The 259,902-nt window shown below is 43.4% G+C and overlaps 3 protein-coding genes across 4 annotated transcripts; 2 read left to right on the top strand and 1 right to left on the bottom strand.

The window, feature by feature from the left end:
• The first annotated feature begins 32,028 nt into the window (after window positions 1–32,028).
• On the top strand, window positions 32,029–112,367 carry ARHGAP29 (Rho GTPase activating protein 29). 2 transcript variants are annotated; one of them, XM_075286537.1, is made up of 24 exons: window positions 32,029–32,197; window positions 44,221–44,551; window positions 78,698–78,841; window positions 90,987–91,083; window positions 91,941–92,013; window positions 94,437–94,500; window positions 95,483–95,620; window positions 95,787–95,851; window positions 97,090–97,200; window positions 98,399–98,479; window positions 100,448–100,636; window positions 100,859–100,996; window positions 104,502–104,674; window positions 104,794–104,960; window positions 105,049–105,174; window positions 105,258–105,356; window positions 105,558–105,721; window positions 105,956–106,144; window positions 107,327–107,464; window positions 107,585–107,814; window positions 107,921–108,194; window positions 108,279–108,390; window positions 109,815–109,901; window positions 110,997–112,367. In XM_075286537.1, the coding sequence occupies exons 2-24, from the start codon at window positions 44,293–44,295 to the stop codon at window positions 111,869–111,871; spliced, it is 3,993 nt and encodes a 1,330-aa protein (XP_075142638.1). In that variant the 5' UTR covers window positions 32,029–32,197; window positions 44,221–44,292; the 3' UTR covers window positions 111,872–112,367. The 2 variants fall into 2 exon arrangements, with proteins under 2 accessions (XP_075142638.1, XP_075142639.1); XM_075286538.1 differs by lacking the exons at window positions 32,029–32,197; window positions 44,221–44,551; window positions 78,698–78,841 and adding an exon at window positions 81,919–81,953.
• A 19,993-nt stretch (window positions 112,368–132,360) lies between these two features.
• ABCA4 (ATP binding cassette subfamily A member 4) lies at window positions 132,361–222,927 on the top strand. The gene is made up of 51 exons (XM_075286587.1): window positions 132,361–132,444; window positions 134,105–134,198; window positions 136,417–136,558; window positions 140,759–140,898; window positions 145,509–145,636; window positions 153,059–153,256; window positions 160,315–160,404; window positions 160,629–160,869; window positions 160,982–161,121; window positions 161,746–161,862; window positions 162,707–162,904; window positions 165,679–165,884; window positions 167,497–167,673; window positions 171,320–171,542; window positions 177,412–177,633; window positions 177,815–178,019; window positions 180,634–180,717; window positions 182,796–182,855; window positions 183,995–184,189; window positions 184,477–184,654; window positions 185,364–185,495; window positions 188,169–188,308; window positions 189,457–189,594; window positions 189,779–189,972; window positions 190,092–190,176; window positions 192,104–192,309; window positions 193,076–193,124; window positions 195,653–195,736; window positions 197,961–198,178; window positions 199,719–199,843; window positions 200,758–200,856; window positions 201,940–202,132; window positions 202,272–202,366; window positions 203,572–203,604; window positions 204,438–204,543; window positions 204,632–204,706; window positions 205,766–205,935; window positions 206,141–206,318; window positions 206,807–206,922; window positions 207,759–207,906; window positions 210,310–210,433; window positions 210,881–211,010; window positions 212,048–212,168; window positions 212,603–212,665; window positions 214,127–214,233; window positions 217,952–218,093; window positions 219,277–219,411; window positions 219,735–219,838; window positions 219,919–220,011; window positions 220,956–221,205; window positions 222,582–222,927. Exons 1-51 carry the CDS (start codon window positions 132,379–132,381, stop codon window positions 222,699–222,701), a joined length of 7,077 nt encoding a protein of 2,358 aa, XP_075142688.1. The 5' UTR covers window positions 132,361–132,378; the 3' UTR covers window positions 222,702–222,927.
• A 5,199-nt stretch (window positions 222,928–228,126) lies between these two features.
• LOC142218108 (very-long-chain enoyl-CoA reductase-like) lies at window positions 228,127–256,446 on the bottom strand. Its single transcript, XM_075286580.1, has 13 exons — window positions 256,369–256,446; window positions 241,435–241,485; window positions 239,730–239,781; window positions 237,081–237,125; window positions 236,569–236,672; window positions 234,920–235,035; window positions 234,730–234,835; window positions 232,210–232,282; window positions 232,081–232,124; window positions 231,788–231,845; window positions 229,460–229,548; window positions 228,463–228,508; window positions 228,127–228,370 (listed from the first exon to the last, which is right to left on the bottom strand). The coding sequence occupies exons 1-13, from the start codon at window positions 256,432–256,434 to the stop codon at window positions 228,243–228,245; spliced, it is 978 nt and encodes a 325-aa protein (XP_075142681.1). The 5' UTR covers window positions 256,435–256,446; the 3' UTR covers window positions 228,127–228,242.
• Between the last annotated feature and the right edge of the window lie 3,456 nt (window positions 256,447–259,902).

Raw genomic sequence — 259,902 nt, 5'->3', positions numbered from 1 at the left:
ACAACACGTTTCGGCGAGTTTAAGTTTAATGCCCCCTCTATTAGCCCCCAGTAAAGGTCCTTCTTCATCTGTCCTACACAGTTTAATGCCCCTTTTATCTGCCCTCAAAGTTTATTGTTCCTCTTCATATGCCCCCCAGTTTAAAGTCCCCCTCATATGCCCCCCAGTTTAATGTCCCCCCTCATATGCCCCCCAGTGTAATGTCCTCCTCATATGCCTCCCCAGTTTGTCTCCCCTCCATCTGTCCCCACAGCTTAGTGTCCCTCTTCTTTTGCCAAAGATTAAAGGGATCCTATCATTAAAACTACATTTTTTCTGCCTACCACGTAGGAATAGCCTTAAGAAAGGATATTCTTCTCCTACCTTTAGATGTCTTCTCCGCACCGCCATTCAGTATATAATCCGTTTTTTTATCGGTATGCAAATGAGTTCTCTCGCAGCACTGGGGGCGGTCCCCAGCGCTCAAACAGCACTGGGAGTGTCCCCAATGCTGTGAGAGAACTCTCCAGCGACACCTCCATCTTCTTCAGGAACAGGTCTTATTCATGTCTTCTTCTGGCGGTGGCTTCAAACTTCTAGGACTCGGGCCTAGGACAAAGCCAACTACACATGCCCGTCAGCCACAAGAAAATGGATGCTTACGCAGTATTGTAAGCAGCCATTTTCTTTTTTTTTAAATGTAGATTGTGAGCCCCACATGGAGCTCACAATGTACATTTTTCCCTATCAGTATGTCTTTTATTGGAATATGGGATGGAAATCCATGCAAACACGGGGAGAACATACAAACTCCTTGCAGATGGTTTTATGCCCTTGGTGGGATTTGAACACCAGGACTCCAGCGCTGCAAGGCTGCAGTGCTAACCACTGAGCCACCGTGTGGCCCCCAGTAGCCATTTTCTTGTGGCCGGCAGGCATGTGCAGTCGGCTGCCCGAGGCCTAGAAGTTTGAAGCCACCGCTGGAAGAAGACGTGAAGAAGACCTGTTCCTGAAGAAGATGGAGGCAGCGCTGGAGAGTTCTCTCGCAGCATTGGGGACGCCACCAGTGCTGTTTGAGCACTGGGGCCCAACCGCAGTGCTGCGAGAGAACTCATTTGGATACTGACAAAAACTGGGATTTCTACTGAATGGCGGCGCAGAGAAGACATCTAAGGGTAGGAGAAGAATAACCTGCAAAGCCCTGCAAGGTTAATATGCTATTTTGTGCTGACGGGTGAAAATTTATTGAACTGCCAGAGAAAACCAAGCATAATACTCATCTATGTCCATCTGGTGATTCCATGAATAGGGAATAAGTATCTTTCATGGAAAAATAGCTTGAGGCTAAGGCCCCATGGGTTCTTCCCGCAGCGCTTTAGACAGAAAGTTTGCAGAGTTTTCCTCCACAAACTTTGTGTTACAATTATATCTATGGGGAAACCGCTGCCGTTTCAGTAGATAGAATTGAAATGCTGCAATTTCCAAAACCGCGCCAGTTTTTACTGCAAAGTGGGCATGAGATTCGCTAGAATCCCATCCATTTTGCACTTACTGTAAAACATCGCGATTTTTCCCACAGCATTTCCACCACAGGCAAGTCACAGCGTTTCTGACCCGTGAGACCCCGTCCTTAGACGGAGGCGTAATGTTATGGAAACGCAGCATTTTTTGTTGCAGATTTTGCTCCATTTTTTGAGCCAAAGTCAGGACTGGCAAGCAGCGATTTTCACTCCAAATTTTTTGCCCTTTTCGTGTGGAAACCAGGCGGACCCCATTATAGCCTATGGTTTGTGCAGGTTTCTGAAGGTAACCGTTTTTGTAAGTGGATTAGGTTTCCGTTCGAGGGGTACCCAAGAGGATCCCTGAACACAGATGTGAACCTAGTCTAAGGCCTTTGGATTAAAAACAGTTTGATTCCTGTTAAAAAAACTCAAATTTGGGATTTATTTTTTTTTGCAGCTTTCCAGAAAACACACTGTTGGATTTCAGTGACAGAAATTCATCAGTGTGTCCACCCCATGCGACCCCAGCATTTATAGCTTTATTTGTGTGTAAGTGATCTGTTAAGACTCTTTTTTCCGCTAAAATGAATGTGTATCTACAATATAACTAGCATATTAATAATACATGTTATTAAGCAAATATTAGCTTTATTACACATAATATTTAGACATATCATTATGAAGATTTTATATTTGGCTGATACGCTGAACAAATATTATTTATACTTGTAACATGTAGCATTTACTATCTCATGATACAATTAGAATAGGATGTTTCCAAGGAGCCACAGGCAGGATTATTTACTCTAGACTTAGGTCGGTAGCACACAAACATTTGCTAGCCGCCGGCCGTGATAATAATTGTACATGGGTGGTCCACAATGGGATATAATACTGTGTGCAAGGGCCACTATTGGGCATAATACTGTGTGCAGGGGCCACTATGCAGCATAATACTGTGTACAGGGGCCACAATGGGGCATAATAGTGTGTGCAGGGGCCGCTATGGGCATAATACTGTGTGCAGGGGCCACTATGCAGCATAATTCTGTGTACAGGGGCCACAATGGGGCATAATACTGTGTGCAGGGGCCACTATGCAGCATAATACTGTGTACAGGGGCCACTATGGGGGATAATACTGTGTGCAGGGGCCACTATGGGGGATAATACTGTGTACAGGGGCCACAATGGGGCATAATACTGTGTGCAGGGGCTACTATTGGGCATAATACTGTGTGCAGGGGCCACTATGGGACATAATACTGTGTGCAGGGGCCACTATGGGGGATAATAGTGTGTGCAAGGGCCACTATGGGGAATAATAGTGTGTGCAGGGGGGGTTAATTATTCTAGAGTTCCCTCTATTTTTTCCCCAAATTAAGCACTGGGCACAAGCGATTCAAAGATGGCATTTTCAAGCCCCCTTGGGGGGCTAAAGAGATGTGAAAGAAAACTAAAATGGCGGTGCTGCATTTTTGTTTCAGTGCTGCCTCATGCTGATATATATATATATATATATATATATATATATATATATATATATATATATATATATATATATATATTGCTTCCCAGAACATGGTACAGAATAATAAATGGTACCATCCTGAAGTACAACTTGTCACGTAAAAATCAAACCCTTATTTGACCACATAAATGGAAAAATTAGGAAGTTATGATCTTTGTAAAGAAGGGAGAAAAAAATGAAAACAGAAAAATAAAAAAACGTCTGCATCACGTAAGGGTTAAATCCCTTACCAACATCGTTGCTCTTTTGGTTCCCATCTGTCTTTATTTATCAGAGAAGCTGGCCATAAAGCAGGATACTTGTAGTGCTCTGTACAAGCCGCTGATAAGTGGTACAGGCAGCCTGGGTGGGGTTAGATCTGGGTTTTATAACTCAAGAAGACCAGGACTGGAACATACTGTACTCAGGTAGTACAAGGGACTGCACTTGTTTTCACCTGTCTATTAGGTAGAAAGGGCATAGTCCTTTTATTACTTGGCTACACCACTATGCCATCTAGTGGCCAAAAAGGCAAAATAGCCATTATTATAAACCAAAGCAGCTTATCCGTATGTCTTCTCTTAAACAGTAATAACTGAGATAGGAATATGGGGCTCTAAATTGCGTCCAATGGGCGGGAAAGTTTTGGAAACAAATGAATACACCTGTGCTACACTGTTTCTGTAACTACCTTAGAAGTAATAGGAGTAATAGAAACAGTGTAGTACAGAAATTTGATTTGATAAAGTATCACATAACCTTCTTATTGAAAAAATGATTAAGTATGGCTTTGACAAAAAATCAGTTAGGTGGATTCACAACTAGCTTAATGATCGGGCACAACGAGTAATACTAAATGGCTACACATCGAACTGGAAGAAAGTCAAAAGCGGGGTGCCGCAGGGCTCCGTTCTGGGCCCAGTACTTTTTAATATCTTTATAAATGATCTGGACGATGGAATTATTGGGGAACTCATAAAATTTGCAGATGATACGAAGATAGGAGGAATAGCCAACACTAGAGAGGAGAGAGAGTGTATTCAAAAGGACTTAGACACACTGGAACAATGGGCTGAGGCCAACAAAATGGTATTTAACAGGGACAAATGCAAAGTTCTACATCTGGGTAACAGAAATGTAAAAAAACATATATAGTATGGGAGGAATAGAACTAAGTGATAGCATAGGGGAAAAGGACTTGGGCATAATAGTAGATCAAAAATTCAACATGAGCCAACAGTGCGGTGCTGCTGCAAAAAAGGCTAATAAAATTCTGGGATGTATTAAGACAAGCATTGAATCTAGATCAAGAGAGGTCATTATTCCGCTGTACTCTTCCCTGGTCAGACCACACCTGGAATACTGTGTACAGTTCTGGGCGCCTCAATTCAAAAAAGACATCGATATATTGGAGCAAGTCCAGAGAAGAGCAACCAAAATGGTGGAAGGTCTGCAAACCATGTCCTATGAGGAGCGGCTAAAAGAACTGGGATTGTTTAGTTTGCAGACGAGAAGGCTGAGGGGAGATTTAATAGCAGTCTACAAATATCTGAAAGGTAGCCACAGTGCAGAGGGATCTACCCTATTCTCATTAGCACAAGGAAGTACAAGAAGCAATGGGATGAAACTAAAGGGAAAGAGATACAGATTAGACATTAGGTAAAACTTTCTGACAGTGAGGGTAGTGAGAGAGTGGAATAGGCTGCCACGGGAGGTGGTGGGCGCTCCATCAATGGAAATCTTCAAGCGGAATCTGGATAAACATATAGCTGGGATGATTTAGGAAAACCTGCACTCGCAGGGGGTTGGACCCGATGGCCCTTGAGGTCCCTTCCAACTCTACCATAAGATAAGATAAGAAAACTTTCCATACTTCAGCGTAAGTGCTATTGTTTACCTCTATGGGACTTATGGAAACAGCACAGAACATCCACCTTCAGCTGTTTCTTTAACTTCCGACCACCTCAGGTAACTGGAGACTCCGGTATTCTCATCTCAGGTATGAAAAACTAAGCTAAGAATAGCCCTTTAATATGTACAATTACTAGATTTGCTTAAAGGGATTCTATCATTGGGAAACCCATTTCTCACTAACACCTCTTTGGAATATCCTTTAGCAAGGCTATTCTTCTCCTACCTTTATATTCTTGATCTGCGCCACCATTTTGGAGAATTTTCATTTTTCTTCTTTATTCAAATGAGTCTTTAGAAAGCACAGGGGGGCGTCCCCTGTGCTTAAAGAAGATGCTCTTCCAAAAATTCAGCGCCGCCTCTCTCTCCTTGTGCCGACGCCTCTCCTCAGCGTCAGCACACGTCTCTGTTCAGGATTCAAATCCCACGCATGCTCACTCGGCTCTGCCTGCACTGTTGGCATGTCAGGAATGCCCTTCTGACAGTGGGTAGACATTGGTGCCGTTATAACTGTAAGGATATCTCTAGTCCCAGGGCACATAACGGGAAAGTGGACAGTGCGCTGAATTCAGTGCATTGTCAGCTGTCTAGCGGTATATAAAACCCGCATTTGCCTGAGGACATGAAAGGTTATATAGATATAGTATCTGATGTTCTAGTCCTTAGGAACATCTCCATACATACATTTGTAATGATGGATGGTGCACAGTATATGCCATGATAATTTCATGGTGCCACACCTGTTGTTTGCTTGCCCTTCCCCTTCTCTCTTTGAGCAGGTGACACAGGCCAGCATGTCGTCACTCATCACTTCCCTGCATAGTCACGTGTTAGTCATGTTGACACTTGTCACAAGGAGGTGTCACTTTACTACTGTGGCAGTGCCTTCCGAAGGGAGCCAGGCTTCTCCCCTCTTCAATTCCTAAGGGGGTAGCAATCACAGAACGGGGAGGGATTCTTCCAGTATTACAGAGAGAATTACCATCTCTGCACACACTATTACTATATCTTTCTTCCATAAGGGTGCATTCACACGGAGGAAAATGGCGCAGAATTTGGTGTGGAATCCACGTCAGATTCAGTGCTGAAAAAAAGCCTCCCTTTGACTTCAATGAGTTCCTTAGTAGAAAAAGGAACGTCACTTGCGGACGTCTCGGTTCCTTTCCTTAGGCCGCTGAGGCTGCTGATTGGCTTCAGCGGTCATGTGCGGCGGGGACTTTCACCAGAAAAACCACAGGGACTGGACAGCGGCCTGGGACACCAGAGACAGGTGAGTATGGTTTTTTTTGTTATTCTTCACCTTGACCGGCCTCCTGCCCCAATACTAAAATATAGGTAGATAACCCCTTTAAAGGGTGCTGCTCCACTGGAATTTCCTTTCACAATATAGACTTTGCTTTTGCCATGAGAGATTATTTATTATGATTACTAAAAATCTAATATAGATGCAGATCAAATAATATGCAGAGTGAATGTATATTACATTACACAGGTTTGTATAGAACACTTACCATACTTCTAGAGAATACAGTGTTATGTTTGTGTTTACATAGCGAGATAAAACACACTGTCCAAGCCTTTATCAGCAAACTGCAATTAGTTGACCCGATTGTCCTCACGCAGAGCTGTACATACCAGTGAGAGCACTCAGCCCCCCAGAGAGCAGTGACTCACGTTATCCATCCTGCTTATCACATAGGCCATGCTCCATGAAAACAATGTGTGAACAATGGGAGGAATAATTTCACATAGCAGGCAAACAAAGCAATGTATTTAGAAACACTCTAGAATTTACACAAGCTAGTAGTATAGATAGGATCCTTGGGATGGGAATACCCCTTTATGCTCTGTAATGTCAGAAGGGGGGTGTCAGGCAGGGGGTGTGATTCAGAGCTCCAATTACAGGCAGCCAGTGTCAGAGTTCAGAATCACACCACTTGTCCGCTCCTGCCTAACACCGCCTTCCTGACAATACAGAGCCTAAATAACATGTGAAGCACCAAAAGTAACAGCATTGACTGCTCGGGAATGGTAATACTAATTGTACCAGAATCAGTGGACAGGTCCCTGGTCGTATAAGCTAAGAGGGTCTACCATAGCCCTAAGGAAATAAGTATATCCGGTCTGAAAATAGGTTTTAAAATATAACATCATAGCTAAAGCAACTTGTCTGGCATAATTTCTAAATGTTAGTTATTCACATGTGTGTTGGAGGCTAAATGTATAAAATGACATACCGATTATCAACATCAGAGGGCGATGTTGTTCTGTAAGATAAATGCCAGCACTATAATGTGTTTTACTGTCTACAGTACACTAAGCAGCTTTTAACGATTATTACTTTTATAATTATCTTCATCTATCTAGTACAATAAAAACACATAATAATATGTTTCAGGTCACGATAAACAGGTATTCTGATGACAGACTTTTCTAAAATTAGCTGGCAGCCTATGGTGAGAAGGACTGGGTGCTTGTTTTTGAGGCTCTAGGTCTGCAATGGAATTTGGTCAACTGTATGTTGCAGTAGTATCGGAGGAATACTGCAAAACTTAAAGGGGCATTGTGCTTATAACAAATTATCACTGGGGTCCAACCACTGGGACCACTCTAATAATCTAATTGGGGATCCAGCGTCCCATCATCTGCAAGATCTGCCAAGAGGAGTTAAATGGAATGGAAGTTGAGCTTATGCATGTAAAAGACCACCGCAAAATGGCACAGTCGGCTGTTCTGTCGGCCATTTTGCACTGGTCTTGTGTAAGAAGAGGAGTGAAAAGAGAGCAGAAGACAAAGGCGTGAGGCAACACAGTGTCTCAGTGGTTAGTACTGCAGCCTTGCAGTGCTGGAGTCCTGGGTTCAAATCCCACCAGGAACAACATCTGCAACGAGTTTGTATGTTCTTTCCGAGTTTGCGTGGATTTCCGCCAATTCTAGAAAGACATACTGATAGGAAAAAAAAAAAAAGAGGTGGCGCTGGATTGAATGTTCCCCCTGTGTTCCAAGCACCCACGCATCATAACTTCTTGCTGCCCCATAGGCATCCGACGTTGTGCTATATGCCAACTGCGCATGTTCTGCTGCCATTCTACTGTGATCTGTCACATGAGCGTGTAACAGACCAGCGGAGTATGTGCAGTTGGCTTATAGCGCAGCATCAGATGCCTATGTTATACGCTGACTGTGCATGCTCCGCCGCCAATTTTGCGATGGTCTGTTACATGATCATGTAACAGACCATCGCAAAATGGCAGCATAGCATGCGCAGTCGGCGTATAGCGCAGCGTTAGATGCCTACGCAAGGCAGAACATCAGGAGAACATGAAGAGGGGCATGAACAGAATTAACTAAGGGGTGGCAAGAGGTTATGACACGGGGGTGCTTAGAGCACAGAGAGAACACCCCCTGTGCTCTATGAGCGTAATTTAGTTATTGCAATAAACAGATTGTTTACAGGGAGAAGAAGAGAATGGAAGGTAGGAGTAGAATGGCCTTTTTAATGTGTGCCATTAATTCAAAAGGTGATTTTTCTAATGACAGACTCCCTTTAACATGTGAACTTCATTTCTCCATGTTATATAATCTATGCTATATCGCTTTCTTCTAACTCAAGTGTGCTTATGATTCGAGGACAACTGATGCCCAGTGCATTGAGTTTGCCCTTTGGCATTACACCACAAGCTCATTTCTATGTAGATAGATCCCCAATCTACTGTTCGCTCCATTCCACAAGGCTAAAAGTTGACAACACCGGCTACTGTATATCCCACAGAGCAGGGAAAGTTGCTGACAAGCCACTGGCCACAGTATCCCTTTCATATATTAGCCCAAACAGTTAAAACACAATCCAGCTTATTGCATTTCAAACGCCAGCTCCATTTTGTATGGCGGCAGCATTGAAACTAATTCTTCCTTTTCTAAGGGGTTTATAGCACAGCTGAAACTCAATGCCATACAGAAGGCATGAGGCTAGTCCTGAATCTGTAGCTGCTGAATTGTACAAAAATAAGGGCCTGGGTGTATTTGTTTCGTTGAATCTGCTGATGCATCACACGGCAGCCTACAACAGGGGCTTTGCAGCACGGACAATGCTATAATCCCTTTCTAATATTAATCAAAGTGATGGAGTGTTTATGTATGTGCCAGAGGGGCCGGCGATCACTGTTTACAGGCTTATCGGGCAAGTTAGAGTTAAATGGCCAAGGGAAGAAAGTGTGAAAGCAGAAACCATGGAGCAGAAATCTACTGTATGTGTCATTTCTCTGGAGTATAATTAACGCTAGGTTACACCGGGTAATGACAAATACACAGGGATATTGTCTCCAAACAAGTAAATATTTCATGCACATTGAGCTCCTACCCATAAAATACACTGTAGAATAAAGCCTATACAGCGGAGGATTCCCTGACACTATTAGAATAGGTTCACATCATGTTTTTACTATACTGCTCATGCATCCAATAAAAAAAATGGTAAAAAATTATTGCAAGTGGACACCATGGAAAGGGCATCCGTTTACAATAGACTTCATGGTTTAAAAAAACATACCCGTCTTTGCCTGTTTTTTTGCAGGACAGAACATTTTCTCGTCCTATAAAAAAAAAAAAAAAAAAAAAACTCAGACATACTTTTTTTAATTGAAGTCCATATAAAACCGATATGATCCCAGCCTAAAGTCTATGGAGCAGTCAGAAAGGTTTGTACAAGAAGAGTGGGGTACGGCTACATGAAGCGCCGTTAGAAGGATCCTTGGGGTCTGAATGTAGCATGGTGCAGCAAAAACACTGCTGGGGTGTAATAAAGGGGAGATCTGAACTGGAAAATAGGGGGCAAGACTGATATACTAAATGATATGATAAGTCTGAACTAGCAGCAGAATACATTAGACATGGGGATGTTATAGACCCATGATGGTACTGAGGAGTAACTATAAATAGAACAGAGTGTACTGGCCCTGGACCTTGACTGGGCTAAAAGGTCCCTCCGCCACATAAAATATGCAATTATTCTGAATGGCACATGGTATATAGGGGCCCCATAGCAGATTTTGCACTGGGACCCAGGAGCATGCGTGACATGGCTTCTGTTAATAAGCACTAGTTCCTTTCAGTTCTCTAACAATTGACTAGTATATAGTGTACCCTGATTGTAATATCTTATATACAGCAGAAATGTGCCAGTGCTCGTCTTTAGGATTGCGGATTCTTCCATTGTTGGTGATGAGTAAACTGGAAACCATGTGTAAGGAGGCCATGATATCCTGTAAGCATACATGGCCATTCCATAGCGGTCTATATATACTGGATGTGTAATGGCTGAAACCCACTGACCATCTAATGTGTATGGGCGCTTCCCAGTGTCACCTGCCCCATCCTTTTGTTGTCACAGATATAAGCTGTTGCCAGAGAGGTGTCTCCTTGTCTGAGCCAAGCATTCATGGGTATAGGAAAGTCACCTGGGATAGCCGTTGGCCAAATGAGTAGCAAGGTGCGGTGAGATAGCCATGGGCAGAACACTGGTTTGACCGATAGCTATCTCCCCCGACATACTCATACACATGCAAGTTTGCTTCGGCTGAACCGTGTACATGTCTTGTACAAGGAGATGGAAGAAAGTCACTGGTAGATACCACTGGCAATGTCTTATCTCTAGAGTTGAGCCGATCTTGACTTTTCAGGATCAATTTTGAAATCCGATTTCCGATCATTTTTCATTCAACCCGATCTCGATCCCAATTCTGATCCCAATGCAAGTCAATGGGATTTTTTACTAATCGGAGATCGGATCTTAAAAACAATCCTATTCACTATTCCAGCATGGAATCTAACAATTGAATGCTTTATTTGTTAGAATCCACGCTGTGTAGTGATTTTTTTAAATCACTAAGCAGCCAGAGGATTTTTTTTTATCCTCTGGCTACTTAGTCCCCCCTGGTGTCCACTTACCTGCAGAGATGGCTGGTCCGGTGCCCGGTGTTCTCGTTCTTCTTCGCCTCGCTGCCCCCGCCTCCCAGGTTAGGAGAGTATGGGCGGGTACTGGGAGGGGAGACGTCACGTCTCCCCGCCCTGTACCCGCCCACACTCTCCTAAGCCACAAGCCCCGCCTTCTTCCTAGCTCTTTAACACTAACCTGGGAGGCAGGGGGCAGCGAGGCGAAGAAGAACGAGAACACCGGGCACCAGACCAGCCATCTCTGCAAGTAAGTAGCTACTAGAGATGTTAGATAGTCTCCCATTAGAATGAATGGATGCAGCCGGGGCGCAGGGGGTTAAGGCTGTGTGCCAGCTGCTTCCATTCATTCCTATGGAACCGCAGCGGAGCCTTCACACTGAGTATACACTCCGCTCAGAATAAGCGGAGCGTATACTCAGTGTGAAGGCTAATATTGTTAGCTTTTCCCACAATGCTTGGTCAGTAGCAAAGCATTATGGGATGGGATATAAACACCGATCTCGATCCCACCTAAAAAGATCGTGTTCGGAATTCCGATCGCGATCATGAAATTTTCTCGATCACCGATCGGAATCTGATCTTTTCCAAACACGATCACTCATGCCTACTTATCTCCCAAAGGACAAAAGGATCAATTGATATCCAATCGCCTGATCATAATTTCCCCAACATCTGCTCTCCAGTTATAAGTAGGTAATTGAAATTGGTGACTTAAGTTGATCGACATCTAAAGTGTATGGGTATGTCATAGATTGCAGCCAATCTATCAATAATAATAATAATCCAGCAGTACAAATACCTATTAAAGTACCTGCCATATTATTCCCTGATCTTTTACTACACTGAAACATGTCTCTCACCACCATCCGCCTGATCCTAAATTATCCCGTGTTACATAATTACAGTATATAGTAATTAATAGGTGAAGAGTAATTCTATAAAATTATGTCACACAAGGCTTTAATCTCCCCATGAGTCACATTAGCAGCATTTTTATACTGTCTAGAGCTATATTACATACATCGCCTGGCAGTGTTAGAGTTAAAGAGATGGATATTTACTCATTAGCAAGAGATAATGGGATTTATTTTATTAGGTCGTAACAACAAACCTAATGATTTATTATCTTATAGTAGTCACAAATGAAGCCTTCACCTGTCAGCGCACCACACATTATAATTATTACTTTTGTCATCTGCCTAGTCATTGTTAATACCATATACTGCCCAATAATTAAAGGGTTATAGAATATAATATTTGGCCTCTATCCATTGGTCTGACCACTGAAACCCTATCAGCAGGGGCGTAACTTGAGGGGGTGCAAAGGGTCACATCAGGGCCCAGGAGCCTTAGGGGGCCCATAAGCACTGACATTAAACATCTTAGCACCCGAGAACACGATCCTGCGATGCCTCTATCTTTGGCTGGATCCTCCCCTTCTCTGTTATCTTCCTTCTGCGTCACCTCCGACGCCTGCGCAGTTGAGACCCAGCAGAGCCGAGTGCGAATGCCGGCTGGCGGACATTTTTGGGAGGCCGCTCCTGCATTGAACTACAAGAGCTAGAGCGGCCTCCCAAAAATGGCCGCCGGCCAGCACGCACAGTCTACTAGTGTCTCACTGGCAGAGCGAACTGCGCAGGCGTCGGAGGTGACGCAAGAGGAAGACGACAGAGAAGAGGATGATCCAGCCGAAGATAGAGGCGTCACAGGATCGTGTTCTTGAGCAGCAGTGGGGACGCCCCCCATCGCATTTTCAGCGCTGGGGCCCGCCCCCATCGCTGTCAGAGAACTAATTTGCATACCGGTAAAAATCGGTATTTCTAAGGAACGGCGCGGCGGATATCACATCTAAAGGTAAGAGACGAATAGCCTTTCTAAAGGCTATTCCGACGTCTTATCCACAAAAAAAAGAGGTTTTAATGGTAGAATCCCTTTAAGCTATCTCTGATGTTCCCATTGAAGTGAACGGGAGATTGTATTCATCCCATCCACCAGGTGACAAACCAATATTCAGCCTGACTGATCCACGAATAGGTAGGGGTCTTAGTGATCAGACCCCCAATCAGATATTTTTCTTCTTTCTTAAGGGGTTGGATATTTTTTGTGGCATTTAAAGGGACACTAAAGTTAAAATATAACTTGGAGCTGACATTTTACAAAAAATATCTTATTAAAGAGATTTTCCCATCTCAGCAGTTTATCACTTATTGACAGGGTCAAGGAATGGGGGGAAAGGTGTTCTCTCCCCAGTCTGTCCAAATTGGTGGTCACAAAGATATGCACCTGATCCACATCATTTTAATTATATGGGCCAGGGGTAATCTCTGGTGGTCCCATTGGAATGAAAAAAAATTGGGGTGTGGTTGTCTAACCAACACTTCATTCAGACTGGGGAGAAAAACGCCCCATTGTTGTTATGAGTGGGAGTCCCAGCAGTTGGAGCCCCGACAATCCTTTGGCTATGGGATACATTGCTATGGTGGAAAAAAAAAAACCCTTACATTAGGGTAAGATGACATACTCTGCTGTTTTTGTGTCATTGAAGTTAACTTGGCAATGTTTTTAGTTCTTCTGTTTTTCAGTTCTGTCTGTAATGTTAGAAATGTTCTGCAGTGTTATGCCCTGATGTACCGATGTGTGTGTATTCAGGGCAGATCTGGTATATCAGAGATTTTGTAATCTGACAAGGCAAAAAGAGAGCAAAGGTGACCTCCTATAATGGTGCAAGGTTTAAAGCGTACTTGCTAACATTCTCAGGCAACCGTCAGGTAGAATAGTGCACAAAGTGTGTAGCAAAATGGGGATGGAGGAATGACCATAACCCCCACGTAGTGTTGGACTACCCCACCAGAGTACCAAGGGGTCCTCCGATAGGGCCAGGCTATAACAAAATAATAGTCCAGAAGAAGACACAATTTGAAGGGTACTATGGTCTTTTCCTAGGGGTTCTTGGAGGATGGGCTGTAGACAGTGGCATAACTAAGGTTTTGTGGGCCCTGGTGCAAACTTTTTTCCAGGGCCCCCTAACAAGAGTGAATTCTTGATAGTGATGATTATGGGTGCTACAGTGATATCTCAGATACTTGAAAGGGGTACAGCTTTAGTACACACAACTGCAGTTATCGAGAATATGGTGAGTGAGCAGCATCCGGCATGTAAACAGTAATGGGACAGTATAATATCTACTCTACAGTGGCCTCCACACAGTATTATATACTCCACAGTGGCCCCCACACAGTATTATATACTCCACAGTGGCCCCCACACAGTATTATATACTCCACAGTGGCCTCCACACAGTATTATTTACTCCGCAATGGAACCTACACAGTATTATGTTCTCCATAGTGGCCCCCACACAGTATTATATGATACACAGTGGCCCCCACACAGTATTATATGCACCACAGTGGCCCACATACAGTATTATATGCTCCATAGTGGCCCCCACACAGTGTTATATGATCCATAGTAGCCCCAAACAGTATTACAGTGGCTCATAGTGGACGCCATTATACCAGCGTCCATTATACCATGTGACCGCTAGGGCCCAATCACAGGCCCCAGCAGTGAGGCCTGGTACATGTCACAACCGTCACTGGCCAGAAGAGCCCTGGAGAGGATGCTGAGCCCAGGAGAGGTGAGTATAACTATTATTTTTTATTTTGTGTCCCCTCCCCTGGGCTGGCATGTATAGTCTTTCCATAAGCAATAGGTATAGCGGTCAGGGAGCTAGGCTTTCTCCGACCACTATCATGATGGTCCAGGGTCCCCAGGCATTTACAGCTAGCCACGGGCCCCGTATCTCTCTGGTTGCACCTCCTGCGACTGTGATCGTTACACCTCTGGCTGTAGAATCATTTTATCTGGTGGGCCCAAAGAACCTCAGCCTGACACTGATGCCATGCCCTGTTTCGTTGGCACAGAAATATTAACATGCCAACCAACCGCTTTTATTTCATACGATAAACACATAATCATGCAATTGTTATGTATAGACTGACAGCCTAGCGGAGGCAGGTGTATTACGCCAGTTTCAGGAGCGTTGTCAGCTCTTTCTGGACTGTGGGAGTTCTGGCAAGTATTCTTTTCAGTATGACCCATATGGTTGTGTTCTTAAAGGGGCTCTATCAGCAAAATGATGCTGTATGAGCCCCACATATGTGTGAATAGCCTGTAAAAAGGCTTTAAAAAGACTATTCAGGCACCGCAAATGTTATTTTAAACCTCCCCCCGTTTTAAAATAAAACCATAAAAACATATTTGTAAATCATACCTTATCGTGCACGGTGGGCGGTCCTCCGCGGTCTGACGTCATCTTGCTGTCATGCCTTCCTCTTCTTTCTTCTTCCAGCGACGCCATCCTGTCCTCGCTCTTCCCCGCCTTCATCTTCTTTTCTTCCGGAATGAAGAAGTTCACGAGTGTACTGCGCATTCGCAGTACACTCGCATAGTTCTAAGGGGTACTTAGAACTACAACAAAAATGGTGCCGGCGCATGCGCAGTAGCTCTCCGGAGGGAGCGATACTTTGAACGCGCAGGATTTGAACACAACCCGCCAGAAGAACAGAAGATGAAGGCGGAGAAGAGCCAGGACAGGAGGACGTCGCTGGAAGAAGAAAGAAGAGGAAGGCGTGGCAGCAAGATGACGTCAGACCTTGGAGGACCGCCCACCGTGCACAATAAGGTATGATTTACAAATATGTTTTTATGGTTTCATTTTAAAATGGGGGGGGGGGGGTTAATATAACATTAGCTGTGCCTGAATAGCCTTTTTAAAGGTTATTCATGCATATGTGGGGCTCATACAGCATAATTTTGCTGATAGAGCCCCTTTAATTTTACATTACATAGCAGAGTGATGTATTCACGCCTGAATGATGGATTAGCACCGTAATAAAATATTGACTAGTGACCTCCGCTGACCTCCACCCCACAGTCCGGACCTATTATCCCGCTTCTTCCCACACTAGACCCTATGGCAATAAATTCACTTGCTTGCCTGTTACTTCCATTCTTACCCAGGTTTTCTCACATTTACACGCCTGCTCTAGGTGATTCTCACCTTACTCATCTGTTTGTTCTGTGCTGTCCGCACCGATGACAATGACTAGCTGGAACTCTATATCTACGTACTTTACGTCATCGCAACCATAAAGGAAGTGAATAGGAAGAGTACAATAATGACAACTCAAGTGATTTTTTTTTTTCCCACAATTGTACTGTGTTGAATACATCCACATAAAAGTGAGAGTTTATTCTATACCAGGGAATAGTTGAATGTTTTGTGAAATATCATAAACAGTGCCACTCTTGTCTATGGGTGGTGTCTGGTACTGCAGCTCAGCCTCATTCAATTTGAAATTGCAGTCTGAAGGACGCTTCTCCTAATACCCTGCCTGCACCTCATTTTCAGAAAACCTGGTTTGCTTTGTGGCTTCTATTTATTGACTTCTTATGGAGTCCGTCATGGTTTCATAGTTTTGATGGTGAGAATGGTGCTACATGGCAAGAATATATACTATTCTCAAAAAGAGGTGCAAATAACAGCTACAACTTGTCCCCCGCCCCCCTTAGACAAGCCCTCATAAAGCTACACCAATGGGAACATATAAAAAAGTATAGTCACAGAATGTGATGACACAAAAAATTATTTTGAATAAAAAAGTTTTTTTTTATTATAGAAAAGTAGTACATTGGGGGAAAAGTAAAGATACTTGGTAGTGTTGTAATCATAACAACTTATATAATAAAGGTAATAATAAGTCATCACTAATGCAATGGGGCAGATTTACTACTGGCTGCATGCCAAAAGTGGTGTAACAATTGGTATACAGTGATGTCATAGTCAAGGTATTACGAACGATCACAGTGATGTCACAGTAGAGGGATAATGCACACAGTGATGTCACAGTACAGGGATAATACACACAGTGATGTCACAGTACAGGGATAATACACACAGTGATGTCACAGTACAGGGGTAATACACACAGTGATGTCACAGTACAGGATAATACACACAGTGATGTCACAGTACAGGATAATACACACAGTGATGTCACAGTACAGGGATAATACACACAGTGATGTCACAGTACAGAGATAATACACACAGTGATGTCACAGTACAGGATAATACACACAGTGATGTCACAGTACAGGATAATACACACAGTGATGTCACAGTACAGGGATAATACACACAGTGATGTCACAGTACAGGGATAATACACACAGTGATGTCACAGTACAGGGATAATACACACAGTGATGTCACAGTACAGGATAATACACACAGTGATGTCACAGTACAGGATAATACACACAGTGATGTCACAGTACAGGATAATACACACAGTGATGTCACAGTACAGGGATAATACACACAGTGATGTCACAGTACAGGGATAATACACACAGTGATGTCACAGTACAGGGATAATACACACAGTGATGTCACAGTACAGGGATAATACACACAGTGATGTCAAAGTACAGGGATAATACACACAGTGATGTCACAGTACAGGATAATACACACAGTGATGTCACAGTACAGGATAATACACACAGTGATGTCACAGTACAGGGATAATACAGACAGTGATGTCACAGTACAGGATAATACACACAGTGATGTCACAGTACAGGATAATACACACAGTGATGTCACAGTACAGGGATAATACACACAGTGATGTCACAGTACAGGGATAATACACACAGTGATGTCACAGTACATAGATAATACACACAGTGATGTCACAGTACAGGGATAATACACACAGTGATGTCACAGTACAGGGATAATACACACAGTGATGTCACAGTACAGGGATAATACACACAGTGAAGTCACAGTAGAGGGATAATACACACAGTGATGTCACATGACAGGGATAATACACACAGTGATGTCATAGTACAGGGATAATACACACAGTGATGTCACAGTACAGAGATAATACACACAGTGATGTCACAGTACAGGGATAACACACACAGTGATGTCACAGTACAGAGATAATACACACAGTCATGTCACAGTACAGGGATAATACACACAGTGATGTCACAGTACAGGGATAATACACACAGTGATGTCACAGTACAGGGATAATACACACAGTGATGTCACAGTACAGGGGTAATACACACAGTGATGTCACAGTACAGGATAATACACACAGTGATGTCACAGTACAGGATAATACACACAGTGATGTCACAGTACAGAGATAATACACACAGTGATGTCACAGTACAGGGATAATACACACAGTGATGTCACAGTACAGGATAATACACACAGTGATGTCACAGTACAGGATAATACACACAGTGATGTCACAGTACAGGATAATACACACAGTGATGTCACAGTACAGGGATAATACACACAGTGATGTCACAGTACAGGGATAATACACACAGTGATGTCACAGTACAGGGATAATACACACAGTGATGTCACAGTACAGGGATAATACACACAGTGATGTCACAGTACAGGATAATACACACAGTGATGTCACAGTACAGGGATAATACAGACAGTGATGTCATAGTACAGGGATAATACACACAGTGATGTCACAGTACAGAGATAATACACACAGTGATGTCACAGTACAGGGATAATACACACAGTGATGTCACAGTACAGGATAATACACACAGTGATGTCACAGTACATAGATAATACACACAGTGATGTCACAGTACAGGGATAATACACACAGTGATGTCACAGTACAGGGATAATACACACAGTGATGTCACAGTAGAGGGATAATACACACAATGATGTCACATGACAGGGATAATACACACAGTGATGTCACAGTACAGAGATAATACACACAGTGATGTCACAGTACAGGGATAATACACACAGTGATGTCACAGTACAGGGATAATACACACAGTGATGTCACAGTACAGGATAATACACACAGTGATGTCACAGTACAGGGATAATACACACAGTGATGTCACAGTACAGGGATAATACACACAGTGATGTCACAGTACAGAGATAATACACACAGTGATGTCACAGTAGAGGGATAATACACACAGTGATGTCACAGTACAGGATAATACACACAGTGATGTCACAGTACAGAGATAATACACACAGTGATGTCACAGTACAGGGATAATACACACAGTGATGTCACAGTACAGGGATAATACACACAGTGATGTCACAGTACAGGATAATACACACAGTGATGTCACAGTACAGGGATAATACACACAGTGATGTCAGAGTACAAGAATAACGCACACAGTGAAGTCACAGTGATATTGCAGTATACAGATAATATATACAGTGACATTACAGTACAGAGATAATGCCCACTATGACAAAATAGCACAGGGAAAATGACCACAGAAAATGATCACTGTGCACATTGTGCCATCACCACATATGAAGCTGCTATGTCTGCTACTGTGGTAGTTACGCCCATGGCTGTGTGACGTGTGAACCTACATATAGAACACAGGATATGCATAAATGTCCAGCAGATGTGGGCCCCGTACTTATTGGGCTATAGTTGGAATTCTAACACAACTGATAAGATGGAGTCTAGTAACCATGAGATTGGGATCGCTCCTGAGAGAAGTGGGATGCACTTATTGTGTATTCTCTGTATATACTAAAATGCCTGAGATGGGTATACCCCTTTATGGTGGCCATACATCTTAGCTTTTGTCTGACAACTATTCCTTTGAACCTTTCATGGACATGTCTACTTGCAGGTAGAGAGATATAAGCCACTGCCAGGTGGGATCTCAAGGATGAGATATTTTGCAAATCAACATGCCCATCTACTATTCAGGGAGGGGGGTCCATATATCTCCATACACCCTATATGGACAGATGCTCCTGCTATAATCATCTAGCGTGTATCTGACCACCTTCACCGATACCACAAATATACCAGGAATATGGGGTGAATGATGGTGGTTGCCATCTGTAAAGGTTGGGTTTTTGCAACTTTTGAACTTGTTAATCAAAGTTAGAGATACAATTGTTCCCGCTTCAATAAGACGGAGTGTGAGAATGTTTTATTACATATTGTTCTGTGGAACTCCATTTAGGAGCTAAGCAGCAGCATAAGATGGTGATAAGCGGCCTCTCTGGATCAGAGATTTGTCAGCTCTGTACACAGTATTATTTACCTCCATTGATGCCCTTGAAAGCTCTAAATATAATAAGTGAGTTCCACCATGTCAGCCCTCTTAATGCAATGGCTAGTTGTGTATGAACAGAATAGAAACGATCTTGTGTTTTACAAGTCTGACAAAAAAAAGTTTAATTCTAGGTGGTTCAAATATAGTACTGTATATACTGTATACAGAGCCAAGCGGAGGCGATACAATAAGTATATGTAATAGAAGCACAGTATACACTGGGGTACTCCAGTATGTCTTTAAAAGTCTGAACTCATTTGATGATTCTTTTGCCGGTCCGACAGGCACAAGACGTGCCAGAATTTTAAGTGTCCTTTTAGTAATTCTTGTGCACGTACCATCTATTCTCTGTGTGAACAGACCAGCTCCTCCACCTTCCAGTCACTGTGAATCCATCTTGATTTTTGAAGGTAGCTAAGGACACAACTTCTCTAGTAACAAGGAGTGAACAGCAAATTTGCTAGAAGGGAGACATCTAGTGTCAGCAATTTTAGAGAGGATCTCCAGGCAGAAAGTATACACATTTTTACACAGTGGTTGTAACGTCTCTGACTGTTTGGGTCACTGCGCCACCCTCTGCTCACATGTTGTGGTGCAGGAGGCGTGCGCAGTTTGATTCCTTGCTTAGAGTTTTTGGTTCCACTGTGTGAACACAGCTCTAATTCTGTAATTGAATTTCCAGCACACCCGTCTGCTGCACCTTGTTTGCCCCGGTTCATGAACTGGTTAATTCTAGTCTTGCCGTGTGACTGACAGCCTGTCCTCCAATCAAGCCTAGGGCTGGTTTTTGGTTTCCTATATACAGGCCATCAGCCCACATAGACGTGCTGGCTATTGACTTTGTCTCTGCTAAGCTTCTCTTCTTCCACTATTATAGTACTGACTTCCAACCTCTGGCTTTCCCTATTGACTATTCTTTGGATTTTGATTTGGCGTTGCATTGCTCGACTGTTACCGAACCCTGACTAGCTGACCTCCCTTTTGTTTTGTTTGTCTTGTCTGCGTTTTGTGTTTCACGTATATAGGTAGGGCCCGTCATCCAGTTGCCGCTTATTACATAGGATAGGACCAGGCAAGCAGGAAGAGACAGTGGTGGGTTTCAGACCAGGGCTCACTGTCTCTTGTGCCCCTTCCCAGGGTTTCCAGCAGCTACTGAGGAATTGCTGTCCTAGCAATTCCATAACAATGGTCCAGAATCACATGCTCTACTAAATGAGACTAAGTTGTTTGAAAAGTTTAATATATATGTTAAAATAAAATATACTCTTATGCTAAGTTCACACAGCAGAATTTAGATCTGACTTTGTAGCAGATTCCACCAAAATCAGCTCCAGATTCTGCAATCTGTTTCCCATTGTTTTCAGTGGGGGGGCATGATGGACGTGCCCTGTTTGATCTAGTCGGAAATTCTAAGGCCGATTCAACCACAGAACCTGCAGTGCTTGGCTCAATCTTATAAGCCCCATTGTTTCTGGGGTTAGTCAGCAAGCAAATCCATGGTGGAAAGTCAACTCTCTGCACAGACGGAATTTGTAGAGGAATCTGAGACGGAAGACAGCCTTAAGTTTCTCTTCAAATGCCTCCATGTGAGCTTAGCCTTAAAGTGTACTGATAATAAAGCTCTTTAGTTGTATAAACTTCACTAGAAGCTTAACTACTTGGAAAAACATAATTAGAGCAAGATCCTGTTGACAACAAAACTTCACCCAAACAGGTCCCACCAGTACGCAAATGAAAGAGAACGAAGATTTAATAGATAAAGTTTATTGGGGCTAGTCCCTCCACCTGTCTGCATGAATACAAGATTGCTGTAGGGTTCATCAATTATATCAAAATGTATGTGAACCCCCAAGGCAGAGGTGTCAACCAGTTTTAACTTGTGAGCTACATAGTAATACGACAAGTACTGATCAGATCAAAAAGCTTTCATTAGATGAACAAATCCAATACCTTTAGAAGTTCACAATGTTGCTTGCCCTTATTTGTCAAACATTGACTCCAGTGCTTGTATACCTCTACTGTTTAGGTTTCACGTCATTGTAAGTCTTAAAATTGCCCATATACTGTAGTTTACTCTGTACAAAGTCTCTGGTGCAGGATCTGTCAGAAATTGCTGGACCTGCAAGTCCTGCAAACCCGGCGATTTCAGTTAAAAAGGACGGACATCCGATGGATTTATCTATCCGATGTGTTGTCTAATGTATATGGGTATCTTTAAGGTGTAGGTATGTTTCTATTTAAATTTTCATACATTAATAGTGCAGATAAGATAAGATTTACAATGTAGTCTATGGAGAGGGGAGATAGAAATCATTTCTGCCAGGAGATGCATAGATAGTAATTCCTGACAACCCAGCTGTGTTGTGAACAAAAACAGTCTCTCTATAGTGCAGAGGTCTCTTTTCCTCGTCTCCCTGTCCATAGACTTCTATTGTGATGATTTAACCAATGGCAGAAAGATGCAAGTAAGTAAAGAATCTGGCACTTTTCTTTAATAAAGTAGGTTGTCTTCACCGGCATTTTGGATTTAGAAAAATAAATAAAATTATACTTAAAATGTATAAGTTATAAATAACTTTTAATCACGGAATCATACAAGCGAATATAAGAAACTTTGTAATATATATTATTAAGGAGATCTGTTTCCTTCTTTCACTTGTTAAGTTGTTCACCTGCTTCTTATCTTCAGTCTCACTGCCTGTTTTCATTATATCCATCTGCGTATTGAGCCTCATACATACACATCTATGCAGTGGCGTAACTAGGAATGGTGGGGTCCTGTAGCAAACTTCTGTAATGGGCCCCCCAAGACTCTGACTGACCCCCCGCATTCCTGCACTCACTATTATGCTCCATAGTGGCCCCTGCACACAGTATTATGACAGGATGCGCGCTGCTGAAGCCTTACCCTGCCCAGAACCCGAGACCTTAGGGGGCCTCAAAAAGTAAAGTTTATCTTTTATTTCTGGCATATTAGTGAGGGGGCCCGGGCCCCCTCTGGTGTTGGGCCCTGTGGCAGCTGCTACCACTGCTACTGTGGTAGTTACACCACTGCCACTATGGAGTAGAGAGGGGCTGAGAAGAATTCTCCTAAGCAGGTTAATTGATTTATTGCCTCATTTGGTGTCTTATCAGCATCTTATCCACACTGTATTAAAAAAACAAGTACCTGCAGAATGTAACAGCAGCAATTATTTGAGTGTCTTTTCTATCCCCCTCTTCTTTTCATAGACTAATATGGAGAAAGTAACTGCCTGAAAACGTCAAGAAGAAAACATATTTCTTTAATAAGATGTATTACAAAGTTTCTTATTTTCATCTGTACTATTAATTTCTGAAAAGTTATTTATAACTGGAGGTACGCTTTAAAGTTGTACCCTTATATGCTATTCACATATGTTATATCACTGGAGGAATGTTCATCTGACTGATCTTATTTTCTACAGCTGGTACCAGTTATATCATGACATTTTTTTTTTATATCTGAGCCAGCACCACTGATACAGTAGGTTATCATTCCCATACTTGTAGCCAATTATATCATACCCTTCGGCGAAAGCGCTAAGACTAGTAGCAAATGTTGTAATGACTACTTGATAATAAGTCAGCGATCAAGTATCCTTACACACTTTGTTGTTTCCTACATTACAAAGTAAGCTGGTGTAAGCGGCCATTTTCTTGTAGCCCGGGCATGCGCAGTCGGCTCTGTCCAAGGCCTAGAAGTTTGAAAGCCAGGATGGAAGAAGACGCAGAAGAAGATGGAGGCGGCGCTGGAGAGTTCTCTCGCAGCATTGGGGATGTCCCTAGTGCTGTTTGAGCACTGAGGACCGCCCCCAGTGCTGCGAGAGAACTCATTTGCATAGAGAAGAAAACCAGGATTTCTACCAAATGGCGACGCAGAGAAGACATCTAAAGGTAGGAGAAGAATAGCCCTTCTTAAGGCTATTCCTACGTGTTAGTCAGAAAAAAAGGGGTATCCAATGATAGGATCCCTTTAACGCTTGTGGTGTTTGACCAATAAAGTATGTTACAAATGGAGTCCAGCCTCTTTTTTCTACATATTGCAGTTCTTATGTCTTGTTTAGTCGATAGTTTGCTGTGGTTCGGATGCTTTATACATTTAACTAAAGAGTGTGCGTGTAAAGAGACAAAGCGGTGACTATTTGGTTTGTAGGAAAGGTCGGGCTTCTTGGAATGGTTCTTCCTCTACATTCATCAACTTTCTTGTGGCTTTTTGTTACTTGAAAAACTACTCTAGTAAAAACACAAGAATAACCTGGCTCAAGGCTTTGTTCTTAGGTGTTTGTTTAACTATCTGAAAAAGTAATATTCATCTATATTAATCACAGGCAACGGAAAGGAGATTGTTGTTAGAGAGTCTTCCATTAGATTACGTAATATGATGTATGACAACAGAAAGATAGCAATCCGATACCTGGGGCTACAAAGCTATTACATAGGTAATGTATCTATAGACTTCAAAAGTAACTAAGAATGACATACCACAAGGTGATACAAATTATCTCGCCACAAGTAAAAAAACATGGAGAAAGACATCCTGGGTATATTACTAAAATGGGATAGTTACTATCAGTGGCGTAACTAGGAATGGCGGGGCCCCGCGGCAAACTTTTGACATGCCCCCCCATGACCGACGCCAAAGACTCTATTATGCCCCATAGTGGCCCCTGCACACAGTATTATGCCCCATAGTGGTCCCTGCACATACTATTATTCCCAATGTGGCCCCTGTAAATACCATTATGCCCCATAGTGGACCCTGCACAAAGTATTATGCCCCATTGTGGCCCCTACATACAGTACTATACCCCACTGTGAACACCCATGTACAATTAATATACTCTGAGGTCTTTTAAGACCCCAGAGTATAATAATCGGAGACCCGGGCGGATACAAACATAAAAAACAATGTTGCTTACCTATCCCTGGCTCCGCTGTAGTCCTCAGTGGTGTCGGCCATCTTCAATGATGTCTGGGATGTCACATGACCCGGGACGCAGGCCCAGGTCATATGACATCAGGGACGTCACACAACTAGGCCCGAAGCCTGTCTGGAGCCCAGAAAGGTAAGTAACACGTTTATTATGTTCCTTTACCTTTCCGGGGCCTCCGATCATTATACTCGGGGGTCTGAAAAGACCCCCGTGTATAATAATAATAGTGTTTGTGGGGCCTGCAGCGTCACTTACCGATCCCGGCCCCTGCCAGGATCGGTAAATAAATAGGGCACGTTACTTTCTGGAGTGACTTCAGCCGGTAATGGCCTATTAAGAAAAAAAAAAAAAACACAGCGGTAGTGGCTGTCGCCGGGCCCCTAATGTTCCGGGCCCTGTGGCAGCTGCTACCCCGGTAGTTACAACACTGATGGGTATCAATAATTATATGGGACTTCCAAAATTATAACATACTACCCCTATTACATGAATAGGAGAGGCTACAGGAGCTCCCCATATATAGCTATAGCTGCTGATGCCCAGGCACTACTGGATCAGCTGATCTGTGCAGGGCCTGGTTGATAGACCCCAACAGATTACATATTGATGACCTACCATGTAGATAGGGCATCAGTATATAAAAATCCTTCTGCAACCAGAAAACCCCTTAATAAATATACCCTTAGGACAGGAGCAACGTCTAATTCTTTATGACGTTGTTCAGCCCTGTTATGCCATATGTGAACCCTTTTATAACAAATAGTTCTTAGACTCACGCGTCTCGATATTACAAATTCAAGCACTCTTACGGAAGGATGTATATGGAAAATGGGCAATAAGCCCAGTCTCTGAAGTGATCCTCACAGGTGTACACAATATGGCAAAAGTCACGATAAAAGCCAGCATACTTCTTCCTGGAATTCCATGTAGTGAATCAGAAGGAAAGATTGTTCTATGTATCTAATTGTCTATGACTGCGAAAACCTTTCCTTGTGGAAAATCTAGATAGTGCCCTGCAGAAGAGAAGCAAACAGACTCTCCTATATATGTTCAGGATACGTTTTCCCATGTCTTGGGCTTCAGTGAATAATTTATACCCATGGCCCTTACCTACAGTATTACCTTTGTCTAGCCATGACACTAAATGATTATATATAGCATCTATAAAAGCTTATGTAAAAGTTTAGGACCACGTTGTTAAATTGCATCTTGTGTTGAACCTCTCTCCAATACGGCGCTACACGATAGTCCAAGATACCTAAACGCCTTTGTCAACACCAGCTCCGAGGCCAGATGGACTTTGCAGAATTTGAGGGTCTAAGTTATCAGCACAAAATACAGTACGGGAAATAAACGCTCCATTAAGTGAAACCAGAACCCACTATTAACTTACAGGGCAGGTCTGAAGTAGGAGAATAAATGTCCAGGCAAATGGTCAGCACCAGGGGACGTTGTCAGAGGCAAAATCAGGAGACAAATCAATACAAAGCCAAGGTTCAATTCTGAACAGGTATGTCAAAAGCAGACAAACAAATAAGAAGATACAAGTTGAGGGTCAGCAAAGCAATGCAACACACACAATCCATCTTCAGAGCCAAACTAGAGTACTAAATTAGCAGGCAAACTGGTTCAGGAGGGAGGAGTCTTATATATGCCTCCTCAGCTGTTATTTGGACAAGTCCAGGGAACTGAGGAAGCTTCTCAGGATGACACAGTAACCGTAAAGGAGTAGCAGCTGAATTGAGAATAATGACAGTAACTCCTTGTCATGCTCCTTGTTCCTGTACATTTGAATTACTATTGTTCTTGACCTGAGCCTTGTTTCTGGACTGCACTCCTGTCTTGACCCTTGGATACCTCATCAAGTACTTATAGCACTATTCCTGATCCTGACTCCGAGCTCTTCCTACTGTTCATGCCTTGTCTGTTGGTTATTATATCTGACAGTGCTACTCCTGATCCTGACTTGCCTATCGGATGCTACATCTAGTGCTTTTAGTACTACTACCGACCTTCCTTCAGATTTTGCCCTTTTTTAATCTGAGAGGTAGCAACCTCGTAATCCTCCTGCAGCGTATGGGAGTTAAAGTGTGAACATCAGGGGTGTTGATCAGAGAATGCCTTTGGCACAAAATCAAGCATCATGGCATTTCATTATACAGTTTTGCCATGTGCATCAGGTCCAAGTCGGAGTAAATTAGCAATTCAGTACAAGGTGTGGGGAATCGCTCAGGTAGATGCTTGTCCAGGGACACAGACACTGGATTGCACACAAGTTCAGGCTTTATTCACTTGTAGCGCATACACTGCTTTTGCAAGGCCACAGGATAAACAAAACAAAACCCTTCTTGGCTGAGAAACTAACTTAAACGTAAGGAAACTTTTCCCTAACTATACAGGAGACTGGCTACCAGTCTCTAATTTGGAGGTCCGGTCTGGACAAATCAGCTCTGTCAGTGTGGTGCCACATTGCTAGTCTTCACACTCAGACTGTTATTAGGGCCTGATTAGTCAGCTTACCTCCCTGGTGTGAATCTTTACCATACACCCTTTAGCTGCCTGGCTGGAATGTACCTGTCTTCCCAGACTACACCCTTCACTCTCTCACAAAGGATAACAACAGTCTGCTGTTTTTTTGGTTTTTTTTTTATAAAACATATTGCACACAAAAAGAAAAGCAAATCCCCCCAACACTAAATCAAACTACAGCTCTCATTTTGTAATGCACGGTGGGAAATTATAGAAGTAAATGGAAGTGATTGTTTGCTGTGGACAAACAACTCTTTTGCCTGGCCTGATGAAGTCCAGCATGTTTCAGTATATATATATCCACAGATGCCTCTAGGTGGCAATGTGTTTCCCTCTAATATCAATTCCAATGGCACCTTAGCCATTCACTATGACTCATCAACAAGCAGTGTCACTTTCCTTTCACATATTTGGATTCTACTATATACAAAATATTTCCTATTACGCCCACTGGAGTCTACTGCTGGTCCCATCTTTTTTCATGTCAAGTATAATGGTACTGTCTTTCCAGTCACTGCTTTTTATTGGACCTAATAAATTTTTATGTTCCGGATCACTATTTTGTTGAGATACAAAGTAAGTGATTTCTGCGGACTCAGTTGTCCTGGAGTTGAGTGGTAATGATATAGTCAGGACCTATAAGTATCTGGGTGTGCTCCTCAGTAATAAACTAGACTGGGCTGACCACCTGGAGGCGCTGCACAGAAAGGGCCACAGCAGACCCTACCTGCTCAGGAGGCTGAGGGACTTCGGAGTCCAGGGGACACTTCTTAGGGTGAATTCACACTGAGTAAACGCTAGCTTATTCTGAACGTAAAACACGTTCAGAATAAGCGGCGTCTAAAGCAGCTCCATTCATTTCTATGGGAGCGGGGATACGAGCGCTCCCCATAGAAATGAATGGGCTGCTTCTTTCACTCCGTGCAGTCCCATTGAAGTGAATGGGGAGTGCCGGCGTATACGGCAAGCTCTGCTCATGCCGGAGCGTACACGCCGGCACTCCCCATTCACTTCAATGGGACTGCACGGAGTGAAAGAAGCAGCCCATTCATTTCTATGGGGAGCGCTCGTATCCCCGCTCCCATAGAAATGAATGGAGCTGCTTTAGACGCCGCTTATTCTGAACGTGTTTTACGTTCAGAATAAGCTAGCGTTTACTCAGTGTGAATGCACCCTTAGGGCCTTTTTAAACTCTATGGTTGCTTCAGCCATCTTTTTCAGTGTGGCCTGCTGGGGGAGCAGTATATCAACCAGGGACAGAAATAGACTTGACCGACTGATCAGGAGGGCCAGCTCTGTCCTGGGGAGCCCCCTGGACCCAGTACAGGTGGTGGGTGACAGAAGGATACTGTCCGTGGTGACCTCCATGCGGGAGAATAAATCCCACCCCATGTATGGGACCTTGATGGCACTTGGCAGCACTGTAAGTGACCGTCTGCTTCACCCCAAGTGTGAGAAGGAGCTATCGCAAGTCCTTCCTTCCAACCGCGACCAGGCTGTATAATCTACATCAGACCAAGCGAAGACACTCCGTACAGAGAACTAATAATTATGAAGTCTTCCTTCTTTCTTCTTCTGTTCCTTAGCTGCTATGGACTCCTAGTATATCTTCTCTTCTCAGCATATGTGTGTCTACGTCTGTAATATATTACTGTGTATTATCCTGTATCTGTATTACTATGCTGCTGTAATATACTGAAATTTCCCCACTATGGGACAATAAAGGATTATCTTATTTTATACAAAGTAACCAAATAATCTTATTATTTCATTCATCATCCTTGCTCCAAAGCAATTCTGGCTTGTAAATCTGCAATTTGATGAAACCTGTTTGGAAAGTTATTCTTTATAGTTTATTGTTATATGTTAGTTATAGTATATTATGTATGGCCACATCTGTCTCAGAGTCTCCATTCTGAGCTTCTGGGCATATTTGGGACTTTTTGGTTCGGGGAGGTCTGTAATAAATTAATGGACACTCAATGGACACCATTGTAGTCAATGGGACCTATGAGGATCTTTTGCTGTCTATCATTAAATGAACCGTGAATGAATGGCTCTGTTATCTGGTCACCAAAGTCTAGGGCACTTATATTAATGCACTTTTAGGAATGGTTATCTTTACATTGTATAACACTATACAATGTGGAGGGATGGCAATAGTCAATAACGCATAAGGCGCCATCCGCCGCCATTGCTTTTAAATACAGTGATCTGTATATTGAGCAATCACATCCTCATATAAATAATATTATGCACCATTGTGCTACTTAAACTACTTGCATATAGATTTTTTTTCCCTTCACATGATCCATATACCCCCCAGGGGTAGGGGTGCAGTTGTAATAGCACCCTCTTCAGCCCCCATAGCTATGCTATGGGAACACATAAGGTCATGCTCCAAAATGATGTAATCGGTCTAATATTATCCTGCTGTAAATCACTTACCAACATCAATGGAGGGTCATCTTGATTTCTTTAGCCCCCAAGGCCCTCCAGTACATTTAATACATGGGATTAAACCACTGTGTATTACAAAGGCCGCCTAAAGATCACTTATAGCTGTAGGCTTTCATCTGAAATTGCTTGTCTGTCTCATACACATATCTTCTGTAGTGGTACAGGATAGTCACACTGTTGCCCGCACCCAATCCCTTGTTTACACCCTGGCACGGGAATGGGTGAGGTGTGTACATTACTTCACAAGTAGGAAGAAACTACAATTCCCAGGAGGCATTGCACTGTTCAGACATCCATGCACTTCTCACTATAGAGTGCTGGGTCTATACGTGGATCTCCATACAGAGCAATATAGTCTTCTATCCGTGGCGTATCATTGATGGTCTGCTGACAGGCCAAGGCCGAGTAACATAAAGCAAGCCTGTCAATGCTCCAAAATTTCTGGGAGGCTCCAACAGAACAGATGGCGAATCTCCCAGGCCGGTGGGTTCTGTTATATTATTTGCGACATGGTCACTTAATGTGCTGATCACGTCACTATAAAGGGGTATGGAAGCCCCCAAATGGGATGACATTTTACCGGGAGGGCATGTGGTTGTGAAAGCATGTCAGGTCTCCCAGAGTCCAACCATGAAAAGCTAGTACGAATATGCTAAAGACAATGCGACATGTAGATGTGACAGTGACATCATGAGACCCCCCAGACAACCCCAGAGTGACAGTAAGGCGATGGGGTCCAGGATGGAGGAGAGTGACGGCCTGCCGCCGTTCATGCAGGACTTTTCTATCCGCCGATTTCTGTGGCGGAGTTGACTCCGGTGCAGAAGTGAATTGAGGCACAGATCACATCTGCGTTTGGGTTTCCGTTTGGGGACCCTCCCCCCTGAACGGAAACCAATACGCATTAAAAAGCGGTTACCTTCAGGAAACCCGCGGACCCATAGACTATAATGGGGTCCATGTGGTTTCCGCACAAAAGACGCGGAAAGGTGCAGCTTGTTGGAATTTTCTCTTTGCATGTTTTGTGCAGAAACCACACGGACCCCGTTAACGTTTGCAGGGTACCGCTTTTTAATGCGTATAGGTTTTCGTTTGGGAAGATGATCCTCAAGCGGACACCCCGAACATAGATGTGAATAGGGCCTTAGCCTTGTCCGACATTCATATCTGCAGTTGACAATGGATCCCAACAAAGACAAACCCCAATGAAGCCACTGACTTTAATGGGGTCCACTGGGTTCCCAATTTTTGTAACTAAAATCGTCAGATGAAAAAACTGGGCTTACAACACTGACTAATCTGCGCCAGACCGACACCCCATGCAGATGTGAACATGGCCATAGTCTATGTTGGCTGGATATTTGGCGATTTTTGTGACCATCATTGTATAAATATACACTTATTACACGTCAGGTCGCTGTAACCTAAATGACTAATCTCAGCCTAGACATGGCAGTGCGACCCCAATATCACAGACATCTTCTATATGCAATAACAATCACTGTGTAAAAGGGGTATACAGCAGGATATAGCCTCTAACCAGGTTGCATTCTGCTCATTTCCATTTTCCAAAAAAAACCCCGACCTTTCAACCGGATGCACAAACGCGTTAAAGCTGAATGTGAACTGAGCCCAGCACAAGTTCTCCCCTTGCAGGAAGAGACCATTCTGAGTGCGGCACTTCTGTCTGAAGGAATGTGCTCTCCTCTTGACCTCAATAACATTTCTGTAAGCCACAATGCAGACATGATGAGAAGAGGCCACCTGTTTCTTAGCTCAGCCGCTAGCTCTTACTCGGCGGAGTGGGCGTGGCTCCACAGGGAGTGGGCGGTGGCTCTCTGGTTAAGAAGGCACTTGTGGAATGAGGGCGTGGCTGCGGACGTCGAGGGGCGGTGATTGACATCACATGGGCGTAGCTATTGGAGGTTCTGCCGCACGGAGATCGGCGTAGACTCAGAGTGTGGAGAGGGGGCGTGGCCGTAGTGGAGTGTGGGCGTGTTTCGGCTCGCTGTGTGGAGTGGAGAGAGGTGGCGGCGCCAGTCGGTCAGAGGAGGCGCTGCGCGGCGGGTCGCTGGTTTCTACTGCGTGATCAGTTCTGTTTTGTATCGGGACCGTTACCGGAGCTCGGTGTGCCCGTGAGTGAGGCGGAGTTATTGGGGCCCCCGGAGGGATGCGGCAGTGCTGCTGTCCAGGTAACGCCGGCACCGCAGAGCTGCTGACTGAGATTCCGGCACTTGGTTGGACTTGTTTTGCCGCTTTGTGAGGGTCTGGAGCAGAGATCTGCCACCTGTGGCTCTCCAGCTGTTGGGAAACTACAGATCCCAGCATGCTGCTGTCAGGGCTGAATGGGAGTGCTAGTTATCAGGGGCCACAGCATACACATCACTGAGCTATAGGGGCCACAGCATACACATCACTGAGCTATAGGGGCCACAGCTTACAGATCACTGAGCTATAGGGGCCACAGCATACACATCACTGAGGTATAGGGGCCACAGCATACACATCACTGAGCTATAGGGGCCACAGCATACACATCACTGAGCTATAGGGGCCACAGCTTACAGATCACTGAGCTATAGGGGCCACAGCTTACAGATCACTGAGGTATAGGGGCCACAGCATACACATCACTGAGCTATAGGGGCCACAGCTTACAGATCACTGAGGTATAGGGGCCACAGCTTACAGATCACTGAGCTATAGGGGCCACAGCATACACATCACTGAGCTATAGGGGCCACAGCATACACATCACTGAGCTATAGGGGCCACAGCTTACACATCACTGAGCTATAGGGGCCACAGCTTACAGATCACTGAGGTATAGGGGCCACAGCATACACATCACTGAGGTATAGGGGCCACAGCTTACAGATCACTGAGCTATAGGGGCCACAGCTTACAGATCACTGAGCTATAGGGGCCACAGCTTACAGATCACTGAGCTATAGGGGCCACAGCATACACATCACTGAGGTATAGGGGCCACAGCATACACATCACTGAGCTATAGGGGCCACAGCATACACATCACTGAGCTATAGGGGCCACAGCTTACAGATCACTGAGCTATAGGGGCCACAGCTTACAGATCACTGAGGTATAGGGGCCACAGCATACACATCACTGAGCTATAGGGGCCACAGCTTACAGATCACTGAGGTATAGGGGCCACAGCATACACATCACTGAGCTATAGGGGCCACAGCTTACAGATCACTGAGGTATAGGGGCCACAGCTTACAGATCACTGAGCTATAGGGGCCACAGCATACACATCACTGAGCTATAGGGGCCACAGCATACACATCACTGAGCTATAGGGGCCACAGCTTACACATCACTGAGCTATAGGGGCCACAGCTTACAGATCACTGAGGTATAGGGGCCACAGCATACACATCACTGAGGTATAGGGGCCACAGCTTACAGATCACTGAGCTATAGGGGCCACAGCTTACAGATCACTGAGCTATAGGGGCCACAGCTTACAGATCACTGAGCTATAGGGGCCACAGCTTACAGATCACTGAGCTATAGGGGCCACAGCTTACAGATCACTGAGCTATAGGGGCCACAGCTTACAGATCACTGAGGTATAGGGGCCACAGCATACACATCACTGAGGTATAGGGGCCACAGCTTACAGATCACTGAGGTATAGGGGCCACAGCATACACATCACTGAGCTATAGGGGCCACAGCTTACAGATCACTGAGGTATAGGGGCCACAGCTTACAGATCACTGAGCTATAGGGGCCACAGCTTACAGATCACTGAGCTATAGGGGCCACAGCTTACAGATCACTGAGGTATAGGGGCCACAGCATACACATCACTGAGGTATAGGGGCCACAGCTTACAGATCACTGAGGTATAGGGGCCACAGCTTACAGATCACTGAGGTATAGGGGCCACAGCTTACAGATCACTGAGCTATAGGGGCCACAGCTTACAGATCACTGAGGTATAGGGGCCACAGCTTACAGATCACTGAGCTATAGGGGCCACAGCATACACATCACTGAGCTATAGGAGCCACAGCTTACAGATCACTGAGGTATAGGGGCCACAGCATACACATCACTGAGGTATAGGGGCCACAGCATACACATCACTGAGCTATAGGGGCCACAGCATACACATCACTGAGCTATAGGGGCCACAGCATACACATCACTGAGCTATAGGGGCCACAGCTTACAGATCACTGAGCTATAGGGGCCACAGCTTACAGATCACTGAGATATAGGGGCCACAGCTTACAGATCACTGAGATATAGGGGCCACAGCTTACAGATCACTGAGCTATAGGGGCCACAGCTTACAGATCACTGAGGTATAGGGGCCACAGCTTACAGATCACTGAGCTATAGGGGCCACAGCTTACAGATCACTGAGCTATAGGGGCCACAGCTTACAGATCACTGAGGTATAGGGGCCACAGCATACACATCACTGAGCTATAGGGGCCACAGCATGCACATCACTGAGGTATAGGGGCCACAGCTTACAGATCACTGAGGTATAGGGGCCACAGCTTACAGATCACTGAGCTATAGGGGCCACAGCTTACAGATCACTGAGCTATAGGGGCCACAGCTTACAGATCACTGAGCTATAGGGGCCACAGCTTACAGATCACTGAGGTATAGGGGCCACAGCTTACAGATCACTGAGCTATAGGGGCCACAGCATACACATCACTGAGCTATAGGGCCTGCATCTGATCCCAGTGATTGGACTGTGGCCCCTGAGAGTCCCTACACCTGGTCACAGTTGTGACTTTATATATTTATAATGAATGTTGATCACTTGATCGCACCCTAATCGATCACAATCGGCTCCGATCTGATCGGTGATTGATCTTTCCTGATGTTGCAGACTCTTTGACATCTATGACCCCATAGAACGAGGGCGATCATTACCAGGGCACTTTATAGGGTCACGTATGTTGTGCACAGCAGTGCGCCATGATCTGAAGTTTGTTTTGCTTTATGACAGTGGACGTCAGTGGTGATCTTGTATTTCGGTGTTTTGGTTTTTTCCAGCTGTTGTGTCACCGGCGAGTTGCTATTTATATGGTAAATTATAGTGATTGTCAGAGGTCGCCATCTTGCCTTGGTCTCCCCATCACATATACAGAAGCATTTGACTTATTGGGCTGATGTGGTCAATTTGGAAAGTTGGTTTTTGTTCTGTAATGATATTGATAATATGTGATGGATGAGCGGGGGAGATAAGCAGCGGCTAGATATAGTTTGGCACCGCTTATCTATAAGAAGCAAAAGATGGAAGGAAAAAGAGAATGCATTATGTCTGTAAGGACGGTCTATAAACATGGATGCCCAGACGGGAATCTTCATATACGTGAGCAGCTTCAGGGCCCTACAAACATTTAACCCTTCGTTGTGTCTACAGACTGCGCTCCCCTGTTTGTTTACATCCCCCCCATCTCTGCCATGTAGCGGTGCACGTTCTTGTCCCCACCACCAAAGATCTGCTCTCGGCTCTCAATGGGCAAGTTACTGTTTGTAGAAAATCAGTGGTTACCTATAGACACCCCCATTGTACCGCTATATTGTGTGCAGTGAGTGACGTGTTAGTCTTTATGGCATGAGTTTATATGGACTGATGGATGACGCTATTTAGGTTTCTATTATGTATGGAGCAATGCGACGTGTATAAGGACCTGGTATACACATGGCGGCCAGACTGCGATAGACTTCTGTATAAAATTCCTTGGGTAGTTGAGATTTTCTTACACCGTCCGCACTAGATCATACACTAGTACTTCTATTCTATTACACTTGTATATAGGGTAATTTTATTGTATGTGTTGCGCATATATATACAGTATATACTTGTATATCTCCCAGGTCTCCCAGGTTTAGCAGTATTTCTTAAAGCGATACGCCCCGTAACATCCCAAAGAGGTTTTCCAATAATATGAATTAACAACATGACTGCGACCCCTTCTATTCTCTAGTATTAATGGAGTCTGACACTGATTTTAATGAGAGATGACCACCCATGTGCTGAAGTCGGTGGGAGTTACGTAAGCCTGTCCCTTTTATTGCCTGATGTTGTGATAATAAGATTGTGCGCACATGGCAAAGTCTTGTGTATGTGTTCGGTGTCGCTGTGCACGGGATCTTCATATGGGAGCCTTGTTGTACAGAACCGTAGGCTGCGTCATGAGACGCCATATTCTGTAGGGGTAATGCTTTTAGGCTACATGTTTACTTTGGCTGCGACTCTCCCTGTATGGCTAGAGTGCCCGGTCGCCCTGCAATGTCCTCATTTATATTGTTGCATTGTGTCCACGACTTCTAGTCACTAAAAAATCTAATTGTTTTTGTTCCTATAAGTGGCAGAAACGGAGGCGCAAATTTTCAGAGTCAAAGGCGTTACGTTCAAGTGTGCCAGTCCTATCTAAGGTTGGCGTCACTTCTGCGCCAGTTTCTCCATCGTTTGGGTCCACCAGAGGACCCTGAGCGACAAAGGGCTTGGCCGCTTAGGGCTCATTCACACGGGGCAAGAGGGGGTGGATTTTGGCGCTGAATCCACCTCAGAATCCGCCCCCTCGCAATAGAGGTCTATGGAGACCGCCAGCTTCCTTTTTTCCGTGAGCAGTATATTCCGGCTCACGGAAAAAAGAAATGAGTTGTCCTTTCTTCAGGCGGATTCTGCAGCTGAGTCAGCCCCGGCATCCACCTCGCAGCAGCACAGACCTACTCCGGAGCAGGAAGCCGTGGCAGGCGCATTTTGGTCCTATACTGACGCAGCTTCCTGCATCAGAATCAGGACCAAAATACGCGGCCCCGTGCCCCGTGTGAACGAGGCCTAAAACATAGGTTGCCCACGGACAAAGGTAGACCCCATTGACTATAATGGGATCTGCTACGTGTCCGCCATATTCATACTGAAAGGGTTGGAGAGGACAGTCCTCCTTGGCGGTTTCTGCGGCGGAGACTCGGCACGGATATAAACTTCAGCTAAGGCCCGGTTCACATCTACGCTTGGGTTTCTGTTCGGGGAGTCCTAATCCGCATAAAACCTAATCTGCATAAAAAAGCGATTACCTATGGAAACCCGCGGACCCCATAGATTATAATGGTGCTGCGGAGAGAAGCGTGCAACTTGCAGGACTTTTCTTTCCATATTTTTCATGCGAAAAGGGGAACGGAAAGGCCCAAATGCAGACGTGAACCGGGCAGGAATAATATACTTCACCCTAGTGACAGACTCCCTTATAAAGGTACTGCCTGTGTTTTCACACTGAATACAGCTCTGAAGTCGGTTAATGGAGCCGCTTCTCTTTGTGCCGGTCTTCATTTCCATGACTGAACTCACTTTGGGGCTCTGCTTGTGAATACCAGTTCTTCAGCATTCAGTGCTGATCGTCCTCTGGTAGATTCTGGGTTTCGCTCTTGGGATTACTCCTCTCTTTTAGTTGCTAATGACTCGTCAATATTTACTAATTAACCCTCTGAAGACCATTGTTACTTGTAAACTTAAAAGCGACAACCTGGGGAAACGATACACTCATTTGTGTTTTGCTATCATGTATCTTCTCAGTCTTGGTCATGATATTATTTCCAACCCTTCGGGGAATGTTCCCACCCTCGCTCTCTATTTAGTTTTTTGTCAAATGGAAACCCCAGAGGTAGAGGGTTGTGCGCTGTGGACTCCGGTCACCTCCTAATCCTCTCCGGCTAAAGAATGGGTATTGGTCTAATGTACTGTATGGAGTGAATGGGAATTTACATGGTAAGAGAGTGATTGTATGGACTCTGAATCTATCATGCAGATCGGGATTAATGATCATTTAGGGGGAGATGTTTGTTTCTTTGGGCTTTTATGTTATCTCATAATCCTTTTATAGGTTGCTGATCACACATGTAAAAGAGTACGCCATGGATTAGAGGAGCCCTATTGATTGGGAACCTGTCAGGTTGATTTGGGACATGATACCGTCCACAGATCCTTCTAGACCGGGAGTTTCGTGTCCTCAATAACCCTGTTGTAAAGCTGTGCAAGACCGCATTAAAACGTCAGACTCTTCTCTGGTGCCCATGCAGATGTTTAGGGAGTATCCCAAATTCACTGCGTATGTGCTCCAGATCCGGGGCTTGAATACTGAAGCTGTGGTGTCCGCCATTCATAGGCCTCAGCAGTCAAGTGGCGTTGTCACATCGTTGCAAGCGTCACGACACCAAGTCCCCCACGTGATTGCTGAGTCCTAATGTTGCACATATTAGCAGTTTTGGTTCAGACAGGAATGGTCCAAACGAAACTGCAGCTGGAACCTTCCGAATGTTGCGTTACCGAACTGAAATAAACAACATGAACAAAATCGCGTCTGATCTCCTAGTTGATGTTCAGTTTTGGTTATTTTATAGATATATCTTTATGGGGTCCTCCCCACTCTCCCCGACTTTTATCTGCCCCATCCTTGGGTAATCCGCCGTCAGAGGTGTCTGGTAGCAAAACTCTCCCGTCTCTGTTCAGGGCATATGCACCCCGGCATGCATGGGTATGGAGGTTTTGGGCAAGATATCTGCTGTCAATGGTCAATACACTACTGACTGGTATATGGCTGCCTTAAGGTGGTTGTGATAGGATTCTGGTGTGTAAGAGCAACTTCAGGTTATGTCGGCTGTAACTATAGACTTTACCACCAATGCTTCTAGAGGAGACTATCTCCATCATACATGAAATCTGACATGTCCTATATGGGTGACTTTACTACAACTCTGCATAGAATGGCTCCATAATGCGACCTCGTTCCATAGGTTTGTGATAGACTAATGCATTGGCCCCGTATCTTGGTGTCCATATTATGGCTCTAGATCACGGCCTGGTGACAGATCTACTTTCCCAAACTTGAAGCACCATAGATCAGTTGGGCACGGAGTCCTGTTGTCTGGTTGGGCTAGGTGTGTGTAGATACGACTTGGCCAAAGTCAACAATTTTGGCCACAGTGGCTGTCCTGTTGTGGTTGGGGGTGTACCCACTCTCACCTCAAAACTAGGTCCTTTTGTTCTCAAGTGAGATGAGCTCGTAACAAGATCGGATCCCAATCGGCGATCGAGCAAATTTCACAATCGGGATCAGCTGGAAAATTATCAAAAATTGGATTTTGAAATTTCAAGATTGGCTCAACCCTACCATATATATATAATATACAATTAGGGTCGAAGGATCGGGAAAGATCAGATCCCGATCGGTGATCGAGCAAATTTCATGATCGGGATTGGCTGGAAAATGATCAGAAATCGGATTTTAAAATAGATCCTGAAATCTCAAGATTGGTTCAACCCTAGTAACAAGGTAGAGGCCAGAGGTGTCATTCCCCTCTCCATACTTGGGAACACATGCATGCTCAGCCGAGTGTGCCTAAGTATGGGGTTTGGGAGGATAGCTGTCTGCCAAATGGGAGCATTTTTTTTGTTTGCCTTATGATTGTTATACAGAAGCAGCCCGGTTATTTTTATACATAGCAAAAAGACAAGATAATTGAGATCCGGTGACAAATGTCTTAACTGGAGGGCCCAGACAGTGTGAGACTTCTCTGCGGTTTCACGTACCTGTCCCCTCTGGCCATTTGAAGCAAGGATCTAATCTCGCCTGGATCTGCTACCGACACATCTGCTTTTTAGCAGGTTTATGTGGAATTCTTAGGAGTATTATTTCCATCTTGGACATACCGAGAACCAGAAATTTCTAAGAACAAGGGAAAGAAGAAAAAATTGAAACGATTCTGATTATTGCAAGACCTTTATGTTCACATATGTGTTATGGATGTTTATAGGACAGTTCGCTTTGTACTGCACGGTAGAAATTTACGGTAGAATTTTATTTTGATATGACTGTTATATGATTTATTTTATTTTTTTTCTGCATGCATTTCAGGGCTCCGTGGAGGGATTCATAAAGACCAACATATTGTATGCTAGTCTTTATGTTCCCCGTGCCAGTGGAGGATATGCTTAATTCATGATAAGGCTTGGTACCTTGCTACCAGTTTGGGCGTGGATAGTTTTGCTATTCTTGGCAGCAGTCATTATGAACGTGGTGTGGTTGATGGACTGCAAGGCGGGTGCAAACAGAGGACCTTTTACCACCTCCACAATCTCTAGTTCTTAGCATCTGTTAATAGGTGGCACTCTACTGGTTACAGCGCTGTTGATATTTTATAGCCCATACCATTCCTGAGCAACAAGTGCAGTCAGTTTTGCTGCCTGTTGTGCTATTTAAGCTCTGTGATGCCAGAAGGGGGTGTCAGGCAATTCAGATCTCCAATCAGAGGCAGCCAGTGTCAGAGTCCAGAGTCACACTCCTTGTCTGCTCCTGCCTGACACCGCCCACCTGACAGTACAGAGTCTAAATACCATATCAGGGACCAAAACAATTGATTGCTCAGGAACGGTGGGGGCTAGAGAAAAAATTCCAACTGTGCCAGAATCGGTGGAGTGGCAGCTATTAATTGATGTAAAGAGCCGGACTAGATGGAGGTGGTGAATGTTTCTCTTCTCAAGTCATAAATTTGCAACTATTTTACATAAAACACTGTTGTCAAAGATTAATGTAGCAATATTTTGTATATTAATGTAGCAATGTATTTTATGCAAAAAGCTTCCATTGCATGTTGATCTAATATCAATTTTCAATTCGATAGTACAAGAGAAGCCTAAATCGTCAGTGTTTGGTATAGGGAGTAGTGTATATATAGCGTATAACATCCCATACTATACGTCAGTGTATGTCTCCTGTGAGTCATTGATCACACATGTCAGTTTTATGGCTTCTCAGTATTTCCCACACTGGTATGACATTATTGTGATACTAAGTATGTGTTGTCCCCAATGTCATGCTTTGTACAGATAATGACTTGAGGTGTTCCTGCTGGGGGCATTCTAGGCCTTGCAGAACAGGTGTTACACAAGACAACATGAGCTCACACTTGCTTCATTTCCTCTTGTCAGGTTTCAGTCTTTTAGTTTGTTTTATTGCTTTGATGCAGGAAGGAGATGGTTAATGGTGACCCGGGCCTATCTGCTAAACCAGAGCATCCGACTACTGTGGTGTTTCGCAGCAAGGTTGCAATTTGCAATGTCACTGTATCTGCACATCTTGATCTCAAAGGGGTTATCCAGTTACTAAAATTGATGGCGTATCCTCAAGTCAGGTCAGCAATGTTAGATCTGTGAGAGTCGACAGCTGGGACCCCCACAGATCAGCTGTTCAGGAATTCGCCATACAATTTGTAGTGTTGGGTTTTGGTACTGCTCCATAGACTTTTTTTTTTTTAAATAGGACTCTCAATCTACATTTTTTCTTATCAGTATGGGAGGAAATTCATGCAAGCACATGGAGAACATACAAATTCCTTGCAGATGTTGTTCCTGGTGGGATTCGAACCCAGGACTCAAGGAATGCAAGCCTGCAGTGCTAACCACTGAGCCACCATGTTGCCCCCTGCTCCATAGACTTCTGTAGGATACCTAAAGTCACCGCTACAGCGAGTGTGGAGCGCGGCTCATGGCTTATAACTGATGGACAGGGGTCCCGGCTGCCTGTCCTCTGCAGATTGCCTGCCCTAGTGGATAATCCCTTTTAGCAATTATCATTATGTCTATTGACAGTGCCCGTTTTGATGGGAGCTAAAGTAAAATGCAAGACTCCTTTTTTTGTCCGTTCCTCTGTTATTCCTCCTGGAAATTTAGGAATAAACTGACTACTGGTTATTACCGTTTCCTTTGCCAGTAGGATGTGACCCTGCCCAGTCTAATACTCAGTAAGGGTTGGAATCCCCCTATACTATTTCTTCCAGTCGTTGTAGGCTTTTTGTGTGGTTTTTTTCCTGCCCTTTTACTAATGCAATAGTAACACCTCCATCATTTTATTTTTCTTTCCTATCGACGTTTGCGCACAATAGAAGCGGAATCTATCCTCGCTGTAATAATCTTTTCACTTTCCCCCGGCCCTGCCAGGGCTCCTTGTGCTGAATGCCGGATGGTTATCAGCCCCGGCTCTCACCCGTCTGTGTTTTTCCTGTTGGTGTGTGCTATGGATTGTATTATATACCCCAGGGATTGTGGGATTTGGCAGCTGATCACATTCAGGCATTTGACTTTCGTCTTCCCCTAACAGCGAAGTCTGAGGAAACCAAAATCTTAAGTGTCTGAATGGAGTTTCTAGACTTCTCTGGTGGCACGTGTGAAAACTTTAGTTTCCTCAACCATTGAGGTCTTCTCACCTGTGTATGTAGGAAAATACAAAGGTTAGTGTAACTTATACTTGGTGCACACTAGTGCTGGTCAGTCCGTTGTTCTGGTCTGACGGTGGACCTGAGCAAGGGATAGAAAGCGGTTACTCATAGAGTGCAAGCAGGAAATTTCAGGCGGAGGCCCATTGAATGAAAGGGGCCATGGAAGCATGGGTGGGGGGCGGCACATGGATGACCTCTGTTTCCCCCCCCCGTGCCGTTCATTCACGGCCGCCGCTTAGCACATGGTTGTATACAACTGGCTTAAATGTACAGGGTTTCCACCTTTCAGATCCCCGAAAAACGGAAACCCGAATGCTAGTGTGAATTTAGCATCCCACCAAAAAAAAATTCTGGAGAAAATGCAGCAGATGTTGTTTTTGGTTGGCCTCAAACCTAACCACTGAGCCATCTTTTTGCCCATTGAGCCACGTACAGGGGGTGGAATCACATTTAGTGGCATCTTGTCTTTCGTATGTGAGTCATTGAAACAACTGATCTAGAAAACCATTACCAAACATTATCATCCTCAGTGGTCAGATAGTCGCAGCACTTTGTGTTACACTCCATAAGTTCGGAGGCCCTTGTAATGATTTACTATGTGAGTGGGCACAATGGTCAAAACAACATGAAACAAGCAAAATGCTGAAATGTATCTTCCGGTTCTGTCCCAACGTACATGACTCTGCCCCTGCTCACGTGTCTAGGGATATACTTTGTGTATGGTAAGTCTAGGCGGTGGGGCTCACAGCTTAAAGGGGTTGTCCAGGATTTAGGGCAAATCCCAAGACTGCTGGGGTATAAAACAAAATAAGACTTGTCTATCCCCAGTGCTCATTCCCATTCTCCTTTCCGTCCTGTGTCCAAAGTCGTTCCGTACAAGCGACTTCTAAGGCTACTGAAACGTGAGCCTCTCCGCTTCTGGCGTGGCAAGACCTGACGTAGGAGGGAAAGGGGGACAGGATTGGGAATTTTCTTTCCCCAATTTTGGCTTCTCTGTCCTCCACTATTACTCGGAGAAGTTTGCTTCTGACCAGACATTTTCTCTGTAGTGGACGCAACCAGGAATTTAATATTACACCATGGCCGTTCCAAGAAATACAAGGACATCCCAGGTCTACGACTTCATAGAAAGTGGTGCACTGGAATAGTGAATGGGGGGAACCTGGGAGTAGGAATGGGTTAAACCATTGACCTCTCCATGTTGGAGTGATACAGTTACATCTTCTTCCTTAGTTGTTTCAGGCGGTTTAGATGGTGGTTGAGGGTCATTTCCTTCAGACTGACTTCCTCTTCTTAAGAATACTCTCTGGCTGAGCCTTTAATGGCTTCTTTTTATAAATTGGAGGAGTCTATTTCACCAAATGACAGAGTTTCTAAACCTTCTGATTCTACCTTATTACAGTAATGTCTATAATTTGTCTCGGGACGTTATGAAACGTTTTGATTTTTGGGTTAGGAGATGTTCACATTGGGAGGGGGATCTACTAATCCATCCAGGCCCATTATTTTTCTAGGAAGGGTCAGTTTTTAGGGGCAATCTATGCCAATTTTCTGGCATAGATGGATATAAATGTTGGGCATCTTTGGGGCACAGCCCATTCTTGCACCAAAGATGTGCCACATCCATGGTTTTGCGCCCTTCACTGGTGTGAAGAACATCTTGTAAACGTCTTAAAAAATTTGTCCCGTTGTGTTTTGATCAATGGTTTAAGGGAATCTTTTACATCTCTGTATGGATTCATTATATCTGGAGCCCCGGTGTTTCAGAACCAAAGTGGAACCCATCTTGGACCCTTGTTGGCTAGTTTCCATTCTTGAGGAGACCGTAGGAGACACGAGACGTCTCGGTTACATATAACCATATTGTATATGTAAAACTATTATAACTTCCTTTGTAAATCTAACTATGTTCCACTTTGTCTTTTTTCGATAGGTTTGGATTTGTGGCCTATGGGCAAAGAGTGGCACTGAATGCTTGCTGAGGACCTCTCAGAGGCACGCTGGGATGTTGCGTCAGAACGGAGGAGGTAACAGGCGTGGTTTGGGATTTGCGCGGTTTTCTACCTCAAACTTCTTCATCTCAAATTCTGCCACCTGGGGAATGGGGAGAAGCACCAAAAGTAATTCTCTGAGCAGTATCAGCACTAACTCCGACTGCTATGACAGCTCCGTGGTGGATCCGGAGTACATCATGCAACTGGTGAATGACGTCCGGAGGTTCGCCGATGTCCTGCTCTATCTGAAGGAAGCCTTTTTGTCTACAGGTAAGGTTTGAGCTTCACCCAACTTCCTTCTGGGCAGTGTTGTTTGTTCTGGTCAAAGATTGCTTGTTGCTCGTGAACAGGGTTTACTCTACATTGATGTGTCACTGTGTTGGCTTCTTCAAATGTCATCTGTTTAAAAATCGTTTAAAGGGGTTTTTACGTGAAAAGTTTTTAACCTCTATCCATAGGAGAGAGGATAAATACCTGATTGGTGGGGGTCTGTCCACTGAGACCCCCACCAATCCCAAGAACAAGGAGTTCTTTCCCCCACTCTGTGCAACCAGGCCGAATTTGGACATAACTGGTGGTGGCCGTTGCTCCCATTCAATGGGAGTTCCAAAGACAACCAAAGTAAAGCCCTCGGCTATCACAAGCACACCCACTGAAGTGAATGGGAGCAACACCCACCACCAGTCATACCCAAATTCAGCCTGGTTGCAGGCTTCCTGGGGGGAGACGTCCTGTTGTCAACCAATGACATAACCCCTTTTGTGGATATTTTGTTGTTGTTGTGTTGTAAAAGGAGTTTTCCAGGCTTTAGCAATTGATGACGCCCCACAGATCAGCGGTTTGAAGCTGTAGTTGGCTATCTGACGTGACATTGATTGGTCACGTGGCCTGTTCTAACCTCAGTCCCATTAACGTGAATGAAGCTGAGCCGCAGGTACAACTACTATCCAAAATCAAGGACTGCGCCTTGTTTTTTTGCCCTGTGAAGAGGCCACCGCACCTTGCCTGAATGCTACATGCTTTTCAAACAGCTGATCCTAGGTGTGAAACCTATGACCATCTTCAATTGGTGACCCATCTTAAGGATCTATATTGATCATTTACTGTCTATTGTTTCTCATGCTCATTGGCTTATATAGGAGTGTGTTGTGAGCATGCTCTGTAATCTGTGCAATGAGTTGTGTCCATCACTCATTGTGGATGGTGTGGACGTGTATCTGAAAAGTAATCTCTAAAGAACAGGAAGTGTTGACTTATGATGAGACTCGGTGACCAAACTGAAAACTGTAAGATTTGTGTAGATCATAATGTTGGATTAAAAAAAAACAAAAAAAACTTCAAACACTTGGTCGTTTTCTGATGAGCCGTTCCCTTAAAGTAGGGATCTCCTTGAGTAAAATGCAGGGATACATGGTAGTCATTGAACAATTAGTCAGGTATTATGAAGCTACATCAAATAAATTCAGGGTTAATTACTTAAAGAACCGGTTGTGTGCATTCTGGCAATATTCATGAGCACACAACCTGTTCATGTAGTATGGTGATATTTTAAAGGGGGTTGGGCACTTTCAATGACCTTTGCACTATATGAGTAGCACATGCCACTTACGGTACTATGTGGTGCTCCTAAACCCTCTGCCTTGTTTTCCTTATGTTTGACGTCACCCTGTCCTTGGTTGCGTGGATGGTGGTGCCGTCCATCACATGGCAGCCGTCGACCACCATATGAACATTGTGGCAAGCTGAGTGATCACATGGGCCTCAATACGACCCAGGGGACAAGGACGAAGGTGCAGGGTGACATCATATATAGGTGACAGGTCCTGTTCATAGACCTCCATCAATGTAAAGTTATTTTCTAGCGGCCAACCCCAGTCCCTAGCTAAAGCTTCCCACCGCAGTGCTCGGGACACGGCCATGGTGAAATTCCCCGACTCTGTATGAACTGCTGTTATGGGTATTCATGTTCAAGTGTTGCCCATTGGATTCCTAAGAGACTCTTTAGCAAACACAACACTTCTCGGCTATTGACAGAGACTTGGTTGGTTTCCAAGTCTTGTTTGTGAAGCAGAACATTAAGGTAGCAGTGAGCTTCCTAATAGTGGTTAACAAAGTGCTCCAGACGGGACTGGCACTGGAGGACTCGCGTTATCTTTGATGTCGCTGTAAAAAGTGTCTTGGTGTGAAACGATTAGTGCCTCAGACCCATGCACCGTCCCATCGCTCTTTGTAATGAAAATGGCTAGAGGACTACATAATGCCTCCCTCGTTGGGCTTGGACATGGTAAATGAGGGCCCTTTGTGCTCCCGGCTGGTTTTGTAGGACTTTTTCTTTCCCTTCATGTTTTATATTGGCTTGTTTATATACGTGGCAGCTTAACGTCCGTACACCAGGAAGCGCATATTTCTGTATATTTAATGACATGTAATATCCTAAAGCATGCTGCCTTGTTTGCCTGCCTCGTGACGGAGACAGGTACTTGGCAGGCCTGGCATACAGATACACTATATTAAACTATGCAGATTACTGGTAATTTATCACGTTAGCCGTGACGCATACTTAATACTACGTCCATATCATGCGTGCAGGTCGGGCTTAAAGGGAACCTGTCATCACTAACATTCCCTCCTGTCTACAGGCAGCATGATATAGAGCAGGAGAGCGCAGCATTGACATAGTTATGGGATGTATAGTTTCCCCGTACATTGTGAGACAGTGTTACTCAGTATTGGAAACCTTCCCTTGTACCCTGACTTTACTGTCAGTCACTGACTCGGACCGCCCACTGGACTCCTAACAAGTTGGAACATGACCTTGTTTAAAATTGGAGACAAAAGTTAGATTTTTGCAAATATAAATAGTTAAAAATTTTGCCGGGTTTTAAAGATTTTCTCTAACCATCTTAGTGGTGACTTTTTTTTGTATGAACCATATTTCCATGCTTCGGGATGAACCAAAAGAACAGACAAACCGATGGAGATGTAAATGTAGCATAATGTATACAGCCAACTCAAGAGATGTCTTTCGCCCTTTTAGCCTTTTTGACCAGTCAGTAGGAATCAATGAGGAGTGGGATTCTGCCAGGTACATATAGGACAGTGATGGTGAACACTCAGAGCCCTCTCTATGGGCGCCCACCTGTGGAACAGATTATACTATGTGGGGGACACTGTGGAGCAGATTGTACTGTGTGGGGGCCACTGTGGAGCAGATTGCACTGTGTGGGGGCCACTGTGGAGCAGATTGCACTGTGTGGGGGCCACTGTGGAGCAAATTGTACTGTGTGGGGACACTGTGGAGCAAATTGTACTGTGTGGTGACCACTGTGGAACAGATTGTACTGTGTGGGGGCCACTGTGGAGCAAATTGTACTGTGTGGGGGCCACTGTGGAGCAAATTGTACTGTGTGGGGGCCACTGTGGAACAGATTGTTCTGTGTGAGGCCACTATGGAGCAAATTGTACTGTGTCAGGGCCACTGTAGAGCAAATCTTACTGTGTGGGGGTCACTGTGGAGCAAATTCTACTGTGTGGGGGCCACTGTGGAGCAAATCTTACTGTGTGGGGGTCACTGTGGAGCAAATTGTACTGTGTGGTGGCCACTGTGGAACAGATTATACTGTGTGGTGGCCACTGTGGAGCAGGTTCTACTGTGTGAGGCCACTGTGGAGCAAATTGTACTGAGTCAGGGCCACTGTAGAGCAAATCTTACTGTGTGGGGGTCACTGTGGAGCAAATTCTACTGTGTGGGGGCCACTGTGGAGCAGATTATACTGTGTGGGGGCCACTGTGGAGCAGATTATACTGTGTGGGGGCCACTGTGGAGCAGATTATACTGTGTGGGGGCCACTGTGGAGCAGATTATACTGTGTGGGGGCCACTGTGGAGCAGATTATACTGTGTGGGGGCCACTGTGGAGCAGATTATACTGTGTGGGGGCCACTGTGGAGCAGATTATACTGTGTGGGGCCACTGTGGAGCAGATTATACTGTGTGGGGGCCACTGTGGAGCAGATTATACTGTGTGGGGGCCACTGTGGAGCAGGTTCTACTGTGTGGGGGCCACTGTGGAGCAGATTCTACTGTGTGGGGGCAGATTGGACTAGGTGGAGGTCACTGTGGAGCAGATTGGATTGTGTGGGGGCCCTTCACTATTTATATCACACAGTATCTGTTTTATAGCAGACATGTGTTGGCACTTTGTGCTAAATTAGTGAGTTTTGGGTTGCAATTTGGGCACTCAGTCTCCAAAAGGTTCACCATCATTGTTATAGGAAGACGGGCAATGTGTTAGGTACATTTGGATGATTTGCTTTGTATTGGCCGTAGATCCAAGAAGAAATGTGCCCAGACCGTGTTATCGTTCCATATTGACAACTTTTATTAATAATTTTCCGTTATAGTTTGATGACTTGTTTGTAGGGTTTTGTAGGGCTGTTAGGCTAAAACGGGACTAGTTAAATACGTTGAGGGAACAGTAGATCTGAGATATTACATGGGTTTTATATGTCTGATCACCGGTTGACCCTTCTCAAAGGTTATCTCCATACCTATTCTGTGTGTATATTTTATCAAGGTGCACGTAACCGGAGGATAGGACTCGTCCAACCTGTTCCTATACCCTTGAACTGCCCAGTAACCTAGAAACCTATTAAGAGCTCAGGGTGCCGCTCGTTCTGATGGAATTTGGCTCCTAGTATTGCGATTTTCTCACGTTATATGGTCGGAACGCGTTCTCCTTATGGGCACCCCTGGTGTGCTTGTAGTAAGGGGCCCACAACCTAAGAGTATCCGCCCTACCCATTGGAGTGTGGTCTCCGTTAGATTATTTTGTATACTCCCCCCCCCCCCCCCCCCCCATTTGATAACGTCCCGGCTGTCAGTTCAGATCTGCAGCCTTGTAGAGCTTTACATAGATACAAAGCTACTACGGGCAGCATGGGTATAGTCTATTGTGTGTGTTTACTACGGCATGGCCGCTCTCCATAGAATGCCCTCTGAATTCTTTCCAGCTAAATCTTTCATTTTCGGTGGATTGAGAGGCTTTAGTGTCCAAACAGAGGGATTTAGGAGGAATTTATGGTAAATAAAAGTTATGAAATGAACCAAAGGAAAATATGGCAGATCAAAGACCAGGCTGGATAAACATAACAGTTTGTCGGCGGGGGTAGGTATATACACAGCAAACATTGGCGTCCATTATCCGAGGAGTCGCCAGAATACTGTAGAGCGCAGGAATATATCATCTTAGGGTGCATTCACACTGAGTAAACGCTAGCTTATTTTGTAGAGTAAAATTACACTTGTAAATTTTGCTATCCCATTGACTTCAATGATATTTTTTTACAAGTGTAAAAATACGCCTGTAAAAAATACACCTGTAAAAAATACGCCTGTAAAAAAACGCCTGTAAAATGTCATTGAAGTCAATGGGATAGCAAAATTTACAAGTGTAATTTTACTCTACAAAATAAGCTAGCGTTTACTCAGTGTGAATGCACCCTTATAGTATCTTAGTTATTGGTATAATACAAATCTACAGAAATACTGATTCACACAAGTTCAGATCGATATTTAGGACCCACAATTTCCATGAAACTGGAAGACTATGCATAAAAAAAGTGTTGCATATCCGCTACGTTTTTTTTGGGGGGGGGGCCTTAGCCTACAGATTGTTTTCCATCCTAAAATTATTGATAACCTGTCCTAATGGTGAGTGAGGGTCCGACACCCCTAAGCATATACACACTGAATGCAACAGGAAGCGGACAGCGCCGTTCTCTGTCCAGTGGCCGAACCATGGTACTGCAGCTTGGCTCCCATTTAAGTGAATAGAAGCTGATCTGTGGTGACCTGGCCTAAGAACAGGTAATTCATGGGGGTGCCGGATGTCAGGCCCTCACCAGTCTGATATTAGTGACCTATGTTTAGGATAGGTCATCCATTTTTTTTTTTGCCCTGAATTTAGTTTCATTTTTTTTATATTTTTGGGAACCAGTGACTATCTAGTTGGCTTGCAACCTGGTTCCTCATACAGTTTGAGACTTCATCATCTCCAAAGGCAGGTATCCCTGTAGGTGTTCACAACCCGGCATCTCTATAAGGTCCATGGTAGTTCCTATTCACTCTCCATAGAGTTGTTCTTGGTCATTATCCGTGTCTTAGAACTAGGAGGGGCGTGGGAATGGAAAGAGGGAGGGCACGTGGACCATCGCTAACCCACAGAAATTACACCAATGGGGTGTCCAGGAAGTAATGAGAAGCTTTCTATATTGGTGGATACATCACTGGTGGGGGGTGTCTACTCCGGAGGCCTCGCTAAATACCGAGGGGTAATAATAGTCTAATGTCCAGGTTACAGGTATGAAAAAAAACAAAATCCCCTATAAAGACCTGGTAAGCAAAACTCTCCTTGATCCCAAACAGCCTGGAGCTTAAGATTTTAATATCTGCATAAAGCGAACCGACGTTCTTGTTGCATTTAGAAAAAAAAAAATTGAGCTAAAATTGGGAATGAAATAGTAGCAAAAACTGACCATGTGAATGCACCTGTACTCGAGCTGCTGTAAAGAAGTCGGAGGAGCCAGATCTATTCTCTTTTTTTATAAATTTCCTGAAGTCTTGCTTTCCCGTCCCAGAAACCTCCTCCTTCAGATCGGGCGTTTGAAATGGAATTTTCTTTTATCACGTTGCTTATTACGCAAAGGATAATTTTGAGATGGTTCTAAAAGATGAAAGGCCCACCAAAGGAATTTGTGGGTTAGTAAAGCGGCCCCGTCGTTCTCAGCTGTATCCCCTCCCCCCCCCCCCCACTCACATACCCTGCATTCCTCCTGAACAAACCTCTACTTGTTGCTATAGTGTCTAAGATCAACAGTCATTAGGTGTATGTGTGCGACCGCTGCGCTATCAGGGGCTTTATCAAATCAACGGCGGCCTCGTAACGAAATAAAGCTTGGTAGAATATATATATATATATATATATATATATATATATATATATATAATAATATAATAAAAATAAATATTATTATTGTATTTTGTCATTATTTTTATTTTTTTGTAATTTTTTTAATCTTATTTTTGTAATTTTTTTTACTATTATTTTTGTAAAATACCTGGTTGGAAATCAAAGTTTTCGACTACGGTAAGTAGTTTAGATGTATTTAGAATATTTGTATCTTTTTATTATTATTATTATTATTATTATTATTATTATTATTATTTTATTTTTTTATGGTATTAGGCAATTTATGGCTTTTTATGTCAAATATGGTGGCAAAAGTGTTAATATTTCTAGTATCTCAATCGTGTATAATTGTAAAATAAAATGTCACCTTTATTCATTGCGTTCTTATGTGTTTAGTGTGAACAGTGCTATTTACTCTATATGGCAGATAACCCGGACTATAGGATGGCTTCACAAGTTTTTGTGGGATTTTCATGCCATTTGCTGTGTGCATATGTTGCAGTAAAGTTTATATAGGGATATAAAATGTGCTACAAGTGAGACTTTAGTTTGTGCTTTTTTGTGCTGTATTTCAGTGGCTTTAAATGCATGGTCTGGGTATTACTTTTTGGCATGTTTCCCCATAGGCTTTCCTCAAGGATTTGAAAATTTCCAAAAAAATAAGTGTTACAAAAAATTAATTGTAAAATTCATCACAATTCACGTCAGTCATTGCAAGTGAAGTGTAGGGTGAAAGATCATCAGGGAAATCTACCATGTGGATTCTCATGGAGATCACTCCTATTGCAGTTGATGCTGATCAGTAACTAGCTAAGTGGCTGCTGCAGGGGATATGGAGTCCTGTTGGCCATTCCTAACATGGCTGACTAAGTAATATGTAGATCTTCTGGGGCAGAGTTACTGATATTGTCTAGAAGTAGGCTTAGACTACAAGCTTAGACTAGACAGTATTAAAGGGATCCTATCATTCAGAAGACATTTTTTCTAAGTACCACGTCGGAATAGCCTTAAGAAAAGCTATTCTTCTCATACCTTTCGTTGTCTTCTCCGTGCTGCCCTTTTCCTACAATCCCGGTTCTTGTCGGTATGCAAATTGGCTCTCTCGCAGCACTGGGGGCGGGCCCCAGTGCTCAGATAGCACTGGGGGCGTCCCCAATGCTGCAAGAGAACTCTCTCCAGCGCCGCCGCCGCCTCCTCTTCTTCAGCAGCGTCATCTTCAGCCTCTTCTTCCGGCGGTGGCTTGTAACTTCTAAGGCCTCCGGCCTTGGGCAGAGCAGACTATGCATGCTCATAGGCCACGAGAAAATGGCCACTTGCATAGTATTGTAAGCGGCCATTTTCTCGGGGCCTGTGGGCATGCGCAGTCTGTTCTGCCTGAGGCCTAGAAGTAAGAAGACACCGCCGGAAGAAGAGAATGAAGAGGCCGTTCCTGACGAAGATGGAGGCGGCGCTGGAGAGAGTTCTCTCGCAGCATTGGGGCCACCCCCAGTGCTGCAAGAGAGCTAATTTACATACCAACAAGAACCATAAGAAAAAATTGACAACGTTCCTTCTGTCATTGTAGCCTCTTTGGGTCAATCTTTTATCCTCGTTGAGAGATTTATTTATTTTTTTCTATTTGTAAGGTAGAGATCAGGTTCTTACAGGAGTTATGACCGCCGCGGCCCCATCACATGTGTTGGGAAATCACAATCCGATAGATTCACTTGAAAGCAAAGCAAACACAATTATTATTTTTCCTATCATGAAATTTTTTTTTGATAACGTGTGCCAACATAACCTGGCAACAGTTAACTCAAAAGCTAATTTTTACGGTGCTCATTTAGAAGCGGATTAATGGATTAGAATAGACTTGTTTCAAAGCAGAAAAAAAAAACTACTTTCCAGCCGACTCTTGTTCTTTTATGTGAAGGTACTAAAGATATTATAGGTTATTTTATCTCCAAATATTGTCAGGGCTGAAAATAGACCATTCATGAAGGGATTAGGATTAACCACCTGCCTTACCATCACTTACAAAAATACTAAAATAATGTAATTTAGGTTAGAGCTTGTTCTATATAGACGGACTACAGGCTGCCATAAACAGCAACCCTTATTCTGCTGACAGATCATATTATAAAGTCTCTATCATATGATGTTATCTGAACAGCTCTATGGGAATTCTGCAGCTCTATAGGTGGGCAAGGTTCCTAGGGTATTCCTTAAATGCGTTGTGTCATGATGGACACTTATCCCCTATCTGTAGAACAGGGGATGTGTCCAATTATTGGATCCTGGAGGATGTGGGGGAACAAAAGTCCCCCTAAGGGAGACTTGTAAATGGAGCGCCAGTACACTTGCATGACCGGCACTCCAATCCATAGAAGTGAATGGAGCACTGGTCATGCCGGTGCACTGGCGCTCCTTTCCGAAGGAGGTTTTAATGGGGCTTTAGCTCCCCTGTCCTCCTGATCATTCGGTTCCCCAGCGATTGGTACGTAGTCCTATGGACACCTATAAACCATGTCTGAACTTTAAAACAACTTTTGATTGAAACAAATTTTAACATTTATGACTTTAACAAATATTGTAATTATACATTCTTGACGGATTTGGTCTCCTTTCTGTGAAATCCTAGGCTGAAGTCCACTTTCTGTCCCGTCTGTATTCAGTCACTTGTTTCTGGGGCTGCTTTTCGCTGGCGTACAGGAGTATAGGCGCCAATAATGCAGGGAAGCTGAGGGTGAGGGGGGCAAACTTCAAGCAGTTGTATCTTCGACACCTTAAAACATAGAACAGTGCTTTGTCAACAGAGGTCAATGGTTGGACACAGTCAGAATTGCCAAAATTTTCTGCCTCTGCTCCCAATCTTGAACCTTGTAGTTTTATAATGGGCGAGATACAGCTCCCGTCATGAGGCAAGTCAGAAATACAGAAGTGGATGTCCGTGCAGGATTTCACAGAAAGGAGACAAAATCGATTAAAGTGGTGCTGTTAATTTCGGCACCGATATCTCCCCACTGTTAGGTTGGGCCTTACAGCCTGGCATTGGCGCTCTAAGGCCCATTGACGCTCCGAATGGAAACCCGAACACTGATGTGAACCGGGCCTGAACGTGCAGATGGTGCGCCATTCCTTGTACATGCGCTGTGAAAACTGTGAACCGGGCCTGAACGTGCAGATGGTGCGCCATACCTTGTACATGCGCTGTGAAAACTGTGAACCGGGCCTGAGCGTGCAGATGGTGCGCCATACCTTGTACATGCGCTGTGAAAACAATTGAAGGAAATTTATGTTTCCTATTGTTTTATACAGGGAGCAATTTCACAATTGCAAGGATTGGTTTAATTCCTTAATTTTTTGAGCGTTTGTTTATTCAGAGACTCAGAATCTTCTGCCATCCCTAGAGTCCCGCAGCCCTCGTCTAAATTTCCAAGAATTATTTGTGTCTGCCGTTTCCAGTCCAGGGAAAGGTTATAGGTCATGTGCTTACCCATAGGCCTTTTGCTACTGGGCCGTGGTAATATCCACAAAGACCAGGCTGTGTTCACATTTATGTCACATTTACTCCTATTTTACGTCAGGACAATAAGCTCCGCTGTTCGGAAGCCATGAATATACATAATGCTGATCTACTGTAATACTGTAACAATAGGAAAGTAAGGAATATAAACAATCTGAGTAGGTTGGATTATACGTACATGTTCCTCGGGTAAAATATTTGTCTATTCATTCACATCCATTTATTTTCCTCTGGAATTTTAAGAGTTGTGGGAAAATCGGTCACTTTGGTAAATGAAGCTTTTGTGTCGGCATTGGCCTATATGGCATTTCCTTTTATCATACGGCCACCGTCGTCACCGGCCCCTGATGTGTGTTAGGCTGTTATCTTTTGGAATAACTAGGTTAACGGGCCCTATTTACTTACTGATCCTCGCTCCTGCTCGCGGCCACCGCTTCCCCTTTTGCGGAGGTGGCTGTGAGCAGTACGTAAGGCCACGGGCCCCGCGAATCCCACCAAACACCGCTATCATTATACTCTGGGGTCTTTTCAGTGCCCATGTCGAATGTTCGCCTTGGGGCTCCATCATTCCTAGTTACGCCACTCAGCATAGCCCCTGTTCACACATGATGTTGTGCCTCTGACAAAGTTACTTTTGGTGCAGTGTTAAAAATATGGGACATAACGTCCTGTAGAATAGGGATAGTTGTCACCTTTACACAGACCACTTTTTGGGAGCAGTTTTTTCTATGTATGGTCAGTCCGTCAAGTATCGGCCCATGTAAATGGACCCTAAGCTTGTGCCAGACTTCTGTGTCACAAACTTGGGTACAGAGGAACAGGGTCAGGGGCAGAAGAATGGGCGTGTGGAAATCAAACTTATCTGAACCCCCTTTCCTCCGATCTCTACGATCACAGTTGGGTGGTCCCTCATACACATCGCCATTTTTACCAATCCTCAGTGTTATGTATATGACGAGCTTTAGAGTTTAGTGGCCCTTTAACCCTTTATCCCCTGGATAGGGGTAACTAGTTACTTTTGCCTGGTCTTTGTGGAGACATTGACAAATAAACCGTATTAGTGACCCAACCTGGGCTCCAATCTGAGCGTAGGGTGAGTGTCTGTGCATAGGATGGTCTTAGAAGCAGGCACACATCGTAGGAGAATTTTGAGAAGAACAGGAATTGTTGGATTTGCAGCAGAAGGATTAATATGGAGGGCACTATGTATTTTATTTTTTTTTTCTTTTCTGGAGAACTAGAGAATCGCTTATCTGAGATAAATGGAAGTCCCCGGTATTTTTATGTTCTTTTCAGGTTCTGTAACAGGGAGGCGTCCTCTAGATTATGGAAGGTCTGGCCTAGGTCATTGTGCTGACGTCGGGTTCCCACCACACAGGTTTTCCAATTATTGCATTTCACTCCCTCCGACCACCTGTGGGCAGAGCCACTTGTTCTACTTGCTTTGTGTAGGGTCAGTAATGGCACCTAGGGCATTCACTACGCCCCTCCCCTCCTTAAAGGAAACCATCTGTAAACCGCTTTGGGGGTGGACTCAACGAAAGCCTTGGAATTGGGAGTTTGTAGAAATGTTTTCTCTCTTTCTGGCCCATACCACCAGCTTTCGTTTCTTGTACCGCTGTCATTCTAGACCCTAGATACCTGCTGGGAGCAGAATGAATAGGACCATCATTAAGCGTCTTCCTCGGTTCTCATGGTCTTGACTTTCTTTTATCTTGTCTTAGGGTTGTCTCTGTAGGGATCCAATGTATGTATGGGAAGCCAATGTGGAAATCTATGGTTTCCTTGGAATATTTTTGGAATATGTACTTTGTTTGACGCAGGTTTTTCAGGACTTTATATGGTTGACACTTCTCTTTGGATATTCCTGTTTTATACCCATTATCAGTCATGTAAAGGTGTGAAAGTGATAAAGATTTTGGACCAGATTGCCTGGTCTCAGTCCTCATGTTTACGACCACAATGGTTTTTAGTATATTGCCTGAGATTACAGATCCATTGTTGCAGGTAGTAGACGGACCCATACACTACAATGGCCCCTTACACACATCCATAGTTTTTATAGATCACAGTCCGGGCCGTAGAAACCATTGGCACAATATGGAGCAGGTTCTATTCCTGTCTGGATTTGCAGCCCAGGCTCGGTCTCACAATGAAATAGGATCATACAAGTCTTTTTTGCGGGTATGTGATTGTGGGTGACCTGTTGATGCCATGTGGATCTATTTTTTTGTGGGATATGGTTGAGTTTTTGTGGACAGTAAAGATCACTACGGTTGTGTGTCTGAAGCCTAATGGAAATTACACAAAAAAATCCTAGCTGTTTTACTATAGAATTTAGACAAATTTTTGGTCAAGGGCATGGAAAGTTTAAAAAATTTGAAAAAAATAATTCGTATTTGGTCATTTGTATGGTAGTTTTTCTTTCTTCTTTTATACTGTTGGGCTATGTAGTGTAGTGTAGATTATACAAGGCACCTGACCTTCAGCATGGTAGCTTCCCTGTATGGAAACGAGCTCTGTGACCCCCTGGGGTGAGGCCTAAAATTAGGAGAGCAGGTTTTCTGTGGGTCAGTTTCAGTGTAAATCTACATTAGAATGAGAAAATAGAGGGATCTGAGCAACTTCAAACAAGACATGGTCATTGGTGGTAGACCGGCCAGGGACTAGTATTTCACAAATTGCTAACCTTGCCGGGATTTCTCGTGCAATGAGGTTGGGAAAAGTGTAAGCTAAAGGGGGATGCTCTGGATGTAAACAACTAGGCAATGGAAGGGGCCTGCGGAGGATGTGGGGAGTCATTGGGGGAACAATCCAATACAACGCTGGTGCTTCAACTACTATGTCCAAATGCTGACGTCGCCATTCCCTAGCAAGATGGGTCAGGATGGTTCAGTACAAGTGATTAAGAAACAGAACGGCAAGACTCCATTGGGCAAAAGAACCCAAAAAATGAATCACTGAGCAGTAAAAAAAAAAATAGTACTGCCTGGTCGGAGTAGAAATTCCTGTTGCGCCATGCTAATAGGAGGGTCAGAGGCCTCGAAGCGACAATAGGGTGATGGAAATGAAGTAATGGTGTGGGTGATGTTGTCTTGGCAAACCCTGGTGACTCTGATACTTGTGTGGCCGATGTATGTTTGCGCCATGATGTTTTGCTTTGCTTGTGAATGACCATTGAGTTCCAACACGCTAATGCATGCAAGTCTCTAATAACGTGGCCATTTGGTGTATTTGTTAATGCTGTATTATGGATCCATTTCATCACCCCTAGGAAGGAAAATTTAACACATTGGGGTTTTGAGTCCTCATTCCAGTTTAACTTATTACTCTAGGTTTAGATCTGCGTCCAACAGAAGACCAAAACAATGGACCAACAGACCACTGAAAGGCAGGCAAATGGAGCCCGAAGGACCCTATTGACTATAACGGGGTCCCTCGCGTGTCCATTATTTTTAACTGCCCCTGCCCCAGCCTTGCCCGGGATGGTCCTATATTCTGATCGTTCTAGTTCATGAGCTGGAGTCGGTGTACTTGAGCCTTAGTAGAGCAGTCAAGCTGAAGTTCTCACCATCAGAACTAATAGGCAGAAATAAGACCTCCGCATCCGCTCCTTTTGACTCCAGTGACACTGAATGGCATGGCTAACGTGTTAATCTATGTGGCTCTTGTCCAAGAATTTCCATTTTCTCTAATCACGGTGCAGGGTAAAGAAAGAGACGTAAACGCACATTTGTGGTGCAAGTAATGGCCAATATTCTGAGCTCTTCCAATGTGCCAGTAGGACACGGCTGTCTCCATAGAGTATAGTGTAGCATTAAACCGCATGCTGTGTCTGGGATTTCTAAGGTGCAATTATAAAGAAATTAGGGGTTACAGCTCCTTGGGCAGGGAAGGAGCTACATAAAGCTGTCAGCCTTAAACTCAGTAGATACAAAGAGCGTCCATTGTAGTTTACAGCTCAATTGACTTGCTTGGAAAGGCTCGGCCAGACGGCTTTTAAACAAATGTGACTGTATATATCAGACGCGGATGCCTTTATATACAGATCCTGCTATAGTTTTATTAAACTGTACGTGTATATACTCTATAATGCTGCAGCCATTACTGTTTTGAAGCATTAAGCCCAGGTTTATCAATGTATTATTCGCTCCTGTTATCTGGGACAATTTGGTGGAGGTCCAGCACCCGGCCCCCATACAGATCAGCGACTCTCCGCATAGTGTACAGAGATGGAAGCAGCCTGCTGTGTGCACTTTGTAGCTCTGCTTCTACTCATTTGAATGGGGGCTGAGTTCTAGTTTCAGGACCAGGCCACTGCATAGGGCTGTGATGGCGAACCTGTGGCATGGGTGCCACAGGTCATAGTCAGAGGCCTCTCTTTGGGCACCCATCCGTGGAACGGATTATACTGTGTGGGGGCCACTGTGCAGCAGATTATACTGTGTGGGGACCACTGTGCAGCAGATTATACTGTGTGGGGACCACTGTGCAGCAGATTATACTGTGTGGGGGCCACTATGGAACTGATTGTACTGTGTGGGGGCCACTTTGCAGCAGATTATACTGTGTGGGGGCCACTATGGAGCTGATTGTACTGTGTGGGGCCACTGTGCAGCAGCTTATACTGTGTGGGGGCCACTATGGAGCTGATTGTACTGTGTGGGGCCACTGTGCAGCAGATTATACTGTGTGGGGGCCACTGTGGAACAGATTGGATTGTATGAGGGTCACAGTGGAGCAGAAAGCTCTATAAAGCTCCATATGACCATATTTTGCAGGTCTGTAGTTGTGTGCAATTGTCGATTTGCAAATTATTAAGGTTAAATTGCCATGTTGATAAATTAGTGGGTTTTGGGTTGCAGTTTGGGCACTGGGTCTCCAAAAGGTTTGCCATCACTGGCATAGGGTATGAAGCGTCCTGTTCAGTCTCATACGCATGGGGCGGATGTCATAGAAATTCAAGGAAACTTTCCTAGACATGTTTAAATAGGCAGCAAATATATCAACATTATGTGATATTTCAGTAAAATTGTAGCAAATGACTGCCACAAGCCGCAACCCAGCTCAACGGGCTTCAGAAATACAGAAAATAAAATGATCTTGTGCTGCATGTATTAATGTGCGCACACCGATATAAGGCATGGTACAACACCCATTCCATCTTTTCAGAATTGAAAAATAAAATTGGTTGCGACAACGCAGATTTTCCGTATGATGTGTACATGTATATTGGTTTTATCCTACCTAAGCACAGAATTTTTCAGTGATTTTTGGAGACGTCTCCTTACTTGACTGTCATTGTCTGTCACCACAATCCCACGCCTCCTCGTATAGCGCTGTCTGGATGGTGTCTGTATACTTTTCGCCCTGTCTATGGTCTGTTTATAGCCGTATTCCCACCAGAAATAGTTCAGGGCTACTTGTTCAAACACGAGTTTCTCTCCGTCTTCCAGATTGTTGTGTAGGTTTCCTCAGCCTGGAATTTATGGTCTGGAGTATAATTCGTGGCTCGCTTTTTTTCCCCCTCTCTCTCTAAAATTATTTTGTGATGAACCACAACTATGTCCTTACAAAAGTGTATGAATCTATAAATGGGCAATCTGCTCCAAAAAAAACCCCTCTAATTTGTCTCCAATTTTTTTCTCAATGGGAGGGAGTGACAGACCCTTGACGAAAAAACAAGCGTCCTGATTTTGAAGCAGATTCTGCCTTAAAATTGGCACCAAATTCCTCTCGGAAGCCCGGATCAAATCTGCGTTCAGGTTTCCGTTCAGGGAGTCCACTTGGGGTCCACCCAAATGGAAACCTATATGCATGAAAAAACAAATGGACCCCGTAGACAATAATGGGGTCCACGTGGTTTCCGCACGAATCATGCGAAGAGAAAGGTGCTGTGTTTCTCTCCGCATGTTTCGTCTGGAAACCACACGGACCCCATTATAGTCTATGGGGTCCATGGGTTTCCCAGGTAACCATTTTTCATTGCGTATAGGTTACCATTTGGAGGATCCCCACGTGGACTCCCTGAACGGAAACCCGAATGCAAATTTGAATAGGGCCTCAGTGTGCTCCTCATTGTATTCAATGGATTACTTGGCTGATTTAGCAGCAGTACCGACGGTGGGACTAAAAATCATGACGGAGGCGGAAGTCACTTTCCACCATGTGAACAAACCCGTAGCATGCGGACCCGCATCAGAAACCGCTTCTGCTTACTGTCACAGAGTTCATGGGCAAAATACTGGCCGCATTTCCCAAAGCAAACAGTGTGAACATGCCGCTTCGCTTTGAGGTCTCCATACACATAACAGAAAAGTCGGCCATTGTGTGCCGATAGGGGCCGCCTAACGTTCCCCAGCTTGAAGGGAAGAATCTGACATGTTGCATTTTATCATGCTCGATCCTTGGGCAGTGTCTTACTTTCCTCTATAGCATATGCATGCCATCCTAATACTGTCATTGGCCCTGTTCAAAGGTTTCTTAAAGGGGTATTCTCATGACGCTTGTTCACTAACCTGCAGGCTGTTGTGCTCTCTTCACTTCCTGCTTTTCTCAGCACATTGGTGGGCGGGGTTTCACTTGCACGGGATTGGTTGTAAATGAATTACCACAGTGTGAAGCTGATGTAGCAGAGCTGGATTTGAGTCAGTTTGCATTACATACAGAGGTAAGGGACTCCCTATCTCAGCCCTTATCAGCCAAATTCAATTAAACCGACTGATAAGAGCTCAGAAATCCTGGAGCTCTCACCTCCCCTATCTGAGAAGCTCCGCTACTTATCAGACACAAACAGCTCAGAGCTGCTCCCAGCCCCTCCCTCCCCCCTGAGAGCAGACAGCTACATCACTTGACAAATGAGCAGATAATCCCAAGGGCCATAGACACGGAGTGTAAACAATGAAGTGAATAAATTAAGATAGCGGCCAAACAAAGCAGTTTTGATAAAGCAATGCATTTAGGAAAAGTCTTAAATCCGCATAAACTAGCAGTATAGATAGGATCCTTGTGATGGGACAACCCCTTTAGGTGGGGATCCAGGTTGACACAAGTTTCCCCACTACTATAGGGCCCAGTGCAAATGCACCATTTGCCCTATGGTTAATGCAGCCTTGCATGCACGCTTTCCAGAGTCAAGTTTGCATGTGTATGAGGATGTTGTGAGGGATAGCTCTAGGCCTAGGCTATTTCAGCTGTAAATGCACTGCAGTACAAGATTCCTATGCAGGTATATATGACAGTGATGAATTTATGTAGCGCGTATAACATGTCATATAATGCACTGTGCTGTGTATAGGGTGTCCTATGGGGCCGCCTTCAGTTTCTTTGCAGGCAGCCTTGTCACATATTTCGGAGACCAACAGGGAAGTAGTTGCAAATGATCAAACATGTCTTTACCGAGCGCTCAGTTTCCAGCCAAGATGCAAAACTTCCTGTCTTGGGTTGAGGTTGATCAAGAGCTACTGGAGTTCTTATTTGTTCTTCTAAGTCCCCGTGCACATTGCGTCCTTGCAAACCAATTTGTCAGATTGTGCTGAACAAGCTTGTATTGCACATATACATCGGGATATATTTAGTTGCAACAACTTCCCAGATGAATAATATAAAAATAACTTCTTCTAAACGCAGCCGTTTTCCCATTAACCAGTGTCCCCGGCCGAGAGATAAACCGTGCCCGGGGGAGTAGAGGACGTGACAATGAAAGCTTGGTAGAGTTTCCCTTGTCTGTCTAGTGATCCTTTTCTATGTGTTATCTGATTTTCGAGCCCACAAAATACAGCCTTGATCTATCCTAGAAAGTTCCGCTCTAAATTGTAGTCTTAGGGCCATTCAGACCCCAGAAGACAGACGGTTTTAGAAGTTTTTGTTTACCGATTCTTTGGATTGCAGGTCGAAAGGTAAATTGCTCATAAATACCATGAATGGGAATTGTCACTTAAAAGCTTTTATTGTGCCCTGCACCTCTGGCCTTGTACATGGCTTCTCTGCCATTATCATCTCCAACGGCTGTTCGGGGTCCTGGCTGCATTCGGTAGAAGAAATGACCGTGGACTAAAGCCAGCCATTCACGTAATGGATACACGACTAATCGGACAGTAAATTATAGTGAAGCATCTAGATAAGTCACCAATATTGTGGGATAGAAATTTATTATGGAGGTTATACTAAAATTATAATGGGAAGCAAAAAAAGAGGAACATGCTCTAGCACCACCTGTTGGAAGGTTGCTCCCTATAGATCAATGCCTGGTTTTCCTGAAACCTAGTGGCATGATCTGGGAATAAAGCCAAGCCGGAATAACTCTATGAAACGGAAAAGAGGTATTGTGCTTTGGCTTTATGCCCAGATCGTGCCACTAGGGATCTCTTACGGGAGCTACCCTACTAAAGGAGGCGCTAGAGAGGAGTTCTTTGCATATTTTTAACCCTTAGCAGGACATGGACATGCACCAGCTGTTGGCCTGATATAGACAACTTCTCCTTAAAGGGGTTGTCCAACTTCAGGCAATGGTCCTGGGATTGCGCAGTCCATGGTCCTGTGATGGGCAGTCCATGGTCCTGTGATGGGCAGTCCATGGTCCTGTGATGGGCAGTCCATGGTCCTGTGATGGGCAGTCCATGGTCCTGTGATGGGCAGTCCATGGTCCTGTGATGGGCAGTCCATGGTCCTGTGATGCCCAGTCCATGGTCCTGTGATGGGCAGTCCATGGTCCTGTGATGGGCAGTCCACGGTCAGGTGATGCGCAGTCCATGGTCCTGTGCTGGACACACAGGTGCACAGCTCGTTACTATGTAGATGTATAATTACTGTTCCATGATTATAACAAATTGTACACCTGTGTGTTAATCACATGACCATGGACTGTGCATCACATGACTATGGACTGTGTATCACATGACCACGGACAGATTTTCATCCACTGGAGGTCAATGGACTGGATGACAGCAAGCAGAGATCTAGAAAACCGTGAGGAATTGATACATAAAATATTTTGGAAAATTGTACAACTTTTCATTATACATACAATTACATTTGTCTGAAACTGGACAATCCCTTTAAGAAGATATAGTTCACCTTTTGACCTTTCTATGTTTACAAATAAATGGTGTGTGTCTTTAATATATTATAGATTATAATAAATTGATTGGAAAATACATAATTTTATGCACTCTAATTTTTGGTGCAATTTGTGACGGAACTTTGACAAATTTTAGCTTAAGACATCTCCAGATCTCCTCCAGTATTTGTATTGTCAAGATAGATATGGTGGGATAATTGGTGAATAGAAGTAGCCGCCTGCACACATTAGTAGCCGCCGGCACACATTAGTAGCCGCCTGTACACATTAGTAGCCACAGCCTTGTGCACTGAATTAACTCTCAGGACTAGGAACTGATGTCATTACCATCACACAGGGAATGGCCGCTACTACAGTTTTGTTTATTTTCCCCTCTTTTGTTCGCACATCTGACCTCTTTCAAACGGAGACCTTGAATCCATTTCTCCAGAAGACTCCTAAGAAACAGGAAGGAAGAGACAAGAAGCTGCTCTGTAATGATGTTGTGTCAGCACCTGGGACACATAGGAGAACCAACACGGAGTATTTCATCTTACATGTTACGTCTGACCCAGACAATCTGTCCAAGTGTGCATATTTTTGTCACTGGCCATATGCATTTGATATAAAGGGGATATCCACAGAATAATAAGTACTTGCAGAATATTTACTGCTGTAATGGCCCCACTCGCCAATATACATGCTCTTGCCCCATTGTGCCGGTTCTGAGTATTTTCTAGTGCTGCTTGGGGCCCCGGATTCTTCTAGTTCAGTTCCCTTGAACTGGATCACTCAACTGCTATGGCCCGGTTCATATCTGGGTTCAGTGAGACACCCCCAAAACGGAAACCTATTTGCATAACAGAGTGGTTACCCAAGAAAACCCGCGGACTCCATAATGGGGTCCGTGTGGATTCTGCTTGGTTTCCGCACAAAAAATGCGGAGACCAGAGGGCGGCTTGGCCAAGGAGGTTGGGTGGGATCTGTAGGAGTAACTCTCAACTTATTATCAGCTCCCTGAAGTATATGGCCAACTTAAGACACCCTTATTGGCAGCTCTAAGGGTTTTTTGGGAGTTACATGGTCATATCCTTAGCATAGGTCATCAGTATCTGACTGTTTGGGATCCAACACCTGGGACTGCACAGATCAGCTACTTGAAACATCTTCACAGGACCTGGTGCTCATTCCCCATGGCGCCCATTTACAGCTCTGTTTCTTTCTTTTTTTTATGTAGATTGAGCCCCATATAGGGATCACAATGTACATTTTTCCCCCCCTATCAGCATGTCTTTGTAGAATGGGAGGAAATCCATACAAACACGGGGAGAACATACAAACTCCTTGCAAATGTTATTCCTGGTGGGATTTGAACCCAGGACTCCAGCGCTGCAAGGCTATAGTTCTAACCACTGAGTCACCGTGTTGCCCCCGCTCTGTTCCTTTCAAGTGATAAGGGCTAAGCTGCAGTACCAAGCACAGCCTCTATGTAATGTACGGCGCTGTGCTTGGTATTCAGTGATGAGGTTGCAGCTGATCTGTGGGGGGGTCTTGGGTGTCAGACAGCACCACTCCTTAGGATCGGTCATCCATATGTAACTCCTGGAAAACCTCTTAACTTTTCTGAGAATAAATGGATTGGTCATGTTGGAATCCATCAGCCCGCTCTTCCTTTCTTCTGCCATGGCGGACACGTTGGGCCCCTTCTATTCACATTGGATGGTCATTGCTTCGGCCTTTATTAATCCAATGTGTACGGACACCTTTACATGGCAGTAGAACCCAATAGTCATCTAAGTTTGTCCATTACTGATATACTTAAGGGTGTTGATTTTTTTTTTTTTTTTTTTTTTTTTAATCTGTGACCATGAGAGATTTTTGTTCACGGTAGCCATAAACATGGAATCTATACATAAGCTCCTATTGGCATTGACCCTACAAACAGGAAACAACTTGCAGCATGAGCCTCCATACAGCAAATAAACTTGAGTCCGGGACGTTCCCCTCCGACACCCCTTCCCCCTTAGAAATATCGCCCCTTCTCTCCTTCATTAGCATGGCCAGCGCTTCCCTGCTCGCCGCATTGTATAGGCTGAGGCTTCAGGACCAGGGTTCGCTTTCCCCGTACTGTATCGCCGTATTGTTTTCAACAGTCGAAAATGAAATAAGATTATAAGTTGCGATAATGTATTCCGGAGATTAAAATGCATGAGCGAGCACATCTAGGTTGGATGGGATCGGAATCTGCAGGCTAATAAATACAAAAGATGGAGGAATGTGGCATACAGCATATTGAAATGGAATGATGAAAAGCTGCATTGTGGTGGTCTCCCTCGCCGTGGTGGGGGAGGGGAGCTAATCTATGAATTTCAATGTAGGCCTGATGCAAGAGCAGCAATTAAATGGATGATATCAAGTGACTAATCTGTTAGTTTAGCCAAATATTTGCCGCTTTTACCTTTTAATTAAAGAGAATAAAGGGACGGGGATAAATGTTCTATTTTATCGTCCGTGTCTGGACAGCGGGCCCGTGTGAATAGGGGATGATCCTGCCCGTGGGAGTCACCGGATTAACCCTTTCAGGCTAAACCAAAACAAAACTTATAGACCTTGTGTACAAACAATATCGTTGCGTGGAAAGGTCCGTAAAAACACACATACTACAAGGAAGGGAAAAAATTAAAATACATTTTTTTAAAGTGAAGCTGGGATCTGTTCACACTTGCAGTTTGTTTGTACTGTAACTACAATGCGTAGCTGGATGTCCAGTAGAGACGAGAGGTAGAATAGCGCTCTAGAAAGTTGTACTTTATTGCACTTTTATGGCCCATGTTGATGAAAAAGCCCTTCATCAGGCTGCGCGGTAAGACAAGTCACACGAGAGCTTCTCCTGGGATGGTCCTTGTCTTAAAGGGACCTTGTGTATAGGTCTAAGAGAGTCCTGACGGTTGTAGAGTTCTACAATGTAGGGTCTACATCTTGTGCGTACCTTGTATAATGCTGCCAAACCTTCTCCCCAAATGCACACACATACACCTTATCATTAAAACTTAATTTTCTCTCACTACCACGTAGGAATAACCTTAAGAAAGGCTATTCATCTCCTACCTTTAGATGTCCTCTCTGCGCCACTGTTCGGTATACAATCAGGTTTTCGTCGGTATGTAAATGAATTCTCTCACAGCACTGGGGGCGGTCCTCAGCGCTCAAACTGCACTGAGGGCGTCCCCAATGCTACCAGAGAACTTTCCAGCGCCGCCTCCATCTTTTTCAGGAACTGGGTCTTCTTCCGGGAGTTGGCTTCAAACTTCTAGGCCTCAGGCCTAGTGCAAAGCCGACTGCGCATGCCCACCGGCCACAAGAAAATGGCCGCTTACACAGTATTATAAGCGGCCATTTTCTTGTGGCTGGCAGGCATGCGCAGTCGGCTCTGCCCGAGGCCTAGAAGTTTGAGCGCTGAGGACCGCCTCCAGTGCCGCGAGAGAACTCATTTACATACTGCCGAAAAAGAATGTTATCCTGGCTTCTATATGAATTTTTTCAAAGATTTTTATTAAACTGTATCGGTTCCTCTTGGTTTGAATGAATTCTCATACTAAGTGAGTTCATTGAGGTAGAGTTGTGACACGTCTACTGATTTACTAAGGTCAGCACCCGGCCCTGTGACTTGTAGGCGACTTCCCGTGCTGGTATTCACTTCTTCTGATGATGTCACTGTAACCCTGTCGCTGAGCGGTGCGGGATTGGAAGTGGATACCGAGAAAAGGGGTTTTTTTTCTCTTCGCTAAATGATCAACAAGCAGAACCCTCTATCAGATTAAAGACTCCAGATAAAAACACTGTTTGCTTTTGCCATTCTGCTATTTTTATGTGTTGAGCTTCCCCGTTCTTACTGTGCAAGTCATAGGGGGAATATATGGTAAAAGAATATTCCACTTACTGTATGGAGTAATCTAGTGGAGGTGGAAAAAGTAGAAAAAAAATCCTACAAAAAGTCCCATGTATGTATGTACGTATGTATGTACGTGTGTGTGTTGGCTTTCTACACCCAGCAGGAAATGAATTTGGTCGAATTAGATCTATGATTGTCCCAAGATGCCTCAATATTTGCAGCAAATATCTTAGGCCCGGTTCACATCTGCATTCGGCCATGCAAGCAGCACTTTTCTCTCCTCATCTTTTGTGCAGAAACCACATGGACCCCATTATAGTCTATGGGATCCACGGGTTTCCTTAGGTAACTGCCTTTTTATGCAGATAGGCTTCCATTCGGGGGACCCAAGTGGACTCCCTGAACGCAGATGGGAAGCGGGCCTTAGACTGTCTGGATCTTGAAGCCTTTGGGAAATATTACATAAGTGGCATTCTGTATTTTCTTTTTAGATTTTGGGTAATTTGTGACTCAACCGTATGTACTCTCTTGGCATATAGATCTACAATCTTAGGGCCCCTTCACACGGTGTAAGTGCTTGGCTCATTCCGAGCCGTACACGCGAACGCTTCTTAACACTTCCCATTCACTTCAATGGGAGCGCGCGTAAAGCCGGCTTTACGAGCGCTCCCATTGAAGTATATGGGAAGTGTTTAGAAGCGCTTGCGTGTACGGCTCGGAATGAGCCAAGTGCTTACGCCGTGTGAAGGGGCCCTTAGGTCCAAAGCAAACCAATAAGGTTCTTCAGAGCCAAGCCTGTAGGATTCTGTCTTGTTCTATATTTGGATCATAGGCCTTCAATAAATCTATTGCCGAATTATTACCATGTAAAATCAACCCAAAAATGTAGGTCCATCTAATGTAACTCATACTGTGCAACTTTATGGGACTTGGTAACCTGAGGTCGGAGCCCCCAGAGAGCAGACACATTCGTCTCCAGAAGGATATGACCCCAACTCCTTATGGGAGCCTTGAAAACATCTTCCCCTTACTGGCACTCCTAAATGACCTTGATGATCTGAGAAAAGAAGTCTTGGTGGTGCATTTCCCTAAATTTATGACCTATACAGTCCCTTGGATCAATGGGAAGGAACCTGGACAGCTGCTTTGTAGACCATTGTTCGGTCGGTCAACAGGGTAGTTTATTAAGGCGTTAATTTTCCTTTGAAATTGTGAGTGGGATTTTTTTTTTTTTACCTCTCGCACATTTTTTGTGTCTAAATAAAGAACCAGGAAAAACGCCATTATTGCAATATTTTAAGGTGTTTTTCTGGTATTTTTTTTCCCCCTTCCTGGTTTTGTTCACGCAGCACCTAGAGCATGCCCTGTTTTGCAAAAAATTCTATGTTAAGTAAGAAAATCCAAAAATTATTCTTAGGGTTTTAAATATTTACAGTAGATGAACATATAATGTCTGGACGCTGCATTAATTTGCAGGAAAAACCCCAAAAAAACTCTTGTGTGAATCGAGCCTTTTTGGCCTGCCAGTGGATACAAGCCACACGGGGCCACCATTGGAGGTGTATGAGCCACACGGGGCCACCATTGGAGGTGTGTAAGAGATGGGGCACATGCTGTATCTTGTTTCTAGTCTGTACTGTTACTAGTACACTAAGTTTTACGAATTCAAGGAATTTTTTTCTGACTCCTTTCCTGTTAAAGTTATGGTACAAACCATTCGCACCGAGATGATGTCACAACCAGTTTTTCTGGTCCATTTTACAGGATTATTGTGCCCTGTACCCAATCGGACTTGTTTACAGGTGTGATTCTATTGTCAGTCTGAATATGTCCATAAATAGCTCTGTATTCATTGTGGTAGTCTAAAAAAAAAACACAACTTTGGCGCAGTTCTGAGAGCAGTATAGCATGGAAAGCGCTGTCAGGTTATACGACCATATCTACCGGGCCTATGGGGTCCGTCTAAGTCCGTCATGTGATGGCTTATAAAGAGAGATGTTGAAATGGCAACCTCTATGGAGGCAGAATTAGCCCGAGTTAAGGCCTTCATTCTGTGGTATCGCCAGCCATTGACAGTGAGTGGCGTTTTTTGTGCCAAGAGGCCATGTCTAGATACAGGAACCTGACCATTTGCTTAGGCTGCACAAAAAAGCGCATTGTCAGCTGCAGCCCTTCTAAGGGCTCGTTCACATAGAGTTTTTTGGCAGCGGATTTTGACGTGGAATCCGCCTCAAAATCCCATGCCAAAAACTGCTTCGATTGACTTCAATGGGAGCCACTCGCTTCTTTTTTCCGCTAGCTAGGAACGGAAAAAAGCGACATGCCCCTTATACCGCTGGCGTTTTTTCCGAACGGTTTTTACAAATGCTGCAATGTGGATTTTCCGCCTCCCATTGACTGTGTTGGTTTTTGCAGGCGAAATCTGCCTGAAGGAAGCTTTCCCGAAAGTGGAAAAATAAAGCGAGTGGATCCCATAGGCGATTTTTCCACATGGATTCTGACGCGGATTCAGCGTCAAAATCGGCGCCAAAAAAACTCTGTGTGAGACCCCATTCCCACGGAGTAACGCGCCACTCATTCTGACACGTAAACACGTGTCAGAGTGAGGCGCTTCAAAACAGATTCCATTGACTTCAATGGGTGCCGTCTTACGCGCGCTATACGTTGTAAATCAATGGGAGGCTTTTTAACCCATTGATTTCAGTGTGTAGCGCTCGTAAGCCGGCACCCATTGAATTCAATGGGATCTGTTTTGAAGCACCTCGCTCTGATACGTGTTTACGTGTCAGAATGAGCGGCGCGTTACTCCGTGGGAACGGGGCCTAACTGCTGCGTTTCAAGATCTACCACAGCATGTCAATAACGCAATGAAATCAATAACCAACCTCCTCCTCCCCTCCCCTCTCCGTAGTGTTCTGTGCATGAGCTGGATATAAAGAGGACTCTATGTAAACAAACAGCGAAGATAAGGAGGAGAACAACAACCTGATAAGCGGGGAAGGAAACAGATTTCTTTAATAATATCTATTACAAAGTTGTTGTTTTTATATTCACCTGTATTATTCTTTTATAATCGGAGGTACACTTTAAGCTCTATTCACATGTAGCAGGATGGATGAAAATCCTATCCAAGCTTATTTTGCCTTCAGATCTATGGAACCGGTTTTCATTCACAGACCTGTTTGCAGCGATCCGTCCTGTGTGTATGTAACCTTAGAATCCATTGACTTTAGTGTAGGAAGTTCATTAAACAGAGCAGAATTTCCCTTTCCAGCCTTTAGTGTACGACGATCTGCATGGCTGACTTTTCTCCATGTTGGTTTCGGGTTTAGTTTCTGCAGGTAGGAGGCTATCGGTTCTGGCACAAGTGGCACTTCCCCTGATCGCTCTGCCCCCTGCGGAGGCCACCAGATTGTCTATATCTAGCCCGGGCTTAGGTTATAGAACGTTAGCTTTTATCAGAGCGAAACAAACACCATGCTTTGTGCATTGTTTCTTTGTTATCTGGTCTGTAGATGACTTCTCTACAGATGGCCGGGAATACAAGAGACATCCTGTACCAGCCAGACCAAATGTGCTGAGATCAGTGCTAGCGTGGACTGCCGGCCATCTATTCTGTTTAGCCCCACAGAACTTTTGTTTGTTGTGGGCGCTGTTATTTTATATTTCCTCCACGGACGGATTTCTTCACTTCTTGTTTGTGTAGGTAAGTGAGGCCGGGTTGGATCGTATCTAGAATGTGGTCAAACTCGTTGCGCTTTATCTCTTTCCTTTGGCACCAGACGCCTCATCTACCTGATCCAAGTCTTGGCTCCTGCAGGTCCTAAATTCCTCCTGTTGCATTAGTTTGATTAATATGGCCTTTGTGTTGGCGCGGATGGTTTTAACCATTTAACACCTTTCCCGATAACTTTACACAGATCAGCGTATCTTTAGTTCACGGGAGAGTCAAAAAGTTGCCAGGAAAACTAAAAGGAGATAAAAGTTGGTGGAAATGACTGATTTTGGTTATTTCCGTTGGCTATTGATATAGAATTGTACACGATTGTTGCTGACGGCGAACTAATGTCTGCCTGAAGATATTGATGGCATCATTGGTATGAGTGATCTAATGCAATCTACGTGGGCAACTACTTTCTGGCTCTTATGGCCAGTTTAAAGGGATTCTTCAAATGAATGACTTATCAATATTTTCCGACTTCTTCTTACCTTACTGACAGCCATGGCCAGACAGATGGTACGGCCAGGTTCACATTTGCGTTGGATACTCTGTCATGGTCTCCATCGGAAATCACCAGGCGAAAAAGTGACTGACTTTTATGTCTAGAGATATCAGTTATATATCTGAAGGACCCTGTTATAGTCAGTGGGCTACCTTGGGCTCCATTCGTATCAGTCATAGAATGGATCTGATGGTATCCATTTTTCTGTTCTTCTGGGCCCTCGACAGACAAAAAGAACAGAAAATCCTTTTATTTTGAAGCCAGAGTTGGTAACTTTTTTTTTTCTGACTCCACCCTAACCTGGTTGTGACCCAGACACCACAACCTGCCCAGCGCCCCCTCCAATCAGCTGTTCTCAGCAGCCTGCGGGAACGGGAGCAGGCAGCTCAGTACATTGTGTGGAGTCGGAGAGGAGGGGGGAGTTACACTACTTCCACTGTCCACCCCGGGGTTTGCGTCCTAAACCCCAGAGAAACTGAACATGGGACGGCTTGCCGACGGTCCGCTTCATTTGAATGGGCTTTTAGAGGTGGCTGCCGTTGTCCATATACAGCTCTCCGCCTGGAAACCATTTTTTTTTTTGTGCACGGACACAAATTCTTGCATGTACGACTTTGTTTCCGTGCAATAAAAAAAATAATAAATTTTAGTAATATTTTTTAGTTATTATTGTACAGTTCATTAGATTCCTGTTTTGTTGTATGGTTTTTGTTTGTTTTTTTTGTATCACAATTTTTAATTTAATTATTTTTTAAATTAATGTATTAGAGGATATTTATGACTTCTGTTAAAATCTGGTTGTAGAATAATGGAGGGGTTGTTGCCCTGGTGGTGGCCGTGCGGGGTTACTGTAGCGTCAGTGAACCAGAAGCCAATCTGGAGTAACCTGGCATGGCTGCCTGTTTCTGGTGCTGGAGGCCCCTGGTATTTTTGCCAGGTGTCTGACCCCCTCCAACCTTAAATTGCTGACCTACCCTTAGGACGGGTCATCAGTATCATTAGGCTGGGAAACCCTAAGTCTCTAATCTTTCCTCCTGCAAAGTCTCTTACTAGGCCATTAAGCCATTTCTGTGTTACTTTGGACTCGTAAAAAATTATCAGATTCTACAGGACAAACCCTAATTCTACCCTTTTAAGTCAAGTTTGTACACAGACCCTTAAGAAACATACACTTAGCCCCCTTTCCTAGATCTTAGAGAGCGCTGCCTGTTGCAAAAGTTTTAGACAGGTGTGAAAAAAAAACACTGAAAAGCAAAAATGCTTTAAAAAAATAGAAGTGTCAATAGTTTATTTTTGTAAATGGCAGAGCTATTTGGTGTGACCTTTCTTTGGCGGAGGAGTCTATTGACACTTGTATTTTTGGAAGCATTCTTAGTTTGCAGCATATTTTCACAATGGCCTTAGACTTTTGCACAGAACATCCACCATCATGGCTACATTCTGCGGCCATTCTTTACAGTAGTCCTTGGGTTTATTATGTACACGTGTAAATCACATAACTACATGAACAAAGTAGGCAAAGTGTCCCGATTGTCGGGTCCCCCAGTGATCAGAAGGTCTCGTTGTGAATGGGGCTCCAGTGGTCAGGGCTCCGTTCACTCCTATGGGGCTGGCAGTACTGTAACGCGACACAAGCTCAATGGAGATCCATTCACAAAGAGGCCTGGGGGGAGGGGGGGTATTTTTAGTGCCCCATCCTCCCGATTACTGGGCAGGCCAACAATCCCCACATCCCATTCCCAGCCATTGGACACTTATCCCCTGGAATAAGTATCTATAGCAGGACAACCGCCGTAAGTCAGTGGTTAAATCTGCAAATTTTGGTAAAAGCGATCTTAGATTGTTCGCAGCCACTCGGCCGAGCTAGTGTTATGACTGGAATTATCCTGGATACGGGAACGTCATTCCATTCAGTGATGTGTTGTGACAACTATACCGATACCTGGAAAATGGATGTAATACAAATACCTGTATAAATAGTGAGATGAGTGGCGTCTTGTCCTTGGAGGATCGGGTTGACTCACGTTCACATTGAATCTGTTTCACAATCGTCTCATTTGTGCATTAAGTGAGATAGCATTAAATAGGGAGACTGGATTTCCTACCAAATTGTTTGAGTTTTCCCAGTCTAGACCCTAAAACTGTCTGGAAATAGCTGTGCTAAATCCAGAATGGACCCAAGTGTAGCCACTAGCGACAGCAAGTGTTGTATAATATGTCTATATAGGTGTATCTGCTTCTTTAGATAGATCTATTAAGTGGCTGCTCTTGCATTTTATTGGGTTGTCTGTAGAGATGAGCGAGTACTGTTCGGATCAGCCGATCCGAACAGCACGCTTGCATAGAAATTAATGGATGTAGCCAGCACGCGGGGGGTTAAGCGGCCGGCCGCCGTCAAAGTGGAAGTACCAGGTGCATCCATTCATTTCTATGGAGCGTGCTGTTCGGATCGGCTGATCCGAACAGTACTCGCTCATCTCTAGTTGTCTGGAAAGGTTTAAGAATACTGGAAGATAATATACATACATAGAGTTCTTGCTGTCGCTGGTTTCCCATGTCTTAGATGTAGTGCCAGTAGTGACTGTCGCGTAACCAGTGCCTCATGGAAACTACAATGTCTGACCACAGATCCATGGGGGAGCCAAGGGACATTGCTCTACTATGGAGGAAATGCGACCATGGGCTAGTCATAACAGCAGTAGGAGGTGCAGAGAATGCAGTCGTCCCCGGGCACTGGAGCCAAAGGTCTCGTTCACACGGGCCACGGGACTGCGTATTTTGGTCCTGATTCTGATGCGGGAAGCCACATCAGAATTGCACCAAATGTGCCTGCGACAGTCGCGGCTTCCCACTCTGGAGTAGGCTCAAATGAATGGGCCTAGTCCGGAGCGTGCTGTTGCGAGGCCGACGCCGGGGCTGACTCGGCCGCGGAATCCGCCTGAAGAATGGACAGCTCGCCTCTTTTTTTTCCATGAGCCAGAACATACCGCTCACGGAAAAAGCTAGCGGTCTACATAGACCTCTATTGTGAGGGGGCGCATTCTGAGGTGGATTTGGCATCAGAATCTGCCCTCTCTTGCCCCGTGTGAACGAGCCCTTAGGTGGGCCATGAGGTGTCTCTTCCAAATATGAGGAGCCCTGTACTGTAAATAATCCATTCTAGATGGAGATCAGGTAGTCAGTCCAGATATTGCTTTGGGGCCCAGAAGCTTCATGTGCTACCTCTGCATAACAGTGAAACCTCTTTTAAGATGACCACCCAAAAAGACATTGAAGCTGGTTATCTCATAGAATATGGCCAGTATGCCTAATATGGAGGTCAAGTCACGGGAGAGGTTGTCTGGAGATTCTTCACTGTATATTAAGAAGGAATATTACCGGGGTCCCCGTAGGAGGTCATGAATGATCTGGTTCTTCATACCTGTTGTCTGTGTGGTATTTGGGAACCTACAGGGCGCTTGTGCCCATCACTCTTTTTGCCACAGGGAAACTATTTGCTGGGCTGATCCTGAAACTTGATGATGATTCCTTGTACTGTTTATTCCTAGAAGACTGACCGTGTACCTGAACACCTGGAACATGAGTAACAAATGGCTGTTTCCTAGAAAGTAAACCTAGGCCTGTGTTTTGTCTTGCTTGTTGCTTTAGGTTGTTCTGCCATGGTTGGGAGGAATGTATGTACATAATCCGAGTTTTGTCAGTGATTTCCTGTATTTTTGCAGGTTTTTTTTTGCTTTGTGTTTCTTGCTACCTGCAGCGAGACAAACCTCACACTTCATTGTGGTTTATTGACGTGCGCCTTCTTCAGGAGCGGGTCGAGTAAGTAAAGTCTCTCGCTGGCAGGCGGGCTAGATTTCCCTGGTCTACATCCAACCTTGCCAGAGTGTGCCGGACTTTTCTATAAAAGATCGGGTCTATTGTCCTTCTGCACATTTCATACAACAAGTGGCTTTTTATGCCTGTGTGCATGCGCTTATACAGTTCTGGGTCACTGGTCCATTTGAAGACTAACCCCCAATGTGAGGTGCCTATGAATTTGGGAAGCTGAAGTGGAACATAGAATTAATAACTCAGTAAACGTGTTCTGTATTTATCAGGCATTGTGGCAATGTTCACCCAACCGCATGTATAAATTTATTGGCCAAACATTAATGGTGACTGTAGGGGTTCGTACTGGCCAAACGTGGTCGAAGAAGGAACCATCAGGGTCATGGGTGGGCGCCTAAGACTCCATGCACATGGCCCAGTTGAGCCATCCAAGGGGCTTCCAATGCTCTGTTCCATTCCAATAATGGAAGATGGAAGGTACTCCTATGACATTCAGATGCCACCCATTCTGCTTAAAAATCGGAGCCCCTATGACCTGTAAAATCTGTTGTGTGCATGAGGCCTATTGACGTGTGCAGAGCAAAGCCTAACCTATTAGGCCCCGTCCTACAGAAGAACTGCTGTAAAACAAAATACTGAACCTTGATGCTAGAAACCTTCAGAACCGTGACTTGAATGGACGTTGGTGGCACCAGAGGGGATCCGCACAATATTTGGCAGGTGGTTTTACTTTCTATTCATCTATCCAGTCTTTGTATCGGGAGTCGGGAAGGAATTTTTTCCCCTGGAATGGGGCAATTGGCATGAGCCTCATGGGGGTTTTTGCCTTCCCCTGGATCAACACTGTAGGGACTGTAGGGTTATAGGTTGGACTTGATGGACTGATGTCTTCATCCAACCTCATCTACTATGTAACTATCCTCCAAACATTAAAATTATGAAAAAGTTGAGCAATTTACTTGAGAAGGCTGAACTTTCCTCGCAGCCACTTCCCCATTTCATAGATTTAGTGGTGTGTTATTTTTAGAAGGTGCTGCAGAGGCTGCCCCATGGTAGTTTACATGACTTGGTGGGTGTATTTTTTTCTTTTTTTTTTCTTTTTATGAGTAATAGAGGTTTTTTACTTAGTATAAATGTTATGTCTGTACTATCAGGAGACAGCATCTCTTATTCTGACCATTATCTTTTATATACATGTCTAGAGATGACTAGATTACTCATTCCAAGTCTAATTTTACAGTAATGGCCGGTTTAGTCACCAAACTGCTTCTTCACCTTGTTTCCCATTACATTTGGTGCTGGAAACATTGTCAGCATTAAGTTGTAAGAGCTGTATGTTGAATTGTGTGATATTATATTATGGTTGTACCAAAATTATTGGATATTGGTCGAAAAATAAAGTTATTCTATGAATGGCCGACATCCCAGACCGTATTGGTGACACAGCTCCATGATCATGATGCTAGGTTGGAGGTCTATTAGACCAAGACGTACAAACTTGTATTGGGTCCATACATCACACAATCCCTGTGGTGAGAGTATATCTGGGGTGCAATGTATATTAGCGGATGCGGTTTTCCTAATCGTATATCTAGGACACTTCCTTTCTCCATAAGATGCCACCTACGTCACGTGAAGGCTCATTGCTAGGCCCGGCCATCTACGTCACATGGAGGCTCATTGCTAGGCCCGGCCGTCTACGTGTCATGGAACTAGAGGCTGCTCCATCTGTCATGTCTGAGTCAGTGGTTTCCTCCTCTTCTGATCTGTATCCCCCTCCCCATCATCTTGCACACAAAGGGATGCCTTGAATCACGAAGCTGCTATGGTTAACAGGATATTACATATCAGTTTCTTCCTGGCTTGAAAGTAGTTTATTAAAAGTTAAAAAAGCATTGTGAAATGAAGCCCCCTGCCCCCATCCGTATGCTGAGCTCTGGGTTTGGCCTCTGCGCACACTGTCGCCAGACTCTCTGCAGTTCACCAGGTTTCATATCTTGATTTGGCCGCCCCCAGATCCTGTGTCAAGTGTCACCGGCTTCAAAATATTAACCACATGGAATGTGTCCTGCAATGGCTTCCCACGTGGTCGCCTTGTTTCCCTGATGTGACTGTGTGCAGGTTTATATTACTGCAGGCAATGTGCAGATCTAACGCTCCATCTCCGTCTCGCGCTGATGTCTGACATGTTTGTGGTATTTGTCATAGACCCACAGCGCAGAGATCTAAATTTGCTGTGTTTGCGGCTTCCTCTCTACTTTGAGTTTCTATGGTATTAAAAAGGAACTTGTCATGTAAAACCTGAATTAGAGGTCACACTCGCACCCTCTTTAGCTGTGGTCACTTTAAATTTGGACTTTGTACAAGCTATGCACCTACAGTAATATATTGCATACATTTGGCCCTGCGTACGGAGTGATATCTAGATTTTCTGCGTCGTTTACGTCAATTTTCTTGATGTGGTCGATGGCTCCGTCAATGGCACACCGTCGTGCAAGCCCCCTATTCGTATACAAACTCGGCCTAGTGTGCATGTGTTAGCAGAGTAGTAGGGAGAGAGGGGATTCAGCCACTGTTGGATCGGACATGTTGAAATCCACCATGTCCAGTCTTTCTACCTGCGGACGGGGCACCACAAAACACATTTGATGGTTGGTCAGTTACATATATATATATATATATATATATATATATATATATATATATATATATATATATATATATATATATAATACCACCCAACCATTCACCCATCCCCTCCCCCCCCATGACAATCCGATGGTCTGATGAAGGTCCACCTTGGACCGAAACGTTACCGTAGATTGTACGTGTTACTTTTTTGTGATATATTAGTAAGTCCTGTAACGTTCACACATTTGCCTCAATCTATACGTTCCACTGACTCTGTTTAACGAAACCTTTGTGCCTTGTGTATTTCAGAGAACCCAGATGGCTTACACCATGTCGTGCACGAGCGTCTAGGCGATCTTCTGCGGGTGCTGAAAGGGGTGATAAGCAAGCACCAAACTCTGAATTCTGTGGATATTCTTGGTGCCGCTGGGACGGTGATCGCTAAAGTGAAAGGTGAGTAGGGGGACGCTGTGTCTGGAGTGGTCGGTGTTCTCCCATATCTAATACTCTAGTTCTGGCTCTCCAGCTGCTGTGAAACTACAACTCCCAACATGCTCCATTCACTTCCATGGGAGTTCCAAGAACTGCAGAGCCAGTATGCATGCTGGGAGTTGTAGTTTTGCAACAGCTGGAGAGCTGTACGTTCCCTACCCCTGCTCTAGTTCAATTATAAATCCTCAGTACATAGATTTGGGTTCAGCGGTGACGAACTTCAGCCGTGTTCTCGGCAGCTCGTAATTTAGTTTAGCAAATTTAACCATTAACTTATTTTCTTCCCTTCTGTCCGGTAAATAAGAATGAATTATTCCGCCCGTTAAACAATCGCTCATTTCTACGTGGAATTTGTTCCACTGAAATTCTTCTTCTCCTTTCACTTCCTGAGAGTGATTCATTGCTAGTAAATAGGTTCTGGAGAGCAGAAAATTCCTCCCGGCGATATCCAGCTGGTTCTGGATACTAGAAACCTAATGTACTGTCTATGTATTAAGCTTGTAGAAGGGACGTATCTCACGTAGTTATGGCGTAGACGGCACCGCGCACAATGTCATCGGTTTATCGTGTGGGCTGAGATTGAAGACACATTGCTGGGATTCCATCAACCCCATAACTATTATCCAGGATAACAATAGAGGTGTTTTGTACTTCTTGACTTGGCGCTCTTGTACTACAACTTGTTTGATGTAACGTGGTGCTGAAACATTGATAAAGGGATGTCTTTGCCAGCAGATCCCGTATAGTAGAGTGTGAAGTGCTTTTGTACTGTATATACTGTATATCTGCTGTCGGAGTGGACAAGTTTACACCGTAATAGATATAATAACACAAAAAACATTGAACCTTCAAGTAGACGTACATTATAGATTTCCCATATAGCGGTCACTGTAACTGTTGGCTTGGCATAAGCATCACATCGCTCCCTGTACAATAACTTCTTTTGTCGTGTTGATCCTTCATCTTTACTGCTTGGTCTCCTGCATTTGCCACTATCTGGCCGTGGTCTTGTAGAAGGAAGCATTACTTTAAAGTGTAGGAAGTCTTATATACCAGACATTGAGGCGTTAGGTTGTAAGACCTGTTAAAGCGTCGGTCATTGACTTATAAGAGGGCTATCGCCAATAGCTGGCCCTTAAGATCTTACTCTAGGATGAGAGCTAATTTACAATGTACATCTTAGGACCTTACACTGTGATGATGATGTCATTGCAGGTTCTGAAAGCTGCTTAAACTGCTGCTGATAATACGGGAGAAAATAATGGGGCCATGGTGATCTGATTGTGAGAGAGGGGTTACTATGGGCAGTATGTAAAAAAGGGGCAAACTACACAGTCCAGTCCCATTAATGTGACCACCTGTCAAAATCTGGAATAACCCCCTTTGGCAGAGCGGACCGCTGCGAGACGTGCAGGAAGAGAGGGGATGTTGTGATGATGTCACTGGGATGTTGAGCCATGCCGACTCCAGTGCCGTGGCCAGCTGCGCTAGGTTACGCGGTTGAGCATCCATGGCGCGAACCCCCGATCGAGGTGGTCCCACAGATTCTTGATTGGGTTCAAGTCTGGGGAATTTGCTGGCCAAGGGAGTACGGTAAACTCATCCTGGTGCTCCTCCAACCACGCACGTACACTGCGAGCTTTATGACACGTCGCATTGTCCTGCTGGTAGATGCCATCATCCTGAGGAAAAACATTTCGCATGTAGGGGTGAACATGGTCTGCAAGGATAGATGCATACTTGTGCTGATCCATCGTGTCTTCCACAATGATGAGTGCACCCAGATGGCTGATGACACGTGCCTTCTGTGATTGGTTATTTAACGTTGGCAGTGGTCACATTAATAGGACTGGACTGTGTATATGTCGGGTAGAGCGGACAGAAGGGCAGGACTCTGATAAATCGGAGGTCACATGGTTGCTCTTAATAGAGGAAGCAGCAGAGAGAGAGAGAGAGTCCTCCGTCCTCCTGTTTGCACAACAATCCATGCTAGAAAAAAACGGGTGACCTATTGAAGGTACAAGCCTGATAAGGAAGGTCCCTTTGAGTAGCCAGTTGGTGTTTCACCCATTATAATGAGTAAAAATAAATCCCTTTAATTCAGTTAACTAAGGGGCAGCAGGGACAATGCAGACATTAGACTTGCAAGGATTGCATTGGATATGTTTTTACACTTGCCTGCCTGCTCCTCCTCCTTGGCATCCCGCAGTCGGTGTAGCTGTCAGTGGAATGTTCCTCTGTGTTTTTATACATTGTACTTTGTTTTCTACATGGCGCGGTTGGCTCGGACTATGAAGAGGCGTCTGCCTGTATGAAACCAAACAAACAGCGACTCCGCACTAAGCCGCACACCTTCCAGTCCATACCTAAGCCCTGAAGCATGTCCTCCATTGTCCTCACGTCTACACAAAACAAATCCACTACTATTAGTAGGAAATGACAGATACCCAGAGCGCAACAAACCTTTTCATATTGTGCACTGGGGCCCTGGTCATTGTTGTGTGCGACCATTGTGTGCAGCCAGGATGTCCTGGGGAAAAGTGCGTGCGTGTTTTAGAGTCCCGGGCATAGCCGAGGCTGAAGAGGCAGCGTTGGGCACCCTTGCATATATTATGACATGTCTGTAAGGGAAGGCCCGGCTCTTGTATTTGGGCTGGACCGCATGCAGATTTTTGGACTACGGATGCCTCCATTAGCTCTCATTCCAACGACAAATGTTTTCCCCAGCACTCAACAGTTCAAAGGCCTAACACAACAGTGACGACACGGCCTTCCTGACACAGGAAAAGTATTCACTGCAGATAAATTCTTGGTTTCAGAGGATTACAGTGTAACAATCTCTATTCTCTCCAGCCTTCTTCAGGGAGGCTGCCGACGCCAGCGCTCTAATATTTTCGCTTTCGGACGTTACTTTTTTCTTCTTTTCCATTGTTTTTGTTGCATTTTTCCCGTTAACGTTGGACTCTAAATACATAAAAGTCGGGGTTTTTTTGCTATCGGGTCTTTTTGGCCAACTGGAAACACATCGAGGTGTGTCTGACGTCTGGGAAGACTCGAGAGGTTGCTTGTTTAGGTAAGTCGTCTTGGGGTCTATTTTACTTTCTCGCGGTCGTTTTTCGGTAACTTTCCACAGTTTTTGGTTCATTAATTTTACGCCTGGTTAAATAGAAGCTAGGAGAAAGTGTGTCGGCGTATAGATCCGTTAACCTGCTATGTTTTCCAGGCTTAGATCATGCTTTCGAGATTGCAGGCAAAATGCAATCCACATTCTTCACTTGTGACTACATCCTTTTTACAAAAGGCTCCGTGGGAACACGGGAGGACATTCCTTTTTTTTTCTTTTTTAATCTGAATGGACAGCTCTATTGCGGTGCCGTGTATAAACTAGAAAATAATGGCTTCGTGGGCCACGTCTGGAATTAAATGGCTGGCGTAGACGCTCTGTCTTTGTGCAATCGAGTGTTAAATTTTCCTATGTTGTGTTTTTGAAGATGAGAAATTATACACCAAACACACCCGGGCCAGGCGCACCCCTCCGGCTCATGGCACGTTTTAAGGTCTTTAGTGGGAAAATATGTCATTTTTTTTTTAATATGTATTATCCATTCCAGTAGAAGAATAGATTTGCATTTAGTATTGAGCTTAGATTAGGATGTGATATTTTATTATTTGCCGTTGACTTGGTTTTTAGACTATACTCTTCCACTAATGACCCATAGGCAATGAAAGACGTAAGGAGTGTGACATACTGTGTATTGGTGGGCCAACATACGCCACCGAGGGGCGTATGTTTAGTTACAGGCACTGATATAAAACCACTGGTGCCCAATATCGTTCTGTATGGCAGGACCTATCGCCACCTCCAACGGTTCACATCCTTCAATGGACGCTGCTCCACTGATACTGGTGCTGTTAGAGTTTCTTTCCAGCCCCTATCTATATGCCAGTCCAGGACCGCCTACATGACAGTAAAGAAGCTAATTAGCATATTGGCTGCTGAAATTAACAACATCGATTGCTCAGGAACGGTGGGGGCTAAAGAAAAAATTCCAGCTGCATCTGAGTCAGAGGAGCAATGCCAGGCTTGTAATTGGTGCAGGCGCGATTTGCTTCTAATTGTGTGTTTGATAAAGAGGTAGACTAGCCTCGAAACGCGTAGTGTTTGACACCAATAAACAACTTTGAGGTTTGTATCTTGCTGGTGAGCGCTGACCTTCTTAACAAGCTTTTGGATTGCTCATATCTTGGAAACAAATGGTTGTGTACTGGAGGGGTAAGATTGTAGTGTTACACCCTGTAATATATAAAGTTTGAACATTGAATTTCAAAGTTCGGTGTCTTGGTACAGAACACTCCTTTTTGGCTTGGTTTATTTGGTGAATTTGGTTGCAAGTTCCGTACAAGTCCTGCAATTAAAAAAATGTCTGTAATTTGCTGCCTTGCCACTATTTTATGGTCCAATTTGGCTTGTCGCAAGCAAGTTACTGTCACAAGTGACTTGCGTTGAAGTCCGTGCTGGTGAAGTCATACGTGCTCTTTGACCAAAAATCCTGCAAATGAGGATTTTTTGCAACTGTCATGTGTCGCAACGTTGCAGTCATGTCACGTGATCAAAGCCAATGTTACTGGAAACGGCAACCGTGAGACCCCCAGCCATTTACCTGCAGGGGAAATGCTTTTTCGATTATCTATTTCTCAACCCCCTTTATGCCCTTTGTACTGTATTTTTTGATAACAAACACGTCCAAAAACCTACGTCCACTTCTTCTTAATAGAAGTGACTATATTGCCCCCCGGTGACCCTCTTCTGTTCCAACCACAAGTCTAGGCTGAATTTCCGATACATCTTGGGCAACTTTTTTTTGCATTGCCCAATTCGCTTCATCCATGCATTACAGAAGTCAATCACTGGAAATTTTTTGGGTTCTTTTTGGACTTCCCTACTAAGCCAAGTTCCTCTTTTCGCTGCGTCTTCACAAATATCTCCGAACGGAAGTGTCCTGAGAGAACGGACCATTGTATGATACTCGAGCTGAGCTCGTCCATTTCCTGCTGGAAGCCACATTATTGGAGAAGTCTGCACGGGGCGAAAGGCTTTGTGGGAATGAATGAAAAGCTGTTTTAGCGCGCTCCTGTTTTCTTTATGGTTATATGCCGAGGTGAAAAAGAATGGAGCTTAAGGATTACGGACTTTTTAAAAAAAAAAAAAAATTTTTTTCTCAGCAGCTATTTCTATGCAGCGACCAAAGTAGAGTTGAATGGACTTGTAACCCATTCAATGCTGAAAGGTTAACCGTACACATTTGATCTAATACTTTACCTTGTACCACTTATCGGGTTCTATTAACCTGAATGGCCATCGTGATGTTACGGCAAATTTCACAGATTCTAGGATTTGGACGTCTGTTTTGGGGTAGAGACGCACGGTGAGTTTTTGTTGCAAATTTTGCTGTGGTTTTCTGAGCCAGAGATAGGAGTGGATTTGGAAGGAATGGGAAATGTAATGTTTCACTTCTCTTTCTGCGGAATCCACCCCTGACTGACTGCAAGAAATCTAAATTTGCACCAAAAAAAAAAAAAAAACAACTGCTGGAGGGGATTCGCTGATTCATCCGGAGCATGCCTAAAAGGCTGAGGCTCTTGGCAAAAATTGAAGTTTAAACCTTAGGCCCCGTTCCCACGGAGTAACACGCCGCTCGTTCTGACACATAAACACGTGTCAGAGTGAGCGCTGTAAAACAGAATCCCATTGACTTCAATGGGTGCCGTCTTACGCGCGCTACACATTGAAATTAATGGGTTAAAAAGGCTCCCTTTGATTTCAATGTGTAGCACGCATAAGACGGCACCCATTGAAGTCAATGGGATTCTGTTTTGCAGCGCTCACTCTGATACGTGTTTACATGTCAGAATGAGCGGCGCGTTACTCCGTGGGAATGGAGCCTTAAGCTGTCCATAGGTTGGCGGATGTTTAGCAGGTCCAGGTCTTGTGTATTTGGGTGTTGCTGTAATGCCCCAATAGAGGCGAAGGGTGTGTCCGCTTTCCCTGGACATGGGAAGGGGAAAAAAAAGAACCTGGCAAATTACGGTAAATTTCACAGGACATAAGCCACCACCATGGGTCCCTGGGAGTGACTTACTTCCCAATCCCCATCGAGAACACATGCACACCTGGCTGAATGGGGCATCCATGTGTATGGAGAAATCAGGAAGAGCATGTGGCCAACATCTATTGACATTGTATGTTTTTTGGGGGTTTGACACATTTGGTGTCTGCATCAGGTGTATGCCAGTTCTTGGCCTATGCTAGACCAGTATGCATCAGTACAAGTTAGGCCCGGTTCACATTTGTGTTCGGGCCATGGAAGCAGAACTTTTCTATCCACCTTTTTCTTGCGGAAACCACATGAACCCCAATATAGTCTATGGGGTCTGCGGGTTTTCTAAGGTAACCACTTTTTTTTATGCGAATTAGGTTTCTCTTCGGTGTTTCCCAAGCGGACTCCCTTCACGCAGATGTGAACTGGACCTAATATAAAATAATTGCAAAAATCAAATTTGTAGATATAAAATGAATCTTCGAATAGCAGCCTATGGACAGCTGGTGCTCAGGGTGCGATGTAATGTAGATCTCTTTAGATCTGGTAGGAACCAACACTCTTAACACAATGAGTTTGAAGATGAGAATGAGACATCCTAAGAATTGGATGTTGGAACCTGCGGAGACCAGCGACCAACATCTTACTAGTAAAATAGTCAATTGAGAACATGCAAAGGTCTTGACTATGGTCACATCCAACTCCGACCCCTCGTACAGCTTTGGTTTTATACCAGGTCACTTCCACCCCCTCCAATCTTCCTCCTGTTTACTTATTTGCTGAGCTACGTGTCGGTGTCTGGATCCGCCCATCTTATTCACCGCCGCCTCGCACTCTCTTGTGAAAATCTATTAGACTAATAAATAATTCATCAGACCATTTCATCTTCAAGAAAGGACATAAAGGAGGTTTTTGTAGCTACGCATAATATTTGCTTTGCCTCAGACTTCTTTATTTCTTTTATTCATTTTTAAGTGTGTTCTACAAAAAAATCCGTCCTACGGTGTCATCGTCTGTGCGCGGAACCATAAACGTTTCGTAGGTCCGTATCATATGCTTGGATGTCTGTATTTCCTTATGATCTATATAGTATGTGACCATGTAGGGTACGTGGTACGTATCATGATCAAAGGATTTTCTGTTGTCAGAAGAGAAAAAATTCTTGACAAACGAAGCCGATTCCAAATAGTGGTGGCGCTGCCGACGGCGTTGGGACGTGTAAAACCCCCCCCCCCCCCCCCCATGCAGCTTTAGATTGTCATCTTGTCCTGTTGAAAGAAGCCGGTTCCAGATCCAGCTTATTCATGCCATGGCCAGATCCATAGGAGGCAAGTTGGTCTGCAGTCAGGGTTGGAAAATTTTACCAAAATTTCCAAGTATCATGGTGGCTCAGCGGTTAGTATTGTGGCTTTGCAGCACTGAAGACCGGGGTTCAAATCTGACCAAGGGCAATATCTGCATGGATTTGTATGTTCCCCCACTTGCCAAAAATATACGGATAGGTAAATTGTCTTCCCGTAAAACAACTCGCCCTTGTGAATGTTGGGGATGAGCACCTATATGGCAACCGCTAACTTCTCTACTCCACTACACTCCCTTGTTGAGGAAAGTGCATCCCAAATGTTATACAGTTTTTAATATTGCACAATTAATTAATTAGATGGATCGTTTGTTTCCTAGATTTACCGTCACGGAAAGTCAATCACTTGATTTTTGATGAATTAGAGGATCTTTACTGCTTCGGCCTGACCATGGCTGTCGGCTATTAATGGAGGAGTCGGGCTGAGCACTGATCCAGCTCTCCACAGCTCTGTCGCCTACCGTAAATGTTTGTGCCATATGGCAAGATGCCAGGATACCCAGCAGTGTAAACATTTGCAGCATATGGAAACTCAGCAGTGATCTTGGATAATGATGTTATTTGGGACTGCACTCACTGCTGTGGTCTCTTCATTACTTGCAAGGCACAGCGCCATACAGGGTATAGTGGCTATGCCTGGTATTGCAGCTCAGCCCCATTTATTTGAGTATGACCTGCAGCATGGCCATGTGATCAATAGATGTGATATCACTGTCTTGAGAACAGGGAAGGGGAGGTGAATATCATAGCCTGGGCAACTCCAATAATACGTTCCATAAAATGGCTATATATTGGTCGTAACAAAAGACGTTAACATTTACCTACATTTCGGGCATTAAAATGTTTTTTACCGTATACCTTTGAGTATAAAACACCATTGGACCAGTTTTACCACTTCTATGGAGTCAATCTTCAAAGGCCGCAGACTGTAGTCATGTTTTACATTCTGAAAAAATGTTGTGCTCGAAAAACATCCCTTTCTTTGCCTGCCACTCCCGCCATCCTTTAAGAGTATATTTAGGTGCATGTGTCTTGTTTGCGCCCGAGCACCACCCTGGTGAATGCAGTTCATGAATACAATGGTTTTACTAAAACAGATGCGAGTACAGGAAGGGGCGGACGGCTTTGTTTTGCTTTGTCATAAGGGTTTGTGTAATGTAGGAAGATGCAGTCGGTGTCCCCATAAGAATGGGACAAGTTCTTTTCATTCTCTGCTTGTTCGGGGTGTTTTTTTGTTTTTTGTTTTTTTTTTTTGTTCTTGGTTTAACTTTGTATTACTTTGCTGTTCTCAAGTCCTACGACAGTCACATAGTCTGTATCCAGATAACCTTGTCCGTGTCGCACGATGAAGCCGTCCGGTTTTACTTGGATGATCATGAAGCAAAGGCTGGCCATATATATATTTAAGACTAGCAATACCCGCGACTTCGTCCGCCGCCCCCTGACCCCCTGTGCAACTCACCTCCTGCGCACGGCCGGGCCTACCGTCTTCAACGCACCCCCCATGTGTCTCCCCCGCCGTGGCGCACCCTTTGCTGCCAGCCCTGGCGGAACGTTCCACAGACCCCTCTCCGCGGCTGGAGACAATGGCCCCTGCGGGTTGAAGATATGCAAAGCACCCCCCCGCTGCACCCCTACCACAGTTCCCTTTTCCCCACTGAACCTCCAACATCCCTTTTCCCCAACCCCCCCCCAACAACCCTCTGCATCCCCGGGCCCCCAACATCCCTTTAAACAAACAACTCTCTTCATCCCCGGACCCTCAACATCCCTTCCCCCCCAGCAACCCTGTTCATCCACTGAGCGCCAGCATCCGGCCTCCTCCTCAGGTTCCGGTCCAAAAAAACCCGTGTGAACTTACCCTAACAGGTCCTGAAGATTTTTTTTTTTCTGCTTCTCCTCCAGCATGGTACATCTGGGGGTTGTCCATCCACTTGAACGTAGGACTGCAGGAGCCAAACCCCCATTGATTCAACATTGACTTATTATAAGGATAGGTCTTCAATATTAACCCTTTAAGAAACTGTGGCCTGGAACCTATTGCACTCTCCAAAAAATGACTATATGGTAACTCTATGACCTGACCAAAACCATATAGTCATCGCGGTAAAGAGGAAAACTTTTTTGATCCATAAGGTCTGTAAATATTCTGCCCGCTCTGTAGGTTTCGGTGACTCTCATTGATCCCATTGGTGAGAAAGCTAAACTTGCTCGGGGTTCGACTTAGTGGGAGCCCCAGTCGGCCGTCCCCCATTGTCGTTTCCCTTCTGCCAAATCTCATTGACATGTTAGAAGATAACTTCATTGGGATTGACAGAACAAGGACTGAAACGATGAACTTGCTTTTTTTTTAATTGACTAAATCTTTCCTTATTGCCCTTTCTTATTCGTCCTATTAGCCGTTTTTGTCTTCCTCCAGACCCCTCTCTGTCTGTCTTAGCAGGAGACGTACCAGTTAGGCTTTGCTCCTTCACCTCTTAGGTCTCGATGGGTGGAGACGGCCAATGCTTTGCTCTGGGTTTCTCGAGGACACTTTCGATGACCTGTGGTCTCCGACACAATAGCAAGTCCGCTGCCACTTTAAAGAGGAATCTGTAGAGAATATGGTGGGAAGGGTAACAACCTATTGTAACACGGCATGAGTCACTTTTACAGGATTAAAAGCCACACTGAAAGAGTGTCCTTCAAGACGTACAAAGGCTTTATTTTTCTTCTCTAACTTGATTAACAGGCTATTAACTGGGGTTGCCAAGGGAATGTATCATATTGCCCCGCACGGCTGACATACAGGCAATTACACTTAATTTTACTCTTAAGAGTACATGTGATGTATGGGGATATTGTCTGCAGGTACCTCGCGCCAGCTCCTCAGAAGCGGCTGAGAAAAGCCGCCGTGATTTACAGGTTTTTTTCTTTTGTGGCCTGTTACCTTTTACTGTAGACAGGTTGAGTTATTGCTGTTCTTGGCGTATATTATTATCATTATTTATTACGATTATTAATCATTCTAATATCTTTATTAACATCATTATAATTAATATAATATTTTATTATATTATTATTAATAATAATAATAATAATAATAATAATAATGTATTATTATTTTATTTTTATTATTATTATTATTATTATTTTATTATTATTATTATTATTATTATTATTATTATTAGTAGTAGTAGTAGTAGTAGTAGTAGTATTATTGCTACTAAAAGTTCACAGATAGTCTTGCAGTTATTAGTTATTCTTCTCCTACCTTTAGATGTCTTCTCCACGCCCCTGTTCCGTAGGAATCCCAGTTTTTGCCGGTATGCAAATGAGTTCTCTCGCAGCACTGGAGGCAGGCCCCAGCGCTCAAACAGCACAGGGGGCGTCCCCAATGCTGCAAGAGAACTCTCCAGCGACGCCTCCATCTTCTCCGCGGTCACAAGAAAAATGGCCGCTTTACACAGTAAGTGGCCATTTTCTTGTGGGCATGCTCAGTCGGCTCTGCCCGAGGCCTACAAGTTTGACGCGTGAAGAGGACGTTCCTGAAGAAGATGGAGGCGGCGCTGGAGAGTTCTCTCGCAGCATTGGGGACAACCCTAGTGCTGTTTGAGCGCTGGGGCCCGCCCCCAGTGCTGCGAGAGAACTCATTTGCATACCTACAAAAACTGGGATTTCTACGGAACGACGACGCGGAGAAGACATCTAAAGGTACGAGAACAATAGCCCTTCTTAAGGCTATTCCTATGTGTCAACGAGAAAAAAATATGTTTTATTGGTAGAATCCCTTTAAAATCCTAGAACATGCTCCGTTAACCGGTTGGAGATGTGTCGTAAGTGAAGTCTCTTGCCTTTCCATTGTAAAATGAGGAGATCTTCTAACTACTCGAGTTTTTGGATCTTACACACGATCTGGGAAGTAACCTGGAAAATTGAGTATCTTAAAGGGAGTCTGTCAGCAGGAAATCTGGTATCAAACTAATGGCAGTATCTTATAGGGCGGCTTCTACTCTTTCCATAGATGTCTTGCTTATTCTGCATTGCAGCTCCATGTTCATGAAAATCTGTGTTTTATTCTTAAAGGGGTTGTCCGGGATAAATGGAAAGCCCTACAGTAATCTAAACACCCTCTTACTTTTCAAATCACATAATTAATCAAAAATGTATCGTTACCCCTATCCCTGGGGAGGTCATTTGAGGCCATAGAGCTGGCCTATGTCCTGATCTCTCCGGTCTTCCTATACACATGCACACTTCGCTAAGATTACTTGTGTTTTGAATGGGGAGAAGGGAGTAAACCACTGCCAGACACTTTCGCTGAGGACAAAACGATCAGGCATATTGAAATTCAGCATGCCCTATCCTTTCCCATACACCTTAGATGGTCAGTTGGTACCACCGAAATCACAGTTGTCAGGTTTGAGCAATGTAAATGTATTATGTATGACCTGCTTAATTCTTATAGGGTGGTTTGCAAATCAAATCCACCTCATCGCTGTGTCCTATATGTAAAATTTATAAGATTTATGACTCCGAGAGATTTGATTTGCGAGAATTAGATACAGCATATAGCTACGTAGCCATTAAACTAAACCACTATATAAAACAGAGAAAATAAGATTTGAGATTTTACTTTTTTTTTTTTACTTTTTTTGTTTCTTTGTAGCTGTGAACTTCAAAAACATTAATGAAGAGAACAGGAGGGAGCAATTTGGAGAAATCTTCACATCCATCGACACTTTAGCCTTCACCTTCGGCAACGTGTAAGTAATGGCGTGTGGGCTCTCACACGTAGATGAAAAGGGCCCAGGTCGATTGTTTGTAGCGTGGTCATGCACTGGTGAGGACATTGAGGGAACCAGATGAATGGTCAACAACAATGACTCTTGTGACCAGCCACCTGCAGAAGAAATAGGCTACACCGGCCAAAAATCATCATCGAGAAATCTAGTCCTGGAAACAAGTGTGTGTTATTTTGTCGTCTGGTGTAACATTGTGCTGTGCCATACTAGGAGGGACTTGTATTACATCAATATCCTTAGGATGGTAGACTTTTATTGGGTCTAAAAATAACGCAAATGACAGCAGACGTGTCCATAAGTTGTATAATGGGTCGTACATTGGCTCCAGATTTGGTGGACTGAGCTGCAGTACTAGACACAACCCATAGACGGGGGTGGCGCTGTTTGAGGAAGAAAGCAGCTATATTTTTCTAATTCTGGATTTCCCCTGGCGTTTGACCGCATGTCTATATCCATCACAGTTTAGGAGTTGATAACATAGTATTTTATCATGACGTTATACAGGGCGCCCACTAGAACAAATGCCTGATAGATGTGGATGCCCTTCTGGGAGCTGCATTTATGTATTTAATGGGGGTTGCCTAAATTCTGTTCCGACTGATGCCGTGACCACAGTGGCCACTCGTGTGGCTCTCCATCTAAGTCTATAGGAGATCTGAGAGCATTTGGTGGGACCCCAATTGATCAGATGTCTATGGCCTGTCCTCGGAATATGTCATTGAATGTAATTCCCATACAGGAGCATCTGTTTGTGTTATTGTACCTTTTCCTGCACCATAGCTTTACATACTCTGACTTTATCTTTTTGTCTTCTGCAGTGTTTCCGATTTCCTTATGGGAGATGTAGACAATGGCTCATCACTGGGGCTCCATACATCTCGGAGAAGTAGGGTAAGTTTGGCTTTTACTTGGTTAATTGAGAAAATGTATTCGTAGAAAATAATCCATTTGCAAAAAAATTAAAATATGAAAAAGTCGCTGGTCAGCAGACTGAAGGGTGGCTGCTATGTACATGGACTAGTGGCTGTGAATGGTACTGCAGTTGTTTCATGTTCAAGTGAGTACTATTACTCTGCCGGAGCGACCAACTGACTGGTTGAGGGGCGCACCAATCTTATATGGATAACCCATCCCATACATAGGTCATTGGTTATAAAGTCCTGGAAAAACCCTTTAATTTGCATTTTATTGAATACAAATTCGGGTTTATCGGGTTTACCAGGTTGAGCTTTATCCATGTTAATACACTAATCACTCCAAGTGTCCTGATGCAATGGCATGGCTACTGTATGTGAACGGTAACTCCGAGCCGCGCATTGTCCTTATCTTGAGTCAGAACAAGGTCCGAGAGAAGAGCAGGAAGAATCACAATGACAAAGGAGCAGAGAGGCTGCCGGTATTAGACCTGTAACCTCAGTCACTGATAAGTAGTAAACTATTAAACTGTTACGACTTGTTTTATGTACACAACGGGAGCTTTTACTCAACACGTCATTAAATGCAATTTTTTCCAAGTATTGGAGTTTCGTTGCGATTTGTAATAGGTTCAATGGTTTGTCCAGAGTCTTCTTTGCTTCCATTGTGAAATCAATCCATTTCCTGCTCAGATCATTGACCAGACGCTACATATTATGTCCCTGATTTGAGTGTTTCGGGGAAGGGGGGAAGGGTTTGTTTACATTTCAATGTAAAGGGAACTTCACTGTGGTCTGGTACTTGTAGGAAACAGCAGAATTTTTTCCTACGTTTGCTGTTTTTGATACTGAATATTACTTCTCCTTCTCCGTAACATTTATGTGTATTATTTTGGGGGGGTTTTAATAGTCTGTTACTTCCTGAGTAGTTAATATTATTTTAAGGGATTTTCCAGGAATTAAAAATTCTCAATCAGCATCGGTGCTCAGGTGAGTACTGTTTCCGCTTCACAGGCCAGTGATGTCACGGTCATTGGTCACGAGGCCTGTTTGCAGATCAGTCCCACCATAATGGATGTGGCTGAGCTGCAATATCAAGCACATATGCTAGGCAGTGATGAGACCCGAGCGCTGCAGCCTCCTGAAGCAGCTGATCAGCGAGGGTGCTGGTTGTTGGACCTCCACCGATCTGATGACAGATTTGCCTATCCTAAGGATATCATAATCCTGGAAAAACTCTTGCGTGTTTAAGGAGAATTGTTCCATGTATTGTATTAGTTATTGACCTACAGAGACCATCCTATTCCGTCAGATTGCTATAATGTACAGTCTGTCCACAAGGACCGAAGAGCCACCTTGCCCATAAACATCAGACAAGGAAATAACAGTTATTACGGGGCGGCCTGCCATGCTTTATTAATACATGTAACAAGGACTCGGGAACAGATCTCTCTTTGTCCAGTTCTTCTGTGTAGAAATGAGAAGTCATGAAAACAATTGGGGAAATGTGACCCAACATGTACACACTGTCTTGTTTGCAGTACTTACTCTTTGTTGGGACTTCATACATTGATACATTATACCCTTCCTCCTAACCCCTAGTTGGATATCAAGGACTTATATAGAGGAATTACAGGCACCCCATATGAAAGATTACGGTGTCCCCTGCTGGGTGCTACCACTTGGACTGCAGGACTGGGTGTTTATTTTCCTCCATATCTATTTCATTTCGCTACTCGTTAAAATAAGGGATTCATACAAAATAGTTAAGACCTCTCTGTCAGGTTTGCCTCTAGGATTCTCAACAGGGGTGCGTCAAAGCTCAGTGTCATCGAATGTGTCCGCCCCGACAGTATAAGATCACTTTTTACTGATTCCTATTGTCAAGAGAGTTGAAAGACCACCATACGCATTACCCCTGGTTCACCTCTGCGTTTTGTAATCCGGTCCACATGAGGACCCCCCCAAACGGAATACCAAACGCATCGGCAAGCGGTGAAACCAAACAGAACCCGTAGACTATGATGGGGTCCATGTGCTTTTCCCACGGTCTCTGCACAAGTCATGTGGACAGGAAAGTAGATCACAAAGTACTTTCCTGTCTTTATGTTCTGTGCAGACACCGCGCGGAAAGCACACGGACCCCATTATAGTCTATGTGCTCTCAAAAGTTCTCCACTTGCCAATGCATTTGGTATTCTGGTTTTTTTGGGAGGGGGGGGGTCCCCATGCAGACTCCCCCAAATGGATTACCAAACGCAGATGTGACCCGGCCCTAAAGACGTTCTGCTGCTCTTGCTTAAATTGTGGAATTTGACCAGCTTTACACAAGTTCACACTTTTTTGTTGCACTGAAGTGTTTTCTTCGCTGACTATTTTGGCAATTTTTACTTTTTCTAGTCCTTCGAAAATGTTTCCATGGAGGATTCTGCTGGATCGATCCACGAGAGAGACGATCTGCAAGGTAAGGCCTTTGTCTATCATTTATGGTGATGTTACCGTGCTATAGAGAATATAATTTAGTAATAATGAGAATATTTCCGTCAGATAACGGCAAAGGACATTTCATTTGGAAAACGTCACATTCACAAGTCATCTCATTGACTGATGAGTTACAGGAATAGATCCTGTGTTAATTGGTCTAATCTTAAAATCCTTGTCGTCTTCCCTCCTCCCCTTTACTGTTATTTATCTCAAAATTCCCTATATCAATAGTTATTAAGGAAAAGTGCTCCTTTCTCCTGTTCTTTCCCTCTCCTCTCCCCCTGCACTGATCCTTGCTTCTGAATACACTGGTCCAATCTGTAGGCCGGAGTCCATTGAAGCCTATGGAGAGGGGAGGAAAAGGACACATAGACAGCAGAGATAACACGCTTATATAGCTGCAACCTTGTTATCGCTCTCCCTGCCTGTTTCCTTATACCCCTCCCCACTCTTCATAGACTTCAGTGGTCTCTAGCCAATGTCTGTATAGCTGTTTAAAGGGGCTGCTGAAGCCTCTTCAATGTTTACATTGCTCTTTCTGCCTGCACACATCTTCATACTAGTGGCTGTGTGAGGTATTGCAGCTTCATCCCATTCAAGTAAATCAAGCATGTAGACAGAGCAGTGTGAACATTGCAGAGAATACAGCAATGTGCCGCAGCCCGCTCCCCTCCATATGGATGTTTATACACACACAGAAATTTATTATTGGCTTCATTCAAAAGACTATAGGCATTTGCTGTATGGACAATGGTCTTATGGCAGGTGAAAGACTCATCGTAGTTGCTTGTGACTCTGACCCTTTCTTCCTAAAATCCTTGTCAATCCTCTTTAGTGTCAAACGGTATTAAAGAACTCTCCAAGATCAGAGTTACTTAAGCATTCGCAGTCGGCCGGCGCTCTGTGCGAGTCAGCGTGGGGCTTCTCATAGAAACCATTCTAACATCCTATGTTACTTTCAGGGCACCTCCGGGCAGAAGAAGTGGACAATATGCTCCTCCGGATTGACAGCGGGGTTGAATCGGCCTTATCCTATGCTAAAGCATGGTCAAAATACACCAAGGATATCCTGGCGTGGGTGGAGAAGAGGCTTAATGTGGGTGAGTGCCTTCTCGTGGGGCCTAATGAGCTTTGGCATTAAATCTCTTGCCAGGCTTGTGCTTCAGACTGTCAGTAATGTGATTTCTAAATTAGCGGCTGTTTCACCGACCCGTCTTCATTACTATTGTTTCTTTATCATGGTTTGTTTTCCATTTTCCATCGCAGAAGCCGAAGCTGCTAGAAATCTTGCAAAGATGGCTGAAACCGCAAAATCCATTGTAGGCCCACAGGTTGGTCCCTGCTTCCATTGATTTCTGTAATTGTATCGTCACCTTATATGTTAGCACCAAAGTCTGCTAGTTTACATGTTATGTATCTTAGACCTGGTTGAGATTGTTATATTGTACCTGTCTGCTTGCTGTATGGATCCCTGCTGATCAGCTGATGTGGACACTGTAGCGTTCCGGGGAGCGCTGCGCCATTTTCGCTACTTCCCAGGTGTGGCATCGTACATTTGTATAGCGCCTGCGCTCGTTATGGTAATTCAACCCCACTCACTTGAATGGACCTGTAGTGCGAACCACCCATGTGACTGGTAAAAGTGACATTATATGACCTGTGCAGGGGTCCCATGTGTTGAGCCCCTGCCAATCTAAAAATGATGAGCTATCCTAACATCCATGATATTGGGGCCCAATACTCCCATCTGAATGAGATCTTACTCAAAGGTATATAGATGCTTATATATACCCTCTAATGTCCAACGTTTTAGTGTCCCGTATTTGAATGCCCTCTAATACCATACATGCCTATGGTACAAATAAAAAACATGTAGACCGGACCACAAGCCCATGTGCAGTGAAGCCAAGTGTGCACATCCCCAGGGTGAGCTGCGCAGGCGCTGGAAGTAACAGAGATGAGTCCGATGTGGCTCTTTATACTCTTCTCTACTCAAGTAATAAAGGATTGATTCTGTTTTTGTGGGGGTTTTTTCAATGTGGGTACATATGACATTCCTACAGGTCTATACCCACAGTGGTTTAGTATCTCGTACTGACCTGCTGGGTTCCCTTTAAGTGGTATCTGCTTCGACAAATGCATTTGCATGGCATTATTAAGGGTCAGGCTTTACCAGGCAACCCTTTGCTGCTCAATATCTGCCAAACAGAGTAGCAGTCCGATAACATTAGACGTCCTATCCCCTATCCTGCCGCCTCTCTGCATTGCCCTTACTCAGCAGTATTTTAGGTTGGTTCACAAGTCCTATGGATTTCTATAAGGTCCTTTTTAATGCCTCACCATCCCAGGTGGCACAGCAGCGGGCATCCAAGGATCACATCTAGAATAAAAGTAACCCCAGCTTTAACCAATTCCAATCTGATTTTAAATTTATGGAGAAATGTTTTTATCAGTGACTGGCACTTTAATGTTCTGTTTTTCCTGCTTGTTGCCTTGCCGCAGGTCCTTGGATCTGTCTGACTTGGCACGGACGTGAATAAATATATTCACTTGTTTGTTTCCATTTCAGGAGTTTATGCCATTCCAGCCAATTTTCACAACTGCGTTCCAGAATGACATTGAATGCAGCCAGTTATGTCTTCAGACCATCAGTGCACTTCAGAGCAACAAATTCATTCAGGTGAGACATAGCGCGGGCATGGCGTCATTGTGCAAACACCGGGTAACAAGCCCACGTGTATGATTTATGGATACCAGGAAGTCTCTTGGAATATAATTGCAGGTGAAGAATTTTTTTTATTTCTTTTGCATATTTCTTGATCAGGATGGGCAGATTTGGTGCCAATAGTGAGCGCCATGTCTGTTGCTGCTTGTGAAAAGCCATCTATATGTTGCAGTCTTTGCACTGTATGGGCACAGACTATGTGTGGCCAGGTAAAAGGCTCTAAAAGGTTCCCCAGTTATAAGTATGGCCTGTTCAACCTTGGCAGAGTAATGCATTAGATGAGAAGGTTACATTGGTGAACTGAGGTTCATAGACAACTGATATCCAGAATGACCGAGCTCTAGAGAGAGTTGAAACCCCCTTGACTTTGCAAAGGTAGTTGGGGTTGATCTCTAGGACAATACATTTAAAGGGATTCTACCATTAAAATCACTTTTTTTTTTTGTCGCTCACACGTAGGAATAGCCTTAAGATAGGTTATTCTTCTCCTACCTTTAGATGTCTTCTCCGCAACGCCGTTCAGCAGAAATCCCGGCTTTGATCTGTATGCAAATGAGTTCTCTCGCAGCACTGGGGGCGTCCCCAATGCTACGAGAGAAATCTCCAGTGCCACCTCCATCGTCTTCAGAAACGGGCTCTCTGCGCTTCTTGTTCCGGAGCTGGGTTCAAACTTCTAGGCCTCGGGCAGAGCTGACTGCGCATGCCCACAGGCATCAAGAAAATTGCCGCTTACTTACTGTGTCTGTGCAGCTTTTCTGAGGTGCAGTAACTCCTCTCAGCCATCATATAGTGTACAGAGACCTATGCTTTTACCTTCGTATACTGTAAGGTATGGGATCTAATGCACCCTCGAACAGATGATCCTCCCAAGGACTTGACCATTGGCCCCTCGCTGATTAGCTATTCATGGTTTATCCTAATTAAAGGGCAAAAATAAATCCTGTACAGCCCCTTTAAAAACTCAGCGCAGAATACTGCAGCATGTTGCACTAAAATGTAGGGTCCCACGTTGGAAACCCACTGGGTTCACTCCAGTAAATAACAGCTCGGTGGGATTTCTGAAGCTGCGCCTGAACATGTGCTGTAAATATTGTCCGACATTTCTTGCAATGTTTCACATGCAAGCAGTATAACATTCTTACTTTGCCTCTAGCCACTTCAATCCCGAAGATCGGAGCTCGACAGACAAAGGAAGGAAATGAAAGAACTTTGGCAGCGAGAACAGAAGAAAATGGTCAGTACGCCGGAGTTCTCATTACATTTTGCTTCTGCGCGCCTTCTGGATTTTCCGACAATGTCTTACCACAGCTGCAACAATTGTGTATTATGTAATGGTGGATACATTACAATCGTGCAAAACCTACCATAAGACGTTCTATGACTATATTGTAAAACAATCTGCCATTGTCCAAGCACGGGTTATGGTAGTCTATGCTTTCTTATCATTCTGAATGTTATTTTTGTTTTATGAGCATTTTTTTATTTTTTTGCAATTTTTTTTTAATTATCACAATTAGTATTTAGGCCTTTAAATTATCCATATCTTTCAGAATATATTTGGTTAGGTCTCGTGCACATGTATGTACATCATCAGTTCATCCAGTTTTAAGAAAAATTGTTGACAAGCCATTTATTCCGTTATTCGTAGTCCGTTTTGACGTCCTCACCAGTTGAGTCTGTTTTGCTCCTCTTTTTGAGCCCTGTAAGGTTTGCAGAGAGCTCTACATTGGAAAAGTCAGATCTGGTGAAATTTTTAATTTGGATGAGTTTTGCAAATAACAGGCCCAAGTCTGTACCAAAGCTTGAATAGTTTTTGAGCCCGTTGCTACTTCTTGGACCACGTGATCATAAAACGCAGCCACTGTAGAAACATCCTAATGGGGATCTCTCAGGTCGATTTGATACTTCCAACAGGGCCTTATTGTCTAAAGGGTTTAGTGTCCTGTTGCAAAGCTATCTGTGCCTGCCTTTAAAAAACAAACACTCACCTAGTACTGCCTGTGTAGTTCTTCAGTGAAGCCAAGGACGCGCACACTGACTTCACTGCGCATACACCTGAGGACCGGCGCATGCGCACTGAGGTGTACTTCTCTGGTTGCACTGAAGAATTGCACTGGCACGGTGAATACAGCTGTTGGGTGAGTATAAAGGTTCTTTATTTTAGTGTAGGTAAAGATGGTGTAATGGTGCAGGGTACAGGGTAATGGTGCAGGGTAATTTGAGACACTAAACCCCAATCCTTAAGGAGCTGTGGGTGGTTTAGGGTCCCAAATTGCCCTGACAGGTTTCCTCTAAGTACAGGAAAAAGTGATATATGGGGGGAGGGGGCACACAGTGGCTCAGTGGTTAGCACTGCAGCCTTGCAGCGCTGGAGTCCTGGTGTTCAAATCCCACCATGGGCAAAAAACCATCTGCAAGGAGTTTGTATGTTCTCCCCGTGTTTGCATGGATTTCCATATTCCAAAAAAAGACATACTGATAGGGAAAAATGTACATTGTGAGCTCTAAGGCTGTATTCACACAGAGTAACGCCAGGCGTTTTTTGTGTGTTTTTTGCACATAGCGCCGCGTTTACGCCGCGTAGCGTCGCGTTAACGCCGCGTATACGCTGCGTTAACGCCGCGCTATTTAGCGGTGGCGTTGCCCGGCGTTAACGCGGCGTATACGCGGCGTTAACGCGGTGCTACGCGGCGTAAACGCGGCGCTATGTGCAAAAAACACACAAAAAACGCCTGCCGTTACTCTGTGTGAATACAGCCTAAGTGGGGCTCACAATCTACATTTAAAAAAAAAAAAAAAAAGTGATCTATGGGGTTCCGAGGTGATGGACAAAGACATGAATTCAGTTTATTAAAGGATACTTGTTTCAGCATTGGACATGTGACTTTATCAGGCTTGATGAAGACATTTGTCCAGTGTCAAAGTGCGTAGTCCTTTTGTAAACCATTGTCACCTTTAAGCTAAATCCAGAGAGATCACCTTGGACACTAACCTGTAATCCTTAGGGACAATAAAAGTTATGGCTCCTTGGGGGTGGGGCTAACTACTTCTTGTTCTCCAGAACTGCTTCTTGGCTACTATTTCACCCTCTAATTTGCCTTATGCACAGAGTCAATCACCTATGGTGTCAGCTACATTTCTATTGCAGTCACATAATGTACATGGTATTTTTTTTATACATTTGTGATATTGTTTTTTGCAGCAAGAGTTGGAAACTGCTCTTCGGAAAGCAAAATTATTGCATGCTCAAAGGCAAGATGAGCACGAGAAAGCGAAATCTAGTACAATCCGTGCTGAGGAAGAACAGCTCAGTATATCTGGAGGACTCATGAAGGATGGGAACAAACAAGTAGAGAAGCGGAGACGTCTGGAGGAGGAAGCTTTGCAGAAGGTATGCAGTTTAAAGGGGCTGGGGGATGGAGCGGGGATCTACAAAAAAAAACACTTTGCTTGGATTTTCTGACTTGTATTTCCACCTTTTATTTATTTTTATTTTTTTTCCGCCTTTTGTTTTTGTGGCATGGAGGACACCTTGAAGACCTGGCAGGCACCTCTAGGTACAAATCAACTCCGACATAAATAATTCTTATCTTATCCGATTTGTACTTTGTAGGCTGAAGAGGCGAAAGAACATTACAAGTCTTGTGTGGCGGAGGTGGAAGAGAAAAGGATTGACATGGAAAATGTGAAGAGTGAGATTTTAACACAGATACGAGAGCTTGTCTACCAGTGCGATCTCACCCTGAAAGCTGTAAGTGTCCTTAATAGACAACCTTCTACGTGTGCTATATCTTCCTGACCTACCTAAGCCCAGTGACTTCAGAAAGGCTAGGCAAATAGATAGATAGGACTGTTCTCAGACCGTGTCTCACAATAACTAGGAACCAAACCCCGATGTTCCTATAATCTAGGCTACCTTGCAGTTCTGATGGCATTACAAAGTCTCCCTTCCAAAGTCAGTGATCACCTAAAGGTGGGTTCACACTACCGTTATTTAATGTCCGTTGCTGTCATTTTTTTTTCACAGGATGAGCACAATGGACATTAAATGACAGATGCAGACAGAACCCCCTCCGTCAGGTGCCCATCTATATTCAAGAAAGTGTCCATCTTGTTGTTTACATTATAGTCAATGGGAACCGCTATAGATAGTGGGGGCCCCATCTGTGTCCTTTACTCTGCCACTGTTAATGTCCATTGCAGTCATCTCGCAACAGACTCAACATACCCTTATGCTGTCCATCGTTTTATAGAAGAATATTCTCCAGTATGTCCTTCTCTATCTACTAACCATGCCCTACTTACCTAAACAGGCAACTACCTTAAGAACATGTTCACACCGTATTCTTTTCATGTAGATTATGATGCAAAAAATGTGTAGGGACCATCACAGAAAACTCCCCAAGTCAGGAATACTGATCGATCCTCTACCATATTCCAGCCCAGTGGAGTGTACTTTGCCATATATACTCTTTTAATTCTGGGTATAGATATGTGCAGGAGCCCAATATTTTGATCCACGGATGGGATCTGTTCCTATGTTGTAAGGTCTGACAAGTCTGTCCCAAAAACAGTATGGAAAAGTTATTCTGATCCTAAAGGACTGGATCTGATCCTGTCCTTGGCAATGAACATACAACTTCTGCAGAATATGCTGGTGGGAAACCATCCTTATACAAACACGCACGTACCGCAGCCTCTCCACCGAATTCCAAGTGTTATAAACTACACCCAGAGGAATCTCACATTCGCTCTCCTTGAAATGAATGTTTGCAAGCCAGCGGAGATATCCCTGCAGACGACCGCTCTGCCCACTTAGGTGCCAAGATGATGGCAGTGCCAGGAAATGTGGGCCATTTGTATATATTAGATTGACCTGTTAAGCAGGAACACCGGACGACTAACATAACCGCTGATGGCGAGATGTATGCGGCCGATTTAGAGAACCGGTGCCGAGTTCCTTTTCTGTGCGTGGGGCAATTCAATTGACTTGTGTAGCTTTGTAGTGTCGCCAGGGCTTTCAGCGGTGCGGGAAGCTTCTCCCGGGGCACGTATCTGAAGAGGCTTTTTGCCAGGACCTTCTCATTCCCCATTAATAATCCCAAGATGAGCTCAGTCTTATAATAAACTGCATTACGTTTCTTTGAAAACAAGACGGCCATTCTGATCTGGCCTATTCAGTCTCCTTCGGTGGGAAGATGAAAACATGTTTGGGTATAAAGATGATTCCCCGTCATCCTGTGTTGGAATCAAAAGTAGCTCTTTCCTTTTGAACCCCGTCCAGCGGCATCAACCCCCTTCACTTCTGGTATCTTAGGACATTGTCCATGGCTCTCCTTCCCTAGTGAAGGGCTTGTACAACAAATATAGCCTGTGTGCGGCGGGGCTGTGACTGTTGAACCAGTGTTCTCTCTTGTAATAAGTTAATTATTTCGCTGAATGAGTCTTTTATTAGCGGGTTGACAATCTTTTAATCCTCGAGTGCCTTTCCCTTAAAATAGAAGTGCTTCATAGTTTAGTCCTTCTGGGCAGACGACAGGTTGTATCTAAATAATGTCGTCGCTTTAATACTCTATGCGAATAGTAAGAATGCACGGTCCTATCAATGTGTTTTGGTTTCATTGAGTCAGAGCTAAAATTTACCCTACACCCACTTTTTGATTGATCACCATTTTATTAGTAAATGTGACAAATCTCAACATAATGGCAACATCTCGGTTTGTCAATAATAAGACATCATCACATTCTTGACAAACCACCATGAACCTAAATTCATTCATCTCTAGCTGGCAGTCCTATTTGCAACGGTATAGGTGAAAAGTTTTGAAAGTCTGGGCTAAACTTATTAAAGGGATCCTGTCATTGGATACGCTTTTTTCCTGAATAACACGTAGGAATAGCCTTAAGAAAGGCTATTCTTCTCATACCTTTAGATGTCTTCTTTGTGCCGCTGTTCGGTAGAAATCCAGATTTTTTCGGTATGCAAATGAGTTCTCTCGCAGCACTAGGGCGTCCCCAATGCTGGGAGAGAAATCTCCAGCGACTCCTCCATCTTCTTCTGGAACGGCCTCTCCCTGTGTCTTCTCCATTCTGGGTTTCAATCTTCTAGGCCTCGGCCAGAGCCGACTGCATATGCCAGTGGCCACAAGAAAATGGCTGCATACTCAGTAAGCTGTGTAAGCGGTGACAAGAAAATGTCCGCTGAGTAAGCAGCCATTTTCTTGTGGCTGCTGGCAGCATGCGCAGTCAGCTCTGCCCGAGGCTTAGAAGATTGAAACCCAGGATGGAAGAAGAAGATGGAGGCGGCGCTGGAGAGTTCTCTTGCAGCATTGGGGACACCCCCATTTCTGTGAGAGAACTCATTTGCATACCGAAGAAAACCCGGATTTCTACCGAATGGCGGCGCGGAGAAGACCTCGAAAGGCAGGAGAAAAATAGCCTTTCTTAAGGCTATTCCTACGTGTTAGTCAGAAAAAAAGGGTATCCAATGATAGGATCCCTTTAATGATCTGCCCTAAGAGAAGGCCATTGATATTGCGTCATTGATGGTCCCACACCCGACCCCCAGACTGACAGCTGACACACAGAGCACGGAGTAGGAAGCGGATAGCACTTCTCTCTGTGTAGTGGCTGAATTGAGTCACTGCAGCTTCTCTCCTACTCAAGTGAACGGGAACCAATCTGCAGTAACCGGAGCTGCCTGCTTCCTGTTTCATTCTCTCTATTGATTGGTGGGGGTGTCAGATACTCAAGGATCTGAGTTACTTTAAAAAATTCCAGTTGAATTCAGGTTTAAAAATCCAGTGTCCGGTCCTACTTGGTGATCAGCAGTTATCTTCAGAGGATATCATGGATCAGTCACGAGTAACTCCGCCCACTGGACTCCTAACCCTGGCATGAGCGTGGATTATAATTAAAAAAAATAATACAAGTTACACTGGTCTTTTGACATAAGCTATATGTTAACCTGCTCGGCTGTTCCCACTCTACACCATACTGCCTACAGATCGGAGACATCTTGATAATGACACTTATCCTAATAATAATTCTGACATTCCCACTGCTGTCTTATGGTAATATTCTTCTATTAGGAGCATTGACACGTTGTCTAAACCTTCTTCCACAATACAAGGTCTAGCTTCTTGTTTTGAAGTGGCAGAGATGTCCTATAGCCAATGCATATGCTATACAGCTTGAGTTATTGGTTATATAGACCCGGGTAATATATTCTAAAATATCCCTTCATTTGTACACAGGCAACAGTGAATTTATTCCAGATGCAGCATGCCCAAGTGGTATCGCTGCCCGTCAACTGCCAGACCCTCTGTGAGAGTGCCAAGCGTTACGAGCCGGGTCAGCAATACTCAGAGTTTGTGAAGAACCTGCCCAAAGATGACTGTGGTATTGAAGTCGGGGGACCGATGGAACGGTGAGGATGGCTTGTGATACTGTGTGGCCCCTACCATTACTATAGAGAACAATGGTTTTTTGTTACTATTCGGAAAAAACATTCTTATTTTGTGTTTTTTGGGATTTTTTGTTTTCTAGGCTTATGACAAAGGGAGAAGAGATGAGCACCCGTGCCTCACATGGAAACCTATCCCAAGGTTCAGCTGAATATCCCGCTCAATCTCCTGAAGACATCGGCAGTCCTCTCTATAACCGATCGCAGAAGATTGGACAGAAGAGATCTAGCAGCAGCACGGATATTCAGGGTAGGGCGTCTGAGCGATGTCTCCATGTGTTCACTGGCCGCTTGGATAATACAGTGTGTGACCATTTTGCTGGTTTCTATCCTTATAGCGATAAGAGGTCCACCCTTCAGATCCTGGTCTACAGGTAACCAGAGCGGAGGCATGTGCAGTGATTCCGAGAGTGCAGGGGGCAGTAGTGAGTCTCGTTCTATGGACTCTCCATCAGCTAGTCCAGGTACTGCATAGCATTAGTAGGTTCATAACAGCTGCCTGTATATAATAATGTATCCTTGGTCTAAGACGTCATTTGTATTTCAGGAGACTTTAAGAGACGTCTTCCTAGGACTCCATCAACAGGAACAATGTCATCTGCCGATGATCTGGATGAGAGAGAGCCACCTTCTCCTTCAGATAACGGTAAGTACTCCCAATGGTGGTTCACAAATGCTATAACATGGTGGCTAACTGGTTAGCACTGTTACCTACTATATCATGGCGATACTACGGTCTCATCATGGTTTGTGGGTTTTCTTTGGGTACTTAAGTTTCCTCCCAGATACCAAAAACTTAATGACGGGTAATTTGGATTGTGAAGTACAATAATATATTTTGTTCTAGGCCTGAATGACCTCGTTTCTGAGATTGCCAATTCCCCTGGACCTTTCCGGAATACCATCATGTCCAAAGCCTCCCAGACACACAAGCTACGCAAACTAAGAGCTCCCTCCAAGTGCCGAGAGTGTGACAGTCTGGTGGTGTTTCATGGGGCCGAGTGTGAGGAGGTAAGCCAGGCCAGTCATTCAGGTTTTTTGGCACCAGACAAAAAAAAAAGCAAAAAAAAACACAAGGCTATGGGACATTGCGTCTCTTGTGCAGGCTTTGTCTGGCCTTACTGCATTTCCCGTCCCACCCAGGACTTATTTACACCATAGCTTTAAGTCAATGATTATACAATTGTTATTATTGGCCTTTACATGGAGGGACAACGGCCCATTTAAAGTGTTTCTTTATTGCAGTGTTCTCTTGCTTGCCATAAGAAGTGCCTGGAAACATTAGCCATTCAGTGCGGACACAAAAAACTTCATGGAAGACTTCATCTCTTTGGAGTAGAATTTACTCAGGCCGCTAAGAACACTCCTGACGGCATTCCTTTCATTATTAAGAAGTGCACCTCCGAAATAGAGAGCAGAGCACTGTCTATAAAGGTGAGGGGGTTTCTTAAATTGCAGACCCACTGCAATTTTTCAGCTTTTTCTACTAGTACTATTTGTACATGCTTACATCCTATCGCCGAACTATAGTGTATGGCTCGGGAGGTCTTATATTATGAGAACATGCACCCGCAAAAATGTCTCCCATTCATTTCAATGGGAATCGCGCACAGTTTTTTTTCTGCTAGCGATCTGCCCTATCTTCACACGGATTCTGAGGCTGAGTCAAGGGCTCAAGACATTCATATGGGCCTAATAGCTGCACGAAAAAACCACACAATCAAAGAGGTTTCCGCCATGTGAACATAACCTTATAGCGCAGACTGGACTCTACTATCGCTTCTAAACATAGAAAGAATTTAGAACGTTTTAGAGCACGTGATTTTCTTTACCATGGTAGAGGCTTTAGGTGTCATTCTCTGTTAGGTGACGTGATGTCATGGAGGTAAGGTGTTAGTTTAGTTCTAAAATTAGTTTTGGCCACAGACCTTTATAAGCCTACTTTAAGAACTTAAAAAAAAAAGTTGGCTCCCCAAGTTTCAAGGCTTCCAAAGTCCCGCGGGTCGCCGGCTTACAACACGTTGGCTTCTCTTCTAGGCCCGGTCTTTTGTTCCACTCTGTTTCCAGGTGTGTGGTCACATTTTTACAATTCCAGGCGCAGTGTTTGTGCTTTGTGCGGTGGCGACATTGTAAAGGCTTCCTAATTAGAAAATGCCTGTGTTTGTGTTGGGCTTATCTACTTGTATGGGGACTGTTCCATATTTTGAGAATAAAGGGTGTAAGACGTTGTGTGGCTGCATATGGGATGATATGTGAAGTTTTACTACTTCAGAATAAGATCTGTCACTCCTTGCTATATGTACCTAGTGGTATATGGTATATACTGTATATATTTACTTGTTTGTGGCCACTTTTTTGATAGAGCGATGTACACACAGCTAGCACACTGACCCATTCATTTCTATGGCCCCATTTACATGACTGTGTATTTTCACGGTCCACTAAATTGTCCTATTCCTGTCCGTTTTGCGGCCACAGAAGCACAGATGACATCCGCGTGCCCTTCAATCACTTCTCGCCCACTAAAAGAATAAGAAACCTATGCATTGATTTCCTTCTTGTTTGCAAGTGTTGTCATGCAGTTTGCTTTATGGCGTATAATATCACAACTTTCAGGGCATCTATCGCGTGAACGGAGCAAAGTCCAGAGTCGAGAAACTGTGCCAAGCATTTGAAAATGGGAAAGACTTGGTGGAACTGTCCGATCTGTACGCACACGATATCAGCAACGTCCTCAAGCTCTACCTCCGACAGGTACGTTATCCCATACAGGCGTGTGCTGTATACTGTAGAAAGACGTATATTACTATATAGACAAGATATAGCTTGTTATTTTATGGAAAGGTGATTGCTATTTATTCTGTTACTCTCCAGCTGCCGGAACCGTTGATTTTGTTCCGTCTTTACAACGAGTTGATTGGATTGGCCAAAGAAAGTCAGCGAGCTACTGACGAAGTTGACTCAAAAGCAAGTAGCCCTCCATTAAAAAGACAGCCGTCTGGAGTGGAGCTGAACAGAGTCATCCTTAAGATCCGAGATCTGCTGAAACAACTGCCACTGCCGAATTACAACACCTTACAGTTCTTAGTAGGACATCTTCATAAGTAAGTACAGATCAGACTGAGCACCGTGGGCGACCTGTGATCGTGCTATGCTACCGGTTTAAAATCACAATTATAATAATGGTGGAATTTTTTTTTGTCCATTTAGGGTGACAGAAGAAGTGGAAGAAAATAAAATGACTGCTAGTAACCTTGGAATAATATTCGGGCCCACCCTGCTGCGGCCACGTCAGACCGACGCTACCATATCGCTTTCTTCTCTCGTGGATTATCCGTATCAGGCCCGTATAGTGGAGCTTATGGTGTCGCACTATGATAAGATATTTGATGTGTCCCGTCAGATGATTAACCCTGTGGATAAGGCAGAGGATCGAGAGCCGCAGCACATAAGAAAGTCACAGTCACTGCCAGTCGGGAATGAGGTGAGAGTCGTAGCGGCGTGCACGTATACAAACAGGACAAACTAAAACCGACACTAATCTTATGCAATGTTCTTGGCTTCATAGAACGTTCTACTGTCAAAACGTGCCAGCTCCCTGGACGAAGCAGCCCTAGACTTTAAAGGTGTGGAGGAGAGGGAAATCCGAAGTCACAATATGGATATTGTCGAGGAGAATGGTAAGTGGTAAAGTAGTCGTAGTGTAGAGATCAGTACCATTAGTTTTGGTGGGCGGTAAGAAACGCTACACCACTGAAAGTACAAGTCTATGAAAGAATAGTGTTGGCTTTCTAGTGGCATGTAATACTGAACATCAAATATAAGTTCTTAGCATCTTCTAATAGGTGCTGCTCCACTGATTCCAGCACAGTTGGAATTTTTTTTTCTCTAGCTCCCACTGTTCCTGAGCAATAAGTGCAGTTAGTTTTGGTGCGTGATGTACTGATTCAGTTCTGTAACATCAGATGGGCGGTGGGTGTTATTCAGAGCTCCAATCAGAGGTAGCCAGTGTCAGAGCTCAGAATCCCACCCCTTGTCTTCTCCTGCCTGACACCGCCCTTCTGACAGTACCGAGTCTAAATAGTACATCAGGCACCAAAACTCATGGCATAGATTACTTGGGAACAGTTGGGGCTAGAGAAAAAGGTCCAACTGCACCAGAATCCGTGAAGCAGCAGCTATTAAATGATGTAAAGAGCTGGACTTGATGGGGGTGGTGAAAAGTCCTCTTTAAAAGGGGTATTCTGATATTGTTAAGTGATTGTATAGTATTAGAAGATGCCATTACTTAAAGAGGTTGTCCCCCAAAGTGAAGACTGCAAGACCTTACTCCTGCTGCACATTCAACCTGAGCACAACCACGCCGAATGTAGGTGTGACTGGTCGTGGTCAGCGTTCCCATTCATTTCAAAGAAGATAGCCAAAGTACAGCACTGGGCTATCTCTAGCACTCCCATTGAAGTGAATGGGAACTCCGACTGCCACCAGTCCCACCTGTTTAGTTGAATGTGGAACAGTAGAAAGGTCCTACAGACTTCACGTTGCGGGACAACCCTAGGAACCCCACCAATTCAGCGAATAACGGACCAGCATTTTTTGTTGTTGTTTTCATAGTGATTTCTATTTAAATAGATGGAGATCCATTTGCATCAGTTTTTCCATCCATTAAACAGATGTAAGAAAACTTGATCTGAACACACCCTTAGTATTTTTACATTTTAAAGGGTTGTATGACATTAGAACAAAGATGGATTCTTGCCAGGCTCTCTCATACACAGTTGGACTCTTGTCCATGGGTGTGTTAGTATTGCATCTCTCCCCTGTTTACGTGGAGCAGTATGTTGTATCCGAAAGATTCCTCTCCGCTCCAAGAAATGGTGTTTTTGGTAAAAAATCATACAAATTGTCAAAAAATATCAGCCATACAATACACCACATGAGCAAAATCATGTCAAAGTGTCCATCTACAGAACTAAGAAATACTTCCTCCCAGCTCCTCCCAATTGGATGTTAGTGCTGTATATAGTGTATACAATTTTTAGAGTATTATTGTTGTGCTTGCTCCTGTTTTCCGCAGTCAAATATATGTATGTTTTATCCACAGAAAATAGTCTAAGTGAATATGAAGAAAGGAGAGATTCCTCCGAGTCAGTCGGTCCTTTCTTCACATTGCATGGGTCAGATGAACAAGGTGAGTTGGTGGCCACAGGTAATCTAGAAATTGAACCTGTCCTGTTTTGGGCCAATTCGACTTCCTTTGTTAAGTGGGTACGCTGATCTGAAGCTTTTTACAGATTGCCTCCTTAGTCAAGTAAGTTATTGTGTAAAACTGATGGGAACAGCGTCCTTGTGTGCAGTCTGCACGGGGTTTCAAGGATCATTTGATAAGACACCTCATTCATTCATTATTGATGGAGAGCGCTGGTAAATATTATATTAGGAACTCCCCGAGGCTGCTGGAAATCACCTGATTTCCCTGCTAGAATTTACCTGGCACAATCGGGATCATTGTCTATATTGGACTGGTGATTGAGGTTTCTATGTCTGTAAATTGCAGTTTTAGGGGTGTCCATTCTGCTAGGGCCTCTTTCAGAACACTAGGGTTATGGACCCGTAGCCAAAACCAGGAGAGAATTGAGCAGAAGTGAGAAGTATTAGAGCTTCCTATAGATTTCCTATTCCAATTGTAGCTGTTCGTGGCTCAAAGAACGAAAAAGCAGCCAAATCTGCAACAAAAAAAGCAGCTTTTCCATAACAAGGGGCCTCAGCCTTAAAGAGGACCGCCTCCACCAATTCCAACTCTTTGCAACACTCTATAGACCCCGGTATTCTTGAGCAATCGTTGCAGTCAGTTTCAGCACCCAATATGCTAGTTGGCCCATCTGTCCCCATCAACCCCTAGTGGCCATTGGATGCATAATATGGCGAGTAAGGCCTGGTTTTTACCTTTCTGTAGACATTGGTCACTACGAATCGGCAGGGTTCAGATACTGAAGAGTTGTGCTGATGGGACATGTAATTTCTGCACATGCTTGCCATTTTTTTGGAAATAAATAATGTATGTATTTTTGCAGCTTTTAGTAGAATGTTTTGCAGAGGATTATATATATATATATATATATATATATATATATATATATATATATATATATATTGGGGTATATGGCAACACTAGTGAATAAGGAGGCAAGGGGCTCCACTCTCCTCCAGTACACTTTGCACATAAAAGCAGAGGTGTTGTGTATAGGTAAAGAACACCTTGTAATACTTGTATGTCGTCTTTTAGATTGTTCCATGGATACCATTTCAGAAGGTGACGTTGCCATTGGAAGGAGCAGCTCAGAAGACCTTTCAAAGACAAACATCTCTGCAAAATCTTATAGGCAAATATCCAAAGTTCAGCTGAGGGCTCCTCGGACAAAAACCATGGTTCGTCCTGTAAGTTTACCTGTGGATCGTCTCCTTCCTCCTTCTGTGCTGAACGAGAATTCCAGGAATGTGGGTGTCACCTCTTCCGATAAACTTGGCAATAGTCCTATCATCGAAGAGGTCTCGGAGAACAAACCTTTAGCTACAATCAATTCTTGCCACAGACTTTCATGTTACGACTCTCAGAGTTATCGTAAAATATGGGATAAGCAGTATAAGCAGTATGACATAACTCCAAGAACTGCCATGATCATGACCAACGTGCCACAAGAGATAAGGGCACTCGATGGTGGACCGACCAGTTTGCCCTCAAGCACGACTTCCGTAAGTGCCACACTGCCAAAAATACCATCTGCAACTCAACTCAAGCCCGTTGCCACAGATGCGAACTCTACAGAACCTACTCTGTTGGCAACTTATAGGGCACCTAGAACTTTGCAGCCCCCGCCAGGAACTTTTTATAAGCCACCTTCTTATAAAACCAAGCCAAGCGAAGAGACATCTCAAAGCGATGCTTCATGTGTAAGTCTGGTGAAAGCTCAATGTCAGATCAATAACAACAATGTGAATCTAATAGACTCCGATCTGGCGACTGACCTCCAGGGACAGGGCAAAAACTCTCAAAAAGCCACTGCTGAGGACAGTCCCCAAACAGATGTGAAGCCAACATTTCCTCGACTTAGGCCAAAACGTGTACAGGAACTGGAACACAGAGAGGCCCACTTTGTGTAACCCTAGGACTGCAGAGTCGTCTTCTCCTTCTGGTACGGAGAGGACCATCGTGCCATGTTCAGAATTATTTTTATAACGACTTTTTAACTGGAAAAAAAAACACTGAAGTGCATTTCTATACAAAACAGTCTATTTGTACGCGTTCCGAAAACATAGAAGTGGTTTCTGAGGTGCACTTAGTGAAATATATTAAGAAGTCAATGCTTATTTATACCAAGAAAAAGTATTCCTCTATGGATCAAACCGTTTTCATGTAAATTTTGTTCAGTAGCCGAAAAAATATTGCATTTTTTTATGACAGCAGCAACATTTGCTGAAGGAAAGCATATAACCTGTGCAATTAAATGTACTCCTGTATAGATCTTATATGAAGCCCAGAGAACGCGCATCTGTCCGTCTCTGTATATTGTTATTCCTGGTTTCATCCATTGCCGCTTTCTATGTTGTCACTTTAAGGTTATTTTTACGGAGAAGATGCACTTAACATGTATTTTTTTACACCAATGGCAAGAAATGGGGGAAAAAAGGGCATCGGCACGCAGAGGATAACTGCCGGAACTCGACAATTTGGAAAAAAATTTCGAAAATTGTACCTCAGTAAGAAGTGAAATGCTGAAAATTGTTATGCCTCCTGTAAAAGGTTATTACATGTAGCATCGTCTCCTCTCAATGTAATTGTCTCCTTGTATTTATTTTACGGACATCACCCCCCCCCCTCCCATCCAATCACTATATAAGCAACCAAATAGTCCAAATAGGAGCTGAACAGATTAATTCAATCGAATAACTCGCTCACATAGGTATGCGTGTAAGCGGCCGAACACCAAGGGGTTAAGTCCATCAAATATTCACTGCGCTTAACCCCTTGGTGTTCGGCCGCTTACACACATTCCTATGGGAGCGAGGTATTCGATTGAATACTACTCACTCATCTCTAATCGTTTTGGTTAGAAAAGTTTCAATATAATTAGTATTATATTCATTAAAATCTCTGCTCGTTCTGGGCTTAGGAGTCCAGTGGGCGGTCCTATAATTGACAGCATTCTATGTTTGAGTGTGTATACGGCGATATTTATCGGTAAAGCCCTTCAGTGGACTCCTACAATGAGCAGGGATTTGTACAGGACCAACTCCTTGTCCAGCCTCTGTTAATAGGTCAGCACCTGTTAATAGTCACTGATCCACGAATTCCCGTTAAGTCTGATTTTTTTCTCCCCCACCGTTCCTGAGCAATGTGCTGTTGGTTTTGGTTCCTGATATGCCATTCAGACTCTGTACTGTCAGGAGAAGGTAAAGGGTGTGATTGGAGGTCCCCCATCAGTCTTTGCCAACATGTCATCACTGAAGCGTGATGAACAGAGACATGTCCCGTCTTTGGTGAGTGACTGCTGCGGTCACATGATCATATTAATGTGTCATTACTGTAATAGGAAGAACAAAGACCAGTGGGGGACCTGGAAGTGTCTGAAGAAGATTGATGGAGATACTACATCTTGCAATGACATCTGGAACCTGGTTGATGGTCAAGGCTGCATCTCTGTTTGGATGTTGACCTTGTACATAAGGATTTTTTGCACAGGGACTGGTGAAGGTGAAAAAAAAATCGCCATACTCACTTGTCCCACGGTGTCTCCCACCACGTTCCAAGCCTTCTGCTCTGGGGTCTAGCTCTAGCGCAAGTCCTGTCGCACATGACCACTCACTCGCTTGCAACGTCCCATGTCTTTCCTTAGGCTGCTGATTGGCCTCAGTGGTCTGCCAAAACAAGACCCCATAGCAGGACAGAGCCATGGTGGTAGACATCGCAACACCAGGAAGAAGTATGGGTTCTTTTTTTTTCTTAAAAACTTTTCTTATCCAGGATAACCCCTTTAAGTTACGTGCATGGATACCAAGTCCCAACATCCTAATAGATGAAATTCTGACATTTTTAGTGACCATTCTAAGCCGTAATGTGTTATTATCGTACGCCTCGCTGCTCACATTGGTTCACCTTAACTATATTTAATTGAAAGCCTATTGCTCAATCTATTTTAATTCACTAAACGCCTTCCCATGAATAATGGTTCAGTCCAAACATGGCTGCCGAGGTGTCCTTTTTAGTGGCAAACTTTGCAATGATTTTAATCCTCAGCTTTACGCCTTCAATGGTTTTGCGCCTGTCTATCCGTTGCCATTCCCGCTGTGCATTTCTATAGCAGGGAATTCGCTAGTCGTGACCGATCAGAGTCCATTCTGACAATGTAAAGGCATTAACCTTCTCCAACCAAATGACTACCAAATATGTCCATTGTCCGTGCAGCCAGTGTTTTTGTATTATTTTGTATGAAACATATCTATTTTTTGTTATATACCATTAAACTGTTACACTCGAGTATATTAACGTTTTAACCTGTTCCCAGAGTTCATGGTTTTATATAATCTTGGTTTCTTTTTTAACTTATTAAATGTAGATTTATACACTCATGGCCAATGTAATGCTTGTGCTGGAAGATTTTCACGTATCAGCCATACTCTCAAGCTAAAAATGAAAAGCGTTTTGTGCACAAATGTATATGACAAAGTTTTTTTTTCATATTAAATATAAAGTATTTTATTACATTAGTATTCGGAGCTGGTTTTTTTATTCTATAAAACGAAAACAAAAATAACGGTAATAAAAAGGAATGCAATAAAGTGGATTATTTCTTCATTTATCTGTTTGTGATTGGGTAGGGCCTGTTCATATGTTGGATTTTTTGTTTGTGTGTTCATATGTTGGATGCGTAACTAAACTTTTGGACAACCTTTGACTTTCTGGCAGTATTTGTGTCCATTAACAAATTAATTTTATTAAGAAATTTTGGAATTTTTTTATTTATTTATTTTAAAATCCTGCTGTTTTTTTCCCCTTGATTCTATATTGAGAGCTTTTCCTGCCTCTCACCGAATGTTACTGTAAATGGGAATACTGGGCTGTGTAAGGGGAGCATGCTGACCAAAAACTGCATGGTAGATCTTTATGATGCAATTACTTTGACTACTCAGATCAGGGGTGCTCACACTTGTACACGGGTTGAGCTACTTATAAATTGACCAAGTCAAAATGATCTACTGTGTGGGCGTGGCCCACAAGACTGGGCGGAGCTTAACAAGTCTAAGAGGCAGGCTCCGATGCAGACGTTCTGATTGGCTCAGAGCTCACATGGCACTGCCAAGGCACCCAGCACAGAGCTGCACCACTGCCAGTAGTGGTGTCGGCTCCACCGCTGAGACACACGAGACAGAAGCAGCAGCAGCATCGGGGCATGACGCGCTCCCCGCTCTCTAGTCTGACATGGAAACTAGGCAGGCCCTGCCCACACAGCAGACCGCACCTGCAATGAACGCTTCTGGCTGCGTCACGCGATCGACCCATACTGCCATCGCGATCGACATATTGGGTACCCGTGACTTAGATGCACGTGATGCTCTTTGTAGAGAGGCTTGTTTCTCAAGTAGGGTCTCCTTCAAAGGGATAGTTTAAGGCCGAGGCCCCACATTGCGGAAACGCAGCTTTCTTTGTTGCAGATTTTGTTGTGTTTTTTTTTTGAGCCAAAGCCAAGAATGGATGCAAAACGAATGGGAACTCTATAAAAACTTCTTATACTTCTACCTTCTGCTCAATCCACTCCTGACTTTGGCTCAAGAAACCGCAACAAAATCTGCAACAAAAAAAAAGCTGCGTTTCCGCAACGTGGTCCTTCAGCCTAAGGCAGTGTTTCTAGCTCATGTTTATCAGCAGATCCAGTAATCCTCTTTAGAGTTGACCAGTCTGGGCTATTTGTGTCCTCATGTGACAGCTATGCCAGTACGGCATAAGATGGCTTCTCTGTCCCCTCTCAAAGTCTGTCATCTGGGCAGAATATCTTTGAGTGTGTTGTACAGGTAGGTGTAGCCATCAACGATCTCTAACCACAAAGTACACTACCCAAAAGTAGTCTTTTTGTAGGGCAGAGGAGGAAGCATTTTTTATGTCTTGTGGCAATGTCTACTCAGACCACACCTGAAAGCTGAATTTTGAAGTAATGCAATATTTCTGAGCGTACTGTTTTTTTTCATCAATAAATGTATTGTAGGAAGTCTATAAATGTGACCGTGAAGAGCTGAAAACACAAAGTAGATGAATGAAGATTGAACCTTTTGATTCACATATAAATTACTACAGAAGAATTTTACTTTCTCCTTCCACCACTTTCCACAAGTTATGGACAGAAAAAAGTTGACTGCGAGAGTGACTGGGTCATGGGAAAATGTCCTTAGCATGTGACCTGTAGCCTCTGCCTTTGTCCCTTTGTCCTCTATTGTCCTTTTCACTTAATTAATTGCTCGTCATGTGCGGATCATTCGCTTGTGCTGAAGTGACCATCAGATCTTCACTTAACACTGGCGTTATAGACATCAAAGAGTTCACAGCATCGCGGCCACTGATGTCATTGGCTACATACATCACATGAATAGAATGAAATGCACAGTACAATACGGCACCTCCGATGCATTCATATAGGTGAACGGGTCTACAGTCCCAGTACGGTAAAGATCATTAATCCTCAGGATCCTGTATGTATCAGTCAAGTCGCACCGGGGCCCAGGAGTCTTAGGGGGCCCATAAGCACTGGTATCAGTATAGAGATTGCAGCTTCCATCTGGCCCATAAGCCAAGGAGACCCACAGATTACCCAAACCACACTAAGGGGGGATTAAACTCCTTAACACCCGTAACCATCACTAGCAAGAATTTGCATTAGGTGTGAGATAGGGGGCCCTGGACAAAAGATTGCATTGGGCCCACAAGACTGTAGTTACGCCATTCAAATACAATGGATAGTCATCCAATGGGGGTGGTCCGCAAATTGACCAAAATCAAAAAACTGTCTATCAATATCTACATCTATAGACATGTGCATACTATTGTTTCTAATGTGATTGTGCCAGACGTATTATTTCCTCTGTCCTTGGATATCACACACAGAGGCAGCTGAAAACAATATAGAGCATGGCAGCGATTATTATATGATGTTGTATTGGCAGGTTAGCCGTAGCTTTTGTATAATAAGAGTAGTGAATAAGGAAAAGAAAGTGGAAGCTATTGCATTTAAAGGGACATTTGGTTCAGAGGAAAATGACTTACAATAGATCATTTACATAAATCACAAGTCTATGGCACGTTATAATGAATGGCAACAGTAATAGGCAATATTGTGTTGCATCAGAAAACTCTATTATATCCATGGATACTCCTTAAAGAGGACCTTTCTCCAAATTCAACAAGTCTAGCTCTTTACATTAAGATAGACGCTGCTTCTCTGATTCTGGCACAAATGGAATTTTTTCTCTAGCCCTCACTGAGCAATCAATTCTTTTGGTGCCTGACATACTATTTAGACCGTGTACTGTCAAGAGGGGCGGACTGAGGCCCCATGTTACAGAAACGTAGCTTTTTTTTATTCAGATTTTGCTGTGGGTTTTTTTTTTTTTAGCTAAAGCCGAGAAAGCCTATAAAAAGAATGGAAAATATCAAGTAAGAAGTTCTTGTACTTCTACCTTCTGCTCAATCCACTACTGATTTTGGCTCAAAAAACCACAACAAAATCAGCAACAAAAAAAGTTGAGTTTCCGCAACCTGTGGCCTCATGTGTACAACCTCTACTTATATAGAAACTGGCCCAGCAATATACTGACCCAGGGCCGCTGATAGGCCAGTACTACTGGTACTGGCGTCAGGGGCCCGGTTTTGGCCCGCCACCGTGTGCCGGCCCCCTTGCGCCCGCAGCAGTCATTCAGGGCCGGCGTCAGCGCAGGGCATAGTCGGGCAAGTGCCGGGGTCCACAGAGCCTTTGTGAGCAGAGAGAGGAGCGTCGGGGGAGCGATGGAAGAGGTAAGTGTAAGTGTTTGTTTTGTGTTTAACATTAAGATGGAACATAATGAAGGGGCCCATGAAACTGGGGGGCAAATGAAGGGGAGGGGGGGGGGGACGGCATGACACTGTGGAAGATGAAGGGGGTGGGGAGAGAATGGCATGACACTGGGGCAGATGAAGGGGGTGGGGAGAGAATGGCATGACACTGGGGCAGATGAAGGGGGGGAGAATGGCATGACACTGGGGCAGATGAAGGGGGTGGGGAGAGAATGGCATGACACTGGGGCAGATGAAGGGGGGGAGAATGGCATGACACTGGGGCAGATGAAGGGGGGGAACGGCATGACATTGGGGCAGATGAAGGGGGGAAATGGCATGACACTGGGGCAGAATGGCATGACACTGAGGAAGATGAAGGGGGGAGAATGGCATGACACTGCAGCAGATGAGGGGGGGAATGGCATGACAATGGGGCAGAGACGGGGGCACATGAAACTGTGTGCAGTTGAAAGGGGGAGAACAGCATGAAACGGGACAGAGATGGAGGGGGGACATGACACTGGGGGCAGAGGAAGGGTGTATATGAAACTGGGGGAGAGATGGAGGGGAGGCATATAATTTACGGGTGACTGTAGGAGGATTATACTGTGTGGGAGCACAGGTATGTAACAAAATAAAGTAGTTTTAAAATGGGGGGGGGGGGCAGACACTTGGGCTGTATGGGGCCCCAAAATTCCTGATGGCGGCCCTGTACTGACCACTACAGGCCCCGCTTCAAAACTCTTCCCTGTCCAGCTTTTATAATCAGACATTCGCAAAGTGGTATCAACACAAATTTCAAAAATTGCCATCATGTGGTTGCACTAAAAGCTGTGAAATCCTAGAGATCTATTCACAGATCTGGGTTGTCTTTTCTTAAATAGCACCTGTCCTACTTTCTGCTGCTTTCAAAGATCACTTAATAGACTGAAGTGTATGTAAATGGTGCCACATGGATGCAATTCAGTCATAAAACTGCCTGATTTCATGGCCAGTTTGCAATCACAGATGTGTTAAGACTTTGGAGGCAGTTGTGGACTTCAGCAGCCACTGAAGGAGGAAAGTAGTGGCAATGGCAATGCTCTTATTGCTCCAAAAAGCTAATTTCATATTGCTCAAAATAGTGATATCTAGGCAACAGTGGCAGTGATACAACATTTGATTCAGGTGACTCTAACCCAAGAATAGGGAAGCTTTGGCTGTGAAACTACAACTCCCAACATGCTCCATTCACTTCCATGGGAGTTCGAAGAACAGCAGAGCAAGTATGCATGCTGGGAGTTGTAGTTTTGCAACAGCTGGAGAGCCGTATATTTCCTACTCCTGCCCTAACCTATCTATCTGCAGGGCTGGGTTGATTTGTTGGGTTCTAGTGGCAGACTCGCTTTTACAATTTATTGTTTACTGCTGGTTACTTGTTTATAGTCACCATTTTAGAGGGTTACGCATGGGTGCTAACAAATAAGTAGCAAACGGTAAGGCTACGTTCACACCTGCGCTGGCGGCGCAGAGTCTGCAAAAAATCTGCGGACGTAAAAGTCCTGCACAAAGGAGATGAGACTCTAGTGTGAACCTAGCATCAGTGGCGTAACTACCACCGTAGCAGCAGAGGCAGCTGCCACAGGGCCCGGGACATTAGGGGCCCGGTGACAGCCGCTACCGCAGCTATTCTTTTCGGACCCCTGTGTCCCAGGTCATGTGACGTCTGACGTCATTGAAGATTGACTACTTCGGAGGAGGACAGCGTAGGAGACGGGAGATAGGTGAGTTTTTTTTATGTTTTTCTCCCCCTAGGTCTTCGATTATTATACTCTGGGGTCTGAAAAGACCCCAGAGTATAATAATTGTTTATGGGTGTCCACAGTGGGGGATAATGCTGTGTGCAGGGGCCACTATGGGGGATAATACTGTGTGCAGGGGCCACTATGGGGGATAATACTGTGTGCAGGAGCCACTATGGGGGATAATACTGTGTGCAGGGGCCACTATGGGGCATAATACTATGTGCAGGGGCCACTATGGGGGATAATACTGTGTGCAGGGGCCACTATGGGACATAATACTGTGTGCAGGGGCCACTAAGGGGCATAATACTGTGTGCAGGAGCCACTAAGGGACATAATACTGTGTGCAGGGGCATAATACTGTGTGCAGGGGCCACTATGGGGTATAATACTGTGTGCAGGGGCCACTATGGGACATAATACTGTGTGCAGGGGCCACTAAGGGGCATAATACTGTATGCAGGGGCCACTAAGGGACATAATACTGTGTGCAGGGGCCACTATAGGGTATAATACTGTGTGCAGGGGTCACTATGGGGGATAATAGAGCACGTAGGAATGCATAGGAGGGCGTCGGTCGAGGTCTTCGGTGTCGGTTGGGGGGGGGCATGTCAAAAGTTCGCCACAGAGCCCTGCCATTCCTAGTTACACCACTGCCTAGCATAAGCTTGATGGGACACATTGCACGACTGTGTGACAGGTGCAGCATTATGGTCGCCACAAGTGTCTTCATCCTAATTTTTTTTTTTCTATGTATTTGAAACAATTGATCATTATTATCCAGATGATCTGAATGCCCAGTTATGTGTCGCTCCAGGTTCTAACTCCATATCTATATTTCATTTTGCACAGATTGCAATACATAGGTTACATTTGATATATGGGCCAAGTTTCCATATCTGAAATCCATCTGCATAAATATTTACCCGATCAATATATACAGACATTCTGGCCGGGATTCACAGCATAGCAGGCGTGTGCCCCAGCTTATCATGTAACAGGTACGGCCGCAGCACGCACTTAGGTCAGGTGTCTGCGATTAAGATTCTGCAGACTATTGGCTTTCATAATTTAATATCCTAATTGGTCCTGACACTTGTTCCCTTCTAATGGGGTCACCATTAGTGCAACGTAGCGTTCCTTTGATCTCTCCCCAGCGCACACTACTGTATCTATGACCATATTCTATGCTGAGAATTTCGGGTTTAGGTCTCATATCTACATATTAAGTCTTTTTTTCCCCTGGAAATTGTGTGTGTTTTACTTTGCTCATAGAGCCGCTCCATGTTGAGAAAAAGGATTACAGAAATCTGATTAGGACTTAGCTGTGTGTGGAAGAAACTACCTCGGGAGAATGCGTTCCTTTCACGAAATGCCTACTTTAGACATTTCATTTCTCCTGGAGACCCTCAAGATGCTGTAATTTCCCCCAATACAAGGTAAGTGAGTCGTTATTTTATTGGGTTGTTGTGTCAGACGTGAAATCTTGATGTGTCTTGGCCATAAATATCACAATAACGTCTAGGCCTGAGGCTATTACTTGTACCGGGTACAGGAGACTGACAATGGAAGGAAGTCCATGAGCTTGGGACAGGAAGACATGCAGGGCTCTCCTCACACACCGTATGTTCTTGGGAGAAAATAACATGTATAAAATTTATATTTAGTTATTTCTCCTATTGAGATTCCAATAGATAAATATTGTATACATGAAGCAAAATGATGGAGAGAGAGACAGACGTTTGATAGATGAAATATAGATGCAAAAGATAGATACAGTCAGGGGGATAATAAGATGTTCTTGGGCCCCGATGCAAAACATGTAATAAGGGGTCCACTTAAAATGTGTTATCTATGAAGATGTTATCCTTGACAATGACGACTCCCTTACCTAGGACACATTATCTTTCATCAGTTTTCCATATTAACCATCATCTTTGAGAAGACCACCCCCATCCCCATACAAGACCACTTTTTTATGTGGTTCAGCGGTTGTGTTAAAGAGGTTTTATTGTAGATACATATGTTATAGATGCATACATGTAGATAGAGATAGATAGATAGATAGATAGATAGATAGATAGATAGATAGATAGATAGATAGATGATGGGCTCCATCTTGTATCATTTTATCACGGACCATCAAAATACAGGTCATGTCCTATTTCTGGCCGTTTTCACAGATCCTTTAATACACTGTAATGTTTGGGGATCCGTGAAAATGGGTGGCCCTCGGGTGGACGTTAGCCATGAAAAATTAATGTGAGAAAACAATCATTTCATGGCCCTTTCTATCCATAGTCGTGAATATAGAACAGTTGTAATATGTTTGGTCTGTCCACAAACCATTTGTGTACCATAGGTACTGCATGGGTCCATTCATACAAAATGGAAAAAGGAACCCATTGAAGTCATTGGGAGGCTTTTCTTCCACGTGGATTCTGATGCGGATTCAGCTTTAAAATCGGCACCAAAAAAATCAGTTTGAATGGACCCTATAAGTCCAAGGGCCATGCCATGACTCTGGTTGTGTATTTTACCAGCTCTGTAGCCCTGTACCCAATTGCATACTTTTTAGGGGAATTATTATAAAATTGGTTTCTTGATAAATTTGTAGAGTTTCAGATTCTGGGCCAGACTTTGAGATTCGGACCAGTGTGGTCACGTGTACATTGTGACGAGATGGTTGTACTAGCCATATAGACGTTTATTGAGAGCCGCTGACCACTGACTTGGACTCGCCCGGCTGTTTACAAGTGACAGCTATTTCTGATGGCATTCCTAGCATTCTATAAGAAGCATCCAGTGCAGAATGTTCTTAAACCTGTTAGTTTATTTCCAAAGCCACATATTTTTCCAGTCTGTGTCTTGTGATTTCTCAATGTTCTGCATTGATGAGAACAAATCTGGCTCTGACTGATCTGGGTGTCAAGTTTAGGACACCCTAGTCTGTGCTGTATACAGAATATTAAATAGCACAAACAGACTGGAAACCATCATTTTTTGCTAAAACAAAATTTGGTGCCACTTAAGACTGTCTAGTCTAATTTTGCACTAAATCTAAAACTTACACTAGCACTTGGGTTTCCTTCCTGTTGGTCCACAGGGGGACCTGAAAGACAGAAACCATGTCCACTTATAATAGTGGTTACACGTGGAGACCCCTGGGCCCCTTAGACTATAATGGGGTCCTCCGAGTTTCTGTCCGGTTACCGCTGATTTTATACCATATTATACTGAAAGCAATGGAAAGAAAAGTCCTCCTTGCATCATTCTCCAGTGCTAGTGTGAATCCATCCTTATACAGTATAGGACTCGTTCACATCTGCGCCCGGTCTCCGTTTTGCAAGTTTCCGTTTCCTGCCCAAAACTGGACAGGAGATGGAAACCTGCAGCCATTTTTTAAACCCATTCATTTGAATGGGTGTGGAAAGTGTCCGGCTGTGAGCGTTTTGTGCTCTCCGCGGCGAAACGATTTTTTTTTAATCAGACACAAAGTCTGACATGCAGGACTTTGTGTCTGGTTAAAAAAAAATGGTTTCACCGCGGAGAGGACAAAACGCTCACCAGCACTCACAGCCGGACACTGTCTGCCAGGTTTCCGTCTTCTGTCGGCAAAAGACGGAAACCTGAAAACAGAGTTCGGGCGCAAGTGTGAGCCCACCCATAGGGTGTATTTATGAAGATTGGCGTTATCAATGCCAGTATTTATACTCCGATCACCAGCGGAGGATGTGCTTCATATATGAGGCGTGCCCTTCACCAGACCGTCTGCATGGAGCAAAATGTACAACTGTTCATAGATGACATAAATAGAAAGGCACAATTTTGGCCAAAAACCTGTACACCTGAAAATTGGCATACAAGGCATAATAAATCTGCCTCTATTAGTTTATCTGCCCCATTTGAGCCATAAGGGGTTAATTTAGGCTTGGATTAAATTTCCCAGAGGTTTCATACTCTATGTATACTGAACATGGACAGGCACCATCTTGTATCCTCTATGTATACTGAACATGGACAGGCACCATCTTGTATCCTCTATATATACTGAACATGGACAGGCACCATCTTGTATCCTCTATGTATACTGAACATGGACAGACACCATCTTGTATCCTCTATGTATACTGAACATGGACAGCCACCATCTTGTATCCTCTATATATACTGAACATGGACAGCCACCATCTTGTATCCTCTATGTATACTGAACATGGACAGGCACCATCTTGTATCCTCTATGTATACTGAACATGGACAGCCACCATCTTGTATCCTCTATATATACTGAACATGGACAGGCACCATCTTGTATCCTCTATATATACTGAACATGGACAGGCACCACCTTGTATCCTCTATGTATACTGAACATGGACAGCCACCATCTTGTATCCTCTATGTATACTGAACATGGACAGGCACCACCTTGTATCCTCTATGTATACTGAACATGGACAGCCACCATCTTGTATCCTCTATATATACTGAACATGGACAGGCACCATCTTGTATCCTCTATGTATACTGAACATGGACAGCCACCATCTTGTATCCTCTCTGTATACTGAACATGGACAGACACCATCTTGTATCCTCTATGTATACTGAACATGGACAGGCACCATCTTGTATCCTCTATGTATACTGAACATGGACAGGCACCATCTTGTATCCTCTATGTATACTGAACATGGACAGACACCATCTTGTATCCTCTATGTATACTGAACATGGACAGACACCATCTTGTATCCTCTATGTATACTGAACATGGACAGCCACCATCTTGTATCCTCTATGTATACTGAACATGGACAGGCACCATCTTGTATCCTCTATATATACTGAACATGGACAGGCACCATCTTGTATCCTCTATGTATACTGAACATGGACAGGCACCACCTTGTATCCTCTATGTATACTGAACATGGACAGGCACCATCTTGTATCCTCTATGTATACTGAACATGGACAGGCACCATCTTGTATCCTCTATGTATACTGAACATGGACAGGCACCATCTTGTATCCTCTATATATACTGAACATGGACAGACACCATCTTGTATCCTCTATGTATACTGAACATGGACAGGCACCATCTTGTATCCTCTATGTATACTGAACATGGACAGGCACCATCTTGTATCCTCTATGTATACTGAACATGGACAGACACCATCTTGTATCCTCTATGTATACTGAACATGGACAGGCACCATCTTGTATCCTTTATGTATACTGAATATGGACAGGCACCATCTTGTATCCTCTATGTATACTGAACATGGACAGGCACCATCTTGTATCCTCTATATATACTGAACATGGACAGCCACCATCTTGTATCCTCTATGTATACTGAACATGGACAGGCACCATCTTGTATCCTCTATGTATACTGAATATGGACAGGCACCATCTTGTATCCTCTATGTATACTGAACATGGACAGGCACCATCTTGTATCCTCTATGTATACTGAACATGGACAGCCACCATCTTGTATCCTCTATGTATACTGAACATGGACAGGCACCATCTTGTATCCTCTATGTATACTGAACATGGACAGCCACCATCTTGTATCCTCTATATATACTGAACATGGACAGCCACCATCTTGTATCCTCTATATATACTGAACATGGACAGCCACCATCTTGTATCCTCTATATATACTGAACATGGACAGCCACCATCTTGTATCCTCTATATATACTGAACATGGACAGCCACCATCTTGTATCCTCTATGTATACTGAACATGGACAGGCACCATCTTGTATCCTCTATGTATACTGAACATGGACAGGCACCATCTTGTATCCTCTATGTATACTGAACATGGACAGACACCATCTTGTATCCTCTATATATACTGAACATGGACAGGCACCATCTTGTATCCTCTATGTATACTGAACATGAACAGGCACCATCTTGTATCCTCTATGTATACTGAACATGGACAGGCACCATCTTGTATCCTCTATATATACTGAACATGGACAGACACCATCTTGTATCCTCTATGTATACTGAACATGGACAGACACCATCTTGTATCCTCTATATATACTGAATATGGACAGCCACCATCTTGTATCCTCTATGTATACTGAACATGGACAGGCACCACCTTGTATCCTCTATGTATACTGAACATGGACAGGCACCATCTTGTATCCTCTATGTATACTGAACATGGACAGCCACCATCTTGTATCCTCTATGTATACTGAACATGGACAGGCACCATCTTGTATCCTCTATGTATACTGAATATGGACAGACACCATCTTGTATCCTCTATATATACTGAACATGGACAGGCACCATCTTGTATCCTCTCTGTATACTGAATATGGACAGCCACCATCTTGTATCCTCTATATATACTGAACATGGACAGCCACCATCTTGTATCCTCTATGTATACTGAATATGGACAGCCACCATCTTGTATCCTCTATATATACTGAACATGGACAGCCACCATCTTGTATCCTCTATGTATACTGAATATGGACAGCCACCATCTTGTATCCTCTATATATACTGAACATGGACAGCCACCATCTTGTATCCTCTATGTATACTGAATATGGACAGGCACCATCTTGTATCCTCTATGTATACTGAACATGGACAGCCACCATCTTGTATCCTCTATGTATACTGAATATGGACAGGCACCATCTTGTATCCTCTATATATACTGAACATGGACAGCCACCATCTTGTATCCTCTATGTATACTGAACATGGACAGGCACCATCTTGTATCCTCTATGTATACTGAACATGGACAGGCACCATCTTGTATCCTCTATGTATACTGAACATGGACAGACACCATCTTGTATCCTCTATATATACTGAACATGGACAGGCACCATCTTGTATCCTCTATGTATACTGAACATGAACAGGCACCATCTTGTATCCTCTATGTATACTGAACATGGACAGGCACCATCTTGTATCCTCTATATATACTGAACATGGACAGACACCATCTTGTATCCTCTATGTATACTGAACATGGACAGACACCATCTTGTATCCTCTATATATACTGAATATGGACAGCCACCATCTTGTATCCTCTATGTATACTGAACATGGACAGGCACCACCTTGTATCCTCTATGTATACTGAACATGGACAGCCACCATCTTGTATCCTCTATGTATACTGAACATGGACAGGCACCATCTTGTATCCTCTATGTATACTGAATATGGACAGACACCATCTTGTATCCTCTATATATACTGAACATGGACAGGCACCATCTTGTATCCTCTCTGTATACTGAATATGGACAGCCACCATCTTGTATCCTCTATATATACTGAACATGGACAGCCACCATCTTGTATCCTCTATGTATACTGAATATGGACAGCCACCATCTTGTATCCTCTATATATACTGAACATGGACAGCCACCATCTTGTATCCTCTATGTATACTGAATATGGACAGCCACCATCTTGTATCCTCTATATATACTGAACATGGACAGCCACCATCTTGTATCCTCTATGTATACTGAATATGGACAGCCACCATCTTGTTACTATGATAAAGGGCCTCATAGTAAAACCGCCTTTGTCTCCCATAGCAACCAATCAGAACTCTGTTTTCATTTTCTAAATTGTTCTGATTGGTTGCTATGGGTAACAGGACAGTTTGGTTGTAAGGGGAGATTTATGTATATCCCAGCCAATCACAGCTCAGCTTTCATTTTTCCACAGCAGTTTAAGAAATGAAAGCTGAGTTCTGATTGGTTGTTATAGACAACAATATTTTATCATTACACATGTAGGATATATCATCTCCCTGTAAAAACTGCCCCTAGTGGCAGATGACGGACTCCAAAGTCTGCTCCGAATGAGACTGTCTTCTGCTGCACTTTCAGGGCCTACTGCGGGCTCCTCTGTTATTATGACGGGCCAATACAATCCTGAGTTAAACGTTCAAATACAATTAATGATCGTCTCTGAGATGATCCGTTCAGTCCTGACCTCTGAATTTAAGGGGTTAAATGAGATTTTTTTAAAAACGGTCTGTCTGTTCAAGAAACGGCACCACTCTTGTCAATGGCTGTGCCTGGTACTGCAGGCGGCTCAGCTACAATACCAGTATACAATAAGAGAACTGTTTCATTACATAGTGGGGATATTTATGAAGACTGGCATATCCAACGTCAGTCTTTACATTCCCTGAGGCCTGAAGAAGAGCACTTTTTCGAGGAGGCGTACACCTCTTCATACATATAATGGCTCTTTTTCCAGGCTGCGATTTCACTAATCTTTTGTAAAGCGGCGTAAATAATGATAAATGTGGCGCGACCCCCACCCCACTATGATGAAAGTGGCATGGGAGGCGCTATTATTGTAAAAGTCACAAACCAGAGACTTATCACTTTTATTGCACCAGATTCCCGGTGAAAATTAATAATAAATTTTCCCCCATTATTTTTTTTGCTTTGGGCAATACGAAAATGAGATTATTCCAGAAAAAGGTTCTGGGAAACCCGCAAAATAATGATAATTGGCGACTAAAACCTATGTTGTCTAGGAATGAGCGCTCAGCACTGTCACATTGTACAAGAAATGAAGAGTTACCTGGAAATGTAGGTCAGCGCTGCGAATAGATGCATCAGCAACACATCATCCGACTGTATAATATAATCTCATTACACCAGATTATTCTATATAATACCCTGAATTGTTAGTCCTTGCCGATGCTGCTCCTTGTTCAGTGTTATACTGCAGGTACTGGGACGTGTATGCGCCCACAGGAGATCGAAATAGAGATCTTTGTTGTTTTTCTAACTTCATGGTAGTAGTCTGTATACATGGACATGGACACTACTATGCAATGCCTGTTGGAGGATTTATCATCTTTCATTGGGAAGAATATGCTGCATGCACTCTTATTCCAGTCCATTGGTTGCGGTGGAAAACTCAGATGTGAACAAACCCTTTGGCTAAGGCCCCACGTAGCGAGTCACAGCGAAAAAACGCTGAGGGGAAAAACGCATTGTAAACACAGTGCAGTTTTTCCTGCAGCGTTTTTCACAGAAAGTCTGCAGAGTTTTCCTTTGTGGACTTTCTGCTTCCATTATACCTATAGGGAAACTGCCCATGTTTCTGTAGGTATAATTGACATGCTGTGATTTCCAAAAACGTGATGATTTTGGAAATTGCAGCATTTCTGCTGCCCCTATTTTTCTGCAATGTGTGGATGGAATTTGCTAAATTCGCCACTTTGCAGGGACTGTAACCGTGTTTCTGCCGCAACCAAACCGCAGTGTTAGCTACACATGGGGACCTGGGGTTTGGGTTTTTTTTTTAGGATTGGTCTTGAATATCTCATTGGTAAGGGACCTACAGCCACCTCTGCATGGATCAACTAGTTGGGATGGCATTGGATCCCTGCACTACACAGTACACAGAGCCAGAATAAGACAACTCCGTGCCCTGAATAGTGGCAAGGGGCCATTACTGCAGCTCTATTCCCACTGACCTTAATGGGAGCTGGGCTGCAGTAATTGTACTGGGCCACTATATAGGTACTGGAGCTATCTGTTTATGACTCTATACACCTTATAGTACGGACAGTGGGCACAGAACACAACAGTTTATCCATATCAGCCCTCCACTATGGAGAGGCCATAAAAAAATCCCTTTGATCTCTTGTTTATAGAATAATCCTGCACTCACATATCTGTAAGAAAAGGTATCAGAAGTGGTTTAAACCCCAAGATTTTAACCTGTGTTACTCTGACCTTATACTCATAGGTACAGTATAGAGCATGATCATAGCCTTGAGGGTATTTGGTATAATTTATTTGAGTAGGGGGGAATTAATCTACAGGTTCCTTCTGTATAGGCCTCATGGACTTCATAACCAATGATAGGATATCTGGGTTTAAAGTCATGAGAAGTATAGTGTGTACATCTCAAAATAATCATGGCACATGATTACATGCATAAAATTGGCATAAATGCAATGATAAAGTCTCCAATGTCTTTGCTGGTTGGTCAGCTGTAGAGGTGTCCAGGGGTAAGGGTAACCCATGCAATACAGTACCATGTACCCCTCATGCACCCTCTATAACTACTGCTCTGTTAGCACGTACTCCCTAGGACAGGGGTACACAATGGGTGGACCACAACTGCAAGCAGCTAGACCCCTACCTCCTTGCAGCTGCATACTGACTGTGGCCTATTGACAGACTGATCTCCCAACCGCCATCCCTTGTCCACTGATGTATTACAATAGAGGCAGCATGGGTCGTCCATCTGTCATAGATGAATTATGCGCTGCTGGCAGTATTATGTTTTTGACCAACTCATTCTTTCACTATATTCCCAAAATCTCTGTGTACAGCAAAACCCTTATCCCCCTGTATTCCTCCTGCTGGATGTGTTTGCACATTCTTGGGTGCAATAAGGAGCTCAGCTCTTGGCACCGCTTATTGGTTTAATACAAAACTATTTGCAGTCTTTGCATTCTCAGCGGCCTCCTCCTTCAAAATTATGCAAGTGTTTCTTCACTAAACTTGTCAAAAGAAGGTAGGCAGCGTATCTCTGCTGACTAAAACATACTCCTCAGTATAAACAAAACCTCCCAAGGATTTCCAAACCACTTCTTATTCTTGTGATAAAGATTACATATATTAAGACATAAGTGAAATGTCTGGCAAGGCTGCTCTCATGTCAGCTTTTTCCGCTCAGGTTTAATGGAAAGTTATAATGGAAAGTTACATTTTGGATTGTTTTTTAAAAATAAATACAAACACACAAAGTTACGTTAACTTTTTAAAGATACAGTACAGCAAAAAACAAAACACACCCTTCAAACCCCGCACCCCTCACTGGATTGTCACAGTCTACACCTCTTTTTACCATCTTGAAGTCACCTCTCTTGATCAGCACTCCATATTGACTTAGTGCTCTGGTATCAATCCATGATGTCTCAGCAAAACATTGCATCAGCTAGAGACAGTGCCATCTTTGCCTGCTGGGGGAATGATCAATCCTTTTCTCTATATTCTTCTCATCCATTTGTATACAGTCACGGGACACTGCATTGTCATTATAACTGTGTGAAAGGAACCCTTAGATGGCAGCAGTGGCTGTTATACGGCAGCAGAAAATGAAAAGAATTTTCTCTTCATTTTCCACTGTGTGATCCTAGCCTTATGCTTCCTACTTAAGGTTAAGGCCCCACGATGCGAAACGCAGCTTTTTTTGTTGCAGATTTTGTTGCGTTTTTTTTGAGCCAAAGCCAGGAATGGATAAAGTAGAAGGTAGAAGTGTAAGAGCTTCCTATACATTACTCTTTCCTTTTGTGAACACTTCTGGCTTTGGCTCAAAAAACTGCAGCAAAATCTGCAACAAAAGAAGCTGCTTTTCCGCAACGTGGGGCCTTAGCCTTATAGTCTCTTACGCTAGGTTCACACCAGCTTTTGTGTCTCAGCATGAGACTTCATCCTCCATTCCACTTACAATAGGTGGAGAGAAAATTACTGCAAGCAGGGCTTTTCTCCCCGTATTTTTATTCGAAAACTGGGTGGACCCCATAGTCTATGGGTTTCCAGGTGTAAGCGCTTTTTAGGCCGGGGCCCCACGGAATGTAAACACCACAATTTGCCCGCAGCAGAAATTTGTGGGCAAAATCGCTGTGTTTTATAGTAAGGGCACAGTGGATGAGATTCTAGCAAATCCCATGCCCACTTTGTGGCAAAAACCGCCATGTGGACATCCCAAATCTGGAAATCGCAGCAATTATACTTACAGAAACACCAGCCGTTTCCTCATAGGTATAATTGTAACGAAAAGTCTGCGGAGGAAAATTCCACGAACTTTCTGTTTAAAGCGCTGTGGTAAGAAGAATGGAAATCCGAGTGCTAGTGTGAACCTAGCCTTAACTGCACCCTGTAAAATCAATTGATTTATATGGCAAAACTGAAAACTTATTTTGGATTTAGACTCTTAATCCACTAGTTAATCCATTAACTCTTTGTAGACAAATAAAAATTGAACATTTTTAAAGATATAAATACCGTATGTACTCCAGTATAAGTCGAGGTTTTCAGCACATTTTTTGTCCTGAAAAAGTCCCCTTCTGCTTATACTTGAGTCAGGGAGGGAAGGAGTTAAAGCACACAACCCCATAAACTATTATGGGGTCCATGTGCTTGCCACGGGCAGTGCGCGGCAAGCACATGGACCCCATTATCGTCTATGGGGTCCATGTGCTTTAACCCCTTCCCGACATCCAAAGCTACGGGGTGTTTACTGTTTTACACAGTAAACACCCAGCATTAATGCCCCCGGTCAGTGCTCGCATCAATCGGGGGCATTAACCCCTCCGGCACCTCAGTCAAAGCTGACTGAGGCACCATTTTCTCGGTGGTGCATGGGCGCCACCATTTTGCCGATAATCGCCAGCGCCTGGAACAAGCTCCAGGGCCGATGTCACGTTGGCATGACAGGGGAGCCTTGTAAAGGCTTCCCGGCCTGTCTGCAGTGCTTTTCTTTTGCAGGCTGCTCTATGCAGCCTGAAAAAGAAATGTCTATTTTATACAATGTATTACAATGCATTAGCATTGTAATGCATTGCATTAGTGATCAGACCCCCTAGGGTCTAACAAGTGCAAAAAAAATTTTTTAAAAATACAAAAAAAATTTAAGAATTCTGCAATATATATTACTGCTCACTATAATGTTTTGTCTTCTGTTTTAGCCTTTAGAGGACCATATACAGAAGGATGAGGTTCAGTGCCAAGGTTAAGCTGTTATTATGGAAGAACTGGACCCTCCGGAAAAGGCAGAAGGTACTGTAAGATTATAGAATATTACTAATATTAAAGAAATCACTATAATGCTACAACAATTGGACGTCCAATGGACCCATGTACAGTCAGCAGGGTCTCTAGGACTCCATTAGTGACTGTTATTATCAGGGTGCATTGTTGTCCATCAATATCACACAAGTCACAACGTATTGATGGGGAAATGATGGCGAGTACGATCATATCTAGATGGTACAATAGAAGTAACTTTTTCCTGAAAAGTCTGTTTGTTTGTTTTTATAAATATGCAAATTAGGCTCAAGTCTCATTTACATACCGGAGCCTCAGGTTTTCAAACCTGACTACAAACCCTTGGAGACTCCGGCACGCCCTTAGCCTTACTTGCATATATATATAAAAACTGGGGATTTTTTTCATAGAAATGGCGAATCTAATGGACCTTTTGGAGGGGTTATATTGGTATATGGCTATTAATCCCAGATTATGCCCTTAGGTTTCTTTGAAAACCAGGTATTACTGTATAGGGAGTGACCTTCTTATAGGTGATGTTAGAGAAAATTCCTCTTTTTCACCATTGAGGATTTATCTTGTGCATACAGTAAGTAGCCAAACACTTAGAACTCCATTGACACAATATGGAGACGTGATGCATTCTGAGCGTTACTTGGCTGCTTGTTACGCTAGTAGATAATCCCTTTAATAATAGTAATACCTTTATAAATGCAGACAAAGTGTTTGGACAAGTGGAGTGTAAATGTCACAGTATAACCTGACACCAGCGATACATCAGGGGAACTGTGAGAATCAACTACAGCCATCTCTCAGCGCAGGCAGCTTGTGCTAGGCGTGGTGCACAAACCTGTCTCAGGTGAAAACTGTTGGCAGATTTATCCTCAGGTCACAGCTGTAAAACTGAAGTAAGAGGGTCCTGTAAGGCCCCGTTCCCACGGAGCTAACGCGACGCTCATTCTGACACATAAACACGTGACAGAGTGAGGCGCTTCAAAACAGATCCCATTGACTTCAATGGGTGCCAGCTTACGCGCACTACACATTGAAATCAATGGGTTTAATAGCCTCCCATTGATTTCAATGTGTAGCCTGCGTAAGCCGGCACCCATTGAAGTCAATGGGATCTGTTTTGAAGCGCCTCACTCTGACACGTGCTTACGTGTCAGAATGAGCGGCGCGTTACTCTGTGAGAACGGGGCCTAACATTGCAGTCTTCAAAATCAGCACGAGTCTTAAGGATGAGACCCCTTATGGCAGAAAAGCTGCTCTTTTTTTGAGCCATAGCCAGGAGTGGATTGAACAGAAGGGAGAAGTATAAGAACATCTTTCCCACAGCGCTTTTTGGCTGCAGGACGTCCCGTGAGGCCTTAACCTAATGGGGTTTTCTGGACTAAAAATGTTGACTTATCCTAAAGATGGGCCATTAATATCATATCAGTGGATAGATCAGCTGATCAGAGAATGGAGCAGAAAGCAGACAGCTCTGTAACCCCCACTGATCTGATATAAGTAGCCTATAACTGTCACCATAGATAAGTACCCCTGTACCCCCACCTCCATAGATCTCCTCCATTCTATCTGTATTTCTATACTTGCTTTAATGTGTTATACGATGTAGTTGCTGTTTTTATTCATTTTGATCCTAAATGTAACCTTCTCTCTCTGACAGCTTCGCTTTTTTGTGGAAATTTTCTGGCCTTTATCATTGATTCTTGTCCTGGTGTGGCTGAGAAATGCAAACCCATTGTACGGCCAACATGAATGTAAGGAATCTCTAGTGTTTCTTTCTTGACTTTCTCGAAAATTTCCATAGATTTTGTACTGCACAAAACAACAGGTTATGAAAACTTCAGTAATATGTGTAAAATGAAGAACTTTGATGCATTTTTGATAACGCCACTTTTCCGCTGCAAATGTTTTTTTTACAGCAATTGGAAGTAGCCAGAACCCCATCCACTTCACAAGTAATGTAAAATGCTGTGGGTTCACAAATAGCATTGAAATGAAAATAGATAGGTCATCAGTGTATGATCTGTAGGGGTCTGACACTCAGTCCTGCACAGATCAGCTGTCCTAGCAGTCTCCGGGTGTCGGAAGCTTCTAGTAGATGGGCGACGCTTACAGCATCACTCCTATTCTAGTAATAGGAGTGACACTATGGTTCACCGTAACCCCTACAGATCACACACTGACTACATATCCTGTGGATAGATCATTAGTATGAAAATTCAACATGGGGACGGAAAACGCCTTTAAATCTACAAAATACAGTTTGCTTCTAGTTAACCAGAAATATTCCAAAGCCACATGAAAAAATAAAAATCTGTGTGCAATTTCTAGAAAATAATGAATGGATAGGTTAAAGTGAAGCTCTGGTTTACAGAATATATCGTTTTCTTACAGGGTTGTTCAGAGTTTGGTTTTAATGGCCTATCCTTGTAATAGGTCTATATAGTGATCCAGTGGTATTATATGGTGCTATATAGTGATCCAGTGGTATTATATGGTGCTATATAGTGATCCAGTGGTATTATATGGTGCTATATAGTGATCCAGTGGTATTACTGCATCTCAGCTCCCAGCTCCGTAGGGATCCAATGCAGCCCCAGACAGCTGGTCTGTGTGTGGGCTGTCTGTTGGCCCCCTACTGATCAGATAACCATTTTAAGGGAAACCTGTCTCTGGTCTGAAGGTAACAGAGGAAGTGGAGCTGAGCAGATTGGTATGAGGGCTCATTCACATCTGCACCCCAGGTCTCCGTTATGCCCGAAACTGGGCAGGAAACATAAACCTGCAGTCATTTTTCAAACCCATTCAAATGAATGGGTTTAGAAAAGTGTCCGGCCATGAGCGCCGGTGAGTGTTTTATGCTCTCCACAGCGAAACCGTTTTTTTTTTTAACCGGACACAAAGTCGGACATGCAGGACTTTGTGTCCGGTTTAGAAAAAAACGGTTTCGCCGCGGAGAGCACAAAACACTCACCAACGCTCACGGCTGGACATGGTCTGACATGTTTCCGTCTTCTGTCTACAGAAGATGGAAACCTGAGAACAGAGACCCAAACGCTAGTGTGAACCCAGGGTAACTTGTATTACCTTCATTTAAATCCCTCCTCTCTATTTTGCTTGGGAGTCCAGTGGGTGGTCTTATCAGTGATTGTCATTGTTTCCTGTATGATTGTAATAGTTGTCAATCACTAAGAAGGACCACCCACATGACTCCTAAGCAGAAGCATAACTTGAAGCTCCTGGGCCCTAATGCAAAATTTGTAACAGGGTTCCTACTTGCCCTGTACTGTCTATAATACTGGTGTCCTGTTATGTTGTAGAAGGGCCTTTGGGCATCCTCGAATTCCAGGGCTGGGTAGCATCCCCTATAGCTGCGCCCCATTGTATTTGCAGACTACTGTAACAATCTGCTGAATCCCTGACCGGCTAAACGGGAATATTTCTGGAAAAATCATAATATTATTGCTATGAAAACATGTTTGGCGGTGTCTATAACATCGAGCAATTCCAGGATATATTTCCACAGGGAGAACATTTTGTAAACCAGCATCAATGACTCTTCAATAATCGGTCCACGGCATTAATGTATACTTAGCGTATTACGTACGTTGTAAATATTTCCACCATTTTGCGCCTTGCAGCATTCATTTAGCCTGAGGATATTAAAGCGACAGCTGTTTATATATTTGCTTGAAAAATGTCCCACCTTATCAGGAATCTGAAAGTTTCCACCGGTCATGGTAGAGAATAAGACGTCAGGATGTGCCCCTCAGTTGCATGGGTTTAAGATATGCATACCATCAGGCAGATAAAGTCCAGACACAAGCAAAAAAAAAAAAAACTGAAAAAAAAAACCTCTTCAAATAACCTAAAAGGAATGTAGCACATAGACATCTGATGTTTTGACAAGTGCTGTTTTATACACCAAAGCTAAATTTTTATTCTTTCCCCTGTTTTTATCCATTTACACAGGCCATTTTCCAAACAAGGCGATGCCATCGGCAGGGGTGTTGCCGTGGTTACATGGAATTTTTTGCAATTCCAACAACCCTTGTTTTCGGAGTCCCACACGTGGAGAGTCGCCTGGCGTGGTATCAAACTACAACAATTCCATGTAAGCAGTCATGCCTATGTTAAGCGATTAGCCTGGATGGTAACATGTTCACATTCTCGGGGTATGTTTTTGACACGTTGACACTATATGTCTTCTTCGCATGGTGGAAAAAGTTCATTCACGGGTGAAAAACTCCCCGACATTCTTTACAAATATTACAGAATATGGTAAATGGCAAATACAGGGAGTTACCATCATTGTACAATCATGTATATGTGCGTGTGGGGCATTGTTGGAATGTATTGATCTTATCTCTATTGGACTCGATGGGAATCTCCAAAAACAGTAAGTCAATACATTACTTTGACTGTAGTTTTGTAATTTTGTGGTTTTTTTCCAGCAGCTCCCCAAAAAGTAACCGTATAGCACATGCATATTATTCAATTCTATACATTAAAGACTTAATGTGGTAGTCCGCATGCCCTGAAATCCTTGTGGACCCTCACTTTGACTTCTGGTTGTAAGGCAGGGACTCAGTGTACGCACAAAAACTACTTTGCTTTCCACTCTTTTACCCATAGTGCCCTTTGTCTCCCTGTATCGTTCATGGTGGCACATCAACAATCACATGACTACAAGGGGCTGGTAATTTTACTGTGTTCAAGGCCCAAGGTCATGTTATTGATGTCCTGCCAAAAGAATAGGGAGGGGGAGGCAAGCCTCATGTGACACTGTGTCTATACGACCATGTCAGGACAGATCTATGTATCTTTCACAGTACAGCTAAATCAGTAAGGTTTGTGATACACACGGCTGAATGCAGATGAGTTGAAACCAGGACATACCTCCTGCCAACCGGGACTGCAGGACAGGGCCCCGAATCTGGGAATGTCCCGCAGAATCGGGGACAGTTGGGAGGTATGGCCTTAGTAATAGTCAAAGTGACAGCAACAGATGTAACGATAGGTCAAAGGATGGTAATGAACCAGATAGATGGTGTGACTCTTACACTCCAATGCACTGTATTATCTATGAATTATCTGTTCTATCTCAGTCTTACTCATTGAGACCTAATCTCTCCAATCTCTCCCCACAAAGTGGATTCCTTTCCCCCTAACTTGGACATTTTATACTGCCTATAAGTCATCAGTGACCTATAGGTCTAGGGTTCCCTGTCATGAAGGTTTATCAGAACGGGCTCTCATACAGGCTAGCAGAAATCGCATAAAAAAATTATGACTGCTGGAATGCAAAAAAATGACGACATTGGGCCTGGACCGAAAGGGGATAAAGAGGAAATAAATCTTGAAACAATTGTCAGACTTTAACAGGGTTTGATCAACAGAGAACCAAGAGACATTCAGGGGTGTAACTATACGGGGTGGAGGGACAGCAATCACAACTAGGCCTTGAAGCCTGAAGTCGGCCTTGACTTGATTTTTTAAAGTGGATGTACATCATTGGACTATATAAGGGAAGACATTGACCTTATCATAACTGGTACAACTGCTGAAACTTTGGCAGGTAGCAAATTTGTGACAATGACGGAGACCATTTTCCTATTATCAACCAATATTATAGCATGTATACTTTACATCACAGGGAAGTTTTGTGTAAGGGGGGCGTTCACACTACCGTCAGTGTCCGACAGGTAGTGTCCGCTCAAAATCTGTCACGGACATTAGGAGCGGACACTAGCTGTGTCCGTGACACTTGTCATTTATTTCAATGGGCATCGGGTGCGTTCTTTTGCACTCCGTGCCCGTCCTTCCCTATCCGCAAGTAAAGATGTCCGACTTCTCAAGCGGACAGAAAAACCCTGCATGGGCACGGAGTGCAAAAGAACGCACCCGATGCCCATTGAAATAAATGACAAGTGTCACGGACACAGCTAGTGTCCGCTCCTAATGTCCGTGACAGATTTTGAGCGGACACTAGGAGCGGACACTACCTGTCAGACACCGACGGTAGTGTGAACGCTCCCTTAATAGTAGAAGATTTTGATGCCTATGCCTGTCTAAACTCAACACAACCTTGTTCTTGTAACAATACTATAGTGTATTTATTGGAATTAGCAGGTCCATGTCATGCACCTAAAGGCTAGGGCTATATAGCAACATTGGTCGCAACTCCCTTTAAAAGACCAAAGGTCCCTGTGTTGTACTACGTCACCTTCACTAATGTAAGTGAATTGAGTGGCATTGTGACCCCATTAGTGAGTGATCCAGGTAACGTTCATCACGACCCTAGGAGCTTCATTATAGGTGTGCCCCTCGGCGGGTCGCATGTGGCCCATGGGCCATAGTTTAAAGCCCCCTGCTCTAACCTAACAGGACTATTCTAGACATAATTCAGTACCAAAGGCTTTGCCGTATTTGAGGTCACCAAATGACAGGACATAGACCTTCTAACTGCGAAACTGGACAATTAGGAAAGTGTCAGATAGCAGGTACAGGCCAAAGTATATTTTTAGATGTGGCCTTTTTGGTCATTGCAGACAAAAGCCTCATTGTGTGCAAAGCCCGGATGTTACAGGATATGTAACAGGGGTGATAAGAAAGTAGGTGCTATGGTATCAGTCATGGGCCTGGTTGCCACAGCTTTGCAAGAAACCTTTGTATGAAGCCTTTGTTATTACAGAAGTTCTTTACTGATATCTTGAAGATACTGGACAGCAAATGTGCACGGACTCAAGATGTATCATGGTGACTTTTAGCAAAGGATATGCATTAACACCAAGTATTTCATGGTGGAGACACTCGATATCCTTTATCATAAGGAATGAATCCTATTGACTTCAAGACAGCTTCCCCCCCCCCCCCCCCTCAATGTTTTCTTAGACCTCAGCATGCCAAGCACCCACTGAATTCCGTATTACTTAATTAAATGGTCTGGATTTCCTTGTCAATATCCTAATGATCGTTCAAGCAGATCATTGGAAACAAGGAAGTATTAGGTTACTACAACTATGTTTTAGATATGTTGTAAATGTTTGACAATGATGGGACTTGTTTCAGGGTGAAATTAAAACTTTGGAAACCTTACATTGTCAAAGATGGCACCTCTTTCTCTTAATGGATCTCTCTATTTAGACTGTACGCTTCTAGATTAAATCTTTTCATGGTAGCTTCATTTTTCTGTGTCTGGTTTGATCGGTCACCCTTGCTCTGATATGAACAATGCTTAGGGTATACCCTATATATATGCAGAGATGTATCTACTATAAGGTTTCATTATAGGCTTCAAACTGAAGCTGCCATCACAATATAGGAGAACAGACATGGAATTTAGGCAGAATTTTAGTTCAAATGATACTTAAAGGGATTCTATCATTAAAACTTAATTTTTTCTCACTACCACGTAGGAATAGCCTTAAGAAAAGCTATTCGTCTCCTACCTTTAGATATCTTCTCTGCGCCGCCGTTCGGTATATAATCCGGTTTTCGTCGGTACGTGAATGAGCTCTCTCGCAGCATTGGGAGCGGGCCCCAGCACTCAAACAGCACTGGGGGCATCCCCAATGCTGCGAGAGAACTCTCCAGCGCCGCCTCCATCTTCTTCAGTAACGGGTCGTCTTCACATCTTCTTCCAGGGGTTGGCTTCAAACTTTTAGGCTTCAGGCCTACTGCACATGCCCACCGGCCACAAGAAAATGGCCTCTTACACAGCATTGTAAGCGGCCATTTTCTTGTGGCCGTCAGGCATGCTCAGTCGGCTGCCCGAGGCCTAGAAATTTGAAGCCACCGCCGGATGACGACACGATGAAGACCCATTCCTTAAGAAGACAGAGGCAGCGCTGGAGATTTCTCTCACAGCATTGGGGACGCCCCCAGTGCTGTTTGAGCACTGGGGACCACCCCCAGTGCTGCGAGATAGCTCATTTACATACCGATGAAAACCGGATTATATCCTGAATGGTGGCGCAGAGAAGACAACTAAAGGTAGGAGACGAATAGCTTTTCTTAAGGCTATTCCTACGTGGTAGTGAGAACAAAATAAGTTTTAATGATAGAATCCCTTTAATAAAACTAATCATTATGTATATTTTGTAGCTTTCATGTAAAATTGATGATTGCCTTTGTTGAAAAGATTAGAAACCTGTGCATAGTGTATAATCCAAGTAACCTTGTGCTGGCATCTGTTAATCTACAATAATCCTGATATATTTCATGAGAACGGCTCAGGCCCCTGAAGTTTTATCAGTTCGCAGGTCTAGTATTTTCTGTAACAAGTAACCATTTGTTCTTTGCTTCCTCTAAGCCTTGCAAGAGCTTATAAAGATGCCCAAGATGTACTTTTGGAGAAGCCTGAAATAGAGCATCTTAGCCGGATCTGGAAGGAACTGTATACTATATCCAATTTTATGGATATCATTCGGACTAACCCTGGAAAAGTTTATGGTAATTTCAAAGTCACTGAACTGTTCACTTAGAATTAGAGTTTATCATCCTGGCAAATATAGAAGACTAAATTATAAGGTTTGACTTTTTAGGTTGTAAATTGCAGAGCAAAAAAACATACAAAGGAAACCAATGGCAAACTCAGTTCATAAGACGGTATGGTATTAGATGTAGGCAGATGGTCTCAGTAGTTATCCCCAAGTTACCTCTCCACTCATTAATAGATAATGACTGCACTTAATTAAATGACCTAGTATTGTGGTAATAATAATATGTATCCCAAAATCATCCTCTTACTTGTCTATGTTTCCTGAAATTAATTCAAAGAGAAATTGTTGGCACCACCCTAAAGCTATGGTCATATAATGCTATTGGGATTAGGGGATTCTGTCCCCCATTCCACGCTATTTGGGTCCCCAAGGGGAACTGAAGAACGGAAACCCCAAAGCTTGTATGGGCCTAATGTAAATCATCCCCCAACTGTCCATGAATAATGAGTAGCACATGGTTCATAGAGTTACAGTATATCCTAATCCATGACAAAGATGTACAACCAAAGATACCAGACCACCCCTTAGCACAGCCTTCTGAATTTTGAGCAGTGCTCTGTATAATTAAAAAGACAGGGTATCCTTCAGCAGAACTCACCACCCTTCAGCAGACCGCATCAACAGACCCCAGAACCCTTCAGTGGTCCCTAATGCCCTTTAACAAACCCCCAACACCCTTTAACAGACACCAGCAAACTTTGACCGACCCTGGCATTTTTAAACAGACCCTAGAGCACTTCAGTAGACCACAGCACCCTTCAACAGACCACAACAACCTAGGGCTAACCCTAGCATACCTTCAACAGGCCCCAGGACCCTACTGCAGATCCAAGTGTCCATCAGCTGATCCCTAACACCCTTCAACAGCCTCCAGCAATCTTTGACAGACTTCAACACGCTTTAGCAGTGCCTAAGTGCCTCAGTGCCTTTCAGTAGACTCCTGCACACTTCAAAATAATAGACTCCTGCACGCTTCAACATAGTAGACTCCTGCACTCTTCAACATAAACTCCTGTAAGCTTCAACATAGTAGACTCCTGTATGCTTCAACATAGTAGACTCTTGCATTTTTCAACATAGTAGACTCTTGCATGCTTCAACATAGTAGACTCCTGTATGCTTCAGCATAGTAGACTCCTGCACGCTTCAACATAGTAAACTCCTGCATGCTTCAACATAGTAGACTCCTGCACGCTTCAACATAATAGACTCCTGTATGCTTGAGCATAGTAGACTCCTGCACGCTTCAACATAGTAAACTCCTGCATGCTTCAACATAGTAGACTCCTGCACGCTTCAACATAGCAGACTCCTACAAGCTTCAACATAGTAGACTCCTGCACTCTTCAACATAGACTCCTGCACGCTTCAACATAGTAGACTCCTACATGCTTCAACATAGTAGACTCCTGCACGCTTCAACATAGCAGACTCCTGCATGCTTCAACATAGTAGACTCCTACAAACTTCAATATAGTAGACTCTTGCATGCTTCAACATACTAGACTCCTGTGCGCTTCAACATAGTAGACTCTTGCACTCTTCAACATAAACTCCTGTAAGCTTCAACATAGTAGACTCCTGTATGCTTCAACATAGTAGACTCTTGCATTTTTCAACATAGTAGACTCTTGCATGCTTCAATATAGTAGACTCCTGTATGCTTCAGCATAGTAGACTCCTGCACGCTTCAACATAGTAAACTCCTGCATGCTTCAACATAGTAGACTCCTGCACGCTTCAACATAATAGACTCCTGTATGCTTGAGCATAGTAGACTCCTGCACGCTTCAACATAGTAAACTCCTGCATGCTTCAACATAGTAGACTCCTGCACGCTTCAACATAGCAGACTCCTACAAGCTTCAACATAGTAAACTCCTGCATGCTTCAACATAGTAGACTCCTGCACGCTTCAACATAATAGACTCCTGTATGCTTGAGCATAGTAGACTCCTGCACGCTTCAACATAGTAAACTCCTGCATGCTTCAACATAGTAGACTCCTGCACGCTTCAACATAGCAGACTCCTACAAGCTTCAACATAGTAGACTCCTGCACTCTTCAACATAGACTCCTGCACGCTTCAACATAGTAGACTCCTACATGCTTCAACATAGTAGACTCCTGCACGCTTCAACATAGCAGACTCCTGCATGCTTCAACATAGTAGACTCCTGCATGCTTCAACATAGTAGACTCCTACAAACTTCAATATAGTAGACTCTTGCATGCTTCAACATACTAGACTCCTGTGCGCTTCAACATAGTAGACTCTTGCATGCTTCAACATAGTAGACTCCTGCATGCTTCAACATAGTAGACTCCTGCACGCTTCAACATAGTAAACTCCTGCATGCTTCAACATAGTAGACTCCTGCACGCTTCAACATAATAGACTCCTGTATGCTTGAGCATAGTAGACTCCTGCACGCTTCAACATAGTAAACTCCTGCATGCTTCAACATAGTAGACTCCTGCACGCTTCAACATAGCAGACTCCTACAAGCTTCAACATAGTAGACTCCTGCACGCTTCAACATAGTAGACTCCTACATGCTTCAACATAGTAGACTCCTGCACGCTTCAACATAGCAGACTCCTGCATGCTTCAACATAGTAGACTCCTGCATGCTTCAACATAGTAGACTCCTACAAACTTCAATATAGTAGACTCTTGCATGCTTCAACATACTAGACTCCTGTGCGCTTCAACATAGTAGACTCTTGCATGCTTCAACATAGTAGACTCCTGCATGCTTCAACATAGTAGATTCCTGCACGCTTCAACATAGTAGACTCCTGCACGCTTCAACATAGTAGACTCCTGCACGCTTCAACATAGTAGACTCCTGCACGCTTCAACATAGTAGACTCCTGTATACTTCAACATAGTAGACTCCTGCACGCTTCAACATGGCAGACTCCTGCACGCTTCAACATAGTAGACTCCTGCATGCTTCAACATAGTAGACTCCTGCTTGCTTCAACATAGTAGACTCCTGCATGCTTCAACATAGTAGACTCCTGCACGCTTCAGGCTTCAACATAGCAGAATCCTGTGCGCTTCAACATAGTAGACTCCTGCATGCTTCAACATAGTAGACTCCTGCACGCTTCAACATAGTAGACTCCTGCACGCTTCAACATAGTAGACTCCTGCACGCTTCAACATAGTAGCCTCCTGCACACTTTGATCGACCCCAACACATATAGACAGAGCCATTTATCCTTCAGAAGATCCAGCTCATTCCCCTTAAGAATACAGAGGTTCTTCCCTTTCTCCCTACTGATCATCTGATAAGAAACAGACTTTCAGGAATGAGGAAAGAACCAAATGGTCACAAACAAAAAGTGATGCAAACTAAATAAGCTCATTTCTGTCATTTCCATTAGTTGACACAACCTTGTGTGCACCCTGCTGTCCTTCACTATGTGTGAAGCAAGTCTTTGTTTTGCAACTAATGTGATATCATTTTGCCTGAAGGACAAATCCTATACATAGTAGGAAGGGAAGGCATTAGCTGCTTGATGCTCATGGAGAACATTCAACAAAGGATCAAAACTGGAGAAGTGTTAATTCTGTCCTTCAGATTTCTGCATGTAAGACAGACCCACATGTCTGTATATCCTCAAGCTACACGGTAACAGCCACTTCATTAGTCAATGTCATTCTTAAGTGGGGCTTTAAAAGACCCTGTTGAATGGCAAATACCAGAAGACTGAAGATTTTAAACAATTGTAACCTGTCTTCTGTTACTTTGTCCTGGCGTATAAGCTAAATTCCATTCAAGCTGCAACATTCAGAAGACCATTCCCTTTGTTCTTTTCTGGTAGCAAACGTGTATATGGAAACGCGTGCAACACGTCACTATATGGAAACGCATGCAGCACGTCACTATATGGAAACTCGTTCAACACGTCACTATATGGAAACGCGTGCAACACGTCACTAGTCAGAGCTTTCACCTGCTGGTTATGCTGCAATATCGGTGTAGTCTATTAGGCAAACTATAGAGCTTTAATTTGGCTTTCATCCTACATTTGCAGGTTGTCCGGACTCCACGTTGCATATTGTCATAATAATCCTGATGATGATAGGACTACTCACTGGCGATGTAGCTCTACGTGTATATACAGATATGGCAGAGTTGAATTTGTGCTTTGACTCTTTCATTTTTGCATTATTAGTAGGTTTGCAGTTCTAAGTAAATCAATTGATGTCACATATAGCCAGATCCAGTCTTGTGGGCCCCAGTGCAACAATATCTGTAAAGCGCTGCGGAACATGTCACCAGCATAAATGTAATATAAATAACCCAATAGAAAGTGTTTAATAGTCAGCACCTCAGTTCCATAAGTTGTTACTGACACACGTACCGCATGAAGAGATGAACCCAAAATTTAATCCATTTAGTATCATACTGTAGGTACGCTGTGTGCCGTTGTACGACATTCCGGCACACAAAAGTTGGCCAATGGACAGTGTAAATTTGCTGAACACCAGGCTTGCCAATGTAGCAGAACGACCATTCTAATTGTGATATTTTCCGTTGCAGGGCGAGGTATACGAATCAGAGACATCTTAAAGGACGATGAATTACTGACGCTGTTTTTGCTGAAAGATATTGGATTGTCTGACTCTGTGGTGTATCAGCTCATAAATGCTCAAATACGGGTTGAACAGGTAAGATGGCAGATAACTACACACGCTACTACTTTCTCATTTAGGGCATTCTAATCCTACTATGTGTGTTTGGATGTTTGTGAGTTTGGATGTTTGTTCCTCAATCACACCTAAATGGGCAAACGGATTTGGCTCAAATTTGCCACACACATACCCTGGGTCCCGGAATAAAACATAGGCTACATGGCGTCCCCGTACAACACCCGAATTCACAGCCGCGCCCGGTGATTTACACTTCTGCATTTGCTGCAGCACCTGAGATGACGTTGTCCCAGGCCCCTCAGCCGCTCACCCAGTTGGCTGCCGCTCCAGTATGGGCGGAGTTAGCGTCCGGCCAGCATGCACAACATCATGGCTTCTCTAAGAAATCCACGGCGCCTGGCTGAAGCGCCCGTACTGTGAGTCGGCAAGCCGTGCGTCGCCTGCCCCGCCTGTGTGTGCTTGCCGTGGCTCCACACTTATCTGCCACGGCCGGCCATGGGAGCAAGGAGCCAGGGGGACCATGGGAGCAAGAGCCAGGAGGAACAGGGGGCCAGAGGGGCCACAAAAGGGGCCACCGAGGGGGTGGCGGAGCGGGCCTTGCCAAGGCGTGGGAGTCCCAGGGACATAGGAGACAAAGGGGGTGCAAGGACGCCTGGCCAGTAAGGGGCAAGAGCACGAGAGACGACGGCGGCTGGGGGGAGCAAGGTGCAGCTGTTAGGTAGAGAGGCCGCAGGAGCGGTCTATGGGCTGCGTAATGGGAGGCATGTCGGCGCAGGGCGGATCACAACCGGGCGCGCAAACGCCAACACTAATGATACTGTGTACTATATGTAGCTAGCCGTAGGTGCTGGACGGGTTCTATATTATTGGAGCTTCAAGTTATGACCTTTCATGAGATGTCAGGTATAGTATCATATGGGAGTGTAAGTGGTAAGGGCAGGAAGCTGCGGATTAATCTGCATTATGAAATCTAGTATACGCCTTGTTCTAAAACCATTATGTAACACGTATGTTGATTTTATTTTCGCTAATATTTCTATCTGGCACGAGATACGCTTGTGAATGGTATACAGCGCCGTCGCACTGGAATGTGTCTCTTGCTCCAGTTGTGTCTATAAACAATAAGTCACTTGTGTGTAATCTGTGTTAATCTTTTACTCATTGCCTTCTGATACTTTGTGACAGGTATTCTTTTAGACTGAGACGACTACTGGCATTTCCAGTATGATAAGTTGGTAAAACAAATCTTACAAAAAAACAGTTTAGAGTAGGGCTGATCTGATGGGCCGTGAACCCGAGTGGAAATGTCATTCACACGCATTGTTAACACGCATGTTTTGATGCCCCTTCCCTTAAAGGGGTTAAATGACATTAGAGAGTGTGCAGAGAGCTGTGTGCTGCCACATAAAACTGTGTGCATAGGGTTATTCAAACTAGACACTGAAAGAGGTTGCTGAATGCATGAGAGGGAATGCTCAATGCAAAAAAAGGCACCTTATTTAACACGGGAACTTAGTAAAACTTCTATTCCACTGCCATTAAAAGTTAGTGCAGCATGTAGGGCTATCTTCTCAAGTATACTGATGGACACAAAGATAGTCCCCATACCTCCTAACTGTCCCAGACTGAGTGAGTCAGTCCCAGTCCTGGACTGCTGTCCCAGTTGGCGGGAGATATGTCCAGGTCTCAGCAAATCCGCATGGTTGAATATAGTGATAAAGCAGGAGCCGTCCACAGACAACTCGTGCTTCACAATTCTGCCCCCGGCAGCTGTAGGTGCGATGTGATGACGTCACTCACATCAGGTCTACAGCTCTCTGAACACTTCGGGAGAAGAGACTTCTACAGAGCAGCAGTGAGGAGAGGTGAGTATCCATGTTTTCATTATGGGAAAAATATGCAAATCTGTTTTCCAAGATGTAAATAGAAAAACAGTGCCTCTGTTTGCTGCCCTCTAAACCTCGCATCATAGCATTAGGCTTGTTAAAAAGGTCACGCATGATGTTTAAGAGGGCAGCATACAAAGGCACTGTTTTCCTATTTACATCTTAGAAAACAGATTTGCATATTTTTCCCATAATCCCCCAGTGGAGTGAAAATGACTAATAAGTCTCCATACGCCTGTATAGATGCTCATTCACTAAGGAGCGATGTCATTCCCTGATCCTGTTTTTATTATGATATATATATATATATATATATATATATATATATATATATATAATTCTAGAATGTGTGTGAATATGGGGGCACTAGGTGAAATGCATCTACTATCTGTCATCTACATACAGTAGTTGCTCGGTACTGAGTCAGCACAATGGATGAAGTTGACCTCCAATTACGTTAATCAGCTTAGGCGATGCTGTTTTTTGGGGTTTATTATCCACCACATCATGTGAGAATTTTTTTCATTGGAGATAATGTATTTTTACAAGTCCAGATCAATAGGTCACCGTTCTAGAACCCAGAAGGTTTAGGCAGCTGATGTCTCCAGTAAGCCGCACTGACTCCCCGGACTTAGTCACCTCTGGACATAATGCAGGGCAGCCATAGATCATTCTGTTCACATTGACTCAGCACTTGTTATCACCACAATATTCTCTACTGGCGACCACCAGATTTCTGGGAAAGGCCAGGAAGGAGAAGAATCTCTCCCTTTGTACGATGATCTGCTGGAAACATAAGTGATGCTTAGTTACAGAACATTACAGAAAGAATCCTGAGTCACAGAGAGGGAGGAGGAAGGCTCGCCACATTTTACTCACCTATTATCTGCTCGGACTAGTCACACTTTGGAGAGAATGTTTATCAGGTTTCTCATCAGGTGACGACTTCAGTCCTTGGTTTCACTAGGATTAATGCAAGCCATACATAATGTAAGGGAGAAACGATACTATACAATATGCTTAGAAAAGCTCTATTATTCTACAGCCCCGCGTTGTGGAATGCAGCTAAAAACGTTGCAGAAAAAACATTGCGTTTTTTCCCCACAATGTGTTTCATTGCGTTTTTGCTGTGATTTGCTTCCTTTATTAACCCTGTTGAGACAGGTCAATTGACATGCCGTTTTTTAGAAAAATGCAGCTTTACCGCAGCTAGGGTTGAGCCGATCTTGAGATTTCAGGATCGATTTTAAAATCCGATTTCCGATCATTTTCCATTCAAACCCAATGCAAGTCAATGGGATTTTTTTAATAATCGAAGATCAGATTTTAAAAAAGATCTTGTTCACTACACAGCATGGAGTCCAAATATTGAAGCCTCGACGCTGTGTAGTGATTAAAAAATCCGCCGGCTACTTAGCCCCCCCTCCACTTACCTGCACAGAGCTGCTGCCTCCTCTCCCGATGTGTATACCACTCCCTAGAGCTCTGGGCCGTTGTTCTCTCCTCTCTCTCTTCGCATGCCAGTAGAGCGCTGTGCGCACCCCCGCCTCCCAGGCTAGTGTGACTGATGCTGGAAGAAGGCTGGGCTTGTTATGGCTTAGGAGAGTGTGGGCGGGTATAGGGCTGGGAGACGTGAGTGCATGACTCACGTCTCCCGTCCCTGTACCCGCCCACACTCTCCTAAGCCACAAAAAGCCCTGCCTACTCCCAGCAGTAACACTAGCTGGGAGGCGGGGGCGTGCACAACGCTCTGCCGGCGTGTGAAGAGAGAGAGGAGAGAACAACAGCCCGGAGCTCCGGGGAGCGGCAGCGGTTCTGTGCAGGTAAGTTGGTTGAGCGATCGGGATCGGAATTCCGTTCCCGATCTTTTTTAGGTGGGATCGGAACCCGATTGCGATCGTGAAATTTATTCGATCGCCGATCGGGATCCGATCTTTTCTGATCCCGATCGCTCAACCCTAACCGCAGAGTTTTTTTCTCCCTGCAATGTATGGATAGGATTAGCCAGAATTTCATTCACTTTGCTGGTGCTGTACAAATTATTATTATTATTATTATTTATTTATATAGCACCATTAATTCCATGGTGCTCTACATTTGGGGGGGGGGGGGGTTGGGGGTTTTTTTGGGGGTTTTTTAAGCATTTTTCCACAATGTGGGGCTTTAGGATTTTGCTGCGGTTTTTTGAGCCAAACCTTGTAGTAGCTACAGAAGGAATTTCAAAATCCACTGCCAAAACCGGCTCCCATGGGAGCCGCTCGCTTCTTTTTTCCTGCTACCTAGTAGTGGAAAAAAGAAGTGACATGACCATTCTTGCCACGGATTCTGTGGCTGAATCTACCGCAGCGTCCACAGAGCAACACTCCCTTCCCAACTAGGCCCATTCATTTGAGCATAATCCGGAGCAGAAAGCTGCAACTGGATGCCGATGCACTGCGGCCTCCACATCAAAATCCGGTCCAAAAATCCACATGTGAACTTACCCTAATGAAGCTCTTATACTTCTCCCTTTGCTCGATACTTTCCGAGCTTTGCTGGTACTGTTAACGCAACTTTTTTATCTACTGCATTTCAGCCTCACGCTGCTTTTTTTGTTGCTGATTTTTCTGTGTTATTTATTTTTTGAGCCAAAGCCAGGAATGAATTGATCAGAAGGAAAATAAAATAAAAGCTTTCTTTATATTTCCCATTGCTTTTGTAACCAATACTGGGTTTGCCTGAAAAATCAACTGCTGATTAGAAAGAAAATCCGTATCAGAAATCCAAGGTTGACCCTTGCACTGCCATGTTCTCGCACACTGATTATTCCCGTTCAGTGAAGCCTGTCCACATGTGGCTATCCACCATAGTTTCCTCGCTGAACCCACCTTAAGAATTGACATGACATGAGATTATAGAGAAACAATACAGACTTCAACTCAAAAATAATGTGGGGGATTTATCAATTTTTTGGCATACAAGGTATGAAAAGTTGCAATTTTTTGTGCAATAATTAGGACAGGGACATCATATTAATAGGTCACATGGCCATGCTGCTGCTGTTCCGTTTTATATGAATGAGGCTGAGCCGCCATACCTAGCACAGCCACTATACAATGTACGATACTGTTACTCTTGAAGGTTAAGTTCACATCTGCGTGATATTACTAAAATTTAGGCCTCCATACATACAAGAGAAAAGTCGGCCAAACATGCCAATTTCAGCAAGGCATTTTATATGTTCGGGGCCTTCTGACTCTCCATCAACAAATGATGTGGGGGAAAGGATGGATCAACCAAGGTGAATTTCACCCAAACCTTTCTTCTCACCATAGATAACCTACCAGCAGATGTGGCTTACTCCCGTCTACCCTTCACATGCGCTCCAACCAAGTTCTCTACTGTCAGATAGGTGGTCCTGGGATGGAGCAGAAAGTCAGGGACGACCTATCTGACAGAATAGAACATAATTGAGTTAAAACTAACAGAAAAGATTGCTTGGGAATGGTGAGGGCTAGAGAAGAAGTTCCAACTGTGCCAGACTCGGTGGAGAATCACCTATCGAAGGATGTAAAGAGTTGGAGTTTGTTGGTGGTGAAAGGTCCTCTTGAAGTTCACTTTCCAAGTCAATCCTCAGTTATTCGCGCCCCTGTTATATGAAAGTCTATAACCTCAGTAAGAGTGGGATAGACTCACACGGTAGTTTAGGCTGATTTTCTGTACTTACAATATGTGACTGATCTAGTAATAAACTACTTGTTATTTCCTGGCAAAACTCTGGATTATTGTTAAGATCTGTTCCAATTGAGTTGAATTGCATCTAACCGGGCGTCCAGTTCTTGCTTGGAAACCCAAATATCCTTACCTACAATCATTGCTTCCCCGTGGGGACCATTCAGAAGAGGAAAAACATGAAACTGGCTTCATCTTAATATAGGAAATTGTTTCTAAGCTGAAACAAGAGATTCCTTGCAGCATGGCAATAAGACATGAAATGATGTCTCGAGAGCCTGAGCTTGTGCATTGATCGTGCACTGTTGGCTTCTCTGGTACAGAAGTGGTCTAATGACTGTCTGTCTCCGTATTGCTGAACATGCTGTGAATGCCGGTATTATGCGGGAGCCCAATCGGTTCAGTCATCTCTCTCAGTCAAGCATACATTTATACTTAAAATGAGAACCAGTAATAGGTAACCATATCCACCCGAGACGACATTAGTTCCACTCTGATGATTCCTCATTTCCCATATTGACTTGTAACAAAAGACATTCCATTATGTTCTCAGCAGATAAATATGTCCACTGTATGCAGAAGGTCTATTACCTTGTTTGCCAGACTAATCGTGGCGTACTGATAACACTTTCACTGACTGAAATGCGAAGATCAAGTGATCACTTTCTGACACGTTAACTACTCCGGGTTTCTCAGGACAAACCCCGGGACAGGAAGTCTATTGCAGCTTTGTATATGAGCTACCATTGTGTCTGAAGAAATCAACTCCATGTTGTCCATTTGATGGAAATATTATAAAACCTGTGACCTACTGCAATGTTTTACCGCATGGCCCACTTGGTGCAATGTACTCAACTGGGCATTGTCAAAGGGGTTCTGGTTTGCAATATCTCTTGTGTAAACCACATTACGGGGGTTCTGTAGGCTGTGACTATGATATTGATCACCTGTCCTTAGATCAATGGGAATCTGGCACCTGGAAACCCCATAGATCAGCTGATTGAGTGGGCTGGAGTGCTTGACAAGTTCTCTGGCCTCTGCACCAATTACCAAGCATTGTAGCAATCATCATAATGTGGCTGTGTTTGGTATTACAGCTCAACTCTACTCCTTTGAATGGGGCTGATCTGCAGCATGTCCATGTGACCAATGGATAATAAGTGGAGGTCACTCAAGCACTGCAAGCTATTCAAACAGCTGGTGGGGACTATTTCTAGTCTATCCTGAGCAGAGGAGGAGATACCATTGGTGTAACAGGGACCTAGTAGGTCAGGACTGGGGGTCGTGTCACCCACAGTGCACTGAAATCAATAAAAAGCACTACAGCACCACTTCTTTACATGATATATCTGGATTGGTCAACATAGACCCATCCTTTCCAAGCCCAAGCCCTACATGGTCATGTACTGGGACCCAAAGTGTTGTGTGGACCATTTATTGTTGCAACCTTTCCCAAGCCAGGTCTCTGATCAGTGATGGCTCTGCAGTTGTCATATCTCTGCAGGGTTGATCCTTGTGTTTTCTTATGATGTTGATATGCAAAGTCTATCATACTACCATGATGGCCTGTGTATAAGACCACCATGAGACATGTCTACACAGAGACCATGTTGGGCCACATATTTCTTATCTCAATATAGGGCAATAGAAATTGTAATGATAAACTAGTCTAGTGTAGTCCTTAATGTATGTTACACTTTACTTTGAAGGGTTATCAAACTAAAAAAATTATCATTTTATACAATTTTTACATTTTAGATATATTTTCAACATGTCCTATAGGTCAATGACTGCTAGTGAATATAAAAATAATGATTTTTTTCGTTCATTTTCTCCTTTTTAGTTTGCATCTGGTATCCCAGACCTATCTCTGAAGGACATAGCATGTAGCCAGAGCCTCCTGGAGCGATTCATCATATTCAGCAGTCGCAGAGGAATGCATACGGTGCGCAACGCAATGTGTGTCCTGTCCCAGCAGAGGCTACAGAGGATAGAAGATGTGCTCTATGCTAACATTGACTTCTTCAAAGTGTTTGAAATTGTAAGTACCCCCTCCCCCTCTTCTTATGGTATAGTAATAAAGATGAGAAGAAAGTTCTCGACTCCAGTAACTAAAGAGAAATGTCAGTGTCTATGAATTCTCAGGTTAAAGGGGAAGTCCAAGAATTCATATCGATGGTCTATTTGCTCAGAGAATAGTTATACACACATTGGTAGCTGCACGGCCTCTGCATTCACATGAATATGCTTCTGGTTCCATACGTTCCAAACGAGTGTCAAGTATCAGACCTCATATTAATGACCTATCCTATCAATATCAAGTCTTGAACAACCCATAAGTAGCAAGATAGCTATATACAGTCCTATGAAAAAGTTTGGGCACCCCTATTAATCTTAATCATTTTTTGTTCTAAATATTTTGGTGTTTGCAACAGCCATTTCAGTTTGATATATCTAATAACTGATGGACACAGTAATATTTCAGGATTGAAATGAGGTTTATTGTACTAACAGAAAATGTGCAATATGCATTAAACCAAAATTTGACCGGTGCAAAAGTATGGGCACCCTTATCATTCTATTGATTTGAATTCCCCTAACTACTTTTTACTGACTTACTGAAGCACAAAATTGGTTTTGTAACCTCAGTGAGCTTTGAACTTCATAGCCAGATGTATCCAATCATAAGAAAAGGTATTTAAGGTGGCCAATTGCAAGTTGATCTCCTATTTGAATCTCCTCTGAAGAGTGGCATCATGGGCTACTCAAAACAACTCTCAAATGATCTGAAAACAAAGATTGTTCAACATAGTTGTTCAGGGGAAGGATACAAAAAGTTGTCTCAGAGATTTAACCTGTCAGTTTCCACTGTGAGGAACATAGTAAGGAAATGGAAGACCACAGGGACAGTTCTTGTTAAGCCCAGAAGTGGCAGGCCAAGAAAAATATCAGAAAGGCAGAGAAGAAGAATGGTGAGAACAGTCAAGGACAATCCACAGACCACCTCCAAAGAGCTGCAGCATCATCTTGCTGCAGATGGTGTCACTGTGCATCGGTCAACTATACAGCGCACTTTGCACAAATAGAAGCTGTATGGGAGAGTGATGAGAAAGAAGCCGTTTCTGCACGTACGTCACAAATAGAGTTGCCTGAGGTATGAAAAAGCACATTTGGACAAGGCAGCTTCATTTTGGAAACAAAAATTGAGTTGTTTGGTTATAAAAAAAAGGCGTTATGCATGGCGTCCAAAAAGAAACAGCATTCCAAGAAAAACACATGCTACCCACTGTAAAATTTGGTGGAGGTTCCATCATGCTTTGGGGCTGTGTGGCCAATGCCGGCATCGGGAATCTTGTTAAAGTTGAGGGTCGCATGGATTCCACTCAGTATCAGCAGATTCTTGAGAATAATGTTCAAGAATCAGTGACGAAGTTGAAGTTACGCCGGGGATGGATATTTCAGCAAGACAATGATCCAAAACACCGCTCCAAATCCTCAGGCATTCATGCAGAGGAACAATTACAATGTTCTGGAATGGCCATCCCAGTCCCCAGACCTGAATATCATTGAACATCTGTGGGATGATTTGAAGCGGGCTGTCCATGCTCGGCGACCATCTAACTTAACTGAACTTGAATTGTTTGTCCAAAATACCTTTATCCAGGATCCAGGAACTGATTAAAAGCTACAGGAAACGACTAGAGGCTGTTATCTTTGCAAAAGGAGGATCTACTAAATATTAATGTCACTTTTCTGTTGAGGTGCCCATACTTTTGCACTAGTCAAATTTTGGTTTAATGCATATTGCACATTTTCTGTTAGTACAATAAACCTCATTTCAATCCTGAAATATTACTGTGTCCATCAGTTATTAGATATATCAAACTGAAATGGCTGCTGCAAACACCAAAATATTTAGAACTAAAAATGATTAAGATTAATAGGGGTGCCCAAACTTTTTCATAGGACTGTAATAAAGTAATTCTTGTACAAAACAAGACATCCAAGACAATCAAAATATCTAGACCTGGCTTTCAACTCTGTAATTGCCAAACAATTTGAAGACTTAGAAAGTAAGCCCCTCCCCAGAGGAGCACGAGGAAACTAGGGCATAAACAGGAGATGAGATTAGTAGAGGGGTGAGATCAGTAGAGGGGCTGAGATTAGAAGATGGGGTGAGACTAGTAGAGGGTTTGAGATCGAAGATGGGGTGAGACTAGTAGAGGGTTTGAGATTAGTAGATGAGGTGAGACTAGTAGAGGGTTTGAGATTAGAAGATGGGGTGAGACTAGTAGAGGGTTTGAGATTAGTAGATGAGGTGAGACTAGTAGAGGGTTTGAGATTAGAAGATGCGGTGAGACTAGTAGAGGGTTTGAGATTAGAAGATGGGGTGAGACTAATAGAGGGCTTGAGATTAGTAGATGAGGTGAGACTAATAGAGGGCTTGAAATTAGTAGATGAGGTGAGACTAATAGAGGGTTTGAGATTAGTAGATAAGGTGAGACTAATAGAGGGCTTGAGATTAGTAGATGAGGTGAGACTAATAGAGGGCTTGAGATTAGTAGATGAGGTGAGACTAGTAGAGGGTTTGAAATTAGTAGATGGGTTGAGACTAGTAGAGGGTTTGAGATTAGGGTTCCTATCGGGAATGACTGATAGGGAGTCCAGAAAATATGGCTCTCCATAAATAATTACTACTCGATTTCCTGTATCACCAGTTGTGAGAACCTTCATTGTGATAGTATCACTCTGTTTCTTGCAATCTACTTGGAACACAAAATTAGGGGGTGATTGTTGGTTATATGGTACAGACTCGCCTTTCTCCATCATAGTAACAAAATTTACCTGTTTAAATGTAGTTGTCACCAAACCCAGGATATCAACTTAGCTCCAATTATAGATAGGTTAGCAAAACCGGAATCAGAGTTTTCCCCTTGTGAATGGTCTTTTTAGTCCAAATGTAATTGAGCTCTTTAGAGCAATAAGAGGGTAACAACTAAGGCAGAGATTCACCAAGGGAATTTTGTGTCTGATTTAGGTGACCCTAACCTATCTATCTGTGGAGCTTCTTGATGTTCTGGGTTCTGGTGACAGACTCCCATTAAAGAGGACCTTTCATGTCCTCGGGGCACATGTGGTTTTATATACCACTAAAAAGCTGACAATGCGCTGAATTCAACGCACTGTCGGCTTTCCTGTTATATGCCCTAGGGCAACAGCTATCGGTGCCGTTACCGATATCTCTTCACTCTCAGAAGGGCGTTCCTGACAGTCTACCTGGTATTGAGGAATGCCCGCCTCTTCCTGACAGTACTCATCCATAGACTAGTACTGAGGGGCGTCATCACAGCTCAGCGTCATCGCTAGGTGGTAAGGAACGCCCTCTCTGACAGTACAGGATTATGGACGAGTACTGTCAGGAGAGACGTTCCTCACAGCCCAGGTAGACTGTCAGGAATGCCCTTCTGACAGTGAAGAGATATCGGTAACTGCACCGATAGCGCTTCCCCTGGGCCCTATAACGGGAAACCCAACAGTACGCTGAATTCAGTGCACTGTGTGCTTTCTAGCGGTATATAAAACCGTATGTGCCCGAGGACATGAAAGATCCTCTTTAAAGGACATTTCATGTTCTATACTGCCGAAAAGGTATGTAGACGTTATATAAAATCACGGACCCCATGACCCAAACACATTGTAAAGTATAGTAAATAAATAAATAAATTTATCCATTTTTCACATACTTTAAACCGTATAAATCACAGACGGCACAAGGACCACAAATAATGCCGAATATTGTGCTGTCCATAATAATACGGATAGCTCGCGACCCCTTAGACCAAGTAAATATAAATTCCTTCTATGGGAGCGCTATCCCACGTGGGCTGGCAGCTGTATTTTTAGTACTTGCTTTTGGATATATTATTGCTGACTTTTTCTACCTGGTCACTGAGATTTTTTAAGCATTTCTACACAAATAGTTCAGCAAAAGAAAACAAGTCTTGTTTATAGGCTATCTTTTGATAGGAAAAGGAAGCGTGTTTGTGTTGGCGCAGGACACAGCGAGTCACACTGGTACCTGTGGAGCAGAGAAGCAGCGGTGTGATTCCAGCGCTTTGTATCTGGTTTGCTCAGCTGTAGCGGGTAAAGTGAACCTCTGTCTGGACCAGCGCTGTTATTACAGCTGTCAGCTTCATTGTGCTTATTACAGGAAGAAAACCGACTGCAGCTACGGCATGTACACCGCAAGAAGAGAAAGTCACTAATGTAACACAAAGGCCTGGCTATCAGGTTCTATTCTAGTTATATATTTACTATATCATTTCCTTCCAGAATTCCCACACCTGCAATTTCTCTAGATTGACCTTATAGGATTGGAAATAGGTAACAAGTTGACATTATAGTTCACCTTGCGAGAAAACTGCGTGTTTTTTTTTTTTTTTTTGCAGCAGTCTTTTACATTACCTGGTAAGTGGATGGGATTCTGGCTAATCCCATCCACACATTGCCAAAAAAAATCTGCAACGGAAAATCGTAACATGTCAATTATACCTACTGAAATGCTGGCGTTTTCCATATAGGTATAATAGGGACAGAGACTAGGCAGAGGAAAACTGTGGACTTTCTGTGAAAAACAATGCGGAAATCCTTCTGTCTCTTCATGTCATCCCAGACAGACTGAAGGAGGTTGAGATCAGGACTCTGTTGAGGGGCGACATATCATCACTTCCAGGCCTCCTCCTCCATAGGGTGGTCACACCAAATATTGATGAAATTTAGATTTATCTTTTATTCATTCACTTAACTACTAACACTTCCATTTGTGAAAGCATTCTTACTTTGTAGCATTTTTTCACACCTACCTAAAACTTTTGCATAGCACAACCCAAGCTTGTTTTGCATCTGCATTTTTGGGATCCATATTGCAGACTCCATTTTAGCTTCTAGGACTTTTCTTTTAATCGTATATTAGATGACATTTCTCCTTGTCTCTTCTGACCCCAGTATGTGTTATCAGTTGTCTTTCTTTGCCCTGTGTGCAGGACTTACGGCGTACAGTACAGTGATTTGACGTTTGGAATGAGGTCATTGTAAAATTAATAGATTCCTATTGTAACCAGGGACAGTGGAATTTGCTCCCAGCATTGTACAATATCAAGTGACATTGGAGACAACACATTGTTCTAGAAGTGACATAAAATAGTTTTTCTTCAGGAATGAGTAGTTACTCATAAGCCTGGTATCTGAAGGAAATGTGTTCAGTTAATTGCAAGGCAATACAATGTATTTTTTGTTTGCATGGGCACACATTGAAGTAATGGGCAATAAATGGGTCATCCTTGCCTAAATTGCCCTTCCTGGTGGGTGAGTTTAGTTTAGGTTGGTGACGGGATCGTCCATAGAAGTGACTCCACCATTGGTTGATCAGCCACATGTTACGTGTATGGTTAGCTTTACTCGCAACATGACTATGAGATTAGGAAGCGTGAGGATAGAATGGGAAAGAGGACAATTGTATTTTTTTGCTTCTGGGAAGTTATTTTGAGCTGCCCTGTTGTATTTGGGGCTTCTGAGGAAGCTTTTTGGGGTGCAGCAATGGTTGACATTGCTGGAGGTAATATGGGCACTACATGGTGGTATTTGATGCTTTGGTATTGTTTTGTGTTGTTTCCACAGCTTTCCCATCACTTAGCTGGCTTGAGGTGCCCTTCCCTAGAGGAACCTTTTGCCCAGCACGTTGTGTAACCTTCCGGTATAGTTTTTGAAGGATATGGCAGTGTAATTCATTTAGTAAACATTGAGGGAAAGTTTACACTGTTTGCCCTAAGCATTGCCCAATATTGAAAAAATATTTGCAAAGTGCCAACTACGTAAAAGTGGTTGCATTGTTTCCTGGTATAAAGAGAGTGATTCTATGTCGCTGAGGCTCACAGACAGCTTGGAGGCATGCCTTCCATCAGATTAATAGATCCCGGGCGCCTCACGTGTGCTATGCACACACTCTGGTAACGTGTTACACCTCAGAAATGCAAGGAGAGCAGGATACATCTTATTCCAGTGCAGGAGCCCTGTGCATCTGTCCAAATGCTACTTGTGGCTTTACATATGTACATAGTGCTATGAATATGAATGACGGGACAAGAAAATGTTTGAGTCTTATGATTTCACCCTCCTACGTATAGCCACGTTCTGTTGTAAACACGTGACGTAGGGGCTGCTTGAGCCACAAAGTTAACCACAGAAATTTCCCTTTCTAGACATTTTTTGTGGCCTTAGAAAAATATTAAGCATATGACAGGCCTGCAATTCTTAAGTTAAGATAATCCTTTAATAATATTACAGCAGCATGGATAATACAGTAATATGTTACAAGAAAGAACACATACAAGCTCATAGAAGATAGAAAAGATACTAGGAGTCATAGCAACTAAGAAGAGAAGAAAGACTTCAGGATCATTTAGTTCTCTGTGCGGAGTGATATTTTGTAGCAGTATTCAGCTCACCCTGATCTTTGCCTAGCCTGATGATTATACAGCCTGATAGCAGTTTTACAGGGTTAGTATCATTGAATGTGGACTGTAGAGATTGGATCTCATCGATAGACAGATGACAGATAGATAGATAGATAGATAGATAGATAGATAGATAGGTTTTATAATCGATAGATAGATAGATATGATAGAGATAGATAGAAAGATAGATAGATAGATAGATAGATAGATAGATAGATAGATAGATACTGTAGATAGATGATAGATAGATAGATAGATAGATAGATAGATAGATAGATAGATAGATAGATAGGAGATAGATAGATAGGAGACAGATAGATAGATAGATAGATAGATAGATAGACAGATAGATGATAGATAGATAGATAGATAGATAGATAGATAGATAGATAGATAGGAGATAGGTTGTATAGTAAATGGTTAGAGATCTAATAGACAGATTTTTCTAAACAAAAACACATATAGAAGACATTGGAGTTGACTGCTCTACCAGAGTTTCTTATTTCAATGATTTATTAATGTTGTGATGATTTTAGCTTTAGATTAATATTTACATGTTATTTTTATACATTTAATGTCTCTGCAGCTCCCAACTATTCTGGACAGCAGTTCTCGAGGGATTGATCTCAGATTCTGGGGAAGAGTCATGTCTAACATGTCTGACTCCCTAAGAGAGGTTTGTACTATACCTTCTTCATCTATATTTTATTACTAATAGCTTTAGTTGTGTGTGGGTGTCGTTTTTTGTTTTTTGTTGTTTGTTTGGTTTTTTTTTTTTTGGGGGGGGGGGTTAAGAAAAGATAAACACTGTGTAATACAGATGTGATCACAGTAGATTACATCTGCCTGTCATAGTTGCCATAGTGTTATCCACTATTTGCATTGTTTTTCTCATTACAGTTGTCACAGAAGCAAAGTATCCAGGATCTTCTATGGGTTCTACAGCCGATCGTGCAGGAAGGAGGACCATCGACCTTTACACAACTCATGACGTCTCTTTCAGATCTATTTTGTGGTTATCTAGAAGGTGGTGGCACCAGAGTGTTCTCCTTCAACTGGTATGAAGATAATAACTACAAGGCTTTCCTCGGCGTGAACTCAACCAAGAAAGAATCTTACTATCTATACGACAAGACAACCAGTAGGTGCTCACAAGGAATTGTACAGTAACTGCTATGTTTATAGGCTGATCTACATATATAGTATCATTGAAGGATCTATGTAATACATTATGTCTATGTTTAATTCAATAGCACCATTCTGTAATGCACTGATGCAAAGTATGGAGTCCAACCCTGCAACCAAAATAGCTTGGAGTGCGATGAAACCATTGCTCATGGGGAAAATCCTTTACTCTCCCGATGCCCCGGCAATTCGAGAAATTCTGAAGAATGTAAGGCATCTTCTTGGTTTTGATATAATGGTTTAGACTATTGTCTGCTTATGGGCTTCATAGCTGGATGTCTGGATGGGTAATGCCAATATCAACATGTATCCTCAATGGAAAGGATAGGGAATAAGTACCTAATAGTCCACTAGGACCACCATAAGTCACAACAGTGGAAATCTTGTGTTCTCACATTGAATGGATCTGTGGTTACTCTGAAACTGGCAAAAATAGCGGAGTGGACTTGAATAAAGGGGCAATGTGTATGCTCAAAAACCTATCGAGTCCAATAATGTACATGGAACCCTCATTGTTGGGATCCCCAGTGATGAGACAGTGGATAGCTAATATGTAATGAACTTGGGGCAACCCCTTTAAGTTACTTTCCAATGTCTACAAGCAAAAATTTTGGAAATTATGAGAATCGGATGCATAAAGTATATTATAAACTGCAGTCTACCCTCTTTATGCCTCTACATATGTTGTAATGTGATGTTTTCTGCCCAACTTAATACAATGAATCATTCAGTAGCAGTGGAAGCCTATATCATATACATATAATGGGAGTTATTAGAGATATAAAGAATAGCATCTAAACCTAAAAACATGCATAGTTGTCTTGTCTTTCAGGCTAATACCACCTTTGAGCAACTCGAGCGCTTGAGGCAAATTGGCAAATCCTGGGAAGAAGTGGGACCTCAGTTGTGGCATTTCATGCAAAACAGTGTTCAGATGAACGTCATCCGGGTAGGTTTATTACTGGCTTCACACATACACAGTCCAGTTACATTAATGTGACCACCTGTCAAAATCCAGAATAACCCCCTTTGGCAGAGCGGACCGCTGCGAGACGTGCAGGAAGAGAGGGGATGTTGTGATGATGTCACTGGGATGTTGAGCCATGCCGACTCCAGTGCCGTGGCCAGCTGTGCTAGGTTACGTGGTTGAGCATCCATGGCGCGAACAACCCAATTGACCTGGTCCCACAGATTCTCAATTGGATTCAAGTCCAGGGAATTTGTTGGCCAAGAGAGTATGGTAAACTCATCCTGGTGCTCCTCCAACCACGCACGTACACTGTGAGCTTTATGTCGCATTGTCCTGCTGGTAGATGCCATCATCCTGAGGAAAAACATTTTGCATGTAGGGGTGAACACGGTCCGCAAGGATAGATGCATACTTGTGTTGATCCATCGTGCCTTCCACAATGATGAGTGCACCCAGATGGCTGATAACACGTTCCTTCACGATTGGTTATTTAACATTGATTTCAAAAGTAGCCGGTGGTCACATTAATATCACTGGACTGTGCATTAGCTATTGGTGGCTACAGTTTTACCACCAATCCAAAAAACAAGGCTGATTTATGACTTAGCCACCAATGAAGAAGCTGCCATAGAAGTTTGATCTGTCAAAATCAATGGGATCGATAGAAACAACTAAGCTTGGGCATAACATGGCGACATAAAGACAAGGCCAAATATGTGTTCATGATGTTAAATGATTTGTTCCGTGTGGTGCCAAATGGCCGAACCACCTTGAAACGGTTGCATCATTCTTGACAAGTTCTAATATTATTCCTTGTACTCAGGACACCATCAAAAACCCAACAGTGAAGGACTTTCTCAGCCGACAACTTGGAGACAATGGATTATCTGCTGATGATGTCATTAACTTTCTATACAATGGAAATCCAGATGCACGACCAGAAGGACAACCAAACTATGACTGGAGAAATGTGTTTAACTTCACTGATCATATCGTGCGGCTCTTTAATAAGTACATGGAGGTAAGTGACTCCGAATACGTCATATTATAGGAGAGGAACTGGCACCTAAATGTGATATATAATTGTATACATCCTTATTTTTCATACATGGTCTTAAGACTTAGATTTTTCAAGATTATATTACATTCTACCCTAACAAACATGGGGAAGGAAGGTTCATGTAGAATCACTCTACAATCCGAACCTTGTATGTTGTCTCCTTCCAGCACTTTCTCCATTACCTGGCATCTCTCATTATTTCCTTATTGGAATGAATCCATTCAGTAATTAAAGGGATATTGTTAATAGAAATATAAGGAAATGAGCCTTGTACGTAAACACCTGAGATATTACATAAGGAGGGGAGGCTGTCGGGATACTTTCTCCAGTCCTTCCTAATACCATTCGAAGGGATTGTTGATCACATGAGTTGTCTTTTAACTCTTCCCGTGACTTGTAATATGTGATTTAATTAATTCTGACATCTATTAAACTAAGAGGTGAGCCGGAATGCCTTCATTTAACCTGTCAATTATCAGATGTATTTGTAAGTAGCGGCACCGACCACTCCGAGGGTGGTAGAAAAATAAGATGAGGCGTGTAAAAACAGTATCATGTCATACTTAGAGAACATTAAGGTTCCATTCTCATATACTGGTTTGATCGGGGTTTTGGCACGGATTCCAAGCCGAAATCAACATAAGATCTGATGACTGTCTCTATAGCATGCGTGTTAGTGGAGTTTCTGAAAATCTATTCTTGGCTAAGGATGCATTTCCAAGTATCTCAGATGTTTTGAGACATCATGTATAAAGCAGGCAGTGCAAGAACAGACCAGGGAATTGATGGAGGTGAACAGAACTGGATAACTCCTTTATCACCTTTCCCATAATGTAGTCAGGCTCACATGCATGGAGTTTCCGGTCAGCTTAGGGTGGGCTTGTGTTCATACACAGCAGCAGATCAGAAGAGAAGGAGCTGCAGCACAGCTCACCACAAAACTAATGAAGGGGCAAGGGAGCACAAAGCGCTGTATAGAATTTTGAGGAAACACCCCTTTAACTCATCCACACATCCTTTTGGACCCCCCCCTTGCCTTAATATAAATGATGCCCCCACTATTACATGGGTTATCCACCTTTGTGATATTGACGTAAACATTACTGGTAGCCACACTTGGAACATCTGATCAGCTGTCAGATCGCCATAGATAATATTAGGTAGGACATCAATGTTAGAAAAGTGGATAATCCCACAGGATACTGGCCCTTATCACTGTCTCCAGGTAGTATAATGGCCCTATCAGTGCCCTCATGTAATATAATGGCCTAATCTCTGTCCCCATACATCATAATTGGCCCATCATTGCCCTCATGCAATATAATTGCCCCCATCAATGTCCCCATACAGCATTATGGCCCCCATCAGTGTCTCCTATACAGTGGCTGGGCACCCATCTGTGTCCACCATCATTGCCCCACCACACACTGTAGCACTTAACTGTCTGCACCCTGGCCCCATTTTTTTTTTAACGTAGATTGTGAGCCCCATATAGGGATCACAATGTACATCTTTTTTCCTATCAGTATGTCTTTTATAGAATGGGAGGAAATCCAGGCAAACACGGGGAGAACATACAAACTCCTTGCAGGTGTTGTTCCTGGCAGGATCGAACCCAAGACTCCAGCACTGCAGTGCTAACCACCGAGCCACTGTGTTGCCCAGCCCTGGCCCCATTTTATCTCTGTTTCGGACACATTGCTGCGACCTGTCATGTGTGCCCAAAGCAGGAAGGATCTGGAGGTGATGCTTACCTCTTACAGCCCACAGCTTGTAGCCAGGTCACAGGCCTAATGTAGCCTGTGGACTACAAGTCGGAAAGTGGGCAGGAAGCTTAAGACTTGTACTAGCTTCAGATTTATGCTTCTCCCCACTTCTGTGATAATCGGAATGGCAGAATCAGGGAGAACCACCCGCATCCCACCCCTGGTAACAATATTTATAATATAGTAGGTTCGGCCAGCGCCATTGCTGGGTATCCCTTTCGCCAGGGTTCATTGCCCTATCTCTGTTATCTGGGTATTGTACATTTATTACATTCATTGACTAAAATGTAAAAAATAAATAAATAAATAAATGATTGTGTTATTAGTCAACAGGAAATACAATGAAGCAAATTAATAAAATCCAATCTAATATATTCAGTTTCATCTGCCCTGGAAAATTGTCTTTTAGATCATCCAAAAATGTAAAAACCCGTAGAGCCCAATTCAGCAAATAGGTTGGTTAGACAATGCCGTCTTTACTTACAAGAGACGTCTGCCAAGGCAGTAACAACCTGAGCACGTCTACTTTGATGTGAGGTAATTGCTCGTTTTTACCATCGCTGTGTTTCAAGAGACAGGATCAAACAACTTATTGGAATTGCTGGTATATGAAGTGCGCTGCGCTTCCAAATTGCTTCCCATTGACTTTGTAGGTCAGTCAATCCTACTCTCCAATAATAAGAGAGCTCAATTTGGTGTATGATCATACACCAAGTACTTGTCCTCTTCTCCAGACGCTGTAGGTGGGCAACAAGACAGAGCGCCTTTAGAAGACCTCACAGTGATACTTATAAGGGCCAACTCATGACTTATATAGCACCTACATATTCCATAGTGCTGCACACGTCTGTCTCCAGTAGGGCTACAAATGTGGAAGCACTCCAAACAATCCAGGCCACGGCAATAAATAGATTCTTCTATTGCTATAATTTTTCGTACTATAACGTGTACATTGACTTGTTCTTACAGTGCTTAACCCTGGATAAGTTTGAGGGTCACGATGATGAATCCCATCTGACACATCACGCTCTTTACCTGCTTGAAGAAAATAAATTCTGGGCTGGTCTTGTGTTCATGGACATGTTCCCCTGGACTAATAATGTTCCACCTCATGTAAAATACAAAATCCGCATGGATATCGACGTCGTGGAGAAAACCAACAAGATCAAAGATAGGTAGGTATTTCTATATTTTCTATTATTGCAATATTCCAGATATGAGAGTTCCCTTCCTCATGTAGCAGGGCTGGTTACTTTGTCTCACCAACCAATATGTCTGACAACTAAGTCATAGCTTTACAAGTATGTGTCATGTTTTCTTTAGAGACGTTCTCCACTTTGAACAATCCTTACTTTGGAGAGGTGTCCCTTGACGATACAAAATGTCTCCCTACTCAGGCCCCCAGCGACATAACAGGTCCTCCACTTGAAGGGATGCTCTTTGTTCCAGCTCTCCGCTCTGGCCAGAGGATGAAGAACAGAACAACCTCCTTCATTGACTTAGAATCCCCTAAGGCTAGGTCCACATAACAGAATTTGGAGAGAAATTTGAGAGTCTCCCACCTTTGATTCCTCTCCAAAGTCTGGTCTTGCGTTCCATCATGGGTGTGTCCATTGACAAGCCTCAGACACAATATGGCTTATCAATAGCAGGTCACGACACCAGTTCTGCGGCTGAATTGGCCTATGAATCCACAAGAAGATTGAGCGTCCTGAAAAAATAAGCATCCATCAATGACTCCCATTGAACACAATAGGAGGCAGATTCTAGCAGAAATTTTGAGCTGATTTTGAGGCAGAATCCTCCTCAAAATCAGCTGCAAATTTCTCTAAGTTTATGCCCTCTTAAGGGCATAATGGGTTTATAGAAATGGACAACCCATGGACTTCACAACAAACCCCCCTAACATTTGGTCAGGGTTAACTTCTAGGATGCCAGCACTGACCACAACTAACTAACAACGATAAATAGAAATTCAGATTCAATCTGTCACTAATTCATTTTTTTATGATTTTAACAAGGGTTGTTTTCCCATAGAGACGTATCCCAAGAATTCTCAATTTTACTCAAAAATACTGTAGCCTATTTCTATTTTTATTACTACTTTAGATAATATTTTCTACATCTAATATTCCTTGCTAGAACTTATGAATCGTTTCAGCCAATATTGTTGAAAAAATACATAATTTGCATCTTGAAATTTGTTCCGAGGTTATTGATCTAGGTCTGTTTTGCTTTGTCATTTTTGGCATACTTCTTTGGAGACCCTTGAAACAATCATTTTGTACCCCACCAATGCCAAAAGCTGCATTCTAAAGGTAGATTAAGTCCTATTTGGGATGCATGGTTCCTAAGTAACAGGATTAGAGCACGTGAACACTCGGCTGGGTGGTCCCAGGTTCAAATATGCAGGTTAATGACATCAAAGACAAGGAGAAGTGAAATCCTCTTATTTGACCCCCTGACCTTGAATACTCTTGACCTCTGCAGGTTTGGCCAGCTTTTGATAATATAATTACCCCTGCGGTGCATTGAAATACTCTCTGATCATGGTGATCCCTGCTTGGTACCCTAGAAAGAAGTAGATAAGGTGGAGAAGTGGTCTTGTACGAGTGCTGCGATCTTCATTGTAGCTCATGGGACCAACACCTTTACAAAACCATTGCTCAACAGTCCATTATTACATACATAGTATTGTATATTTGCGGTTTTATATTCTAATGTTTCATGGAGTTGTAGGTTTGCAGTTGTATTACATTATTAAGAACATGTCTTGCTTTGTTGCAGATATTGGGACCCCGGACCGAGAGCTGACCCTGTAGAAGATTTCCGATATATCTGGGGTGGCTTTGCTTACCTTCAAGACATGATCGATCAAGGCATTATAAAGACCCAGACAAACAACGAAATACCAACAGGATTATATGTCCAGCAGATGCCGTACCCCTGCTTCGTAGATGATGTGTGAGTGAGATCACGGGAGATACTTGCGTGACATGTACAGTTTAGATGTTTGCACTTTGACCTTGTCTTTAGATAATGTGAAATGTTCCCAGCTCCAGTGCTACAAAGCATGCCTCTAGGGTCCTGGAAATTATCGGCTTTCTGTTACATCAAGATACATTTTTAGAAGTGGACACCACAGCAATACAGTAGTATTTGTTGTCCAACTCATTGGAAGTAAAGGCCCAAGGCTTAATATGTGTTGGGTTCTCTCCCTTGTTCATGAGAGGAAAACCAAAGAAAATATCTAAGAAAAATCATCCATATAAAAGGGTTGTATTATTCCAAATAATACTGCCATATAGTATCCAAGATAAAAAAAAAAAAATACTGTACCATACGTGCTAAGGACTTTGAAGGAAAATGTCCATAGGTGGCCAAGAACCACTGGGATTAGCGCCCCTTCCTTTCTCCAGATATTGGATGCTGTTTTTAGGGTTGTGGGGGTAATGCCGGCCCTGAGGCTGTTGTGTTATGTGCATCATAATCCTGCCCCGATAACATTGTGATGTAGTTTCCTTAACTGGGGCGTAATTTGAGGGGATTGCAGGGGGTGCAGTTACACCAGGGCCCATGAGCCTTAGGTGGCCCATAAGCACTGGCATCAGTATTGAGATTGCAGCTTCCATCTGACCCAACCAAGGAGACCCCCAGATCCCCCTAACCACACTAAGGTGGATTAAACTCCTTAGCACCCATAACCATCACTATCAAGAATTCGCTGTAAGGATGAGGTAGGGGGCCCCTGACAAAAGATTGCACCGGGGCCCACAAGACTTTAGTTGCGCCACTGGTCTTCAACCAGTATATACAGTGAAACATATCCTCCTATCAATTAACAGTAATGATCGCCGACCACAATGTTTTCTCCGGCATATCTAATAACATTTGAAAAAAAAATTCTAGAATAATAAATTTTAATTCAATCCGTATAAAAAAAAAATCACGAATTGGAGAATTAGATAGTAGTCTGATTATTGCGGATATTAAACTGTAACTCTACAAATTATAAAGTCACTGCCGAGCTGGCACACGGCCTTGGCTCGCTTCCTTTACATGATGGATCACTTCATTTTTTGGCTTAATACAGATTTCTTTTATATAACCACAATAGATCCTTTTGTCCATGAAGATGACTATGAGGCAACCTGCTCTTCTGTATCACAGTGAAAAGGAACCATTCACTGTACCCAAATGTTGTGGTATCAGCGGGACCTGAGAACAAGGGTACAAGGGGCCCTTAGCAAAAATCAGACCAAATCAATGGTCCTGTTATGGGTCATGATCACACCCTTAGGGCTCTATGTTGTGGAAACTGAGTTTTTTTTGTTGCAGAATTTGATGCAGTTCTTCGAGCCAAAGCCAAGAATGGCTACAACAGGAATGGGCAATATATAGAAAGCTCTGATGCGTCTACCTTCTGCTCAATCCACTTCTGGCTTTGCCTCAAAAAATCGCAACAAAAAAAGCTGTTCGGACATAGGGTGGTTGTTGTATGTGTCTCTTGTCTTCTCAGTTCTTCTATTAGAGAGCAGCTTTGGCTTCCCTTGTCCTCTAATGCTGAGGAAGTCATTGGTGGTTCAACTTATCTGAGATAGGCAGCACGGTGGCTCAGTGGTTAGGTTGAAGTCCTGGGTTCGAATCCTGCCAAGGACAACATCTGCAAGGAGTTTGTATGTTCTCCCCTTGTTTGCGTGGGTTTTCTCCCATACTCCAAAGACATACTGATAGAGGAAAAAAAAAAAACCTGTTTGAGATAACGTCCATCCTTAGGGAGAGACCACCTTTTCAGGTGTGTGGAGACTTATACAGCCATAGTTGCTCCACTGCAAGGGAACATGGGAAGAATATCCAAATCTGTCTCCCAAGATGTAAACAGGGAGACAGTGCTTCTGTTATGCTGCCCTCTATAGGAAGCACCCTGAACATTATGCCCGATTTTCCTAGAAGTCTTTACTGCATAATGCCGGGGTTATAACCAAATCAATTTCTCAGCTACGGACGGCACCGTTTCTGTCTGGTTGGACTTCACCAGCGCAGCCTAGAGAGAATTGAATTAGGGAGAGTGGTCTCTCCCTAAGGATGGACGTTATCCCCATAATCTGGTCTCTCAGCCTCTCACTTCTACCAAATCAGTTCTCTCTATGCTGCGCTGATGAAGTCCAACCAGACAGAAACGGTGCCGTCCGTAGCTGAGAAATTGATTTGGTTATAACCCTGCATTATGCAGTAAAGACTTCTGGGAAAGTCGGGCATCATGTTCAGGGTGCTTCCCTGTTTACATCTTGGGAGAAAGATTTGCATATTTTGAAAAATATAGCACATTGCACACAAAATGTGATAGAGAAATGCTACAATTGAGAAATTCTATTCAAGGTGAGCTAAAAATATCTTGCCAACCATTGGACTGGAGTCTGAGATTATTTCCATGTGATGTTTGCAATTTAATGTCCTGTCCCGGTGTAGCTACAGCCGAGAATTTGTCCCTAGTTAAACACACAAATACATATCAGTCATACCCGAAGGACGCTGCATACTTGTGGGCTGTGTAATAAATGTAACCTTAGTTTGCAAACAATCTGAGCTCCAACAGAGAAGGGCTGAGAAAAGCTTTTCTAGTCTTTGTTTATCCAGAATAAGACAAAAACAAATATAGAAGATTTGCCTAGTTGACCAATTGCTAAATAATGGAATTTAATGGCCTGGTAGGGTTATAAGGACGGTCTCCAATGTTAAGAAGTTCCAGGTCCTAATATTAATTTAATGCAGGGATGTTTAGATATCATCCTGGACTACAATATGGCCATTTTCCATTTAAAACAGTAAGGCTAGGTTCACATGACGGAATTTGTAGATGATTTTTTTGTGGCAGAGTCCAAGTGACCGCCAGAATCTTCCCACCTTTTTTTTTAATGGGAGGCAATGGCAGATGCTTCTTCTTCAGAATGCTGAATAAAGAAGCTCCCTGCTTGATCTTCCTGTGGATTCCTCGGCTCCTTCAGCCTCAGAATCCGGACCACGAGGCTCAGGCTGATCAGACCTATTGTGCAAAGTCACAGCTTCCGCTTGGGATCCACAGGGCTGGAATCTGGAGAGGATTTGGAGGTGGACGATTGCTTCAAATTCCACCCCATATTCTATCGTGGGGACTAGGGTTGAGCCGATCTTGAGATTTCAGGATCGATTTTAAAATCTGATTTCCGTTCATTTTCCAGCTGATTGCGATCGTGAAATTTACACAATCACTGATCAGGATCCGATCTTTCCCGATCCCGATCACTCAACCCTAATTGTATATTATATATTCAGTAGGGTTGAGCTGATCTTGAGATTTTAAAATCCGATTTTTGATCATTTTCTAGCCGATTGCGATCGTCAAATTTTGCTCGATCGCTGATCGGAATCCGATCTTTCCCGATCCCGATCGCTCAACCCTAGTAAGAACCTAACCTCACGGGATTATCTCTACACATAAGTTGGTCTGTATCCTACAGATGTCTATATGATGCTGTCACATGAGCCGACAAACCGAAACCTAATTGTCATTACTGATAGTTTCCTGTGTCGTGTAATATTATGTTCTCGTTGGTTGTGATTTTCTCACCAGGTTCATGATAACACTAAATCGCTGCTTTCCCATTTTCATGGTGTTGTCCTGGATATATTCAATTTCCATGCTGGTGAAAGACATCGTCCTAGAGAAGGAGTTGCGTCTGAAAGAAACCATGAAAAACCTTGGGGTTACCAATGAAGTCATTTGGTTCACATGGTTTATAGACAGCTTCAGTGTTATGACTCTCAGCACCTTTCTTCTCACCGTCGTGATTGTGGTAGGTCCTGAATCCTGAACATTGTTATCTTGTTGTCATCTAATTTTTTTAGATTTTATTTATTTTTCATCTTTTTGCTAGACAAAATATAGTCTCTTTATCTTCTGGTGCCTGCTATGAATGCAAGCAATGTGCCTTAATATGGGAGATGCCGCACTATGTTGATGTAGCGCCACCTACTGGAGAAGAGGCCATCAATGTTTTTCTTGTCGTGCGTCCGTGGGTGAATGCGCTCAGTGCACTTCAAGAGGAAATTGGCTTTTGTTGTGGATGTTTTTCTTAAATCTCTAAGTTTACTCTTAAATGCAACGTGTATGTGGAAGTAATGTGTTCTAGCAAGTACTGGGATACTCAACCATTGACTTGAGCACCACATGCGTGTGGCCCCCCAGTTGTTGACAGCTAAACATACTGTTATAGACAGGTGACACCAGGAAGATCAGAGCATTACTCCAAGCACTATGAAATACTCTTCAATGTACACGGACAGTATATAGTAAGTAGTATTATGGTAGAAATAACTGCTTACAAGATAACAGAGTTTGGAATACCTTCCAGGACTGAAAGGGGGACACAATCTTTGGTGAATTTAGTTATTTTAAGTTCAGCTTCCAGCCATGTCTACACCCACTTTGGCTCCTCTGATTCCCATCCATGTCCCATTATGCCGTCACAGAGAACATTGCCCATAAGTGACTCTGACATAGTATCATGCCCCTTATGATCTGCACACAGTATGATGTCTCTTTGTACCCTCTATAATGGTCCCCACATTATAATATGCCTCTCAATGTGGCTACCACAGTATAATGCCCCACTTAATATGGCCCCCACAGTATAATGCTCCTCTTAATATGCATCACGGTATAATGCCCCCTTAATATAATCCCCACTGTATAATGCTCCCCCTTAATTTGGCCTCCACCGTATAATGTCTCCCTTAATATGGCCTCTACAGTAAAATGCCCCCTTAATATGGCCCCCATGGTATAATGCCCCCCTTAATATGCATCACAGTATAATGCCTCCCTTAATATAATCCCCACTGTATAATGCTCCCCCTTAATTTGGCCTCCACCGTATAATGTCTCCCTTAATATGGCCTCCACAGTATAATTCCCCCCTTAATATGCCATCACAGTATAATACCCCCCTTAATATAATCCCACCGGTATAATGCTCCCCTTAATATGGCCCCCACAGTATAATGCCCCCCTTAATTTGTCCTCCACAGTATAATGTCTCCGTTTATATGCCAACACAGTATAATGCTCCCCTTAAAGGGGCTCTATCACTAGGAAAAGTCATTTTTAACTAATCACACCTTTGCATAGCCCTTAGAAATTCTATTCCACACCTACCTTTAGTATGTAGATTGCCTCAGTGGTTTTTGAATAAGTCCGTTTTTATTCATATGCTAATTAGACTAGTGCACGATAGATGGTGCACACCTCTCTCTGCTGTTTTCTATGGGAGGCTGCTGCTGGGGCTGCTGATGACTCGCTTCCTGTTTGCTTCACACACATAGAAGATAATGGGAGAGAGGAGGCTGCTGGGAACTTCCTGAGCTGGCTGGAGGCTCATTAGCATATGAATAAAAACCGACTTATTCAGACACCACTGAGGCAATCTACATACTAAAGGTAAGTGTGGAATAGACTTTCTAAAGCCTATGCAAGCATGTGTTTAGATAAAAATGACTTTTCCCAGTGATAGAGCCCCTTTAATATTATCCCACCGGTATAATGCCTCCCCTTCATATATAATGCCAATGGTATAATGCCACTCTTAATATGCAATCACAGTATAATGCCCCCTTAACATAATCCCACTGGTATAATGCCACCCTTAATATGGCCCCCACAGTATAATGCCCCCTTAATATGCCATCACAGTATAATTCCCTCCTTTATATGTCATCACAGTATAATGCCCTCCTTAATATGTCATCACAGTATAATGCCCTCCTTAATATAATCCCCACAGTATAATGCCACCCTTAATATGGCCCCCACAGTATAATGCCCCCTTAATATGCCATCACAGTATAATTCCCTCCTTTATATGTCATCACAGTATAATGCCCTCCTTAATATGTCATCACAGTATAATGCCCTCCTTAATATAATCCCCACAGTATAATGCCACCCTTAATATGGCCCCCACAGTATAATGCCCCCCTTAATATGTCATCACAGTATAATGCCCTCCTTAATATAATCCCCACAGTATAATGTCCCCGTTAATATGGCCGCCACATAAATGTCCCTCCCGGTGGCCCTGCAGAAAAAATGCACAAACAAAAAAATAAAACTAAGATTCAGCTCTCCCCATTCCTTTGAAGTTCATTCCTGCGTTCCTTGCCTGTCCACCATGGGACACGAATGACGGAGAGTCCGCCTGCTAAAACAGCGGACACCCGCAGACTCCATAGACTATAATGAGGTCCATCAGGTTTCTGCAGTTTTTATACTGAAACCATGGAAGAGAAAAGTCTTTTCTCTCCGCCGATTTTCAGCAGAATCTGTGGCAGAGTCTTCTACAGCAAATGAGTCTCCTGACACAAGTGTGGACGCAGTCTAAATAGTGCAAAATTTGCACAACTCTCCTGGAAAACCTCTTTCACTGGTAAAAAAGGACAATGACAACTTAGTGTTGTGTAAAAGTCTTGTTTTTTGACACAAACAGAAGATAAACCCGGCGAGTGCTTGGAAATAGACCAAAAAGTAGGAGAATACACTAAAACAATTGTACAAGTTACTTGGTAAACTGCGTCCATTCAACCCCGGGCAGTATTAATAAGTAATAATCTAGTTCAAGGCTCTGTCCATTAGCTGCCTGGTATATAACCGCATATGTCAGTAAGGTCACAGTCAGTATACAAGACCCTTCCACAGGACACCCGCAGCTATGTGCATGTTAGGATTAGAAGCTTTCACGGGAAATGGCCACTGCTGTAATTGGTCGGAGTTATTGGGGATTATCACTGGTTTGCACGGGCCGGCTACCTGGGCTTTACATTCTTTGTGTGCTTTATCAGCCCTGTCAGATCTGACAAGGAAGAAGGGTAATTGGAAGTGGATCAGGGTATGTGTGCTGGAATGTAAAGAGCATATTTCCCCACACCGAAATTCTTAGAAAATGTAAAGCTTGTGGATACCTTTCCACTTATTCATGCAGAGCAGGTCAGGCCATACACACGTCTGCAGATACAAAAGTAAGATATGAGCTGTGACCGAGGAGCAAAAACAAAAACACAATCCCCTCTAGCCATGTAGAGTAAGAAGACTGAACATATAATACGTATAAGAGTGTGGTATATTAGTATGTAGGCTCCCATTATAGGATAATGTAAGATATTACTTGTGTTATTTTAGAAAACTCCTTTAGGCTGAGGCCCCACGTTGCAGAAACGCAGCTTTTTTGTTGCAGATTTTGCTATGTTTTTTCTTTTTTGAGCCAAAGCCAGGAGTGGATTGAGCAGAAGGGAGAAGTGTAAGAACTTCCTATTTATTTCCCATTCCTCCTGTAGCCATTCTTGGCCTTGGCTCAAAAAACCTCAACAAAATTTGCAACAAAATTTGCAACAAAAAAAAAACTGTGTTTCTGCAACGTGGGGCCTTAGCCTTAATGAGGATCCTGTCCTCGTAGGGGATAGAGAGACCTTTCTGAACACACTGGCAGTAATACAACCAACCTTAGAAAAGCATGCTGAATTATTGCTATGATGCATGCAAATGAATCTTCAAGTGTCCATTGGGCAAGTGTCTTGCAATCTCAGGAGGAATCCTAACCATCGATGCTTGATGGGCATCTCATTGCATGGGACAGGGAGATATCAGAGACCTCATTCAAGCAAAAATGTTAGGGTTACGTGATCACAGGACACTTGCCTGAAGAAGAAACGCCTAGTAGACACTTTGAGGCTAATGTGCATGCAACATAAGATTTGTTCAAGTGCTTCTTAAAGGTATGCTAAATTACTGATGGCACCTCCACCAACTCCAACTCTTTACATCCTTTTCTAGGTGCTTCTATACTTGAAATTTTTCTCCTAGCCCCCACTGTCCCTGAGCAATCAATGGAGTTAGTTGCAGCATCCAATATGCTAATTAGGCTCTCTACTGTCAGATGGGTGGTCCCTATATATGTCTGCTCAAGTCTAGGACCACCCACCTAACAGTCAAGGCTCTAATTAACATATTGGCTACTGAAAATAACAGAAATGACTGCTCAGAAATGGTGGGAGCTAGAGAAAATCCCACCGCACCAGAATCAGCAATGCAGAACCTATTGAAGGATGCAAAGAGTTGGAGTTGGTGGAGGTCCTTTTTAAGAAGGGTCTCACTAAACTCTATATATTTGTGATAGAGGTTTGGGGGGATCAAAACTGCTGATAAGTTCACTTTTAAGATTTTTGCTTCCCTTGCAAAAAGATTACAGCCAAAACAGAAGGAACATAGCACCACTCATGTGTCTTAACATGGCAGCTCAGGAATGGATCCCCATCTATTAAGGCAGGGGTCCCCTGTGCCCTGTAGGAATGGGGCAGCAGGTCAGCCCTCCATTGATCAGACAGATTTCCCCGATCCTTTAGTTCGTTGATTTGGGATTTGGTAGGGACCACACAGAACGTCTACTCATGGGTAACGTGCCTGTTATTTGCCCACTCAATAAGCATGTCCTGTTCCCGATACATCTGTAACTTCTAGTGACCCTGGGAACATATTATTGCAGAGTAGAAATATTTGGATTATAATAACTGGACGAGAACCTGCTGAGAGTCTCAGGCTGTAAACGGCTCGGATTGGAAAGCTGGAAATCATTAATGGCTGTGAATTTGTAGATGATGTTGGCTTTGGACAAGCCAAAGTGTATCCTCCCTCTACCAGAAACTGATCGTATGGGGCAGATTTGTTGAATGCATTCAATCGGAGTCCCATGTAGTCCTGAAAACAAGCGAATCCCATGCCCTCTGTGCGGTAAGAACCGTGGCATGGTGCAATTTTGGAAATCACAGCATGTCAATAATATCCACAGAAACGCTGGCAGATTCCCCATAGATATAATTGTAACAGAAAGTCCGCGGAGGAAAACTCTACCAACTTTCTGTTTAAAGCGCTGCGGGAATGCGTTGCCACCGTGGTTTTTCTTCTTTTTTTTTGGTAGATTGTGAGCCCCACAAAGAGCGCACAATGTACATTTTCCCCTATCAGTATGTCTTTGGAATATGGGATGGAAATCTATGCAAACACGGGGAGGACATACAAACTCCATGCAGATGGTTTGCTGCTGCGGTCTTTCCCACAGCGGTCATCCCATGGGGCCTTACCCGAAATAAAGCATCTCCTTAGTACGTAAAGGTTATTTTTAACCCTTGATTGGACTGATCAAATTAATCCAACGTTATTTCTATCTTTATGCTACCGCCCCTCCGATCCCCCACAACTCTGGAAGATTATTCAAGAGACTTCTAGATGCTTTTGCCATTTTCTAAGAAAACAACACTCTATTATAATTCCATCAAATTGCCAATTAGGAAACAAATAAAACAAACTTTTTTTTTATTCCTTCACAAGCTGAATCTGAGCAGCTTTGCTACCAAGTATTTAATTGACCTGTTGTTATTCCCGGTTTACAATGGGGAGAATTCATGCAACTATAATATGGGTTTTATCCATTATTTTGTTTATACAAGTAACCAGATTCTTCAAATACATCCAATAAGTCAAGTGTTCTGTGCAAGACGTTCTGCTTTCTTTCCGCTCCTTTCTTATCTCTACTGTGTCAAAATCTCATTTTCCTCCATTCTTTTGTGTTGCGTACAATAAAGGGCTCCCGCTGATTGGTTTTCCTTTTCTGTTTGCAGGGTGGCGGAGTCCTTCACTACAGCAATCCCTTAATCCTGTTCCTCTTTCTGATGGCTTTCACGCTGTCCACCATCATGCAAGGGTTCCTCATGAGTGTCTTCTTCTCTAAAGCCAACCTGGCAGCCGCCTGCAGCGGAGTTATTTATTTCACACTCTACTTGCCGCATATCCTGTGCTTTGCTTGGCAGGACCGCATGACTTTCAAATTGAAAACCTTGGCAGTATGTCACCGTGTAGCTTTTCGTAGAACGCAACCGTTGCAGACTTCTAGATGGGAATGTTTTTGTAAAAATAGACCAGTACTAGATATAAGTTCTTAAACATGACACACGCCAAACTTAATATGTTTTGTACAGTCCTCCCATTATTCTGCTTATTTGTGCATTTTCATTTCTTCTGCAGAGCTTGTTGTCACCTGTTGCTTTTGGCTTTGGAACGGAATATTTATCCAGATACGAGGAGCAAGGCCTTGGGTTACAGTTTGGCAACATACGAAAAAGTCCAGTGGAGGGAGATGAATACAGCTTCTTATTCTCCATAATGATGATGCTTTTTGACGCGTTTGTGTATTGGATTTGTGCATGGTATATAGACCATGTGTTCCCAGGTATGCTGCTTATTATACAGGGTGAACAACGCGAGAGTGGTGTATTTTGTTTTGTTTTTTACGTAGTGCGCTAATGCAGAACAGACACAAGCCCAGATAACTTTAATATGGTATATAATTATATTTTGCCAAGATTTTACATTGCTATATATTGTGGGGAAGGTAGCACAGTAGCAGCAAAGGTGCGGACTCCAACTAGTCAAAATATGCAGCAAACAGGTTTATTTAGAAAAAAACCAGGAAAATAAATAAACCTTCATTCAGGCACAAACAAAACAAAATCCTGCTCGTCTGAGCAACTAACTAAACAGAAATAATAACCTAACTATACACGTGGCTTACTTCCAGCCACACGAACAAAACAAGAACAATATTGACTCAGGGTTACAAGACAGACCCAGATGCCCTTCATGCCCTTCTGCATGGCGATACATCCTTATGAACATAGACATAGACACAGATTTTCTCTTGTATACTTGCACACATACATGATCCCAAAGGCCCACACACAGAGATATCCTATCATGTAATCGATTGATATACACATAAATATATATACATATATACAAAAAGCATCTAGCACAATCTAGCACCATTTCTGCATAAGGATATGCCATAAATATCTCATGGTTGGGGGACAACAGGACGCCCTCGCATGGATCATCTGTTCAGGAGTGTGCCTGGTCTGTGTCTCCAAACTCCATGCCCTATATAGTCCCTGGTCGCTATACTGCTGCTAAGCTCCCATTCACTTCAATACTAAGAATAGACCATAAATTTACAAAAAAAATCATGGAAAAACCCCTTTAATGCTTTAATGACATTTCCATTTTCGGTGTATGATTATGGGGGCTGCCATCTTGCATATACAGTAAAATAATTCAGCCACATGACCCATGCAAGCCTGTAGTCTGGAGATGCTCATTGATTTCTATAGGAGAGCTTTTAGATCTACTCTATGACCTGTGTAGAAGTCACTGGGAGAGAAAGAGAAGAAAACAAGTTGTGGCCATGACCTGTGGTGAATGGTGTATCCTGTGTTACCTATATGTGGCTGATACCTTTCATTACAATCCTGCCTGTAATAATAAAGAGATGACTACAGAAAAGTGATCTCTATAGAACATGATGTGTCATCCTACAAGGAGACTCAATGGCAGGGCAAAGACTGGAAGGGACTGTTCACTGCGGATCCCTGTATTTCCCTGTGGATTAGTAAAGCTTTCTATATGTAATAGAGATCTTCTCCAGAACTTACCCCACAGATATGACACTTAAAGAGATACTTATTTTTCTAAACATTCCTGATAACTCGTCTCCTGTAACGTTTCTCCAGGAGTATTGCATCGGTCCTCAGCTCAATGTATAAATTGTCTTGAGGAATCTGCTCTCCCTAAATTCATCTGACTCTCTCCCGCACTCCCGCACTTTCATTATCTTCCTTCACTTTTACCAGTTGACAGGACCAGTTAGCTCTTTGGCCTATGCACTTGATCCCTGTGAAATTACATTCCTTTGGGATCTGTGTGCATAGACCCTACTATGTGCAAATGCAAACATTCCCTGGATTATATTACATGAGACCCTCTAATAGATAAATCCATGTCCTTGTCCCCCATTTATGATCTCTACAGATTTTTGAAAAGTTCACGTTGCTTTGGCTTAAAAATTTTCAGGATGTTTTCTCACTCTGCGTTCCATCTTAGTGGCCTATGCCACAAACACTGCCCTGCCCCTGCTGTGTACTAGAAGTCTTATTACAGCTAACTGCATTATAGCATGCACTAGACATCCTCATAGGTTGGATAAAGACACAAGATCAGCCTCCCATTCATTTCAATGGCAAGAAAATCTGCTTGCAGAATTCGGAATTTGGCCCTGCCCAAGAAAGGCAAAACACAGAGGCGATCATCTCTAAATTCTGCTTTGAAATCCACTTAAGGCTAAGGCCCCTGCAAAAAAGCGCTGCGGGAAAAACCGTGGTGATACATCCTAGGCGCTCCGGTGCCGATAATAGCCCTAAATATTAGCCATGTTTTTTTTACTGCAAGCACACTGACCCATTCATTTCCATGACCCCATTCGCACGACAGTGTATTGTCATGGTCACATGTATAGGACAGGTCCTATTCCTGTCCATTTTATAGTCCTTACCCCATAGGGCTGTGGACGCACAAGAAGCACACAGACGTCATCCATGTTCTATCCGTGCCATTTAATCACGGCCTGGCGACACGCGCAGGGTCATGTCCATGTTTGCACTTTACACTTGTCCAGTACCCAGTGATCTGCCAATCTCTGAAATGTGTTCCCAATACTGCTTGATAACCAAGAATCTCAAAGATTAGAAGCAAATGAGTAATTATTAACATATTTTATTATGAGTCCTATTGGTTGCACTGGGTGACCTCTACCCCTTCTCTATTCCATCATACCATCCAGATGTCTATTAATAAGATATTGGCTCCATGGTCAGAGGTTTTGGATGATTAGAATTGTAATGACCTTTTATTAGCACTGTATATAAGATTAGATTTATCAGTGTCACATGAAGGGTTACTATTATAACCAGCTATCTCTGTTCACCACTAATATAGTATTTTATGTTTTTTAGGAGAATATGGCATACCCAGGCCCTGGTACTTTGCAATTTTGCCAACCTACTGGTGCAGTTTCCAGAATCCCTGGGAAGGGGATGGTAAGCAATGTCCGGGGATAATCTTGTTAGATGAACATACAATGTCCAGTCATTGTGTGACCTGGTAAAAGGATTACATCCAGTACAGTCAATGGGAATATTATGGAGGGGCTTTGAACTCCTAATTGGCCCGTAATTATTATTATGGAATTACTCCGAGCCGAGTCACCAGAATGACTTTGATGCTAATGAGAAAGATCAAGTACAATGAAACCGAGCTCATTCTAGTGCCCAGGAGAAGGAGATAAGCTCGTCTGGAGGGGTTATTTTTGTTGTTACAAATGTCATTGAAAATATCTATTGAGATCAGTCGGACGAATTTCTGGCCAGGATTTCAGAGCTTTCTTCCTGCCTGACAATTGGTGTAATATTAGCAGTACAGTGGCTACTGTTCCATTGACTCATAATCCCATAAATACCTACCAGCTGGTGGCTTTGGGCTCAGGACCCATGTCCGTTCTATCAGGCGCTGCTGTTCTTTATGGGTTAAGTCTTTTGTATTTCAGACCTTCATATACATTCCTATTTTTATATCACAGTGTTTATAGTTATAAAAATGTATCTCTTATTTATACTTTTATTTTTTTTTACAGCTTCGTCTTCAGAGTCCGTTGCTCTCATCCAATATAGGTGATAGAGTGACTGATGCAAACAAAGCCTCCTCCATCTGATTTCATTCCAATATCAAAAAAGTGCATTGGTCATTTTATTGTTGTTTGGGTCTGTTGCTTTTATCCTATAACGGATGAGAACAACGGACTTATGTGAACTCAGCGAGGAAGCAACGGGAAGGCATCTGAAATGGGGAGATACTAAAATGAATTTAGAAGCATAGGGACGCAGCTGAGGCCTCATTCACATCTGCGTCGGTAATCCGTTTGGGGGAGTCCGCATGGGGACCCCCCGTGAACGGACTACCAGACGTATTGGCAAGCATTGTACAGTAAAAGCACATGGACCCCATAAACTATAATGGGGTCTGTGTACTCTTTGCACAAGTCAAGCAGACAAGAAAGTAGATCGTGAACTACTTTTCTGTCCACATGTTCCATGCGGAGACCGTGCGGAGAGCACATGGACCCCATTATAGTCTATGGGGTCTGTGTACTTTCACTGCACACTGCTTGCCAATGCATTCAGTAGTCCGTCCAGGAAGTCCCCTTGCGGACTCCCCCGAATGGCTTACCAGTGCAGATGTGAACGAATTCCCCGAACGGATTACTGACACAGATGTGAATGAGGCCTAAGGGACTGGTAGGCCTTATGCTCTTGTTACCATATGCCAAAGAGTTCCCAACAAGTCACTCTGCCCTAGCTAGAATATTTAGGCTGGCTGAGGGTGCATATGCTCTGAATTGGGAGAGGAGAGAAAGCCATTGCTTTGGTGGTGGCTTATCTTTCTAGGGAAAAGGTAATTGGGCTTGTTGAAATACAGCATGCCCGATTATTCTCTTAACCCACATCTGCCATCAGGGTCATGTTGTGAGACCTTAAACATATTAGATGGATGGGTGGTCCTTTTGAAATCAATACATTTAATGTGTATTGCCACCATTAGGGCAGCAAACTAAATCTTTAGCCCAGGAAAAGGAAATCGTGTCTGGATACACCTCAGCGGTAGAGAGTTATAGATCCCAATAATAAAAAATGGCTTTGTAAGACTCCATACATCTGTGAAGGTGCTTCCTCCTTAAGGAGTGATACTATTATCCTCAGAACATGGTCTAGAAGTCTCTCATCTCTGCCAAACCAGTTTTCCCTACGCTGTGCTGATGAGATCCAACCAGATCGAAACAGCGCTGTCCACAGCTGGGACTCTGTTCCTTTTGGAATAGATTTACTGGTTTGGCTAAACCTCACATCATAGCAATAGGCTTGTTGAAAAAGTCATGCATGATCTTTAAAGGGGGTGTGCCTAGAGGGCAGCATGCAGAGGCACTGTTTTCCTAATGACATCCTGGAAAACAGATTTGCATATTGAGAAAAATTGAATTGTTCATACAAAATATTCTTTTGCAATTTAGCATTTTTTTTTTTTTTTTACACTATGTAACTATGACTTATTGTTTAACCCATAGCTGATTCTGTAGAAACAGAGCTCTCAATCCATGAACATGTGGAAGATGGTCACAGAGAAGGTAAGATTGCGGAGAAAGGAACATGCTACACGTTTTTAGTACCAAATGTAGAAAATAATAACTTTATTTATATAGTGCCAACAAATTCCGCAGCACTTTACAAATCAAATGTGTATTTGCTTAGATGGACCCAGGGGCATAACTTGAGGGGGTGCATTTGCAGTGGGGCACAGGATCCTTGGGAGCCCCATAAGCACTGGTATCAGTAATGAGATTGCAGCTTCCATTTGTCCCATAAGCCAAGGAGACCCACAGATTCCTCTAACCACACTAAGGTGGATTAAACTCTTTAGCACCCGTAACCATCACTATCAAGAAATCACTATAAGGATGAGGTAGGGGGCCCGGACAAAAGATTGCACTGGGTCTACAAGACTTTAGTTATGCCACTGGATGGACATAAGAGTATGTTCACAAGAAGTTTTTTGCAGGTGGATTTTTGCGGAATCTGCCTCAAAATCCACTTGCAAAAATGGCTCCCAATGACTTCAATCGGAACCGCTCACTTTTTTTCCCGCTAGCTAGTAGCAGAAAAAATAAGCGAGATGCCCTATCTTGCCATAGATTCTGTGGCTGATTCAGGCGCGGCGTCTGCATCTCGAGACACGCTCCTGTTTAGGCCCATTCATTCGGGCCTAATCAGGAGTGGGATGCTGCGACAGAATGTTCACAAGGTGGAAAAGGTTTCCGCGACATAGCCTTAGGGTGCATTCACACTACGTAACGCCGGGCGTGTATGAGAGCCGTACACGCCGGCGTTACAGCAGACTGCCGAACACTTCCCATTCACTTCAATGGGAGCGCTCGTAACAGCGGCGTTTACGAGCGCTCCCATTGAAGTGAATGGGAAGTGCTCGGCAGCCCTGCTGTAACGCCGGCGTGTACGGCTCTCATACACGCCCGGCGTTACGTAGTGTGAATGCACCCTTAGACTGAAATATGCTGCCATAGCTCATGGGGCACATTATAGGCCTACTATGAACATTACTGTGCCAAGAACGACTTGCGCTTCCACAGGACTACCCACAGTCAGACATTCTTATATACAGTATATGTAAAATACCTCTTTAATTCATTGATCACATCACCTTTTAATAATATTGGGTGTCTCATATGTTTTATTCCCTCAAAATCCACAGATAAGCCCCATGAATGTCCTCCAGAAGAAGTTCAAGAAGTCCTACCAGAAAAAGTGGAGATCCCCAAAGTAGCCCCTGACAACAAAGTTGCTGATAAATGCAAACATATAGCAAAAAAAGAAAAGGAGAAAGAAGAGAAGCAACAGAAGGATGAACAGGAGAAGGAGAGAAAAGACAAGGATCAGATGGCTGATGGTAAAGAAATGTAATACTAAACTAATGGCAGCCATAAGGGCCATGTACTTGGCAGTATAGTGAGGAATAGGGTTGAACGATTGGGATCGGGAAAGATTGGATCCCGATCGGTGATCAAGCAAATTTCACGATCGCGATCAGCTGGAAAATGATCAGAAATGGGATTTTAAAATCGATCCTGAAATCTCAAGATCGGCTCAACCCTAGTGAGGTTGTTATCGTTCTGCCTAGCCTAGTTTATACGGAGTGAATATATAGAATAGAATTTTAAATTTTTTTATTTTCAGCGAATCCGTTTTTTGAGCCTGAACCTCCTGGTATGATCCCCGGAGTGTGTGTTCAAGATCTGGTTAAAGTCTATAAAAACACTTACAAGCCAGCGGTGGACCGCATGAATATTACCTTTTATGAAGGGCAGATTACGGCTTTCTTGGGGCATAATGGAGCGGGGAAAACAACAGTACTGTAAGTGGCTCTCACTTTTATTCTATTTACTACTACAAGCAAATGTAAAAGACATTTAAAAAAAAAAAAAAAAAAATCTATATTATTTCTTCACTTATCAGGCTCTTTTTGTATTCCAACATTAATTCTAAACTGACATCCACTCTAAAATCTCTGCTGAATCTGTCTTGACTTTCCAAGATGGACTGCTGCTCACTGAAATCTCAATTTACGGCACACAGTAGAAGTCTATGAAGACAAGGAAGGATGTAGGGGAGACGCATGCTTTCTGTCTCGCTCCAAATGCCTAGCTCGCATGAATACTGATACATGCATGTCTATAATTTCCTCCATGATGTTTATGAGTGACAGAGAATTTGAGAGCAGAATCTTTTGTTTTCTCATGTGCGGTCTATGGGTGACATCATAGATATCCACTGACTAGTTCATGAGATGTAGAGGCTACAAAGGGTATAATACAGAATATAGCCAGTTAATGGTAAGATTAGGGGTTACCCCTCATGAACACCCACTTGGAAAAATATCCTGAAAAGTTATCCGAAAAGTTAGGTCCTTGGTGCCCTTGTAAATGGCACGCTTACCATTGGGATTTTGTCATTAAACAATATTTTTTGGGCTGTTCCCTTCATTTTCTTTGCTCCTATTGAGGCCAGATTGCGTGAACATATTAAAATTAATACTAATTTCTTTGCTGTTTACTTCCACTTAGGTCTATAATAACAGGATTATTCCCACCTACATCTGGTACGGTCTGGGTCCGTGGCAGAGATATTCAGACTCATACGGATTCCATCAAGCAGAGTCTTGGCATGTGCCCACAGCACAATATTCTTTTTCATCGGTAAGTCGTAAGAAAAAAAAGAACTGCCCAAATCATGTAGATAAATTAGAAGTATGGAATAATAATCAGATATTCATCATAACTGTTAATTAAGATAAGATAAGATAATCTTTTAATAGTCCCACGGTGGGGAAATTTCAGAATTAAGTATTAATGTATAAACAATATTAGCAAACCGAGAAGGGGATTGGCTCGATGATCACAGACCCAAGTATGGGGAGGATGGAAGCTCCAATCTTTGCCTTCCCAACATAGGGTAGCATGGCAGCATGGCCCAGCTAGGGTTACCCAGGACCTTTATTTTGTTTTTGCTATTGATTCCTTTCTCCTATTTAATGGTCACTTATACCTTGAGCCCGTGTCCACCCCTGCCAGGTCTCTGTGCTATTCCCCAGGGAAACTGGATAGGCGACGGCTTCCCGGCAGTCAGTTTTTAAACCCATTCATTTAAATGGGTTTTAAAGCAAAGCGACGGTGTCCGTGTGCATCCTCTCCGCAGGGAAAACATTTTTCTTTGCACAAACACAAAGTCCTGCATGTCCCCTATCCAGTTTCCCCGGGGAATAGGACAGAGACCCAGTGGGCGGACACAGGCGTTAGTGTAAACACCCCTTAAGGCCGGGTTCACAAGGGGTATTTTGGTCAGGATTTTGAGGCCGTATCCGCCTCAAAATCCTGACCAAAAATACGGTCAGTTCTTTTTTCCGGGAGCTGTTTGTTCCGGCTCCCGGAAAAAAGAACAGACATGCTCATTCTTCAGGTGGAGTCGCCTCGCAACATCCGCCTGAAGACACTCCTGACTAAGCCCATTCATTGGGAGTGCACGACCTCCGCCTCAGGTTCCGGACCAAAAAACCCCGTGTAAATCTGGCCTTACTGTGGCCAATTTTTCTTTGCAAGACCAGCCACCACTATCCGGCTCCTTTAGGGCTAGTTCACATGGAGTTCCGCGTCTATACATTTCGTCGCGGCATTCCGCGATGGATTAGCCCCAAATGAATGGGCTGCGGCTGATTCAGACTCGGAATCCTCGGCAAGATAGGGCAGCTCGTTTCTTTTTTCTGCTACTAGATAGCGGAAAAAAGAAGCGAGCGGCTCCCATTGAAGTCAATGGGAGCCAATTTTGGCAGCAGATTTTGAGGCGGATTCCGCATCAAAATTTGCTGCCAACTTCCCCTATATGAACTAGCCATAAAGATACAGACCTATAGGTACAACCCTTCCTGCTACATTATAACCTATGTCATCCCGCTAATGGTTCTTATCTAGAGATGAGCGAGTAGTATTTGATCGAGTAGGTATTCAATCGAATACTACGGTATCGAATACTACTCGTACTCAATCGAGTACCATTCACTATTCGAATGGAAAAGTTCGATGCAGAACCAGCATTGATTGGCCGAATGCTATACAGTCGGCCAATCAATGCTGGTTCTTCTCCTACCTTTAGAAGTCTTCTCCGTGCAGCGTCCCCACGGCATCTTCCGGCTCTGAATTCTCTCTGCCAGGCATCGGGCCTGGGCAGAGCTGACTGCGCATGCCCGCACTACAAGCGGGCATACGCAGTCGGCTCTGCCCAGGCCCGATGCCTGGCAGAGTGAATTCAGAGCCGGAAGACGCCGCGGTGATGCTGCACGGAGAAGACTTCTCGGAGGATCCAGCCCGACCCTCACTCGTGGACTTGGTAAGTATAATTTGATCGAATGTTGCCTACCCCTGAAACGATCATTTTCCCCCCATAGACTATAATAGGGTTCGATATTCGATTCGAGTAGTCAAATATTGAGGGGCTACTCGAAACGAATATCGAATCTCGAACATTTTACTGTTCGCTCATCTCTATTCTTATCCCATTCCAACTCAACCTCGTTCATGTTCTTCTATTCCGTACAAAATTTTTGTTAGATTTTTCTCAGCAATTTTACTATGTTATTCCTACAAAAATGTTCCCCAGAACGTTTTGACCTTCCTTCTCGATGGACAAGTATGAGAACACCTACAAAGAAGACTGTAAGATTTATTAAAGTATGGTAAATATAGCTGATCTGCATAACTTTACTGGCCCTGGCTTGTGACCAGACACAACAACTGACCTTTTATACTTGTTTTACCGGCATCATCTTGGTTTTCTCAAGAAGTGTGAAAACTGCACATAACCTCCTGTAAAAATAATGGGAAATAGGAGTGGGAGTGGATGGCTCCAGCCAGAAATAATATCACTGACATTTTTTCTTCAAGTATTTAAATAGGAAAGGTCAGCAGGGAAAAAATGTGAGGAAAAATAAAAGCAGTTAATTTATCGTCCTACTGACAGCTGCAAAACTGTGACGGGATAGGCGCATGGTCCTTGATGTCCTCTATCAGGATTAGTGCAAACAGTTCCCACCGCAAGCCTTCAGATAGTCAACTACCCAATGGACCAAGAAAAAATCTAAATAAAAATTGAAATCTTACCCACTAATTTTAGCTCAATGATACATGGAAATATCAATGGAATGGTTCATCTTGAAACCCAAAGAAAAGTTGACCAAAGCAAATATAGTATTGGTCAGGGAACTGCTTCTTGGGGAAATGGGTACCACCAACTTGGCTGTCATTTCACCTAACTTACTGATTTCTGAAACAAAATTTTGTGGATTTTCACGGTCACATGCAGAATTCTTACCTCCTCAGCTTAACCGTGGAAGAGCATATTCTGTTTTACGCTCAACTGAAAGGTAAATCAAAAAGACAAGCTGAAAGGGAACTGGAAGTCATGCTGGAAGATGTCGGGATTCCTCACAAAAGGAACGAGGAAGCTCAGAACTTGTCAGGTTTGTGTCACTTTATAGCAGTCAGACCTGGGACATCTACCCTGTTTCCCTGAAAATAAGACATCCCCCCTTCACCTCCTAGACCACCTACATGCCGGCGCTCTGCTAAGGACTGCCGATTGTTCCCCGCTCCAGCCGCTGCATAAGACATCCCCCGAAAATACGACAGGTCATATATTTCGGAAGAGAATTTAATATGACACTATCTTATTTTCGGGGAAACAGGGTATAATACTATTACGTCCTTATATAAACATTGGGTTCTTCAAAAAAAATTTCAGGCTTGATCTTACACTTAATAATCACTGATGTTAAAATCACATAACCCTACAATTTTATTAATTCAGATTTTAGAACCCAAATCACCAAAAATCTGATGCTAGTAATTCAGATTTTATGAACCAGATCTTATGACCTATATTTGTAAAAACACTAATGCTATTAATTTAGATTTTATGGCTCAGATCTCCTAAAATTGTGACCTTTATTATTCAGAATTTTGCTTAAATCTAAGGCTATGTTCATATCAGAGCTGGAGTCTCCAGTGGTAGGCCACTGAAATTTGGCAGAGGAAAATGTCTTGCATGGAGAAGTTTTTCCTCTGCAAGTTTCTGTTTAAAAATGACGGACAGCTGACAGACCCCATTCGGGAAATTTTTTCCCCTGAAATACGGAATTGGCATGAGCCTCATGGGGTTTTTTGCCCTCCCCTAGATCAACTCTGTAGGGGATTGTAGGGTTATAGGTTGGACTTGATGGACTGATGTCTTCATCCAACCTCATCTACTATGTAACTGTGTATTATAATCAATGAGGTCCGAAGGACTCGATGTGCTATTGATGTTTTAGCAGTCCACCTCTCCATTGTTTGGGTCCCCTGATGGAGTCAGACTATGGAGAGGCTATCCTAAAGTGAACCTTACTAGGTTTTCCAGGCTAGCGGGATCAGTTGTAGCCTGACCTACCAAGCTTTGACCACCATGACTCCAATATACACTTTACTCTCCCACGAAGAAAACTTGAGGTACCAGCACACCGCATTATGACATATTTATCCAGCAAGTTTGTATTCTGGGTGTTTGAGGGCTGGTTTGTGCTATCCCATGCTATATATCTTCCTGTCAACTAATGTTTTTGACTACTTATAGGTGGAATGCAAAGGAAACTATCTGTCACTATGGCATTTGTTGGAGATTCTAAAGTTGTGGTTTTGGATGAACCTACATCTGGGGTAGACCCTTATTCTCGACGATCTATATGGGATTTGCTGTTGAAATACCGATCAGGTAGGCCATGTTAGACATATATAGAGATTTTAAGAAGTTCATTTTATTAGATGCTTCTCACAGAGAAGAAGAGGTTGAGCGCATCCGAGGTCTTGGAGCTGAAGAACCAGCCCAAGTTCAGGTCATGTTTGATCAGAACATATCACATATTGTACAGTATGTAGCTGACACTTGTCTTTCTCAGGCAGGACCATTATTCTGTCTACTCACCATATGGATGAAGCTGATCTTCTAGGAGACAGAATTGCAATAATTTCTCAGGGAAAGCTTTACTGCAGTGGATCCCCACTATTTCTGAAGAACTGCTTTGGAACGGGCTTCTACTTAACCCTGGTCAGGAGAATGAGAAAAGTGAAAGAACCAGTCAAGAAAGATTCTGTAAGTTTATAGATTATTCCCTCTAACGCCAATTTACTTAATTTACCCCAAATATAACATGACATGTTCTTCTCTGTCTTGTATTATTCATTGATACAATGTTTTTCTTACTTTCTTAGGCCTCCTGTCGCTCTGACTGTTCTTGCCCTTGTCCAAGTTGTGCTCCTAAAGCTAAAGAAGATGTTCTTGAGCAAGAATTAGATGGTAAGACTGTCTAATAATACTAGCTGTTTTACGAGCAGTTTTTGGGGCTTATGATATTATTTTCAAAGCAAGGCCAATCTTTTAAAGCCATTAGACATCAGTTTATAGTGTATTAAAACACATATTGTATTTGTACATTATTGCAGAACTATTGCCAAACCTATTACATAGAGAAATGTACATACAGTCCTATGAAAAAGTTTGGGCACCCCTATTAATCTTAATCATTTTTAGTTCTAAATATTTTGGTGTTTGCAGCAGCCATTTCAGTTTGATATATCTAATAACTGATGGACACAGTAATATTTCAGGATTGAATTGAGGTTTATTGTACTAACAGAAAATGTGCAATATGCATTAAACCAAAATTTGACCGGTGCAAAAGTATGGGCACCTCAACAGAAAAGTGACATTAATATTTAGTAGATCCTCCTTTTGCAAAGATAACAGCCTCTAGTCGCTTCCTGTAGCTTTTAATCAGTTCCTGGATCCTGGATGAAGGGATTTTGGACCATTCCTCTTTACAAAACAATTCAAGTTCAGTTAAGTTAGATGGTGGCCGACCATGGACAGCCCGCTTCAAATCATCCCACAGATGTTCAATGATATTCAGGTCTGGGGACTGGGATGGCCATTCCAGAACATTGTAATTGTTCCTCTGCATGAATGCCTGAGTCGATTTGGAGCGGTGTTTTGGATCATTGTCTTGCTGAAATATCCATCCCCGGCGTAACTTCAACTTCGTCACTGATTCTTGAACATTATTCTCAAGAATCTGCTGATACTGAGTGGAATCCATGCGACTCTCAACTTCAACAAGATTCCCGGTGCCGGCATTGGCCACACAGCCCCAAAGCATGATGGAACCTCCATCAAATTTTACAGTGGGTAGCAAGTGTTTTTCTTGGAATGCTGTTTTTTTTGGACGCCATGCATAACGCCTTTTTGTATGACCAAACAACTCAATCTTTGTTTCATCAGTCCACAGGACCTTCTTCCAAAATGAAGCTGGCTTGTCCAAATGTGCTTTTGCATACCTCAGGCGACTGTGTTTGTGGTGTGCTTGCAGAAACGGCTTCTTTCTCATCACTCTCTCATACAGCTTCTCCTTGTGCAAAGTGCGCTGTATTGTTGACCGATGCACAGTGACACAATCTGCAGCAAGATGATGCTGCAGCTCTTTGGAGGTGGTCTGTGGATTGTCCTTGACTGTTCTCACCATTCTTCTCTGCCTTTCTGATATTTTTCTTGGCCTGCCACTTCTGGGCTTAACAAGAACTGTCCCTGTGGTCTTCCATTTCCTTACTATGGTCCTCACAGTGGAAACTGACAGGTTAAATCTCTGAGACAACTTTTTGTATCCTTCCCCTGAACAACTATGTTGAACAATCTTTGTTTTCAGATCATTTGAGAATTGTTTTGAGTAGCCCATGATGCCACTCAAACTTACAATCAAACTTACCTGAACTTGAATTGTTTTGTAAAGAGGAATGGTCCAAAATACCTTCATCCAGGATCCAGGAACTGATTAAAAGCTACAGGAAGCGACTAGAGGCTGTTATCTTTGCAAAAGGAGGATCTACTAAATATCAATGTCACTTTTCTGTTGCGGTGCCCATACTTTTGCACCGGTCAAATTTTGGTTTAATGCATATTGCACATTTTCTGTTAGTACAATAAACCTCATTTCAATCCTGAAATATTACTGTGTCCATCAGTTATTAGATATATCAAACTGAAATGGCTGTTGCAAACACCAAAATATTTAGAACTAAAAATGATTAAGATTAATAGGGGTGTCCAAACTTTTTCATAGGACTGTACGTTTGCCACCAAATTATTATATCATTATAAATCATATTGTTTGTTTCCTGGTAAAAATAGTTGTAGGTGAATAAATAATAGTATCTTCTATATCGTCCTACAGGTGACGTGGCTGGCCTGACTGAGTTAATTCATCATCATGTTCCTGATGCAAAGCTCATAGAAAGCATTGGGCAGGAACTGATCTATCTACTGCCTGGCAAAGACTTCAAGTACAGAGCCTATGCTAGTCTGTTCAGAGAGCTGGAAGAGACTATAGGGGACCTGGGTCTGAGTAGTTTTGGGATCTCGGATACACCACTGGAAGAGGTAAACCAATACACCCGTTTTGTAGCACCATGTATATCACTTCAACACACAATATACTATTGAATAAACATTTTGGGGATCTAATTGTTTTAACGAAAACAAATTACAACCAATGGCGTATCTAAAGTCTTGTAGGCCCCGGTGCAATCATTTGGGGTTAGGGTAATCGTTAGTGCAATCCTTAGTGCGGTTCGGGTAATCTGTGGGTCTCCTTGGCTTATGGGCCAGATGGAAGCTGCAATCTCAATACTGATGCCAGTGCTTATGGGCCCGCTAAGGCACATGGGCCCCGGTGTGACTGCACCCCTTCAAGTTACGCCCTGGGTGACATCTAATATCATAATCTATATTGTATGGTTCACATTATACTTACATTATACTATACAGTTTCACATTTCTAAGCCATGTACAGAAAAATAACTGTACATATTCGCCTGGGATCCTTAGTCTCTTACCTAACCATAAATCTTACATACATGCTCCATATAATAGTAATTTCCATCCTCTAACACCCAACCTCAGTGCTTTAGGCATAAATTATTACAATGGGGTACAATTTAGAAATTTCCTATATTATAAGTTACTGAAGAGCAATAAAACATGTTGTAAAATAATACAATGAATGGGATACTTTAAAAGATCTAGAACAAAATCGGTAGAAACAGACTGATGGAAATGAGGCCTACAAACATTCCAACTCACCCAAATCCCACATAATAGTTCTATGATAAGGACCCAAATTTGATTCAGTTCTTTATCTTCACAGATATTCTTAAAAGTTACAGCTGATTCAGTGACTGGAACGGAAACTCCAGGTATTGACCTTTTCTCTATTGGATATAACAGAAAACAGATTGGAGCTGGAGTTGGAATATCCCTTAATCTAAATTCTTATTATCATGTTATTCCCTTTCAGCATCTAAAATAGAGGCTTTTTAACCACCTCTGCCATTTCCAACTCTTGACATCTTTAGGACCTGCTCCACTGATTCCATCTACGTTGGAAATTTTCTCTAGCCCTCACCATTCTTGAGCAATCGATGCTGCTAGTTTCAGCACCCAATATGCTAATTAAGCTGTCTACTATCAGGTGGGCGGTCTCAGTCTACTCCAGCATCACCCACATAACAGAGAGCCTAATTAACATACTGGTGCTGAAACTAACAGCTCCATTTGCGGTGGCAATAGTGGCGCCTATGAAAGAATGCAAAGTGTTGGTGGAAATGGTGAAAGGTCCTATTTTAACCAATATACCATGTACAAGTATTTTTAATAGTATTATTAATTTGGTTCATATCGTTGGACCAGTTTTGACCTATTTAGTAATACTGGAATATCATAAGTGTCCTAGAGCAACAAAACAGAAATAGAAGGCATAAGCTTGTCTAATATGGCTATATTTTATAACATACATAGCACAGGCAGAGACTAGACTGTGTAACAGGAAGATACTGTGGATTATTGCTAGTGATTAGTATACTGTAGTAAAAAATATATATATCATGCATGCTATCTATGCTATTCATAGAAATTAATTGAAAAGGTCTCCCTTTAGTCAGGGTGTAGCAGTGATGGTGAATCTTTTAGAGACCGAGTGCCCAAACTGCAACCCAAAACCCACTAAATTATCACAAAGTGCCAACAGGGCAATTTAACCTTAATAATGTGCAGATCCACAATTGCACACAATTACAGACCTGCAAAATCTGGTCATACGAATGGGGCTTTAAAGAGCTTTCTGCTTCACTGTGATGCCCCATACAGTCCAATCTGCTTCACAGTGACCCCCACACAGTATAATCTGCTGTACAGTGGTCCCCACACAATACAATTTGCTCCTCGGTGGCCCCCACACAGTATAATCTGTTCCACAGATTAGTGTCCAAGGAGAGGGCTCTGAGTGCCACCTCTGGCACCCGTGCCATAGGTTCGCCATCACTGGTGTAGGACGATGAGCAAATGTCTTAAAGAGCACCTTTCACGTCCTCTGGCACCTGCGGCTTTATATACCAATGGAAAGCTGACAGTGCGCTGAATTCAGGGCACTGTCAGCTTTCCCAGTATGCTCCTGGGTCCCAGTGATATCGGTGCCATTAATTTCAGCACTGATATCCCTTCACCATCAGAAGGGCGGGCCTTAATGCTCAGCGTGTCCCTTCTAACAGTACGATGCTATCGAAGAGTGCTGTTGGGGAGGTGTTCCTTACCTCTCAGCAATGATGCTATTCAGTAAGGTTCATTATTCTGACAGTGTAGAGATATTGGTGCTGAAACTAAGTGCACTGATATCTCCTGCACCCAGGTGCACATCGGGAAAGCTGTCAGTGCACTAAATTCAGCACACCGTCAGCTTTCTAGCAGTGCCAGAGGACGTGAAAGGTCCTCTTTAATTTGTCCATCAACATAAAATGGCCAATCACATATTGGATTTGTTGTACAAATGTACAAATGATCAGAACATCAGCATGCCAAGCTGAATTGGCAGTATCATTATGATACTTAGGTTTGTATGACTTGGAGTGAGATGTCTGTGTCAAAAGCAGAGTAAATCCTGACAAGACTTCTAGAAGAGAAACTAATGGTAAGTTCACACAGGGATTTTTGGTTAGGATTTTGAGGCCGTATTCGCCTCAAAATCCTTACTAAAAAGATGGCTCCCATTGAAATCAGGGAACAAGCCGGCTCCGGGAAAAAAGAAGCGAGATGTTTATTCTTCAGGCCGAGTCGCCTCGTGATTCAGCCTGAAGAAACTCCCATCTCCGGACTAGGCCCATTCATTGGGCCTAATCAGGAGCAGAGCGAGTGGCTGGATGCTGGCGCAGTGCATCGGCTTTCAGTCGCGGCGACCTGGCTTTTGGATCAGAACTAGAGATGAGCGAGTACTGTTCGGATCAGCCGATCCGAACAGCACGCTCCATAGAAATGAATGGATGCACCTGGTACTTCTGCTCTGACGGCGGCCGGCCGCGTAACCCTCCGTGGTGCCGGCTACGTCCATTCATTTCTATGCGAGCGTGCTGTTCGGATCGGCTGATCCAAACAGTACTCGCTCATCTCTAATCAGAACCTGACTCTTCTAGGAGTCCTGTCACAATTCCAAATGATATAAACCTATATATAACAGAGCTCTGTCACATAGGGCTGCAAAAATCATCTGACAGGTTTGCTGTAATATAAATCTGTTTTCCACATGAAGTTACTGAAGCCGTATTTTAAGATACCGATCACTTTCATGATATAATTTCTCCAGATCCCAGTGAAAACAAATATACAGTATAGTTTGTATATATAGTTGATGATTTCTCTATTTTTTAACTTTATTTCTGCCTGATCTTAACACCAGAGGAATGGATGTTACAGCAGAGGAAATCCAGAACCAGTCTAGCAACAGAAAACAAGTCAACAATTGTCAATGTCGAAACTAAAGGTGATTCAGGCAGAATAAGATGGGTAAACTGATGGCATGTCTGTTCTTGCTTATCTTACTGTGTTACATGAAGGGTCATCTCCTTACATGCTACATGCAACATTTCTTACGACAAATGCCCTTCTTCTGTCTGTTGTCAGTGACATTATATCTTGGCGCACAAGGTACTAGTCTGATTTGTCATTGCTAAGTCTTTGTAATTCAATATTTTACAGCTAATATAATATAATATAATATAGAATTTTAGAATAGTCATTGTGGACATTTCCTTGAAGAAGACCTGTCACCATGTCTGATAAGTCCAATGCCATACATTATCGGATAGGCCCTTTCCAAAGCTATAGGCTCTTTTCACATTGATGCAGATTACGGTATACAAGCCAAGTCAGGGGCATTTTACCACATTAGTGAGGTCTATATTTATATATATATATATATATATATATATATATTGTCATCACTGTCTGAGCTTTTATCAGCAAACTGCAATTAGCAGAAGATAGCTTCTCTGAAAACAAACATAATCCCAGGAACTCAACCCCCTTCCCAGGGGTGAACCATTTGTTTCTGCCGCCTGAAGCAGACGTCAGAAGGCCCCCCCCCCCCCGGAGGAGGGGGCGGGGCTGAGCGGAAGGGGGCGGGGCCGAGCGGAGCGATCGTCTTTAGCAGGCAGAGAGCAGGCACGGAGAGGATCTGCTCTCTGCCTGAGCGTGAGGGGCGGCCGCTGGAGCAGCACTGCTTCAGCGACCTCCCCAATCCACCGCTCAGTGACGGTGACCCTAAGCCAGTCCAGGACAGCTTGTCCTGGACTGGCTTAGGTCAGCAAAAATGCCGCCCTCCCTGGAGCCCTGGCATAGCGCCGCCTGAAGCAGTCGCTTCAGGTCGCCTCATGGGAGGTGCGGCACTGCCCCTTCCCCTTCAGAGAGCAGCGAGTCACGTCATCCTTCCTATAATGCTAGATAAGGACATATACCAGGCTGAGTTCATTGTCAATGATGTATAAACAATAAGAGGAATAATTTCACATAGCTGGTAAATCAAGTTGTATTTCAAAAGCGTTGTATTTAGGAAAACTATCGAATTTACGTAAAATAGCAATTTAGATAGAATCCTTGAGATGGGAATACCCCTTCAATCCACTGTCCAGTGACTGGCAGAGAGTTAGAATAATGAACCACAATTGCATTTCTGAAACCCGAGTCAAGGGACCAGTGACCAGGGACCACACAGGAATAGGTCCTGTCCTGAGTTTTGCTCAGCTCATGACTGGACCGTGAAAATACACGCTTGTATGTAAGTGGACATAAAAATGAATGTGTCAGTGTGCTAGGTGTGAAAAACATGGCTGTCACACTGACTGTGCCCATGTATTACATAAGGGATGATGGGGCTTCAATAACCTCATACAACAGTTCATAGAAGCAAGCATTTCAGTTCAGTTATGAAGATGTATACTGTGTCATATCCTAGATATTAATGCAGAAGATATCAAGCCAGACATTCTCCAGTTTACCCATACTTATCTATTACCTGAAACAAAATGCTTGCAGTACATTTCTAGGTGCACCTTCCGCTTCGGCTGAAGTTGCATGTTTGGTGAGGCATGCAATCCATAGGCAGATACTACGGCTATGTTACAACTAGGATTAGATACACTAGCCTGCTTACCATTGCGAATGCTATATACTGTGCTTTCAAGCAAGTGACAAGTGACAAGAGATATGCTGTATTGTTGATTGGCAGCCATGAAATGCCAAAACAGCCCATATAATAGGGCCTGTGCATATGGATGTGGTTGTGTCTGGTAAGGTGACTTGTTGCAGTTCTGAGCTGTAGTACCAGGCATATCCAAAATTATATGTGTGGTGCTATGTCTCGGCAAACAGTGAAGAAGACAAGGCTTTCATTGAGATGGAAAGATCAGATATAGATTGACTATCATAAGGCTATACCACCTATATTAACCATGTAGTAACTGGTCTGTTATAAGCCATCACTTACCAAACCCTATAGCATGTTTATTATTTCTACCATTGTGCACTGCCCGGCTCCTCGGTCATAGGTTCTCTATGGCGGTCCTACCAGTGATTGACAGCTATGTCTGTATGCACAGGAATAGGGAAAGTCTTAGGCACGGTTGCTTAACATTAGCTTGTGCTTCTTTTTTGTGTCCACACATTTCTTACACAGATATTGTCTAATTTCCCCTATTTATCCCACCAAGAGCAAACAACATGTTTGAGAAAGCAGTCTCAGAAAAGCATTGCTGGAGGTGCTGTGGCTGATGCCGGCCATGATCCTCCTCCAACTGGCCCTACAGAAACCGAAGGCAAAGGATCCCAGCAGATCAAGGGCAGCGACCTCCTGCACCAGCAGTTTAAAGCTCTTCTTATAAAACGTTACCAACATGCAACTCGCAGTCAGAAAGACTTTCTTGCCCAGGTAACTTTCTTCCTTTCATCCTCCTCTTTTTCTTCCTTTCTTTGTTCAATCCTTTAATTAAGGTATCGGTCACTACAAAGATCACAGTCACTCCTTAGTCAGCTAGAGATGTATATACTCGAGTTTAAGCCAAATTTTTCAGCCCAGTTTTTGTGCTGAAAAAGCCCCCCTCGGCTTATACTCGAGTCAGCAAAAAAAAAAATTATTTATTTATTTATTTATTTTTTTGGTGGGGGGTCGTCTATGACCAGCCACAATATCAATGTATAGAATCTCCCATGAAATAATGCAAAAAAAAAAAAAGATTAAAAAAAGTAAAAAAAAAAATGTTGTAAATCCCTCCTTTCCCTAGAATACATACAAAAGTAGAAAATTACTGCAAAACACATACACATTAGGTATCCCTGTGTCTGACAGTTCCCAGTCTACTGAATATAGGGGATCTGCAGTGCTCCTGTTCCGTCGGGAAGGGGTTAATAGGAGCACTGCAGATACCCTATATTCAGCCAGACTGAATTCCAAGTGGGGGAAGAAAAAACAGCCCTCAAGCTCAGGGAAGGGGCAGACAGACAACCAAAACACCCCCTCCCCTTCCCCAGCACCCAGCAACTACTGCACCCAAAAACTCGGACCATTTTAATTTTTGAAATTTTCCAGTAGCTGCTGCATTCTCCAACCCCCCCCCCCCCCACCACCACCACCTCGGCTTATACTCGAGTCAATAAGTTTTCCCAGTTTTTTGTGATAAAATTAGGGGGGTCGGCTTATATTCGGGTCAGCTTATAATCGAGTATATACGGTATATTACAAGTAACATAGTCAGAAATGCAATACAAAACCTGCATATTTTGGGGGGTTCTGAGGCGTCTTCTACATTTTCAGTTTCTGCACCTGAATCAGTCACAGAGTCCGCAGCAGGATGGAACAGGACGCTTCTTTTTTTCTGTGACAGAATGAAAAAATTATATGTGACTGAAAGTTATATCATTTGCTGCTTTTGTTTTCTGGAGCTTGTGTGACCAGGATCCAAGGACACCTACTTGGGAAACACCGCTTTTTTTCACGGCAAAGTGTCCGTTTTTATGGATCTCTCATAGATATGAGTCTTTTGAGGGATCCTTAAAATTTGTCCAAGAAATATCATCATCTGTTTTTTTTCTCAGATTGTACACATGGACCGTTAAAACAAAGGTTGTGTGAAAAGATCCATGAAAGTCTATGGGGCGGCGGGTTGGCATGTGAATGAGCACTTAGGCTGAGGCTACACGTTGCGTAAATGTTGCTTTAATTTGTTGAAGATTTTGCTGCAGTTTTTTGAGCCAAAGTCAAGAGTGATCTGAAAAGGAATGGGAAATATAAAGGAAGTTCTGATACTTTTCCCTTCCGATAAATCCACTCCAGGGTTTGGCTGACAAAAAAACACAGCAAAATCTGCACCATCTGCATGATTCCCTTCTTTCTGTACAATGGTCATGTCTGCCATGTTTCTTAATCTTGTCTCTTCTTTCTCTGATGTTCTGTTCCTTCTCCCTTTCTGCAGATTGTGCTTCCCGCTAGCTTTGTGCTGCTGGCCCTAATCTTTACTCTCATTGTTCCTCCTTTCGGTGAATACCCCAGTCTAACACTTCATCCATGGATCTACGGACAGCAGTATATTTTCTTCAGGTCAGAGGAACCTGTAACGTAGTAAAGTCCCCATAGTCTGGTCAGAGGCGGGCAACAAAGTCTGCCATTCATGTTTCCACACACAGTATCAGGAATTGGTCTAAGGCAGGGGTGCTCACACTTTTTCAGCATGTGAGCTACTTTATAAACTGACCAAGGGATAAGATCTACTACCCACTTCTTGTGGGTGGGGCTTGTGGGCGGGGCCTGTGGGTGGGCCAGGGTGGGGCCTGTGGGCGGGGTGGAGCGTGAGAGCAGGAGACAGCTCTCCGATGTCTGCTTGTTCACAGCGCAGGCTGAGAATCATCTCTGGACACTGGCAGGCCGGGGCCTTGCACTCGTTCGCAATCAGGGCTGCAGCAGCCCCGCCTGCCAGTCTCCGGAGATGACTCTCAGCCTGCGCTGTGAACAAGCAGCACCCCGGCTCCCTCCATCCCTAACAGCGGGGAGCGCGTCATCCCCCGGAGCTGCTGTTGCCCTGCCTGCAAGTGTCCGGAGTGCTTGTTCACAGCGCAGGCTGAGAGTCATCTCCGGACACTTGCAGGCGGGGCCTACAGACATCGGGATCCCTGGCTGCACCCCGCGATAGACCCATACATCCTTCGCGATCGACCAGTAGATCACGATCGATGTATTGGGCACCCCTGGTCTAAGGAATCAGCATCAGTTGGAGCTTAGCGTTAAAGTACGTCAGGAGATAATGTGCCAAATATAAAATAAATAAATAAATAAAATTAAAACATGAAATGTACTCAGAACCTCATAAGGAAATTATTTGTAACGTATCGGGAAAAAACCCTACTATTTATAATCGCCATAACAACAGAACCGCAATATACTTTTTATGTCTATTATTGTCATTTCCTTTAAGATACATTATTCGTAATGAACTTATTTTCTCACAATGACTTTAGTAATGAGCATCCGGGCTGTGAGGAGCTAGTGCCCATATCAAACGCCTTCCTGAATAGTCCAGGCTTTGGTACTCGCTGTATGAAAGATATACCTTTAGGGTAAGTAATAACCGCCATAATAACGGTGACTATACATGTCTGCCTGCCTGCTATGTACAAGCTCAGTGCACCACTACATATCCTCTTGTCTCATCATATCCTGAGACTCGTAGAGTAACTTAAACAGCTTCAACAATACGTTGGGTAACAGTCTGCTATCAAAAGCAGACACGTGCGTCTGTTTTTCATGACCATTACATCTGTCAAAATGGCACGGACATGTGAATAAGGCCTAACTTTTGCTAATACGTTGTGTTACTTATTATATGCTGATTACTTTGTATTCTCTGCCAGAATTGCATTCATGATTCTGAAAAATTCCAATGTGAAATCTTCCAAAAACCCTTGCGAGTTCAGCGTTCGCACAAAGTTCAGTCTTGTAACTCATTACAGGAAACGTAGGAAAGACTGTCTCAGTGCTTTATAGAGCTCAGCTAAGGCCTCGCTCACATCTGCATTGGTAATCCATACGGGGGAGTCCGCATGGGGACCCTCCCCTTCCCGGACGGACTACCGAACGCATTGGCAAGTGGTGTGCAGTGAATGTACACGGACCCTAAAGACTATAATAAGGTCCATGTGCTTGCCGCAAAATCTCCGCAGGGAACATGCGGACAGGAAAGTACTTTGTGATCTATTTTCATTTCTGCATGACTTGTGCGGGCAGCATGCAGAAAGCACACAGACCCCATTATAGTCTATGGGGTCCGTGTGCTTTCACTGCACACCGCTTGCAAATGCATTCGGTAGTCCGTTTGGCGGGGTCCCTATGTGGACTCCCCGAACGGATTACCGACGCAGATGTGAACCAAGGGTAAGAATTTAGGGCTCTTTCTGTCAACTAGAAGCAGCCAGCAGAATTGTGAATGCAGCTCTGAGTTCTAATATTGGACTAGTATAGACTAAGAAATGCAATGCATTTACAAATGAAATATATGACTGTAATTGAGTCTGTCTGAGCCAGTAAGAGTATTAAACTAATGTAGGGTGTGAAACATATTAGGAAACATGTCTGAGAGAGAGAGATCTATATATATAGATATACCGTATATATAAAATTAATGCGTTGGTTTTCTTTCTTAGTAATAAGTTCCCCTGCACAAACATGTCAAACGAATGGATCATCCCTACCGTGTCTCCGAGTGTAACCAATATACTGCTGGCCCATGAGTGGACTCCCAGCAATCCTTCCCCATCGTGTACATGTAGTACAAGGAATAAACTGATAATGCTGCCAGAATGTCCAGAGGGGGCTGGAGGCCGCCCGCCGCCACAGGTAACATTCAGTACAACACCATAAACCCAAAAGATTTTATTAGACTGTAATCTAGCAATACATCATGTTAACAAGAGACCTGTATATAACATTGCTTGTGGTCAAAAGAACCTAATGAATTTTTATTGCTTCTTCTCAGAGGGTCCAGCCAAGCTCCGAGATTCTCCAGGACCTCACAGAACGAAATATTTCAGATTATCTCCTCAAAACATACCCCACTCTGATAAGAAGCAGGTGCGGCGGACGTCACATTGATGCATAAATCTGTTTAGCCTTAGTCCAGACCTGTAGTAAATTATCATGCGGTTGTGCAGTCGCTGGGCACATTCCTTCTTATGGGAAGGTGCACCAGGAGTGTAGAGAGTTAATCATTCACCAAGGTGAGCAGGTAACCGCAGAAAGTTATCAGGAATAAGGAGATTATTAGTACATGTCTATTGGTCAGTTATTACATCAGGGAGATTATCGAATGTGTCTACAAACTGAAATAGTCCTGGTTATAGGTGACCTTGTTCATAATCTCCTGGATTGTGACACGAGCCTTTCAGAAAGCTTCTAACGCCTAAATGAATAGAAACTTCCATACACATTAACTATGCTGAAATCATGGAAATATAGTATAAAGTCTAAGACGGAGTCAAAGTTCTGTCTGCAGATGAAATGTCTAAAATGAAAGTTTCCTTAATGGGTGTTGAGTATTTCCAAATTCCACAGGGTCAGGTCAGGATGGGTTTGTGGGGCAACAAAACAACATTTTTATGCTAGGTTTACACTAGCGTTCGGGTTTACGTTCTTGGGGTCTAATTGAGGGCCCAAAAGACGGAAATCCTATTCGCTTAAGGCCTCACGGGCCGGAAATGCCACGATTTGCCCACGGCGGAAACACCCTGGGAAAATCGTGGCGTTTTACAGTACTTGCAAAATGGATGGAATTCATGCAAATCCCCGGCTCACTTTGCGGAAAAAATCGCAGCGTGGACACCGTTGCGGTTTTTAAAATTGCAGCATGTCAATTATATTTATTGAGATGATGGCGACATTCCCGTAGATATAATTGTAACAGAAAGTCAGCGGAGGAAAACTCTGTGAACTTTCTCTTCAAAGTGCTGCAGGAAGAACCACGATGCATTCCCGCCGCGATTGTTCCCGCAGTGCTTTAGCGCAGCATTTCCGGCCCGTGGGGCCTTAGCCTAAAAGCGGTTACACACAGAAACGATAATGGGATCTATTGGGTTTCCAATGATTTTAAGTGAAATGGGGGACAGAGTCTCGTACTGTGACTCTAATGTTAGTGTGAACCTAGTGTGTGACAGTTTTTTAAAACTCTAAAAGCCGTATATATAAAATAATACTGCCATACAAGTTGTAAGCAATACCTCCAAGTATTACTACCATACAGTATCCATCATATGCGAACTCTGTGTTTTTTTTGCTTTTAGTATGAAGAGCAAATATTGGGTCAATGAACAAAGGTGAGTGTCATATGGATTCTTATTACTATTATATAGAATAATAATAATAATAATAATAATAATAATAATAATAGTTATTATGTCGGAGAATGGGCACAGTCGTGTGAATGTAACCTAAAGTTATTGCTTTTGCTGGTCTATAATGCAACATTTTCTAAAAGTTAATATTCAGGTTTTGCAAATGTCTCAGTTGTGTAAGATTTACACTGATTTCTATTGAAGTCTGGTGATCTTATGCCGTGCACATGTTGTGTTCGCCTGCAGCTGATTCATGGTGGAACACAGATTGTGCAATAAACCCAGTACACTCCTATTAATGACCGTTGCACAATTTTAGGTACCAAAACCAGTGTCTGAAGTCACCGTGTTGCATTGGCTTACAAAAAACGTTATTAAGCAAAAGCCTTTACGTTACTTGTGCCAGCACCATCCCATGGTCAGTATTGACCTCTAGTGGTGAAACATGGACTTGTAAGACAGAGCTAGACTAGAGGTCACGTGTATGGACGGCCCTTGATAATAGGACACATGGACAACCAAGGGGTTGCTTTGCTTTTGCACCCCACGTTGGCTTTTGGGAAAACAAGTCCTTTTACCCCAACCCTGAAAACTTTTCTATAATAAGGCTCCTAAGACCCAATACAGACGCAATGGCTCTCATATCCCAGATGAAGCCTGAGACAGGTGGCGGGAATGAAGGGCATTTTACTTGATCAATGTACCTCTGCTATCCAGCCGTTCCCCTGTAATGATTTGGATGGTTCCTGCCAGCTAATAGTGTGCTCTACAGTAGATACCACAATTACACAACTCCCTCCATCTATTCCCTGTAGATATGGAGGTGTTTCTGTCGGTGCAAGGCTTCCGGTCATTCATATGCAAGGAGAAGAGGTTACTGAGTTCTTTAGTCATCTCGGTCAAATGACCAATGTATCAGCGGTGAGTATATCATGGAATTCTGGTGGGGGAGAAATAAGAGAATCAAGTTCTTGATCATTCCTGATTCTATATATGGTCTTTCTGGCAGGGCCCGGTGACTAAGGCCATATCCCAAGAAATGCAAGCTTTCCTAAAATACCTGGAAACTGAGAACAACATCAAGGTACAGAACAAATTTACTGAGAATATTAAAAAACTGGGACAAAACATGAAAGGATTCGGTGCAAAATCTGCATAAAATTTACAGGCGATCCAATTCCAAGTGTGTGAAATAGGTTTTTTTTGCAACCACATTCACTTCTTCTTCCTTGCTGGAGAGAATTTGGCCCTGTCCACGTTCACTTTGGCTCTGCCCAATCCCATCTATTTCTCTTTGTGCCCCCACACAGTATAAATCCCCTACAGTGGCCCTGACACAGTAGGCCCCTACATTATAATGTCTCCCTCCAGTTGTACCCACAGTTTAATGTAAACCCGTGGTATACAGTACCACTCCATTATAATTTCCCTGTCCAGCTACCCTCAATGTCTAATACCCCCCTCCTGATGCCAAGTGTACAAAGTCCCTCTAATGGTGCCCCGACAGTATAATAGATCAAATAATCAAAAACGAATACTCAGTTTGCCCCATCCCCCTGCTGTGCTCTCCCATCTCTGTTCCCGGAGGCTTTAGAGACCAGCAGGAGCAATGTAAGTTATATCACCACATCGTACACACTGCCTCCAAGACACCAGTAGAGCGAGGCAGGGGCCGAATGATGAAGCAGGACCTGATGGTTCCCTGCTTAAGCACTGTATTCAACTTATCTGCATTAAGACATACCTGCCACCGATCAGGACAGTGGGACAGCACCTGGAATCCGGGACTGTCCTGCTGAATGTAGGACAACTGGGAGATACGTAAGTGAGATTCTCCTGCATCACCGAAATGGCAAAGGATCTATAATTTCATAAAGCACATCTTGGATTTCTGCCACAGATCCTAAAATGAAATATCGTCTAGTTTGCAATATACAAATCTGCCATGTGTGAACATACGAACGCCCCCTAAATTTGTCCATCAATGGCACAAATATGAATTTTATACGAGTTGGAAATCAGTCATCAGAGAGTGCTTGGTAGTTTATTACAAATATGTACAACCATGCACAGAGTAAAGATGGCTGACAATTGGAGAACAGTTAGAAATATATATATGTATATAATGTGTCTACTTCTCCAGGTTTGGTTTAATAACAAAGGCTGGCATGCTATGGTTATCTTCATCAATGCCGCCAACAATGCGATTCTCAGAGCCAACCTAGGAGAAGATAAAGACCCTGAGGAATACGGCATAACTACAATGAACCATCCCCTCAATCTCACCAAGGATCAGCTGTCAGAGGTCACAGTGTAAGTACAGAGCAGAGAATAATCCGGCTGTAAAAAGTCATATTTTGACCAGGATCCGTGGCCATCACTCATTGCATTGGTTGCAACACTCCCAAGGGTCCACCACTGGAACGTAGAATAATGAACGACGTGGCAGGGATCAGTCAACTAGGTGCAAGATGATTTGGCAAATTTATGTTAATCTCAACTAATGATTCCTTTCCAGACTGACTACTTCGGTGGATGTGGTGGTCGCAATCTGTGTGATATTTGCCATGTCCTTCATCCCAGCGAGCTTTGTATTGTATTTGATCCAAGAAAGAGTCTCTAATGCCAAGCACCTTCAATTTGTCAGCGGGGTGACTCCAGCAGTTTACTGGTTCACAAATTTCACTTGGGATATAGTAAGTACCTGCCTTTATAAAAGTGGTTTCACATTCTTTTGTTCCCAGAGTGGTCGGACATACCCACAAACAGCAATAATAATATTATTGCATGTGCTAAGGATCTGCCAGAACATGGAAATACTCCTTTAAGTGTCAGAATGTAATAGTTAGTTAAAAGATTACTCACTCATAATAAAGGATAACCCAGGAAGAATTGGAATTGCTGCATCAATAAATGTATCCTCTGATGTCCAGGCTAAAATATTGTTTAATTAGGCAATGCGAGGTGATATATATATATACATACTCGCCTGAATCCAGTGCGCCCCAGCGTGGTCCGGGCCTGTATCTCTGTGGTTTTCTTGCACATGACTGCTGACGTCCTGGGTCAGTTCCTTAGGCCTCTGATCGGCCTCAGTGGTCACATGAAAGTGATGCCTTATTGTATCTGTTGTTAGTAGTAGTATGTCAGCTGTATTGTATATTTGTCACTTTTCTCTTCTCAGGCAAACTATGCTGTAAGTGTCATCATGGTGGTGTTAATATTCATTGGGTTTAAGAAGAGAGCATATACTTCCCCTACTAACCTACCAGCGCTCATTGCTCTACTCTTCTTCTATGGGTACGTAATTCATATGTGACATACAACTGGCTGCACTGACGTGTCCATTCTCACCTTTCCTTTGGGCTAAGTATGTGCACGGGATCACCAGCTTTTCAAAACAACTAGATGTCCATCCTATGTGTGGCCACCCAGTGGTCATGTTGTGAGTTGCAGCCTATCTAGGGTTTTACTAACATGTTGCAATTTTGTATTGAATTGGTTTAAAGAGAATTTGCCGTGTCTAACCATATTTGAGCTGGAGTGAAAAGTGGACACATTTGTAACTTATATTTTTATGCAGTTTCAATACTTGGGAGCAGATTCATATAATTTAGTAAAACAGAAAACCTATGTAAAGCCATGTGAAATGTTCGCCTTGGGGCCCAGCTATTCCTAGTTACACCACTGCATGTAGTCATTAAAAACAACTAATAAAGAACTTGAAACCAAACTCTTTATCTGGATATATTTGGTAGAGATTTGCCGCTTCCCTCACAGCTCTTTCCTTTTCTGATAAGTTTCTGGATTTTATGTTATAATACTCTTAATCTGTACAAAAAATTCTAATAAAAAAAAATTCCTAGGTTGAGGGGTAACACGGTGGCTCAGTAGTTAGCACTGCAGCCTTGCAGCGCTGGAGTCCTGGGTTCGAATCCCACCAGGAACAACATCTGCAAGGAGTTTGTATGTTCTCCCCTTGTTTGCATGGATTTCCTCCCATTCTACAAAGACATACTGATAGGAAAATAAATGTACATTCTGATCCCTATATGGGGCTCACAATCTACATTAAAAAAAATTCCTAGGGCATATATCTATTTTTTTAATTTCCTGTGAATTTTTTGTATTTGCAGATGGGCTGTAATTCCTATGATGTATCCTGCATCGTATCTTTTCAATGTGCCAAGCACGGCCTACGTTGCTTTATCGTGTCTGAACCTCTTTATTGGCATAAACAGCAGTGCTATCACCTTCATTCTAGATCTTTTTGAGAATAACAGGGTAAGGAAAAGTTATATTTTTTAATTTATTATTACTAAAAGAATATGTGGCAAAGTTGGAATTTTATGGCACAGTTTGTGTCATTAGTTAATAAAGTAAATTGCAGAATTTATTAATGTTGGCTCCTCTCTGTGAAATCCTACATTTCCTTATTCTTCCCCTAATTTCACTATTCAGACCTGTATACTGTTTTCACTAGGAGTACGAGTGTCGGGCTCTTGTATAATGCAGGGAAGCTGAGGCTGGTCAGTTATATCGCAGGCACTGCTTTTAGTGACGAGAATCTCTGCATTCCTGGCTGTAAAATTTCCAGACCGTTGCTAGTTGAGAACACAGTTTTGGTTCGGATCAGCTGTGACCCACCCCACCCCCACCTATAGTCACAGCTCCCCTGCACTATTTAAGATCCATACACCCCTATTCCTAGTGAAAGTGGTGTACAGTTCTCAACAGAGAAACAGGGGAAAGAATAAAAAAGTGCAGGTCTTAACCCCTTCCCGACATGCGCCGTAATAGTACGGCGCATGTCGGGTCTGTAACTATGGCAACCGCACAGGAGCCGGGCGGCCGCCATATCCGCCGGGTGTCTACTGCTTTCAGCAGTAGACAACCGGCTCTAATGCCTCCGATCGGTCCCCGGCATTAACCCCTCCGGCGCCACGGTCAAAGGCGCCGGAGGCACCATTTTCCCGGCGGCGCATGGACGCCGCCATTTTGCCCGGGATTGCCGGCTCCTGGAGCATGCTCCAGGGCCGACGTCATGTTGCCATGACAGCCGGGAGCCTGTACAAGGCTCCCAGGCTTGTCTGCAAATTCTCCCTTTTGCAGGCTGGTCTATGCAGCCTGCAAAAGAGAGGATGATTTTTTGCAATGCATTAGCATTGTAATGCATTGCATTAGTGATCAGACCCCTGGGGTTCAACACCCCTAGGGGGTCTAATAAATGCAAAAAAAATTTTTTAAAAAAAAAGTAAAAAAAATATAAAAAGTATTAAAAGTTCAAATCACCCCCCTTTCCCTAGAACACATATAAAAGTAGTTAAAAACTGTGAAACATATACATGTTAGGTATCCCCACGTCCGAAATCGCCCGCTCTACAAATCTATAAAAAATATTTTTCCTGTTCGGTAAACGCCGTAGCGGGAAAAATAGTCAAAAGTGCTAAACCACCGTTTTTTCACTGTTTTGATTCTGATAAAAATTTGAATAAAAAGTGATCAAAGCAATAACATTTCCCGAAAATTGTAGAACTAAAAAGTACACCCGGCCCCGCAAAAAAAGACGCCCTATGCATCCCTGTACACTTACTTATAAAAAAGTTACGGCCGTCGGAATATGGCGACTTTTAGAAAAAAAAATTTTTAACACAGTTTTGGATTTTTTTTAAGGGGTCAAAATGTAAATAAAACCATATAAATTTGGTATCCCTGGAACCGTACCGAAACACAGAATACAGGGGACATGTCATTTTGGCTGCACAGTGAACGCCGTAAAACCAAAGCCCGTAAGAAAGTCGCAGAAATGCATTTTTTCTTCAAATCCACCCCATTCTGAATTTTTTTCCTGCTTCCCAGTACATTATATAGAATAATTAATGGTGGCATCATGAAGAAAAATTTGTCCCGCAAAAATTAAGACCTCATATGGCTCTGGGAGCGGAGAAATAAAAAAGTTATGGGGTTTTGAAGGAGGGGAGTCAAAAACGAAAAACGAAAATCAAAAAATGCCATCGGCGGGAAGGGGTTAAAATATGTATTAATGTCACAAAAGCTTCCACAAAATCAATAGCTACCTGGTCTCGGAACAGTGGAGACCCAGAGCTAATGTGAACTCTGATCACAGGGCATTGCAGGCCAGGATCGCCCTTCCAAAAGTAAACAAATTGCCCCCTGGGCCAGTCCCCACTAGTACCGTAACTTAACGTTGCAGGCCAGCTCCTGCATGGTGAAAACGTCCACTGTACAAACTTCTAGAAACATTTTTCCCGTATGGTGAACACCCTAGCAGGAAAAAAAAAGTGCTGAACCGCCATTTTTTCATTCTGTTTCACTTCTGATAAAAATTTCAATGAAAAGTGATCAAAGCTATAGATAGTCCCCAAAATGGTGTAACTAAAAACTACCATATTAGCTTATTTACTTATTTAGTGAGGAACACACATATAATATTGTATTGTGAACCGGCATAAGGGGGGGGGGGGGGGGGGTAAACTGGGCAATTATTCAGGGCCCCTATCCCAAGAGGGGCCCCCAGGATTCAGAGTCAAGCTTCTAGAATTAGAATTATCTGTTGTCAGCCAAAAACACAATTTTCATCACAAAGTAACTTATTTTACAATACTTTCTGATTTTGCCTTGTGTGTCTTATATGTTTCCTTGTGTATTTTGTTTGATCTCTTTCAGTCCTTATTAAAGTTCAATGAGAAGCTGAAGGATTTGCTCTTAATCTTCCCGCACTTCTGCCTGGGACGAGGACTCATTGACTTGGCAATGAATCAAGCAGTGACCGACGTGTATGCCCGCTTTGGTAAATGCTTTATTTCAGAAGAGTTATTAAAGGGGTTTTTCCATAAACATAACCTTAAATTTGTAGACAATTAAAAATTCTGTGTTTCCGTGTTCATTTGTTTTTACCTGTTATTTCAGTGTAGCTTTATAAGACTGAGTGTCTTATACTTTTCCATATACATACTATACATATAGTGCACACGTAGTACCAAACTGTGCTCAGAGAGCCCCCTGATGATATTTCTTGCCTGTTGCTTATGTACCAACATAGTCCGCAGCGCTGTACAGAAATGGTCACCAGCCATGTCAGACTTATACTGCACTCTGCTGGCAACTACTGGTAAAAGCAGTCATGTATTTTATACGTAGGGTTTTATTGTATTACTTTTTGCTTGTGCGTAAAACAGTCCATATATTATTATATTATATTTTTTCTATACATTTACCTATAATGTGTTTTATTCAGGTGAAGAGCACGTAACAAACCCCTTCCAGTGGGAGTTCCTGGGACGAAATATCTTTGCCATGGCCGTGGAAGGAATTGTGTATTTCGGCCTCAATCTTCTTATTCAAAACCGTTTCTTTTTCAGCACTTGGTGAGATATCAATAGATAAGACTGGATTAAAATAATCTAAGAATAGTCTTCTGAGCCTTAACAGTGAGTTGTGCAAGAGAGTCTGAAATCCCCTGAGGTTAAGGTAATCTGAATACACCTCAGTAATACCATACAGGCTGCTAATCTATTCATCCCTTATACTTTATACTGCAGGTCAGATTGTCTGCTGTATAGAAGTGCAGTGCAAGCTCCTAAGGAAACCTGTACATGTTGGCTATTTACTTTCAATACGACAGGTCATCAATATGAGATCAGTGGGTGTCAGACACCTGGGACCCTCGCTGACCAGCTGTTTATATGGTGCATCAGTCACATGAATGTCTCCCTCCAGCTGCCCCCTTCCCCCCGGTTTAATGTCCCCCTCCAGTTGCTCCAGTTTAATGTCCCCTTTAGTTGCCCTCAGTTTAATGTCCCCCTCCAGCTACCCCAGTTTAAGGTCTCCCTCTAGTTGCCCCCAGTTTAGACTGGAGGGGCACATTAAACTGTGGGTGCACCAGGAGAGAGACTTTATACTGTCAGGTCAATTTGAGGAGAACATTATAATGTGGAGGCATATAATATTAGGATTATTGTGCAGGGAGCATAAAGAGAAATGGATCGGAATGGGTCGTCAGTTTAGAAGTGGGGGCCTTATATTTGCACGGTGCACTATGTACGCCGCATATTTTGTCCCTCTTTGTGTCCTTTGAAAGTTGGGAGGTATATATGTACAGGACTGTACTTGTTATTCGATAAGAGGCTGCATTTCACACTCAAGTGCTTCGGCCATTGCAATCGTATGGTGGGGAGCCAATGCCCGCAACTCCAACAGATCAATCACATATTGATGACCTATCCTAAGGACATAGGAGACCACAACCATTGGAAGCCATACATGTGCAAATATTTTCTGACTTACAAAACCCCTTATGTGCCGGCTGAGCATCACCGAGGATATATAGGTGTCACATTGGCAATCTGTGCTGATCTCATGTCAGGAATATTCACTTTCCTGTTTGTTTCCATGTCTGCTGCAGGACTGCAGAACCATCGAAAAATCTTGTTGAAGGAGAAGATGAAGATGTTGCACAGGAGAGACAGAGAGTGATGAAAGGGGGAGGGAAGAATGATATATTACGACTTAAGGAACTAACAAAAGTAAGGCAATAGTTTCCCTCTGGATATAGATCACAAAATACCCATATTCTGTCTACAATATAATAATAAACAATCTTTACAACATGCCGGTATAGGGCACATATATAAAAGGGCTCTTTGTGCTGAAACGTTTTGTATCAGTCATGCAAGATCTACTACTTTTTATCAAAGCTTATATGTATATTAGATACAAAGGCTACATTTTAGAGAAGCTCACTGAAGCCTATAATGTTGCTCCATGGTGGTACTTAGTCCCATTCCTCCAGTGGGCTTCGTGTAGACCCGTCCAACCATATAAGAATTGACTTTTTGGTAAAATTGAGGTTTTTTGTTGTTTTTTTTTTTTAAGTAGGCTAATTCTATCTCTGCAAAAATTGGAATAAGGATAAATAACTTTGTAGTATCTGATATCCAATGTTCTCTATTTAATACAGGTTTATGCTGGTAGACATACCCCTGCTGTGGACAAGCTCTGCATTGGTGTACGGCCTGGGGAGGTAAGTGCAGGGGCAACACAAAACTGGTGCAAACTATCATGTCATTTTACTCTGTTGAAATGTAAAGCATAAAGCCGGGGTTGGGAACTTTTTCAGACCTCAGAGTATAATAATCGGAGACCCAGGGGGGATAACAACATAAAAAACACTGTTACTTACCTCTCCCTGGCTCCGCTGCTGTTGACCATCTTCAATGATGTCCGGGACGTCATGTGACAGGGGGGCTTGCGTCACAGCGCATATGGACGCAGGTCCCGGTCATGTGACATCTGGGATGTCACACAAGTAGGCCTAAAGCCTGGCCGAAGCGGTAAGTAACACTGTTTTTTATGCTCTCTTACCTCTCCTGGGTCTCCAATTATTATACTCGTGAGTCCGAAAAGACCCCCGAGTATAATAGTGCTTGTGGGGCCCGCAACCCGGTGGTTATGCCCCTGTCTGCGAGCCAGACGCAGCCATCAAAAGAGCCAGCTCGATAGCCATATTTTCCCAACCCCTGGGATAGAGGATAAATACCTGAAGGGTAGGGATCGAGGCATGTCTTCATGGAAAAGGAACATGGCCTAATTTGAAACGCTACTTGCCAACATTTTGGCCCATTTTCTGGTGGAATCTAATAGGAGATATAATGTTAGACTGGACAGTCTATGATAGGGTCACACATCGACTTTGGCTGCATCTTCTGTACTGAGAGCAACGATTCATCATAGTTATCTCATGTTGGAGGCCACATGGTGTTGGCTGCGAGTCCTGTAGCACTACCTATGATTGCCGCGTTACCCTGCAAATTCACTAATGTAAGTGAAAGGAGTCGCATTGCAATGTAGGGAAGGTTGTACTTGCAGGGCTACAGGACTCGCGGCCAAAGTCAGCATGTGGCCTGAGGCTAATATGAAACAGCTTTATATTTCAGAATTAAACACTTTGATAACTTTGGTGCATTTTAAAACTTTCTAGTCTAAATTTGCACTACCATTTAGACAGTATTAGTAAATCTGCCCCAATGTTGGTACTTCCTTTGTACTGATTCATTCCTAAATAATATATTGTAGTTCAGTGCTGCTCATATAATTCTGCTGGACACGTTGAAGAGTTGTTGACAGACACATTCATCACAGTTTAGTTGAGCGACTATCATACAAATGGCCATTTAGATTTTCCTACATGAGTGCCCGGTATAGAGATGATACAGAATGCAAAGCAGCCTCTGGGACACATTGACCCTACAAGAAATGCAGAGAGATCTCAGCTCTGAGGCCAGCAGTAGTTCTGTACCGTGACATACTGTAGACGGACAAAAAATGATGCAATGAATTTACAAAATTTACATTTTTATATAGCCATCTATTGGGAATATGAGATCTGTGCCCGGAAGTAAAATGTTCAATATTAAACTGGATGCATCTTCCCTGCCTAATTTGTATCTCTGCATTTAATAGAAAACCTTCATTTTTTTTCTAGTGTTTTGGTCTTCTGGGTGTGAATGGGGCTGGAAAAACCACAACTTTCAAGATGTTGACTGGAGACATTGAGGTGACCTCAGGCGATGCTACAGTGGCTGGATATAGGTAAATACGACTAGTGAATCCTAGTGAAACCAACATTCATCTTTGCAAACTATAGTGACCAATCCTTTCTAAGGCCTCGTTTACATCTGTGGTCGTATTCGGTCCGTGAAAGTCCGCATGAGGACCCCCCCCCCCAAATGGAATACCGAAAGCAACTGCAAGCGGTGTGCCAGTGAAAGCACACGGACCCCATAGACTATGATGGGGTCCATGTGCCTGCCGCCAGATCTCCGCAGGCATCATGCAGACAGGAAAGTAGTTTACAATCTACTTTCCTGTCCGCATGATTCATGCGGGCAGCGTGCGGCCAGTAGTCTATGGGGTCCTGCCAACAATTCTGCTAAGGCTAACACGCAGCAAACTCACCCTGTATGTCTTGGCCTGAGTCAGATTTACTGTAAGAAAAGTTTTCTTTTACCACTATGGGTCTCATGTTGATAGATCCTGTATCATTTGATGCTAGCAATAATATATTTTGTATTGTGATTTAACCTTTTACATCAAGCAGGTGGCACTTTGTCAAATATCTATTACATATGTGATAGGTGAAGCAAAAATTGTCTCATGTACTAACAACTTTTGCACTCTCTAACATCATATGAGTAACCTGAGACAGACTAGATGTTGTTTCTAATCCATTCACTAAAGTCATACTTGCCAATATTTGCTGGCAATTGTGCAGGAGAAGACTGCATTGAGGGCGACCCTGCCCCCTTCCCCTGAACCAAGCCCATTTTTGTGGGGTGCCATGCCCCATTGTTGTGACATGGGCACAGAAATGTGTAGCCCATGACCCTTTTTGTGATGTGACTGCTGGCTCACACCGGTCCAAGTCACGTAGAGATTAACAGAGAACTGATTTGCTAGCTCTTAGGGCTAGTTCACACAGAGTCTTTTGGCAGCGGATTTTGATGCGGAATCCACCTCAAAATCTGCTGCCAAAAACGGCTCCCATTGACTTCAATGTTGGCTGAAACCACCGATTTCAGTGGGATCAGTCATCCATCTAATCAGGACATAGCTATATGGGATTCAGCAGCCCTGGAACCTGAAGGAGCCCCAAAGGTCACTCTGTCCCATAATATATACCACTATTCTAAATGGCACAAGGTTGGTGGGGGCGACGTTGCATCCAATGAGCACGGGGACCTCGCGACTCTCCCCATTGGATTTCATTTGCCCGATCCTTTGTTCTTGGGAAGATAAAGCACTGGTAGAGGAGCCTGGCATCACTTTTTTTTCCATCTCACTGTTCACAATATATGCATGCATGGCTGAACCAAGAATACATGTGCATGGGGCAGTCGGGGCGAGATAGTTGTCTGCTGAACACAACGTTTAATGGATATGGCTTTGAGCATTAGAGGAGAGAAGCTGTCATCCCAAGCAACGTAATGACAAGTGACATTAATGGAGAGGGTTTGACGGTGTGAAAATGGATTCAGAATCCTACTCTATGGCAGTAAACATGGACAGAACAACGTGTGCTATTATCTTTAGGCAATCCCATTATATGTATACTCAGCAGTTCTATTAGGCTTGTAGGTTTTGTAATACTAAGATATTTTATTGTTATTACATTTACCGGATTGCAGGCAAAACCTTGTTCCAAGCCAAGTATTAGCACATTGCTGTAAATATTAGATTTCCGTGCGCCCTCATCGATTTGCACTCTGCTGCCTTTTCACATGTTATTCCTCAGAGGGTCATAAATTCTATCAGGACTGTGAGATTGTGGATGTGGTAAGAGGAGGACAAGGGAAAGAAGAAGTATCAGAAGTGATTCATTTTCCCTTGTATTAAAGTCATACATTTATATTAAAGATGCTTTCAGATAATAAGAGTTTTATGACAGGTCACACAGGGCAGCCATCTTTATTACTTTCTGGAACTCCCATTGGTTTTAGGAGGTCACACATGTGCTATCAACCCATAGGGGGTCTCAGAAACCAGGCATGTCTAATGGATAGAGAAAGTGCGAGTTACACAAAAATAATAATGCACCAAGAAGGAGTTATTGCAATGGATTGAATCTTTGTGTGAACATTATGGTGATGTATGTAAGTGGTTGCAATATTAGATCAAAAGGACAAGTTTGTCGGTGAACACTGTACAATTGAACTAGGCTTTAGCACTATGTGGGGCCTCTAGCCTGGATACAAGATGATATAAAGTTGGACACGGAGTTATACAAGTTCCATATGATATCAAGGCCCACAGATGTTGCAGCTGGGCCAGTAGATCCTGCACACTTGTAGGTTGCCAATGCTGGTGTCCTAGCGGATCCCATAAATGCTCAGTTGGCGACCAGACAGGCCAAGAAAGTGCAATCTGGTGGAGACAGTCCTGGAAACCCTTGTTGTGTATGGGCGAGCATTATCCTACAAAAAAATGCTAGTTGGAAGCCGCAGCATGAGAGGCAACACATATGGCCACACATATCACTGAGCTATTAGTGTTCCTCTACTACTACGAGTGACCATCTGTTGTATAAGAAGAGTCACCAGATCATCACACCAGTAGTTGGAGCAGTGTGACGCTCTACGGCAAAGGCAGAATTGAAATGGTCACCGTGAGGTCTCCATATTCGAATCTGACCATTACCAGTTCTTGGATTTGTCCCGAAAGACAATACAATTCCTGTCCCTAGCAGTCTGGGTTTAATTTAAATGAAGACAATGGTGGCTGGTTGTCAGTGGCAGGACGAGTATTGAGCACTAGCCAATAGTAGCCTCTGAGAGCCGTTTGGTAGGGCAGTGGAGGAAGCATTATTTTTTGCCAATGTATTATTACTTTCTTAATGCGTTCTCCAAAACCGGGTAACTGTAGAATATCCTATAGCTCTTGAGCAATAAAAGCTGTGCTGTGACTGTTATGGGCAACAAAGACCGTTTTTCGGTAACATACTGGCAAGTCAGGTCCATTATATAAAGTTTATGACAAAGGTAGAATTGATAAGCTCGTGGCACAAGTGGCGAGACGTGCCCTCCCCTCCCTTCTGCTGCACAAACATGTTATGCTGGGTACATGCTTTGGCGGGATGCAGAGTGTCAATATTATTTGCATAGTATGAAAAACACCATCAGCAAAATGAATTTGTTTTTGCAAAGAGTTTATGTCCAATCTGCCGGGTCAGTGTCAAAACATGTTTTTGACATCTCGGCTATTAGGGTGGAAAATGTAGCTCAACACGTGCACAGCTCATGGCAGTATAATGATGGTTCAGTGAGTTTATGCCACCCAGTGCCCAGGCGAGTGTTTATTCACTGTGGAATGTGTCTGTATCTGCAGGCCAGGGATACAGGATCAGGGATCGCGTCAGGGGGGGATGAAAAGAGATGTAGGCCTTGTCTTTATAAAATATCCCCTGGCAGAACTATAGGAGAAAAACCAGCCATGGGCCAACGAATGGCTGGAAATCTGACATGTGGATGCCACAAACAAGTTACCGATGGCAGAATTTATTCTGTTGTATACAGATTGGTTATGCTAGGAATATTTGGCTGAAATTATCAGTGTTTGGCATGATCGCTCGCTTTTGCAAGATTATCTGCCAACTTGCACAGTCTCACTGCCCACAACTAGAGCTCATTGGAATAGTATAGGGTGCTGCCACATAGTGCTCCAGGCCACATGCCTGTGCCAAAAGTTTTCAGGATGCTCCTTGTTACAGGATGTTTAGGTTAAAAAATACTTACGATAACTTTTTACTCCCCAGTATACTGTCGGATATAGCGGACGTCCACCAGAACATGGGATACTGCCCACAGTTTGATGCTATTGATGAGCTGCTGACCGGTCGGGAGCATCTGCAATTATATGCACGACTAAGGGGAGTCCCTGAAGAAGAAGTAGATATGGTAAAAGAATCATTTTTCATTTAGAACACGACTGTGACTTTTTTCCTGTCTTTTTACAATGTGTCTACCATTACAATGTTTTTTTTGATTCTTCTTTGATAGAGATGAGCGAGTACTGTTCGGATCAGCCGATCCGAACAGCACGCTCGCATCAGCCGATCCGAACAGCATGCTCGCATAGAAATTAATGGACGTAGCCGGGACACACGGGGGGTTAAGCGGCCGGCCGCCGTCAAAACGGAAGTACCAGGTGCATCCATTCATTTCTATGGAGCGTGCTGTTCGGATCGGCTGATCCGAACAGTACTCGTTCAGCTCTATTCTTAGAAACCAGCAGCATGTATGTCTAGGAGCAGTTTCCTAGATAGAAAAAAAAATCATCATTCCATTGTTCCCCTACACACATTAATTCTTGGCCTGCCTATCTTTATACAACAGTATGCAGCTTCATCTGAGGCCATGTTCATATTGTATAGAGCAATATGCAGCGTCAACTAAGGTTATAGTCACATCTGACTTTTCCATTCAGCATTGTGTGGGAAATAATGATGGATACCTGACAGACCTTGTTATAGTCAGTGGGGTCCTTCGGAATCTTGTTGTCTTTCATTAGATTGTTCTTTTGGTCCGTCATAGGACCATAAAGCTCCATTCACACGGAGGAAAATGGTGAGGAATTTGGTGTGGAATTTTCCACACTAAAGAAAAAGCCTCCCATTGATTTCAATGGGTTCTGCCAGCTTTTTTTTCCCACTAGCAGAATCCTAAAATGGAACAAACGAATTAACAGTGATGTGAATGCACCATTAACTAAGTCAGTGGTTCTTCACCTTGTTTGAGGTACCGAACCCACCAGTTTCATCTGCACATTCCCCAAACCCTTCTTTAGTGATAAATCAAATATGATTTTTTTCCAAATTCGAGACATAGGTATATGTTTTTTTACTGGTACACAAAATGAACCGTGCATATGGACTAGGGTTCGATCAAACCCTGGTTAAGAACCACTGACCTAAATACAAGCAATGTAAGGAGGAGATTCCTAGTGGTGGGGATGGAATGACTAGATGGTTTTCTTAATAAAAAATTTTTTTAAAAAAACCTACCTGTAGGTCCAATTATTTTACTGTGAAACACAACCTTATGGTTCTTTACTTATGTTTCTCCCTGTTATATTCTCCAGGTTGCAGACTGGGGGATTGACAAACTGGGCCTTAAAAGATATGCAGACCAGTCAGCAGGCACTTACAGTGGTGGCAACAAGCGCAAGCTATCAACTGCAATTGCTCTTATTGGCTGCCCACCAGTGGTATTGTTGGTAAGTTTGCTGTATTTTTCCTTTTTATTGAGGAGGAACAAACAGTTACAAAGTTTGCAGCATAGGTAATATGTATAATTGTTGGGGGGGTCCTCTGCTGGCACATCAATGATTAGGATGGGAGTCCCCAAGTGGGCTCGCAGAGGTGGTGCCCATAGTGATCAGACACCTATAAACTATCATAGAATAGGTGATAAGCTTCAATCCTGAGTCAAGTTCTAAAAGGAAGTACCTCCCCCCCCCCCCCCATATTAATGCCCACCTATTCAATGTACCAGTTCCATAGCTTTATATAACCCTATCTACTTCATCTCCACTTTCAGGATGAGCCTACTACAGGGATGGATCCTCAGTCACGTCGCTTCCTATGGAATTCCATTGTCAGTATTATTAAGGATGGGCGAGCCGTAGTACTGACCTCTCACAGGCATGTTCACCTCTATACAAATGTAATGTAATATACGATAACTTGGGCTGTATAATAATTGTATTGTCCTCTGGTTTCAGTATGGAGGAATGTGAAGCTCTCTGTACACGTCTTGCCATAATGGTCAAGGGAACCTTTAAATGTCTTGGAACCATTCAGCATTTAAAATATAAGTATGTGAACTGATCTTCTTTGTGTGTGACCCTATGTTATCTTATTCTATATTATCTATTCTTGGCTCCTGAATACATTTATTTTTACCTTGTTATATAGAGTGGAAATCAGATAAAGGCCACAGTCTTTAAAGGCTTTAGACGTCGCTTGGGTTTGGCTGTATTGGAGAGAAAAAAAAAATAGATATTTTATATTTTTTCAAATCTGTCTCCCAAGATTTAAATAGCCTCTCACTTAAACCAAATCAGTTCTCTCTGTGCTGCGCTGATGACGTCCAAAGAGACAGAAACGGTGCCGTCCGTAGCGGAGAAACTGATTTGGTTATAACCTCGCATCATGCAGCAAAGGCTTCTGGGAAGTCAGGCATGTTGTTCAGGGTTGCTTGCTATAGAGGGCAGCAAACAGAGGCACTGTCTCCCTGTTTACATCTTGGGAGACAGATTTGCATATTCTTTCCAAGATTTAAATAGGGAGACAGCACCTCAATTATGCTGCCCACAAAGACTCCACACACCTACATGGTGCTCTCTCCCTAAGGAGTGACAATATCCCTATAATTTGGTTTACAAGCCTCTCACCTCTGCCAAGTCAGTCTTCTCTACGCTGGGCTGAAGAGATCCAATCAGATCGAAACAGCCGCTGTCCTCAGCAGCAAAGGCCTCTGGGAAGGTCGGCATGATGTTAAAGGGAGCTCCCCCTAGTGAGCAGCATAACTGAGGCACTGTCTCCCTATTTAAATCTTGGGAGACTGATTTGCATATTCTTCCCATGATCCCCCACAGTGGAGCGACAATGGCTTAGTATGACTCTACACACCTACATGGTGGTCTCTAAGGAGTGACAATATCCCCATAATCTTATTTCTTCAAGATTCTACCCCAATGTACATTGCACATGTGTGACCCATAGGCACTAATATGACTGCTGTGATTCTATATTTAAGATTTGGAGATGGTTATATTGTGACCATGAAGATCAGACCACAGAAGCTGGGATCAGCCCCTGACCCAGGACCAGCAGAGAAGTTTATACAGACAAACTTCCCTGGCAGCCTACAGCGGGAGAAGCATTACAACATGTTACAGTATCAGATCTCCTCCTCTTCCCTGGCCAAGATATTCCAACTTCTCATCTCCAACAAAGACAGTCTCAACATTGAGGAATACTCCGTGTCTCAGACGACATTAGACCAGGTAAGATGGAGACTACTGACAGAAGACCAAGTTTGCTACATCCTAATTATAGATTTAGACAAGGGGGTTCAAGCCCAACCTAAAATACACAAAATACATTTATTAAAGGCTTATGTATTATGGACTCAGGGCATCTCCTTTAAAGTGATCTAGGCTTATAGTATATCTGTGGTTTGCCCATAAATGCTTAAAGGGCTTGTTCCAATACAGACATCCACAGGGTGGGTGATAAGTGTCACATGGCTACAGTTATGGGCCAGCAGTTGGACCCCCAGCGATCAGGAGAACGGAGACTTAAGAGTAAGTTCACACAGGGTTTTTTGGTCACGATTTTGAGGCTGTATCCACCTCAAAATCCTGACCAAAAAGATGGCTCCCATAGAAATCAATGGGAGCCAGAACAAACGGCTTCCAGAAAAAGAAGCGACATTCTCATTCTTTCAGGCGCCTGAAGACACTCCCTCCTCCCGACTAGGCTCATTCATTTGGGCCTAATCTGGAGCGGAGTGCGCGGCTGGATGCCGGTGTGACCATGTGAATGATGCACCAGTACGCTTGCATGACTAGTGCTCCATTCACTTGTATGGGGCTACCAGAGATGCCATTCCTGGCAGCCTTAAAAAAAAGCAGCCCATTCATTTCTATGGGGAGCGCACGTATGCCGGCTCCCATAGAAAGCAATGCGATCTGTTTTAAACACCACTGATTCGGAACGTTTACACATTCAGAATCAGCCAGCGTATATTCCGTGTGAAGGGGCCCTCACACAATGTAATGCGGCACTGATTCTTGCACAATATCTCGTGTAAGGATCAGAGCTGCAAAACAGAATCCCATCGACTTCATTGGGTTCCGTTTAGTGTGCGGAACACATTGAAATTAATGGGAGGCTTTTTAACCCATTGATTTCAATGTGTTACAGGTGTTAAACGGAACCTATTGAAGTCAATGGGGTTCTGTTTTGCAGCGCTGATCCTTACACGAGATATTATGCAAGAATCAGTGCCGCGTAACATCGTGTGAATGCCCCCTTACTTAAGTAAATGAATGGGCATGTAAGCACACTGGTGCTTTACTTCTTTCAATCCCTCATTCTCCCAATTGCAGGGGAAGCCAGTAGTTAGACTCCCAGCGATGTGACATTTTATCCCTTATAAGTGTCTATATTGCGACCTTTACCATGGGAATCTAAGCTAGAAGAAACAGTATGTATTTAGCCCTATTGCACTGCCCAGGTACAATATCTTCCTACCTTGATTTCCAGAACACCTTGCTCCAGATTGTTATTCACATTATAGATAATGCATAGCAAAAGTAAAATGCACCAGTAATAACTGCCTGTGTAATCCAGGAAACTTCTGCTTTTCCATCTATAGGTATTTGTAAACTTTGCTAAACAGCAGACAGATGATGAGGATATCCGTCTACACCCTCGAGCTGCTGGAGCCACACGGGACGTCAAAGTTGCACCTGCTCCACCACCAAAGGCATCATAAGACCAAGCTAAATTTGCCCTAAGCATTAAGGCAAAAGACAAGATGATGCCCCGGCACACTCCAGCAATGGCGCATCCCAGATATTCTTGGGTCACTTCCAGCTGCTGTATTCTCCCATGTTGGTCAGCATTGTAGGGTGCGGTTGCTTGGCACCTAGGTGCAGAGAGTACCAAGTATATACATGGAGGGCAGGCGGTGACAGGTAGCAGCTTCTAATAGAGACTAATGGTAATCCACATAGTGGAACTGGAATTTTGCAAAACCCCAATGTCCAGCTGAAAAGACGGCATCACCCATGTTGAGACATTTCAAAAACTTATATTTTATGCCAGGATTATTCACTATATAATCAGCACAATAGCGCCTGCTACGCCGATACGTTCCTCCGCTTATCAGAAAGACAAAACTGAAGACTAGCACATGAGGATCATTGTTCTTGTACCGACTGACCTTGTGACATGAATAGATACGCTTTGTCCTTTTTCATATGCTTATTAACAAATAAAGTTTAGAGAATTGAATCTACCACCTTTGGTTTATCACGTAATGTTATAACAATGACTTAAAAACCATAATAAAACACGGACGGTGACTAAAACCTATATAGGACCTAATAGCTTGTATAAACTTCGGGATTGCTTCGACCAGGATTGTCTGCGGAGGGTCAGACTGAGAATATCAGACAATAGTTCTTCTTACTATCCCAAAGAGTTACAGGAGCAACAACTTATTCTAGCAGGTGATCGGGTTTGCTTTTTGGATCATTCTTTTTCTTCATGGGGCCTAGCTGTATACAGGCTGAAACTAGTCCACAAGGAAAGTGGTGAAAATCCCAGTGGGCCTTGAAGCCAAGGAACATCCCAAGGCTCCCAGCTATCTATATACACATACAGCATCTTAACCAGTCTGTGTGTCTTAGGGTAGGTTCACGCGGGTTTTTTTGGTGCAGAACCTGAGTCAGAGGTTGCCTCAGGTTCCGGACCAAAATACAGGTAGCTGCGACTGGATGCCGGTGCAGTGCATGGGCCTATTCGGGAGGGAGTGTCTTCAGGCGTATGTCGCGAGGCAAATCCACCTGAAAGAATAAGCGTGTCGCTTCTTTTTCTGGGAGCCAGAACAAACAGCTCCTGGAAAAAAAAAAAATTTAAAAAAAAAAAATTGACCACCTCCCATGGATTTCAATGAGAGCCGTCTTTTTGTTCAGGATTTTGAGGCGGATACGGCCTCAAAATCCTGCCCAAAAAAAACTACGTGTAAACTTACCCTTATAACAAAGTGGGTAAATTATTCAGCAGACTATTCACTCATAGGCACAAGTGGAGAAGTCACTTCAAATGGCTCCTCTGGTTTTATACCACCTAGAAAAAATGGATTTGGCATCAACTTCTCATCCTTCATGTTGCATATTTAAAAAAAAAAAAAAATTAAGAAAACCCACCACTAGTGATTTCTCAGTTTTTCTTCTAGCTAACTGCAATCCCAGCTTTCATGTGATACCATTTTTCATAAAATGTATGTGAGTGGATAAAAAGGTGACAAGGCCCTGGAGGAATTTTAATTATGATGAATGGTTACAGGAACATTATATTAGATTTTTATTATGGATATTATTAGTCATGCTGAACTAATAAAATTTTGCAGAGACAATGTCTGATATAACCCAGGAGGGTCACTGCTTTTATTTTTTTCTTAAAGGGGAAGGGAGTTCTATGCTCCTCTTCAATCACTAGACGTAGAGACCAGTACTTTAGTAAGAGAGTCTGAGGAGGAACATCTTCTGCCCACCTTCCCTGGTCCTAACCAAAACAGTACATTTAGTTCATTGAAATGGATTCCTTGCAGATTCTAAGGTAGAGCTTTGACCACTACAAAGATCAAATGGCCCAACATAGATTTAAAGAGCAACATGGAGGCAGAATGTCAGAGTGGAACCAATGGAATAAAGGTTTTACTGAATCTTTGCTTGGGTTAAAGGGATTCTACCATTAAAATCAATTTTTTTTCTGACTAACACATAGGAATAGCCTTAAGAAAGGCTATTCTTCTCCTACCTGTAGAAGTCTTCTCCGCGCCGCCATTAGGTAGAAATGCCGGTTTTTGTCGATCTGCAAATGAGTTCTCTCGCAGCACTGGGGGCGTCCCCAATGCTGCGAGAGAAATCTCAAGCGACGCCTCCATCTTCTTCTAGAACGGCCTCTCCACATCTTCTTCCGTCCTGGGTTTCAATCTTCTAGGCCTCGGGCAGAGCCAAAGGTGCATGCCTGCGGCCACAAGAAAGACGGCTGCTTACACAGTAAGTAAGCTGCTATTTTCTTGTGGCCTTTGGGAATGCGCAGTCGGCTCTGCCTGAGGCTTAGAAGTTTGATCGCCAGCGCCGGAGGAATATGCGTGAAGAGGCCGTTCCTGAAGAAGATGGAGGCAGCGCTGGAGAGTTCTCTCGCAGCATTGAGGACGCCCCCAGTGCTGCGAGAGAACTCATTTACATACAGACGAAAACCTGGATTTCTACCGAGCGGCGGCATAGAGAAGACATCTAAAGCCATTCTTAAGGCTATTCCTATGTGTTAGTCAGAAAAAAAAATAAATAAATTTGATTTTAATGGTAAAATCCCTTTAAAAAGCATTCCATTGATTTCAATGCGTTAAACGGAACCCATTGAAGTCAATGGGATTCTGTTCTGCAGCGCTGATTCTTACGCGAGTTATACCAGAATCAGCGCCGCGTTACTCCGTGTGAATGCCCCCAACTCCTGACCAAAAAGCCCCATCTGAACTCAGCCTAAAAACCATAGAGCAAACCTATCCCCAAATATATGACAGGTTATAAAGAATCCTACTATATAATCAATCTGCTCTGCTCTTCATGCTCTATAACATGCGATCTGACAAATTCTACAATTGACTTTTCATCCAATAAAATAAAAACATCATAAAGAAGTTTGTGTATGAAAACTCAAGTCTTTTATTACATGATGTACAGATTTATACATGGTGTATGGCTTTTCTACTGCTGTAAAAATACACAGCACACAACAGCTAGGATGTATTGGAGGGGTATATGGCGTCTCTTGGGATTTTAGGAAAATTCTGTACTAAGCTTTGGCTTCTAAATGGTGCGTAAGGCTTCTTGAACATATCCAGGACCTATAAAGCTCAATTTTTTTTTTTTTTTTTTTACAGAGTCTTTTGCGCTTATGTGCTGGGATTGTACAAGCGGTTCCTGTGTATGGTCTAAGGTCTCCTCCACTTGAATGGCCACAAACTTTAATCACCTCTGCAATAGTTGAATGTCAGTCAAGTTTCAGCAAATTTTTGCTAGCGCTCATAATTTTTGGTTTTATTGTACCAACATTGTGCTTTTTGACTGATTACTAGTAAAATTAGAAAAATCAAAATTAAACAAACTAGACAGAACATTACGAGAGTGAAATCACAAATCCCAATGATAATTATTCCTGAAATTGGTGAATGTGATGATTTATTGCATTGAGAGAGGCCATGGGCAGACAAAGGTTTCACCAATACGAATGATCAGACGTCTTGCAGGGTGTTATCACCTTATTGCCCTTTTTTCTAAAAATGAAAATAAAGTCAAACATGCGTGAGCTGCTCTCACTTAGGCTCCATTCACACTGTAAATATGGACTACCCGTGCATGGATCGGTTGGCATTACCCAGCCATAGTTACTCTGTGTGCTGCCTCCAGGAGCCTTCATTATTTTCTCCAACAGAAGTAAGGGTAAGTTCACACAGGGGTTTTTGGGCCGGATTTTGACGCGGAGGCAGTTCCAGAATCCAGTCCAAAAAAAACGGCTAGCCGCAACTGGATGCCGGTGCAGTGCAATGGCATCCAGTCGTGGCATTGTGCTCCGTATTAGACCCAAATGAATGGGCCTAGTCGGGAGGGGAGTATCGAGCCACAGTGGAATCCACAGCAAGATTGGTCATGTCGCTTCTTTTTTCCGCTACTAGGTAGCGGAAAAAAGAAGAGAGCGGCTCCCATTGAAGTCAATGGGAGCTGGTTTTGGCAGTGTGAACTTACCCTGAAGGTTCTAGAGAAGAATACCCCCATAATGTGGCATGTAATAGTATATGCCAAGGTTTTTTGCCTTGATTAAGAAAAAAAAATAAAATATATATATATATATATATATATATATATATATATATATATATATATATATATATATATATATATATTTTATACTGTAGGTACATAAAAGGTCCACCGGATTCACAACAAGCTATGGCCACCATGTACATTAAACGTTCACTTGGCTGAAGCAAACCTTCAGGTTCCGTTATTATGCCGGGTGTGTTCAATGGCTCCCAATTATCTCCCAATTTGTTTGGTTAACACCATATTCACACATTTGATATCAAATGATCTTCTATATAGATCTATCGAACAGCGTAATTAAAGGGGTACTGTGGTCACAACAAGTTACCCCCTCTCCATGGGAAACTGCCAGAGACAGCCAAGTGCTCTACTTTGGTAATGCACTCACAGCCCCATTCAGTTTTAGAGTCCACTGACACAGAGGAAAATGGTGAGGAATTTGGTGTGGAATTTCATCGCTAAAAAAAAAAAAAAAAAAAAAAGGCCTCCCATCGACTTCAATGGGTTGAAGTCAATGGGAGTCTTTTTTTTTTGCAATGAAATTCCACACCAAATTCCTCACCATTTTCTTCCATGTGAATGGACCCTTACAGGGGGCTGCTGGAGATGGCCAACTTGCTGCTCCAGTGACACCCCAGTTATGATCAGTGGTGGTACTTTGTTGTGCCCAGAATACCCATTTAACTGCTATGTCACATGGTCTGGAGGAACCCCACATATTCCAGCCAAACACACTAAACTGATACCCTTTCTTTATGCATATGCCCATTGAAGTCTGAGTCACAAAGACAAATTGATGCAAAATCATAATCAAAAGGAGTGTCTGATTTATAAAAAAAAAAACAAAAAAAAAAAAACAGTAGTCCAGTGGGCGGTCCTACACAGTATTTGACAGCCATCCCTGCATGCGCACTGAGTGGACCCCCAAGTTCTCAGTAAATAGAGATTTCAATACATAAGTGCCCAGTTCTACCGAATCTTCTCACATAACATACGTGTACCTGCTCCGCTCCTCCTGCTCTATAACAGGCTGCCCAGAGAGAAATGCATATTACAGACTTTTTTCCTGTATCATATTTGAGGAAACAAACCCCAAAACCCACATTATTGCTGATGCCCTGAAATGTGTACTTGAAACATAGCAATGTAACGTTCATTGAAGAGATAACCTTAACGGCTCCTACAGTATTACCTATTATACTGTGATACGAGGCCTTGCACCCTGTTTAAAAATGGTGGTTGTGGCTGTAATACCCTTTTCCAGTTGTATTTTACAATAATGGATGTTACAGTTTTTATCTGCAGAAAAAGCCATACAAAATATTAAAAAAATGTAATGCGGCTCTGTGCATATATTAAGCTAGAATTCAGTATCAAACATTAGAAGAAAATAATAGAAATAGTTCTTTGCATGAGTCTCTTCACAGTAGAAAGGGGATTATTGACATCCGTATCCTGGGATAGTCCTTGAACTCCTTGATATAATGCCTATGTTTTTTCCTTGCCCAAATGCTCATCTGTAGTAAACTACACAACGCATAGAATCCAACTGTAAGGGGAAAAAAAATTATATAATATAGGATACTGACAGGAGATAGTTGATATTCTGAGCAATACAGGTTGTCATGGGAAAAGTCATACCTGGAAGACACTGGGTCATGGTAGTGAAGCTAATCCAGGTTCCTACCTAGGAAAATAATTACATATGTTTTTATATGCAAGTATGAAAGCAATGCCTGCAATGATCTAAGGTATTAACTGGCCGAGGCACCATTTAACTCGCAGCACATGTTCATACGCCATCCCCCAGTGACTAGATCCAGGGGTGGCAGACTGTTGCCCAGACAGACAAGGGTCTATTGAAGTCCCCGAGGCCGGCCTTCAATACATTTATTTAAAAAAGGCAGGTTTGGGACAATAAGCCACCAGTACATAAGGACATGGTGGTTGTTTAGGATCCCAAAAACTCCCGTCTGCCCCAGAGCTGTTTAAAGGAAACCCTCTAGGAGGCCGTTAACACTGCAGAAAGCGATGAGGACGTCTTTCACGAATAGGGCTAGACCAGGGGTAGGGAACTTTGGCTCTCCAGCTGCTGTGAAACTACAACTCCCAACATGCTCCATTCACTTCCATGGGAGTTCCAAGAACAGCAGAGCAAGTATGCATGCTGGGAGTTGTAGTTTTGCAACAGCTGGAGAGCCGTACGTTCCCTACCCCTGGGCTAGAGTGTCCACCATTGCCGCAGATTTAGGTCACAAATTGGAGCAGATTTTGAGGTGGAAAGTCCAAGTTTCTCTGCATGAACATCATATCCCTGACCCTACTGGGCAATAAGCTCCTGGCATAAGTGCATTTCTCCCCTAAAACCAGGACAGTTCCCCCCTGGCTTCAATGTGCAAACCCTGGACAGACGTCAGGAGCAACAGATGAGCATATCTCGAGTTATGTATTAGAGACAAGCTTGTGTATTGCACTTCACATTTAGAGAAGCATCTGCGCCCCATTTGTTATAGGTGTCAGCAAGGGAAAGGTAGATCAGCAAACTTACAGATTCTTCTGCCAGAACTTCCATTACAGCCAGCATGAAATTTAATCAGATTAGGGTTTGTTCACTGAATGAGGACTTGCCAATACCTACCTCATAGGTGTAGTTAGGACATGACACAAAGAAAAACAACCATGTAAAAGGATTTCGTGTTGGGAGGGGATATCTCCGCGTCCTGGAGCCTGAAAAAGTTAGAAACAGTTTAGGTTATGTTCAGATGTTGTGGATTTTTGGCAAATCTGCAGTGAAAACTCACAACCAATTTACAGTATAGTATAGTGCTCGTGAACTATTAAGTAGCGGATTCCACCCTTTGCAAATATGCAGCAAGATCTGTATGTACATTGCTGCAACAAAATGTCCAGTACATCCTTAGACTGGGTTTAGATGTGACAAATCGCACAGAAAATTGCATAGATTTACAGTACAAGTAGAATTAAAGGGATTTAACCACTAAAACACATTTTTTTTCTAGTTAACACGCGGAATAGCCTTTAGAAAGGCTATTCGTCTCCTACCTTTGGAAGTGCTCTCCGCCACGCCGTTCGTTCAAAATACTGGTTTGCTAATTAGTTCTCTTGCAGCGATGGGGGCGTCCCCACTGCAGCTCGAAAACCGACCGCAGCGCCGCCTCTATGGTCTTGGCTATCCTCCCCTTACTTCTTCAGCGTCCTGTCGGACGCCTGCGCAGTACGCTCTGTTCGGCGAAGATTGCCAAACGTACTGCGCATGCGCGAAATTGAGGTCCCAGCCATAGTGCGGGCACTGCAATTTCGCGCATGCCCAGTACGTTTGGCAATCTTCGCCGAACAGAGCGTACTGCACAGGCGTCTCCGACAGGACGCTGAAGAAGGAAAGGGAGGATACCCAAGACCATAGAGGCGGCGCTGCAGTCGGTTTTCGAGCTGCAATGGGGACGCCCCCATCGCTGCTCCTGCGATGGGGGACACCCCCCATCGCTGCGAGAGAACTAATTAGCATACCGGTACAAACCGGTATTTTGAACAAACGGCGCGGCAGAGAGCACTTCCAAAGGTAGGAGACGAATAGCCTTTCTAAAGGCTATTCCGACGTGTTAACTAGAAAAAAAAAAAAAAAAAATATGTGTCTTAGTGGTAGAATCCCTTTAAAACCACATCCATATAGAAGAAGAAGACGGGGGTGTGAGGACTGGTACAAGATCTGACGGCTGTATTTTTGTAGCAGACTGCCCAGATATTGCGTTCCTTTAGGAGTAGTACATGCTTCAAAGCACGTAGCCATTTTACCTCAAAGACTGCACCAATTTAGTCCATATCATGGAAAACATGGACTTCCATGGTATGGATTCAAAAGCCTCTTGGCCAGTGGCATAACTAGGAATGACGGGGCCCCATGGCGAACCTTTGATATGGCCCCCCTCCAAAGACCCCGACCGACCGCCCCTTTTTCCCCGCGTTCCTGCAGGCACTATTATGCCCCATAGTGGCCCCTGCACACAGTATTATACCCTATAGTGGCCCCTGCACACAGTATTATACCCTATAGTGGCCCCTGTAGCACAGTATTATGTACTGTAATAACCTCTTCATCCCTAGGCAGCTGCCAGCACAGTACTGTGTGCTGACAGCCTGCCCTGCACACCAGTCTGCACTCACTCTCCATAAGTCCTCCCCCCTGGAAAAAAAATGAGAGGTGCTCCAATAGAAACAAAAAAAAAAAAAAAGCCTCTAAACTTGCAGGCACTAGGAGACTCTTCCAGCTAATTTGCTGTTCACTACCTGTTACTAGGAACGTTCCGTCCTTAATCATCTTCAAAATGAAGACTGGTTCAGTGACTAGAGGGAGAAGGGGCTGGTTTTCATCCCAAAGTCAATGAGAAGTGGAGGGGGCTGGCCTCTCCTCACAGGCTATAAACGTCTCAGCTGAGCTTCCTCTGTACACTGCACAGAAAGTATTCTGCAGCAAGTCACTGCTTACAATGTAAGAAAAGTAGATGTATTTTCTTTTGGCTGCTTGTGTTATTGCTATGTGAATGTTAAGGAAAGCTGCTTGTTCTCCAAAACGGAGCTCCAACGGTTTTGGAAATTGCAGTGTGTCCATTGCGCGTATTTTTCCACCAAGTAGATATGGGATTCGCTAGAATCCCATCCACTTTGCTGTGACTGTAAGACACCTAAAAGGGGAAATCCACTTGGATATCCAGTCTTTGATAGATACATGTTCAAAGGCTTAACAACTAGAATCAGAGCGGCCTCCAATAATCCCTTTCTCAGAGGGATCTGCTCAGCGCTACAAGTTACATCTTTCAAGGCTTCAGCAATGGTGCTCTGAATAGTACAGTTTGTATAGATGCAAAACTTCATTCACAGTTAAAACGGAGAATATATATATATATATATATATATATATATATATATATATTTTTAATAAATGACATACCATCTGTTTTCATATTGTTCAATACTACATGAATGGTGAAGTTGCCAGCTTCACATATCTGTTAAAAAAATAAATAAAATAAAAAAACACATCAATATAACAGTTGGTAAAATAAATGGCTACCATATGTACAGAAAATGCTCTCATTTGTGACACATTTGGAGATTTACAACAAGCAGGTTAGAAATCAGCAGGTCTTTACTATGACATGAACCTGAAATTTGTGATACGTTGCATTTTCTTTTATATGGACAGGTGCATAACAATGAGAAGAAATACGTGAAGATACTCACCACATACAGGAAAAAAGATAAAGCTATCTGCGTTCTTCCATAAGCTGTAAAGACATTAAAACAGATGTCAAGGACTTTGGAGAAGACAAAGGAAGATTACCATACAAGACACTACTTGCTCAAACTTACAGGGTGGCGTGTACAGAGGGTGGTTGATGAAGTACGCGAAGTACGCCGAAAGCCCCCAGTAGAAGATGCAGTTCTGTAGAAAGAACCCGACAGTTATCCCATTATATAATGCAAGATACTGTAGCCACAATATAGGAGTTAAAGTAAAATTTATTTCATACTATAAGGCATGTAGAGATGAACAGAGTTGCACGAGTTCTATATTTTCAGATCTGAAAATACATGCGGGATCCAAATCAAATCCACTTCTAATGGTTTAACTGGATTTGTATGGGCCAGGCACACTAGTCCCTAGAGCAGATTCTTGGTAGCTGGAGTATTAGGTGATGCAGCGGTGTCCCATAGACCTGAATAGGACGCTGCTGTAGTATCCACGACTGCCGTTACAGTGAGCGAACAACGCCGTGCCCAGCAAATACACAATGCTTGGAGCGAAGTGCCTGAGAGCTTTCAAGTCCTTGGAAATTGGAGGGATATCAGTACTGACAACACACTGAACTTTCTGCCACTGTCAGGAGGTTGGGCCTTACAGCTCAGCATCATCGCTGGGTTGTGAGGAACACCCACCCCCAGACAGTACAAGGCTATGGATGAGTATCGTGTCTAGGGGTGTACCTCACAGACCAGCAATGGTCCTAGAGTGTAAGGCCCAACCTTCTGACAGTGGAGGGATAATCAGTGCTAGTCCTCATTTGCAGGAAGTGAAAATCCGAGCAGGCTTTCTTGCAAATCCACTATTCTGCAAACAAGGCACAGACTTTACAAAATGTTTTTTATTTTTATTTTTTTTTTTAAGGGGCAACCTTAGACTAGTTCTCTGAATCTCTCACTCATCTCCAAGACACTTTTCAAGCTGCACTGGTGCTCTGGGATGCTCAACGACAACAGCTGCCCCAAAAATGTGTTTTAAGACAGGCTCATCACGTGACCTCATTGTATTGTTCTAGACTTACACACACCAAGCTAACATTTCGTATCCCAAGCTATCCTTTCTACTCTATTGCTTAGAACCATTAGAGTGTTCTTGTACTATGTATCCTCCAACTGTAACCCTCTCATGCGCCATCAGACTGAAGCAGACATTAGGATTCCTGTCCTGCTCATTGTGCAGATGCTCCTGGAATATAGAACAGTACTCGAAATGTCAGTACTTAAAAAAAAAAATTTCTATAAAGCAGACAGTCTAGAGCCATGTCACATATTTCCTACGTTTCACATCACATTGGTCAGTGCACTATGTAAAATCCATCTCAACCTCAGAATTAGGGCTACGCAAGTAATCCAATCAGCTCCATCATTGTAAACTTGCTCACGTCCGTTATTTTGCATTCTCACACTCCAATGTGATAGTACACTAGGTAATCCGGATCGGTTATAGGCGAACAGCGGAAACCAAAATGCTGTAGTATAGAAATAGGGGTTGTGGCATGTAGAGAGGGGAGCGTTATGGATGCCATTTTGCAGAATACACCTTAGGGGGCTTTCACATCTGCACTTGTTCTCCGGTTTGTGCATTCCGCCAGGTTTCCGTTTTCAGCACCGGCGAAAGTGGACAGGGGATGGAAACCCAGCGGTCAGTTTACAAACCCATTCACTTAAATGGGTTTGTAAAAGTGACCGCCCGTGTCCGCCTTCTGCTTATCCGTTGGGAAACCTTTCTTTTTTTAACCGGACACAAAGTCCTGCATGTCCGACTGTGTCCAGCTAAACAAAAAACACAACCATGGTTTCCCCGCGGACAGGCTGCAGGCGGACAGAGACGGTTGCGTTTACAAACCCATTCAATTGAATGGGTTTTAAAACGGACTGCCGGGTTTCCGTCCCCTGTACAGTTTTGTTGGTGCTGAAGACAAACACGATGGAATGCAAAAACCGGAGAACGAGTGCAGGTGTAAAGGCTCCCTTAGATGCCAAGGTCGATCTTGACCAGGGCGTCTAAGGGTTTAAGCACTCAGTTCTGGGATTAGCAAAACGCTGATCCTAAACGGCAGAAGCCAACATCCGAGAGTGTGGGAGACCCAGCGTTATTCTGCAGTAACAGAAAGTCAATTGAAGCAGCAGAAAACCCCCTTAGTGACCGGCTTGTAGAATTTCTAGGTTGCTCACTAACAGGTTAACCTGCGCAGGGTTATCCACTCCCAGAGAACCTCTTGAAAGCAAACATGGTTTAGAGCAATACATACAACATACAAATGCTCACTAAGTAAGTTATTATATAGGTTTCAAAGTGACTGTCCATTTTAGAAAACCCATCAAATCCCTTACTGGGAAATTCTGTCGCTAAGTGACACTGGAGCCCATTGGGATGAATGGGTGTTGTAATTCTCAGTTTTCCCTGTGTTTCTGCTACTCAGAAATTGAGGACTTAGTGCTCGCACTCCCCACAGATTGTAGCCGACTGCGGGGGAATCCAGCAATAAGACACTTTGTATTCAGTTTCGTATTATAGGACCCATCTAATAAGACAATAGGACTTGTTCAAAGCAGAGAACCCCCTTTAAAAGCCGCTAGAAGACTTACCTTGACTATACTTTTCAGTGGCAATGTCCCATGAGAGAATCGATGAACAAATATCGTTTCGATCAATTTTTTGATATAGTGGAACGAATGACAACAACAAGCCAAGCTGTAGAAGAGAATACGTTTCATCAGCAGGTCAACATATCCCAACCCAGAGCTGAACATCTGACAAATGCAATAAGGAACTTACTGGACAACTGTGTGTTGACTTGATGTAAAAGCATGGGCTAATCCATAGAAAAAAGGCATCCGGAAGTAGAACAAAAAATATACAAAAAGTGGCCCTGTGTATTCTGTTAGAAAAACCTGGAGGAAGAGAAAACAAAAAAAAGTGCTTTTTAAGAAATGGATGACAGCTCCCCAATGACCAATCACATCATAAATGGTTTCAGTAGCTGCAGGGATGGGGACAAGGACTTGGCGTCAATGCAAAACACTCCTATGGACTTGGCAGAACAACTAGAACGCAAGGAAATTGCCTTTAAGTTTAGGGCTTGGTTACAAAATATATCACTGCACAAATAGCAGACTCTTCCTAAAAAAGTTTGAGTTACGATTGTAGAATTTGGTCATGCTTCAAATGTTAAAGAAGTTTCCCAACACAAGGGTATTGCACTATGCAAGCGGATGGGGAGAGCCACACAAGCACCACCACTTATCCATAGCATTTACGGAAGGAGGTCCCAGAGGTAGGAACCGCATTTGTAAGATATTTAGGGAATAAACAGATGGGAAAAAAGAAAAAAAAAAAAAAAAAAACAAAAAAAAAAAAACACACCTCTTCAATTGGGTTTTCTAGCCTTTATACTTTTTTAAAAAGGGAATGTGCCACCAAAAAAAATTACATTTTTAAACCAAATTTTCAGGTTAAAAATTATTAAGACCATTCACTCAATGACCTAACACTTACATCCTCTATTACCAGAACTTCCCACGCTCGTATACAAGACTTCTCCTGAGTTGCACCACTTCTCTGGAATGTTCTATCCCGGACAATCAGATTAACTCCCAATTTCTACAGCTTCAAGCGCAAACTAAAGACGCATCTTTTCAGACAGGCCTATCACAATTCCTAATGTAAACCCTACTGTATTGTAATTAGAATCCCTAAAATGAACCCTCCTCTGTCCCCGCTCCCACATTACCTTACATGATATGATGCCGTTTCAGACTAACTTTATATGTCCAGGCACCACCTGCATTATATAGGACACAACTGGTGACGGCTCATACAGTTTTATGTTTGTGTAATGACAGTAACCTCTAGTACAAAAGTGTCTGACCATTGTATAAGCAATGCCGCCCCTGCTACCTCTTGTGTCACCCCCTCTACCTCATAGATTGTAAGCTTTTTTGAGCAGGGCCCTCCGTCCCAGTGTGTGAAATGACTTTCTTTGTAAAGTCTCTTTTTGTCTGTATTTGAACCCTACAAATTGTACAGCGCTGCTAAATATGTTGGCATAATAATAATAATAATAATAATAATATCAAAATCCTTTTTTGCCCAGCCCCAAAAGGTTTTTTCATACTAGTGACCTAGCCACTGGATAGGAAATATATAGTGGTCAACACCAAGACCCTCAAACAGATCAGCTACTCCGGCAGCCAGAAGTTCCAGCAGTGAATGGTTTTGCAGTATTGAAGTACTAGGACCAGAGCTGCACTTCCCTTGAACATGTGCTATGCACTGGATGAATAGATGGATCGCTTTTATATAAATAAGAGCCGCCTTCCTTCCATCCTGTGGATAGGGCATCAGAATGAAAGTTCCTTTTGGGTCAGACAACCCCTTTAGGTTCTTACATGACTACAGCATACAAATGAGGTTAGATACATTACCATAGTGTATCCAATCTGAGGACCCAAGTCTTTAAAATATAAGGTAGCTGTGGTGCCAACCGGAAGCTCTCGCAGGACATCATCATCTTTTAATGACTTTCCCGCTATATTAAAGACATGGAAATACTTGTAAGTGTCCAGGACACAATGTGCAGACCGCTGTCTCCTCCTGAACAATCAGTGTCCTATCTAACTGAGAATGCTGTGGAACAAAGTTAATATTTCTCATGGTTTTATTCTTCCATTATTACAGTATACATTTACACTAGATAGAGAGGAACGATACATAGATCAGACTGATCAATACAATGTCACAAAAACTATGAATAATACATAATCTAGCACAATGCAACCTGCCATAAAATAATTGGGATTTCTGATATTCCTCATCTAAATGCTAAGTAATAGCTCCCGCAATGAAGGGGGATTATACATCTTATAGGAGCATTAAGAGAAGAAAAGTAAACGGTCTACAAAGGTTATGTACTCCTATGGCAATCTCCCCTACATACTGGGGTCTAACCGTATTGATTGTCTTGCTGGATACCACTGAGGATCTGCAAAAGAAAAAAAAAAATAAAAAGCTTTAGCAAACAAGAAAAGGAAACAGTCAGGACTACAAAAAGGTGGCATACATAAGACGTAAGCAGATTCTAGACACTCACTAAGCCACACTAAGGGCAAGGTCACACGTGAGATTTTTGGGGCTGGATTTTGACGCGGAATCTACATCAGAATCCGGCTCAAAAAAACGCCTCCCATTCGAATCAATGGGAACGGTCATTTTCCCTTTTCCGCTCATGGAAAAAAGAAGCGACTTGCCCTTTCTTCAGGCGGATTCCGGAGCCAATTCAGATGCAGACGTCCTTTCGCGACACCTCCCTCCCAACTAGGCCCATTAATTTGCCGCGACTGGATGGCAGGGCACCGTTTTTTGGACTGAAATCTGAGGCGGCCTTCACGTCAAATTGCGGTCCAAAAAAAAAAAAAAAAAAACCTCACGTATGAACTTACTCTTAGGACTCCTAAGATTTTATTGCCAGGAGTCCCCCTACTTGTGAGAGAAGGAGACAGTCAGGGCTGGTTCATGCAGCCTAATCGATACCGAGCAAGGTTTCATGTATCATACACGGAAAGGTCTAGGTCCAAATCCATGGGTCCCCATTACTGGAAGGCAAATACTTGAATAAAAGATGTGATGGGTCCATTTAAAACACAAAAAAACCACACACACCCACCAAAACTGACTCTGGTTTTCAGCTTACAACTAAAGACTACCTACAGTATATGACAAAAAGCAGTAGTGTCTCTTGTCTGGTTTGTGTTTGTCTTCCCTGTCTCCCCTTTTCTTTTTGTTTCTACCTAGTTTACCATTTGTAATTTCGTCATTTTCTATTGTACTGTTCTTTGTGATCTCCTCTGGCTTGGTAGACATGTTGTGTTTCTTTATTGTTACAAATTTTCATAAATAAACAATTTAATAAAAAAAAGCAGTAGTGTCATTATCATTTCTCTTATAATATTTATTTTATTGATGTTAAATTGCCATGGGAAAAAAAAATTAAATAAAATGGAATACTCACCTTACCTGTCCTCTGTCACTATCACTGTCCTCCTATTCTGATGCTGCCTTGGTCTCAAGTCCATACTGGGGCATTACAGTAGACCAGATATAAAACCTGGTATCTAGGAGTGGCAGGGGAAGCCAGTAAAAGTAAAAAAAAAATTAAAATTAAATATTGGGTGGCTGTGTGGTGACGAGAGCCCAGATCTGTATTTTCCAGGTATTTATGTTGCCTTGGCAAGTTATCACCTGTTCAGACTACTCCTACACGATGTGGTGTTTATGACTGTCCACAAAACCTTTTTGTAATGTGGAATCTCTGGTTTGTAATCAAAGCCCTTTGTTATCCTGTCTCTAGTTTTATTAGCATACCTGTGCTAATCTCGTTCTCACAGCAGAAGATCCCTGGGACTATGTGGACTATGTGCATTGTAATGCGGCTTAGTACACAAACACCAGACTGTGTCTGTAGCCAAAACTACAAAGGAAATATGGTTTTATGACCACATTTCCCTAGGAGAACATGATACAATCATACTGATAAATTCTTCAGGTGCGCAAGACGGAGACGCACCGTTCCAGTACAAACTCTGTACTGTTAGGAGCAGGGAAAAGGTCCAGACACTGAACTCATTACCCAAGGGGAATTGGGGTATTATTCTTGGGGGTCTCACCTCAAACCCCATCAAACCCTCTGACACTACGATCCTCTGGTGAGGAATTACGACTAGAGAGGAGAGAGTACTGTTCGGATCAGCCGATCCGAACAGCACGCTCCATAGAAATGAATGGATGCACCTGGTACTTCCGCTTTGACGGCGGCCGGCCGCTTAACCCCCCGCGTGCCGGCTACGTCCATTCATTTCTATGCGAGCGTGCTGTTCGGATCGGCTGATCCAAACAGTACTCGCTCATCTCTAATTATGACTGTTTGTAGTCATTTGGTTTCAAGATGGAGGGAGAGACTTCCCCCTCCTCGTGACATGACTCCGTGGAAGAGACTAGGGTAGTATATGGTCTCAGCTGGGGGGGGGGGGGGGGGGGGAGAAGCCCTCTCTTATCCTGAAAGCCATGTGAGCAAACTCAGGCTCTTTTACCGACTTCTTCACATGCCCTGAGGTCTAGGAGTCAGGCCTCAGTGAACCAAACATAAACCAAACAAACATGTTTCGGTATGGTTGCTTTGCTCTTATTCCCCTTTTTATTTTCTGTGTTGTATTGTGCTTTTACTTGTATTTGCTTGTCATCCACTTATATGTATGTCTGTATATGTCAGGGGCTAGTACCGACCCACTCGGGTTAATAAGTAAAATTTATAAAGCCCGTTTCATATTATCCTATGAACCCAGGGACTCATGGGGCACGAGTGGTACTATATGCATTTTATTTTATAATACATTGGACAAAATGGGAGGATCTAATAAGCTTTTTATAGAGATACCTATAAATTAATTTGGTGTTTTGTCAGACTCCAGTGTAAAAGTATGGCTTTTGAAGTAATCCTTCATTTTCTTAACTTTCTCCCTTCAAAAAGTTATGTTTTACTTCATGTAAATTGCTTTAAAAACACACATACGAGATGTTCTGTAATACTTACAACATCTATGAAACATCAATTTGATGTCACCAACTGTAATATTCGGTTCTACCTATTTAAAATGAAAGAAAAAAAAAATATATAAGATACAGTTAGACATTACTGATGAACTTAAAAATTCGAACCAACTGTTCTGTCACAACCATTATCATACCATGACCAGAGGGGTGCAGAAATATGGGGTGGAGGGAGTAGATTTAGCAACCCATGGGTGCTAGTCTTCTGATCTAGATAGGTAAAATTGGGGCATATATTTGGCAAAAGATCTTTTCTTCCACCAAAGATATGCCATCTCCCAAGTCTAATGAAAAAAAAGGCAATGGTGCCGCACACTCACAAATTTAGAAAGTGTGGTGCAGACGTCAAAGGGTCCTTCGACCCCACAATCAGATTAATCAAAAAATGTTGTCGCACACACAGGTTTTGTTGCCAAAAAAAGAGTAATAAATTTATTTACTACACCGTGTACATCATTTGTTGTGCCTTTGGACATAGGGATTGCAGTAATGTGAAAAAGACTGATAGATCACAATAGTTGATGTTTCGGTCGTGTAGACCTTCATCTGAACTGATCTATAGTGTGAATACAAGGCACGTAGGATGCGTCCCAGGCCTATAGATCAGTTCAGATGAAGGTCTACACAACCGAAACGTCAACTATTGTGATCTATCAGTCTTTTTCACATTACTGCAATCCCTATGTCCAAAGGCACAACAAATGATGTACACAGTGTAGTAAATAAATGCATTACTCTTTTTTGGCAACAAAACCTGTGTGTGCGACAACATTTTTTGATGAATCTCCCAAGTCTAGGCCACTACCGCTGCGGTTTTGTTCTTTTCTTAATAGGCCATTACTGGCTGGAGTTACTCCAGCCGGTAACGGGCCCTGTTTATTTACCAATCCTGCCAGTGGCCGGGATCGGTAAGTGACGTCACAGGCCCCACAAACATCATTATTATACTCAGGGGTCTTTTCACCCCCCCCCCCCCCCCCCCCCCCCCCCCCCCCCACCGAGTATAATGATCGGAGGTCCAAGGGAAGTAAGGTAACAAACTGTGTTACTTACCTCTCCGGGCAGGTTCGGGCCTACTTCTGTGATTCTCCCTGACGTCACATGTCCGGGGCCTGCGTCCCGGGTCATGTGACGTCCCAGACTTCATTGAAGATGGCCGACACCACCGAGGACTGCAGCAGAGCCAGGGATAGGCAAGTAACATTGTTTATATTGATACTCCCCTTTGGTCTCCAATTATTATACTCTGGGGTCTGAAAAGACCCCCAGAGTATAATTGTTTATGGGTGTCCACAGTGGGGCATAATAGTGTGTGTGTGGGCCACCATTGGGCACAAGTGTGTGCAGGGGCCACTATGGGACATAATACAGAGCATAGGAATGCATTGGGGGGGGGGGGGGGGGGGATTTGGTTGGGGTCTTTGGCAGGTGTCAACAATTACATCAACAACTCAGTTCTTCCTGCACTATATTATGCTATTTCAAGACTGAATTCCATTTTCAATGTGACAGGTTTCCTTATATCGGTGTCATATACTGACTTCCATCCATGTTACGTTACCATTATAAAGCCAACGATATTGCCCTTTACAGACTACAACTCATCTGTCGAATGGCGATATTACATGTGAAAAGTTACAGATAGCGGACTGAAGTCCTTCAAAGACTGTCCTTATTTGATCTCTTACCTTATCTAGAAAGCACAACTGCTGCTTGGTTTTGCCGTCTAGGATTTCCACCTGAAATAGATAATAAAATTCACAACATGAGGATATACTGGTACCAGCAACATTGCAGTAAAACCTAAGCAGAGAGATGGCGCTCACCTTACTGGTAAACAAAGCAAAGCTACACGTATATGTGCCCAGTTCGTGGTGGACGGCACATGGATGCCTCCTTTGACCTGTCCCAAGTTTTGCCCTGGGATCACTGTCCTATAGACAGGCCCATGGGAATACAAGGGAATGTGTATGTGACCATAGAAAATATTCAGGTAAACATGGAAGGGGTTTATAGGGAGAAAATTAATGGGGGGACTGTCAGGTCAAAAATTCCTCTCAAGTCAATAATAGCGCCATATAGTTTTAATAGGACCAGATACAAACCTTGACTTCAGAGGAGAGTTGGAGCATTTATAGCTGGGTAAAGCCAACCAGTCCTCGCCCCAGTGTACGTGCAGGACGACTTGCATATACATAGAGACGTTATCCCTGCATTTTCTCATCAATTTGTGGCCATATTTGATTTTTAAACCGGAGACTAAATACCATTAGATGCATCCATGTCATTTTCTAACATTAAAACTAGTTGTTGTTTTTTTTGGACCATTTCTAGATTATGTTACATAAGGGATCTTCTACAATCACAGTCATCTAGAGTAACCTTGGCTAATCTGTATATTTTTAACCATGTGCCCCAACATACCCAGTACCATAGAGCGATACAGAAATATATGCGTTATATGAAATATATACAGAAATATATTTTCTTTAACCCTACGGTAGACACACCTCTACTTATACTAGAACAGTCTTTACAAGTAGTCATGCCTGGACAGATATCCCTGACAACTTGTCCTGCAAAATACAAGCCTTCATATGGCAACAGAAATCTAAAAGTTGATTTATGTAGAGGAGAAGATGACAAAAAAAAAAAAATTAAAAATTTAGCACAAGATGATGTGATACACTGATAAAAAGGACCAGTCATACCCCTCTGTTACAACAATTCTTTGTTACTCTTCATAGAAATTAACAAGGGCAAAAGGTAACACCCAAAAAGTCTCTATACAATATGACAAGGCGGCATGGACTAGTATGAGACTGATAAGGTCAGAGTCGCATTTATGACTAATTGACCAATAATCCCAGGTAACTGTCGTCGTCCTAATTAATTAGGCTGAGTGCCAGGCGGTGAAGAAGTCACAGCACTGTATCGGTATTCGTTCTTCTCTCAGCTAAGGAATGTATGCTGACGCACTTTTTATTAAAAACACGGGGGTTAAATAGTAGCAGAGAAAGGAAGGGATAGAACAACAATGTAAGTTTTCATACTCATTCCTGATAAGCATGATACATCTCAATGGTACAGAAAAAGTTTAAGCAGTGCCATATATAGCCAGCTACTCCCATTCCTGCGTGGTAACCTTGGGGAGCTGTCTTTAGGTAGCAAGCCAAGCATTTGTTTTTCTTGCACCCATCCTGGATACAGGCGCCATCTTATCATATAACATTATACCAGTTTCAAGCATAAGCAACTACATCTAGCATTCAGCTTTTAAGGATAACAATGTTTTTCATACATTACATAATTATAAACTTCACAAGACTGTCAGACACCCCCAACTGGAAACACAGATTTTTTTTTTTTATTTTTTTTTTTTTTTTTTTTTTTTTTTAGGAGAACCCAATATAATAGAGGTCTAATAAATTCAGTTATATTATGGGAATTACAATTTGCTAATACAGACATTAGGAGAGCGGATAGATCCTTTGCGGTGTATACAGGTAGGAGAACCATCAGCTATATCGCGTCTTTATCTTAGTGGAGGATATAGCACTTGGATGAAATTCTGCCTCTGTCCATCTCAGACAACTTCAAGCTTCACTAGTGTCAGCCCTTTGTGTTCGCTGTATAGGCCGGTGGGGATTTTTAAGATGTTTAACCTTTTCGGTAATACAGGAATGGCTCCTAAATCTAAACCAGAAGGACTGAGTCACTGCGGTATAAACATGACACGGAGGGGCCGGAGGGTTTATGTAGGAAGCCCATTATATCTAGAACAAATGCTAGGTCTAGCTCACATCTAAATTAAGTTACAACAGATGGCAGACCTTACAGGATCAATTCTATCCACTGACCAACAACAAATCCATCACCTTATTAAATAACATTGTTCATCAGAATTAAAGGGTCCCATTACAATACGAGGTGGGAGAGTTGTTTTGTACTTTGCATTATGCACAAGTACTTTGCTGTAGATATATATCGAGAGAAAAGGAGAAATCGATACATTGATCGATAGGAAGAGGTTACACTGTCTGCTAAGACAGCAGGAAGTTACAGCATGTAAACAAATGCAGAGGATAGCAGGAGCTCCCAGAGAATCCCAGATATCATGCAAAACACTGCTAAATGTATTTGAGTGCATTTATTAACCCATTAATAGCACTAATAGATCCTTATTAAAAAAAAATAATATTAATTGTGGCTTAAACACTGAGTACGCCAAAGGAGCTCTTCATTGAGGCCCATACAGGGTAATTTTGAGCAGTGGACACCCCTCTGACAATCATGTGACCTAAGACAAGTCCTTAATGGGATCCTATCTTTTAAACTCAATTTTTTCTCCCCAACATGCCTACCTTTCCTTTTCCGCCCCGCCGTTCGCCTGAAATCCCAGTTTTTCTCGGTACGTAAATGAGCTCTCTCGCCATCCCCAATGCTGCCAGAGAGCTCTCCAGTGCCACCTCCATCATCTTCTGTAGCGTCCTCTTCCTTCTAGGCTTCAGGCCTAGGGCAAGCCGGCTGCACGTGCCGGAAGAAGACAACGCTGCAGAAGATGATGGAGGCGGCACTGGAGAGCTCTCTGGTAGAATTGGGGATGCCCCCGGTGCTGTTTAAGCGCCGGGGCCCACCCCCAGTGCCGTGAGAGAGCTCATTTACATAGCGAGAAAAAACGGGATTGCAGGCGAACGGCAGCACAGAGAATAAAAGGAAAGGTAGCCTTTCTTTAGGCTATTGCTGTATACACAGCAATCGGGAAGGCAGGGAAGGTAACAAACCTTCCCTGCCTTCTCTCTGGGAGCTCCGGCTAAAGTTACAGCTGGCTCCCTGTTTCAGCAGCTGCCAAGTTCTGCTTGGACGTAGCAGTACATCCTTGCAGAACTAGACAACCACCTTCCAGACGCATATAGTTTATGGACGGTCTGGAAGTAGGGAAAGGCCAAGGCCCCATGTAGCGCGCCGCAACCCGAAAAATGCCGCAGCAAAGACCGTGGTGGAAATGCATTGAGTTTCCCCAGAGCATTTTTCGCAAAGTCTAGAGAGTTTTTCTCTGCAGACATTCTGACTCTATTTTATAGAATCCACTAGTATTTTCGTAGGCATACTTGACATGCTGCAATTTACAAAAACGCAATGGTTTTTTGAAATTGCAGGTTTTCCACTGCAGATATTTTTCTGCAGTGCATGGATGGAATTAGCCAGAATCCCATCCACTTTGCAGGTACGATAAAACGCTGTGCCTTTTGCTGCAGTGTTGCCACCGCTGCCATATTGCCGTGTTTTCGCAATGTGGAGTCCCAGCCTAAAAGGGTGTTTTTTTGTTTTTTCTTTTAACTTCTGCACCAGCCTTTTGCCGGGCCCTGTACTATACAGTGTATGGAACCAGAAGGCACTGTAAACCGTATAGTGGCCGACCATGATATTACCAGGGTTGTGGAGTCTGTAGCCCAAACCAACAACTCAGTTGAGTTGTACAGGAACAGAGGAGTCAAGTCATCCATAAATGGCACGGTCAGACAGAAGCCTCCAATTAATGAAGAAAAGCTAATGATTGAAGTCCCATGAAAGCAAAAATTGTAAAGAACTAAATTTATTAATAAAATTAATGCTCTATAAAAATAAAGTGGCCGCCCCACTGGGTTAAGATAGCAAGAAACACGTAAAGCGAAGTAATATGGAAGAAAAGTTATAGAACTTTAGACATGTAGTAATTAGAGATGAGTGAGTAGTATTCGATCGATTAGGTATTTGATAGAATACTACGGTATTCGAAATACTCGTACTCGATCGAGTACCACTCGCTATTCAAATGGAAAAGTTTGATGCAGAACCAGCATAGATTGGCCGAATGCTATACAGTCGGCCGATCAACGCTGGTTCTTCTCCTACCTTTAGAAGTCTTCTCCGTGCAGCTTCCCCGCGGCGTCTTCCGGCTCTGAATTCACTCTGCCAGGCATCGGGCCTGGGCAGAGCTGACTGTAAGTGGCCATTTTCTTGTAGCGCGGGCAAGCACAGTCGGCTCTGCCCAGGCCCAATGCCTGGCAGAGTGAATTCAGAGCCGGATGATGCTGCACGGAGAAGACTTCTCGCAGGATCCAGCCCGACCCTCACTCGTGGACTTGGTAAGTGTAATTTGATCGAATGTTGCCTACCCCTGAAACGAGCATTTTCTCCCCATAGACTAGAATAGGATCCAATATTCGAGTCGAGTAGTCGAATATTGAGCGGCTACTCGAAAGGAATATCGAACATTTTACTGTTCGCTCATCTCTAGTAGTAATGAATGAAGACAGTAGTAAGGGAAGAGGAATTCATTTCAGTATTACAGTCAGCGTGTGAACAGTTGTCTGAGCTCTTGCTCGGTTTACTAGATATACATTTGGAAAATTCCACTGAAAAGCCAGATCTTACAGAAATCCCGCCATACGGGAAGGAAGGAGGTTTTTGGCTGAGTTTCCTTGCAAAATTGATCAAGTGTTGTTTTTCTTAAGCAAAAGCTCATCTGTACAGCGATTATTTCTATATTGCAAGCAGAAGTATATCATAATATATTCTTCATTGAAAAGAGCTACGAGAGGATGATTATATAAAAAAGATGGTTATTATAAGATATTATAAAAAAGATCATTTCATAGAGGTGGAAAAATTAGTTAAGTAGAGGCCTGAAGTCTGGAGATCTTCCGCAACACTGTCTTGTTTCCAGTCAGTTCTTTTTATTATAGGATGTAGTGTGGAGAGTGGGGCTGAGCCGATCTTGAGATTTCAAGATCAATTTTAAAATCCGATTTCCGATCATTTTCCAGCCGATCTCGATCCTGATCGCGAAATTTGCTCGATCGCCGATCGAAATCCGATCCCGATTGCTCAACCCTAGTCAATGCTTCTCTATGGGAAAAGTCACTTTTAGGGTTGAGCCGATCTTAAAGAGGACCTTTCACCATATCTGGGCACAGGCAGTTCTATATACTGCCAGAAAGCTGACAGTGCGCCGAATTCAGCGCACTGTCGGCTTTCCCGATCTGTGCCCGGTGTGAAGAGCTTACGGCCCGGTACCGTAGCGCTTTACAGTCAGAAGGGCGTTTCTGACCATTAGCCAGAGACGTCCTTCTGCCTCGCGGCGCCTATCGCGCTGTACTGTGGAGCGGGGAGGAACGCCCCCTCCCTCTGCTCGCAGTACTCGTCCATAGACGAGCATTATCAGGAGAGGGAGGGGGCGTTCCTCCCCGCTCCACAGCACAGCACGATTGGCGCCGCGAGGCAGAAGGACTTCTCTGGCTAATGGTCAGAAACGCCCTTCTGACTGTAAAGCGCTACGGTACCGGGACCGATAGCGCTTTACACCGGGCACGGATCGGGAAAGCCGACAGTGCGCTGAATTCAGCGCACTGTCAGCTTTCTGGCAGTATATAACACTGCCTGTGCCCAGATATGGTGAAAGGTCCTCTTTAAGATAACCTCCGATCTCGATCCCGCTGGAAAAGATCGGGTCGGAATTCCGATCCTGATCGTGAAATTTACTCGATCCCCGATCGAAATCCGATCCCGATTGCTCAACCCTAGTGGAGAGTTGTAACATAGAGCTCGCCACATGGTAGATGAGGTTGGATAAAGACATCAGTCCATCAAGTCCAAACTATAATCCTACAATCCCCTACAGCATTGATCCAGGGGAAGACAAAAAAATAACCATGAGGCTCATGCCAATTGCCCCATTTCAGGGGGGGGGGAATTCCTTCCCAACTCCCATTGGTCAGTTTCTAACCCTAGTGAGGCAATGGGGGAGAGGAAAAATGGTCATGTGACAGACTTACTTAGTTGGGCAGAGCTGAGTGCACAGTCTATGCAAGCATGCGTGTAAGCAGCCACAAAAAATGGCCACACGCATGTGCACTCAGCTCTGCCATCGGGCCTTGGGCAGAGCCGACTGCGCATGCATAGAAGTTTGACCCCAGTGCAGGAAGAAGACTCACAGAGAGGCCATTCCAGAAGAAGATGGAGGCAGCGCTGGAGAGTGCTCTCGCAGTATTGGGGATGCCCCCAGTGCTGTTTGAGTGCTGGGGCCCGCCCCCAGTGCTGCAAGAGAACTCATTTGCATACCGACAAAAACTGGGATTTCTACCGAACAGCGGCGCGGAGAAGACATCTAAAGGTAGGAGAAGAATAGCCTTTCTTAAGGCTACTCCTACGTGTCAGAAATTTTTTTTTTTTAATGATGGGATCCCGTTAAGTAAAATGTACCCTCTCTAGTACATGAACTTACCCTAAGGACAGTTTGCAGAGCACTACCCTGGGATTCCCTAGTGAGCTCAGCCTTGGCCCATGGTACAGTCTTTGGGCTCTCCTAAATCTAAAATATTAACTGAACCCAATTTTACTTGCCCACAACGAGCAGTCGCTGACGTCACACAATACAAACCTTCAGATTATTATCCTAAATCCTGGTGGCTTTTCAGCCTCCGCAAATTGATATAGACATACTGCATTCTCTGACTTGCAGTGTCTGAGGCATATACGCGTGTTACAGAATAAAAACTTGGCAATGCTGTGGAATCCTTGGAAGGATTTATATGTGTGAAACAGAAAAAAAAAAAAAAAAAAAAAGAAGAAACTGACTGGATCGCTGCCATTTCTTCCCTCACAAAACCGTTAAATCAGCATTGCAAATAGTAAATCACACCTAAGAAGAAAATCTTTCCAGAAACAAAGAAATTAGCAGTCACTGAGGAGACGACGATGAAGGAACACCACTAATCCACTAATACCGCGCTCCTCAACGGTTAGGCCCTTTCCCTAGAAACACAGAGGAAAAGGCAAATACTGCTCATGTGAATAGTCCTATTAGATGAAATACATTTCTTAAAGGGGTTGTCCCATCACAAGCATCCTATCTATACTGCTAGTTTATGTGGATTTCAGACTTTTCCTAAATACATTACTTTATCAAAACTGCTTTGTTTGGCCGTTATCTTAATTTATTCACTTCATTGTTTACACTGCGTTTCTATGACCACGGGCTTATCTGCTCCGTCCCCAAGTGACCTAGCTGCCTGCTCTTAGGGGGGAGGGAGGGGCTGAGTGCTGGGAGTAGCTCTGAGCTGTGTATGCCTCTGCCACAGACAAGTAACAGAGCTCCTCGAAAAGGGGAGGGGGGGGGGGGGGGGAGGTGAGAGCTCCGGGATTTCTGAGCTCTTATCTCCGGCTCTTCCACTTATCAATCGGTTTAATTGAATTTGGCTGATAAGGGCTGAGATAGGGAATCCGGAACCTCTGTATGTATTACAAACTGACTGAAATCCAACTCTGCTACATCAGCTTCATAATTCATTTACAACCAATCCCTCGTTACCGACTGCAAACATAGCAGAACAAGTGAAACCCCGCCCACCAATGTGCCGAGAAAACCAGGAAGTGAAGAGAGCAAACAGCCTGCAGGCTGCTGAACAAGTGTAATGGGAATAGCCCTTTAAGTCATTACAGTGACACCACAGCTAAGATTCCAGTTAATTACAGGTCCCTCATTTTACCCAATATCTCAGCACGGAGTGCCCTCGTTTACATCTAACGATACACCAGTAATTGTTGGCTGTTTATCAGGGTGGAAATATACCTACAATCTAATAGACAGTAAAAAGCTGCTAAGATGATCGGGCACCTAAGTCGTGTCAATTGTCTAGTTGCTTGGAATAGAACAAAAGAAGCCTCTGCTTGAAGGAAGCCCACTTTAAACTTAAGAAACTGAAGAGAACGCTAACCTAGTATATGTTTGCTATAAGACATCAAAATTAGATCTGCGGTGGGTCCGACACCCAGTACCCCCATCGATCTCTGGTACAGAGACATCGTGGTTCACAGCATTGTTTATATACTGTAAGTCGTGCTGCTCACTCGCCATACAATACTTCAGAATAGGTAACCTCAACAACAAAAACAAAACAAACAATAACATAACTTATTGGTACAATTAAGAAATTTAGTGGGCAAAAACTTCAGCCCCTTGTGGGAATCTATAACTAGAAAGGGGAGAGAGATTGGGTACAGAGCCAAGTCCTAAATCAACCCGCACTTGTAGTGTAGGAGGTGTGGAATAGTGCACATATACGGGTGTGACTATTGCCAAATCAGGGGTAGTGTGGGTTGATTTAGGACTTGAGTATCTGTGCCCAATCTCTCTCCCCTTTCTCTTGAATGGGTTTGTAAAGGTGACCGCCCGTGTCCACGAGGAAACAGTTTCTTTCAGCCGGACACAAAGTCTTGCATGTCAGACTTAAAAAAAAATTAAAAACAAAACACGGTTGCCCCACGGACAGGCCGCAGGTACATGCAGATGGTCACCTTTACAAACCCAATCAAGTGAATGGGTTTTACAACTGAACGCCAGGTTTCCATCCCCTGTCCAGTTTTGCAGGGGCTAAAGATGGAAACCCGATGGAATGCACAAACTGGACACCGGGCGCGAGTGTGAGCTTCCCCTAACAGTGCTGCAGTACCTATACTCACCACTACAGTTTGTATGGCAGTGTGCCATGTAAACAATACCATGAACTCCAGGGTATCAGGCCATCAAGATAAGATCTGTGGGAACCAAAAAAACCCTTTAATGAGAAGCCCTCATCCATCCTCTAGGCCAGGCAAATAAAATGCTCGCAAAGTTGGTCACCATGGGCGGACTAAGCTACCCAATCTTCCTTGAATCAGAGTCTGCTCTCCATCTATCCACTAGTTTTTTGGGGAGGTAGATTTTACCGGCCTTGCAGAGATGACCCCCCCCCCCTCCCCATCTTCCTATTGTGTTATTTGGAGTGACATTCGCTTCTGTCTGTCTCCCAGAGACCACCGCCATTGTGCGCCTGTATGGAGATCATGGTCAATAGTCTCTGGGTAGAGGGAACCCTCTGTAAGGGCGATTGGGGTGAAAGATTGGTTTTAGCTCATAAGTTAACAAAATGTTGAAAGCACTTTGTAATGTAAACATTATTTCTAGTATACATTTCCTAGATCTCTGAGCGAAACCAGCCATGTAAACAAAGGATATTTCCGTCCTGGTTGCCAAGGTTTTATCTACAGACATATATACAATCTGTGATGTTTGCATGCTAAACTTTACAAATGTATTGTAGAATATTTTACCATTCGTATGTCGTATTGTACAGATAGTAGAGTATATGTGGTATAGACTGGATACATGGCCAGAGAGACATCCACTGCACTGACTATAGTAGTGAGAGAAAAGCTGAAGGTTTATTATTCACATCAGTGGAATAGTTAATAGGGGAATATATTATCAGCTTCTTTATTGGGTGCCGGGTCTTACAGGGCTTCTCGTACTGTGCTGTGATTTGATAGGATAGTTTGCAGACTAGTATGTTAAGTTGTGCGCGCCCTCTGCTCCACATGGACAGACAACCGCATATGTAGCAGAAAACCGGCACAGGAACTAGTAACCCCTCGTTCACATCTGCATTGGTAATCTGTTCAGGGGAGTCCACATGGGGACTTCCCCCCCGAATGGAATACCAAATGCCTTGGCAAGCGGTGTGCCAGTGAACGCACATGGACCCCATAGACTATAATGGGGTCCGTGTGCTTGCTGCAAAGAACATGCGGACAGGAAAGTACTTCACAATCTACTTTCCTGTCTGCATGTTACGTGCAGAGATCTCGCGGCAAGCACACTGACCCCATTATAGTCTATGGGGTCCGTGTGCTGTCACTGCACACCGTTTGCAAATGTATTCGGTAGTCCGTTCGGGGTGGGGGGGGGGGGGGGGGGTCCCCATGCGGACTCCCCCGAAGGGATTACTGAATGCAGATGTGAACCAAGGGTAAGCTAGGATTCTATAAAGGGGAATGTTAGTGAATGGTCGGCCCCCGCACAGTTTCACCTCACCAAGCCTGGACGTCTTGGAAGAAGTTTGAACACCCCTGTTCTAGAAAGTCTAAAAATATCCGAATTATCAGCCATTGTGATATCCTCAGACTTAATAGATTGCTATTAAAATTTTGGACTGTTTGGCTTTAGCAGCTAAGACATATATACACTATATTTACTGGATACAGCACAATTTTTCCATGTGATTTTGGCATTTTACTGTTCCTACCATCAGAGATCTTTGTAGCTTTCCTTTGCATGAACTGTGTGACCAGGTATATGCTTTTTTTTTTTTTTAAATTTGCGCAGTTATTATATAGTCATGTTATATTTGTGTCTTTCCACTCCGCGGATAGAATATTATTACCTGGTCTCCTGCATTATATTGTGGGATTATATAGTTGCTTACAGATTGGTTAGGACTGGTATAATCTGATAGGATATAACACCCATGGTATAGTGTGATGTTATTCCCCCATCCCCTTTTAGGTCTTTGATGTATTTCCAGTCTCTCCTCACCACCATTGTTTGTATTGATGTATTGTCTTTTATGTATACATGTCCCGTCTTATGAATTAATAACTATTTATTGCTTATAATATTCTTGCCCCTGGTGACTGTGTATCGGTTTGTGTTGTTCAAAGAGTTATATTGTAATCTTTTTCAGGTTTTTGTTGGTTTTACATGTAGAATTCTAATGGGGGAAGCCTCTTGGGAGCCCTAACCATCGGAACGCGTGGGATTGACCTGCAGTAAACAAATCTATTCTATTTTGACGGAGATCTGATTAGGATTCTCAGATGCGAGACTGTCCGCAGGGGAGCCAGATTTACTGGCCTGTACACTATGCAGAGAGACACTCCGAACATTATTTATGATGTATACTGCCCTGTACTGTAATGACCGTACATAGAGATGTCAGGGCTTGCATCATAGAGAAGTAGAATACTAGGCATCGTGTACGGCCCGTAAATACAGCTCGCACGCAGTCGCACATCCGAGACTCTGCTAGTGTGAAACCAGCCTAAGGTGAAGGCCCCACGTTGCGGAAATGCATTATTTTTGGGGTAGGTCAATATTGTCAAGGTCCAGGTTGGAAGTACAGCTGTGTTCTCTGTGTAGCTCAGCTCAAATTCACGCAGGTCCCATGGACAACAGCTGCTGTGAACGGCTGCGTGGTGCGGGTCCGACACTCTGCACCCCCAGAATCGGAGCAAAATATTGCAAAGTTTGAAAGCAATGGGTGAACACGTAATAGTTGACATGCTGCATACTTAAAACGGGGCAAAGTGGTCAGGATTTTGACGCGGAGAAGCGAGCTGCCCTTTCTTCAGGCTGATTCAGCCTTGGCGTCAGCCTTGCGACACCAAAATCCAACTAGGCCCATTCATTTGGGCCTAATCCGGAGCGGAAAGCCGCTATGGAATGCCAGTGCACTGCAACGGCAGCCACGACAGAACATACACACGCCGAATCCCTGTGTGAACTAGCCCTAACTCTTTGCATCTTTCAATAGCTGCTGATCCATTGATTCTGGAGGAGTTGGAATTTTTTTCTCTAGTCCCCCCATTCCTGACAAATCAATGCTCTTACATTCAGCATACTTCTGGTCTCTACAGTTAGGTGGGTAGTCCCTGCCTTTCTGCGACAGCCCAGGACCGCCCACCTGACTGTAGAGAGTAAGTGTGCTGAATCTAACAGCATTGATTGCTCAGGAACGGTGGGAACTAGAGAAAAAAAAAAAAAAAAAAAAAAACTGGGCCAGAATCAATGCAGCAGCACCTACTGAAACCATTATGTACAGTATTCTCATTACGTGCAGGCTTGCAGTATCACGGGCGTCCATTATTAGTGGATCATTATTTTGTTCCGTACACAAGATAATTCCCCCAGGTTATTGAAGATGAAACGTCTCGGTCCGTCGTGTGTGGGACTTCTGGAAACTGACATCGTAAAAGAAGGAGTTTTCAGTATTACCCTGTGGCACGAGCACAGATGAACAGACCATAGATATGCTGTGCTATTACTGTAGTCTTATACATGTACTTGGAATATCTTAATACCAGTATATAGCAGCATGTATTTATTAATAAGAGCACTTGCGTTCGGCACCTCCAGGAGATATCACAGCTCTCACATGGTCACACCCCCCCCCCCCCCCCCATTATATACGACACTTCGGAGGTGCTACCTGCATCTACACTCCAACTACTCACATTCCCATTATCACATTTCACACCATACTGATGCTGTGACACTCAAGTTACAACTAGGACAGGTTTTCCATACACTGTATACTGAACCCTCAGATTTTCTATAGGACATATATACATACACATGGAATAGAAGTTCCCATTCATATCTGTTAATATTCACAGAAACTTCACATTCTGGTGTCAGAATCCTTATAGTACAATAGAAAGGGATCCCATAAGCCGAACCCTAAAATCAACACTTGGCTGCGGTACACAGACCTCTGTTTTCAATTTTGACAATGTGCTAAAAAATAGCAATGAGAGGCCACACGGTGGCTCAGTGGTTAGCACTGCAGCCTTGCAGCGCTGGAGTCCTGGTGTTCAAATCCCACCAAGGGCAAAAAAACATCTGCAAGGAGTTTGTATGTTCTCCCCGTGTTTGCATGGATTTCCATCCCATATTTCAAAGACATACTGATAGGGAAAAATGTACATTGTGAGCTCTATGTGGGGCTCACTATCTACATTAAAAAAAAAAAATAGCAATGAACTAAAATTAAAGGGGCTTTTCAGTCCCACACTTATTTTTTTTAAAGGGATCCTATCACTCAGACATGACTTTTTCTAAGTACCACGTCGGAATAGCCTTAAGAAAGGCTATTAGTCTCCTACCTTTCGTTGTCTTCTCTGCGCCGCCGTTCGCCTACAATCCCGATTCTTGTCGGTATGCTAATGAGCTCTCTCGCAGCACTGGGGTCGGCCCCAGTGCTCAGACAGCACTGGGGGCGTCCCCAATGCTGCGAGAGAACTCTCTCCAGCGCGGCCTCCTCTTCTTCAGCAGCGTCCTCTTCAGCCTCTTCTTCCGGTGGTGGCTTGTAACTTCTAAGGTCTCAGGCAGAGCAGACTGCGCATGCCCACAGGCCACGAGAAATTGGTCGCTTGCACAGTATTGGAAGCAGCCATTTTCTCGTGGCCTGTGGGCATGCGCAGTCTGCTCTGCCCAAGGACCTTAGAAGTTACAAGCCACTGCCGGAAGAAGAGGCTGAAGAGGACGCTGCTGAAGAAGAGGAGGCCGCGCTGGAGAGAGCTCTCTCACAGCATTGGGGACGCCCCCAGTGCTGTCTGAGTGCTGGGGCCCGCCCCCAGTGCTGTGGGGGAGCTCCTTAGCATACCGACAAGAACCGGGATTGTAGGCAAACTGCGGCGCGGAGAAGACGACAAAAGGTAGGAGACGAACAGCCTTTCTTAAGGCTATTCCGACGTGGTACTTAGAAAAAAAAATCATGTCTGAGTGATCGGATCCCTTTAAATACACCAATAATAGACAACCATATCAGCTGCAGGAACGACTGCTACCCAGCACTGAACGCAACACTACTCCTAATTAAGAGATAGGGACAGGTGTGCAGTAACATGGAGGCACCACTAGGCGGTGGAGGAGGATGCAGCTCGGGGTTGTTGGTGATAGCCTAGCGCTTCAGCCATCTCCAGTAGTCCCACTGAAGTGAATGTAGCAGTGTGCACAGCGCCCAACACTTCTGTTCCCTGTTCCGATTAGTAGAGGTCTGAACGGTCAAGCCCCCATTTATCTGCAACCTATCCCCTCTCTTATGAATGGGGGATAACCTGCTTTGGAGGACAAATGCCTTAAGGCCAGGGTCTCACATAGCCAAATGCGATAAGAAAAAAAACAAAAAACGCAATGCATTATTTTACGGTGCGTTTTTTTTCATTGCATTTTTGCAGTTTCCCTCTACAGAGTTTCTGCCCTTATTATACAGATGTCCGCAGGTTTAATTGGCGCAACACAACGGTTTTGGAAATCGCAGGTATTTTTCTGCAACGTGTGGATGAGACTCTCTTCAGCCGGGGCCTCACGTGACAAACGCGCTTTTGAGAATGCAGATTTTCTGCAATGTGTCGGGATTAGCCATTCACTTTCCAGGTACTATAACGTGCAGCAGTTTTTTTGCAGCGCTGTTTCCACTGTTGCAAAACCGCTGGGGCTTTAGCCTGAACACAAGTCCTGTCACTTAACCGCTGAAAAAATAAAATAAAAATCCGCTACCGATGTCACCTCAAAAACCTCCTGCAAAAAAAAGACTATGTACTACTCATTGCCGCAATTAAATACTTTTTGATCAATCCCAACCCATGCAATTTGTAATAAATACAGCAAGTATAGAGTTAAAAAAAAAAAAAAGAATCGGAGCGATCACCATTCCAATAGCTTTGCCCACTCTTCCAAGGCTATGTTCACACACAGCAGATCCTATGCAGACCATCTAAACGACTTGTCCTCTTGCATTTTTTTTTTTTTTTTTTTTTTTTTTTTTTTGCAAGCCCCTGAGATACATCCGCAACAAATCTGCCTGGTATGAATTGAGCCCTACAGCTTTGCTGCATAGAGCCAGGACCGGGACAGAAGTGGTTAACAGTGAGCCGTATGGCAGGGGAAAGTTTGTGCACTTGCATGCGGTATATTGCACGCAGTGTTAGCGCAGAGGATGAGCGCACACGGAGGATGGAGGCTGCAGAGCCCGGACACTTACCTCAAAGAAACTGATCCTGCTGCCGCTCATGATTCCTCTGTGAGGGAGACCTCGCCGCGAAGCCATAAGCCGAGAGAGAGGGAGCCGGTGCCCCAGCCAAGCACCACACACGACGAGCTGAGGCGGGAGCGGGGGGCTCGTGTTATATAGCAGCCTCACCTCATGGAGCAGCAGCAGCAGCTCTGCACCTCATCCCGGGAGGATCCCGCAGCTTATCACAGCGGCTGTGAGCGGGAAGCCGGCCAGCACTGGGAGCCTGAGTGATAGCAGCGCGGCGGGCTTAACCCCTTCATCGTGGCCGCACTCAGGGCCTGCTCAGCACAGCATGGCTACCGGCCTCTGGCCCTTTATTTAACCCCTTACAACTTTCTAGCCATTTTATTCTTCTATTTTGGCTATATATATATATATATATATATATATATATATATATATATATATATATATATATATATATACAGCTATGTGTAATTGTCTTCCACCTTTCTATGTCTATTATTAGGGTAAGTTCACACAGACAAAATTTGCTTCAAAATCTACCTCTCAATGATATCAAGGCAAGGGAAAATAAGAAGCACCTTGCAAACCCTATTGAAATGAATTGAAGACCATCATGTTTTTTTTTTTATGCCATCCATTCATTTCGGCCAGGGTCCCACGTTGCGGTAACGGCACAGCAAAAAATATGGCGTATTATAGTACCTGCAAAGTGAATGGGATTCTGGCTAGTCCTGTCCATACATTGCAGAAAGATATCCACAGCAGAAAAGCCATGATTTAAGAAAAAAACGCTGGTGTCTTCCGTATACAAGAAAAAGACTGTCTTAGGGGGCGTTCACACTACTGTCAGTGTCCGACAGGTAGTGTCCGTTCAAAATCTGGCACGGACATTAGGAGCGGACACTAGATGTGTCCGTGACACTTGTCATTCATTTAAATGGCGATCGGGTGCGTTCTTTTGCACTCCGTGCCCTTCCTTCATTGTCTGCATGTAAAGATGTCTGACTTTTCAAGCGGACAGAAAAACCCGACATGTAGGTTTTTTCTGTCCGCTTGAAAAGTTGGACATCTTTACATGCAGACAGCGAAGGAAGGGCACGGAGTGCAAAAGAACGCACCCGATCGCCATTTAAATTAATGACAAGTGTCACGGACACAGCTAGTGTCCGCTCCTAATGTCCGTGCCAGATTTTGAATGGACACTAGGAGTGGACACTACCTGTCGGACACTGACGGTAGTGTGAACGCCCCCCTTAGCCGCAAAGTTTTTTTGGCTGCGGCTTGCTAGGTGAGGTCTTAGGGTGCATTCCCACGGAGGAAAATGGCGCTGAATTTGGTGCAGAATCCGCGTCAGATTCAGCGCTGAAAAAAAGCCTCCCATTGACTTCAATAGGTTCCTTTAAGGAAGTCAATGGGAGGCTTTTTTCCAGCGCTGAATCTGACATGGATTCTACACCAAATTCAGCGTCATTTTCCTCCGTGTGAATGCACCCTTAGGGTGCATTCACACTGAGTAAACGCTAGCTTATTCTGAACGTAAAACACGTTCAGAATAAGCGGCGTCTAAAGCAGCTCCATTCATTTCTATGGGAGCGGGGATACGAGCGCTCCCCATAGAAATGAATGGGCTGCTTCTTTCCCTCCGTGCAGTCCCATTGAAGTGAATGGGGAGTGCCGGCGTGTACGCTCCGGCATGAGCAGAGCTTGCCGTATACGCCGGCACTCCCCATTCACTTCAATTGGACTGCACGGAGTGAAAGAAGCAGCCCATTCATTTCTATGGGGAGTGCTCGTATCCCCGCTCCCATAGAAATGAATAGAGCTGCTTTAGACGCCGCTTATTCTGAACGTGTTTTACGTTCAGAATAAGCTAGCGTTTACTCAGTGTGAATTCACCCTTAGGTGTCAGTTCACACAGAGTTTTTTGCATGTGGATTTTGTCGCAGAATGCCCCTCAAAATCCGCCTAAAAAAAACACCTCCCTCTAATTTTAATGGCAGTCACTAGCAGTTTTTTTTCTGCTAACAATTTTTTTCAGCTAGCAGGAAAAAAAAAAAGCAACATGACCTATCTTCAAACAGATTCTGGGTTCACACCAGCGTCTGGTCTCCATTCTGAGGTTTCCATCTTCTGCATGCAGAAGACGGAAACCTGTCAGATCGGGTCTGGCAGTGAGCACCAGTGAGCGTTTTGAGCTCTCCACTGCAAAACACAAAGTACTGCATGTCCGACTGTGTCCGGTTAAAAAAAACGGTTTTGCTACGGAGAGCATAAAACGTTCCCCGGCGCTCACGGCCGGACACTTTTCAAACCCATTCATTTGAATGGGTTTGAAAAATGCTGGCAGGTTTCAGTCTCCTGTCCAGTTTTGTGCAGGAAACGGAAACCTGCAGAACGGAGACCCCGGGCACAGATGTGAACGAGCCCTGAGTCAGCCGTGGCGTGAACAGGTTGAGACTCCCTCCTGATTAGTCCCATTCATTTGGGCCTAATCAGGAGCGGGATGCCGTGATGGAATGCCGATACACTATACAGAGGAAAATGATGTGGAATTTCAGCGCTGAAAAAAAGCCTCCCATTGACTTCAGTGGGTTCCTTTTTCCACTAGCAGAAAAAGGAACCCACTGAAGTCAATGGGAGCCTTTTTTTTTCAGCACTGAAATTCCACACCATTTTCCTCTGTGTGAATGGACCCTGAGGGTAAGGCCCCATGAGACAATACACGGCGGGAGAAACCGCGGTGGGAACGCATCGGGGTTCTTCCCGCAGAGCTTTAACCACATGAGGACCGCCGTACGTAAATTTACGGCCTCATGTGCTGGTACCTAAAGACCGGACTATTGTCAAAATACGTCCGGCCTTTAGGTACCTTTCTGGCGGGGGGAGGGGTGCGGGGGGGACAGGGGTTAGGTGTTACTAACACCTAACCCCTTCCTCCATAACGTCCAGTCGGAACTGAGTCCGACTGGACGTGTTAACCCTTTCGATCGCGCCGTCAAACATCACAGCGCGATCGAAAGGGATCCGCCGACAAGTTAACCCGATCGGCACCCCCCGCGGCGAGATCGGGGGGTGCCGATGTCAGGAGAAGGTAGTCTGGGGTCTGGCCAGTGACCCCAGACTACCGGAGCCCCCACATACCTGGTGATCCTGCCAGGCGGTGGAGGAAGTGAGCGATGCAGCTCACTTCCTCTGCAGCTTACAGGACACAAGCAGGCTCATGTCCTGCTCGTGTCCTGTCTGCTACTGTGCTGAATCAGTTGGTGCTTTCATCAAAGCATCAACTGATTCAAGTGTCCTAAAGGGACACATGAAAAAGTAAAAAAAAAGTTAAAAAAAAAAAAAATAAAGTGTATGAAAAAAGTAATAAAGTTCTAAAGTCCAAAAATCCCTTTTTTCTATACAAAATGAATTATATAAAAAAAAAGCACTAAAAATTAAAAAAAGCAATGCATATTTGGTATCGCCGCGTCCGTAACAACCTGTACAATAAAACTGAAATAATATTTAATGTACACGGTGAACGTCGGAAAA

The sequence above is a fragment of the Leptodactylus fuscus genome, chromosome 9, assembly GCF_031893055.1.
Source record: "Leptodactylus fuscus isolate aLepFus1 chromosome 9, aLepFus1.hap2, whole genome shotgun sequence".
Lineage (NCBI taxonomy): Eukaryota > Metazoa > Chordata > Amphibia > Anura > Leptodactylidae > Leptodactylus > Leptodactylus fuscus.
This window is presented reverse-complemented; position numbering and strand designations above follow the sequence as displayed.

Coding starts and splice junctions, on each gene's coding strand:
- ARHGAP29 (XM_075286537.1), top strand. CDS start 44,293: ATGTTGCGTCAGAACGGAGGAGGTAACAGGCGTGGTTTGGGATTTGCG. Junction 44,552..78,697: donor GGAAGCCTTTTTGTCTACAG/GTAAGGTTTGAG, acceptor TGTGTATTTCAG/AGAACCCAGATGGCTTACAC. Junction 104,675..104,793: donor GTCGGGGGACCGATGGAACG/GTGAGGATGGCT, acceptor TTTGTTTTCTAG/GCTTATGACAAAGGGAGAAG.
- ABCA4 (XM_075286587.1), top strand. CDS start 132,379: ATGAGGTTCAGTGCCAAGGTTAAGCTGTTATTATGGAAGAACTGGACC. Junction 202,367..203,571: donor CCCACTCTGATAAGAAGCAG/GTGCGGCGGACG, acceptor TTTTGCTTTTAG/TATGAAGAGCAAATATTGGG. Junction 210,434..210,880: donor CGACGTGTATGCCCGCTTTG/GTAAATGCTTTA, acceptor TGTTTTATTCAG/GTGAAGAGCACGTAACAAAC.
- LOC142218108 (XM_075286580.1), bottom strand. CDS start 256,434: ATGGCTTCGCGGCGAGGTCTCCCTCACAGAGGAATCATGAGCGGCAGC. Junction 239,782..241,434: donor AGTTGTGCTTTCTAGATAAG/GTAAGAGATCAA, acceptor CATTTTAAATAG/GTAGAACCGAATATTACAGT. Junction 231,846..232,080: donor TATCTTTTTTCCTGTATGTG/GTGAGTATCTTC, acceptor TTTTTTTAACAG/ATATGTGAAGCTGGCAACTT.